This window comes from Chlorocebus sabaeus, chromosome 29 (genome assembly GCF_047675955.1).
Source record: "Chlorocebus sabaeus isolate Y175 chromosome 29, mChlSab1.0.hap1, whole genome shotgun sequence".
NCBI lineage: Eukaryota > Metazoa > Chordata > Mammalia > Primates > Cercopithecidae > Chlorocebus > Chlorocebus sabaeus.
The window spans coordinates 1,131,400-1,378,384 of NC_132932.1; the positions used below are offsets into that span (position 1 = coordinate 1,131,400).

Genomic DNA, 246,985 nt, shown 5'->3' on the forward strand with positions numbered 1-246,985 from the left:
CCATTTTTGCCACTCTTGCTTTACTTCAGTCCTTCTTTATTCCTTGCTTTGATTAATCACCTCTTCACTGCTCCCTGACCCTAGATTTGCCAGCTCCATTCCATCCTACCACTGCTGCCAGATCCAATCACTGTTCTGCTTAAAATTACCCAACATTTTAAAGACAACTTAATGAGCATGGCACTAAACTCTTCATAATCTACATTTCTTTTTGCACCTCCCAATATTTGGTAAAAGGCTTTACCAGCCGGGCGTGGTGGCTCAAGCTTGTAATCCCAGCACTTTGGGAGGCCGAGACGGGCAGATCACCAGGTCAGGAGATGGAGACCATCCTGGCTAACATGGTGAAACCCCGTCTCTACTAAAAAAAAAAAAAAAGTACAACTAGCCAGGCGAGGTGGCGGGCGCCTGTAGTCCCAGCTACTCGGGAGGCTGAGGCAGGAGAATGGCGTAAACCCGGGAGGCAGAGCTTGCAGTGAGCTGAGATCTGGCCACTGCACTCCAGCCTGGGCGACAGAGCGAGACTCCGTCTCGGAAAAAAAAAAAAAAAAAAGGCTTTACCAAACTTCAGTCGCATTAAATTTAAATCATGCTGTCTCACCCATGTGTCTCTGTGCACATGATTTCCCTTTGCTTGGTATATTCTCCTTATTAACCTTTTTTGTTTTGTTTTTTTGAGACAGAGTCTCACTCTGTGGTCCAAGCTGGAATGCAGTGGTGCCATCTCGGCTCCCTGCAACCTCTGCCTCCCAGGTTCAAGCGATTCTCTTGCCTCAGCCTCCCGAGTAGCTGGGACTACAGGCATGCACTGCCACTCCCAGCTTAATTTTTGTATTTTGTTTGTTTGTTTGTTTGTTTGTTTGTTTGTTTGTTTTTGAGATGGAGACTCGCTCTGTCCCAGGCTGGAGTGCAGTGGCATGATCTCTGCTCACTGCAACCTCCGCCTCCCGGGTTCAAGCAATTCTCCTGCCTTGGCTTCCTGAGTAGCTGGGACTACAGGCGCATGCCACCACGCCTGGCTAATTTTTTTTTTGGTATTTTAGTAGAGACGGGGTTTCACCATGTTTCCCAGGCTGGTCTCAAACTCTTGAGCTGAGGCAATCCACCTGCCTCGGCCTCCCAAAGTGCTAGGATTACAGGAGTGAGCCACCTCACCTGGCCTAATTTTTGTATTTTTAGTAGAGATGGAATTTCACCATGTTGGCCAGGCTGGTCTGAAACTCCTGACCTCAAGTGGATCTGCCTACCTCGACTTTCCAAAGTTCTAGGATTACAGGCATGAGCCACCGTGAGCTTCTTGTAATAACTTCTATTCGTCCTTCCAGATTCAGCTCAGAAACCACTTTCTCCAGACGCCTACTCTAACCTGCCCATCTGAGGGGTGCTCCCCTAGTATCCTTTGCATACTGTAGCTTTTGCCTCACCATGTTATAATTGCTCGCTAATCTCTCTCTAACCAGACTGGGACTGTATCTTCATTTGGGGATTACCAACCATTCTAAGGTGTTGGCCATGTAAAAGGTGCTTACAACTAGGTGCAGTTAGCTCATGCCTGTAATCCCAGCACTTTGGGAGGCCAAGGTGGGAGGATCACTTGAGTCCAGGAGTTCAAGACCAGCCCGAGCAACATAGTGAGAACTCGCCTCTATAAAAAATAAACAAAATTAGCCGGGAGTGGCGGAGGGTACCTGTGGTTCCAGGTACTCAGGAGGCTGAGGTGGGAGGATCGCTTGAGTCTGGGAGATTGAGGCTGTGGTGAGCCGAAATTGCACCACTGCACTCCAGCCTGTGTGACAGAGGGAGACAGTGTCTCAAAAAAGAAGGAGGGGAAACAAAGAAAAGAAAGAAAGAGAGACACAGAGAGAAAGGTGCTTAGTAAATATTTGATGAATGATGGAATAGGAAAATAAATTATCAGGGAGAAAGTTACCCCACTTTCAGATGCACTTTAGCACACTCCCACAGGAATACATATTAAGGATGAAAGAAACTTAGGGACAAAATGAAGATGGTTGGTAGTTACGTGAAGCTGCCGGCACTGGGTACCCTAGGAAAAAGATTCATCTAACAATTAAATCATTCATTCAACAAATATTTCCCCAGCAAATGTCATGGACCAACCACCGTTTAAACCGCTGATAACAGTGTAAGGAAGAAGACAAAGTCCTGGCTCTCCTGGAGTTTACATTCTTCTAGGGTTCTAGTGGGACAATTTTATCTAAGCTCCCACAGTATCTGAGGCACAAAGCTAGGTAGGGGTAGGGGTGGGATGTAAAGACATGAAACTCCTTCAAAAAGCCTATTCCCTATTTGGGAATCCAAATATCTATACAATTTCACACACTACAAAGTGAGAGTATGTAAAAATTTCAGAAATATTAATTCATCCAGTCAACAAATAATACCATATTATGAATCAACAGTACATGGTAACAGATAGGGTTCTTGCGTTCAAGATAAACACTTCTGTAAAATCTCACAGTTAAATATATAACCATTAAATATGTTAAGTATTGTCATAAAAGACCAAACACCTGGAACCATGAGAGCATATCATTTGGGAAGGCTTCCTAGAGGAAGTGGGGAACACTTTGAGAGCACAGAGAAAAGAGAGATCAGGCTCATTGCCTAGAGGCCCAGGTGTTTGTGAAAGTTTCATTCTGCAGAGATGGATGGGAGGGGCATTCCAGGCAGAGAAAATGGGTAAGTAAAGGTTCATATGGAAAGGTATAGGGTGGTCCAGCATGGCTGAGGGACATCAAGAGGGATGGTGGAGAAAAGAAGATGTATGGGACAAAAACTGGAGAGAGGGATTGAAACCTCCATCCAAGCCTCCATCCTAGTGGTTATTTTCTCACCACTAGCTTAGAAAATAGAGTATAAATTTATTGGATTTATAAATTCAATAAATAAATCTAAGCAATAGGCAGATCCACTGAATTAGAATTTCAGAGAATTTTGTGGGTGAAATGAAGATGGACCACAGCATGAAGTTGCCACTAGAGGGTACCATTGGAGAAGGCTGACCTGAGAAATTATTACACACTTTGCCTGTGCCAACCATACATATATATTTATACACACACACACACACACACACACAGGTATAGATTCAGGTCGGGGGGTTGTTTGGCTGGCTTTTGCTTTGTTTGTTTATTTGAGACAGGGTCTTGCTCAGTTGCACACGCTGGAGTGCTGTGGCGTGATCATAGCTCACTACAGCCTCAAACTCCTGTGCTCAGGCAATCCTTCCCACTCAGCCTCCCAAGTAGCTGGGACTACAGGAAAGCACTACCACACCCACCCCAAGTATATTTTTTGAAGTTCCTCAGCTGATTGTGATGTGTATTCAGCTAGTCTTAAGGACCACCACTTTATGCAATGGGGAGCCATCAAAGGCTTTTGAGTAGGTTGGAAACATGATCAACCCATGTTTTACAAAACATAACTCTGGGGATAGAATAAAGGGATGGAAGGTCACAGACAGGGAAATTAGTTGGTAGGCAATTGTAATGGGACTAAAGAGAAATGAATTATTCTGGAATAGGGCAGCAGCTATGGGATGGGAAGAAAACAGCTGTGAAACAAATTTCAGAGGTAGGACTGATAGGACTTGGCAACCAATTGGATATGGGGCTGAAAAGGGAAGAGGGAAGGAAAAAGTTGGAGGTCTTCAGCCTGGGTGATTGAAAGCATGATGCTGTGGCCATGGCTAGAAATGGGGAGCACAGGAGGAAAAATAGCTTTGGCCAGGGAACTGAGAAGAGCTTGACTTTGAACCCAATGACTGGTACAGATCCAGGGCTCTGAGCTGGATCCTGTATTCTTCTCACTGTATTCTCACTGTATTTTTTATTATTTCATTTTATTAATATTTATTTATTTATTTATTTTGAGACAGAGTCTCACTCTGTCACCCAAGCTGGAGTGCAATGGCGCAACACGGCTCACTGCAACTTCTGCCTCCTTGGTTCAAGCAATTCTCATGCCTCAGCCTCCCAAGTAGCTGGGACTACAGGCATGTGCCACTGCACATGGCTAATTTTTGTATTTTTAGTAGAGACAGGGTTTCACCATGTTGGCCAGGCTGGTCTCAAACTCCTGGCCTCATGATATCCACCCACCTCGGCCTCCCAAAGTGCTGCGCTTACAGGCATGAGCCACGGTGCCTGGCCTCTCGTTATATTTTTCCCATCCTTTTTGGATGATAATATCAGTGACCACTTATGTACTAATAATTCTTAAATCTGATTTTTTAGCCCAAATCTTTCTTCTGGGCTAGGGATACTATATATCCAACTATCTACCAAGTGTTACCACATACATGTCCTGTATACATTCATTCAGCAATTTTAAATTGGGTACCTACTTAGTCCTAGGCACTGCACTGGGCCCTGGAGACATTAGTGAGCAAAAAAAGCGCCATTGTCCCTGCACTCATGGAGTTTGCAGTCTAGTTGGGGAAGTAGACATTAATCATAAAATCACTCTAGTTAATACAGATACAGCATGATTAATGTATAATCACAAGTGAGGACTCTGAAACAAAGAACACACTCTAGGGCCAGGAATGGGGTGGGTGGGGGCTCTCTGAGGAAGTAACACTTGTGCTAAATCAGAAAGATGAATAGCAGTGAAATAGGCTAAGGGGGAAGAGAAGCCTCTAGGCAGAAGAAAGGGCATGGACACAAAAAAAGCTCTTTGGGCCCTAGAACAGTGGCTCATGCCTGTAATCCTAGCAATTTAGGAGGCCTAGGCAGGAGGATTGCTTGAGACCAGGAGTTCAAGATCAGCCTGGGCAACATAGCAAGACCCCATCCATATGAAAATATTTTAAAAATTAGCTGGGCATGGTGGTGCAGCCCTGTAGTCCTAGCTACTCAAGAGGCAGGGCAGGAGGATTGCTTGAGCCCAGGAATTCAAGACTGCAGTGAGCTATGATCACTCCAGTGCCCTCCAGCCCATCTGAGAGAGCAAGCCCCTGTTTCTTTTCTTTTCTTTTTTTTTTTTTAAGGCCTTTGGTAGGTGCATCTGAGGACTGAAAGGTACTTGATGTGGCTGTGGCACAGAGAGCAGTGGTGACGCAGAGTGGGCTTGGAAGCCAGCCAGAGGTTGGGTCACGCATTTTGGCATGATTACTCAGGCCTCAGAGTGAAGAATGGACAGGGACAGGCTGCAGAAACAGCAGAAAGAATCATGACAGAGAGACAGTGGGCGCTCAAAGGATTGGTAGTTACAATCAGAAAGAAATTTTTCAGCACCTGGTAAAAGGCACTTTTCCATGGTGGCTAAGTGTCTAGGCTCTGGTTTGGAGAGTAAATGCTAAGCCAGGTGCTCCAGTTCATAAGGAAGTTTTCAGAGGTCAGTAGACAGCAGCAATTGAGGATGTGACCAAGTGTTACAAATCATCCAGAGAAGAATTGAGAAATAACAATGTAATAATTGAAAGCAACCGAGGTAGAAAAGAATGTTGTACCTTTTTTCTCCCGTGGCACAGTGAAAAGAGCAAATGCAGTGAGGTCAATCAAGATTTAGAGTCCAATTACAGCTCTGCCATTGTGTGTGTCCTTGGCAAGTCAAGTAATCTTGAACCCGTTTCCTCCTTTGTGAAATGCAAAACAACGTTTACCTTGAAAAGTTGTTTGGAAGGTTAAATGAGATTAAACATGATGAAATTCCTTGCTCCATGAAGTGTCTGGCACAGAGTGGTTGCTCAATACATGCTAGTCCCTTCCACCGTCCAGGCGCCATCAGAACATGGCAAGGACCCATCTCTACTGAGGAGTATCAGGAGGGTGGATGTGCTGTCGGGAGAGCACAGGTTTCATTTGAGGTGTGGAGGTCCAAGGAGTGTTGGAAGAAGATATTGAGCACATGAAATGAGTGCATGAAGTAGGGGAGAATTAGCACTAAATTGAACTACTGAATAGAAATGAGACTATAATGAAGGAAGAGCATTACAAAACAATTGGTTCTGGAGCAGTAAGGGTGAATCACAGGAACAAAGAAGAACGAAGCCTTAGAGGTAGACAAGAGACATGGTGAAGATGGGCTACGAGTCAAGCATTTATAATTCCATTTGGTTCCTCTGATAGCTTAATTCATTTATTATAAATCTTTCATGTTTTCTAAATCTGTAAGACTTTACATTTACCTCAGAATACTACTTTAGCTGCATCTCATGGGTTTTTTAATGCAATTCTTTTTTTTTTTTTCTTTAGAGACAGAGTGTCACTATGTTGCCCAAGCTGGTCTTGAACTCCTTGGATCAAGCAATCCTTCCACCTCAGCCTCCTGAACAGTTGGGACTATAGACATGCACCACAACGCCTGGCTCCTATATGCAGTACTTTCATTGTCAGTTAACTTCTAGTTATTTCATAATTTCCATTATTGTTATTTAACCGAGTTATTTAGTTCATTTTCAAATTTCCCAGAAGTCTTTACTTTATTTTCTATTTTAATTGTTGATTGCTAATTTAATTTTGTTGTGACCCAAGAATCTGTGTGATGCTGTATGATTTCACATCTTTGAAATTTCTAGAGTTCCTCTGTGACCCAGTAAATCAAAATGTTTTTAAATATACTATGCCTACTTGGAAACAATGTATAGTCTCCATTTTTTAATGCATGGTTCTTTAGAAATCTGTTAATCAAGCTTGCTAATTTGTTCAAATATTTTACCTGTTTACTAATTTTTCTGGCCTGTTTGACATATCAGCGTTGTTTTGTTTGTTTGTTTGTTTGTTTTTTGAGACAGAGTGTCACTCTGTAGCCCAAGCTGGAGTGCAGTGGCACGATCTTGTCTCACTGCAACCTCCACCTCCCAGGCTCATGCAATTCTCATGCCTCAGCCTCCCACGTAGCTGGGACTACAGGTGGGCACTACCACACCCAGATGATTTTTTTTATTTTAGTAGAGATGGGATTTCACCATGTTTCCCAGGGTGGCCTTAAACTCCTGAGCTCAGATGATCTGCCCGCCTTGGCCTTCCAAAGTGCTGGTATTATAGGTGTGTGTCACTGCTCCTGGCTGATTCATCAGCTTCTAACAGAGATACATTAAAATGTCTCCCAATGATTGCAAATTTTTCAAATTTGTTTTTCAATTCTATCAATTTTTTCTTCATATATTTCAAGCCTTATTTTTAGGTACACAGAAGTTCAAGATTGTCGTATCTTCTTGAGTGTTCTTTTAATTATTTTATATTGGCCTCCTTTATATATATTGATGCTTTTTGCCTTAAATTCTAATGTGACTGATAATACCATTGCTGCCATTTTTATTTAGTGCTTGTCTGCTACCTATTTTACTCTTTTGTTTTTAATTTTTAAATGATAGTATATGAGGCCAAGCATGGTGGCTCACACCTGTAAATCCAGCACTTTGGGAGGCCAAGGTGGATGGATCACCTGAGGTCAGGAATTCCAGACCAGCCTGGCCAACATGGTGAAACCCTGTCTCTACTAAAAATACAAGAATTAACCAGGCGTAGTGGCAGGCTCCTGTAATCCCATCAACTTGGGAGGCTGAGGCAGGAGAATCGCTTGAACCCAGGAGGCAGAGGTTGCAGTGAGCCGAGATCACGCCCCTGCACTCCAGCTTGGGCAACAAGAGTGACACTTCGTCTCAGGAAAAAAAAAAAAGATAGTATATGGTTTTAAAAGTCATATTGTACTATAAAACTTGTAATAACTACCCCCACTCTTCTTCTCTTTCCATTTTTCTTTTTTTTTTTTTGGTTAAATCTTCTATTAGTATGTATTACTATGACTACGTATTCTTTATTGCTGAGCCAAATCAAACAATTCCTTGAAGTTAATACTTGCCTCATGTTTTCATTTGCTTGCTTTTCTATGTCACTATCACTAGTTCTTCTTAGACTCATTTGATAAAAACATAAATCCACCCCCTGGATACTATGTTCCAGGCTGTCAAACATCAAGTAATCCTCAGCTGCATTGTTATTTTCTGGAGACATCCTCTTGAGTCCTCCATTCTGCCGTCCCTCTGGAGGGTTGGCTGTCTGGTCCTGATACACCCTCTTATCCTAGGAATTCTCTTTGACTGTCTCTAGTTGTGGTACCTTATTCCTGAACCCAAGGTCTTCTTCCTTCTTTATTTATTCCCTTATTTTGGTGGTGCACATTCTCCAATAGCTTTCTGAAAAAGAACACAAGGGAGGTAAATGTGAGATCTTATATTTTGATAGGGATTTTATTTTATACCCACTTTTGATTGATACTTTGGCTATGTATAATTTTCTGAGTTGAAAATCATATTCCTTCTCAATTTTGAAGACATTGTTCCATGTAAACTTCTATAATAGTATTGCTGCTGAGAAAGGCAGTGCCATTCTGGTAGCATTTTTTTTTTTTTTTTGAGACGGAGTTCCACTCTTCTTATTGCTCAGGCTGGAGTGCAAGCACGATCTCGGCTCACCACAACCTCCACCTCCTGGGTTCAAGCGATTCTCCTGCCTCAGCCTCCCAAGTAGCTGGGACTATAGGCATGCACCACCACGCCCACTAATTTTGTATTTTTAGGGGAGACGGGATTTCTCCATGTTGGTCAGGCTGGTCTCGAACTCCCGACCTCAGGTGATCCACCTGTCTCTGCCTCCCAAAGTGCTGGGATTATAGGTATGAGCCACCACGCCTGGCCTCTGGTAGCATTCTTTATGTATAACCCATTTCTCTTAGCTGGAGATTTTCAGGATCTTCTCTTTGGTTCTCAGTAGTATGAACATTCCTCGTGATGTGCCTTGACGTGGGACTTTCTTTTTTTATCTTTTATTGTTCTAGGTGCTCGGTGTGCCGTTTCAAAGTGGACACTCGTGTTTTTCACTTCCAGAATCGTTTTTGCATTATTTGCATTATTTCTTTGTTTTCTCCTCTCTGTTTTCTGTTGTTTTGCTCCCATTAGTCAGAAGTTGGAAAATCCTGAATTAGTCCTCTAATTTTATAGTTTGTCTTTTCATCTTTTAACCTACCTTTTAGAGATTTCTCAACTTTATTTTCTAATGCTTCTATAGAATATTAACTTCTTTCATCGTATTTTAATTTCTAAGAGCTTTCTATTGTTTTATGAGTGCTCCTGTTTTGTTTTACGGAAACAACACTTTCTCTTACCCCTCTAAGTATAAAAAGTACAATTTGGGGGGAGGTTTTTTCCACCCCAGCATCACCTATGTTTGTTATCGTCTGTGGCTTTCATGCCAGAGCTTACCTCAAATGTGCACTGCTCCTTTGCTGGGGACTCTAGGTAACTAAGCTATACCTGGACTTCAAAAGGAAAGAGAAAGATCAGAATTGTTTGTACTTAAAGTCTAGGAGGTCCTTGAAGGCAGATGGTCTTTGTTCACCATAATATCCCCAGTGTCTAGCATAGTCAACAGTTGATTACTATTGACTGAGTATGTTAATGAAGTTAACTGAATACATCCAGGTGTTTGTAATTCACTTTCTATTAGAATAGCTTTCTCTGTTAGTCTGATAAATTGTATAGTATTAGAAATCAAAAAGGCCACATTCTGTTACCATGGATTTTATATTCTATATCAGTGATCTCCAAACTATAGTCTGGCCAAAGTTTCAAGTGACTGGGTCTATACATTTTCCCCTTACTAAACTTTTGGGTTTTCTCCCCAGATTTGCCACACATTTCTGGTACAGGTGAGTACAGTTGATTATTATGATTTGGTGAAAAAGAGGTAAGACAAATAGAGGTATATTTTTAACAAATTGGTCTTATGAAGATAATTAAAGCCATAAAGACATAGCTATCACCAAATTAATGACTATAGTTTCTGGCATTCCCATAATTAGAATATTCTTGAATGCATGGCCTGAAAGGGCAGACTCTGTAAAATCCTCCTTTGGAAACAAGAATTTAGATTTCCAATAATTTGCAGTAATTGAACAAAATTTGTCTTGAAAATACACGTTTACTCTCCCAAAGATTCGATATACAGTGAATATCGAATATTCATTTGTTGAGTGCCTTCTATATGCCAAGAACTGCTCTAGGCCTTAGGGAAATAATAGTGAAGAAACAAGCAAAGGTTTTATTTGTTTGCTTTTTATTACAGAAAAATTTAAACATATACAAAAGAAGACAGTCTAATGGACTCTTACCTATCATCCCACTTAAACAATATAAACTCAGCCTTTTTTCACTGGTAGCCTATCCTTCCCTCTATCCTTCCTCCTATATTATTTGAAACAAATCCAAGATATCAGATTATTTCATCCATAAATATATTGACATATATCTCTAAAAGATAAAGCTTTTTAACGATAGCTGTAATATCATTACCCCCAAGAAAAACCAACTAACAACATCAATAATTCAGAGCTTACATTTTAATAGGAAAGACAAACAAGGAACAAAAAACCAAACAAATTATGTTAAGTAGTGACAGATATTATAAAAGGCAAGGTACAGGTGATGGGATGGGATGGAGATGGGCTTTCTTTCTTTCTTTTTTTTTTTTTTTTTTTGAGACGGGGTCTTACTTGGTCGCCTAGGCTGCAGTGCGATCTTGGCTCACTACAGCCTCCACCTCCTGGATTCAAGCGAGTCTCCTGCCTCAGCCTCCCAAGTAGCTGGGACTACAGGTGCGCGCCGCCACCACACCTGGCTATTTTTTGTATTTTTAGTAGAGATGGAATTTTGCCATGTTGGCCAGGCTGGTCTTGAACTCCTGACCTCAGGCGATCCACCCACCTCAGCCTCCCAAAGTGCTTGGATTACAGGAGTGAGCCACTATACGCAGCCTGAGATGGACTTTCTATTGGGTGGTCAGAGAAGTCCCCCGTGAGGAGGTGACATTTGCAGAGGGATGTGCATGATGTGAGAACGCGAGGATGCCCCCAAGACGGGTCTGCAGGCAGACTGACCCTGATGGAGGCTTCAACTAGCACCAGGCCCTGAGGCAGGGCTTAGTGTTCAAGGACTAGGAAGGAGGCCTATGAGACTGGAGGACAATGTGAAAGGAAGAGAACGATATGAAGTCCAAGCAGCCACCAGGACCTGCAGGTTTGATTCTAGTTAGCTGTGATAGAGAGCGTTGGAGGGTTTTGAACAGGGAGGGACATGACCTGATCTGTGATTGTGAAGGATCATTCTGGCTGCCGTGTAGAGAATAAAGTGTAGAACATTTGTAGGAGAAACATGCGGAAGTAGGGAGACCAATTAGAAGGCTATTGAAACAGCGTGGATGAGAGTTGATGGTGAAGTGGTGATGAATCACTTAATGGGTGGTAGCAGTGGAGATGGTAAGAAGTGACTACTCTCTCCATATTTGCAAGATTTGATTTGAAGTTACAGCTAACGGGGATTGGCTGACAAACCAAATGTAGGATATATGAGAAAAAGGTAAGTCAAGGTTCACTCCAAGATGCTTTGGGCTGACCAATTAGTGCCATTTACTAACGTGGGGAATACCGGGCAACAGTCAGGTTTGGAGGGGAAAGCACGCACTTGCTTTTGGGCATATTAGGCTAGAGGTGCCTATGAAACACCCAAAACAAAGACATCAGTTAGGTGGTTAGATAGCTGGTTCTAGAGTTTATGCAAGAGATTAGGACTGGATCTATAAATTTGGAAAATATCAGTATAGAGTTGCTACTGAAAGCCATGGGACTGGGTGAGATCACACAGCTAGAGAGGGAGGACAGAGAAGAGAAGAGACTGGGGAAAGGAAAGGATCCAGCCAGGAGCCTAAAAAGAGACAAATGAGGTTGGGGGAAGCCAGGAGAGTGGGTGCTCCAGAGCCATTAGCTGGCCACATGCTGCTGTAAGATCAATAAGATAAGGACTGAGAAATGATTGCTAGATTGGACCTTCAGTGGTCCAACTGATAGAGTAGCTGTTGGTGACCTTGACAAGAATGGATTCCATGAGGTGATGGGAACAAAAGCTTTGATGTAGTAATTCCAAGCATCAGTGGAGATGAGGAAGTGGAGACGGGAGCAGAGAAGTTGGGTGGTAGCTGAAAGGAATGTAGCCTCACGGGAAGTTCTGTTCATTTTGTCACGTATTTTCAGATAAGATCTCACTCTGTTGTACAGGCTGGAGTGCAGTGGCACGAACATGGCTCACTGCAGCCCCAACCCCGTGGCTCAAGCAATCCTCCCACATCAGCCTCCTGAGTTGCTGGTACTACAGGCATGTACCACCACATCCGGCTAATTTATTTTATTTATTTATTTTTTTAATTTTTAGTAGAAACAAGGTTTTGCTATGTTGCTGAGGCTGGTCTCAAATTCCTGAACTCAAGTGATCCTCCCGCCTCGGCCTCTCAAAGTGCTGGGATTACAGACATAAGCCACCCAGTCCGGCCTGTTTGTTTTTCAGTGGGAAGTATTACAGCACATCTGTATGCTGATAGGAATAATCCAGGAGATAGTGAAAAACTGATGATGCAGGAGAGAAGGGAATAATTTCAAGAGCAAAGTCCCTGAGCAGGGAGATAGGACAGGGAAGCTAGTGCACAAATAGCGGAGATACATAGGAACACAGAGAGCACATTCATTTCAATGAGAGGGAAGGCAGAGGATGTGGGGAAAGCTACAGGTAGACTGACAGATTTAGTAAATGGATCATGGGGAAGTTCTCTTCTGCCTATTCCCATTTTCTGCATGAAACAATAGTCAAAGATGTCAACTAGAAGTGAAGATTTGGGGTGTGGTATTGGTTTGAAGAGAGGAGCAGGTAAGTGGAAAGGTCAGTTAACTACAAGACTGTGGTAGGATTGCTGGCAGTGTTAAAGGCCGGCTTGAGATCTGTGCTCTGTATAAAATAATCTTCAAAGTCAAAACCTTGATTGTCTTTTTCTTCTCTTTCTGTGGTCCAGCCCCTGTACAGGCACCAAGGGCTACGTCTTGCTACAATTAGTTGGTATATCAAGGAGTCATTTGGTAATTATTTTATTTATTATGCATTAATGTACATCAACACTTATTTATACATTCATTCGTTCATTCATTCATTCAATCAATCATATTTATTGAGTGCCAGGCACCATTTTAAGTACTGGGGTTATAGCAGTGAACAAAGCAGGTCTTTGCCTCAGGGAACTTGTCATCTACATCTTTAAAAACCTGAGGCCCAGCACAGTGGCTCACACAGTGGCTCCCAGCACTTTGGGAGGCTGAGGCTGGAGGACTGCTTCAGACTAGGACTTTGAGACCAGCCTGGGCAACATAGTAAGACCTCGTTTTTACTAAAAAGTTTTTAAAAATTAGCCAGGCATGGTGGTGTGCACCTGTAGTCCCAACTGCTTGGGAGGATGAGGCAGGAGGATCACTTGAACCCAGAAGTTCGAGGTTGCAGTGAGCTGTGATCACACCACTGCACTCCAACCTGGGTGACAGAGTGAGAATGAGACCCTATCTCCAAAAAGTAAAAATAAAAAAAAATAAAACCTCATCTTTATTAAACATAATGAAAACCAATTAGATTAGGAAGGGGAAGTTTCCATATTTAAGTACTCAAAACTGGAGTCACTTAAATCCTTAGAAAGAAGATCTAAGGCCCCATGTTTAAGGCCCCATGACACATTGGGCCCAGCAAAGGAATCAAGAAAATGCGGAGATCTGGCCTGCCACAGGGAGGTGCCTCTTTATTTCTTTCCCACTAGTGCTGGGCTGGCTTCGTGGAATCCCACCAAGTGCAGCAGACAGAGGAGTAATCTGCTGGAATTTTTGTCTCTGGTGTCAGAGCAAGGATTCATCATTATCTCCAGAAGAGCTGAATTAATTAACCATCATAACAAAGCAGGGTCTGCTGCATCCAAATTCTCAGGACTGCATAAACCCTAGAAGACACAACTTCCTTTGAACTTATGAATATGCCCAAAAGGCAAACAGAGCATACACTAAAAAGGGCTTAATCACTGACGGAGTCTCCTCATTTCATCTTCCTTTCTTTCTGACCTATTTTGGCCTTTTCTTTTTTTTCTTCTTTTCTCATTAATTTTCATCTGCTTTTCATTTTCTAATGAAGTAAAGTCTTCTAAAACTACTGGCTCAGGAAGCCCCCATCTAATCGACCATAGGCAGGGATCCCTGGGACTCTGGGAGGAAAGTTGGCTTTAGTTTAAGCAGAGGTTCCTTCTGCTTTAAACCAAAACACATAGATATGGGGCACATAGATATGAGAAGAAGGGTGGAGTGAGAGCATGGACTGTGAGTTGACTCCAGGCAGAGATTTGGGTCCTTTGTTGGTAACCTCAAACTTCCCAGCTCGGTTACAAAAAGCAAGAATAAAGTGCTGTCTATTGGATCTAGAAAAAAAATCAGGAATGGAGTGGATGAGCTTTGCGCTCCATTCCTTTGCATCAACAAACACGTCTAACTTGTTTCAGGAGGGGAATATTAACCCGGGCGTGGTGGCGCACATCTGTAGTCCCAGCTACTCAGGAGGCTGAGGCGGGAGGATCACTTGAGCCCAGGAGTTTGAGGCTGCTGTGAGCTGTGATTGCACCACTACACTCCAGCCTGGATGACAGAGTGAGACCCTGTCCCTAAAAAAAGAGGGAGTAGGGGAATATTAGAACTTGACTGTGTTGGGGTTGTGTGTGTGTGTGTGTGTTTTAACTATTACAAGCAGCACGTCTCCAAGCCATGACCTCTTCTGTCCAGTAGGTGTCAGCCACGCACAGCCTTTCTCTTTCTAAATCCGTATTTGTAAGAAAACGGCCCTTTCATCCATAATTTTCCCTAGTTAAAGGGATCAATTTCTTCCTATCTGAAGCATGTAAAACAACCGAAACAGTGGCTCCGATACTGGAAACAGAATTGTACTAAGTACTTGGGATAGGGCCACACTGAGGACTGTGCGAAGGGGGTGACAAATGTTGGGGGGCCCAGGTGAAGTCCTGTGGGTCTCACGGAGCAGGTAAGTGTTAGCATCAAGGTGAGTCTCTAAGAGGCACAGTTAAGACACCAAAGCAAAAACACAGAGTTTCCCTCAGGTGAAAGAAGTTGAGGCTTCGACCAGTAGCTATGGCATCCTGAAAAAGCGCTCCGTGTAAACTATCGATCTCCCATTTGCCCTTGAATAGACTGTCTTGTCTTTGACCTCAGGTAAAATCTTTCTTTGAGCCTCAGGTTTCTAATTTTTAAAATCTTTAAAATAACTGCCTCGTCTGCCCAAGATACTACATGAGGAGGAAAAAATTGAGATATTGTTCAGAAAACCATTTTTAGGCTATAAAACACTATTTAAATGTAGAGAATAGAATAAAAATATAAAGTCAAATGCAGAATAGAGTAATCCCAGCACTTTGGGAGCCCCAGGCGGGTGGATTACGAGGTTAGGAGTCCGAGACGAACCTAACCAACGTAGTGAAACCCAGTCTCTACTAAAAACACAAAAATTAGCCAGGAGTGGTGGTAGGCGCCTGTAATCCCAGCTACTCAGGAGGCTGAGGCAGGCAAATCACTTGAACCCAGGAGCCAGAGGTCGCAGTGAGCCGAGAGCCGAGATCGCACCACTGCACTCCAGCCTGGGTGACAGAGTGAGACTCTGTTTCAAAAACAAAAAACAAAAAACAGTGTTCAAAATCGAATAAACATTAGTTTGTAAGTTTTTACAGATTTTTGTCAACATATTACACCAAGGCTTTTCTTTCTGCCTTGTGTTCAATGTTAGTCACATGGAATTTTGATACACTTAAGAGTTTATGTCACAAAAAGATTCCAACCTCAAGAGTGGTACTTAACATAAATAATGATCCCTTGGAAAGTGGGGAGATTCCTTTCCTAGCTTTGTTTGTTTGTTTTGGGTTTGGGTTTTTTTTGAGATGGAGTCTCACTCTGTAGGCCAGGCTGGAGTGCAGTGGCGCGTTCTCGACTCACTGCAAGCCCCGCCTCCCGGGTTCAGGCCATTCTCCTGCATCAGCCTCCAAAATAGCTGGGACTACAGGCGCCCGCCACCATGCCCGGCTAATTTTTTTGTATTTTTAGTAGAGACGGGGTTTCACCGTGTTAGCCAGGATGGTCTCGATCTCCTGACCTCGTGATCTGCCCGCCTTGGCCTGCCAAAGTGCTGGGATTACAGGCTTGAGCCACCGAGCCTGGCCTGGTTTGGTTTTTCTAAAGACAGGGTCTCACTTTGCCACCCAGGCTGGAGTGCAGTGGTTCGATCTCAGCTTATTGCAGCCTCAACCTCCCGGGCTCACACGATCCTTCCACCTCAGCCTCCTGAGTAGCTGGGACTACAGGCGTGAGCCACCACACCCAGCTAATTTTTGTATTTTTTGTAGAGATGGGGTTTCACCATATTGCCCAGGCTGGTCTTGAACTCCTGAGCTCAAGTACTGCACCTGCCTTGGCCTCCCAAAGTGCTGGAATTACAGGCATGAGCCACCATGCCCAGCCCCTTTCCTATATATTACATTGCACCAGTAATAGATGGTAATAAGCCGCTTATAAATTCCAAATGCTAAAGAAATAGAAATACTAACCTTCAGCAACTCTTCCTTTTCAACGTGTGCACCTAGTACCACTGTATTCCAAGAATGTATTTGATCCCATAACCCCCTTAACTTCTCAGTTCATAATTTGAGAAGGCTAAAGCTTACCTTATTGTTATCAGTTTACACTGGTTTTAGCAAGAGACCTCAAATTCATCACACTCATGTTTTATCCCACATGAAGTCTGCATCATATAAATTAGAACTACCAAACATTACTGAAGGAGCTCACGTTTGAGAAACAGAAGCATTATTTGTTTTATACGATGATGTTGAAATCTGAGCAGAAGTCTTCAAAGCTGAATGCTTACAAATGAATCCACCAAATTTTCCCTCAGTGCTTTCTAAGGTTGTCAGGAAAGGCTAGAGGCAAATTCAACATTTTTTCATTTCCCATGACTCATTCCCTCCCATGGAGTTTTGTGCTATATATTCCCTGCCTTGTCTGGGATTTTTTGTTTGGTGTTTTTTTGTTGTTTTTTTTTGCTGAGCCTTTCAATTTGCTGTATCTTGAACTAGCAAAAGGAGGAGAGGAAGTTCCTCCCAACCTTTGAAACCTCTTAATACTTGCTGAGTGATCAAGGGGGCAGATGACTGCTGATTGAACTTTACCCCATTTGAAAAAGGTTTTGCTACGATAGCTCAACCAACCTCATTTTAAGGAATTAAGTATTTATTTTCCTTAAAACCCAAAATCTTTTGGAACATTTTCCAGAAAGTGAGACCAAATTTCTGTAGTTAGAGGTCAGTTTGGGGGAACTTTATTTTTTAGGCCCACTTTAAAATTAAATAATTTTGCATAATATATTTAATAAGGCTAAAATTAACTTTATTTTAGACTTATAGTGTTGTCCACTATATTGCTTTATACTGTTTTTTTAAAATACTTTACAATTATGAATAGACATTGTTGCTCTCACCTTAAGGCAGCAGTTTCTGAGTGAAATTCTTCAGGGAAGTAGAGACATAATTTCAATATGGTAATAAGATAGTTATTCTAACATGAATAAGTCTGTTTCATGATCAGCGATGTACTCATAATTCCCCATGTGTCCTTTTCAAATAGTTTATAGCGCAAAAATATTAGAAGTTGCAGAACCGCAGTTTGAGTCATTTTTTTTTAATGTTTCAGCTAGCCCTAAATAAGAGCTGTGAACAAGGCTACCTGGTGATTTTGTTTTTTATCTTTTTGTATGTGCATGTGGTTTTTCTGGCTTTTTGTTTTGTTTTGTTTTTGAGACAGAGTCTTGCTCTACCTCCCAGGCTGGAGTGCAGTGGCGTCATCGCAGCTCACTGCAGCCTTGACCTCCTGAGCTCAAGCAATCCTCCAGCCTCAGCCTCCTGAGTAGCTAAGACTACAAGGCCTGCACCACTGCACCCGGCTAATTTTAAAATTTTTAGTAGATGGGGTATCGCTCTGTTGCACAGGGTCTCAAACTCCTGGGCTCACGTGATCGTTCCCCCCCTCAGCCTCCCAAAGCGCTGGGATTACAGGCCTGAGCCACCGCTCCTGGCGATTTTGTTTATTCTGCACTCTTAGTAGCTAACAATTACACTAAAAGAACCTTTTTCCCATTGTTAATTCCTTCCATTTCCCTCCCCCACCCGTCGATTCCCCCTGTTTTTAGGAAACTCGAAGATGTCTCTTCAACGTTCTCTCTTGTATTCTCAAATGATCTAGTCCTAAATATTTTAATACATTTGGCTAGTTTATTTCTGATGGCATTAAAAGTATCTGCACAACTGTTCCCTTATTTATAAAGCTCACAGATGCTGTATGACCTGTAACATTATACTAGCTAATGAGCTCTCCCGGAACAGTTGACGTGGAAGGAGTTTACTTCCACTTGGTTGCAAGGAGAAAGATGGAGAAAGCGAGAGGCGATTGCAAAAGGACATAACTCAGTCCATTTTCTCAGTGCTGTTTGGGGGCTCTGTGCTAATACTTCAATTGCAGAGGAGGGAGGAGACGGGACTGAGGATGGAGGGGAGCAGAGGAGGTAGGGGCGGAGCCTCGGCGTGCGAATAAAACCCCTCGCTAAAGAGAAGCACGTTAGTGTGTGGAGAAGCCACTCTCCCGAAACCCAGAGGGATGGGGCCGGCTGTGCAGTAGAACGGGGATCGAAAAGAGGAAAACAAGCGCACGAAGAACAGCGAGAAAGAAGAGGACATCTGGGAAAGGCGGAAGCAGAAGACGGGGAAGGGAAAAGAAATCCATAGCAGGTGGAAACCAGATCTAGAGCAACACGGTCAGGTTCACAGTGTGTTTTTCTGGAAGAGAAGAAAGTACCTGAGGATTGCCCTTTTTTCCTACCGTTAAAGAAAACTACTTTTGTCTTTATCATAAAAGGAAAAACTAAGGGGAGGTAAAGGCAATCTCCTGTTTTATTAGGGGGAGAGGTGAAGGGAAATCCAGGCTCTCTTTCTGAAGCTCTGGAAGAAACCACTGCCTGGTGCACACAGCAGTTTGAACCATCCTGGTTTCTGAAGACACAACCCTTTCAGCAGAATTCCAGCCGGAGTCGCTGGCACAGCTCTATTTTTACATTTAAATGTATGTCTCCCCTGGCCTTTTTTTTTTTTTTTTTTTTAAAGCAACACTTTCCTTGTTTGTAAACACGAGTGACCAGAAAGTGTGAATACGGAGGAGGAATATTTTTCGTTTTCTCTTTTATCTGCTTGCCTTTTTTAGAGGGTAGGAGTGGTTCCTATTTCGGAAAAGGACGTTCTAATTCAAAGCCCTCTCCCAATATATTTACACGAATACGCATTTCGAAAGGGAGGCAGCTTCTGAAGGTTGCAATCCTGCTGAGAAGGATGGAAGAAGGAGCCAGGCACCGAAACAACACCGAAAAGAAACACCCAGGTGGGGGCGAGTCGGACGCCAGCTCCGAGGCTGGTTCCGGAGGGGGCGGAGTCGCCCTGAAGAAAGAGATCGGATTGGTCAGTGCCTGTGGCATCATCGTAGGTGAGTCCATCCTTCCCGCCGACCCCTCCTCTGCCCTCTGGTGGTCCTCCTGGGAGATCTGAACCCTTCGAGAGCATTATTGTTCCTCCTACTCCTTACAAAGGTTGTCAGTCACCTGAGCTGTAACCCATCTCCCTTGGTGGAGTTTGAGAGGCATAGGAAATACATCATACATCTCTTCCTCCAGACCGGGCGAAGATTCTGCCCCGTGTTCATGGAAGGGAGCAAATCGTGGTCAGAAACGCGGCTGATGATCAGCATTGCCTGGGAACTCCTTAAAAATACAGCTCCTGGTCCCTACACTTGGAGGTTCTGGTTCAATAGGTTTAAGGTGGGACTGAGGAATCGGAACAAATTTTTATGCAGCTATTCTCCCCAGGCTGAGGATGGGCTCTTAAGGCATATTTTGCAGTTTCATGGTAAATGACACTATGGGATAGGTACTAAAAATAGCAACATTAATGCCCTGCCTTTTTATTTTAGCGTTTTCCGCCTTATGCAGCACTTCTACTGTGTGAAGTAGCTGTGACAGGGCTGTTATTCCCATTTCACAGATGGGGAAGTTATGGAAGAAAAGGGGACAGATTGTGCCTCTCGGTTAAATGGAGAGTTTGCCGTTTCTCTAGTTGCCTGGTGGAGTCCACCTGTCTCTTAACAGCCACGGAGGACCTGGTGAGGCTCTTAGAGGGCATCAGGAGTAACTAGAATGTGTAGAATGTGGAGTTGAGGAGGAACTGATGGGTAAAATATGTGTCCTAGCTGGGAGGTGCTGAAGGTAGGGAACCTGGGTGGCCCCAACAGGGCCCGTGCAGGCCACTCAGACCCCCTGGCTGTACTTTGCAGGGCAAGGGTCCCAAATACAGCTTCGTCTCTAGACAGCACATCTTCTTTCCAGAGAAGCCTTGGAGATGGATGGCAGGCAATAAGCTCACTATTCCTGCCCTCACTTCAGAGTGAGAGATCGTTCTGCTATCTTTGGTAGAGGGCTTCACTTTCTTCCCGGAAAAAGGAGTGCAGGACAGTCAGGCATAGATATGCTTCTTTGTCATCTCTCCAGAGTTCCTTTATGAAAGCTCACTGTGTCCGGGTGCCCCTGAACCAGTTTCTCTGGCTGACGCCATGTTCTATGCAATAGCTCAGAGATATTTTGGCATCTGAGCAATAGTGACACTGGAGAACACTCTTGAAGTCAAATAAAATCAGTACAGTATTCAGATAATCCTCTTCACCTCTACACCCGGAACTTCAGTGACCAAGCTCTCTTCAGTCTCTTTCTAAAATGAAATCCCATCCCCCCACCTCCTCCCACCCTCTGGAATCCTACTTTATGTGATTCTCTGATTCTGGGAAGTTTTCCAGGCCGTCTACAGTTATAAGAAAGATAATGTTATAAGAAAAATTATAGTCATGATCTGAATCTCTCTTTACTTTTTCTCATAACCTTTTTTTTTTTTTTTGCCTCTCCTTCACTTTATCTCAAAAAAAAAAAAAAAAAAAGAGAACAGCCAAGTATTCAGTATGTATAGCACATGCCAGTTCAAGGTCTATAAATAGCCCAGAGCCTGATACCTCTTTCACCAATTTGACTGACAGAATTAAGCATTTTCCTCCCTCTATGAAGGTTCTGACTTATACACAGATGTGCACGCCCACAGGCATACAAGCACAATTAAACATCCTTCCTCCTGCCTCAGCTTGGCTCACCCTTCCCAACATAGGTTCAGGTATTCAAGGGTAGAAGGTATTTTCCTCTATACTGATGTTTTTGTCTCTTCCTTTAACATCTTTTTCAAGACTATGAAGAAATGGGAGTGTTCAGATAAAATAAGTACAATTTCTATGGGTATATGTTACTACTGATTTGTCCACAACCTTATGGATGGTACTTCAATGGAAGAATAATCTCAAAGCTCCCCATGGTGACATTGCAGTAACAAGAATGGCAACTCTGGTGTTCTGTGATGAAAAGAGATTCCAAATATGTGATTTTACAGAAATCAGGATATTTTTGCAAAGCATGAGAATCCTTGTAGAGTTAATAGGCACTATTCTACCCCAACTCAAGCTAGACACAAATTTCCCCTTTAAGATGACACAGGGAAAAAATTCATTCTGCTTCCCCTCCTGCATGGCTGTTGAGTCGCAGATGTGCTGAGGAACTGCCCTTTCCTCTTCTGGAGAAGTTTCTCAGTGGATGATCGTGATTCAAGTGTTTTCAAGACCAAATGCAAAAATAGAAACGGCATTTTCTGTGTAGATTTCAGGGATCTGGTGTTCAATGTCAACACTGCAGGAAAAAAGAGAACTAAAAGGTAAAAAGAGGGCCGGGCATTGTGGCTCATGCCTGCAATCCCAGCACTTTGGAAGGCCGAGGCAGGCAGATCACGAGGTCAGGAGATCGAGACCTTCCTGGCTAACACGTTGAAACCCCGTCTCTACTAAAAATACAAAAAATTAGTTGGGCATCGTGGCGCATGCCTATAGTCCCAGCTACTCAGGAGGCTGAGGCAGGAGAATCGCTTGAACCCAGGAGGCAGAGGTTGCAGTGAGCCAAGGTTGCACCACTGCACTCCAGCCTGGCCGACAGAGCGTGACTCCATCTCAAAAAAAAAAAAAAAGGTCGAAAAGTGAAAGGAAATTTTCTAAGTGAATCAGGTGATGTGGTATGGAAAAGTAGCATTTGTCCCAAATCTTTCTTTCTTTTTTTGAGACAGGGTCTCGCTGTGTTGCCTAGGCTGGAGTGCTGTGGTGGGCTGACTGCATTGCTGCAGCCCCAAACTCCTGGGGTTAATCGATCCTTCCACCTCAGCTTTCTCAGTAGCTGTGACCACAGGCATGCATCACCACACCTAGCTAATTTTAAATTTTTTCTTGTAGAAACAGGGTCTCACTATATTGCCCAGGCTGCTCTCTGACTCCTGCCCTCAAGAAATCCTCCCACCTCAGCCTATCAGTGCTGGGATTACAGGCATGAGCCACCACGCTCGACCCCCAAATCTTTTTTATTTTTATTTTTTTCAGGGACTGTGTCAAAGGTACATTTGCCCTAAATCTCTCTCTCTCATACCTAACTGACTTAGAGGGATAATTTAAACTACCTTTTTTTTTTTTTTTTTTTTTCTGAGACAGAGTCTCACTCTGTTGCCCAGGCGGAGTGCGGTGGTGCAACCTCAGCTCGCTGCAACCTCCCAGGCTTGGAGTGCAGTGGCGTGATTTCAGCTCACTGCAACTTCCGCCTCCCAGGTTCAAGCGATTCTCCTGCCTGAGTTTCCCAAGTAGCTGGGACTACAGGCGCGCACCACCACGCCCAGCTAGTTTTTTTTCATTTTTAGTAGAGATGGGTTTCACCGTGTTGGCCGGGCTGGTCTTGAACTCATGACCTCAGGTGATCCACCCGCCTCAGCCTCCCAAAGTGCTGGGGTTACAGGAGTGAACCACCACGCCCGGCCTAAAGTACATGTTTTGTAAAATTTCATTCACAATCATCATGGATGATTGAAAGCAGGGATAACAGAATGGTAGGTGTTATGGAAATATACTATGAATTAATAGAAGACTCATGCCAGAGAGTTCCTTATAACCTGATTGGGAAGATGAGATGCATATGTACTAAACAGAGAACACTGAAAATTAATGACATGGTTTAGTTGTGTAAGAGCTGAAGGAGGGCAAAGTTAGGTGAATGGTGGGAAGCAAGGAGATAGAGGTTCTTACTAAGAACTAGATCAAGAAGCATCTTGAAGGATTTGAGGAGAAGATGAAGTAGGGGATTCTGGGAGTTTTCGTAGGTAAAAGCACAATGACTAAACTATTATTTCCTAGATCAAAGATTGTGTCCTTAAAAAAAAATTGAACTATGAGAAAAATTGAGCCAGATGTAGTGGTGGATACCTGTAGTCCCATCTACTTGATCATTTTAGCCCTGGAGTTTCAGGCCAGCCTGGGCAACAGAGCAAGACCTCATTTCCCTTTTTTTTTTGGAGACAAGATCTTACTCTGTTAACCAGGCTGGAGTACAGTGGTGCAATCATAGCTCACTGCAGTCTTGAAAGCAATTCTCCCACGTCAGCCTCCGAAGTAGTTTAATAATTTTTAAAATTATTTTTAATTTTTTTTTGAGACAGGGTCTCCCTATGTTGCCCAGGCTATCTCAAACTCCTGGGCTCAAGTAATCCTCCTGCCTTGGCTTCCCAAAGTGTTGGGGTTATAGGTGTGAGCCACCGTGCCCAACAAAAGCTTGCCTCTTAAAAAAAAAAAAACTAGTGTCTTATATATTTCTGAATCTTTAGTGTTTAACAGAGTGCCTGCTAAGGAATACTTACTCAAAGGATTGTTGAATTTAACGGACTCTAGGACAAAAATATGAACAGGAAACATTTACCTGCAGGGCTGCTGGGAACCTGGCTTGAAAATCTTTAAGCTAGGAGTAGTTTGATCAACCTGGACAATTAGGTTGGCCCATTTTAATCTTTTTTTTGAGACGGAGTCTCTGTCACCCAGGCTGGAGTACGGTAGCTTCAACCTCCACCTCCCGGGTTCAAGCGATTTCCTGCCTCAGCCTCCCGAGTAGCTGGGACTACAGGCATGCACCACCATGCCCGGCTAATTTTTTTTTTTTTTTAAGTAGAGACGGGGTTTTGGGGTTTCACTGTGTTAGCCAGGATGATCTCGATCTCCTAACCTCTTGATCCGCCCACCTCAGCCTCCCAAGGTGCTGGGATTACAGGCGTGAGCCACCGCGCCCAGCCTGTTTTAATCTTTTAACATCACCCTTGCCCTAACCTAACCAGGCTTTTGCTCTCCATGTGCTTGGCTAAGGAAACCTGTTGGCAGCATATTAATTTAGATTTCACCATGCATGTGGAGTTCCCCGCAAAGCCGAAAGAGGGTGTGGAAGACAGCAAAGTTCATTTATTAATGATACCAAAGGTACTGTTAATGCTGTGTTTATTAAACACTTGGTATATGCCAGGTACTCATCCAATTATCTAACATACCTGAACTTATTTGTCATTCACAATAACTCATTTGGTAGACACTTTATTATCTCTTCCTCCAGATAGGAAATAGAGACTCAAAGGGGTAAGCAACTTTGCTGAAGATCACACAACTAAAAAATATTAGAGCTAGGATTCAAACCCAGAGCTTGTCTGAATTCTGAATCAAGCTCGTAAGCATTATTCTTCATTATTTCTCTTTTTATCTCCTAAAGGAGCATTTTCTTTTAGAATCCGGACAGAGATCCTTGTTCATTTTTATAAATGAATGTTCATTGTATAGCAATTAATTTTGTGTTCCCAGTGAGGAAGGTTCCCATTATATGGGGGAGCTGGGTGTGGAAGAAAGTAATATTCCCGGTGCAATTGCAGGAAGATTTGGGTGAGCCTGAGGGGCATCTGGCCAGCACAGACCATGCTTACATTCATTCCTGCACGTGCACAACTTTCCTTTATGGACCAGTGTTCTTCCCAGCCATGTTAGAGGTGCCCGAAGAGTTCTCGGCCGTTTAGGTACCTTATACCAGTCACATATCTAGGTATGTAACCAGCATCTATGTCTTGAAGGCATTAAAAGGAAAACCTTAAACAAATTAAATTTAATAGTGTTTAATTGAGCAAAGAACAATTTATGAATCAGGCAGCCTCTTGAACTAGAACTGGTTCAGAGTTTCTGGGGCAGCCTCATGGTCGAAGATTTATGGGCAGAAAAAGGCAAGTGACATACAGGAAATGGAAGTAAGGTACAGAAACAGCTGGATTGGTTACAGCTCTACGTTTGCCTTATTTGAACATAGGTTGGACAGTTGGCTGCCTTTGACTTGCTGAAACTCAGTTAATGGTACAAAAGTAGGTTACAGTCTATTTACACATCCAGTTAGGTTATGTTTCACTACCTATGGAGAAAACTTTAAGTGGAATTTAAAATATGTATGGAGGCAGCTTTAAGCTAAACTTAAAGGTGAAAAAGCTGGTTGGAGAGCTGTAATAATAAATTTAAAAAGTATATAATATCAGACCATTTTGTTTTCAGCACAATTTATGTTTATAGGGGATCTTGGTATATTTGCTACGGAACAATACTGGATGCAGATCTAGCTACTAGACCACTATCTCCCAACTAACATGACTTTTAAAATAGTATTTATTGAGCTCTTACTAAATGCCAATTCTTTTTTTTTTTTTTTTTTTTTTGAAACAGAGTCTCGCTCTGTCACCCAGGCCGGAGTGCAGTGGTGCAATCTCAGCTCACTGTAACCTCCTGCTCCCAGGTTCAAGTGATTCTTCTGCCTTAGCCTCCCAAGTAGCTGGGATTACAGGCATGAGCTACCATGCTCAGCTAATTTTTGTATTTTTAGTGAAGACAGGATTTCACCATGTTAGCCAGGCTAGTCTCAAACTCCTGACCTCAAGTGATCCGCCCGCCTTGGTCTCCCAAAGTGCTGGGATTATGGGGGTGAGCCACCGCTCCCTGCCTAAATGCCAATTTCTGAGTTATAAGTTCTTTACATATATTATTTTATTCAATCTTCACAACAATCCTAAGAAAGTACTTATTATAATTACCTGTATGTTAAAAATGGGGAAATTGAGTCACAGAGCTAGTAGTTAATTTTCCTAGGGTCACACCACTGATAACTGCGATGACTCCATAGCCAAAACACTTAACCATTTCCCATTTCTAATTGATAACCAAGACAGGAGGAGGCTGATGTGTATTGCATGGTGGGGCAGTTGGCCATGGAGGAAGACAACCCTGAGATTGGAGTCCAGAAAGACCATGGATGTCTGATACTGAAAAAATTGGGGCAAAAAAACTTTAAGGGTTTCTGTCAACAGAGAAATGTGGCTATGGGTATAACCTGTACTGAAATGGCTCTGGGCTGACTTGGAAAAATTTCAAGTATGAAAGATCTCACACCCATGTGGTCTATACCATTTTAGAAGATTTTGCATTTTAGTCTCGAATATGATGTATGAGCTTCTAATCCCAAAAATGTCTACTGGATGTTGACCAGAGGGAGGGAGTGTGAAAACTGCTTCTTGAGTTTGTATTTCAACAACAAAAAAAAAGAAAAACAAATATACACACACAAAACATGGAGGGATTAGGATTTGGTTCATTCAGGATGAAAATGTGATTAAAACTCTCATTGTTCTCAAATAAAATTCTGGGACAGAAGCCACTAGGTGGTATTTCAAAACAAACACATCTTGGTGAGTAGGGAAAGGTATACACCCAGCAATGTAATAATAATTAAGTAGCTACCATTCACTGAGCACTTACTATGCACCAGATTTATAGTGCCCGATTAGTACTTTATAAGTGTTCTCATCTAATCCCACACAATAACTACTGTTATAGAAGTGAAAGGTTCAAATAGGTAAGTAACTGGGTGATGGTAGAACCTAGATTCCCACCCAGGTCACTAAACTCTGAAGCACCTGGGCTTAACTAAAATGCTCCTCAGTCTGGAGTGCAAGGTGTCTGAGACCAGGGATCCTGTTGGATGCTTCCTGCCTCCAGGAACCAGAGAGCTCAAGGACTAATTTGATTGAATCTGCTGTTGTCAGGGCGATAATACATTCCCTCAAAGAGCAGAGTTACACAGAATGACTTACTAGCAGGAGATGCTTAGAGTCAGGGAAAGAAAGTAGGAATCTGGCAGGTAAAAAACTATGTCCAAGAGACACACCAGACAGCCATTTTAAACAACCACAGTTAAAAACACCCCGTACCTGCCAGGTGCAGTGGCTCATACCTGTAATCCCAGCACTTTGGGAGGCTGAGGTGGGTGGATCACATGAGGTCAGGAGCTCGGGACCAGCCTGGCCAACATGGTGAAACCCCCTCTCTACTAAAAGTACAAAAATTAGCCAAGTGTGGTGGCAAGTGCCTGTAGTCCCAGCTCTTTGGAAGGCTGAGGCACGAGAATCGCTTAAACCAGGAGGTGGAGGTTGCAGTGAGCCAAGTTGCACTACTGCTCACTCCAGGACTCTGTCTCAAAACAACAACAAACGAACAAACAAAAAACACCACTGTACCCAAATCAAATAACCTTCTCAGAGAGGCCAGCACCATATATACACTTTTCTGAGTTAAATCAGCTTATTGAAGTGGGGTAGAGGTGTGGGGTATCTTGGCTGGGGCTTCTCGAGTTGCCAGGCTACCGAGGTTTTCTGTCTTTCTGATGAGTAATCCAGCAGCACAGCTGCCTTCAAAGAAATGCCTCAGGAATTTCTGTTGTCGTTTTGTTGATATTGTAGGAGAGGGAGATGGATCTAGAAAAGCAGGCACATGCAAATGATCCCAGGAGTATATCCCAAACTATAGAAAATGAGAGCCATTCAGGAACCCAGGGGGCTAGAAACTGTTCCTTTCCAATGTTGAACTCCCTGCTGAGCACACAGAGCATGGAGGACCATGCCTTCTTTCCCCTCCCAAAACATGTCTACAGAGCAGGCCCCCAGATCCCTTCTCCCTGGATATCTGAAAATGGCAAACTGCAGGCTACTCTCTGCGGTGGGAGTGGGAGCAACTGGACATAGGATTCAGAATTATTCCATATTTTAACAAACACTCACTGAGCACACTATATTCTAGGCCTTGTCCTGAGCACTGGTGAATTTTATTTCTAGGAGGCAAAATAATCCCTCAAGTCTATTTTAAGCTGTTTTATTTATAGAATGAGTGAAGTTTGAGCTGAAAACCTTTATTGATCACATCTCATCCCTCATCTTTGTCACAGTCACATGTCTTCTCATTGGTTTGCTCCCTGCTTTAAATATCCTCAGCATTAGCAGTGACGTTACTTCTGGGGAGAAGGTTTCACAGTGTCTGAAGATGGACCAGGCAACCTCACACTCAACTGCACATTGCAAAAGCAGATTACTCAGACAGAGTACCACTGCTGCAGAATTATTACTTTTCTCATCTGTCTCTCTGTTTTAAAGGTGCTTGTTTGTACATTTAGGAAATGCACAAATACTTCAGCTGCTTTTTTTTTTTTTTTTTTGAGACGGATTCTCGCTGTATCGCCCAGGCTGGAGTGCAGTGGCCGGATCTCAGCTCACTGCAAGCTCCGCCTCCCGGGTTTTTACGCCATTCTCCTGCCTCAGCCTCCCGAGTAGCCGGGACTACAGGCGCCCGCCACCTCGCCCGGCTAGTTTTTTGTATTTTTTAGTAGAGACGGGGTTTCACCGTGTTAGCCAGGATGGTCTCGAACTCCTGACCTCGTGATCCACCCGTCTCGGCCTCCCAAAGTGCTGGGATTACAGGCTTGAGCCACCGCGCCCGGCTTCAGCTGCTTTTTAAGAGTACAGTTCTGCAGAGAGTGTTTAGTAAGCAGCTGATAAAGACAGGTCAGGTTGACCTAAGGTGATATTTGGACCCTGATACTGAAAGCAGAAAGTTTAATGTGAATTTTTCCATGATTTGCATCAGCATGCCATAGAATGGGAAGAACCACTGATTAGAAAAAGATGGGCTTTAGAGATAGTCTTAAGTTTGCAAACCGCTTCCCTATTTACAATCTTCGTAATCTTGAGCAAGCTAATTATCAGTTTACTTAGCTGTGCAATGGAAATTTGTTGTGGAGTACTTAAACAAAGCTGGCTGAGTGGGGTGGCACATACCTGTAATTCCAGCACTTTGGGAGGCTGAGATGGGAGGATCACTCAGATCCAGGAGTTCAAGACCAGCCTGGGCAACACAGTGGGATCCTGCCTCTAAAAAATATTTTAAAATTAGCCGGGTAGGGTGGCACACGCCTGTGGTCCCAGCACTAAGGAGGCTGAGGTGGGAGGATTGCTTGAGCTCCAGAGGCAGAGGTCGCAGTGAGCTGTGATCATGCCACTGCACTCCAGCCTGGGTGACAGAGTGAGACCTTGTCTCAGAAAAAAAAAAAAAAAAAAAGTAAAAATTTAAAAAATAAAACAAAGCCCTTGCACTCCTTTAACTCAAGGAGAGAAATAAATTAATATTTATTGGAAAATGCCATAGTGCATCAGCATGCTGTACAATGGGGGGAACCATTGATGATTAGTGGTTCCCACCTTCAACTCACACCTTCAATAATTTTGGTTCTGAAATTTGAATTGGACTGATCCAGTGAGAAGACTGACCATTTCAGTCCAAGTCTGATCTGCTTAGCAACCAGCTGGTTGCTTTTCCTTTTCTCTTTGCTGAGCTGAGTCTACTCACTCATCAGCATCAGTCTGACACTTCCCTTTTCCAGGAAGACTTTTCTGAACAGCCCATGCCAGTGATTTTTTTTTTTCCACACATTAAAATCCTGTCATATATTGCAATAGCCCTCACACAGCTTCTGCTCTGCGTGGTGGTATCAGCTCTGTGTCTGTGCACACGTGTCTTCCCTTTCCACACAGTTCCTTGAAACCAGGCACTGTGTCTCACTTTCACATCCTATAACCTAGTACATGGTGCGTATTGAATAATAGCAGTCAGTCAAAAACAAATCATCATTCAAGATTGCCTCACAACAATGTGCAATGAACACTGCTAAACTATAGACTTAAAAATGGTTAAGATGGTAAATTTTGTTATGTGTTTTTACCACAATGAATATTTTGTTCTGTTTAAAAATGAGTTATTCCCATGAATAATACATTTTTGTGCTTAGCTTAAAAAAAAAAAAAATCATCCAGGCTCAAATTTGAAAGGGATTAGAGCTCAACCAAAAGGTAACCGTGCTGAGGTTGAGAAGCCTTGTTCTACCTTCAAACTTCAATGAAGCCCAGATACTTTGTTGTGGGAGGCTGTCCTGTCTATTGTAGGATGTTTAGCAGCATTACCCGCCTCTACACACCAGGTGCTGGTAGCTCTCCCACCCTTATTGTCACAGCCAAAAGTGTCTCCAGATACGGCCAGCTGCCTTCTTGAGGTGGTAGACAAAGTTGTTCCCAGTTGAAAACCACCAAGGAAGACAAAGCCTCTCACTGTAGATGCCTGGCTCCCCAGTTGGGCCGGGAATGCTGGAGGCAAGATGTGGGTCCTTCGTGGGCTTATTTGAGGGCTCAACACTCAGCCCCCTACCACCCCCAGGCTACGATGCCTGTCTTTCAGTAACTGGTAGTTGGCTCCATTCGTTTCATTAGAAGTCCGTGTGTGAACAAGTGCTTCCCCATTACCTTCCAAAACAAGCATGTACAGAGTGGGCGCTCAATAAATACCTTTTGAGATGTGATTACCTGCTGTCCGCCCACCTGCGGCATCTAAAAATTACACCTAGACCAGCAGACAAATGACTCAGAGAATGTTTCACAGTCCTGGCTGTACAGTACTGTTTTGGAGCCAAGCCTCCAAAGCAAGTCCATTGAATTCTTCTAGGACTGGTCTCTGTCCCTACTGCTACAAATCCTAGCCATTCCTTACATTTGTTAGCATTTCACAAATTGTAAAGTGCCTCACATATAGGCTCTCCCTTGATTCCCCACAACAACCCTGTTGAGGTAGGCAGGGCAAGAACAATTACTCCTATTCTGCAGATGAAGAGAGTGATTTTCACAAAAATTCAGGTCACATAGCAAAGCAAGAACATAGTTTCTCCTCCAGCTCTAAGTCTAGTGCCCTTTCCATGTTTTCAATAAGGAATCCAGAACAGCAGAGTTCTGCAGCGCCTTCCACATCTCAGTCTGCAGAAGATGTTGACTCTTCAGGGCATGTTGTCAGAGTCTTGACCTGCTACCACCCCTGAGGAGCTGTTTGTATAGTCCTGATGGGAAAGTGTAAACAGGGTGAGAGGCATGGTGAGCTTCCAGGCCTGGCGTGAAGATCAAAGCCTGGGCCCCACATGCCAGACCTGCTTTCACGCTGTTCCCTTAGTCCTGAAAAGCTCTGAGATCCTCTCAGCCACTTTGTGGAAGAAACACAAAGCAGGATCACCTAGCTTTCTCTGGATATCATGGAAATGGCCAAAACCTCCAAGCCCCGGGAGAAGGCTGTAGCTAGATTTCAAGGCTAGCATGAGTAAGGAAGGGCAAAGCCTTTTGGATCTGAGGGTCTGTGGGGCGTCAGAAGTCTGTAATTCTATGCCTTAGGAAATTCTCTGATGGCTGTAACATTCTAGTGTGGACAAGCCTAGATGTGAGTAATGCTTTAATGGGAGTCACATGGATATTGGTCTACAGATGGGGGAGTTAGTGATTATTCACAGCAAATGTGGGTTTTCTCAATTCCGGCAATTTTTCTAGTGAAGACTTGCCCGTTGAGACAACGTGGCTCCTTTTTAATGAAATGGTTTGCTTGGTTTTTCTTTGACAGAACAAGCCAAACTGGGTTTCATTGTCCAGGCATCCTAGAATTCATTCTTCACTAAAGAAGATCTGTGTGATAAGATGACTGCTTTATTAGTTGGGGGGGATAGAAGCAGGACTAAAACTCTAACCTTGAGTACCTCAGCAATACCGGATAGATGTGCATCTCATTCTAAGTGGCTTTACAGACGAAGAGTCTAAGCTAAAACATTGGAGGAAAAAAACCCACAGTGATCAACTTTCTTCCTGTATCTCATCAAGAAACGTTTGTTGGCTGGGCGGGATGGCTCATGCCTATAATCTCAGCACTTTAGGAAGCCAAGGCAGGAGGATCACTTGAGGCCGGGAGTTCGAGACCAGCCTGGGCAACATAGTGAGACCCCCCCCCCCCCCGCCTAAAAAAAAAAATTAGCTGGGTGTAGTGGCACACACCTATAGTCCTAGCTACTCGGGAGGTTGAAACAGGAGGATCACTTGATCCCAGGGGTTTGAGGCTGCAGTGAGTATGATCACACCACTGCAGTCCAGCTTGGGTGAAAGAGTGGTGAGACCCACGGCCAAGCACGTAATCCCAGCACTTTGGGAGGCCAAGGCAGGCGGATCACCTGAGGTCAGGAGTTTGAGACTAGCCTGTCCAATATGGTGAAACCCCATCTCTACTAATAATACAAAAATTAGCCTGGCATAGTGGCGCACACCTGTAATTCCAGCTACTCAGGAGGCTGAGGCAGGAGAATCACTTGAACCCATGAGGCAGAGGTTGCAGTGAGCTGAGATCGTGCCACTGCACTTCAGCCTGGGTGACAGAGTGAGACTCTGTCTCAAAAAAAAGAATGAAAGAGAGAGAGACAGAGAGAGAAAGAGAAGGAAAGAAGGAAGGAAGGAAGGAAGGAAGGAAGGAAGGAAGGAAGGAAGGAAGGAAGGAAGGAAGGAAGGAAGGAAGGAAGAAAGGAGAAAAAAGGAAAGAAAAGAGAAGGAAAGAAAGGTTCATAGTCAAAGTAGAAAAGCCTTTTCCCAGTTCATCTTTTTCAAAGCCACTCCGGAAAAGTCTCACTTAGACAGTGTCCAAGTTGAAAAGCCCAACTGTTAAAGTGTTTGTTGTTCAGTTTCCAGAGGGTAGGCAACATGGAATCATGGAGGAAAGCCTGGACCACGAGTCCAAGGACTTAGCTTCTCATCCAGGTCTTGCTACTTATACAGTGCATGACTTTGATAAAGTCCCTTCACCTCTCTGAGCCTCAGTTTTTGCGATGGTAAAATAGGAATGATACAACCTGCCCTGTGCACCTAAGCAAGTAATTAGGAGACCAAGTAAGGTAATGGATATCAATGTTTTATAAGTCCCCATTGAAGGTGGTACTGCAATAGAAGGAATGAATCAGATCTGTGTTCCAACTCTTTAATAAGTTGCTCCTGTGAACCATGCCCATTGCCTATAAAGTAGAGCATGGAAGACTGACCCTAGTGTATTAGGAAGATCTTTTATTTTCAGGGAAAAGCTGGAGGCTGTGACAGAAGATTTAGGTTCCAATCCAGCTACAACGAACTTACCCTATGATTTAGGCAAATAACTGCCTTTCTAGGTCTCAGTTTCTTCATCCATAAAATAGGGATAATAATACCGCCCTCATTTTCCCCACTTGAAAAACAGGAATAATAGTTGTCCTACTTTCTTCCCCTATAAATTGGAGATGGTAGGCCAGGCGCAGTGACTCACGCCTGTAATCCCAGCACTTTGGGAAGTCAAGGAGAGTGGATCACTTGAGGTCAGGAGTTCGAGACCAGCCTGGCCAACGTGGTGAAACCCCATCTCTACTAAAAATAAAAAAATTAGTCAGGTGTGGTGGCACACGCCTGTAATCCCAGCTACTCGGGAGGTTGAGGCATGAGAATCACTTGAACCCGGGAGGCAGAGGTTGCAGTGAGCCGAGAAAGTGCCACTGCACTCCAGCCTAGGTGACAGAGCGAGACTCCATCTCAAAGTAAATAAGTAAATAAATAGGAGATGGTAATAATAGTCAGTCTACTTTCCTTAGCAATGAAATAAGTGGGTTGCTTTACTCATTTGCCTGCAGTATATGCTTAATATTCTCACAGGATTTGGATGTTCCAAAGAAATAGGAATACTAAATTGCTCTGTAGAGATGCACAAACGGTGTCAGATATCATTTATTAATTAAACATTATGGAGTGTCTACTAGGGGACACTTCACAGATAAGGGAAAGCAGCATAGTTCTTGCTTTCATGGTGCTTACAGTCTATTGGAGGAGATGAATATCAGATAGATAATCACACTAAAGATTGGATAGAAGTAGTAGACCCTACTGTTGAGTAAATGTAACGTCAATTTTCTTTCCACTCTAGAACATATTTCTGCTGTGAGTGACATTCTTTCCCCTGCGGACGTCCCAGAGGCTGCTAAGGTGAAGGAAGTGTTCTCGACTTCTAGTTTGCTAGGGGGTGATTTCCTAGAATCAGAGACACTCATTTTTTTCCTATTCCCTAGCACTTAATTTACACTAGTGTAGCTCAATATTTTTTAGCTTTTATCTTTGTAATTTTATTTATTTATTTATTTATTTATTTGAGACAGGGTCTTGCTCTGTCACTAGAGTACAGTGGTGTACTCACAGCTCACTGCAGCCTCGCCCTCCCAGGCTCAAGCAGTCCTCCCACCTCAGCCTCCCTAGTAGCTGGGACTATTGGTGCATGCCACCAGTCTGGCTAATTTAAAAAAAAGATTTTTTTTTTTAGAGATAGGATCTCCCTATATCGCCCAGGCTGGTCTCGAACTCCTGGGATCAAGTGATCTTCCCACCTCAGCCTCCCAAAGTGCTGGGATTACAGGCATGAGCCACCAATGCCTGGCCTATCTTTGTAATTTTAATTTGGTCAAAATGAAGGTTTTGGGGAGAGAAACTCAATTTTTTGAAGTGAGGACTCTTATTCCAATGCCAATCTACTGTGACCCTCACAATCACTCTGGCAGCTCTCTGCTAGAGTTCTTAAAGGTTGGGGCCTCCAAGAAGAAGTGAAGGCAAGAAGTGGGCAGTTAGTGTTGCACATCCCACCTTCCAGTGGCTCCTGTGGCCTAGAACAAGGGAAAGAGCACACACACTCGAAATGTCAGAGTGAAAACAGAAGAGAAGCACTTTCTGATCCCTGCTGCAGTGTTTGTTTTCTACAAACCCTTAGTGGAACATTGACCCTCTTCATTCCTGAGAAGATCAGATCTATTAAATAACACCCATCGTCATTTTCCCTCTTGCAACAGCCATTCGTGGCTCTAAGAAGCACCTAGCTATACACTTCTCCCTTTTCAGTACCTTAAAGACCAAAGTCAAACCTTGTTTTTCTGCTGCTATTGGTTGTTTTTTTAACCCCTTGAGCTGGTTTTATAACCCTAGTTCTATTGCTTTCATCTTGGCTGGCTTTGAAATGCCCTATAGATCGCTCTTTTGATAATTTCCTGCTAGGCAAGGAATTTACTATCGTCTTTCAGCACTATTAGCAAACCTGTCTCTAGATCTGTCATTTCCCAGCACTTGATGTCTTTCAGGGAACAGCAGTTTGGCAGGCAAAGAATTATTTGACAGGGGGAACATGTCCTAAATCCTGGAATACTACAAGCAGGTCTTTTAGTCTCTACTAACCCAGTACTTCTGAACAGACCATATGGGGACTGTCTGAGAGAGGAGGCTGAAAGATGTCCTGTTGTCCTATCGTAGAACTTTACATAAACCTACAAGAAGAGGAAAAGTCTGTAAGGATTGGTGGCACTCAGAATCTCCTTTTTCTATCTTCTCTTTGCCTGATAGTTATATCACTAATTTGATGATAAGGAATTATTTTTCTTTTTTTTTTTTTTTTTTTTTTTTTTTTTGAGACAGAGCCTTGCTCTGTCGCCCAGGCTGGAGTGCAGTGGCTGGATCTCAGCTCACTGCAAGCTCCGCCTCCCGGGTTCACGCCATTCTCCTGCCTCAGCCTCCCGAGTAGCTGGGACTACAGGCACCCGCCACCTCGCCCGGCTAATTTTTTGTATTTTTCAGTAGAGACGGGGTTTCACCGTGTTAGCCAGGATGGTCTCGATCTCCTGACCTCGTGATCCGCCCGTCTCGGCCTCCCAAAGTGCTGGGATTACAGGCTTGAGCCACCGCGCCCGGCCAGGAATTATTTTTCTTAGTTTCATTTCTATAAGCAGCCCCTTTCTGTTGCGAAAGACCGTTAGCACCAAAATTAGGAAGACATATTTGAGACAAATATGTGCTTCCTTTTCATCTGTATCTAACTTCAGCCTGTGCCCCCTGATTCTATATTTCAGTCTCAGGGCTAGATTGAGGTTGTGTTATGGTTGAGATCCGAGCGTCAGTTTTTGAAAGCTGAGCATAGGACCTTACAATCTCCATCTCACTGGTTCCAGACCACTACAGAGAGATCGTGGAGGCTTGAGATGTCCTTAGAACACAGTCAAATCCAGCTGACCTCAGGGTACTCTAGCTCTGCCTTTCCACCTGGATCCGTTTGGTCTCTGCTCCTTTCCTCAGGCATTTAGTGGTGCAGCTGGGCAGAGCATGAAGCAGCACTTTCAAAGCACCCACCCAATGGACCTTGATGACCTATTTTATCACAAGAAGTGGACAGGGGAACAGTTGGGAAGAAGCATGTCAGGAACAGCCTCCACACTCCTGTTCCTCCTCTGCGTAACACACACAACCCAGCAGCCAGCCATTCAGTACTGGCTGTGGGCCTCACCTCTCAGGAGAAAGCCAGCCCCTGCACACAAGCAGAAGTGGATTAGTGGAAAGAGCGCTGGATTAAGGATCAGGAGACTGACTTCTAGATCCAATTTTACCCATCAGTAGCTGTGGAATTTGGAGAAAGCCACTTAACCCCTCTATGTCTTAATCTCTTAGTTTGTAAAATAGAGAGGGAAGTACCTGCCTCTCTCCTATCCCTGTATTCCATAAGGTTGTTTTGAGGGTTACATGAAACATCGGTGGGTAACGACTTTTGAAAGAATATAGTACTGAGGCTTTGTACGTATTGCATTCCTACACACCACTTCTAAACTACCAGCACTGTTTTTATAGAGTTATTTTATGTTCTTCACCAAGGGTGGGGCTGTCATGTCTAGGAGCCAGCCTCCAGGAGTGTTTTCCACACTCATAAGTCTTGAAAACCCCCAATCTTGGGGTGTGACCACAATCTGTCCAAAAAAGATTGTCCTTTGGCTCATTTTTGAAGCCTTCCAGTGGGCAGGTGTTCTCTGAGAACAGTCCACTTTTCCAGCCCTGCCATTTTCAGAGTCTTGAGGCCCTTGTCACTTTGGGTGGGCCGCATGTCTCTCAGCTGGAGGGTCCTGAGATTCGATACTTCACCATCACTTACTGCAATGTGGACCTAGGCAACTCACTTGGTATCTCTGAGACTCAGTTTACTCCTCTGTAAAAGATGAGAAATGATATCTGATTCCTGAGGATTAAATGAGATGTGGAAAGTACCTGACCAAGTTCCCAGTCAATATGTGTCAGTTCTCTGCTCCTCTTTACCCTACTTCAGGGAGGAGAATTATTGCTAGACACACCTGCCTGCAGATCATTTACGTATCTCCAAGGCATTTCAGAATCAGGTCAGAGATGAGACCACCCCCCAAATGCCAATCCTGCCAACCATCCTGTCTCTACTGTCTCCCCTTCTTACCCTTGGTGTCCCATGCAGGGAACATCATCGGCTCTGGAATCTTTGTCTCGCCAAAGGGCGTGCTGGAGAATGCCGGTTCTGTGGGCCTTGCGCTCATCGTCTGGATCGTGACAGGCTTCATCACAGTTGTGGGAGCCCTCTGCTATGCTGAACTTGGGGTCACCATCCCCAAATCTGGAGGTGACTACTCCTATGTCAAGGACATCTTCGGAGGACTGGCTGGGTAAGAGGATCTGTGGAGACCCGAATGGTCTAGGGGAAAAGGAGGAAGACATTCAGAAGGTCAGATCGGAAAAAGCCAACGCTAGGAGTTTCCAGTCTCCAGTGTGCCAGGGGGTGCTAGAGAATGGGATGTCTCTTCTGCTTTCCTGCCATGGTTGCTAGTGTAGCCTTGTGTCCCCTCGAGGCTCCTGAGAATGACGGAGGGACCAGTTTTGTGGTTTTGACCTCTATGTTGATCTTAGTGGGAAGGATGCTATCAGTGAGAGCAAACAGAACTGTATAGCAACACTGACCATAGATTCCCAGAGAAAGCACATCACAAAAACAAAGCTCTTCTATCTTGACAAGTGAGAGTGGCCACCTAAGGTAGAGTGTACCCTCTTCTCACACTACCAAGGATAATGGCCTCCCTCTAGAGTTGGGCCCTAATCTTAAATTTCCTCAATTTCTGCACCCCTGCCATTGGTAAACCCTCACCAATGGGCCAAAGGGTGTGGAAGGCGCTTCCCCTGCAAACCTCCACTTGATACCTCTCCTGTTTGTTGCTTCTGTAACCACACACTTAGTATGTCCTGTCTATCAACATTCAGGGGTTGCGAATTTTGTTTTTCCACCATTGGATGCTGGTGGCCACAGTGATGGAGAAGAGATGATGAAAGGAGAGAAGGAAAGAATGCCAAGACTTGTGTTAGTGCTTGTGGAAATTTAGCTCTTCATCATTAAACCATTTTATTGTCATTGCAGAGGGCTGGGTGTCTCATTTGTGGGTGGGGGCAGAGGCTGGGCTCTTCAGCATCCCTGAAAATAGAAAACAGATGCATGACTTGCCCGGGCTCTCCACTGATGGCTCTGCATCCCTGCCATGCCTGTCGGCGGGGATGTCCCATTCCTCCTTCAGGTTCCTGAGGCTGTGGATTGCTGTGCTGGTGATCTACCCCACCAACCAGGCTGTCATTGCCCTCACCTTCTCCAACTACGTGCTGCAGCCGCTCTTCCCCACCTGCTTCCCCCCAGACTCTGGCCTTCGGCTCCTGGCTGCCATCTGCTTATGTAAGTGTCATCTGGGTCTTGGTAGCAAGACAGCCTCTTTTATTATATTTATTATTATTATTTTTAGAACAGAGTCCTCTGTCACTCAGGCTGGAGTGCAGTCACACGATCACAGCTCACTGCAGCCTTGAATTCCTGGGCTCAAGTGATCCTCCTGCCTCGGCCTCCCAAAGTGTTGTGGTTACAGGTGTGAGCCACTGTGCACGGTCTGAGGGACGGCCTCTTTTAGCCTCCCTGGTGGTCTACATGTCTCTGACTCTCTTTCCTTCTCTCCTTTTTTTTTGGAGGCAGGGTCTCACTCTGTCTCCCAGGCTGGAGTGCAGTGGCATGATCTCCATTCACTGCAACCTCCGTCTCCCAGGTTCAAGCAATTCTCCCACCTCAGACTCCCAAGTTGCTGGGATTACAGGTGTGAGCCACCATGCCCGGCTAATTTTTGTATTTTTTGTAGAGATGGGGTTTCACCATGTTGGCCAGGCTGGTTTTGAACTCCTGGCCTCAAGTGATCCGCCCACCTTGGCCTCCCAAAGTGCTGGGATTACAGGCCTGAGCCACCTCACCCTGCCTCCTTTTCTTTTCCCCATTACTTTTCTTTCAGTTTCCTGCAAGTGTGTTTTGTATGAATGGATTCTGCATACAATTGTCTGGTGAAAAAAAAAAAAAAGACAGAGAGAGAGAGAGAGAGAAAAGAAAGAAAGAAAGAAAGAAAGAAAGAAAGAAAGAAAGAAAGAAAGAAAGAAAGAAAGAAAGAAAGAAAGAAAGAAAGAAAGAAAGAGAGAAAGAGAAAGAAAGGAGAGAAAGAAAGAAGGAAAGAAACTTAAGTAGCTCCTTGGAGGCACTGTAATTTTCACTGGCCGGGTCAAAGCACTTTCACCTATATTATCTGATTTGGGCCTAATGACAAGTCCATGAGGTAAGCTGGGCCAGTATTAACATTTTCCCAGAACAGATAAGGAAACAGAGAGCCAGGCAAGTGACTTGCCCAGGGAGGCAGGCCACGTGGAGTGCAAGGGTTCCTGATTTCTTGTCTGTCCAGTGCACTGCACTGTGCTGGCTACTCCCAGCTGCTCCTAGGAAGATTACTCTGGCTTCATGGCAGTAGGTCTACATCTACTTCTACCTCAACTTGTCAAGTCACACTTTTTTAAATCTCTTGGAGAAGAGTTTGTCCATAGTCCCTGCCCTTCATGAGTTTTCTAACTAGGAGAAAAGCCATATAGATGGATACTGTGGTTAGGATTCAATTGCAGTAAAAATTCAGAGAAGGGAGCTAGGCATGGCGGTGCACACCATAGTTCCAGCTACCTGGGAGGCTGAGGTAGGAGGGTTGCTTGACCCTGGGAGTTCTGGGTTATAGTGAGCTTGATCATACCTATGAATAATAGCCACTGCACTCCAGCCTGGGCAACATAGTGAGATTCTGTCTCTAAAAAAAAAAAGAAAGAAAGAAAAGAAAAGAAAAGAAAAAAATAAAAACAACAGTAACAGTAAAATTCAGAGAAGGGGAAAAGATCTCTGTGGGCTGGAATAGGTTAGCGAGGCTTTCTAGAAGTTCTGCAGAGCCGTATTTCTAGGAAGTCTCAAAGCTTTATCTCTGATATTTAGTCATCTCAATGGATTGGCATATCTTACGTCTTTAATCAAAAACTAATTTCTAAAGTAAATACTTAGATATGTTTCAGGGGCTCCACCTCTAGAGTTCACTCGGTCCCTGACTTCCCACACCTTCTAACACACACACACTTAGCTGAGGGTAGTGATTATCCTGGCCATACGCCTTCCCAGGTCCTGACACTTTTCCTTCTGTCCTGCTATGGGATGGGGGAGGAAGAGATCACTCACCTACCTCAATAGCCTCTTACAGGGTGGGCAGCTGGGACCCAAGAGGAGGTCTCCTTGGCAAGTGAGCCCTCTTTGGAAGTGGTGGTCAACCCTGGAACAGACCTCCACCACCCAGGCCATTTGTGATATGGGGCCAAGACATTTTTGGGGGGTGTATTCCTTGTGTTTGGTCGGGCCTGCTCACAGATCTGGAGGCAGAGGAATGCAGGCTCCAAAACCAGGCTGCCTGCACCTGCATCTCCAGTACACCACTTTCTAACTGCGGTGGTGAGTGCTGCGCAGAATCACCCGCCCACCCTACTGTGAGGTGGGGAGTGAATCCTAGCTGCCTCAAGAGGTCGTGGTCACAAGGACTGCAAGAGAGAAGGAAGGGGACACCCTCAGCACAGTGTTAGACACCCAGTACCCCAGTCATCTCAGTCACTGAGGGTGGGCAAGATGCTGGGGCCACTTTATCCTTGCGTCCTAGCTGGATCCAGAGTTGAGAGGGGGAGGGGGAGGAGTGAGGGTGTGGGAATGCAGGAAGAGGGCCGTTTCTGTCATCAGATTGGCTAATGGGAGGGTGGGAAGCAGGGCCACAGAAGTGCTGGCCACTGCTGTTTTGGTGTTTCTTTGCACACAGTTTCCTTTTTTCGCTGACGCTGCTAAAGTGTCTCGGACAAGAGGCCACCCTTACCCTCCTACTAGAAATCAAGAACCCCGAGGCTGTTCAGTTTGTACCCTAGGAGAGGAGCCAGGCCACAGGTTGATGAAGTTTCCGGGCAACCAGACCCCATGGCTTCCTTTGCATTCCCCAAGTCTGCCAAGGGTTTGATCTCTTGCACAAAGACCCTCCAAAGTAGTGTAGCCCTTTGGGCGTCCCCTCAGACCAGAAAGATCCAATCCCTCCTAGGAGATAAGGATGGCACCTGCCTGTAGCCCTGCTCCCGAATGACAGGTTACACAGTCCTCTCCACAGCCTACCCCTCACCTACACTCTGAAAGCACCAAGCCAAGGAGAAATTTAGAAACTGGTTGATGACAAAAATGACAAGATCCCCCTCTTCTATTCCTGTAGTCAAAGATTCAATAAAGCTTATCTAAGTTCGTCCTCTGCCTTCTCAGCAGAACTGCAAGGAAATTATCTCCAACTTAACAGTAGCCAATCTTGTCCTCCAAAGATAGGAATTTTCAGTGTCCTTGAAATACGTGTTCAAATATTTGTCTACCTTCATAAGCAGAAAAATCTTCTTAAATCCTTCTTATTCCCAAGCGTATTCCTCCTTATTTCCTTTAGGGGAAATGGAAACCAGCTCCACACCTGTCCCGCTGCAGCATCCCTTTCCTCCTAGCTGTGAAGGCCTTGTGGAGCCGCCATCCCTCTGCCCAGCAGGGTGCACACGTACATGCGTTAGCTATACACAAACTTCCTTTCTCCCTTTCCTTATGCCTGACACTCCCAATTGCTTTGAGTCTGTGTACAGACGTTCTGTTTTCTGGTTTGTTGAATACTTTTTTAAAAAAATCCACTTCTATAGGACCCTCTAGTCCTTTTTTTTTTTCAATTTTATTTTATGGCGGGCCATACCAGATAAGCATCCAATCCTCTTACAAGGTATTCAATAAAACAAGAACCAAGCTGTCAGGAAGGCTTGGTAGATGTTTTTTGTTTTTTGCTTTTTTTTTGAGACGGAGTCTGTCTCTCACCCAGGCTGGAGTGTAGTGGTGCCATCTTGGCTCACTACAAGCTCTGCCTCCCCTGTTCAAGTGATTCTCCTGCCTCAGCCTCCCAATTAGCTGGGATTACAGGCATGCGCCACCATGCCCAGCTAATTTTGTATTTTTAGTAGAGATGGGGTTTCCCCCAGTTGGTCAGGCTGGTCTCAAACTCCTGACCTCAAGTGATCTACCCACCTCGGCCTCCCAAAGTGAGGCCACTGAGCCCGGCTGGTAGATGCTATCTTTCATTAAATGCTGGCACTTTTTATTCTAGCACCCCTCCCACCCATCCACCTACCCCCACCATCATCCAGCCCTCCTCATCCTCTTAGCAGGTGCCAGGCAAGCCAGCGGCATAAAATAAGCCCAGCTTGTATCTGTTTTGAGAGACGCAGTAGAGAGTTCGGGTGTGGCATGAACATATGCACATGGGGAACTCTGCTTCCTGCTGTCCTGTGGTGACATGCTGATGACTGTGAAGCAAGAGGTTTTGAGGAAAGGCCACCCTCTGTGGAGAGGTCATTGAGTGTATAATGGAGGGCACTGGAGGACAGGGCGCAGGGCCCAGCAGGGAGAGCCCGTGTGGTAAAGCCCATGGTGAGGGTTTGCTGCGGGAGGGAGGACATGAGGTCAAGTCTGCTTCCATGGTGGGGCTGTTTTGGAAAAGAACTGATGAGAAATGAAGTTAGGACGAGCCAGGTGGTGGGGGTGGAGAGGTGGAAAGAACCTGCTGAAACTGGCTCGCCTGCTGGGTCCTGGAGCTGGTGGGGGAGAGGAGAGGGAGAGGGAAGGAACTGCAGACTTGGATCACACTTATGCAACTGCAGCTGCCACTTCGAGTTATTCTATTATTTAGGTCAAAGCTGATTACTCACTGCTGAGTCAGCAGAATATCCCTAGCCACCCAGCAATAAAAAAGAAAAGAAAAAAAAAAAAAAAGAGGGAGAGAGAGAGAAAGCATTTTACATTTTAATTAAATAAAAAGCCTTTCTCCCTTCTCCAGAACAAGTCTATTAGTGGGAGGGGAGGGAGTTAGGAGGGGACTGGGAAGTGTTAGAACTTGGTTTTGATACCTTTTGTGATTTGCTTGTGTGTTTTTCTCCTTTTATTTCATAAGTAAATGACTATATTCCCCATATAAAAGATCCAAGTAAGATATAAAAAGAGTCGGCAGCGATAGCTGCCCTTATCATCAGCCCCTGGCCAGTAGCTGCCGTCATAGTGGATAGTTCTAAATAAAGTGCGTCTGTTACTGTACAGATCTGGCTGCATAGACATATGTATTGACAGGCTATTCCTACAGCTTGCCCTTTTTTTTTTTTTTTTTTTTTTTTTTGAGACAGAGTCTTTCTCTGTTGCCCAGGCTTAAGTGCAGTGGTGCGATCTCAGCTCACTACAAGCTCTGCCTCCTGGGTTCACGCCATTCTCCTGCCTCAGCCTCTCGAGTAGCTGGGACTACAGGCACCCGCCACCATGCCTGGCTAATTTTTTGTATTTTCAGTAGAGATGGGGTTTCACTGTGTTCGCCAGGATGGTCTCGATCTCCTGACCTCGTGATCCGCCCACCTTGGCCTCCCAAAGTGCTGGGATTACAGGTGTGAGCCACCGCACCCAGCCTACAGCTTGCCCTTTTATCCTGTAGCCACATCTTTTGGCTATTACCTGGGTCTCTAGTTGTAAACAGAGTGTCCACAGTGATCCAGAGGAAGCACTGGGTCCAGGGGACACCCTTTCCCAGGCTTCCATATGTGCATCTGTGCAACTCTGAGTTTTCCTTTGGGATATATTTGTCCCCCATTCTCTTGGAGACTGGGTCACCTTTCATTCAGTCAGCTCCTGGCCTCCTTCCTCTCATTTGGGGTTGGAGTCATGTCCAGCACCTGAGTGGAATCAATTCTTTTTATTCAACTTCCTCACTTCTCCCTGAATGTCTTGACCTAAAGAAGCTCCTTCTCCTTCCTCACCCTCAGGAGAAAGAAATATCCTGTATGCATTTCTCAAGGAAAAAATGCGTCTAATCTTGTTTTCTATCTTGCTACTGAGATTCCTAAGAGGCTACCTTTTTCCAGGGCTTCAGATTTCTCTTCTTCCTTGAGCTATTTGGAAAGGAAAGGACTTCACGTGTTGCTTCAAACTCCTGAGTTGCTTTGCGATTCCTCTGCAGAAAGCCTCCAACTGCCTGGTGCAGAATGCTGTCACAGAGAAACTCATGGGTTGTTTTGCAAGTCTCTTACAAATTTAATCAATCCCTTCACATCAGAGCATTCAACAGTCTTTCCTATCATCTAAATCCCTTAACCTCAGTTTATTTTCCCTTGAGCCTTCATATTCTCTACCCCCAAACTTCTCATCCCCAGACACTAAACATATTCCTTCAGATACCTGGGCAGCACTGCCTTCTTGCCCTTCCCTAGTCCCCAGAGGGTTCTTCGGGTATCCGATCGCCTTGTTTATATGAATTCAGACAAATACAGACTGGCCTACATTTGATTCCTATACATCCAAGACTCCATTGTTCTCTGTACACCTCCTAACTAGCCAGCATTAAAAATCTAAATGTATTGAAAATCTCTTGATTTTTACTCAATGGCCAGTTTGACTAACATCTCATTTTTCATTTTTATGATGCATTAAGATGAAAATTATTCTGTAAGCAGATTTGTGTGTGTGTGTGTGTGTGTGTGTGTGTTTGGAAAAGAGAAAGAAACTTAAAAAATCCATCAGCAGGACCGGGCGCGGTGGCTCACGCCTGTAATCCCAGCACTTTGGGAGGCCGAGGCGGGCAGATCACGAGGTCAGGAGATTGAGCCCATCCTGGCTAACACAGTGAAACCCCGTCTCTACTAAAAATGCAAAAAAAATTAGCCAGGCGTGGTGGCAGGCACCTGTAGTCCCAGCTACTCGGGAGGCTGAGGCAGGAGAATGGCATGAACCTGGGAGCGGAAGCTGCAGTGAGCCGAGAATGCGCCACTGCACTCCAGCCTGGAGGACAGAGCAAGACTTCGTCTCAAAAAAAAAAAAAAAGAAAAAGAAAAAAATTCCATCAGCTAATCACCATACTGAACTCCTACACTAAGAAGAGATAAGGTATGATTTACAGTGGTGCACACCTGTAGTCCCAGCTACTCGGGAGACTGAGGTAGAAGAATCGCTTGAACCCAGGAGACGGAGGTTGCAGTGAGCCGAGATTGTGCCGCTGCACTCCAGCCTGGGCAACAGAGCTAGACTGTCTCAAAAAAAAAAATGTGTCTATGTTTGCCTTCCATGTCCTCCCTAGAGCCCCGAGGGGTGCTGAGCAGGTCTCTGGTTAGAATCTTCCCCAGGGTAGTACTTCCAGGATCCTGCTCAAAATTCTGCCTGCTCTAGAGCAGTATAACTTAGAAAGGGATTAGGACTCTTGGGAAATATTATATAAATGCCACACTTCATTCATTCAGCAAACATTTATCAAGTGCCCATGATGGGCTAGTTACTGTTCTTGGCACAGAGGAGACAACAATGAACCAAAAGACTCTCGTTCTCACGTGAAGCAGCAGCAGCAGATTTAGTCTTCTTTCTTAACACGGATTATACTGCACCCACCTGTGTGTCCTCTAGTGATGCCACAGGTAACACAGAATCAGTCATACATTATTAAATATTTGAGTGTCTGTTCTGCTCCAGGCACTGTGGCAGGCATGGGGATACTTAGCTCTTGTACCAAGGAACTCACAGTCCAGTGGATGTTCCCGACAAGTATACAGGGAACTCCAGTTCCCCAAGAGGACAGCATCCAGGCAGCTCCTACAAGAAAAGTGAAGATGGGACTGGGGTTGAAGAAACTCTTAGAGAAAGTGACATGTAAATTGAGGCTGAAAGACCAGTTGGAAATAGTCAGGAAATGTTCAGCATGGAGGGAGGGTGGAGTAGAATGGGGTGGGCAGAATGTTCTAGCAGAACGAATTAACGTATGTCAAGGTCTGAGGACAGGAAAAATCACAGCTGTTTGTGGGAACTAAAGGTTGTTCAGTATAGCCACACTATGACTAGGAGGCAAGAAATGTATAATAGAAGCCAGGACCCCATCATGAAAGGCCTCATGAGCCATAAAGAGATTGGGCTCTCCCCTAGGAGGAATGAGGTTTGAAGGGTTTCAAACAGAAGACCAACATGATCGTATTTGTATCTTAGGAGAGTCATGCTGCAAGGCTAAAGGATGGATTGGTGAGGGGAATAAATCAGAGGCAAGAAAAGATGATTACAATGCGGTCGTAGGGATTCAGGTTAGAGATGACCGTCGTGTGCATCCTGGGGCAGTGGGAGTAGAGAAAAGTAGATGTTTTTGGTATTTAGAAGGTAGAATTGGTAGCCCTTGGTGATTAAGGTTGAAGGAGTCAAGGACTGCATGGTCTTGTTGGGGACACAGGTGAAGTAAATCAGGGACAAGACTGGTTCGTATTGTCTGTACATATTGTCATATTGTCTGAATTGGTGTAGTTCAGACTAGTCAAGTTGATCCCTCTGCCTTCGTCACCCTTTTTACTCACTCTTCAACACTTAAGATCTGTTGCTGGGACTTGAGGAAGCATCCCCTGTGCTTTTGGACTCTATATCTATAATGGCAGAGTAAGTAAGCTACCTGAGAAGTCAGTCTTCTTCATTTCAATGTGCTTCAACTGCTCTCCCGGATCACCTCCTCTTTCCTGATTCCCATAGTGTCTCTTCTGCTCTTCAGCTTTTACTCTCAGACCGAAGTTCTGCTGTTTAGAGAGTGTGTGTGCCTACACAGCCCACACCCTGGAAAGTGGGGAATGAGGGGCTTGTTTCTGGAAATATGTCTACTTCTGATTGGGAGAATAGTGAATGGGACTGAGGTTTCCTGAAACAGGAAACTCTTTTAGAGTTCAGCTTCCACCAGGTGTGGTAAAGATTTGCCTACTTTCTTGTACCAGCCTAGAAACTTAAATTCTCCTCTGGCCTTTTGTTGCTGACTGTCAAGGATCACTTTGTTTTTCTCAGAGGAGCCAGGGCCCATGATTTAAATGGAGTCACCCATTAATTGTGTCTGGTAAACTTTTTTTTGAGATCGAGTTTTGCTCTTGTTGCCCAGGCTGGAGTGCAATGACACCATCTTGGCTCACCGCAACCTCTGCCTCCCAGGTTCAAGCAATTCTCCTGCCTCAGCCTCCTGAGTAGCTGAGATTACAGGCATGCGCCCAGCTAATTTTTTTGTATTTTTAGTAGAGTCAGGGTTTCTCCATGTTGTTCAGGCTGGTCTCGAACTCCGGACCTCAGGTGATCCGCCCGCCTCGCCCTCCCAAAGTGCTGGGATTACAGGCGTGAGCCACCGCGCCCGGCCCTGTGTCTGGTAAACTTTTAAGGATTAATGTGACACACCAAATTTATATTACATACCTAAGAACATAAAATCAGAAGGCTTATGGGAGTGAGGCCCAGTGGTACTTGGAGCTTTGGGGGAAAGAAGAAAGGGCATCTCTGTTATAAGAGTTCAGCAAGTTGTGCTCACTTTAGCAGCACATATACTAAAATTGGAGCAGTACAGAGAAGATGAGCATGGCCCCATGTACAGATGACATGCAAATTCGCGAAGCATTCCATATTAAAAAAAGAAAAAAGTCCAGGCGCAGTGGCTCGCCCCTGTAATCCCAGCACTTTGGGAGGCTGAGGCTGGTGGATCACCTGAGGTCGGGAATTTGAGACCAGCCTGTCCAACATGGAGAAACCCCGTCTCTACTAAAAATACAAAATTAGCTGGACATGGTGGCACATGCCTGTAATCCCAGCTACTCAGGAGGCTGAGGCAGGAGAATCGCTTGAACCCGGGAGGCAGAGGTTGCAGTGAGCCGAGATCGTGCCATTGCACTCCAGCCTGGGCAACAAAAGCGAAACTCCATCTCAAAAAAAAAAAAGAAAAGAAAAGAAAAAAGAGTTTAGCAAGTTTATGTACGAGCTACCATTGGAATTGGGTTATAACCGAACCATTTTGGGGGAATTTTGCAGCCTGGGTCCAGGTTTATAGAATTTAGTGAACACCAACAGAGCTTACAAGCCTTCTGGTCCAAGAACCAACTAAACCTCACAGGATCCATACCCTGTCTTCCAAGACTGAAATATGATGGAGGGTCAGGCTAGCCTTCCTGGGCTCAGTGCAGACTCAACAGAACCCATTCTCATCCACCTTGCTCCGCATCTGGGGTCATCAGTCTTGAGAATTGGGGTGTGAGAGCAATTTTTCAGGTCCAGGCTGAAAAAGTAATGAGTAGGATTAAAATAGGGTTCCCCACGGTGGCATGGCAGGCCACCCCTGGATTTCCTGGTGTCTTCAGTTTTTCGCTTCTCCCGGGCTCAGGCCAGCTGAGGAGCCATGTTTAGCTCATGCTGAAGAGAGAACTACTCAGCTCTTGGAAAATGCTGAGCTGGGTATTCCTGCCTCTTGGCTGAGCTAAGTACTGGGTGGTGATTCAGCAGAAACTCCAGCTCCAGCAGCTGGCACAGGAGCTAACAGGGTAAGAAGGAAGGGGAAGACAGAGCCACGAAGGGAGGAGGGGAGGGGATGGGGCAGTATGGGCAGGAGCTTAGCTGGAAGTGTTTGGTAAAAGCTGTGTGCCTCCAGGAGCACTTACAGCCCTCACAGCTTCTCGGCACCCTCCTCCTCTGCAGATGTGTCCTTGGAAGAGAGAGGCCCTTCCGGAAGGCTCAGAGCACCTCCTCTCCTTTGGAGGGGGTTCCGAGATTTCTAAAACATTTTAAGCGCTTCGAGATGAAAAGGGCTGGAGAAGGGGAAATGTTACTATAGTGCGATAGGCAAGATCTGTTTCAAAACCACACTCCCCACTGTGCACTTTATAGAGGCTGGGATCAAAGCGCAGTTTATGAGGAAGGGCTGCTTTGTTTTTTTTTGGTTGCTGTTGTGTGGCTTTTTGTGTGTGTGTGTTTTTTAACGTTTTTATCTTTCACCAGTCAAGTTATATGTATAACTTCATCAGACAAGTTATATTACATGTACAATAATCAAGGTGCCGAAAGACTTTATAATGTGGCGCCTCACCTGCTATGAAAAATGTCTTGGCCCTGAGGTGGGGGTTAGCGGGGAATAGAGAAGGATTCTAGGAGGGTTCTGTGAAGCTGGATCCGAGTCTCTCCACTCCCCCACACCTCCAGGCCTCTCTGGGTCTTTGACAAGGAAAGACTGTTCCGTGTGACCTGCGTGGGCAGAACTGGAACCTTATCAGAGCCTTGGGTTGTGTGCGTTAGAGGTCAAACAGGCCTCCGTGTTTTCTTTGCCTATCAGTGCCTTTTGGCAGCCGGCACTGCTTACCTCCTAGATCCTAGATCTGGAAACGAAGCGGCTTTTCCACAATTAGAAACACGTGCTCAGTTCCTTCCCAAGCGGGGGAGGTGGCCAAGGAGCCTGGTGCAGCCAATCACAGAGCCGAGCGTAGCCACACCCACGCCCCCGCAGGCCCGGCTTACCTGGGGCTCCAACCTCCAGCCTGGGCACCCAGACCCAGAGGGCTGCTGGGAGGGACATGCCTCACCCCTTTTGCTCCAGCTGGAGGGGAGGGAGTCTGTGGGAGCTGGCCAGAGCGTGGCAGAAGGCAGAGAAGTGCACGCCCCAGCAAAAGGTGAGGCTGAGAAGCCAACCCTCTGGCAGGCCATGACCCAGGTGAAATTTATGGCGTTTCAGAGGGCTGGGGAGCTCCATCCGGAAAGGTGCTTGTTTTGCAGGTTTGGAGAGGAACAGGGCGTTCTGATTTCTACAAAGTGGCGTCACTGCTTCCTTTGTCAGCAGCCGTCTGCTTAGTACATTCCATCTTGCTGTTTTCAGTCCTGGCCTCTCTCTGTTGTGCTCCTCTCAAGCCCTCTTTCTCTCCCACTCATCTGCATTGTCCTCCGCTTGCTCCCTCCCGCCCTGTGGTTTCTTGTGCTCTTTCCCTCTGTTCTTCACCATCTGTCTTTATGGACTTTGGCAAGTCTGGACATTTTTCCCCCTTTCTACTGCCTGTTTTCACTTATCTGAACAGACGAGGAGGAGAGGCCTGGTTCTGGAAATGTTAAAGGAAAACCAAGCCTTTCCAAGCCAGTCCAGCCCACTCCTGAGAAAGGTGCAAGCCAGCAAAACCGAGAAATCCACATGGAGTTCCGGGAGTTTGGAGGGAACATGTGACGGTGACATTGATAAGGGGGCTGGTGGGAGGGGACCCAAGGTGGAGATCCCTGTGGGAAATGACTTTCTAAAGCCCTGGGAGCAATGGATGCACCTTTCTTGGTTTCTGAGGCATAACTGTCAAAGTCTTCCCCTTTTGCCATATCGGCATCTTCCTTCCTGCTGCCCAGGAAGCAGTCCAGGCTGGGGCTAACCAGCGTCTTGGTGACAGATCCAAGTGGCACTGGCAGTAGTGACCATGGGTACCACTGACCCAAGCAGGAGGAGAGATGATGTGGGAGTGTCCAAGGGAAAGCAGAGTGATGTGTGTATGATGAAGGAAGGCTGGGCAGAGGCAGAACAAGCAACTGGGAATTGGGCTGTCCCAGTCTGGTCTTTACTGTGAATTAGCTGGGATCTAAATTCACTCACATATAAAATGAGGTTCTGCGGCCGGCATGGAGGCTCACACCTGTAATTCTAGCACTTTGGGAAGCTGAGTCAGGCAGATCGCTTGAGCCCAGGACTTGGAAGCTGCAATGAGCTATGATCATGCCATTGCACTTCAGCCTGGGCAACAGAAAGAGACCCCATCTGTAAAAGAAAAATAAAATAAAATGAGGTTCTGGGTTTCTAAGGTCATTCCTGCTTCTGATCACCTATGAGGCTGGAAACAAGCCTTGGGTGGTAGGGTGCAGGCTTCAAATATTTACCTCTAGGGCCAAGAGTTGGCTACAAGGAGAGTCCCAACTGGTTCATTCTTCTTAGCACTGTCCTTACAACAACCAATCCAGCCCCGTATCCAGATGGCCCTATCCCAACCTTTACCCTGTCAGACCAGAATAGTGTGGTTCATCGAGTGGCAGCTGGCTTAGTAGAAGAAATGAGATTAGTTCAGGGATCCATGTGGGAATGTTCATTGGCTCCTTGAGGAAGGCACAAAATGAACCCCTGTTGGCCCAGCTCAATGAGAAGCCAGAGTCCTGTATCCAAAGCAAAGGAGCACCTGAAAACAGTCATCGCCGGGTGTGGTGGCTCACACCTGTAATCCCAGCACTTTGGGAGGCCAAGGCAGGTGACTCACTTGAGCCCAGGAGTTCTAGACCAGCCTGGGCAACCTGGCAAAACCCCGTCTCTACAAAAAATACAAAAATTAGCTGGGCCTGGTGGCACATACCTGTAGTCTCAACTACTCAGGAGGCTGAGGTGGGAGGATCATCTGAGTCTGGGGAGGTTGAGACTACAGTGAGCCATCATCATGCCACTGCACTGCAGCCTGGGTGACAGAGTCTCAAAAAAAAAAAAAAAAAAACAATGGCGGCTCATGCCTGTAATCCCAGCACTTTGAGATGCCAAAGTGGGCAGATTACTAGAGCTCAGGAGTTCAAGACTAGCCTGGGCAACATGGGGAAACCCTGTCTCTACTAAAAATACAAAAAATTAGCTGGGTGTGATGGCACATACCTGTGGTCCCAGCTACTCGGGAGGCTGAGGTGGGAGGATTGCTTGAGCCTGGGAGGCAGAGATTGTAGTTTGCCAACATCAGGCCACTGCACTCCAGCCTGGGTGACAGAATGAGACCCCATCTCAAGAAAAGAAAACAGTTATCAAGTAGTTTCTCTCTGGGAATAACGTGTACTCTTAGTGAGCTTTTTTTTTTTCTTTGTTTTTGTTTTGTTTTGTTTTGTTTTGTTCGAGGTAGAGTCTTTGTCACTGAGGCTGGAGTGCAGTGGCGCAATCATGGCTCACTGCAACCTCTGCCTCCCAGGTTCAAGCAATTCTCAGCCTCCCGGGTAGCTGGCATTACAGGCATGCACTGCCACACCCAGCTAATTTTTGTGTTTTTAATAGAGACAGGGTTTTTCTATATTGGCCAGGCTGGTCTTGAACTCCTGACCTCAAGTGATTTACCCATCTTAGCCTCCCAAAGTGCTGGGATTACAGGTGTGAGCCACTGTGCCCAGCAAGCTTTTTTCTTTTTCTTTTTCTTTTTCTTTTTTTAAAGAGACAGGGTTACCCAGGCCAGTGCAATGGCACAATCACAGCTTACTGCAGCCTTGAATTCCTGGGCTCAAGTGATCCTCCCACCCCAGCCTCCATTGTAGCTGGGACTACAGGTACATGTCACCATATCTGGCTAATTTTCTGTTATTTTTTAAGAGACAGGATCTTGCTGTATTGCCCAGGCTGGCCTCAAACTTCAAACTTCTGGCCTCAATTGATCCTCCCTCCTCAGCCTCTACTGTCACTGGGATTACAGGTGTGAGTAACTGTGCCTGGTTGTACTTTGTGAGCTTTCTTAGAGGAAGGAGAGACAGCCACAATATGTACCCTCTCCCCACAAGTCTGTCTGGCATCCGGGGCGCTTGCCTTGCTTCATGGGCCATCCCATGACATATTAAACCTGATATTTACTCCCTAGAGCAGCACAATGGCTTCTATGTGCACTCTCCCTGAATTTTCTGTGTAGATGTATCTGTCTGTCATTTCCATTCAGTAAGCTGAGCACCTACTGTGTGCCAGACAGGACCTCAAGGCCACTCTGGCCACCAGGGGATTGTTTGTGGCTGTGTGTGCACCGCTGGCAGCAGACAGTGTCTGTGGGGCCTGAGGAGTGGCGCAGCACGGGCAGCAACCACGCAGCTCTTCAGCTTTCTGCAGGGTGTTCCTCCCTAGCAGACAGAGGCACGTGACTTATAAGATCTGGTGGTATTTTCATCACTTGTGGAAACTGAGGCACAGGAACATGTTTGACCATCTGGGCTCCTGGTTCAGTGCCTTGGCCGGTGCTCCCCAGCCCCCAGCCTGTACCTGTGACCCACTTCCAACTTCCAGACAGCTGGGTTGAAGGACCCCAGGGCAGGTCATTTGTGGAGGAGCATCCTCCTGAGAAAAAGATGGAACAGATTAGAAATTGAGAAGGGTCAGGGGCACGATGTACAATGTGGTCTGATGCATGATATGCTCTCTAAAATCTTCCAAACCATTCCCATTCCCCGCCACTCTGCTTTGCCTCTGAGTGTCAGCATGATCCTGAGCAAATCATATGCTCTTTTTGACTTTCTTAGTCTACAGTTTCTTAAGATAAACAATAAAAATAACCATTTAACATTTTATGCAAAAGGCTAGACGTGGTGGCTCATGCCTATAATCCCAGCATTTTGGGAGGCCGAGGTGGGCGGATCACGAGATCAGGAGATGGAGACCATCCTGGCTAACACGGTGAAACTCCGTCTCTACTAAAAATACAAAAAATTAGCCGGGCGAGGTGGCGGGCGCCTGTAGTCCCAGCTACTCGGGAGGCTGAGGCAGGAGAATGGCGTGAGCCTGGGAGGCAGAGCTTGCAGTGAGCCAAGATCGTGCCACTGCACTCCAGTCTGGGCAACAGAGCAAGACTCTATCTCAAAAAAAAAAAAAAAAAAAAATGTATGCAACAATACACAAGATACAGAGTATCGTCACACTGTTCAAATGGACCTTAGATTTTACCTGGAGAAAAGGGAGGTTCAAAGAGGTTAACTGAGAGTACGTGACTAAGCTGGCAAAGGCACCATGGCCACTGAGTTCTTCAAGTTCAAAAGTTCTGTGATTCTCGGATTCAGATCTGCTGGGTCCCTCTGAGAGAGCCGTCTCTGGCTCCTATCTTTCATGCTGCTGGTGATCCTCCTCCCCATTCTTACCACTTCACACCTTACACAAACTCCTCTGAGCTCTGCTCCCTTGTTCCACACCCAAAAAAGATTCCAGAAACCCACATCATCCTTTACTTCCCAGGTGCTGCTAGGTAGAGTTGAGGGGAAGAGTGATAAAGTCACAGCCTCACCTCTGGAATGATTGCAGGGACTTAAAACCAACTCCACAACTCCCCAATCCGTCCTTAAAACCTTCTAAATGCAGATGTATTTGTTTATGCTAATGATTCATTGGTGTTCTACTTCAAAATGCACTGAAGAAATTAATTTTAAATTGTTTCTTTTACCTATAGTCTATAATACTCTCATGCATTGCTTAATGATAAGGATACCGTCTGAGAAATGTATCCTTAGATAATGTAGTCATTATGCAAACATCATAGACTGTACTGACATGAAACTAGATGGCATAGCCTACTACACACCAAGGCTACATGATGTAGCTTGTTGCTCCTAGTCTACAAACCTGTACAGCATGTTACTGTACTGAGCACTGTAGACAGTTGTATTTGTTCATTAAACATATCTAAACAGAGAAAAGATACAGTAAAAATATGGTCTTCGAATCTTACAGGACCACCAAGGTATAAGTAGTCTGTTGTTGCCCAGAATGTCATCATTGTAGCACATGACTGTGTATTAATTTAGGGTTAAAAATGGGTTGACTCAGCCTGGAAGGATACAGAGCAAGCTCTGCCAAGGTGTGTTTTGGTGTTGTCTACCACAGGACAGTACGCGGTGTGGCCACTCTGTCCCCTCCGACGTGAATAGTGTACTCAGACTCGGGACTCTTGGGATAATAATTTCTTGGCTTTCTATCTTGACTTCTTTTGTGGCCTTTGATTGTGGCTTCTGGCCAGTAAAATAAGGAGACCAACAAAATCATGGGGGCAGAAAATAAAGGATTCATGTCTGTGAACATCCTGGCACTCCACTCGTCTTGCAAGAAGTTTGTGTGTGTATCTGGGTTGTGTGGGTGGGCCTGAAGTTGTAAGGAATACAGGGGAGACTGAAGGAGAACCTGAATTAGATGAAGGAGGGATATTATGTCTTTTGCCCTGGATTTCTCTAAAAGGAAAGAGGAAAAACAACACTGCTAGGGTTACAAGACAAGGCTGTTTGCTACTGTATTGAATTACCAAATGGAGGAAGAGGAAATAGGAACACTTTAGCTGTGGGATCCCAGCTAGGGTTGGGAAGCTGGAAGAAGTGGGAAGCAGCTATGTGGTGTGGAACTTTGCTAACCAGGTGAGCACACTGGTGATCTCACCTTCACTACCCACTTCTAGAGAGCACCATCCCTTCCCTCCAGCCGGTGTCCCGCAAGGCCTGTGGCCAGACACTCCTTTGGGCTCCTGGTATGTTGCCTGGCTGCTGTTTAAAAGCTTTTCTCTTTAAGGGTATGTCTCTGCTGTCTGGTCTTTCTGCATAATGTCTGTCTAGTATCCATTTCCTATTGGTACTGTTACAAGTAACCACAAGCTTAGTGGTTTAAAACTATGCAAATGTACTATCTTTTTTTTTTTTTTTTTTTTTTTTGAGACGAAGTCTCGCTCTGTCACCCAGGCTGGAGTGCAGTGGCGTGATCTTGGCTCACTGCAACCTCCGCCTCTGGGTTCACGCCATTCTCCTACCTCAGCCTCCCAAGTAGCTGGGACTACGGGTGCCCACCACCATGCCCGGCTAATGTTTTGTATTTTTAGTAGAGACGGAGTTTCACTGTGTTAGCCAGGATGGTCTTGATCTCCTGACCTCGTGATCCACCCGCCTCGGCCTCCCAAAGTGCTGGGATTACAGGCGTGAGCCACTGTGCCCGGCCAAATGTACTATCTTAGTCCTGGAAGTCAGAAGTCCTAAACTCTGGGGTCAGCAGGCCTGAATTTCTTCTAGAGGCTCTGGGGAGAATTCCTTGCCTTTTCTAGCTTCTAGGGATCTCCTGCATTCTTTGGCTTATGGCCCCATCTTTCATCTTCAAAGCCAGCAGCATAGCATCTTCAAGTCTCTCTTTCTCTCTGATGGTTGCATGATCACATGTCTTTTTGTAACTCTGATCCTCTTACCTCCCTCTTGTAAGGACTCCTGTGACAACACTGGGCCCTCTGGATAATACAGGATAATCTCCCCATCTCAAGATCCTTAACATGGTTGGGCGTGGTGGCTCAGGCCTGTAATTCCAGCACTTTGGGAGGCCGAGGTGGGTGGATCACCTGAGCTCAGGAGTTCGAGACCAGCCTGGCCAACATGATGAAACCCGTCTACCAAAAATACAAAAATTAGCCAGGTTTGGTGGCAGACACCTGTAATCCCAGCTACTTGGGAGGCTGAGGCAGGAAAATCGTTTTAACATGGGAGGCGGAGGTTGCAGTGAGCCGAGACCACGCCATTGCACTCCAGCCTGGGCAACAAGAGCGAAACTCCGTCTCCCAAAAAAAAAAAACTCCTTAACTTAATCACATTTGCAAAGTTCCTTTTGTCATTTAAAATAACATAGTCACAAATCTCAGGGATTAGAATGTTGATATCTTGGATGGTCATAATTCTACCTTCAACTGCCCCCAATACAAAGAGATCTGCTGTCATTGCCAAGGGGAGGAAGTGAAGGAGAGACTTCTGTAATTCCAAAGTCTGGGGTCAGAGCTGGGCTGGGGCTGAGGGCACCTTCTCTGCAGGGAGCCCAGCGCTCCACAGTGGGCAAGCCAGTTACAGGTCGGCAGCAAGGACTCTGAATCCCTCTGCCAGTCCTGCAGAAAGCATTGAGCCCATCTCTCCTACTTGGCAGCTGGGAGGCCCTGGACTCTGGGTAGTGTTCCAGATTGCTAGAATCTGAATTTTCCTCCTCTTGCCTGACTCATTCTTTGTATCTCTTCTGTCACCTTGATGTTGAGTATTTCAAACTGGATGGATTAAGTAACCCGCCCCTGACTTAAGCATCTTCTTGAATTCTTGTCTTCTTAGTAGTCTTTCATATTATTTTTTACCCAGGAAGCAAGAAGGAAAGAGGGGAGGAAATGCCCAAAAATATATATACAAGCCTGGAATTCCATGAGGGCCTCTAAAGAAGCAGCAACCACTCCCACAACTAGATTACAATGGACAAGAACCAGAGTCTTATGACTTTTTATTTTGTCCAGCTGGACCAGGATTATAAATTTCTCCATGTTGCCAGGGTCTCTTCCTCCTATAGGAGGCATCTCTGATTCCCCTGGGCTGAGTTAGGGGTTCCTCATAGATGCCCACTAGCTTCTGCAAATAACTTTGCCATCACCTCATTGTTTTGTGGCCATCTCTTCACCTGTCATCCCTGTTACACTGCCAACTTCCTAAAGGCAGGGACTTGTGTCTTATCAATAACCTCCCCACCAACTAGAATGCCTAGTACATGTAGGCCCTGCATGAATGATGGATGAGTGGATGAGTGGATGGATGGATAGATGATAGATGGTTGGATGAGTGGGTAGGTGAATGGATGATGGATGGATAGACGGGTGGGTAGATGAATGCATGGATGATGGATGGCTAGATGGGTGGATGGGTGAATGGATCTATGATGGATGGATGGATGGATAGATGGATGGATGAATGGATGGATGGATGGATGAAAAGCCCCTCACATTTCAAAGCTGCTGTGGCCAATGATCCTCATCTACATGTAGCTTCCCTGAGGTCACTGTATCTCAGGCATGCGGAATTCAGGGTCTAGCCGAGAGCAGAGGGTTCTAGAATATCATCGTCAGCAACAGACAAGTGCCAGGCAGTAGCTAGCCAGCAGCAGGGCTCCTAAGCAGGGCAGGAACTTGGCAAGCACCCACTGACCTTTCCTCTCCGGATGGAGGCTCAGGTTTCAGCCCTGCTGTGAGGGAAGTTGTCTTGTGGTACCAGGAGACTGATACCCTCTTTCCCCTCAGTCACATGGTGTGATCACCCAACTGCAGGGTGAAGGGCCAGATCTGGGGCCTGCAGCCATTGTTCCAAGGAGATTAGGTGTCACAGGCAACCTGCCTATCCCCACCTCATTCTCCGAATTTCTTTTTGTTTCTGAAAGATTATTGTGAAGGTGAAAGGTTAAATATTAGTCAAGGGCTGGGTTCTTGGGAAGTGATGGAGATAAGATTAGGCAAGACAGAAGATAGCCACAGATAGGTTATTTGACAGAGCATCCCTGTCTCTGTCACCCCAGGAAGACCACAGAGCTGACAGTTTAAAGGTGTCTTTCTGTGTGACTCAGTAAGGTCCATCTTGTAAAGAGATGATTTCATGTTTTCCAGCACAAGAGGGAGGTGGTCTGCTTGGGGGAGGAGGGATCCCTTGTTTTCCTCAAGTACTTTCTGTCACTTCCCCCTCCTGCCCTCTCCTCCCCTTGGAGAAGGATTTTCTTCCCTGAGATCAAGATCTGGTTCCTTATTGTGTAATCCTTACCTATCCCTGAGGCTCCTGGGGTTTGTTTCCTAATCTTCCTTCCTTCCTTTTATCAATCTCCTTTATCCTTGAGTTACTGCTGTGTCTGCCTGAATTCCTGGGTGAAGGGGCCCAGCCTTGTACCTTGCATGCCTTGGGGCCCAGGGCAGAAGCTGAGATCACAGACCCAGTTGTTTAGAGTGACCTAGGTTGGCTTGTCACCAGGCACATGATCCTGAAATCCTTATTGAATTGAGTAAGACAAACCAAATGTGTATTTATCAGGATGTCAGTCCATCTGGAACATTCGGGTATTTACAAAGTGTTCTCCCTGCTTGGGCACTTAAAATCCTTCCTTTGACAACATGTTTTGCTTCTCCTTATATGACATCATCTTGGATAATAGCTCTTCCATGAGGAGTCAGGAACTTCTACTCTTGAAGTCAAGTTTCCTGTTGCCCTTTGGCAACATGAAGCCAACTAGGGATTGTGTCTCCTTTTGATGAGGTTCTTGGGGAGCAGAAGAGGTTGATGTGCATTGTGGAACGTGTAGACCGAGATGATATTGGAAGGCTAATGAACTGTGATATTTTAAAATTCTTTTATTAAATACTTGCTGAGCACCTACTATTTGCAGGCACCAATGATATGTCCTGAGATTTAAAAACGTGAAAACATTTACTTGCCCTTGGTGTCTTTAAAAAAAAAAAAATGTAGTCTAGCTGTGTCGCCCACACTGGTGTGCAGTGGTACAATCATGGCCCACTGCAACCTCCGCCTCCCAGGTACAAGTGATTCTCCTGCCTCAGCCTCCCGAATAGCTGGGATTACAGGCACTCGCCGCCATGCCCAGCTAATGTTTTTATTTTTAGTAGAGATGGGTTTCACTGTGTTGGCCAGGCTGGTCTCGAACTCCTGACCTCATGATCCACCCACCTTGACCTCCCAAAGTGCTAGGATTACAAGCATGAGCCACCGCGCCCAGCCAGAAGCAGGTCATTTTGATACAAAGAAATACATCCTGGCCAGGCACGGTGGCTCATGCCTGTAATCCCAGCACTTTGGGAGGCCGAGGATCACGAGGTCAGCAGATTGAGACCATTCTGGCTAACACGGTGAAATCCCGTCTCCACTAAAAATACAAAAAATTAGCTGGATGTGGTGGCATCCCAGCTGAGGCAGCAGAATGGCGTGAACCTGGGAGGTGGAACTTGCAGTGAGCCGAGATTGCGCCACTGCACTCCAGCCTGGGCGAAAGAGTGCGACTCTGTCTCAAAAAAAAAAAAAAGAAAAGAAAAAAGAAATACATCCCAATATTAGATATAAACAAAGTGGTATGGGATTGTTCTGGAAAGAAGGAACAAACTTTGTTCCTCGTGTACAAAACACAGCTGATATATCTTCCCTTGCAGGCATGTTGTTAGGAATAAATAACATGCTGAATTATAAAGATTCATAGAACAGGTGACATTTAAGCTGGATCTTGAAAGAGGAGAAGGGATTTGCCAGGTGGAGACGGTGCATGAAGGAAGGTTACAGATGGGTAATGTCAGGATCATCCTACCCTAACCTTCTCAGCATCAGGTAAGGTTGGGAAATACTTGGAAAGTAGAAGTACCATTTAAGAATAAGATATTGATAAAATTTGATCAGCCATTCAAGTGAAGTCAGAGCTGCCACACCACCCAGCTTATTTTTAAATTTTTTTGTAAAGAATTACAACTCCCCATGCCACCAAAGAAGATTTGTAAATGGATGGCAAATAAGCACATGAAAAGTTGCTCAACATCATTAGTCATTAGGGAAATGCAAATCAAAACCATAATGAAATACAACTACATGCCCGTTAGCAAAAACTGACAATACCAAATGCTGGGAAAGATGTAGAGCAACAGGAACTCTGACATGACAGTGGGAATGCGAAATGAGACAGCCACTGTGGAAGACAGTTTGGCAGTTTCTTATAAAGTTAAACACATTTACTCTATGGCCCAGAATCTCATTCCTGGGGACTTACTGAAGAGCAATGAAAACCCCACTCAAAGATCTCTACAATCCACAAAAAGAAAAAAGACATCTACGCAAGTGTTTATCGCAACTCTTCATAATAGTCCCACACTGTGAGCAACCCAAATGTCTACAGAAAAACAAACAGATACCTGTATATCATAGAATGCTATCTGGCAATAAAAAGGAACAAATTGTAATATATGCAACAACATGAGTAGATCTCAAAAGCATTATGTTAAGTGAAAGAAGTCAAACACAGAAGACCACATATTGTATGATTCCATTTACATGACATTTTGAAAAAGACAAAGCTATAGGGACAGAAGTCAAAGTAATGCTTGTAGAGGTAGGGTAAGAATATTTGCCTCACTGACTACAAAGGAGCATGATGCATAAGGAAACTTTTTAGAGTGTTGGGAATGTTCTACATACAAAGTGTTGAAGTGATTAAGCCATTCAATGCATTTGTCAAATCTCATCAAACTGTACACTTAAAAAAGGTGAGTTTTAGTAAGATGTAGATTATATCTCAGTAAGCCTAAGTAACAGAAGATTCCCCTAAGCCTCTGTTACCCCAAAATCAGGCTCAGGAAGGTGACTTCCTGAATCTCACCAGCTGCTCACAGCTCCCCTTGCACAAATAACAACTTGAAGACAAAGCCCATACTTGTGCCCTGATCAGATATGATTTTACCCCCAAAGCCAGTGCCTTCACTTGCATGCCTACTTCTGGCTTCCAGCCCTCACCAGGGCATGCTGTTCCCAAGCTCTAATTTGGGACATGTAATCCTCATTTGTAACCCACTAACCTAGCCACAGTCTCTGGTCCCTGAGGTTGAGCTTGCCGGGTATCTGGCTCACCTATTACAATCTCATCATCAGGACGAGGGAGCTCTTCTGCTTGTGTGCCTTGGGCATCATGCAGCCAGATACAGCCCCTGAAGGTCTGTTTGGGGGTCTTTCATTTCAGTGCTCCTCACATGGGTCAACTGTTCCAGTGTGCGATGGGCCACCCGGGTTCAAGACGTCTTCACAGCTGGGAAGCTCCTGGCCTTGGCCCTGATTATCATCATGGGGATTGTACAGATATGCAAAGGTGAGTATCACAGGAACAAGAGGTGCTGCCCAGCTTTCCTCCCCTTGCATATACACACCCTCTCAGCCCAGCTTTGAAGGTATGCACACCCTGAGATTTCCCCAATTCTAGCCTTGAGTGACTTCCTTCTTCTTCCCTTGCTTGACAAAAGGGAAGGAGAAACCATTTTCCCCGAGGTGGTTGGGGGTAGGGAATACTCCCCTTAGGCTGCAAAGGTCACCTCTCCCATACTTACCTCAAGGCTCTAGCACAGCTAGGTAAAGACCCCACATATCTGCCAAGTGTGGTCGATCACGCCTGTAATCCCGGCACTTAGGAAGGATGAGGCAGGAGGATCCCTTGAGCCCAGGAGTTTGAGACTAGTCTGAGCAGCATAGTGAGATCCCATCTCTACAAAAAATTTTAAAAATTAGCGGGGCATGGTGATGCATGGCTGTGGTCTCGCTTACTCTGGAGGCTAAGGTGGGAGGACCACTTGAGCCTGGGAATTTAAGGCTGTAGTAAGCTATGATTGTGCCACTGCACTCCAGCCTGGGCGACTGAGAAAGACCTTGTCTCAAAAACAAATAAACAAACAAAAACCCCAGATCTCTAGATTCCTATTGTCTTTTTCCCCCAACCCCAGGGAAGCTCCCTGCCTCTTCTGTTGAATCTTGTCCACATCTTAAAGTGGAGGACAGAGAAAGGTATTTTATGTTTCAAAATTACTTATAATCTCTGAGAGAGAGAGCTCTGCATTCCCGGGGCCCCTGCCAACATTCCCCACTGGATTTGGCCCTTTCCAAGCCTGAGGCTGTATTTGGTTTCCATGGGACCCATGGCACCGCGAGGCTCTGCCCAGTGTCACTGCCTCATGGAGAAAGTCAGGTGACAAACAGGGAAACTTCCCGCAAGCCCTGAAGGCAGTGTGGGCAGCCTGGACTTCTACTCCAGGAAACATAATTAAGTTTCTGCTGTATAATATGCCTGATTGTTTTAAACAGTTGGATTAAGTTCTTTAACAGGTTATATATTGCTTTCAGGCATTTAGACTTAAGGAAATCACTGCGCTATCTTGTCGAAAATAGTGAGTCCCTCCTAAGCTGGCCTCAATTCTTTCTCCTGGTCACCCTAATCTCCTTATTTCCTGTCCCAATGCTAAACTGCAGATGAATAAGTAACATATGATCAGTTACTCTCTATCTCATTGAAATTTTAGCCAGTCAGCAGACGATTCCAAGGGCCCACAGTCTGCAGCACACTGTGCTAGGGGCTGGGAAGGCAGTTTAAACAGCTCTTTGCTAAAAAAATCTCTGTCCTTGGGGAATCTTGAAAAGAGAGATGGCCAGGCATGGTGGCTCACGCCTGTAATCCCAGCACTTTCGGAGGCCAATGCAGGCACATCACTTGAGGTCAGGAGTTGGAGACCAGCCTGGCCAACGTGATGAAACCCTGTCTCTACTAAAAATACAAAAAAATTAGCCAGGCATGGTGGCACATGCCTGTAACTCCAGCTACTCGGGAGGCTGAAGCAGGAGAATCGCTTAGAACCTGGGAGGTGGAGGTTGCAGTGAGCTGAGATCGCACCACTGCACTCCAGCCTGGGTGACAGAGCGAGACTCCATCTCAAAAACAGAAAAGAGAGACCAAACACACACCTCAGAAACAGATAGGAGGATATCAACAAAGCAAGCAGCAAAACAAGCTTGAACTAATATAGCATTTTGGAAACTCACGTTTGAGTGTTTGTTGTTCTGGATGCTTGCTTGTTTTTGTTTTATTCTTTTTTGGAGATAGGGTCTTGCTCTGTCACCCAGGCTGGAGTGCAGTGGCGCGATCTCAGCTCACTGCAACCTCCACCTCCCAGGTTCAAGTGATTCTCCTGCTCACTGCAGCCTGAAACTCCTGGGCTCAAGTGATCCTCCCACCTTAGCCTCTCAAATAGGTGAGACTATAGGCATACACCACCACACCCCGCTAATTTTTTAAATTAGTGGTGGAGATGGGAGTCTCGCTATGTTGCCCAGGCTGGTCTCAAACTTCTGGCCTCAAGCATTCCTTCTGCCTCCCAAATTGTTTGGGTTACAGGCCTCAGCCACTGTGCCCAACCCTGGATGCTTTCTTCATGAAAATGTAGAAACTTAGATATCAGAGAAAGTGGTCAGGAGATTACCAGTGTCTCCAATCCTGTATTTCCAAAGCCCAATTTACCATGTCCTTTCCTTTTAAATAACTTTACCTTTTACAGAATGAGCATGCAGAACTGTGCTTTGAACCTAAACCCTCATTTGAACTCCTGGTTTCTAGGGCCTCGGAAGCCCTGGACCTGAATTTTCTTGCTCCCTTTATCCCCATGTATCCAATATGTTGGGTTCACTGGAGACAAGACAGAGTTGGTGTCATTGCCACACGGAGGGGTGAGAGGTGGGCCAGGGCAGGCCAGGGGTTGCTGGGCTCCTGGCTTGTCTCATGAGCAGCCTCCTGTTGCATGTGTCCACAGGAGAATACTTCTGGCTGGAGCCAAAGAACGCATTTGAGAATTTCCAGGAACCTGACATCGGCCTCGTCGCACTGGCTTTCCTTCAGGGCTCCTTTGCCTATGGAGGCTGGAACTTTCTGAATTATGTGACTGAGGAACTTGTTGATCCCTACAAGTGAGTTGAAAGAGCCCAGCTATTCCCTCTCCCTTGAAGGGCCACAGCACCTGCTGCTGGAAAGAGGGAGCAGGTGTACATTGCCCACCTCACCTTCCTCAGCCCCATTCGGACTGTGATTTGATCTATCCTGAAGTTGTAGTTCATTTCCCAGGCATTAAACCATTTGCCGTTCACCCCACCAGGAGGAGAAAAGGATCCAGTGACTTTCCCAGACCTGATTAGAAGCTGAGAACTGTACTGCATTAACACCACTGCCTTAGACAACAAACTGTGCCCTGAGAGGCTTCTGGGAATCTTGCTTGTTTTAGGACAGGCCAGTCCTGGTGTCTTGAGGCAGGGGGAAAAGGTGCATTGTGGAGATCCAGGTCAAGATCAACAGGTGTGGAGCATATTTCCAACCTGAGTTGTTTCATTGCCTTCATTTTTTTAACTTATTTTTTCTTTTGTTTTGTTTTTAGAGACAGGGTCTCACTCTGTCATCCAGGCTGGAGTCCAGTGGTACAATCATACCTCACTGCAGCCTCAATCTCCTGGGCTCAAGCAAGCCTCCCACCTCAGCCTCCTGAGTAGCTGGGACTATTAGGCACATGCCACCATGCCCAGTTAATTTTTTAATTTGTAAAAAAGAGGTCTTGCTATGTTGCCAGGGATGGCCTCGAACTCCTGGGCTCAAATGATCCTCCCTCCTTGGCCTCACAAAGGGCTGGGATAACAGGTGTGAACCACCACTCTCAGCCTCTTTTCCTTTAAATTATCCTGCCCATATTGAGGCAAAGTCCACCTCCCAGGGAAAGGAAGCCTCACAGAAGTCTGCAAGGCTAAGCGCCTGCAGAAAGAAGACACCCCCTGGACTCCATGGCAAGTCTGGCGTCCCGGGTGCCAGCCTTTCCCCTCACCTCCTCTCCCTCTACAGGAACCTTCCCAGAGCCATCTTCATCTCCATCCCACTGGTCACATTTGTGTATGTCTTTGCCAATGTCGCTTATGTCACTGCAATGTCCCCCCAGGAGCTGCTGGCATCCAACGCCGTCGCTGTGGTAAGAAATGAACATAGACCTGCCTGCTGTAGCCCCTCTCACTTTTCCCTGATCCATGGCCTTGTGGAAGTGGAGATCACCCCCAAGTTCTCAGGACAGAAACCACATATGTTATTGCCTGGGGTATCTTTAAATGCCCAGGAGCAAACTGGTGGCTGGGTTGTACCTAGAACAGCTACAATGGCAGAACCGAGTCAGTGCCACAGAGACCGCATGGCCTAAGAAGCTATAAGACATTTACTACCTAGCCCTTTACAGAGAAAGTCTGCCAACTCCTAATCTTGGGCACTTCAAGCTCTGAATGTGAGAGTGGTATGAAGCACACAGGCCCCTCCTCAGAAAGACATAATCTTGCACAAGACATGCCATTTCTCTCTGCCTTCCTATCCAGAAGCAGACATCAGGTGTGCTCTTTGGGGCAAGAGACCATACTGGTGCAAGGGGTTGGGATCCTTGACATCTAAGAAGGACCTGGGAGGCCCCTTGCTCCCTTACCTGGCATCAGGCTGGGCCACCACCCACCCTGCCAGTCTCTTCACTGGCCTTATCTCAAAAGACCGTAAAGAAAGAGGTCCTCCCATTTCCTGGGGCAGCCTGTTCTTATGACCAACAGCCTTCTATTCTGAACAATCTCTCCTCAGTAATGTGCTGTAAACCTGGCTCAGGGAATATAGAAAAGGCTGGTCCCCTGCGTTGTGTAGTCCTTGAATATATGAAGATTCGTCTATAGCTTCACAGCCTTTTCTTTCTTTCTCAGACTAAGGAGGGGCTCATTCTTATCATTTTACCCCCAACCCATCTGTTTTGATGAACTGAGAAATTCTCACCCTGTGATTCTGGATTAATCCCTATTTTGCAGTTGGGAAACAGAGGCTCAAAAATCATAAACTTTGCTCAAGGTCTCACAGCTCCTAGCTGGAGGGCAAGGATCTGCCCGACAAGCCCATGCCCTTCCCTGTGCTGGAGAAATCCTATAATGTATGTCAGGCCTGGATCACACTACCTGGCTTCCAATGCTGGTCCCTCCGCTTGCTGGGTGTGTGATCTTAGGCAAGCTACTTAATCACTGTGTGACTCACGTCCTCATCCATAAAACAAGAATAGTGTTAGTTCATTATTACTATTACCACTGTGTACTACCTTCTTCAGTTAATTAGCGTAAAACATGCATTAACCCCCCTGTGTACGGGGTCCACCCTTGAGAGGGTGGGGGCTCTTAAGGAACTTGGCCAGAGAGAATTACAAGGGTGGAGATGGGAGAAATGGTTTCCCAGAGTGAAGTGGGAGCTAAGGGGTTGGGGAGTGGTAACCTCTCCTTCTTTGCTTATCTCCTTGTTTCCTCTCCCAGACTTTTGGAGAGAAGCTCCTAGGAGTCATGGCCTGGATCATGCCCATTTCTGTTGCCCTGTCCACATTTGGAGGAGTGAATGGATCTCTCTTCACCTCCTCTCGGTGAGTGCTGCCTGGGCCCTTCTCCGGCCAGGGGCCACTCTGCTGTGCACTTTGCTCTGTTTGTATATGGTGGCCTTGTCTCTGTCAGCAGGGGTCTGTGTGGGCATCTGGATGGTGGGCTTGAAGAGGCGTGATTGCTCACACGAGGGCGTGTGTGTCAGTGTGGATGCTGAGGAGTGTGTGCTGCTCACGTGGTCACCTGCGATGTGTGTGGCATATGGATCCTAGGTGCTTCACATGTAGTAGCCTGTCTCATTTCAAAAGGAGCAGAAGACAGAGGAGGCCTCCAGCCTGCCTGATGCAGCCCCCAGTCAGGGGCTGTAGTTGGCAGCAAGACAGTATCTTGGCTGCAGTCCTAGAGCCCCCGTTTCCACTTGCCTGGAAACAGGATGCTGCTGGCTGGAAAAGAACCCCATTTGGAAAGGGACCAAGAGGGAGACTTGTGCCTGGGGCCTCTGGGTCTGGCCTCCCATGAATGTTCTGGAACTAGCCTGCAGGTGGGATGGGTTCACCCTAATTGCCCCAAGAATGCAGAGCTCCTCCCTGCTCAACCGAGGCAGCTGGAGAGGCCTTTTCGAGGCCACCCATGAGACTCAGGTGGAGAATGTGAAGTGAGAGGGTGGGGGAAAGTGGAAAGCAAACATTTGTCCAAAGAAAGAGCCTTTTATCCATGACCCCGACCCCAAAGCTCTCTCAGAAGCCAGAAGTGCAAGCAGGTCCACGAGTCCCAGGTCCTGCCTCCACGCATCCGGGGACCCGGCGCTTTCTTTTGCTGTCTTCAGAAGGGGGCTGTTGAGACTAGCAGATGTTGAATGACTTCCACTTGTGTGGTTCAAGAGGTCCTCCCAGGTTCTCAGAAAGCACCCCCTCCCCTCAGGGTACAGTCCTGCTCCAAAGATGAGTCCCTGAGTTCAGCTGCTTCCAAAGCCATCACATCAGGGAAGAGTTCCTGTGAAATAACAAGGTAGTGCCATGTTTTTAGGACCCAGGGCTGGAAAGAGGTGGTGTGGGTGTCCCCTGTACCCTGGGACCCTATGACACTCACCCACAGCAACCTCGTGTGCATGTTACACAGGAGCAGTGGCCACATGGAGGCCCCGCCGAGGCCGAGCAGTGGAAGAACAGTGACCCATGAGGCTCCCTGAGATCTATTGGAGGAGAGTGACTGGCTACAGTCACTTTAGAGTGGGGTTTGTCCCTCAGGCAGGCCAAGCAGCGGTCTGCGTGCATGTGGTCTAGTTGTGTGTGCATGCAGGAAACGGTGGCGCATGGTGTGCTCCACCTCCGATTCAGAGGCGAGACCTCACACACCCAGGCCTCCTCTGCTCATCTTTCCAGTTCCTTCTTCCTTCCTTCTCCTTCCCTCCTTCTTTATCTCCTGTCACTCCTTTGTGTTCTCGGGTAGGGAGTGGATGATCCTTGCTAAAGAGTCAGAGTGTGTGGATGTGTGTTATGCTTAATGTCATCGTCTCCTCTGTTGTCGGCTAGCTGGGCAAGGACTGTCTGTTGTGAACTTGACACTTGCAAATGCTGTCGGATCTGGACAATTACATTTGGTCCTGTCTGCATGTGGGGGAGGGACTTGAATGCAGGACCCTGGCTATGTGCACAAGTCCCACAGAGCACCTGGTGCATGAGACTGCCTTGTAGAGGGGCGGCAGCATGGGAGAGGGGACAGGGACGTGTATGGCTGCATGAAACTAGTGACACTGGCCTAGGGAGTTCATTATGGTTACTGCTGATGGGTATTTGGGGATACAGTCAACTCCCACACTTCTGATGAGCTGCTGCTATTAGCTTCAGTCTACTCCATACACAAATTACAAAGTAAGTGACAATTCTCTGAACTTCCAGTGCACTGAATCTGTGCCTTTTTGTTCCTGTCAAGCTGTACCCTGCCTGTCATCCCTTAGGTGAGCCTTTCCCCAGAAAAAAGAAAAAAGTGGTCCAATTTGCACTGACATGTAAATTACTGTTGACAGCCCCTAATATTCACTTTTCTCTTAGGAGAGTAAAAGGGAAGAAGGGCTGATTTTTATGTTCAAGTTTCATATTCATATGTATATAATAGATGTACATATTTTCAAGGTACAGATGATGTTTCAATACATTGACATAATGTGTAAAAATCAAATCAGAGTAATTGAGATATCCCATCTCCTTCAATATTGTCTTTATGCTAGGAACATTCAAATTATTCTCTTAAAATTTATTTATTTATTTTTTTTTGAGACAGAGTCTTGCTCTGTTGCCCAGGCTGGAGTGCAGTGGCACAATCTTGGCTCACTGCAAGCTCCGCCTCCCGGGTTCACGCCATTCTCCTGCCTCAGCCTCCTGAGTAGCTGGGACTACAGGCGCCCGCCACCATGCCCGGCTAATTTTTTGTATTTTTAGTAGAGATGGGGTTTCACTGTGTTAGTCAGCATGGTCTCGATCTCCTGACCTCATGAACCACCCACCTCAGCCTCCCAAAGTGCTGGGATTACAGGCGTGAGCTACCACGCCTGGCCTAAAACTTTTCTTTTTAAAAATAACTTTTATGGCCAGGTGTGGTGGCTCACACCTATAATCCCAGCACTTTGGGAGGCTGAGGCGGGCAGATCACAAGGTCAGGAGACCAGCCTGGCCAATATGATGAAACCCCACCTCTACTAAAAAAAATACAAAAATTAACTAGGCATGGTGGCAGGTGCCTGTACTCCCAGCTACCCAGGAGGCTGAGGCAGAAGAATCACTTGAACCCAGGAGGCAGAGGTTGCAGTGAGCCAAGATCGTGCCACTACACTCCAGCCTGGGTGACAGAGCAAGACTTCATCTCAAAAAAAAATAACATTAAAAAAAAAATAACTTTTGGGGCTGGGCATGGTGGCTCATGCCTGTAATCCCAGTACTTTGGGAGGGCAAGGTGGAAGGATTGCTTGAGCCCAGTAATTCAAGACCAGCCTGGGCAACAAGGCAAGACTCTGTCACTACAAAAAAATAAGAAAGAAAAATAAGTAAAAAATAAAATTGATTTAAACATCAATATCCTACTTGTGATACTATAATTGTGTAGCATGTTACCAATGGAGGAAACTGGGCAAAAGATACATAGGATCTCTTATTATTTCTTAGAACTGTACTTGGTTGTAAGATTCACTGAATGTGAATTTACAATTATCTCAAAAAAATTTTTCATTTTTTAAGTTAACTGAGCATGGTGGTATGTACATGTAGTCCCAGCTACTCAGGAGGCTGAGACTAGAGGATCACTGGAGTCCAGGAATTGGAGGCTGCAGTGAGCTATAATCATGCCACTCTACTCCAGCCTGGGGGACAGAGCAAGACCCCATCTCTAAAAATTGGAAAAATAAAAAGTTTAATTTTTTTAAGTTAAAAAAATTTTTATTCTGATTATAAATATTCCATCTATGTTAGAATTTTATTCATTTTTTCCTTATCTTTTTTTTTTTTTTTTTTTTTTTTGAGACAGCGTCTCACTTGGTCACCCAGGCTGGAGTGCACTGGTGCAAATACAGCTTGCTGCAGCCTCAAACCTCCCAGGCTCAAGTGATCCTCCCACTTCAGCCCCCTCAGTAGTTGGAACTACAGGCACACTCTACCATGCCTGGCTAATTTTTGTATTTTTTGTAGAGACAGGTTTTCACCATGTTGCCCAGGCTGCATTTTACAATTTTTAAATTTTTTTCTGTAATGTATAAGGAAGAAAATTAAAGTTAACCATAATTTCACCACCCAGAGATAATCAGTTAGCATTTTAATAAATAGGCCCATAAATAATCTTAAAATTAATTGGCATTTGGGCATAGTGGTGCACACCTGTAGTCCCGGCTACTTGGGAGACTGAGACAGAAGGATCATTTGAGTTTGGGAAGTCAAGGCTGCAGGGAGCCATCATCGTGCCACTGCACTCCAGCCTAGGCAACAGAGCAAGACCGTGTCTCAAAAAAAAAAAAAAAAAAAAAAAAAAAATATATATATATATATATATATATTATTTGCATTATAGTTTTCAGTCCTGTTTTTTCATTTAATGTTATATTTTGAGCATATTCTCATGTAATCAATTTTTTTCAAAAATTTTATGACTACATAATGTTCCTTTTTTTTTTTTTTTTGAGACAAGTTTAACTCTGTCATCCAGGTTGGAGTGCAATGGCGTGATCTCTGCTCACTGCAACCTCCACCTCTGGGTTCAGGCAATTCTGCCTCAACCTTCCGAATAGCTGGGATTACAGGCACGTGCCACCACATCTGGCTAATTTTTGTATTTTAGTAGAGACGGGATTTCACCATGTTGGCCAGGCTGGTCTCAAACTCCTGATCTCAGATGATCCACCCACCTCGGCCTCCCAAAGCGCTGGGATTACAGGCATGGGCCACTGTGCCTAGCCCATGACATTTCATCTTATGCCAAATCTATTTTATCAACCTCCTACTTTTAGGCACTTAGGATATTTCCAATTTTTTCTTTCTTTCTTTCTTTTCTTTTCTTTTCTTTCTTTTTGAGACAGTTTCTTGCTCTGTCACCTAGAGTGGAGTGCAGTGGCACAATCACAGCTCACTGCAGCCTCAGCCTCCCAGGCTCATGTGATCCTGTCACCTCAGCCTCCGGAGTATCTAGAACAACAGGCACATGCCACCATGCCTGGCTAATTTTTTTATTTTTATTTTTTGTAGAGACAAGGGTCCACTATTTTCCCCAGGCTGGTCTCAAACTTCCAGGCTCAAATGATTCTCCTGCCTCAGCCTGTCAAAGTGCTGGGATTGCAGGTGTTAGCCACCAAGCCCAGACAGGATATAATTTTTTTTTAACTCAATCCCACAAGACAGGATATAAATTTTTAAGTACAATTTACATACAATAAAATATGCAGGCTGGACGAGGTGGTTCATGTCTGTCATCCCAACGTTTTGGGAGCCCGAGGCGGGAGGATCATTAGAGCCCAGAAGTTCAAGACCAGCCTGGGCAACATGGCAAGACCCTGCCTCCATATTTTTTTTAAAAAGCAGATCATAGGCTGGGCATGGTGGCTCACGCCTGTAATCCCAGCACTTTGGGAGGCCGAGGCGGGCAGATCACCTGAGGTCAGGAGTTCGAGACCAGCCTGACCAACGTGGAGAAACCCCATCTCTACCAAAAATACAAAAATTAGCCGGGCATGGTGGCACATGTCTGTAGTCCCAGCTACTCGGGAGGCTGAGACAGAAGAATTGCTTGAACCTGGGAGGCGGAGGTTGCGGTGAGCCAAGATCACGCTATTGCACTCCAGCCTGGGCAACAAGAGCGAAACTCTGTCTCAAAAAAAAAGCAGATCATAAATGTTCATTTTGATGAGTTTTGTGGGGGTAGTTTTGTTTGTGTTTGTTTGTTTTTGTTTTTCATTGTTGTTTTTTTAGAGGCAGAGTCTCACTATGTTGCCCAGGCTGGCTTTGAACTTCTGGGCTCAAGCAGTCTTCCTACTTCAGCCTCCCAAGTAGCTAGAAATACAGGTGTGTGCTACTGTGCCTGGCTTCCATTTGATGAATTTTGACAGTTGTCAAAATTCAACCACTACCCAAAACAAGATACAGAACATTTCCACCACCAGTTCTCCACTCCCACAGAAACAACTACTCTCTGACTAGGATAAGAGTGTTTTTAGACCGGGCATGATGGCTTACGCCTGTAGTCCCAGCACTTTGGGAAGTCGAGGTGAGTGGATCATGAGGTCAGCAGTTCAAGACTAGCCTGGCCAAGATGGTGAAACCCCGTCTCTACCAAAAATACAAAAATTAGTCGGGCATGGTGGCACACACCTGTAATCCCAGCTTCTCGGGAGGCTGAGGCAGAGAATTGCTTAAACCTGGGAGGTGGAGGTTGCAATGAGCCGAGATTGTGGCACTGCACTCCAGCCTGGGCAACAGAGCGAGATTCCATCTCAAAAAAAAAAAAAGTGTTTTTAAAGCTTTCCATATGCAGTTCGGTCCCAGTGTATCAGGGAATCTGCATCCTTTGAGGATGTGAGGAATGCTTTTAAAGAGATGAAGACTTTAGGCAACAGACAGAGGTTACTCCTGCAGCCTTCCAGGCATTGGGAGCACCCCACTGAGTGACAGTACAATTATTAGTAACCCTGAGCCACCCGTACCACATTCAGGGTCTAACATACCCAGGGTTCATCCACTTTTCCATTGGCTGCCTCTGGTTTGCTTGCACCTGCATTTGTGAACACAGGTTCTGTGGCTGGTGGGGCGGAAAGTGTGCATGTGAAGTCAGGTACCCGGTTGGAGGGAGGATGCCCCTGTGTGGGCAGAAGGTAGGCATGGATGAAGGAACTCGGGCTTGGTGGTCCATGGGTTATCCCAGGCTGACCTGCTTTTCTCCCTGCCAGGCTATTCTTCGCCGGAGCCCGAGAGGGCCACCTTCCCAGTGTGTTGGCCATGATCCACGTGAAGCGCTGCACCCCAATCCCAGCCCTGCTCTTCACAGTAAGGGCCCTTCCTGCTGTAACTCTCCACACACCTCCCTCTTTTTGTGCCTAGTCTAAGCTGGGAGTTCATGCTTTTCACACACACCCCTGTTACCCTTCCAGTCTGCTGCTAGGTCTCACTGGATCTTAGATGATCTGGCAAATGATACTCATCAGCTTTGTTAATATCAGGAGATATAGCAAGGAAAGATCCTGAGTCCTGAAATACCTAAGGCTCTCAGGCTGACTTATTTCCATTCTCCCATCCTTTTGGGTCAGACTGAACTGACTGCCTCAGGATTCTATAGCCTCAAAAAAAATATGTCTCCCTTGGCTCTCCTCACACCTATTACCGCAGGGTTGCGGCGCTGGTCTCTGCTCCTGGCTGATTGGTCCCTGCAAACACCCACTCCCTACATCAAGCTTCAGGGCAGCCTGCCAGTCTCTTGGAAACATCACTGAAATGAATTTAGTGTTAAGAGTACACCAAATAAGAAAAATCATAGAGGAAGACTGATAAACTGAAAACTGTGAAAAGGAAACTTGGGACAGGAAAGAGATGGGAATAAAATATCCCCAGAGTAGAATCATTTAGAGAGAGCTAAAGGAAGGAACAAAGACTCGTCCCCATTGGGTCTTTTGAGTTATTTTTATTTTCTTTCTGGATCCTGAATAAAACTCTAAAAATGACTTTGGTCCACTGGCGAAGCAGTTAGAAATCAGAATAAGAGCTCATAGGAGTCAAGAGCATTGTACAGCATTGCTGTACAACATCAGAATGTTCAGATGTGGGATGAAGGTCACCTTGACTGGTTGGTTGTAGAAGGTGGCTGGAGAAGACAGTACTCCCAGTGGGCCATACCCTTTTTTTTTTTTCTTTTCCCAGTTAGAGCAATTGGTGCAGTAGTGTGCAAGAACCATTAAAAGCATCTCAATTATTTTAACTATCGGCTCTCACAGGAGGACGGAACTTTTGTTGACCTTCACAAGTTATCAGAGGGGAGGAGCATGGTTCCAAGAGAGCCACAGAGATGATTTTGAAGTTGGAAAGTAGACTCTGTCAAGAAAACCTCATACGGATGTTATGAGGGTTAAGTGAGTTAATCTTTGTCAAATGCTGAAAATAGGGACCTGGCACACAGTAAGATCTATGTAACCAGTTTTGAAATTAATAAAGAAAAGGAAGAAAAATAGATGACTCAGCCAGGAGAAAAGGATGAGGGCAGGAATAAAGCCTTAATCTGTTATTAACAATCTTCCCTAAGGGATTTTAAAAAATGAAGTTAGCTTGAGCTATAACCAACAGAGACGTACAAATGAAACCGGGGCTGACACAGAGCCAGGTAATACCAGTGTGGCCAGTCTAGCTGCTTATGCCCAGTATCCATTCTAAGTGGTTAGTGCCCGTGCCATACCAGTGGTTAAATATTTTTATCATCACCCCTGTAATAAGAAAGGACTTCCTAGCGATAAAGATGTTGTAACGTCCTAGGTTACTAGGGGAGGTTCTAAAGTCTCCATTTCAAGACATCCATTATACAATGGCATCGTCTGCCTGGAGGCTGGGGGACAGCCCCTAATCTATAATACCAGTCTCCGAATATCTTTTGGATCACTGATGAGCTCCTCCCACTTCCCCAGTGCATCTCCACCCTGCTGATGCTGGTCACCAGCGACATGTACACACTCATCAACTACGTGGGCTTCATCAACTACCTGTTCTATGGGGTCACGGTTGCTGGACAGATAGTCCTTCGCTGGAAGAAGCCTGATATCCCCCGCCCCATCAAGGTGAGAGAACCTCCCTTTGGGGTCCCCGCCTCTTCCTCTGTGGTTCTAGCTGCAGTAAAGATGTTTAAATCACCTCTCTTCTTAGCTGCTGACCACACATCATCATCTCTGATGGTAGCAGACCCTTTGGAAAGCAAGGGCCATTTGTGAATGGGATCATCATTTGCGTTCTCCACTGGGGATGAGATCGGAGCAGACTGTAGCTGGGGAATAAGTCAGATCAAATGTCACTTTCATCTTGACATTCCTTTGTGTCCTACCAGTCTAAGCCTTAAACTCCAGCTGACTTTTCAAGGTTCTCTTATCTCCCCAACACTTCCTCCTTGTCCCTCCAGATAGCTGGGTTCACTATGTGCTGTATCTCCATCCCAGAATACCTTTCCTCCTCCCATCTGCCCATCTACGTTTTAACCATTTTCCAAATGCGCCTCAAGTACCTCCTCTTTCTTGAAGTTTTCTAGTCCACTGCAACCTTCCATGATCCTCTCTTTTTCAACTCCCATAGCCCTACACATATAGGGTGCTCAGTGAACCTAATATTGCTACAAGATATAACTCTGTGATAGAAATTAATGGGATTGCTCAGAACAAGACATGCTAGAGCATTATGAGTTCTCCAACAAATTAGAAGAATAGAGTGTACTCCAGAGCTATTTGAACAATCCTATTCTAGAAACAGTGACTAGATGCTTCTAGAAGATCCTTCCAGCTGAAAAATCAAAGGCTCTCCAAATCTCTCAGTTCCTCACTGGCATTTCCACCACCATTTTCTTCTCTCACTCTTAGAAAACCTGCTAGAGGGAAGAGGGGGTAGAATAACCCGAGGTCCCCACCACACACATCCCTTCTGAGCAAGGAAGACAAGGAAGAGAAAGGCAGCCGAATCAGGACTGCCCCTGGAGCCCTGAAGAGGGTACTCTAGGGAACTCCCCACATGTGGCCCACAAGGAGCTGACATTCGCCATATTGTGCCCACATAAGGGCCCTGCATAGAAGTGGGCGAGGACCAGGGAGCCTGAGTGATTCGAATCGTCTCCTGCCTGCACTTTGTGCATTGCCACACCTCCCCTCCACCCTAGGACCTCAGCAGACGCACCCATGTGCCAGCAAGCTTCTCCATCCCTATGGGCTTCTCTGGCTGCCACAGGCACATGACGTGCATGATGAGGCCTTGTCTAATCACACCCGGGATCGAGGACATGGGCAAGGAGGGTCCTTTCCTCCCTAGCTCCTCCCCATCCTCTTCCTGTCTGACCATCCATGTTCATCAATATTTGTTCATATAGCCCCTGCCCTATCAGGGATGAGTGTGGGACCACAGAGCTGAGGGAAGCCCAGCCTTTGCCCTTGAGGATGTGTCTCTGTGGGTGAAGAAGAGAGAGAATGCCTCAGTCCCTAGTCCTGGGGGCCGCGGGGCCTACACAATTCACATGCCTCGTGCTTCTGCTCCACAGATCAACCTGCTGTTCCCCATCATCTATTTGCTGTTCTGGGCCTTCCTGCTGGTCTTCAGCCTGTGGTCAGAGCCGGTGGTGTGTGGCATTGGCCTGGCCATCATGCTGACAGGAGTGCCTGTCTATTTCCTGGGTGTTTACTGGCAACACAAGCCCAAGTGTTTCAGTGACTTCATTGGTGAGTTGTTGGAGGCTCTGGCCGGCTTGAGGGCCTCCTGGGCTGGAATGCAGTGGTCAGTGATGGGGTGGGGGAGCCACCAGGGCCAGGAGACCTAGGCTCGCCTTCTCCTCAGTCCACAGAGCTCTGGAGGAGTCCAGAGCAGGGAAAGCAGATGCCTTTTCCCAGAGACCTCTGAGGGAGGGAACAGCTGGCATTTCCATACAGACCTTAGACCTGCAAGAATAGGCAACCTGGGCTGGGCACAGTGGCTCACATCTGTCATCCCAGCACTTTGGGAGGCTGAGACAGAGGATCACTTGAGCCCAGGAGTTTGAGATCAGCCTGGTCAATATAGCAAGACCCCATCTCTATTATTAAAAATTTAAAAATTAAATAGGCAACCTATCAGCCATCCTGTGAGAGCTGCCCCAAGCTGGGTGGAGACCAGCGGAGACCCTGGACTTGGGGGTCAGTGGGCACAGGGAAGGTGGAAGGTCGGGGCCTTCATGAGCAAGGAGCAGCCGGCGGGAGATGCGGGAGGCAGACCAGGTGGAAAGGATTCTCCTCAAGCACTGACTGCTCTGAAGAGGCAGAACTTGGAGCAGGAGAGCCAGGAAGGGCCGGGGCCGCTTGGCCAGGTTGGTGGGATGCTCAGCACCGGCCTGGTTTCTGTTTGATCTCTTCCTCCAGAGCTGCTAACCCTGGTGAGCCAGAAGATGTGTGTGGTCGTGTACCCCGAGGCGGAGCGGGGCTCAGGGACAGAGAAAGCTAATGAGGACATGGAGGAGCAGCAGCAGCCCATGTACCAACCCACTCCCACCAAGGACAAGGACGTGGCGGGGCAGGCCCAGCCCTGAGGACCACCATTCCCTCAGCTGGCTACTCCCTCCTCCCTCCCCTTTTATCCTACCTCCTTGCCTTGGTCCCCCCAACACATGCAAGTACACACACACCCCTCTCTCTGCTTTTGTCAGGCAGTGGTAGGACTTCGGTGTGGGTAGTGAGAAATTGTAAACAAAAACTCACATTCATACCCAAAGAACCAGTCTCTCACCCCAGGGTCCATGTCCCAGGCCCCACTCCAGTGCTGCCCACACTCCCAGCTGCTGGAGGAGAGGGGAGATGCCAAGGTGCCAAGATGCCGGGCCACACCCTCAGCTGCTTCTTCAGGAACCAGAGCTCATTACTGCCTTCCCTCCCAGGGAGGCCCCTTCAGAGAGGAGAGGTGGCCACAGGGGCTGTGTTGTGGGGGCACAGGCTCAGGCAATTCTGTCCCCATCAAGGGGTCAGCTGGAGAGACCCAAGACCCTATCTCTTCACCAGGGACCCAAAATCCAAGGGGATGCTTCCCTCTGCCCCTCTTTCCTGCCCCTCCCCATCATACCTGCACCCACCCCAGCCAGGGCTCCCTGTCCAGAATTCAGTTCTCCTCAGGATGCCAACTCCCAGAGCTAAGGACCAAGGAGAAGAACAGCCTCTCCACCCCCAAGCCAGGCGGTTGAGGAACATACTGAGAAAGGCTCAGATTGCAGAAACCCAGCCCTGCCCCTGCCTCCTGCATCCTGCCCCCAATATGGTGCCAAAGCTTCCAGAAGCCAAAAAGGCTTCTGATTTTTAATTTAGTGGGCATCTCTCTCAGCAACTCCACCTCCCCATCACAGGAAGGAGCAGTCCCCTGCTATCCCTACAGCCACTCCCAGCACACCCACACACAGCCAGCACCACCGCCCCCACCATGCCCTTCTCCTCTCTGGGCCTTGGCTTGGGACCAGGTGTGAAGGATCCCCAAGTCCTTCAGGCCTGAGATCAGAGCCAAATCAGCCTTAAGTCAACTCCCATCCAAGAACTTGGCCTAAAAATACTCCCCTATTTCTAACCCTCAGGACGGATCTGATATTAAATGCCTTCCCTGGGAGGAAGGGCGCTTTCCCCCTCCCCAGAGGTGCCCATTCCACACCCTGGGAGACTGGGGAGAGCATTGACTGAAGCCCAGTTCCTTTCCCGTCCGTCCTCAACTCCAGTAGCCCCCCACTCCTCTCAGGTCTCAGTGCCATGCCGTCTTGGGGCAGGGTGAGAGGGCAGTGGCAGCAGGGCGCCCACTCTGGAGGTCCTCAAAAAAGGCCCTCCTCTGTGGCTGGCGGCCTCTGACCTTTCCCTGGGCTCCAATGGAAGGCCATGGAGTTTGTCATGGGCCCTGCAACCTCCCCAGTCACTCCTGCTGCAGTAAGAACTTAGGATCCTTTTATCACAAATCGGGATTCTCTCCCTCACCCCAGTTCTGTCTGCTTAAACTGGAATACACAGGAGCCCTTCCTGACCTGGGTGGTGTCTCCCAGCTTCCCCGCCCAGCCTGCCTGCCCCATAGTTGGTGAGATGCCGAGTTTGGTCTGAGTTGTGACCCCTTCAGCGTAGATGCCCGGCAGGCTGGGGTTGGCCCCCGGAGGGTCAGGGGACCATCTTCTTGTTCCCTCTTTTCTCATTCCTCCAACTTCCTCCCCTCCTTCAATTATTTTTTTGTAAAGTTGATGCCTTACTTTTTGGATAAATATTTTTGAAGCTGGTATTTCTATTTCTTTTGGATTTTTTTAAATGTAAGGTTGTTTTGGGGGGTGGAGTTAGAACCTTGATGATAATTTCTTTCGCTTGGTGTAGGTTTTAAGATTTGTTTTGTGGAGAGGTTTTTTCTTTTGATGTAATAAAATTTAAAACGGAAATGAGGTTGGTGGTATTGATAATTAAGTAACCTTTTGAGACAGAGTCACCAGGCATTTCCTCTTAGGAGATCGTGCCAGGTTCCTTCCAGAATGACATTCCTAAAAGCTCTTGCTCTCTGTAACTTCTAGCTATCGTAGGGACTCAGTGCCAGTGCATTCAAACCACTGACTCATTCTGAACCAAAAACATCATCAAAAGACAAAAGTACAACAAATTTACAGATCTCAACTGTTTACTGTAATTCTGGAATCAGGCAACACTTCATTCCATTAAATAGAATACATGTTCCAAACAGTTGAGCAGAACAGGTTGGCTTTACAGACAGGAAAGGGCTGAAGAAAGCTGGTTAGTCACTTTTCAAAGTTGCTTTTCTTGGCTGGGCACAGTGGCTCACTCCTGTAATCCCAGCCCTTTGGGAGGCCGAGGAGGGAGGATCTCTTGAGCCCAGGAGTTTGAGACCAGCCTGGGCAACATAGCAAGACCTCATCTCTACAAAAGATAAAATTAGCTGGACATGGTGGTATGTGCTTGTAGTCCCAGCTACTTGGGAGGCTGAGGCCGAAAGGAGGACGGGTTGAGCCTGGGAGGTTGAGGCCACAGTGAGCTGTGATTGCGCTACTGCACCTCCAACCTGGGCTGAAGAGCAAGCCCCTGTCTCAAAAACAAAGTTACTTTTCTTGTAAGGTGGGGACAGGGAGACAGAACAATAGAAAAATAACTGATTAGTTAATATCGGGATCCCTCAGACTACCGTGTTTTGTGTAAAGATTAAAGCAGAGGGAACTTCATTGTCATGCCCATTGAATATTGAAATTGACCTGTTTTAATTGGCTGTTATATCTCTCTCCTGATTTCTAGGAAGGTCAGATAACAACTTAGTTTAGATTTGGTGATGTGGAACTTTAGCATGGGGGATTCCATTTTGATTTTAGTCTGGTCTGTGGGGCCTAGAGCAGGAGCTTAGTCCAAAACCATGACCTTCTGTACTTTTTTATTTACCAACACTCACTCATTCCTTCTTGGAGTCATGAAGTGTTACTAAGTTCCTGCTCTGTGCACCGCATTGAAAGCCTGCAGACTAACTGGGAAGAACTCAACACTGCCCAGGGTGGGAACGTGGGCAAGGGAGAGACGGCATCCAGCCAAGCTGAGGGAGGCAAAGGCACACGTCCTCCCAGAGCCTGATCAGCAAAGGCTTCTCTCATCAGCACAGCCTGAGCCAAGTCTATGGGGCGAGTTAGGATCCGAGGAGCTTGATGGGAGGGCCTGGGAGGTAAGGCTAGGTTCACTCAGCTAGACAGAGCCATCTGAGAAGAACAGTTAGCTCCAGGAGGAAGAGTAGGAGGACCATTGGACTAGGACAGGGAAAAAGGAAGAAGTCGTTAAGGTACGTTCAAGTACTTCCTGGCGTTTTGGGTTAACTGCTAGAGGAAGTTGATGGGATTAGCCCCAGTCCTTGCTTTGTGTCCCTGTCTTTATGGGCTGCCCTCCTGGCTGCGTGTCCAGAGCCAGCACTGCTAGCAGATGTAGGGCAAGGGCGGGGAAAAGGGGGTGGTGGAGGGGCAGTGGTGTTAAGACATCACCCTTCACCATCTGGAACACTGTGAGGACAAGGCAGGCAAGATGCCACCACTCCCACTCCTGGCCTGACGCCAACACTCCTGCTTTGTGACTGTCATTCTTTCAGACAGGCTGGAAGCTCGCCATTCAACAGGGGCACCGAGCTGTGTGCCTAAACACACGGCCACTAAACAGCTGTGTGTCCTTGGGCAAGTCACCTTACCTGCTTAGCATTTTAAGAGAGAGAGCTGGACCTAATCGTAAACAGTTCCTCAATCTTCCAATTTTAGGTTGTCCCAAAAGGCAGAGGCCAGTCTTTTCCAAGCCTCACATCTGCCCTTTGGGCCCCCCTTCCCCAGCACACACACCTTTTCTTTCCCTGGACTGCCCCAGGCTCCTCCCTATTGCCCCATTTGAGCAAGTCCTGTCCCTCATCCCTTCTCACTCCATGGAGGCACTTGTCCTTCAGGAGCACGCTCTCTTTCTGTGACACCTGTTGATCTTTTCAACCTGGTCAAATGGGCAAATGTGCGTCTCCTCCCGAGCAACAAACATTTACTTTTAACCTGGCCATTTCCCGTCTTAACCCTGTCAGTCACTTTAATGCTAGGAATTTCACATGCTCTGAGTTTAGGGAATTTGGGAACATTTTGAAAGTCACTGAAATCGTAGCTGCTTATGCATTCATTTATTAATGTGGTCACACAACAAATCTTTTGTGACCATTCTGTCAAAGACTTTGCTATATGCTGTAGAAATAGTAAATTTTTTTCCTGATTTTTCTAAGTCAGCACAGACTTCAAATATTTTCTTCCATTGTCTTCATAAGGATATTCAGATGTGTCAACCTGCCTGTCCTTTTTTTTTTTTTTTTTTTTTTTTGAGATGGAGTCTAGCTTTATTGCCAGGTTAGAGTGCAGTGACGTGATCTTGGCTCACTGCAACCTCCGCCTCCCAGGTTCAAGAGATTCTTCTGCCTCAGCCTCCAGAGTAGCCAGGATTACAGGCACGTGCCGCCACACCCAGCTAATTTTTTTTTTTTTTAAGTAGAGACGGGGTTTCACTATGTTAGCCAGAGTGGTCTTGATCTCCTGACCTCGTGATCTGAACGCCTCAGCCTCCCAAAGTGCTGGGATTACAGGCGCGAGCCACCGCACCCGGCCCTGTCCTTCATTTTAATTCAGGAAATGTGATCACCATAGTTGAAGAGGTCCAAAAGTTGTAACTGACTATACCCTCAAAGAGCAAATAGTTTGCTAGGGGAACAAAACCAAGGATATGCATGGCACACATATGTGTGCGCATCCTGGCTCCACAGACCACCCATGCCATGCTGGAACCACTGCCTGTGGGCCTTCCTGCTGGGCTGTGATCCCTACTGGCAAGGGCTAAACCCAGCACATCCCCAGACCCCGTGCAGTGCCTGGTACCTATGTGCTCAAAAATGTTCATCACACTGACGCACCACACCAGGCAGCAGGTAGTGAGTGTCAAGGAGACACAGATAAAACTGCAACGAGAGGTCAGAGGAAGAGAAGAAGGAGACTTCACATTTACTAAGACCAATTGCATGACATATACTATGTTATTCACAGTTTACATTAAACAACCCTATGAAGGAGGTATTACTACTGCCACTTTGCAAGGAAGATTAAGTAACTTGCCCAGAGTCATGGAGTTGGTTAGTGACAGAGGCCAGATTTGAGCCCAGTTCTCTCTTAACACTTCACAGCCATGCTCAGCTATCTTCCTACTGGGAAAGTCTTAATTCACGAAAAAAGTGGCACTGGAAGGAGGCCTGTTACAAAGTCACTAAGATAGCAAACATGCATCATTTCAGTTCATCCAAACAGGTAGTAACTGCAGTGGCAAAGGAAAAATGATCCTGCTGACCCGGGAGGGCTTCTTTCCTCTCCTGAGCAAGAATCCCCCAGCCACTGACTGGCACTGCCCTCCCCACCTCCCCTTCCCGTCCAGAGCTCCCCCTTCCCTACCCTGACATCCAGAGCCCTGCCTGCCCCAGCCAAACCCCTGTTACTGGGAGACACTGAGGTCAGCGTGCCAGCAACGTCAGCACTAGCCGGGGAGGCCGGGGCAGAGATTTATCTCACCATGGCTAAAGCTGCTGACTTTCTCATTTCCTGCGGCTCTATTTACATACCTCCCACTTCCTCCTGCGCAGCTACTGATGCAGACTTCCCCCTCCCCATGGTGGCCAAATGAGGGCCCGGAAGGTTCTCCAAGTCACATAGCAACCCCTTCCCATCCCTTCAGCCAGAGATGAACCAGGCATCCTCCTTGGATGACCTTGGGCAGCTCAGCCTCTCAGCCTTGTTTTCCTTGTTTATAAAGTAGGAATAAAAATACTGTCTGCCTTGCCTACCTTCCTGCATAACCCATAGGCAAAGAGCATGAAAAAGTGTATGTTTCAAGGATTGAAAAAGCATTAATTTATCAGAAAGCACAAGGCCTATTCATTATCATTATTTCAAAGTAGCGGAGGGGACAGAATTTCTCCTCATGGAGACAAGGCTCTGGACGCAGGACTTGCAGGCTGCTTATTCTCCCTAGAACTGCACTGCAAGACCCCATCCCAGCCAGGCTTCCTCTTCCTCCTTCCAGACGCCCCGCAGGAGCTTGCTGAGAGCCAGAGCTGTGAGAGGCTGCCCTCTGCTGTCCACCTGAGTCCGGACCACAGCAGCCCTCCAAGTCCGAAATATTGGGGCCAATATTGCCACCTGGTGGTCAACAGGAGCACTGCCACCAAACTGAGAGCTCAGCTTTGAAATGGAGAAATCTCCCTAATTCCTGACGTCTGTCTCTGGGATGCACACAGATCTCCTCATACCAGGTCACTGTGCTTTCAGAGAAAGCATATCTGGCTGTGTCTCAAGTCATGCACAGACAGCATCTAGGGTAGGTGTTGGGGTAGGGAGGATGGAAGGAATATGCTAACCAGAATACATAGTTTTAAAATTTTAATGTTCAATGCCACACACATCCTCTCTGCACTTGTCCCACTGGGCACTGGGGCCCACTCACAGTGACCCAGCCCTTGTTTGGCCCAACTTACAAAAACTTCTGGCCCCCCTGGGGCACCCAGAGTACTTGCTGGTCATAAAAGAGACAGTAACATTTCTATGTGCCCTTCCCCCACCGCCCCCCCCCCCCCCCCCCGCTGGACCTACAATCCCTTTTGGAGATGAAATTCAACAGGCAAAAGCAGGACCTGAGCAGGTGTCTCTGAAAGGAGGCAGTTGGGAGTTCCCAAAGGAAAGAGAAAAGGGAAGAGGAGAGCCAGCACAGAACCAAGAATTGCAGATAGAGAGCCATGGGCTTCTCCTGGAGACCCTAAAACAGAGCCCCAGGAAGAGGTGATGACATAAGAGGCTTCTGAAACCTCACAAGAGGAAGTAGACCCAAGAGACACGCATTGGAGATCAGACAGCGGCCATGCAAAAGGAAAGACAGCAAACGAGCTGCAGCAAGCTCCTGAGCCCTGCAGCCCAGGGCACAGGAAACCAGAGGCAGAGCCTCAGGCCCAGGGTGAGGGGCAAAGCGCCAGCCTGAGCCTCTTGCAGCAGAGAACAGCTGGAAGAGAGAAGTGCTGGAGCCACCGGAGGATTATGGCTGTCTATTCCAGGGGCAGCAGCCTGCCTGGGCCTGCGGTGCAAGGCCCAAGTCCTGACCAGGTGCTTCAACCAAGCCCAGGGAGTTAGGAACTGTGCCAGGCTGCTACAGGTAGCTGGGGCTGGAAACATACTCATATTTGGGCTATTGCACAGCCCCTGTGCAAAAACCTAGCAAATGAGCGTACTCTCTCCAGCACCATGCAGGCTCCCATGTATAGCTTGTTCCTAGGACCTATCACTACTCCCCAGACCCCTCAAAAACAAACCAAAACAAAACAAAACCATGGCCTACACTCAGAGAATGCTCTGGGAGGTGAGGCTACAAAAGAAAGTGTCTCTTGGGAGTAGGTGGGGCCCAGCATCAGGGGACAGCCAGAGGAAGGCATGTCAAGGGGGGAGCTGAGGCCCAACTGAGGGTCAGCGCTGGAAGAGGGCTTTCTTCACTCTAACTTGGAACCTCATTCTTCGTAGAACTTTTTCACAGTTGGAGGGAGGAGGACGCTCAGAGTAGGGTGTTGCCCTTGGTGAGGATTTGGAGTCCCCTGGGCTCAGGAGGGAGTGGACAGGCATTCCCAGAAGCATCAGCTTCTGGCATCTCCAGAACCCTGGCTTGGACCCTGACCAAGGAGTATCCCCAACTGCTGAATAGGCCAGGAGTTGCCTTTCTCTAAGGCTTACATCTCTCCCTCAGGGGTGTGTCCTGCCCCTCCCTGAGTCACCCCAAGGGGAGAGAGGGGAAAAAAGGGAAGAGAAGAGAGGCATTGACTACAGAGGAAGGAAAAGGAAGCAGAGCAGAGGGGGGAGAGAGGCCACACAGGAGTGGGTGACAGAGGGGACTGCAGAGGGCAGGTCTAGGGCAGGAGATCGAGAGAGGGCAGGCCCAGGTCAGGAGGAGGTAGAGAGAGGGCAGCCTGAGCACCCCAAGGGGTGCCTCAAGAGCAGGTGGGGGCGGGGAGCCGAGGGGGCGGGCCGGCCATGTCCCACGGGACCTACTACGAGTGTGAGCCCCGGGGCGGCCAGCAGCCACTTGAGTTCTCAGGGGGCCGAGCTGGGCCCGGGGATCTGGGGGACATGTGTGAGCATGAGGCCTCCATTGACCTCTCTGCCTACATCGAGTCTGGGGAAGAGCAGCTTCTCTCCGATCTCTTTGCGGTGAAGCCAGCGCCTGAGGCCAGAGGCCTCAAGGGCCCTGGAACCCCTGCCTTCCCCCACTACTTGCCGCCTGACCCTCGGCCCTTTGCCTACCCTCCACATACCTTCGGCCCAGACAGGAAGGCGCTGGGGCCTGGCATCTACAGCAACCCAGGGAGCTACGACCCCAGGGCTGTGGCGGTGAAGGAGGAGCCCCGGGGGCCAGAGGGCAGCCGAGCTGCCAGCCGAGGCGGCTACAATCCCCTGCAGTACCAAGTGGCACACTGTGGGCAGACAGCCATGCACCTGCCCCCAACCCTGGCAGCACCCGGCCAGCCTCTGCGCGTTCTCAAGGTAAGAGCAGGTCAGCCCTCCTCCCTCCTGCCCCAGGCTGGAGAGGCTGGTGTGGACAGGACCCTGTGCCCCTGCTCGCGCTGCTGAGTCTGTGCTTGGTGTTGCTCTGTGAAATGGACCCAACCCACAGTCCTCTGTGCTCACACTGCACCATGACCTCCCTTTCCTTCTCTGTGAATTCATTCCCACCCTGAATCCCCACCATGTCCCAAAGACCCTGCGGCAAGCTGGCCTACCTTGATCTCAGGCCCCCCACCAGCCTCTCTGCTGCTCACCATGCCCCCTCCTCTTGTTTCTCTGCCGCCTGCTTCTGTAAGAAATGTCTGCTGGTCATAGAACAGGAGACTCAAGACAGATTGAGGGAAAGTGTACTCAGAAAGTGTGAGAACATTGGCTGGGTGCGGTGGCTCATGCCTGTAATCCCAGTGCTTTGCGAGGCCAAAGCAGGACGGTCACTTAAGGCCAGGAGTTGGAGACCAGCCTGGGCAACATAGCAAGGCTCCATCTTTACAAAAAAGAAGAAAGAAAGTGTGAGGACATGAAAGGGAGTTTTGGTCTCAAGCAGAGGACCCTGTGCATCTGGGTCACCATCTCCCAGAAGCAGGGCGATGATAGTTTTGACCTGAGAGACAGGAGCTGGCTCTGAGTCCTGTATTCCATCGATGCAGCAAGTGTGCCCTGGCTACAGAGATTCCCGCCCCGCCTTCGCTCTGCCTCCTGGCCAGCCCTCACCTCTCCGTCTCTCCGTGCCTTCCCCTCCAGGCCCCTTTGGCCACTGCCGCACCGCCCTGCAGTCCCCTCCTGAAGGCGCCCTCCCCCGCTGGCCCCTTACACAAGGGCAAGAAGGCAGTGAACAAAGATAGCCTTGAGTACCGGCTGAGGCGGGGAGCGCAACAACATCGCCGTGCGCAAGAGCCGGGACAAGGCCAAGAGGCGCATTTTGGAGACGCAGCAGAAGGTGCTGGAGTACATGGCAGAGAACGAGCGCCTCCGCAGCCGCGTGGAGCAGCTCACCCAGGAGCTAGACACCCTCCGCAACCTCTTCCGCCAGATCCCTGAGGCGGCCAACCTCATCAAGGGCGTGGGGGGCTGCAGCTGAGTCTGGCTGGTGGACTTTGGGCACCAGGCTCCATGGCACGGCCTGACTCTGCGAACCCCCATCCTGCTGGGGGCCTAGAACCCTGAGACATAGACCATGGATAAATGGCAACCGGGGTGGCAAGGAAGGGCAGGACCCAGCATAATGGTTATGTGGCTGAATAAAGTTGCACTGTGACTGGGTGTTGGGACTGTTGGCTGTGTGTGTGTGTGTGTGTGTGTGTGATGGAGGACCCTGGGGACAGAGGATGCATGTGGCTAGGTCTGCACCTCTTGTTTCCATGCCCAAATGGACATGTGGAAACACAGACATGCTGTCCACAGCCCGCCCCCTACATGCCACACAACCAGGCCATGTATCTGCCATTCTGCTTTTCTCTCCCTGACATTCCCCATCACCCGCTTCTGTGATCTGAAGGCACATCCCCGCCGCCCCCCCCCCCACCCCCCGCAGGACCTGGAGCAACCTTTGTATGCTCTGCTAACAAAGATCTGTAGCTTGTGGGGAGATCCTGGCGCCACACAATCCTTCATGCCCAGGCCTGCGGCTCCCAGGCCCACCCTCTCTCACCTCGAAGTATAGGTCTGGGAGCTCCTGCCCCAGGTGACCACGGGAAAATTCCTGATGGCTCGGCCATATTTATGGTCCCTTGATCCAGCCTGCCATCTCTTCTCTCCAGTTCCGATGCCTCAGTCTACCAGATGGACACCCTCCCAATGCTGCTCCCACCTACCCATTTCCATCCTTTGTCCCTCATCCCTGAGGCTCCAGTTCTGTAAAGCTTGAGAATTGAGTGCATGGGACAGGAATCAGTTGGGAGAGACCTGGAAAGCAGATTTGTGTATGAGAACACTGGTAATGAGAAGGAGGATGACAATCTGCCTGTGCCAGGGAAACCCCTCACTCAAAGCAGCGTTTTCTTTTGCATTGGACTCCAGCCTAAGAGACAGATGGCACAGTAATTGAGAGCCTCAGTTTGAATCTTACTCTGCTACTTACTAGCTGTGAGCCTTCAGCCATTACTTCTTTCTGTGCCTCAGTTTCCTCATCTGCAAAATGGTAGCAATATTCGTACCCACTCTGTAGTGTTATATTCATAGAAAAAGAAAACTTTGCGTGTAATAAGCATATTTATGATGATTCCTCCATTTTGCTGGAACTGAAAGGACCTCGGAGATCTCATCTGAACTCATTTTGTAGGTAAGAAAACAGGCTGCAAAGAGGGGAAGGGACTTACCTGGAGTCACACAATTGTTTAGAGGCAGAACCAAAATTAGCTCCATAAAATCACAGATCTCAAGATGTGCTGGAAGAGACCTCAAGAGATCATCTGGTGGTCTCTGCCCTCAGACCAGCAAGATAGGGTGAGCCACATTTTATAGATAAAGCAGTTGAGGGCCAGAGGGGGTAAGAGGCTTCTCCTGACACTCACTGAGTCCCTTTGCTGCCTCGGTACATGGTACCTCTCTCTCTACTCCGTGCGACACTCTCCTCACGGATACTCAGTTTGAGTGTCATATGAATCACATTCAGTAAAGAACAGTGCTCAACAGTATCAGGGAACCAGGGACGGATTAAGGGCTTGTTAAAGTCTCTCCTAGGCCAGTGCTGGGAAAGCCTGAGTCAGACATCAAGGAATAATTTTCTGAGAGGGCAAGAGACTGGTGTCTGGATCATCCCAGATCTCTCTCCCTTCTTCAAATCTCCAGCAGTAGAGCCCTCCCACACCTCGGGCATCTGTGTGCGACATGTCTATCTTGCCCAGGACTCAGTCCTTTTCCTGCCTTTGGCTCTGTGTCTCTCGGGCACCATCTCTCCTACTCCTGTGTCCTGGAGGCCCGTGCCCCAGGTCTGGTTTGGAGGGACAGATCTGAACCTTCAGTGGAGGGACTGACGGGAGCTTCCTGAGTTTGGAAGGAGGGGAGGTACCAGTCTCTGTGGGCACCTGGGAGAATCCTCACACCTTCCTTTCAGCCCAGGGGGATAGGTTGCATAAGGTAGGTTTGTACAGAACATGGTAAATGACTCAACCTCCGGATTTCCTCCTCTCAGCTCAAGACCACTGTCCCTTGACGTACTTTCAAGGTTCTGGGTGATGGGACCTGGCTTGCTTCAGCATCAAGCCCAGGCTTCATTCCCACAGCTGTGAATTGTATCTCCTCTCAAGCCCCCACTCACCCCGTCAGGTCCTCAGGGCCAGTGCCTAGTGGAGCCTTCCTGACTGGTACCCAGTCTGGAGGAGTCACATCCCCATCTCCCTACTGTGATCCCAGCGTGACGTGCAGCAGCTGAACACATCCCAATCCTTTGCGTCAGATCATATTCCAGGGGGATGAGTCAGAGCCAGAGGGCACACTTCCCGAAGGAGGCTTTTCAATCTGACCTCAATTGGTTTTGGCCGACATAACTTATTCAACAAGTATTTGTTGAGTATCTTTTCTGGCAATGAGACAAGTTCTCAGCAGGAGTAGGAAGAAAAAGTCAATAAACAAGTGTGTTGAATGTCTTCCTTTGCCCCTCCAGAACCCTCTCCACCCTTCATCACCCTACACAGTCCCCAGGTGCATGCCTCCCTACATCAACCAGCTTCTCAGGGGGTGCGGGTGAGACTGGCAGGAGGAGAGTGATGGGAGCCCCCTGCTGACCGGCGCTCTCCACAGTCCCTCCCAGAGGATTCCAGGCCCTCAGGCCCCCATACTGGGCTAGCCCAGGGGACTTCACCACTCCAGGAACTTTCCCCGGATACTATTGGTTCACATCTTCATAAAGCACCTTAATTAACTTCTCCTGCTTACTCCATTCGAATAGCCCATTGGGAAAACCAAATAAACCGACAGATAGGGAGGCTATTTTAGCTGGGGTGGCCAGGAAAGGTCTCTCTGAGGAAATGACATTTCAATTGAAACTTGAAAAAATTTGAGAAGGAGGCAGGTATGTCTTTGAGTGTAAGGGTGAACAGAGGGAAGGGTAAATGCAAAAGCCCTAAGGTGACCAAGAAAAAGGAAGCCAGGAGTGGATGCTGAAGGAGAGGATAAGTAAGAAAAAGATGCACCTTCCCTCCAGAATGGGGCTCCAGGGGTTGCAAATGACTATTTTTATTCCCTCTGTCAAGAAGGATGGTACGTAAGAAGCTGGGGGAGGTGGAGAGCAGGGTTCTCTCTGCCCCTGGATTCAGCTTCCCTGCCCCTTGGTCCTCCTGTCACCTTCACCACAGTAAGGCTGTCACCACTGGGGAAGGAGATGACAGAAAGGAGCCCGGGGAAGGGCAGTTAGCCAAACCCTGCCTGGGGAAATGCACCAGGACCAGTGAAAACCAGCAAATCAAGGTCCAAACAGCACACACAAGCAGTCCTATTGCTTCAGCACCCACAGCTCAGGCCCACTTTTCTTTCTGGAGCAGAACTGGGGAGCAGTATGAGAATCCTGAGCTGAGAGACAGGATCTTAGGCCACAGGGAAGCTGCAGAGGAGAAGGCAGACAGTGGGGAGACACTGCAGAGGGAGGAAGCTGCCCAAGGTGAGTCTGCCAAGGTCAGTCAGCAGCGGTGGTGGCTTGTGAAAGCTGCCCCCACCCCCCTGCTCGGTGCACACCTCCCCACCCCTCTACACAGATTGCCACATGTCTGGGCCCCCAGGGCCCCCATCCCAGTGTTGCAAGATCCCGGTTGGGGTTGTGGGTGGAAAGGGGCCTCTTCACCTCCACCCCCTACCCTGCTCCAAGCCAGTGAGGGGACTATGGGATGAAGGGGGCTGTTCAGGAGACACTGAGGCAACAATAGGCAGGGCTGGCTGAGGGCCTGTGCATCTCCTCTCGGACAGGCCAGTCACTTCCCATCACCCTCACCAGCCCCCCACAGGCAGACCCCTCCTCCCAAGACTCAGCATGGGCTGCTCCAAAATGGGAGTAGTCCAAACTCGACAGAACCCCTGGTTGGCCTCTGTCAGCTGCTTCCATAACCAGGCCTGGCCTAGCCTCAGAAAACCTCAGTGGCACATTAGAAATTCTCCCCAAGGGGAAAGGGTGGGTGTTTTCAGAGGAAAATGGCTGCAACTTAACTTTACCAAAATGGCCATCAGTTCTGACTTCAGAAAGCAGTGGAAAGGTCCAGGGCCTGGGAAGGGGCAGGCTTCCTGATAGGGAGAGACCCGCCACAGAGCTGCAGCCTCTTGCTCCTCTTTTATTATTTATTTATTTATTTATTTTAGGTCCAGGGACAGACTAGATTTTTCCCTTAGATTTGCTTCCCTTTTAGAAGAAACAGGGCTCTGGGGGTAGGTAGAGGCAAGCCACACGTCGAATGGATCCAGCCCCTACGCCCCATGAGCTAAGCTTCACCCTGGAGTCCTAAACTGTCCAAGCCCCTATTGCCCCGCTCCCACACCTAGCACTGTCACCCCTGGCCAGGCTATCCAACCTTGCTGCAATCGGGACGGTTTGCAAAACGCCTTCTAGCTCCCGCTTTGTCACCATCTGAGGTTAGGACTGTACTCAGGAGATAAGCTCAGGCCCCACCCGCTCATCCCCAGCGAGACTGCTGGCCTGCTGCAATCGGGACGGTTTGCAAAACCCCTGCTGGCTGCAGCTCTGTCACCATCTGAGGTTAGGGCTGCACCCTAAGATAAAGCCTAGCTCCTCCCTTCAGCCCTGCCTTCAAACCTCACAGGCAGCATGGTCCCAAGAAACAGAGCTCCTGGGAGCCTACTCAGGGTCTGGAAGCATTACACAGGTCCAGTGCAAAGACCCATTCTCCTTGGTCCTCCCCTCACCCCTTCTCCTCTCCATCCCCAGCCTAACTTTTGCATACTTTCCTCATTATCATCCTCTCCTCACTCTCCATTTACTCACCTTCTATCTTCTATCCTCACCCTTCCATCCCTCACTTCCCTCCTGCCTTCTCACCACATTCATTTGCTCAAAAAATACATACTAAACACCTACTTGAAGCCAAGCATTTTGTTATAGAAGCTACAGGACACATAAGGAGAACAGTCCCTGCCCTTTGGCAGTTTATAGATTAGTGAGAATGACAAACATAAGACCACAAACAAATTGTGGGCAGTGTCATCTAGCAAAAGTAAACGGGTGACTGACGGCCAATATTAACATGGGTACCTGATTTAAATGTGAGGGTCGGGAAAGGCTTCTTTGAAGGGGTAACATATTGGTGGATATCTAAATGGTGAGTAGGAATTCATCTGGCAAAAAGTGGGGGTTCCCAACAGAGAGAAAAGTATATGCAAAGGTTCCCAAGCAGGTCCTTCTCATTCACTGACTGAAGGCTGGGGGTGCAGAACAAGATGCTGGGAGGAGGCAGAGAGGCTTGAAGAAGCTGAAGCCAGAAGCTCCCTCAGATGGGATTCAGAGCATCAGAGGGAGAACTGGCCTTCCAAGGGAAGAAGACATCTCCTCTCTTTTAACAAGAAACAGAGGAGATGGCAACAGAATCAAATACAAATAGGTTTGTAGCAGGCTGGGGCTGTTCCTATCTTATGGCTTTTGTTTTCACCATGAAAGAAGAGATAACCAAAAGTCACTGAGAAGGAGGGGAGGCTGGAGGTTTCAAAGTATAAAATCTGGCCGGGCGCGGTGGCTCACACCTGTAATCCCAGCACTTTGGAAGGCCAACGTGGGCGGATCACGAGGTCAGGGATTGAGACCATCCTGGTTAACACGGTGAAACCCCGTCTCTACTAAAAATACAAAAGATTAGCTGGGCATGGTGGCGGGCACCTGTAGTCCCAGCTACTCAGGAGGCTGAGGCAGGAGAATGACGTGAACTCAGGAGGCAGAGCTTGCAGTGAGCTGAGATCACACCACCGCACTCCAACCTGGGCAACAGAGTGAGACTCTATCTCAAAAAAAAAGAAAAAAAAAAAAAAAAGAAACTATAAAATTCTAGTTGGTGAGAGTAGAAGAGGGAGCTCATTGCTGAGATTTCTGACTTGAGAGCATCCAACTGAAGTTGATGATGACCACTTTAGAGTGACATGTCCTCTGGGATGATTTTATCCAGTGGTCCTTAGATGCTTGAGAGCAAATGCGGAGAAGACGAATGTTAGGTCCATCTAGAGTTGGGACTTAACCAGGGAGATGAGATGGAAAGGACAGACAGGGGAGAGGAGTTGAAGGCATTAACAAAAGGGGATCGCAGTGGTGAGCCTGGAACCTAAGGCAGAGAAGGTGAGATGTGAAGATGGGAAGGGCTGTGGTTCCTCAGTGAGCTTAATAGAACAGCTGCTGGGAGCCAGCTTGAGCAAACCACCACAAGGAAAGGAGATTCTATCAGCGTGGGATGTTTGATTCCGTTATTTCATGGGTGCTGCAGTTTCTGGTGGTGATAAGGCTCTGGGTATGGCCCTGGGAGAGGCTCACTAGGAGGAATGGAGGAGATGGTTCGAGACAGAGGGTGAGGGAGCCGAGAGGCCAGCCTGCCAGAGGGAGCATCCATATGAATGATGACCCCACCCGGACGACAGCTCTTCTCCTACCAGCCTCTCTCTACAGCCGACATTTCTCTCATCTCCACCCAGTTCCTCATCAACATCCTCTCTCCTTATCCCTAATTTCCTACCACCACACCCTTTTTCTCCCCTTCATCCCATTCTCTCTAAGTTCTGTTCTTTTGTCTAACCCCATCCTCTCTTATCCTTCCATCCTCTCTCCTTATCCCCATTCTCTCCTCATTACGTTCTTTTCTCCTCACCCTTTTCCTCTCATCACTACACATTGGAGAAGTAGGATTACACAGTGGGTTCAAGCCTGGGCTCAGGCGCCTAACTGTATCAGTTCAACTCCTATACTGCCACTTACCACCTATGTACATTGCCTAATTTTGCTGTGCCTTGATTGTAAAATTGGGATAATAATAATGCCTACCTCATGAGGTGGCTGAAATAATTATATGAGTATAAAGTGCTTGGGTCAGGCACAGTGGCTCACGCCTGTAATCCCAGCACTTTGGGGAGACCTCAGGAGTTTGAGCCTGAGCAATATGGCAAAATCCCATCTCTACTAAAAATACTAAAGTTAGTTAGGTGTGGTGGCATATGCCTGTAATCCCAGCTACTTGGGGGGCTGAGGCTGGAGAATCACTTGAACTCATGAGGCAGAGGTTGCAGTGAACCGGGATCATGCCACTGCACTCCAGCCTGGGTGACAGAGCAAGACTCTGTCTCAATCAATCAATCAATCAATAAAATAAAATAAAGTGCTTGGAACAACGTGTTGGCACAAAGCTGTGCCCCATAAAATGAATATTATTCTCACTCTTTCCTTACCTCCTTGCTCCTTCCTCATCTTCTTTTTCTTACCTCCATTGCCCTGCAACTACTTCATACCTCTTTAAAGAGGCAGAGACAAATGAGACTCAGCCCCTGCCCACCATCTAGCAGGGAAAAAAATACAAAAATAAATGTCAGGATAACATAAGAGAGCTCCTTCAAAGATGTGAAAGAAATGCTATTGGAGAACAGAAGATTTGAGAACTCTCTCTACCTGGGGGAGCAAAGAAGTCTCAACTGGCAGATAACCTCAGGGTTGGATCTTGAAAGATGAAGAATTTGCAGTGTAAAGAGAAGAAAGATTAAAAATTAGCTGGGCATGGTGGCATGTACCTGTGGTCCTAGTTACTTGGGAGACTGAGGCGGGAGAATTGCTTGAGCCCAGGTTGAGGCCGCAGTGAGCCGTGATCGCACCACTGCATAGCAGCATGGGTGACAAAGTGAGACCCTGTCTCAAAAAATTAAAAATCTAAATTTTAAAAGGACAGGAAGGATTTATTAAAATGCATGAAGTTCTTCCACCCGCATGTATAAAGTTAAGATCAGCCCATATCGTGGCCAGAGCACACCCTGTCTCAGTATGGCCACAGGGGAGCAGCAGAGCATTAGGAGCTGCAGACTTAGGCCAGAAAACCCTAAGAAATCTAGGGGAAAAAAGACTTCAGACATTTGGAGAAAAAGACTAAGTTTGCCTTAGGGAAAAAAACAAGAGTCCTCTAAAGATTCGTACACATGATTGTGCCACTACACTCCAGCCCGGGCGACAGAGTGAGACTCCGTCTCAAAAAAAAAAAAAAAAAAAAAGATTTGTACACATGGTGATAATAAAAGAACAGGTCAACCGTGGTGGCTCATATCTGTAATCCCAGTGCTTTGGGGGATCACTTCAGGCCAGGAGTTCGAGACCAGCTTGGGAAAGACAGCAAGATCCTGTCTCTACAAAAAATTTAAAAATTAGCCAGTCATGGCAGCAAAATCTGCAGGAGGCTGAGGTAGGAGGACAGCTTGAGCCCAGGAGTTCGAGACTGCAGTGAGCTATGATCTACAGAAAATTTAAAAATTAACCAGGCATGGCAGCACACACCTACAGGAGGCTGAGGTAGGAGGAGGGCTTGAGCCCAGGAGTTCGAGACTGCAGTGAGCTATGACCATGCCACTGAACTTCAGCCAGGGTCACAGAACAAGACTCTGTATCAAAAATAAATGAAAATAAAAATAAATTTTTAAAATATGACAGGCATGGTGACTCACGCCTGTGATCCCAGCACTTTGGGAGGCTAAGGTGGGCAGATCACTTGCACTCAGGAGTTCAAGACCAGCCTGGGCAACATGGAGAAACTCTGTCTCTACAAGAAACACAAATATTAGCTGGTCGCTGTGGTGCACACCTCCAGTCCCAGCTACTCGGGAGGCTGGGGTGGGAGGACTGCTTGAGCCCAGGAGGTTGTGGCTGCAGTGAGCTGTGATTGAGCCACTGCACTCCAGCTTGGGGACACAGCAAGACCATGTCTTAGAAAAATAAAATAGTATAATAATAAATCTAAGTAAATAATAAAAGAACAGGTCTCCTCTGCATTGACAGTGTATATAATATGTATTCTTTTTTTCTTTTCCTTTTCCTTTTTTAAGAGATGAGGGGTCTCCCTATGTTGCCCAGGATTGCCTGAAACTCCTGGACTCAAGTGATCATCCCACCTCAGCCTCCCAAAGTGCTGGGATTACAGGCATGAGCCACGCCATTGTGAATAATATGTATTTTTCTACTTGACTTAGTATTTACCATAAACCATATACTGTTCTCAGTGCTTTATAAATATTCACTTACTTCTCAATAACAACCCCAAAAGTACAGTCACCCCTATTTTACAGATGGGAAAACTGGGGCACTTGGTCAAAGTTACATATACATTTATATAGATAAAAAGTGGCAGAGTGGGTTTGCCTCTAGAGTTTGGGTGTGTGAAAGCCAAGGCCCTGGGCCCCTGGAGGGTCACTGAAAAATCAGACATGAGACAGATTAATAGGAGAAAAGGCATACACATTTATTTATTTATTTATTTATTTATTTAGAAACGGAGTTTTGCTCTTGTTGCCCAGGCTGGAGTAGAATGGCGCCATCTTGGCTCACCGCAACCTCCGCCTCCTGGGTTCAAGCAATTCTCCAAAGGCATACACATTTATTTAACATGTACATATGAGAACCTTCAGAATGAAGACCTAACCCCACCCCCATGAAATACAGAAGCTTATATATGGTATTGAGGTTACAGAAAGAATGGTGCCTTGGATCCTAGCAAAACAGGTTATAGGAGGGGTGAAAAATAGGAATTCTGTTGAGGGGCAATAAATAATTACTAAGGAGAATGAATGGATCTGGGAACAGAGATTAACTTGTAAACAGTTCTAACAGTGAAAAGGCCTGCTCAGGTGTGGTTACATTCTTGGTCTTAGGGAAGAAGAAAAAAACTGCTTTACTTATTGGGTCTGGATCTTAGGCAGATAGGGCCTGTGCTTTGGGAGAGATGAGGGGTGTGGGTGTGTGTTTAAGGGGGAAAGGCAGAATGGTCAGGAAGACCTTGAGGCTTCTTCTTCAGTTCAGCATATCAATGCTGTATTTTGGGCTACGGTTTCTGAGCCCCACCAGTTGTCTCCCTTGTAATCAGTAGTTTCAACCACAGTTCTGGCATGTGAAAGTATAAAATCCTTGAGAAGTCAGCAGCCCTACTTAAACTCTAATCCATGTTGGTCACCAATTAGCTATTAAAATATACTGCCTTAAAACAAATGTTTCTTCAAAAGTTAAATAATGGGGTTAGGTTCTTTGTTTTCATCCACACACTGAAGACCAGGCCCAAAGGGCTGTGCTGAGTGGTGTGGACACAAAGACCAACAGGAAGCAGGCTTACCTTCAAGGACTTCAGGATGTGGAGGGAGAGCTGCTAAGCCGACAATTATAACAGAGGATGACAGTGTTCTGTTAGGAGCTGGGAGGGGAGACCCCTCCTGTGAGGTGGTTCCCCACCCACTGTGGCAGGTGTGGAATTTGGGCTGGGGGTATTAAGAAAGGCTTCCAGGGGTAATTACCAGAAAGCTAGGAATTAGTCAGGCAGGCAGGGGAGGGGGCAGTATCCAAGCAAGGGAAACAGGATGTGAAAACACAGCATGAACAAAGAAAACAGAATTCCTTAAGAACATCTTTGAACATTAATGTCCATTTTAAGAGTTTCTCGGTTGGGCGTGGTGGTTCACACCTATAATCCCAGCACTTTGGGTGGCCGAGGCAGGTGGATCACCTGAGATCAGGAGTTCGAGACCAGCCTGGCCAACATGGTGAAACCCCATCTCTACTAAAAATACAAAAAAAATTAGCTGGGTGTGGTGGCTGGCGCCTGTAATCCCAGCTACTTCAGAGGCTGAGGCAGGAGAATCGCTTGAACCCAGGAGGCAGAGTTTGTGGTGAGCCAAGACTGCGCCATTGCACTCCAGCCTGGGCGAGAAGAGCGAAACTCAGTCTCAAAAAAAAAAAAAAAGAGTTTTCTTTTCCCTCCTCTGCACACCTAAAAGCAGCTTCTGTGAAATCTAACAGACTTAACACAACAGCCTCTTAGAGGAAGTGTCAGTCAACTAACATATTTGTTGAGCACCCACTAAGAGCCCTACATAGATGTAGGAGATCCTAGAAGTCTTGCAGTTTAGTTAGAGGCCACCCAGTTCTGAAACTGGGGCTAGTGAAGTGCAGAAGCCTTGTTTGCCCACGTCCAGGGAGGCCAGCAGGCAACTACAAAGCAAAGAATACCTCTGTCCCCTACTTCCCCTGTTACGGTGACACCAATTTTCTTTTCTTTTTTTTTTTTTTTGAGATGGAGTCTTGCTCTGTCACCCAGGCTGAAGTGCAGTGGCGCAATTTCGGCTCATTGCAAGCTCCACCTCCTGGGTTCAAGCCATTCTCCTGCCTCAGCCTCCTGAGTAGCTGGGACTACAGGCGCCCGTCACCACGCCCAGCTAATTTTTTGTATATTTATTAGAGACGGGGTTTCACCGTGGTCTCGATCTCCTGACCTCGTGATCCGCCCGCCTTGGCCTCCCAAAGTGCTGGGATTACAGGTGTGAGCCACCACGCCCGGCTGATGACACCAATTTTCTAGTTCTGTGACGGTTCCAAGGTTTTCTACTCAGAAAGGCAAAAGAAATAGGACGAGGGATGGAAAGGATTAGGAAAGAGTTCCCAGCCGGCATAGTGGCTCACACCTGTAATCTCAGCACTTTGGGAGGCCAAAGCAGGAGGATCACTTGAGGCCAGGAGTTTAAGACCAGCCTGGACAACATAGTGAGACTCCATCTCTACAAAACAAACAAACAAAAAACAAGGAAAGAGTTTCATCATGGATAAGGCAGGCTCCTCTTTGGAAAGGTCAGTTGAGGCCTCAGAATAACACTTCCCCTCCCCCAGCACTCCACCTCTGGCCCCTCTGGAAGAGGGTGGTTTATATCCGACCTCCTGGCAGGGAACTGTAGACTGAGTCAACAATATTCAAATCTTGAAAAAATAAGCAAGAGTGGTGGGGGGTACATGGTAAAAAACAGTAAAGAGAGGAAAGCCAGAAACAGTGAGCCAGGGAACAAGGGGACGGAAGACAGGATCCAGGTTGTATCTACAGAGAGACACAGAAGGGAGATGCTGTTGCTGCTGCTGCTGCTGCCACCACTAGTCCTCAGGGTTGCTGCAAGCCGATGTCTACATGATGAGACACAGAAGTCTGTGAGCCTTCTCAGGCCCCCTTTCTCCCAAGTCCCCCCAAAATCTCGCTTTTCCTCCCTCACCCTCCCTAGCTCCGGTGATCCTCAACCCCTACGAATCCAAACCTGCTATCTAGGAGATCATATATCAGATGGAGCTTGGGATCCTGAGGGGGAAGGGACGAGAGGGGTATCCCGAGCCCTGGCCGCAGTGAGAGAGGCCACTCAGCGAATCCAGGCTGTTCTAGCAGGTGAGTGAGGGAACAGAGGTGTCAGGGAGGGTTGAGGAGCAGAGAGGTCCAGGGGAGGAAGATCAACCCAGAAAAAGTACTGGAATTCCAAGATATGGAGTGAAACTGACCTCTTGTCAAGTCCCTCCAGTGCAAGGACCCCTACTTCTGAGTCGAGACCCTGCACGGTATTGCCATGCTGTCTGGGGAGACCCAGATACCCCAAACTACCACAGGTGAGTTCATGTCATTGACAATGTATGTAATTCTTCTTCAGGGATACCTAGAAATGTCCTCAGCTCACCTACAGATATTCACTCTTATAGGTGCAGCCTCTTGAACCCAGGGTACAAAGGAGAGAGTTGCCTGGGGGCAAAGGTGAGATTGAGTCAACAACACTGAAATCTTGAAAAAATAAGGGTGGGGGGGGATACGCAGATAGTAAAGAGAGGAAAGCCAGAAATAAGTACACCAGGAAGAAGGGGACGGAAGACAGGATCCTGAGCAGGCTCACCCCTCAGTCTCAAGGATCTGGAGATCTGCAGCCTGCCATGACCATTCCAAGACCACCAGCATCAGAGTTACTTAGTGTGCTTCTTAACAATGTAGATTCCTGAGCTCCTCTCCCTGCTAAAATTTAGTACATCAGAGACTGGGGGTGAAGGGGCAGAACTCTGTATTCTAGCCAGCTGCCTAGATAACACTAAGACAGACCGAACAGACTCATTCTCCCCTACTCCTCATACCCAATTTCCTGCTGTCCCAGCCCATCTGCTAATGCAACATTTCACTCCCGGCCAGATTCCTGACGCCCATCTTCGCGGTTACACCTTGTGGCCAGAACAGGGTCCCCCACAACTGGTCCAGCCAGATGGGCCTGGGGTCCAAAACACTGATTTTCTTCTGTATGTGCGGGTTGCTCACACTTCCAAGTGCCACCAAGAGGTGAGGTTCAAATCAAATCTCCTTTCCCCGCTGTCTCTCTCAATCTTAAATCTCATGAGGGGGGTTAGGGAGCATAAAAGCAGTTTTTTGTTTTGTTTTGTTTTGCTTTGCTTTTGTTTTGAGACAGAGTCTCACTCTGTTGCCGAGGCTGGAGTACAGTGGCCCAATCACAGCTCACTGCAGCCTTGACCTCCTGGGCTCAGGTGATCCTCCCATCTCAGCCTCCTGAGTAGCTAGGATTACAGGCGTGCACCACCACGTCCGGCTAATTTTTTGTATTTTTTTGTAGAGACGGGGTTTTGTCATGTTGCCCAGGCTGTGTCTCAAACTGTTGGGCTCAAGCAATCTGCCCGCTTTGGCTTCCCAAAGTGTCAAGATTACAGGCGTGAGCCACCACGCCCAGCCAAAAGCAGTTTTTATTAAGTTGTGCTTATTTGGGATAACTTAGAGAATGTTAGTAACGTTTGGGTAAAGGCTACCCCCACCCATAGCCATCCCTCAATACCACTCCTGCAGAGTTTTGCAGAGTCCCCTGGTCCTCCATTTTCAGAGGATTTCTTTTATTTGTGATATCCTACTTTTCTTCTTTCCGGCCCTACCCTGTCCTGGCCCATCCACAGCCCTCTGTCATAGCGTATGCTGCCTGCTGCCAGTTGGACTCAGAAGACAGGCCCCTCGCTGGCACCATTGTCTACTGTGCCCAACATCTCACCAGCCCCAGCCTCAGCCACAGCGACATCGTCATGGTGACTGCTGCATGATGAATAGGGAGAAGCAAACAGGTTGCAGGGTAGGGGGCCAGGTTACTCAGTTTCCCATAAAGTCAAAGAACCCACAGAGGATGGAATAGAAGGTGCCTCAAGCTCTAGGAAGAACTGATTGGGCAGAGGGGTATAGAGTGTTTGGTCAATCCTGCTGCGAATTTGGCCCCCTTACTGGGCTGTCATTTGTCCTTAGGCCACACTACATGAATTGCTACATGCCTTAGGTTTCTCCAAACAGCTCTTCAAGAAATGGCAAGACTGCCCCTCAGGATTCAGCGGTAAATGAGAGGAATGAGGTTAAGGACTTCCCACGATCAACCAGAGGGAATTCAATATCTCATAACCTCCTTCCTTCTAATTTCACTTCACCCTTCCTAAGTTTTCCTCTCCTCGTATTGCCTTCTTCCCTTTGTGCACTCAGTTAGAGAGAACTGTTCTACAAGGCAACAAGTGACAAGGCAAGATGAGTGGGGACAACTGCTTCTCACCACCCCAGCTGTTAGCCTCAGCCTGGCCAAACACTTGGGAGTGCCGGGGGCTTCACTGGGTGTTCCCTTGGAAGAAGAGGTGAGAATGAGAACACCTTGGGGTAATGGAAGAAAGGAGTAGCCAGGTAACAACCAGCCATCTGCCACCTCCTCCAGGAGGGCCTTTTGTCCTCACACTGGGAGGCCAGACTACTCCAGGGTTCTTTAATGACTGCTACCTTTGATGGAGCCCAGCGCACTCGACTCGACCCAATCACCCTCGCTGCCTTTGAAGACTCAGGCTGGTACCAGGTCAACCACAGCGCTGCAGAGGAGCTGTTGTGGGGCCAGGGTGAGAAATAAGGCAGACCTGCAGAGAGGCACTCACGACCCAAGTCAGCTCTGGGGGAAGTGGGAGGCTGGAGGGGTTTCTGTTGCTGATGTATAATAGAAGCTATGAGGATACCTGGTGCGGAAGGATGTTTGGGCTTCATGTGTTGAGGGCTCTCTTTCCTTCTCTTCTCATCTCTCAAACAGGATCTGGCCCAGAATTTGGCTTGGTGACCACATGTGGGACTGGCTCCTCAGACTTCTTCTGTACTGGCAGGTGTGTGTGCTGAGTGGTTAGGGGACCGTACGGCGGTCAATGATCCTAGTGTCACTCTATCATCCATTCCACACAGTGGGCTGGGCTGCCACTACCTGCATCTGGACAAGGGAAGCTGCTCCTCAGACCCCATGCTGGAAGGCTGCCGCATGTACAAGCCCTTAGCCAATGGGGTGAGTAGACAAGAGAGCAGACAATGAAACTGAGTGGTTCTGGAAGGGAGTCAACTTCAAAGGCATCAGAACAAACACTATTCTACCTTCTGGCCTGCCCTTCAGAGTGAATGCTGGAAGAAGGAAAATGGATTTCCTGCTGGGGTGGAGAATCCCCATGGGGAAATCTACCATTCCCGGAGCCGTTGCTTCTTTGCCAACCTCACTTCACAGCTGCTCCCTGGCGATAAGACCAGGCATCCTTCTCTTACCCCACACCTCAAGGAAGCAGAGCTGGTGGGCCGCTGCTACTTACATCAGTGCACAGGGAGGGGAGCTTATAAGGTGCAGGTGGAGGGCTCACCTTGGGTCCCATGCCTTCCAGGAAAAGTTATACAGGTGGGTACCACAAGAGGAATAGTTGCAGCATACTGGCAAAAAGAAGTTGGGAAATACTTGTATGGTGGTACTGTCCAACCTGTTTTGCTGTACATACAGTTTTCCTAAGTACCCACGAGTCCATGACTCTGACCTAGAATACATTTTCCTTAGACGACTTGAACAGATAATCAAAGCAAAACCATATCCTGCTACATATTTCCTTGCAGATACCTGGGTACTATGGTCTTCTCTTCTGTCCCCGGGGTCGGCTGTGTCAGACTAATGAAGATATCAGTGCTGTTACTTCCCCACCTGTGAGTCTTTCAACCCCAGATCCACTATTCCAGCTCTCTTTAGGATTAGCTGGGCCTCCAGGCCACTCTCTGGGGAAAGAACAGCAAGAAGGGCTGGCTGAAGCAGTACTGCAGGCTTTGGCGAGCAGAGGTGGCACTGGCAGGTAAAAGCTTGAGTATTTATACAATGGGTCAAGGAGAATCCCTAAGTCCTTTACTTGATGACTCTCCTCTGAAGACCTTTTGTTCATCCCACTCTTAAGCCTGCACCTGTTTCATGACATATACTCTGCCAGGAACTATACCTCTATTAAAATATTCGAATGTCCATTTAGGTGCTATTTCCACAGCCCATCAATTACCACTAGCTTGGTGTTTACTGTGCATATGTGGAAGTCTCCTGGCTGCCAAGGGCCTTCGGTGGCTATGCTGCACAGGGCCCTGACTCTGACTCTCCAGAAAAAACCCCTAGAAGTGTATCATGGAGGAGCCAACTTTACCACACAACCCAGCAAGTAAGATAATATTCCAAGTACTTTTCTTTCAAATCCATGGAGTCCAGATGTTTGAAATTAAATTTATTAAGCACTCACTCATGTGTATATTGTCCTAGACAGGATTGCATTTCAGAGAACAAAGATCCCTAACTAACACGATCATCCAGTCATGTCACTACCTGGCTCCCTTTTCCCATACAATAACACATTCCCCCATCTCTAGGACATAGGGATCTTAGTTCCCCTCCCCCCGCCTTTTTTTTTTTTTTCTTTTTTTGAGACAGGGTCTCACTCTGTCACCCAGGTTGAAATGCAGTGGGGTGATCTCAGCTCACTGTGGCCTCAACCTCCCTAGGCTCAAGTGATTCCCCCACCTCAGCCTCCCAAGTAGCTGGGACTACAGGTGCACACCACCATGCCAGCTAATTTTTGTATTTTTGGTAGAAACAGTTTCACCATGTTGCCCAGGCTTGTCTCGAACTCCTGAGCTAAAGCAACCCATCCGCCTCTGCCTCCCAAAGTGCTGGGAGCTACTGCCACCACTCCTGGCCCCCTTCCTTTCTTAAGCACTGTTAGGCATTGTGCCTAGCTACCTAAAGACCATAGACTGACTCTTCCCCTAAGCCACTTCCCTCGCCGCCAAGTTAGCTCTTCTTCCAATAATTTAAGATGCTAGAAGACTTAGATCTTGACCTTATTTCGACTTTCATGTTCTGTAGTCCCTCTTAATGATTTCCTGTTTAGCCTAATGCTTGGATGAGGTGAGGTTTCATGAGCTCTAAGGGAAAAGCCCCTTAGCCAGATGTGGTGGCCCGGCATGCGCCTGTAGTCCCAGCTACTTGGAAGGTTGAGGTAGGAGAATCGCTTGAGCCTGGGAGGCGGAGGTTACGGTGAGCCAAGATCACACCACTGCACTCCAGCCTGGGCAACAGACCAAGAAATTGTCTCAAAAAAAAAAAAAAAAAAAAACACAAAAGGTAATGCCCCTTTATCTACTAAACCTAGGCATTATTCCAAGCCAAATATTACCTTCTATGTTCCTAGGTTGCTGGTTACTTCGGACCATAATCCCTCCATGACCCACCTAAGGCTGTCCGTGGGACTCTGCCTAATGCTGCTAATCTTTGTGGGTGTACTGGGAACCACAGCCTACCAGAAAAGAGCCACTCTTCCTGTGAGACCATCTCCCTCTTACCATTCACCAGAGCTCCACGGCACAAGGGTCCCAGTTAGAGGAATAAGGGAAGTGTGATGTTGCCCAGAACATGACAGGGTGTAAGGAAGAGAATCATTTCTTGGGAGACAACTGGATGGAAAATCTATTGTGTATACTTAAGTTCTACTTTCTTTGGAATGCCTTTCCCCGGACATCAATTTTATATAGCCTGGCAAAGAAAAAAAGGGTGAAGTTTTACAGTTTTAAAGATCCATTCTTTATTTTGGTACAAAAATAAACTGTTCAACCTGTGAATTGTCACCTGTTTTAATATGGTTATGAAGCAAGCTTACAGAATAGGAACACCTGCTACCAGTTCCAAGAGTATACATGCATATGCCTTAGAAAAAGGCCAGGTATGATGGTTCATGCCTGTAATCCCAGCATTTTGGGAGGCCAAGGGGAGAATGGATTGCTTGAGGCCAGCAATTCAAGACCAGACTAGAAAACGTAGCAAGACCCCCATATCTACAAAATAACTTAAAAATATTGTGGTGCGTGGCTGTAGTCCTAAGTACTCAGGAGACTGAGGCAGAAAGATTACTTGAGCCTAGAATTTGAGGCTACAGTGATCTCACACTCACTGGTGATCATGCCACTGCACTCCAAACTTGAGCGACAACTCATCTCTTTAAAAAAAAAAAAAAAGTCATTGTGATTTGGATTCAGTGTGGAGAAAGAAGCAACTAATTATCTCCCTCTCCTGATTTTTCATAATTTTATTAAATCATCACTGGGAAAACTAATGGTTTGGGTATCACACAATTACACTAGAATCTGATAGGAGTGGTAAAACCAGCCAATGGAATCCAGGTAAATTATAAAAATGCCACCTTTTATTGTCCTGTCTTATTTCTGGGGAAGGAGGGTTCTACTTTACACACTTCATGAGCCAGCAGTGGGCCTGAGTTATAATGTGTAGGTTCTTTTTGGTTATAGCTGCAGAAGAAGCCATCAAATTCTTGAGCATTTGACATCTCTTGGAAAGAAGCAAACTAGTAGACTGATAAGCGGGATTGCTTAGATTGATAATATTTACAAATAGGAGTCCAGTTGACATGCTATTACTGTTGAAATAACCATGCCTATACTGGTCAGTGAGTTCAGTCAGCTGGTCCGAATACCAGTTCCAGAGCTTTAGATGACACATTTGAATTATCATTGTAGAGAGTCATGGCCTTGGCTCCATCAGCTATGGTTATCTTCTTTGGTCTGAATGCCTATCAGTCCTTACCAGCTGTAGCAGCCACTGCTTGGTAAAACTTTGCCACGAAGTCTGGCTCACTGAACTCCAGCTGTCTGACAAATTCATTGCGCTCCTGCTCAGCCCAGCCTCGAAACCACTGATCCCAAAGATGTAGCTGGCACTCAAAGATAGAAGGTGGTCGGTCTGCCCCAGACACACTAAGCTGCTCCAGACTATCCAGCAATGGCTGTAATTTTTCTGGCACTGCCTTAGCTACCAGGTCCTCTAGGAAACGTTCACGCTGGGGACCTGACCAATTGGCAAACCAGTGAAGAATACACTTCATCTCCTGGGAGGTGATGTAAGACATCGGAGGAGGGGAAGGGTTAGTATTGTGTGGTACTGAGGGTAAGAGAGATGGGAAGGATAGCGGCATTGAAGAGGATGACTCCAGTGGCATCCTGAAACACAAAAGCACTGTTATACGCTCTCCAGGTAGAGCAACGAAAATACAACTTTCAAGCAACAAGACATCTTACCACACTCAATTAGCATCTACAGAGAAAATTACTTTTTATGAATTCAAAGACCCAAAATTAATAAAGTCTTTTATTTAGATTATCCAACTACCTTAGAGAAGTCACCAAAAATAACTTCGTTTCCTATTTGCCTGCCTTTTTCAAACCCATTCTTCCCTACCCACTGTCACCCTCCATCTTTCTTATAAAAAACCTAAAAATAACCAATATATTTCTTGTTCACTCTCTCCCTCTTACTTCTATGTGCCAGGCTGGGTAAAGAAAAAAGCAATGATTAACGTTGGTCCATCACATCTTCTCCAAAACGAAAAAGGATACATTTTAAAATCTAGTACGTGCAGCTGGTCAAGGCTGATGCTAGTTGTTTTGTAGCTATCAACAGTGGGGGAAGAAAGAAAAAAAATTATTTATGATGAAAGAGGCTTCAATGTGCATATTAGCCTCTGAAATATGCCAAGAACTTCATAACATTTGTTACCTCCTTACATTTCCTGTAAAGCACCAGGAAAAGTTAAAGAGCAGAGTAAGGGCCTTGCTCAAAATAAGGTAACGCAGTAAAAGAACCAGAAGCCCGGGTGTTTGAGACTTTAAAAAGAGTCAGGTTGGTTTGTTGGCTTAGAGATCTAACAACTGTTACACTACTTCATGACAATCCATGTTTTTAAACAATTGCCCTTAATATTTAGTATGGGTCAGACACAGTGGCTCTTGCACTTACAAAGTAATCTCAGCACTTTGGGAGGCCGAGGCAAGAGGATAGCTTGAATCCAGTTGTTCAAGACCAGCCTGGGCAACATGGCAAAACCTCATCTCTACAAAAAAATTTTAAAACTCGTTGGGCGTAGAGGTGCCTAACTGTAGTCCTAGCTACTTAGGAGGCTGAGGTAGGAGGATCACCTGAGCCCGGGAGGTTGAGGCTGCAGTAAGCCCTGATCGCACCACTGCACTCTAGCCTGGTTCAGGGTGGAGTGACCCAGAGTGGAGTGACAAAAAAAAATTTTTTTTTTTTTTAGTATGGCATCTATTGGTGCCTTGCTATTTATTTATTTTTTATTTATTTATTTATTTATTTTCGAGACGGAGTCTTGCTCTGTCGCCCAGGCTGGCGTGCAATGGCGTGATCTCAGCTCACTTCAACCTCCGCTTCCCGGGTTCAAGCGATTCTCCTGCCTCAGCCTCCCGAGCAGCTGGGAATATAGGCATACACCCGGCTAATTTGTTTGTATTTTTACTAGAGACCAGGTTTCACCATATTGGCCAGATTGGTCTCCAACTCCTGACCTCAAGTGATCCGCCTGCCTCGGCCTCCCAAAGTGCTTATAGGCGTGAGCCACCGCGCCCGGCGCCTTGACATTAATTTTGCATCACGAATGCAACGGAAAGATCAGCCTATTTGACTTCAATAGTTTTCAGTCTCTTTTTTTTTTTTTTTTTTTGAGACGGAGTCTTGCTCTGTCGCCCGGGCTGGAGTGCAGTGGCTGGATCTCAGCTCACTGCAAGCTCCGCCTCCCGGGTTCACGCCATTCTCCTGCCTCAGCCTCCCGAGTAGCGGGGACTACAGGCGCCCGCCACCTCGCCCGGCTAGTTTTTTTGTGTGTGTTTTTTAGTAGAGACGGGGTTTCACTGTGTTAGCCAGGATGGTCTCGATCTCCTGACCTCGTGATCCGCCCGTCTTGGCCTCCCAAAGTGCTGGGATTACAGGCTTGAGCCACCGCGCCCGGCCCTAGTTTTCAGTCTCTTAAATCTCTAACATATCTCTTAAATCTCTAAACTATTTGTCTGTGACCTATTTTACTGTTTGTGTTTCTTCTGCATCAAGTTGGAGGATTGCTAGTGACAAAGAAAGAAGCCCCTAAACAATGAGAGTTCAAGTACCAAAAAGGTTCAGGGCGCTTGCATTTTTCAGTTCTTGCCCTACAGGAAGCAGTTCCTCCAAGGGAACTTACTCTCTTCTTCGGAGAAACGGAGAATTTTCCCAGAATCTTGCCACACGGCTTCCAAGGCAAACGCAAACTCAAAACTCAAGTTGAGCGTCATAAATCAGTTCATAGTCTGGGTCCGAAGACACGGTGCTGCCTGCCTCTTCCCCACTTTGGAGGCCACGGAGCTTGTTATTCCGATTCCGCCCCCCTCCACAGGCCCCACCAAAAAAAAAGCCTAAGATGGGAGTGGCTGGGATTCAGAGGACAGAGGGCAGAAGCTGTTTGCGTTAAGGAGTAGGTGGCTTGCCCTATTAGGATAGTCCGCAAACACCGAGTCTGACCCGGCCCATAGAGGTACTTCCACCCCGCTTACCTCCCCTTTTCTCTCGGAGGGCACCCGAAGACTGTCAGGAGTCCTTAGACTCCAACTACCGCTGCAGCTTCCAAATTTCCTGAAAACCCTAAGCTGGGCCAGCCCGGCAGCCCACGCACTTCCGGCCTCGGACCCGCCCCAAACACCCAAGCGCCTCAGCGCCTCATCTCTAGGTCCGGAGATAAACGAACATCTCCGATTACGGTTATACCAGAGTCGAGGGCTTCCGAATATATTCGATTCAAAGCTTCGGCAAGACGAAGAAAACCGAGCCTGAAAGCAGGGCGAGAATAGGGGAGCTGCAGGGCGGATGGAAAGAATTGATTGGTGCCGATGTGGAGACGGAAATATCCGAGGACATCCGGAGGAAGCCGGGGAGTCCTGAGTGGTAATCGACGGGTAGAGTATGGCAGTGGGCGGGGTCATCTCGGTACGTTCGAAGGGCGTTGGCGGAAATTACCGAAGATGCCCGAAGCCGTCGGGACGGACCCGAGTACCTCACGCAAGATGGCGGAGCTGGAGGAGGTGACTCTGGACGGGAAGCCTCTTCAGGCGCTGCGGGTGACCGACCTGAAGGCCGCACTGGAGCAGCGAGGCCTAGCCAAGAGCGGGCAGAAGAGTGCCCTGGTCAAGCGGCTCAAAGGGGTGAGGAGTCGGCGTTGCTGGGGTGTCGGAGGAGAGCGGACCCGGTAGAGACGAGCCTCTGCCGCGGCGCAGGCGCAGTATCCGGGCTCGGCGCGAGCTCGCTCAGGCCGCCAGCGCGAGCCTCTGGATCCGCGCGCACGGTGGTTGGTGAGGTTCGCGCTGGAATGGCGATCGCGCCGGTTCCCGCCTTAACGGCAGCAGCGCGAGCCCAAATGGGAGGGTGTGCACTACTCTCCAGGAGTGTCTTAAGCTCCTTCCTCCTTCCCCCACCCCCTCCTTGTTTGTATCTGTGGTTTCGGCGCATGCGCTGCAGAAGGAGTTAAATCCCACTACAACCTACGGCGTTGCTGGCCTGAGGGGGGCGAGTTGGGCTGGGTCGGAGTTAGGGGTATAGTTGCGCGGAGGGGTGGATGGGGTTGGTATCGGTATCTGCAGGAATAGGATTGGGGTAGGGTAAAATGTCTGCTCGATTAGATGAGGAGGTGAGATGAAGAGAGACCTTTATGTGAAGGGACTTGGTGAGAGGTGTCTAATTTATGGGGCATCTAGTGGCAATTTGGGTAGTTAAGAGTTTGGTGAATATTGGTGAGAGAGGCGAGGCAGGTTGATATATATTGGGGATTTTGAATCGGTTTGAGTAGATTAAGGTGGGAATGTCGTGAGGTAGGTGTAGATCGATTCGAGTGTATAGGTTTGATGGGAAGGGAAGATGAGGATGTCTTGGTTTTAATTAGAGTTCAATAGGATACGTGGCAGGTAGTGCAGATTAGGTCTGGGTTGGCTCCAGGGTTGAGTTGGCAGACCGTTGCTTATACAGAAGCTGATTGTGTGCGTGTGTGTGTGTGTGTGTGTGTGTGTGTGGATGGACGGACTAGGTTAGACCACAGTTCACAGGGTCTCTGGTCATTTTCTTCTGTAGCCTCCTCTTTGAAAATTTTGTAAATTTGGTAAATCTAGGTGCCACTGTACTGGAAATTATACAAATTGACTCTAGTCCTGGGTAACCCTTTGACCAAGTAATTCCGTCAGGCAAAAACCAGGAGCCCCATGGCTGCTGGTTTGAGTATTTTTAAGTAGTTTTACCTGCATGATCAGATTTAGAAGGGGCACTTGGCACAAGTGCAGAAGACAACAGGGATTTTGGTACTGGTTCTATTACTGATATTGTGACATAGCCAGGTCACTGATTCTGTGTGCCTGCATTTTATATCTGTACGTTTAGTAACAGTAACCATGGCTACCTTTAAGGGTCTTCTGATGATGAATGAGAACAGTGTCAGTAAAGGGTTTTTAGGTCCCTGGAAGAGGAATACAGTTTAATTGTGTGTATTTAAGTCATTGCATTTAATTAAGAGGTTGTGGTAGAGGTGGGAGTTTTTCTTTTTTTTTCCTCATCATTTCTGACTTTTACCCTTCTCTATACCAGGCTCTAATGCTAGAAAATTTACAGAAACACTCAACACCCCATGCTGCATTCCAGCCAAATTCCCAGGTGAGAAAGGTTTATTCAATGGAGTGGGCTCTTTGGATATACAGACACATGGCAGGACGTGGTGTTGTATATTTCATGCTTAATTCCTCACGACTATTTTCCTAAGTTCCCTTGGTCAGAAATGTTCTCAAACCAGGACAGTTGAATTCGAATCACCCAGTTGTATACAAGGGCCTGGAGTAAAGAACAGAATCAAAGGCGCTATTAGTTTATAATAATTGAAATAGTGCCGGGCGCGGTGGCTCAAGCCTGTAATCCCAGCACTTTGGGAGGCCGAGACGGGCGGATCACAAGGTCAGGAGATCGAGACCATCCTGGCTAACCTGGTGAAACCTCGTCTCTACTAAAAAATACAAAAAACTAGCCGGGCGAGGTGGCGGGCGCCTGTAGTCCCAGCTACTCGGGAGGCTGAGGCAGGAGAATGGCGTGAACCCGGGAGGCGGAGCTTGCAGTGAGCTGAGATCTGGCCACTGCACTCCAGCCTGGGCGGCAGAGCCAGACTCCGTCTCAAAAAAAAATAAATAAATAAATAATTGAAATAGTATGTGCAGAAAGGTGTGGCTTCCATTAATTACATGTAGTACAGAGATCTGAAGTCATTTATCTGCCATGAATTTAGGAAAGGTAGTTGATGTCTTTGAGTATAGATATGAAGTAGACCACCAATGTGACAGTGTAGGAAAATAGTTGCTAATTAAGAACTCTTGTTGATGTAGATTTACCAAGGGTTCAATCCTGTGTAAGTCACCCACCATTACTAGTGTTAACTACTAACTCAATGCACTTATTCATAAGCATTACTAATAGCTCCTTTACTTAGGATAAGAAACTTAACCTTTGGAGGCCTTGGTTTCCTCCATTTCCTTATCTGTAATATGAGAAAAAGTCAAACTAAACCCATGGGTTTATAACTGCTCTCTTGGGGTTTTGTGGAGCTGCTTTGGGGAGCTTCTTAGGGGAAATACCTTTTTCTCAAGTAAGCAAGGCTCATACTTCTCTCTTAAACTAGATTAGATCTACTTTTATCCGCTTTGACTATTGAGTTTCTGCATAAGATGTCTTTTAAATTATTCCACAGTTAAAATCCAAAAATTATTAGGCTGCACAGTCTCTTAAAGTTTCTTTCAGTTTTTGAAAATCCCCTCTTTATAATGTGTCATATACTTAAAGGAAAAATCCAAGTCTTTGTTAAAGCAGTGGTGTGCAGCCTCAGTACTAGATGAAGTCCCAGGATACTGTGGAAAACAAGAGAGCCCTCCTACTCCCTTGTTATCACCTCATTAAGCTGTAAGTATCATAATCTAGCCAGCTTTCAGAGGTTCAATTAAGTACTTTAACAAGCATAAGAAACTGCATAAGTTAATCAGCTTAATTGTATTCTTTTTACCCATTGCATTTTAGTCTTTGAAGCTTTGCTTTTATTAACACAGGGGTTTTGCAGCAAACATGCCTATTCTGTAATACATGCAACGCACCCTTAGGCAATGTCCATTGAGTGCCAAGAGGCTCATTTCTACTTTAGTTGAAAATAAACATTTACTATGTTTAGGAAACATGACTTAATGACTAGAAAGTATTCAGGGTTTTTTTGCTTTTTCGGGAGTTCTAAATAGGACTTGCTAAGCAAGAAGGTTCTAGGGAGGAGAACTTGTGAAGAGAAAGCTGGAGGTCAGAAGAGCAACTTGGGAATCTATTACAGAAAAAAAATAGGAAAAGGCATAAGCTCCTGTTACCAAGGATTTCCTTTCACCTATACAAAATGGAGTTATAACTGTCTAAATGCTCAATGGATATCCCTTTTCTTAGTCTCTTGATTTCATGCTTTTAAATACTAAAGTTGAATTTTGGAGACGTTTGATAAAATGTTTCCTGGATATGAGGCCCGGCATTGTGGCTCACACCTGTAATGCTAGCACTTTGGGAGGCCAAGGCGGGTGGATCATCTGAGGTCAGGAGTTTGAGACTAGCCTGACCAACATGGCAAAACCCCGTCTTTACTAAAAATGCAAAAATGAGCTGGGTATGGTGGCACATGTCTGTAATCCCAGCTACTTGGGAGGCTGAGGCAGGAGAATGACTTGAACCCGGGAAGCAGAGGTTGCAGCAAGCCGAGATCGCGCCATTGTTCTCCAGCCTGGGTGACAGAGTGATACTCCACCTCGAAGAAAAAAAAAATGTTTCCTGACTAGGTAACGATTGATCTTTTGGAGGAACTGGCTTTTTTTTTTTTTTTTTTTTCCTTGAGATGGAGTCTTGTTTCAACCCAGGCTGGAGTGCAGTGGCACGATCTCGGCTCACTGCACCTACCACCTCCTGAGTAGCCAGGATGACAAACTCACACCACAGTATGCCCAGCTTTTTGTATTTTTGGTAGAGACGGGTTTCACCATGTTGCTGAAGCTGGTCTCGAACTCTTAAGCTCAAGCAGTCTTCCCACTTCAGCCTCCCAAAGTACTGGAATTGCAGATGTGAGCTACCATGCTTCAGTCTTGATACTACCAAAAGGAAATTTTAGATTACCCTTTAGATAATGTTCTACATAATCTAGGAATTTAGCCTAAAAGGTATAATTACAGGAATTTTAATTTAAGGTTATTTGTGGCTGGGCACGGTGGCTGACACCTGTAATCCCAGCACTTTGGAAGGCTGAGGCGGGTGGATCACTTGAGGTCAGGAGTTTGAGACCAGTCTGACCAACATAGTGAAACTCCGTCTCTAGTAAAAATACAAAAATTAGCCGAGTGTGGTGGCACACACCTGTAATCCCAGCTACTCAGGAGGCCGAGGCAGGAGAATCATTTGAAGCCAGGAGGCAGAGGTTGCAGTGTGCTGAGATCACGCCACTGCACTCCAGCCTGGGCAACAGAGTGAAACTCTGTCTCAGAAAATAAAAATTAAAAAAAGTAATTTGTGTACCAATATCACTCTTTGGAAACTGAGTATTTAAAACAAAAAATTATATGCAGCTTTCTTTTTGCTCTTTTTTTTGTGACTCAAGGCTATTCTGTTCTGCAAAATAGAACCAACTTAGAAAAGAGCTTTCCAACATTTTAGTTATCTTTCTTGGGTCCAACTTTGCTCCATGGAATTTTCTTCTTTGCATTTTCCTGGTTTGTTTTCCTAGACCCTCTTTTTTCATTTCCTCTATACAGATTGGTGAGGAAATGAGCCAGAACAGTTTCATAAAACAGTATCTGGAAAAGCAGCAGGAGCTACTTAGGCAGCGTCTGGAACGTGAAGCTCGAGAAGCTGCAGAACTTGAAGGTAAGCCCAGATTGTCACTTTTAACAAGGAGTTCGTCATTCTTAGCCCTGTCACCGAGTAGATAGGCCTGTCTAACTAGGCAATTTCAGAAATAAGTGAGGCTGAGACTGCTACTTACTTGCTTTCATAGCCCATGAAGCCAAGTGATTTACTATTTACTTTTGTCAGGGAAGAGGACACTTAATTTGACTGTCTTATTAGAAGAGGATTCCTGCCAACAGGAAGAGTTATAAGTAAATTAAGCTACCATTTAGATGAAGTAGTGCTGAATCCCAGGGAGTTTTTTCTTTGTATATGGTGCTCTTTTTGGTATGTATCTCTGTATCTGTGACTTTGCTGACCTCCTTCACTCCTCTACATATTCCTACATGCTGAGTCCTTCACTCCCTCCCTGCCCCGACCCGATCTGTACTTTGCAGAAGCTTCAGCTGAGTCGGAGGACGAGATGATCCATCCTGAGGGAGTGGCTTCCCTGCTGCCTCCTGACTTTCAGAGCAGCCTGGAGAGACCAGAGCTGGAGCTCAGCAGACATTCGCCCAGTACGTATCTCCCTCCCCACTGCGCTGTTTTGTCAATCCTGCGTAGTTGGTGGGGGGAGGTAGTTACACCTCCTTTCATGCTAAGCCTCCATGAAAGTCCCAGGGAAATTCTGTGACATTGATATTTGACATCTGTTTCTCATGGAAAGTATACATCCTTTTTGAAGTCTGCTTTCACCTATATATTGTGTTACCTTCTCAGTGTTTTACAAAGCAGTGTGATTTTTCTTCTCATCTGTACCTCTTCAACTCTTCTACCTCTGAATTTGGCAACAGTCAACTCTTTTTCATCTCCTCACCAATTGTGTATATTACATGTTAACACATTCAGTCATCTCCCCGAATTGGGCATCTGCTGTGGTCTAATCAACAGATTTTTATTGTGTACTTGTATACCAGGCACATGCTAGACACTAGGAATATAGTAAAGAAAGAAGTCTCAGCCCCAAGAAACTTAGTCTATTGAGGAGATGGACATTAGTTACAGTTGTATTGGCTCCTGTGCAAGGCAACCCAGAGTATTATGTGAGCATATTATAAAAGAGAGCTCTAACCTAGTATATGGGATTGGTTCAGGCAAGATTGATTAATTTCTTCACATTATAAAAAATATTAAGCACCCAGTCTGGACACGGTGGCTCACGCCTGTAATCCCAGTACTTTGGGAGGCCGAGGCAGGCAGATCACCTGAGGTCAGGAGTTCCAGACCAGCCCGGTCAACATGGCGAAACCCCGTCTCTTAAATATAAAAATTAGCCGGGTGTGGTGGCAGGCACCTGTAATCCCAGTGACTCGGGAGGCTAAGACAGGAGAATAGCTTGAACCCGGGAGGCGGAGGTTGCAGTGAACCGAGATTGCACCATTGTACTCCAGCCTGGACAATAGAGCAAGACTCTGTCTCAAAAAATATATATAATAATCACCCAATTTTGCATGATATCTGAAGCAGAAGTCTATAAATATAGCCTTTGTCTTTTGGGTACTCCCTATCGAAGTCAGTATACGTTCAGGAGAACATGTACAGGTTGAGCCTAATCCAAAGACCCAAAACTTTCTGGGCATTCACAGGACACTCAAAGGAAACGCTCATTAGAGCATTTCAGATTTTGGGTTTTCAGATTAAGGATGCTGAATCAGAAAGTATAATGCAGATATTCAAAAATCCAAAATCTGAAACACTTGTTATCCCAAACATTTTGGGAAAGGGATCCTTAATATGTATATAAGACATGTGGATTATTAGTAGATTTATTAAACCAGTGCGTAACTTAACAAGTATTTTGAATAATTCGTAATGTTGAGGGGGTGCGGAATCCACCATAATAAGTATTTTTAGGCTGTATGGAAGTTTCCAGCTCTTCTGAGTAATATAGAATTCCTTCGTGGACTACACTTGATTTTAGTCAAAAGGCTGAGCAGCGATAGAGTCTTCATGGAAATATATTTTTTAGGAGATATTTAATGGTGGGAAAGAAATTATCCAAAAGGTTAGAGAAAATAGAGGGCCTTTGAGCCTAGTTTTAAGGTCATGTTTTACTCAGTCCCTGTTTTTCTTGATCCTAGTCTTAGACCCAGAAAGACATTTTTAGAAATCTTTAAGTAAGAAAATACTTCGGAATTATTAAGTTCCTTAGGGACCTCTTTTCTCCTTAAATATGAGAGTAATAGACCCTCAGCTGATCCAGTTTACTGTCTGTGCCCTTTCCCCCCCGGTTTTAAAGCCAGGAGGAAATAGAAAGCTCTTACAAAATTGTCAGTATTTCTTCTCACATAAAACTAAAAACAAAAATTTATTGAATTCCTACTGCGTACATATCTCCATGTGAGAGTATGTTGGGAGTTAGCACAGCGTAAAGTCTGTTAGGAAGAGAGAACAATTGCACATAAATCAAACAATAGAAAATAGTATGTGACAGTGATAGAGACATAGGGACCCAAAAGAGTGGAAGAGCTCTGAGGACTACCGTGATTAGAGAAAGCCTCATAAAGAGGTATAGGATTGGAGCTGAGCCTTAGAAATGGTTTGGCAGAGAAGATACAAAAAGATATTTTTAGGAAGGAACAAAGGCAGAGACATAGGAATGAATATGGTATTTTTAAAGGAGAGGTAGTAGACTAGCCAGAGTAGAGTATTTCACATTTGAGAATGGCAGACTATTGTCAAAGTAGACTATTAAAAGGTAGATTAGGGTGATATACAGAGGGCTTTAAATGCCAGGCCAATAAGGCTATGAGGGTTTTTTTTTTTAGTTCTATAGGTAATGGGGGAACCATTGAATTTCTTAATAGGACCGTGATTTGATAAGAAGCTCTCTTTAAAAAAAAAAAAAAAAAAAAAAGAGACTCTCAGTTCTTAATATAATTTGAAATGAAAATGAGAAATGATTTCTGAAATAGATTTCAAAAGCAAAGATTTAGAGTAAGGGTAGCCAGTCTTTTCAGTGCTTTATGTCATCAGACCCTGCCCATGGCTAATAATTGATGGAGGAAAAAAAAAATAACCCAGAGGTTTAAAAAAAAAAAAAAGGTGAAAAATAAATTGAAAAGCATAAATGTAGTAAATTGTAGAGTACTGCTCATCATTTCCTTACATGCTCCTCAGTGTCCTTTATGCCATAAACTTTCCTACCTCTGATCTTGGCTTAGATAAGAATCCCATTATAGATGTTGTACAACATTTAGTTAAGGTCCTGAATGGAGTGGCCGTTTGGAGTTCTATCAGTGCTTAGTTGGATCAGCATTAACCCTAGTGTTTGCCCAGACATCAGATTCTTCCAGGTGTATCTCAGTCTGCCATATGCCAGTATGCCATTGCAGTGGCAGCTTATTTGTTAGCTTTGGATATTTTGGGGTTCTTTCTTGAATAATAAATTTTGATTAAGTTTGCTACTAACATTTTTCTAAACACTTTTGGAACCTGAGGGGGATTTTTTGTTTGTTTGTTTTAATATTATTATGTTTAAGAATATGGATTCCTGGCCTCTACCCAAAGAATCTCAAGGAATGGGAGTCCTGGGACTACATTTTTAAAAAACTCCCTGAGTGGATCTGTTGACCAATTCATTTTATGAATGACTAACTGAAGGAAGAGTTTTTCAGTGTTGCAATTTATCAAGATCTTTGGTTTGTATTCCAGCATCCTCCTATTTATGTGCTATTGGCAAAATCCCAAATAGGAAGGAAGAATTGGTTTGCCCAGGTAATGTGTCTCACATCTGTAATCCTAGCACTTTGGGAGGCTGAGGTGGGAGGATCTCCCAGGATTCTGGCCTAAGCAACGTAGCGAGTCCTATCTGTACAAAAAAATAGAAAACATTAGCTGCCTGTGATGGCACATGCCTGTGGTCCCAGCTACTCGGGAGGATGAGGTGGGAAGATTGCTTGGGCCCTAGAGATCAAGGTGGCAGGCAACAGAGTGAAACCCTGTCTCGAAGAAATAATTGGTTTATAAAATCCTGTCTGACTTTCCCTCTTATGTCTCCATCACTTTCTTCAGATTTTTCTAAGGTGTTGGGACTCATTATCTACCTACCATAGTCGGAAATTATCTGAATTTCCTTCCATATCATGACTGTGTGTACAAAAATTCTTACTGTCCTTAATTTTTTCAAAAACAGCTCAAACTAAGAAAATACATTTTAAAATGGATATTCAGAATATTGATTCTTTAACAAAGGTGACTTTAACTAGCCTTTGGCTTATAGACTATGCCCCTCATTCCTTTTTCTCCATGTTTAAACCTGGATGCTGAAATTGTAGAGAAACACTACGTAACTTACTTACAGGTCTAACATGAGTCAGATTTAGGTTTGGTATTGTTTCCAGGTCTGTATTCTCTTCATTCCTGCTTCTTATTCACACCTAAGGTTACCTTTTAGCCACAGGCTTTTCTTCGATCTCTGGCTACCTTACTTTGGTCCCACAAATCCTGCCCAGTATTTTGTTTTCTAGGATGAAAAACTATTTCATCTATAACCCTTAAACATTCTGCACTTTAATATATCCTGCGTTGTCTAGCAACTGCCTTTTCCTTTCTGTGAAGACTTCTGGCTTTGGACTCTTGGAAATCTAATATTTACCCTGACTTGTTTTTCGAATCCTGAAATGTATTTATTAGCCTGTTATCAGTATTGGTTCCACCCTTAGCTAAAGCGCTCACTGTCTACATGTGTTACTAACATCTGGCCTAAGACATTCATTGTGGCCATGTTCTTGTAATAGAAGGTATAACCTTTCTCAGAAGTTTGTCTGCATCACATCAGCTCTTTCCAAGGAATTAGAGATTCCTCATCTCTTTATATTTTGTATTGCTGACTAATTTCTTGTTTCATTTCTAAGACCCCTCCAGTTTTCACTTTTATTGCAAAACAGTGGTGACCAAAACTTGAACAGCCCCGCTCATTTCTCCAGATATCTTTGATGACTTACTAAGAGTTCTTCCAGAGGAGTAATCATCCAGAAATCCTATCACTGCAGTTTTACAGTATCAAAAATGACAATCCAATAAATAGCATATAGTTCACAGTAGGTAGGTAAAGAGGCTATTTTGCTTGTACATACTAATTTTAAAATTGCAACTCAGTTATTTGACTTTCTTTATTTTTGAGACAGAGTCTGGCTCTGTCACCCAGGCTGGAGTGTACTAGCACGATCTCAGATCACTGCAAGCTCCGCCTTCCGGGTTCACGCGATTCTCCTGCCTGAGCCTCCTGGGTAGCTGGGACTACAGGTGCCCGGCACCATGCCCGGCTAATTTTTTGTATTTTTAGTAGAGAAGGGATTTCACCATGGTCTCGATCTCCTGACCTCGTGATCCGCCCGCCTCAGCCTCCCAAAGTGCTGGGATTACAGGCGTGAGCCACTGCACCCAGCCTTGACTTTAACACATTTATCTCTGACCAACCTTGTACATGCCTTTTTTTTTGGGGGGGGGTGTGTGTGATAAATTAGCTTCTTTCATTGATACTTGCGAAGGAACTTTGCCTAACATTTATGAAAACTTTTTATTTTGGTTTTACTCATAATTTAGCCTATTTCAGATCACTGAATTATGAAATGATTATTTCATTTCCCTGCACTACTGTCTTACAGATAACTTCAGATGTTTGCTAAAGAGTCTGACCTGTTACTGTGTATCTTAATCATATATCCTGTATGAACAACCATAACACAAATCTTTCTTCACTTACCCAGATATGAAATGGTATATACTCAGAGGTCCTTTTAATCAAACGATCATGAAGTAAAGTTTTACAAAATATGTGTAGTCTTCTAATTGATTTCATTAGTTTCATTTTGTTTTTTGTTTTTTTTTTTTTTTTGAGATGGAGTCTCGCTCTGTCACCCAGGCTGGAGTGCAGTAGCACCATCTCAGCTCACTGCAACCTTGCCTCCCAGGTTTGAGCGATTCTTCTGCCTCAGCCCCCTGAGTAGCTGGGACTACAGGCGTGCGCTACCACACCCAGCTAATTTTTTTTTGTATTTTTAGTACAGACGGGGTTTTACCATATTGGCCAGGCTAGTCGTACTCCTGACCTCGTGATCCACCGACCTCGGCCTCTCAAAATGCTGAGATTGCAGGCGTGAGCCACCACGACCAACCTCATTTTGATTTTTTACTTCTTATTACAGAAGCATTCACCTAGTTCATTTTAGATTGAAAGGATATAGAAATGAGAGAAAGCCGGGCATGGTGGCTTACATCTGTAATCCCAGCACTTTGGGAGGCTGAGGCGGGCAGATCACAAGGTCGGGAGTTCGAAACCAGCCTGGCCAGTATGGCAAAACCCCGTCTCTACTAAAAATACAAAAATTAGCTGGGCATGGTGGTGGGCGCCTGTAATCTCAGTTACTCAGGAAGCTGAGGCAGGAGAATCGCTTGAACCCAGGAAGCAGAGGTTGCAGTGAACCGAAATCATGCCATTGCTTGTGCCTTTGCACTCCAGCCTGGGCGACAAGCAAGACTCCGTCTTAAAAAAAAAAAAAAAAAAAAGAAGATCTGGGATTAGAGCTGCATACAACCTGCTTTATTTGCGCTATTACTATAGAACATGATTTTGTGGATCATTTAAACCTTTTGTACTGTATTAAAATTGAGTCCAATCTAGCTGATTAAATATCTGGAATATAATTATCTTCCTGCTATTTTCTAAACTGGTTCTCATTGTTATTAGTATTGCTACTCTACATAGTTGATTTTTTTTTTTTTTTTTTTCTTTGAGATGGAGTCTTGCTCTGTCGCCCAGGCTGGAGTGCAGTGACGCAATCTCGGCTCACTGCAAGCTCCGCCTCCCGGGTTCACACCGTTCTCCTGCCTCAGCCTCCCGAGTGGCTGAGACTACAGGTGCCTGCCACCACACCCGGCTAATTTTTTGTATTTTTAGTAGAGACGGAGTTTCACCGTGTTAAGATGGTCTCAATCTCCTGACTTCGTGATCCGCCTGCCTCAGCCTCCCCAAGTGCTGGTATTACTGGCGTGAGCCACCATCCCCGGCTACCTAGTTTATCTTAATTCTGGTAGGAAATTTAGAAATCATCTAGTGCAGCCCCTCCTTTTTCTCAATCACGACATTTGAAACTCGGGCACAGTGGTTTATACCTTAATCTCAGCACTTTGGGAAGACCAGGGTGGGAGGATTACTTGAGCCCTGGAGGCTGAGGCTGCAGTGAGCCATGATCATGCCACTGCACTCCAACCTGGGTGACAAAGCAAAACGCTGTCTAAAAAGAAAGATATTGAGACTCAAATTACTTAAGTAATTTACCCAGTTACCTTCCTTCATGGAATCTGAGCGAAACTTTCTTTCAGTGTTACATAGATTAATTGTTCAGGATAACCTAGATTGGTGGTTTCCAAGCTTTCTTTTAATAGAACTTTTTTCCCTTAAAAAAAAAAAAAAAAAAAAAAAAAAACCTCACCTAGTCCGGGTGCGGTGGCTCACACCTATAATTCCAGAACTTTGGGAGGCCAAGGCGGGTGAATTGCTGAGCCCAGGAGTTCGTGACTAGCCTAGGCAACATGATGAAACTCCGTCTTTGCAAAAAATACCAAAATCAGCCAGGTGTTGTGGCATGTGCTTGCAGTCCCAGTTGCCCAGTAGGCTGAAGCAGGAGAATCGCTTGAACCCGGGAGGCAGAGGTTGCAGTGAGCCGAGATCATGCCTTTGCACTCCATCCTCGGCAAGGAGAGCAAAACTCTGTCTCAAAAAAAGAAAAAAGAAAAACATGTGAGCTCATGCCTGTAATTCCAGCGCTTTGGGAGGCCAAGGCGGGCGGATCACTTGAGGTTAGGAGTTTGAGACCAGCCTGTCCAACAGGGTGAAACCCCATCTTGGCGGGGCACGGTGGCTTACTCCTGTAATTGCAGCACTTTAGGAGGCCGAGGCAGGTCACGAGGTCAGGAGATAGAGACCATCCTGGCTAACATGGTGAAACCCCGTCTTTCCTAAAAATACAAAAAATTAGCCAGTTGTGGTGGCAGGCACCTGTAGTCCCAGCTACTTGGGAGGCTGAGGCAGGAGAATGGTGTGAACCCGGGAGGCAGAGCTTGTGGTCAGCTGAGATCGGCCACTGCACTCCAGCCTGGGCAACAGAGCAAGACTCCATCTCAAAAAAAAAAAAAAGAAACTCCATCTCTACTAAAAATACAAAAATTAGCCAGGCATGGTGGTGGACGCCTATAATCCCAGCTGCTCGGGAGGCTGAGACGTGAGAATGGTTTGAAGCCAGGAGGCAGAGGTTGCAGTGAGGCAAGATTGCACCACTGCATCCAGCCTGGGCAACAGAGTGAGACTCCATCTCAAAAAAAAAAAAAAATCTTATCTTGAGCTCTAATACATAAAACCTAATAGAGAGGACCCAATTCTGAAACCCCATCCAGTTGGCTTGAAGTAATTTCTGGGAACTTCAGGGTGCTGAAAAACATTCCTCTAAGTATTTATTTCTTGAGTTTGTTATTGTGCAAATTCGTATATTTAATCATAATATTTTGGTTGAAATAGGAAGTAGTAGTAATAGGCAATCCAAAAAAATGGATACAGAACATAATGAAGTCTTAAACTTTATTCAGAGTAAGAACACTTTGTAGAATACTTATATAAGTACACTTTGTATTTGTACATCCCTGCTAGACAATTTGAAGCCCCTGGAAATTATTTTACATTTATTTGAGTTATTTATAATCTGTGAATTGGCTTTGAGATGTTGAAAATATACTAGACATGCACACCAAGAATTACCAATAAGACCCTGACCTTAGGGCTTTATGTAGTCTTTTCTTTAGCATGAAGTCAAAGAAATTGATACAGATAAGTCTTGATAGGTTCATATGCTATAATTGGTTGGATATTAGAAAGTCTGATTTTTAAGAAGCCATGAATGAGTCTTCACTTCACGAATCTGACCTGATTCTTTTTTATTCAATAGGAAAAAGCTCCTCAGTTTCTGAAGAGAAAGGTGACTCTGATGATGAGAAACCGAGGAAAGGAGAAAGACGATCATCTAGGGTCAGACAGGTAACTCAGATACCTCCTAAAGCATCACCTCTTTAGTAATGCTTTGGATATCTTCTTTTCCTCCTCAAACTTTTTTCGAGTTCGTATGTCTCTACATTTAGGGGTTTTGTTTTTCTTTTTTGGGACAGAGTCTGGCTCTGTCGCCTAGGCCTGAGTGCAGTGGTGCAATCACAGCTCACTACAGCCTCAGCCTCCTAGGCTTAAGCAATCCTTCCACCTCAGCCTCCCAAAGGGTTGGGATTACAAGTGTGAGCCACTGCCTGGCCTCTAGATTTCTTTGTAGTCATCTTCCTTCTCTTTGTCATCTTTTTGTTGTTCGTTTTGTTTTTTTATTTAGATCTGCTCTGCCTTTCAGATTTCTAAGTGAATATTTTTACAAAGTTTAAATTTGAAAGTTAGCAGGCTGCTCTGTATTCTTAAAGCACATTATTAGACAAGATATGACATAATTAACCATTCAATTAAAGCCTTAAAGTTATATGATATAATACTAAGTGGGCAGAATACAAAAGTGTTATGTGTAGTGTAATTATGACTGTATAAAGGAAATGATTAGAGGAAAGAATAAAAAGAAATATACCAAAATGATAAAAAGATAATCATATTAATTGATAGTAGGTTAGTTCTTCTCAGCCCCCTATCCACCCTTCTACTTTCTAGATGCTCTGCTAATATTTTACTGGAAAAAAAAAAGGGTGCTTGAAGGTAAAATTTAAACTACATAGAAGTAGCTTCATTATTGTACTTCTTTTGGTCACTCTATTTTGATTCCCCTAAGTGCCACAGTTAGTCATGATTATCTCCTGTCACTCCTGTTTCTGTTGCTGAAAGTATGTATCATTGAATTTCTCCTTCCTAGGGATGTCTCATTAGATACTTTCTCTCCTCTGTTGATTGTGAGCAAATACATTTGGAGCCATTGTGTATCTGTTCTTTCAGGCAAGAGCAGCTAAACTCTCTGAGGGCAGCCAGCCTGGTGAGGAGGAAGAGGATCAAGAAACACCTTCCAGAAACCTAAGGGTCAGAGCAGAACGAAATTTGAAAACAGAGGAGGAAGAGGAGGAGGAGGAGGAGGAAGAAGAAGATGAAGAAGAGGAAGATGATGATGAGGGACAAAAATCTAGGGAGGCACCAATCCTGAAAGAGTTTAAGGAAGAAGGGGAAGAGATGCCTAGAGTAAAACCAGAGGAGATGATGGATGAGAGACCCAAAACAAGATCCCAGGAACAGGAGGTGTTAGAGAGAGGAGGGAGAGTTACAAGATCCCAGGAAGAGGCTAGAAAAAGTCATCTGGCCAGACAGCAGCAGGAGAAGGAAATGAAAACATCTCCCCTTGAGGAGGAAGAAAGAGAAATAAAATCTGCACAAGGCTTAAAGGAAAAATCGAAGTCTCCTTCCCCTCCTCGACTGACTGAAGATCTAAAGAAGGCCCCACTTGTAGTGCGACCAGAGCAAACTGCCAGCGAGGAGGAGACTCCTCCACCTTTACTTACCAAGGAAGCATCTTCACCACCACCTCATATACAACTCCGTAGCGAAGAAGAAATAGAGCCCATGGAAGGCCCAGCCCCCCCTGTCCTCATTCAGTTATCTCCTCCTAATACAGATGCTGAGACCAGGGAGCTTTTAGTATCTCAGCATACTGTCCAGTTGGTAGGAGGCCTGTCTCCTTTGTCAAGTCCTGCAGACACCAAAGCAGAATCTCCAGCAGAGAAAGTGCCAGAGGAGAGTGTCCTGCCTCTGGTTCAAAAAAGCACACTGGCTGACTACTCAGCCCAGAAGGATCTTGAACCTGAGTCAGACATATCTGCTCAGCCACTCCCTCTAAAAATTGAGGAGTTAGCACTGGCCAAAGGAATCACTGAAGAATGTCTGAAACAGCCATCTTTGGAACAGAAGGAAGGCAGAAGAGCTTCTCATACCCTTCTCCCAAGCCACAGATTGAAACAGTCAGCTGATTCATCCTCTAGCCGGTCCTCGTCATCTTCCTCCTCCAGTTCTAGATCAAGATCTCGCTCTCCTGACAGTTCAGGTTCTCGGTCTCATTCGCCGCTCAGATCCACGCAGAGAGATGTAGCCCAGGCACGTACTCATGCCAACCCTCGTGGTAGACCCAAGATGGGCTCCAGATCAACATCAGAGTCCAGATCAAGGTCACGTTCACGTTCACGTTCTCGTTCAGCATCAAGCAACAGCAGAAAAGTGAGTATGAGAGAATCCTAGGTGTACTAATGTTCTGTCATATTCCAGTAGTTTTCATTTCAGCCCCTGGAGGACCGGTCATGATTTCTGAAAGAAATAGGAAAAGCCTCCTTTAGTCTCCTTCACTGATTACTTTTCTCTTCATTTCAGAATCGAATTTTCAATTAATTGATTCCTAAAATGGGGTTCTTTTTCATTTTGAGTCCCTTTGATAGAATGTTCAATTTACATACTCATCTCCTTCACTAGATGTAAACTACTTGAGGGTATGGGCATGCCCTTTTACGTGTGTGTTCCAGGATCTAGCGTCTAGTTAAAACTTAGTAATTTGTTAAATAAGTGGTCAAGGAAATCACTAAATGGGAATAAACACAGACAAAATGGGAATAAACGCAGACAGAAAGGTCTAGAGTATAAAGTTTGGTTCATGGAAACTGGAAAACTCAGCAATCTACTGAATATATACCATGTACATTAATTTTCCTTGTTACGTGTTTCATTTTTAGTCTCTGAGCCCTGGAGTCTCCAGGGATAGCAGCACCAGCTATACTGAAACCAAAGATCCCTCTTCTGGTCAGGAGGTTGCAACTCCACCAGTGCCACAACTACAGGTCCGTGAGCCAAAGGAGAGGACTTCCACCTCCTCATCCTCTGTCCAAGCAAGGCGTCTGAGTCAGCCTGAACCAGCTGAAAAATGTGTGACCCAGAGGTTACAGCCTGAGCGGGTAGGCTATTGTGACCCCTCCCTACACAGAGATAGAGGATTAAACAAGATCTTCCCTCTTGTCTTTGCTATAAAACTAAAAAGTTAAGTCTGGACAAGGTTCAGTAGCAATGTAGTGGATACCTGTTAATCCTTCTTAACTCATTTCCAGCTCCCTGGTTCGTAGAAGTTCTACATGAGGCTGAGCATCAGGGTTATCTCCAGGGCCCCCATGGTCAATTCTTCCTCATAACTCCTCCTTTTATCTGCCAAAAGGAAGCAGCCTTTTCTTAGTTCTCTCAAAAAAGAAATCTGTCAGAACAAGGATCACTGAGGAAAAGGAAAAAAATTAGAAATTCTGATAAAATGATTGCTGGCATAAATATTCTTGAAGTACCTATTTTTAAGCCATGTTCCATTCCTTATTCTAAAATGAAATGAAATATACAGAGGGCTGTGTGTAGAGCTGGTACTGTGTATGTCCTGCCCTGCCTTTTCAGGCTCCTGGTAGAAGAAAAGGAGCCAAGCAGATTTAAATATTTTGCTGTTTGTTTTTGCTATCTCCTGACAGGGGAGCCCAAAGAAGTGTGAAGCTGAAGAGGCAGAGCCACCAGCTGCCACACAGCCCCAAACCTCAGAGACTCAGACCTCTCATCTGCCAGAATCAGAAAGAATTCATCACACTGTGTAAGTGATATATCTCGACCGGGGTATAACAAGGAACTATGAGTGTGCGATAGTTCTTTGCTCCCTAGGGTTCTTTGACTAAGCAGTCCTAGTTTCCTTTTAAAACATAAAGGCAGAGCTTTATCTGGACAAAGGCTAGATAGACTTCAGTTACTATGTTGGGAGTCACCACCTTTAAGGTAACCTGAAAAGTGGTCATCAGGGCACAAGGAAAACTCACCTGGGATCATCCAGCCAAAATAGTCAGCTCCTTTAAGGTTCAGGCAATAGAAGCTTCTGCTTCCACACTCAAAACCATGTAAAGGAATTGACTCAGGGCATCTTAACCTTTAACTCACGTTTACCTAGGAACCCAGTTTAATAAAGGATTTTGAGGGTCTTAATAAAGAACAGCACAGCTGGGTGCTATTTTTTAGTTTGTGCTTTTTCCCTAGTTACTACCTGTCATTAAACTATCCTAGTTCTGAACAGCATACAGTACAGCAAATTACAAAGTTCCTTTCAAGTCAGAAGTTTATTCCTGGGCCATTAAGACCATTTGATTGAACTTAAGATTTATACAATTAATGTGAGTTTTTAAAATCCTTATATTAAGTCCTAGAGAAATACTCATATCAGGTTAAATTTGTAATTAAATAGGTATGTCATTCATTCTTCTGAGATAGGTATTATAAATTAAGAAGCCAATGAGCCAGAATTCTTGGCTTCAAAGTCTCATGGGAAATGAAAAAATGAAGGCTTATGGGAATAAGATTGCTTAGCTTTTAGACATCAGGAACCCTGAACTGCTTTGTAGAATGTCCTGTGTAGATTGTTAGCCTAAAGTTATTCTATACTTGTTTTTATGCCATATTAACACTAATGCTACTAGTATGATTTTCCCCTATATGTAATTGTCTAATAATTTAAACTCTTCTGAGAGCTTCAAACTGTACTTTAACTCTGACTTTTGGAGAGTAGTGGGCAGGTGACATGATTTATCTCATTTGCTTGTGACTTTAATGATAGTTTTATAGAACTTACTATATAGCTTTTGCCTGGGGGTATACTCTTGCTAGGGGTATATCCTTGTCCGTTCTGATAGTCTTACCTCTGCTGCCATCTTGTGGCTGTTAACATTTTTTGTTTGGCAGCCAAAAGTTCACTCTACTTCCTTTGAAATTGTTTTTCCCCTTGTGGAATGGGTACATTATCCTTTTGGAAAAGGGTTTTTCTTCTAGGACCATAAAGTGAAAACTCAGCGGATTCTGGAAGGTGTTCAGGATTCCCCAGCTACATCATCGATGAGGAAATGGGGTGACATTTTCTCTTCCATATCCCTCAACCAGACATAATACCTGCCCACCTCCTCCCAATTCCATGGAGGCACATTTTACATTCCATTTTACAAAAGCATGTCCTTTGTGAAATGGCAGTTTTGAAGTAGGTATTGACAGCCTGCTACTAATCGGGCCTGAGGAACTGCTTCCTGTGCACCTTGGGAAGAAAGTGATTTTCTGAAAAGCTCTTTGCTAGCCTTAAAATTCTGTGGGTTTATGAGATCCTAGCAACAGAAAGGCATTTTATTTTGTTTTGAAGCAGCTTTTTTTCTGGACATTCCCATGCAAGTCCAGGGCTCATGAAGCTTGGAGTCATAGAGTTTCCTGTCCCCTCACTCCAGGTAAAGGTGGTTTTGATCTTCATTTTATGACTGAGATAATTTAGTCACATTGATTCTAATAAGGTGTGATGGGCAGGTGGCATCTTGGGCAAATATTTAGATTGTCCGTTGTTGCCTAGGCTAGCTTCAGTGGAGTAGTGTATAGAAGGGAAATGCAGTTTTCACTGAGGAGCAGTTCACACGCATCACTCGTACCTGCTTTCCTTCTACCTGCTTACCAGATGGTTTGTTCAACATCCTAACAAAATGGGATGCCCAAAGGCCTAAACCCATAGGCATTGGATCTGGTAAACCTTTGAGAAGGTTGCGTACATTTCTGGAGGCCCTACCACAACTGATTAACAACACCCTTCCTGGTCTCTTACCCTTCCAGAGTGTTAAGTGTGCAGCCTGGCAGCCCTCTAGAGCCCTGGCCAATTTTGAAAGCAGAATCAACAATGCTAAATGGAAAAGACCATTTATGGTGTGGCCAGGCGTGGTGACTCTTGCCTGTAATCCCAGCACTTTGGGAGGCCAAGGCAGGTGGATCACCTGAGGTCAGGAATTCGAGACCAGCCTGACCAATATGGTGAAACCCCCCTCTGTACTAAAAATACAAAATTAGCCGGGCATGGTGCACATGCCTGTAATCCCAGCTACTCGGGAGGCTGAGACAGAATCACCTGAACCCAGGAGGCGGAAGTTGTAGTGAGCTGAGATCACGTCATTGCACTCCAGCCTAGGCAACAAGAGTGAAACTCCATCTCAAAAAAAACAAAAAAAAAAAAAAAAGGGAAAAGACCATTTATGGCTTAACCTTGGTTTTTCTGTCTGTCTCAACAAGAAGTCATATGACTAAAAAAACAGAGCAGTAAAGTGTTAAAAAAAAAAAAAAAAAAAATTAGACTTCAAGGACCTGTCACCACTTGGAAGAGATTGACTAACTTTTTTGCTGTGTTTGGTTAAATCCATTCTGATTCTGATTGTGCCTGAGGAATTCTAAATTTATGAGGTAAGGTCTTTTTCATTGCTTGGAGCAGGAATTTGTGGGTCCTCAGTCCTGTTTCACTTGAGCCCTGTTCAAAACTCTGGTCTTCTGCCTCCTGTGGGTATAACAAAAATGTCCCTATATAGCAGAAAATAGTGGTATTCTCTTTTTACTTAAAAAAAAAAACAGAGGAAGAAAGGAAAGAGGGGATTTTGTGTGGGCAGCTGTATCATTCAGCTGTAGTTAATTCAGACCCGGATTTCTCTCGATACAACCTTCCTGTATATTCACAGACCTAGCAGGAAGTAGCAGCTTTAGGTTCTTGGTACAACGCATATTTGTCCTTCTGCCTGTGTAGGAGGAAGGTGATGGTTCTTTAAGCCAATATGATGGTGTAATTGATACTCCTCAGGGGATATACAATGCCAATATCCCAAATGATGCATGAAAAAGCAGAATTTGTTGTCATCAATAGAGTTTGCTCCACTGAGAAATTATCTAAGGATATATACCCCAAAATCATACTGTTCTTGGTTATCTTGGGACCAGTATGCTCCTGAGGGTATCTAGTCCCACTGTTTCTTACTAAATATTCACATCAGTTTTTCAGCTATTCATGAATTTTCTATAATAACTAAAATTTCAACATATATGGCTATAGGAATTTCCCTTTCCATTAGCTTCTCTGAATCTCATATTCACATATGAATTGTAGTATGGTATTATTAGCCTCCAAGTAGTCATATTGTTTTCTTCTGGGCTGCTTTGTGTACTGTTTAATTATGGGTAGATATCCCCACTGCTGATTCTGTGCAATTTCACAGACTGTTAAGCTGTGTTGGGCTCTGACACATAGTTATCAAGGCTTTGGTACTAGTCCTGCAAGTAGATAGAGTCCATTTGCGGGGGACAGTTTCAAGGATTCCTCTATTTTTTTTATTTTTCTTTTTTTTTTTTGGAGATGGAGTCACTCTGTCACCCAGGCTGGAGTGCAGTGGCCCAATCTCTGCTCACTGCAACTTCCACCTCCTGGGTTCAAGCAATTATCATGCCTCAGCCTCCTGAGTAGCTGGGACTACAGACGCAGGCTGTTACACCCAGCTAATTTTTGTATTTTTAATAGAGATGGAGTTTCACCATGTTGGCCAGGCTGGTCTCAAACTCCTGGCCTCAGGCAGTCCTCCTGCCTCAGCCTCCCAAAGTGTTGGTATTACAGGTGTGAGCCACCACACCCGGCCCTGATTATTGTCTGAAAATAAAATGTTTGGAATTCTTGGGTCCCACAGAATAGATCATGGGGAAATAGAAAACACACACCTCCTGTGTCTTCAGAGGGTAAAGGAGAGCATGGTAAGATTCTTATTCTTAAAAAAAGGAATTTTTGGCTGGGCGCGGTGGCTCATGCCTGTAATCCCAGCACTTTGGGAGGCCAAGGCGGGCGGATCACGAGGTCAGGAGATCAAGACCATCCTGGCTGACATAGTAAAACCCCGCCTCTACCAAAAATACAAAAAGTAGCCTGGCGTGGTGGCGGGCACCTGTAGTCCCAGCTACTCAGGAGGCTGAGGGAGGAGAATGGCGTGAACCCGGGAGGCAGAGCTTGCAGTGAGCCGAGATCATTCCACTGCACTCCAGCCTGGGTGACAGAGTGAGACTCTGTCTCAAAAAAAAAAAAAAAAAGGAATTTTCAATAACAAAATCTCAAAATCAGCCACTTTTGGAGAGGCATATTAGCAGCTGAGAGTATTTTAGGACAGTATTTTATTTGAGGATGGCCGAAGGTAGCATTTTCTGTGGTGTAACATTCTCTGGGGGATTCTATTAAAATTTTTTTTTCTTTTTTTTGAGACGGAGTTTTGCTCTTGTTGCCCAGGCTGGAGTGTAATGGCACGATCTCGGCTCACCACAACCTCTGCATCCTGGGTTCAAGCGATTCTCCTGCTTCAGCCTCCCGAGTAGCTGGGATTACAGGCATGCGCTGCCACGCCTCACTAATTTTGTATTTTTAGTAGAGACGGGGTTTCTCCATGTTGGTCAGGCTGGTAATCCACCCACTTCAGCCTCCCAAATCCCAAAGTGCGGGGATTACAGGTGTGAGCCACCACGCCCGGCCAAAAAAATTTTTTTTCAAAAAGAAAACTTTCAGGTTAGCAAACATTTGGTAAGTGTCCACTTGGTACCCACAGTGACACCCTAATTCAGAAATAGTTAGGGAACATTACTTTGTGTTAAGCCCTGGGCTAGGGGGCCAAGAGATGCAATCCCTACCCTTGAGGAATTATGCAAGGTAGAGATGGGGGGCAGGTAAAGTAGCAGTTATTATACAGAGTGATAAGGGCATTGCTGAAAACCTGTCATGCCAATCACCGAATGGCTTTGCCTCGGAGAACAAGCGGTCTACTCTTTTGAGGAAACTCAAAGCCCCAGAGGTGACATCAAATGAGATAATGGCCTATTAAGTGTGCATGTATTTTACATATATCTGTACCTTCACTTGGGGTGTCCTCCAAGCCAGACTCTAGAAGCTAACACTTGTTACACTGTTCCATGAAGTAGGTATTGTTATTATGCCCACTTTGCAGATTACAAAACAGATACACAGAACCAGGAACTTGCCTACTATCACACAACTTTCAACAGAGTGGGGCTGGCCAGTCTGACTCCAAAGGCTTCACTCTTACCCTGAGCAGACAGGGACCACTATGTGAAAGGAAACATTTAAAGTAATGTATAAATATGGCCACTTTAGCATGCAGCTGGCATTGTAAGTGTAAGATTTTAAGCAGCCAGGAGAAATTTTCATTCCTAGCTAAAAACTCAAATGTTACGCAGGACACTGAGCTTTGGTTCTCAGAAGTTTGTCTTAGTGTAAACTTCTGCCACTACGATACAAAAGGAACATCTCTGCAGTCAACAAATAAGCATTTTGAGTATCTACTGAGCACTTTTTGAATTATTAGCATGTTTCCCACTTTGGTCTAGTGAAGATTCCCATGGTGAATATTTTCTGCTTAGTTCCCAATCGCTTTCTGCCCAGCTGATCTCCCCCGCCCCTTATAGCAGCACTCTCACTTCACTGTCTTATCTGCTTTAGAGCCTCACCTTGGAGCCCTTGCTTCAAGAAGTGGCCTTCAAGCTTCAGCTACCCAAGGTCCCCTTGCCCTGTTTATCCTTTCTTTTTCTGGCCCCAGTGGACCCTGGGGCAGGGTGACCTTATTAAAGACTCTATAAAACAAAGTTGTCTGTCATCTCTTCAGAGACACCACCCCCCTGCCCCGCTTCTACTGGTAATTGAAAAAAGAACTCTCCTTGCTTATCCACTTCCCTCCGCCATCCCTGGGAAAAGGACACGTTGGGAATAGTAACACGTGGTCATTGCCGGGTGAGCAACCAGTTACTGTAGTGATTGGATAGTGACAATTCCCATCCCACCTCCCTACCTGCAGCATCTGACTGGTTGGTCTGGTTTCAGTGTTCCATGCCTAGATTACTGGATAGAGGGTGGTAGGCACATAAAACATTGCTCATGCCCCACCCTGTATCCAGCTTTCATTACCATCCTTCTTTAATCACTTTTCAACTTGGGTTTTATCGTTCTTTTATTTCATCTTTTTTCACTCCCACCTCTACTGTTTGCCTGCCTTCTATTCTCTGGAATCTTCCAATCAAGCAACTGTAACTTTACATGTCCTACACCCAGCCCCCTCCCCTGCCTCCTGGGAAGACCAGGAGGGAGCACCCCGGCCCTCGGGGGTTAAGCCTCTGTAGCTGCTGTAACCTGAGAAAAGAAGGCCAGGCCTCTGGAGCCGGCAGTCAGCTCCCTGTGGCCTGCCAAAGGATAAGAACCTTGCTCACTCAGCTCCCTCCCTTTTTTCTTTCCCCTCCCCTGCTGCAGCAAGGCCCTCCCCCATCCGCACACACGGGCTGCTGGGTAAGTGGCAAGATGGCTCCCCTGCATGTCTCCGGCTGATCGCTGCCGCTCCGCCAATACAATAGAGCCAGCCACTACCAGCAGCCTGGCCCTCTTCCTCCTTCTCCAGAGAGACCAATCCAGCCGAACTCGGGGTTTGCCGTGAGGACTTAACGCTTATCTCTTAAAAGCCAGATCTGTTTTAGCCTCCCCGCACCACCACCACCTCCCCCTTCCATTTACCATTTTTTGGATCCCCGGTTGCTACATCTCAATTTTCTCTCTCTGGATCGGGTGGCTGGGGAGGAGGTGGTGGGATATTGGGACAAGGAAGGTGTGCTTTTTTTTTCTTTATTTTTTTTAGGATTTTTTTTGTTTGGTTTTTGTTATTTCTTCCATTCCAGAAAGGGATAAACAGCACTTCCAGGGGGAGAAAAAAAATCATGTTATCAGAAAGCAAAGAAGGGTGAGAGCTTCACATTTCCATGTATGCCTTTTCCCCACCGCTCTAGCTCGCCTCATCTTCCTTCTCTTCCTCATGGCTTTCATTCCGTCTTTCGTTTTGGTTTGTTTTCAGTCATTCTGCTTTCCCCCTTTGTCCTTCCTGCCCAGTTTCTAATTGGCCCCATTTGCCCTTTCTATATGGGAAATAGAATTTTTTTTAATAAGTCTTTTCTCTAGATGTAAGCAGTTCGATCTCGTGTTTCTTTGGGGGCCTGTTAGCTGGGGGCCCAGTTCCGATTTTCCCCTCCCCCTAACCCCCTAGTGCATCCCTCGTTGACTGCTCTAGGGAGGTTCTTCTGACCTCTGAGTGTCAGTCAGCCTGTTGGGAATGCTGACTTTTCTGGTGGTGATTATCGGCCTGGAAGGCTTGGTTTCCCCTCTCCTGAGCCTTAGGCCTCTGATCATCTTTATTTGATTTTTTTTGCTTGGTGTTTGGGTGGTAGAGGGGGTGAGATTTGACATAGACGTTGGAGATGAAGACAAATCAAAGGTGGAAAGATAGTTTATCTGAAGTGAATCTCTGGGATTCTTTGCCTGAAATGGGAGCTAACTTGAGAGATTAAGAGTGGGAGAGTGGGTTTGGTGTTCGTGGGGGAAGCTGCCTGTGTGGGGGAGGGCGTGTCCTGACTAGGAGGCCTGCTCTCTTTATCTCTTGGAAGTTGGAATGAGGGAGTGGGAGAAACTGGGTGAAAGCCGAATGTAGGAACAGTTTCTACACCTCTGAGCAGGTAAAAGTGGCCCTAATCTTCTCTGAGCTCTCATACTCAATTCAGCAGTTTTAATTTTTCCTTTTGAATGAGAGGGTCCTTGAAGCTTGAACCTTCACCAGGCCTGCTTCCCTGCAGCCCCCACCCCCACCATTTTCTCCATGCTGGTGTTTCCAGATCCTGAGGGTCAGCAGGCCTTTACTTATTAAGCAGTTGATTAAACACAGGTCAGGCTTTTTTGCCAAAGCCGTGGCCATTCTTTCTTGTCTTTTTAAGGGAATCAGGCTTCCCTTCGTTTTTTATGCAATTTTGCTGTATAAAGGTACCTGTGGCCAGGGAGACTGAGGCCACAGGGTTGTGGGTAAATCACAGTCACTTTTGTGGGACTATTTTCAGAGGAGAGTTTTTCTCCCTTCATATAAGAGTACTCTGGTGAGTTATTACCTGAGAATAGTTGCAGTCCTAACCCCGCAAATGACAACTTTAACTCATCTGGGCAATGGGTGGATGTGGTTGCTGTGGTCCACGCTCTTTCCCCAAGGAAAATCTGTTTCCCACTGTTCCCACTGGGACAAGGTCTCTAACCTTGATCAGAAAAGCAGCCCTCCTAATCCCACCCAAGTGAGGAGGCATGGGGGTTTCCTGACCCAGTAACTAACATCTTGCTCTCTCTTCCCCCTTGGTTCTTTTCTGCGCCCCCCCACCACCACCACTCCCCCCCTCCTGTCAGTGAGGAGAAGGAGGAAGTGACCATGGACACAAGTGAAAACAGACCTGAAAATGATGTTCCAGAACCTCCCATGCCTATTGCAGACCAAGTCAGCAATGATGACCGCCCAGAGGGCAGTGTTGAAGATGAGGAGAAGAAAGAGGTAAACATCCAAGCCACCTGTTGGGGTGGGTGGGCAGGAATGGACCTAAGGGAAAGAGTAGACCACTCTAGTGATCCCTCTTACACAGTGGGTTAACTTAAAGGAAAGATGAGGCAGGGACTTGGATCAGAATAGGGCCAAGGGAGAATTCGCTGGTTTAGCAAGGGAGACCTCTTGTGATGGGGACAGGGCTCATTCATTTTCCTTTCCTTGTTGGGGAAGTAGTGCCCAGATTCTAGATGTTTGTAACGAACTGGAAAGTCTGATAATGGCCCTTTATCTAAGATTTATGTTCAGCTTTTCCTGCTGTCTTCCCAAGCTTCTGGTGGTAACTCCTTTAGCTTTCCCTCCTTTTTAAAAGCCTGATGGAGCCCGTCGCCATCTAGTGGACATTGATGGTTCTCACAAGACCAGCCATGCTGAGAAATTTTTGTTCCTCCTCTGCCCCCCAGTGGTCTCATTGCAGAGATGTAGCTACTTAGAAGTCAGCACTTGTGATCCAGAAGGCCCCTTCTCAGTTATCTGTGACCCCTCTACCACCTTTTTTGGCATATGTTACCTTGTGTCCTGCACCCAATTCAGGGGGCTTCCCCCATCAGAGCCAGCGAAGTCTTCTTGGCTCTTAAAGTAATTGAGAATGAGCTGGGTTTAGGAGCGGTTAACAGGGTGGGAGGGACTGTTGTGTGTGTAGCCTTTTTCTGGTGTGTGTTGCGGGGTTGGGGGCCGGTGAAAGTGATTTGATGTGCAGAATATTATTTATTACAAGGTCCTTCTTCCCCGTAAAACTTTGTCCAAGTACCTCATGTACGGTAATCCGCCCGTAAAATATAACCCTGCCCAACTGGCCAATCGCTGATGCCGCCTCTTCCTCTGGACCCACCCGCTGCTACTGAGCTGCCCAATCAGAGCCAAGTCTGCTATCCAGGTGTCTTGGCCAGAGGGGGGCATGTATATGGGCTCCTGTGATGGGCCCCCTTTTGCCTCCCTGTCTCGCTTACATCAGGGGGCCAAGAAGAACACTGTTCTGGAGAGACTTGTATTGAGCAAGCAAAAAACATTTGGAAAGGGGTGGACTTGCATCATCTCCCTACTTGGGACACCCCAAGAAGAGCTTGTGCCAGTGCTGGGGCGCCTGCCCACATGCCCTTGCCCTTTTGAGGACTGTGGGTTGCCTTGTTTGCTACAGACTGTTGGGATCCCCGTCTAGGGCACCAAGACCTCCTAAAGTTTGTGATCGCAGTGCCATGCTGTAAAACACTGAGTGGGACCCTCTACTTAAGCTGTGACGACTAGGAACCGTGCAGAGGAGTCTAGGGTCTGAGCCCCTGGGGATTTAATGCTGATGACAGCCCAGCCCATGTATCACCACTTGCTCATCAGATGGACTTTCCTTTGGTCCCTGTTGTCCATGGTGAAGGGCAGCATGTTGGTTGCTCCAACTTCTCCTCCATCCCTGGAGGCAGGGACTCATTTCATCCACCTGACTGGAACCACTGTCTCAGCTGGAGTCCCTGAGGAGATGCCAGCCACAACTCTCCGAAGAGAAGTATTCTGACCTTGCTGCTGAATGTGTGCCAGGTCCGGGGGATATTCACCTACTACCCCCAGGCTACCTTCATCAGAGGCTCCATGATCCCACTCGGTGAGAGGACCCCCTCCCCAGTTACAGGCAGAGGAGAAAGGGACTCTGGAGTCATCACCTGGATTCCAAGTATTGGGTGGTGGTATTGCTGCAGCTTGCCACTGGTGGACATGGGTCCTGCCTGCCTCTCACGATAAAAGGCAAGGATCATTCCTGCTACTCACAGGCCATCTCATCAGGGACTGCAAGATGATGTCCCTACAGGGCCAGGACTGATGTCTCTGCCCCTTTTCCCCCTCTATCCCTCGCTGAGCCTGGCCACCGCCAGTGAACTGTCTTGACATCATGGAAACTGGGCAGCGTCCCCCCACACGTTTCCCTCCCGCCCCCCCTGCGCCCCTGGGAGGACTCTGGCAGTGCCGTGCTGACTACCACGCCGTGCGCCCACCTTTTTTGCCAACCCAACCCCCCACCAATTGCACAGCGCCTAGCAGGGAGGGCTCATTCTGATTGGACCGGCGGTTGACTAGATACAGTACACAGTGAGGTGCGATGGGCTGAACGGAAGATCCCAGGTGTGAGATGGTACCTGGAACATTTGTCCTACTCCTAGTTTATTTTCTTCTTTATTTTCTTCTCTTTTTTTAATATTTTATTTTATTTTTCCTATATCTTTATTTTTTCTGATTTATTTATTTGGTTCATGTTTTTCCTGTTTTAATTAAGACTTTTTTTTTTTTTTTTTCCCTCCTCCTCACTAACTTACCCATCGAGAGCGGCCCAGCTAGGGGTCAGGCTGGCCCTTAACAGAGACCAAGGAGACTTGGTTAGACGACACAAACGGGGCTGGGGGCGGGGGTGGATGGGAAAGGGATTTCATCACGAGGTTTCTGCCCTACCCTTTAGAAGAGTGGTAGAGAGGTCTTAGTTTTTCCAGAAATAAGCACCTACATTTAAAAATACTCTATTCCCTTTTTCTCTTGCTTTTTTTTTTCCCCCCTCTCCATAGTCTTTCGTCATGCACCCACTGAGTGTTTGGGGTAGAAACTTGTCCCAAAGATGTCTTCTGGTCCTTGGCAGGGCCTCTAAGGCTTGAGCCCTGGTTGCAGAGGAAACAGCAAGACTCTGCTGAAGCTCCCTGAGGTGGCTGGAAAGTCTTAAGAATCTCCTTGGGGACAGTCTGCCCTTCATAAAAACCTTCCTTTGCCAAAGACACCTTTAAGTTCTTTTTGCTAGCACTTGGCTCAAGAGCCTCATCTCCAGTGGGTCTAGTGCTGCCCTTTTCCACAGTGTGGTGGGGGGTCTGGGCAGCCTTGACATGACGGTCTGCTGTCCAGGCATCTCAAAGCCATTGTCATTGGGCATCAGTCTGGCCATTGAAGAAAGGAGGGTTACCTTGTTGAAGTTGCCATCCAAAGTTGGTTTTCCTTGTTTCCTCCAGTTAGCAAGGAAGGATCTGGGAGGACTAGATGACCCAGTTTGGGGCACAGTTTGTTTGGCTTGGTGTCCTCTCGACTCAGACAGTGAAAGAGAGGGCATGACCAACATCTTTAAGGGGCTGAGAGGCTACTGAATTCCTCTTCCAGCTTATTTCTGGTTAAGCTAATACACAGGTGTGATACGGAGTAGATGACTTTTCCCTGCTCTGATATGTAGTTTTTTTGTTTTTTTTTTCCTCTAACTTGCATTGATTCTGCTTCGTTTTTGCCGTTTGCCGCTTCTGTTTTGGTCTCTGTCTGTCTCTGTGTCTCTCTCTGTCTCTCTCTCTCACTCTCTCTGTGTCTTTGGAGGCTATTCTAAGACTGCCCCATCTAACCTCCTTCCCCCCTCTCTGTGGGGTGTCTCTCTTTCTCTTTTTTTCCCTTTTTCTTCTTTATACAGAGCTCGCTGCCCAAATCATTCAAGAGGAAGATCTCCGTTGTCTGTAAGTCTAGCCCCCAGTCCCTGATAAAAGTCAAGAATACCATACCATAAAAATCAGCATTCATTGAGAACCAGATTTTCATTCTCAATGGCATTCTTGGGTCGCTCCCTCCTGCCCCACCCCTTGTGCCTAGCAAATCTGAATCCTTTCCTATGTAGGGTTTCATTTTGAAATTCAAAGCTTGAGACAATCTCCATCATATTTCTCTAGTCACATTTTAATGAGATACACTATGAGGTGTCTGAGACCATGTCCCATTTAGCCTTAGAGGCATTTAGTCTTTCAGATACGTGAATACTCAACAACGAATGAGTTTCAAGGACTCCTATGTAATGCTTAGCAGTTTATGAATTATTCTGGGTTTTTGTTGTTGTTGTTGTTGTTTTTGAGACGGAGTCTTCCTCTGTAGTAGTCTAGGCTGGAGTGCAGTGGTACAATCTTGGCTCACTGCAACCTCCGCCTCCCAGGTCCCAATTCAAGCAGTTCTCCTCAGCCTCCTCAGTAGCTGGGATTAGAGGCACGTGCCACCATGCCCAACTAATTTTTGTATTTTTAATAGAGATGGGATTTCATCATGTTGGCCAGGCTGGTCTTGAACTCCTGACCTCGTGATCTGCCTGCCTCGTCTCCCAAAGTGTTGGGATTACAGGCGTGAGCCATCGCGCTTGACCTTGTTTATGGGTTATTCTAAGAGCGCACCCGAGGAAATGAAAGTGCCCCACACCTCAAACAGTAACAATTTTAACATTTTCCCCAATGAGGAACTCTAGATTACAAAAGTATAATAGATGTTTATAACTTAAATATCAATCTGTGGTGTGAAAATTAAAGACCAGATCCCATCATGATCTTAGTTCTGCTCAGATGTTAGTATCACGTAGTGTTCTTGTTTCTTGTGCATTCACGTGTCCTTCTCAGTTTTTCTTCCACACTACTTAAGATACTACTGTCTACCATTAAAAGTTTAAACAGCTTATTATCCTAGCTACCCCTCCCTTACTGCTTTTAGATCAGTAGTTTCTATCAGGAAGGGACCTCAGCCCTTTTAGTGTTCAGTCTGAAGCCATGGTTTCCCAGTTCCCAAATATGATTTCTTTTTTTTTTTTTTAATTTAAGACGGAGGCTTGCTCTGTTGCCAGGCTGGAGTGCAGTCAGTGGCACGATCTCGGCTCACTGCAACCTCCACCTCCCGGGTTCAAGCAATTCCCCTGCCTCAGCGCCTTGAGTAGCTGAGATTACAGGCGTGCACCACAACGCCCGGCTAATTTTTGTATTTTTAGTAGAGATGGGGTTTCACCATGTTGGTCAGGCTGGTCTCCTGACCTCATGATCCACCCGCCTCGGCCTCCCAAAGTGTTGGGATTACATGCGTGAGTCACCACACCCACACACTGATTTCTTTAACCTCCAAAACTCCAGCCAGGGGTAACCTGTAGGTATTATGGTTTGAACTTGCAGAGGTCCTGAGACCATCTAACTGTTGGGTCTATTTCTTGGGGACAGCAGCTACCAAGGGGGTGCCAGCTGGAAACAGTGACACAGAGGGGGGCCAGCCTGGTCGGAAACGACGTTGGGGAGCCAGCACAGCCACCACACAGAAGAAACCTTCCATCAGTATCACCACTGAATCACTCAAGGTGAGGTGGGAGGAGCCAGGGAAGGGAGGATGAGACCTGTTAAGGTGGGAGTAGACATGGGCCCAGTGTAACGGGGTGGGGGGTATCTGTGTCCCAGAGCCTCATCCCCGACATCAAACCCCTGGCGGGGCAGGAGGCTGTTGTGGATCTTCATGCTGATGACTCTCGCATCTCTGAGGATGAGACAGAGCGTAATGGCGATGATGGGACCCATGACAAGGGGCTGAAAATATGCCGGACAGTCACTCAGGTAAGGCTTCTGCACCCCAGTGTCGGGAGGAAGATGGGAGCAGTAGATGCAGAGCAGCCAGCTGAGGAGCTGAGATAAAGTCTTTGGAGGAAACTTTCCTGTCTGTGCAGAGGGTTGGGTTGATCGACACTTTCAGGGGTCAGACTACCAAATCCAGCTGGCTACCTGTTTTAAATAAAGTTTTATTGGAACACAACCACACCAGTTCATTCACTTTTGTCTGTGGCTGTTTGTTCACTACAACACCACCAGAGTTGAGTAGTTGCAACAGACTATGTGGCCTGCAAAACCTGAAGTACTGCTTTGCTCTACAGAAAAAATTTACCAACTCCTGCCTTAGTTTTCCTCAAGGCAAAGTTGAGGTACTAACAATCCCAGGATCTAGTAGAGGTGAGCTGGATAATGAAATACCCCTAGCGGAAGGAACATGCTAAGCTGACTGCTGCTCTCACCAGGGAACCAGAGGCTGAAAAGAATATGCCAGTTTGGTGTTTAACAGATCTGCTGTGTTCTCTTGATAGGTAGTACCTGCAGAGGGCCAGGAGAATGGGCAAAGGGAAGAAGAGGAAGAAGAGAAGGAACCTGAAGCAGAACCTCCTGTACCTCCCCAGGTGTCAGTAGAGGTGGCCTTGCCCCCACCTGCAGAGCATGAAGTAAAGAAAGGTGAGTGATGCTTTTCGTATATCATATCTTTCTCCTACATATGAAGTAAGCTACTTGAGGGCCAGATTTGACTCTGTTTAATCTTTGAATCTCCATGATGAGGTTAGCCTAGCACAGTACTTTGCAGATTATAGGTGCTCTACACGTTTAGATGAAGGAGTGGCTGCTTGGTATAAAAGAAAGGGAACCGTGATAGTTATATTGAAAGTGAAACAAGCCAGTATTGCTTCCTACCAAAAGCTGTTCTTGTGGTCTTCTTCATAGTGACTTTAGGAGATACCTTAACTCGACGTTCCATTAGCCAGCAAAAGTCCGGAGTTTCCATTACAATTGATGACCCAGTCCGAACTGCCCAGGTGCCCTCCCCACCCCGGGGCAAGATTAGCAACATTGTCCATATCTCCAATTTGGTAAGTCATTGTTTCTCACATCCCAGCTGGCTTAGTGGTTAAGTTTGAGCTTTAGGCTTACGCTTCTTAGGTTCCACTCATAGTTGAACTGGTCTACCAATAGATTAAGTTATTCACTGATCTTGAGTGAGTTACTTAACCTATTTACCCATCTAAAAATGAAGGGGAAAAGCTGTCACCCTGCAGGGTTGTTTTGAGGACTTGCAGAGGGCCTCATATACAGTGTCTCAGTGCTGGGAAGCACCACCACTCTTCTCACATTCTTACTGCAAGGTTCCTAAACTCTCTGCCCTCACCCAAACCTTGAAACTATAGTCCTGTGACAGCAGCTTGGGAAATCTAAAGATTGGCTGTATGGGTGGTGGTCTTGCCTTCTTCAAGACCCTGAAAGTCTATTTTCATTGGCAGGTCCGTCCTTTCACTTTAGGCCAGCTAAAGGAGTTGTTGGGGCGCACAGGAACCTTGGTGGAAGAGGCCTTCTGGATTGACAAGATCAAATCTCATTGCTTTGTAACGGTGAGGGGAAGAAGCTGATTCTATAGGTCATGGCATATATTTCCTTTTGTGACCAGTGTGGGCAGGTTTAAGGGTGTTGCAGCAAGTGGGAAGGGTTGCAGACACACTGACCCTCCATCTTCTCCCTTCCTCCACCAGTACTCAACAGTAGAGGAAGCTGTTGCCACCCGCACAGCTCTGCATGGGGTCAAATGGCCCCAGTCCAATCCCAAATTCCTTTGTGCTGACTATGCCGAGCAAGATGAGGTAAGAAACCTAGGGAGAGGAAGGAGGGGAGGGGCAGGGGAAGCCATCAGCTGCTAGATTTCGGCAGAGATCCCTGCCAGACCTTGAGATTCTGTTCTTTCCTGTTCTTCCCTGGCTTTGGTTCCTTTAATTGTACCATGGGGCTTCAAAGTGGTACCTGGGCTCCTTGAGTGGGAGTGATACCACCTCTATCCTGACTGTCCTTGTCCCTCCTCTCCCCACAGCTGGATTATCACCGAGGCCTCTTGGTGGACCGACCCTCTGAAACTAAGACAGAGGAGCAGGGGATACCACGGCCCCTGCACCCCCCACCCCCACCCCCGGTCCAGCCACCACAGCACCCCCGGGCAGAGCAGCGGGAGCAGGAACGGGCAGTGCGGGAACAGTGGGCAGAGCGGGAACGGGAAATGGAGCGGCGGGAGCGGACTCGATCAGAGCGTGAATGGGATCGGGACAAAGTTCGGGAAGGGCCCCGTTCCCGATCAAGATCCCGTGACCGCCGCCGCAAGGAACGCGCAAAGTCTAAAGAAAAGAAGAGTGAGAAGAAAGGTAGGTACTTAGCTAAGGGGTACGCATACCCACTAGTAGGTGGGAAAGGGACCCAGATGGGATGGGACAGAGGGTCAGATGCATCAAATCTGGTTCACTTTTTTCTACCTCAGAGAAAGCCCAGGAGGAACCACCTGCCAAGCTGCTGGATGACCTTTTCCGAAAGACCAAGGCAGCTCCCTGCATCTATTGGCTCCCACTAACTGACAGCCAGGTGAGTGCTCTCCTTGGTGCCCTGCTCCCTAGTGGCACCGAGACTTGAGGTCAGGGTGAGGGGAGATTCATGTGACTGTGGGAGTGAGTTGGCCCAAGTACTTACTAGCTTTAGGCTAAAGGGGAAAAAACTAAGCATCACAAAAAGGCAGTTTTCAGTTAATTGGTATACCATAGAGAAACCAGACCAAGGAGGGTAATGATGGATACACAGCAGCTGAGGTTTGTGGATGTCTGGGAAGCTGGCTGTGCCAACCAAGCTTCTTAGAACTTGATTTTAGGCAGTGTGTGGTGGCTCACGCCTGTAATGCGAGCACTTTGGGAGGCCAAGTTGGGTGAATCACCTCAGGTCAGGAGTTCCAGACCAGGCTGGCCAACATGGAAACCCTGTCTCTACTAAAAATACAAAAATTAGCCAGGTGCGGTTGCAGGTGCCTGTAATCCCAGCTTCTTGGGAGGCTGAGGAGGAGAATTGCTTGAACCCAGGAGGCGGAGCTTGCAGTGAGCAAAGATTGTGCCATTGCACTCCAGCCTGGGCAACAAGAACAAAACTGTGTCTTGGACAATAATAAAAAAAAGAACTTGACTCTGTTTAGCTGAGAAATTGTGTTTTATAAATTCATTTCCCTGCTTTTTAAGAGTTTTTGCATTTTTAATTTAGTTTCTTAGTAACAGGCCTTTTAGGAATTTTAGGCTTATGCTACTCAAAAAAGATTTGTTCACATCTATGCTGATGATAGGGAGCTAGGGAAACACCAAGGGCCAGGCATGGGTGGTGCCAGTACCTGTCAATGTGTGTAAAAGTTGAAACATGGTGGCCAGGCGTGGTGGCTCACACCTGTAATCCCAGCACTTTGGGAAGCTGAGGTGGGCGGATCACCTGAGGTCAGGAGTTTTATACCAGCCTGGCCAACATGGTGAAACCCCATCTCTACTAAAAATAAAACTTAGTGGGGCATGGTGGCAGACACCTGTAATCCCAGCTACTAGGGAGGCTGAGGCGGGAGAATCGTTTGAACCTGGGAGTCAGAGGCTGCAGTGAGCTGAGATAGCACCACTGCACTCCAGCCTGGGCAACAGAGTAAGACTGTCTTTTTTTTTTTTTTTTTTTTTTTTTGAGACGGAGTCTTGCTCTGTCGCCCAGGCTGGAGTGCAGTGGCCGGATCTCAGCTCACTGCAAACTCCGCCTCCCGGGTTCCCGTCATTCTCCTGCCTCTGCCTCCGCCTCCCGAGTAGCTGGGACTACAGGCGCCCGCCACCTCGCCTGGCTAGTTTTTTGTATTTTTTAGTAGAGACGGGGTTTCACCGTGTTAGCCAGGATGGTCTCGATCTCCTGACCTCGTGATCCGCCCGTCTCGGCCTCCCAAAGTGCTGGGATTACAGGCTTGAGCCACCGCGCCCGGCCAAGACTGTCTTAAGAAGGAAAAAAAAAGGCTGAAACTTGGAGAAAGGTGCTCTAAGAAAGACAGGATGCCATTGCTGAACCCCCAAACCCTTCCTGCTTAACTGAAAAGCTGATCCTGAGCTAGGAGGCGGGGTCCAGGCACAAATGGAGGCTGTGACCAGGACTGAGCTGCCTACTCTGTGCCTTTCCTACCTGGCTGCAGATCGTTCAGAAGGAGGCAGAGCGGGCCGAACGGGCCAAGGAACGGGAGAAGCGGCGAAAGGAGCAAGAAGAAGAAGAGCAAAAGGAGCGGGAGAAGGAAGCCGAGCGTGAACGGAACCGACAGCTGGAGCGAGAGAAACGTCGGGATCACAGTCGGGAGAGGGACAGGGAGAGAGAGAGAGAAAGAGAGCGGGACAGGGGGGACCGAGATCGGGACAGGGAAAGGGACCGAGAACGAGGCAGGGAAAGGGATCGCAGGGACACCAAGCGGCACAGCAGAAGCCGGAGTCGGAGCACACCTGTGCGGGACCGGGGTGGGCGCCGCTAGCGGGGAAAACACTAGAGCTGCAGGTACCAGCCACTCGGCCCCAGGGGGTTATGGCCACAGAGGGATAGGCACAGTCTCCACCACCCTGGAGCCAAGGGTCTTTCACACCACCTACCCCTACATACATACCAAATGGAACGGTGGCCATCCTTTCCCCCCAAACACACCCCCTTAACCTATCTCTTGGGACAGCCCTCCCCTCCCTCTCATTTCCCATTAAGTCTGAGAGGCAAGAGCTAGGTTAGGCAAGGAGGCGGTTGGCCAGAGATGGGGAACAGCCAGGTGCCCTAGTCCTCTGATTTTTCCTCCATCCTGCTTACCACCTCCCTGGGTACTTACAGCCTTCTCTTGGGAACAGCCGGGGCCAGGACTGGGTCACCTATGAGCTGAATCAGCATCTCCTCCTGAGTCCCAGGGCCCCTGCAGTTCCCAGTCTCTTCTGTCCTGCAGCCCTTGTCTCTTTCCCACAGGTTCCACTTTATATCCACCTTTTCCTTTTGTTCAATTTTTATTTTTATTTTTTTTATTATTAAATGATGTGGTCTATGGAAAAAAAAAATAAAAATCTGACCTAGTTTTAAACTGTGTGAGTGGCTTTCGTTGGGCAGGTTAAGCCACACTGTGGATATCTGTAGCCTGGAGTAGGAGTTGCTCCCATACCATGTGTTCCTTTAGGCTGACTGCTTCCTGCTTACTGAAACAGGAACTTCCCACTGTCTTCCATCCCCTGCCTTGGCCCTGGCCAGCGCAAAGCTGTGGACCTTCCTCATTTGGGAAGGCCCCACTGGGAAATGGGGCAACCTGTGTCCGTGGCGGCACCCCAGCAGGGCTAGGAGGGTGGGTTCTCCTCTGGTTCATGGTCCTGTGCACGGTTAAATCAGGGATTTGGTCACCTGCCTGCCACCTTGGTGTTTCCCACAACTGCCGCCAGGGGGCAGCAGCTCCTCGCTCTGTTGGCGCCTGTAACCGAGCTTCGCAAAAAGGGCTCTACTGCCCGCCTCCGCCCTCCCGCCGATGTCGTGCCTCTGTCCCCGAAACGCTCCCTGGGCCCGGGCCTCGGACTCTCTGGACCCTTATGCCGTCCTTAAGTGTCCCCCAGCTGACCTGCTACCGTGCTCTGCACGGGCTCTCAAAACGCCACCGCCTTGCAGATGGAATCCACATCAGTCCCAAAAGCCAGCCAGGAACCGGGAGCCCGGAGCCCGGAGCCCGGAGCCGGGTCTCTCCGCAGTGGGCTCGGAATTCCCCACCTCACAGTGCGCTCACCCGTTGTCCGCTGCGGGCGGCAGGCTGGCAGCTTCGCGCTCCCGGGTGCACCCGCCCCGCCAGCTCTTCGGAAATGGCCGGGCGCCGTGGCCTGGACGTCCTCCCGCCCGAGTGCCCTGCCGGGCGCTGCGGGCCCAGTCCGGGAGGGGCGCCACATCTGTATGCGCCCTGCAGCCCGGGAGCGCCGAGGGGGCGGACGCGCGGCGCCGCCTCCGCCCCCGCCGCGCGGGCCCGGCTGGCCGGGGAGGGTCGGAGGCTGGGCTCTTCTCTCCCGCGCGGCGCGGAGCCGCCTCGTTTCTCCGCAGGCGGAGCCTCCTTCCCCCGCCCCCTCCGTCTCGCTCCCTTGTTCTCGCCGGGGCCGCTCAGACCTGCAGCGGAGCCGCGGCGCCCGCTCCAATCGGCTCGGGGCTGCGCCCCCGGGACCCGGCGACGGGGGCGGGCGGGGGTGCTTCCCGCCGGCCTGGGCCCCTCGGCAGTGCCAGGTAAGGGCGCCTGCCCCGGAGCAGGGGTCGGGAATCCGCGGAGGGGCAGCAGGGGGCCCGCAGCCAGGGGGTCTTCGGAGGGGTGCGCTCCGTGGCTGGGAACCCGCTGCCGACTCCCTTCTCCCGCGCTCTGCCTCTTTCCCTTCTCCCCTCGCACCTCTCTCCCTCTTTCTTCTCTCGATTTCTCTTCACCCTTCCTTCCCTGCCTGTTTGCCTTCCTTATCTCTTCCCTCTATCTCCCAACCCTTCCCTCACCCTCTTGTCCTTTTTCCATCTCCTCTCCCTCTTTGCCTTTTTCTTTCTCTACCTTTCTCCCCTTTGCTGTCTTTCTCTTTTCTCTTTCTTGCTCTCCTTTTCCTCCCTCTCCTCTCCCCTTCCCGCTATCCTGTTTCCCACTCCTCTATCTCCTTCCTTCTCGCCTCCTCATCCCGCCTTCTCTCTGGTCCCCAGCTTTCCTCCGGCTTCCCCCTTCCCTCGGGAGCAAAGGGACTGTCAGGTGTGTGTCTGCTCTGAGGGAGGAGGGGCAGAAGCCACAGCTACCTGAGGGGTCCCCCCACCCACCCCTGGGAGAAAGGACAGCAGTGGGAAGGGTCTCCTCTCTAGCTCCCTTCCCGCGGCCCCTCCCTGCCTCCACCCCTCCTGTCTGCTCCTTCTCCCAGAATTAAGTTCCTGAGGCCTGACTTGACACCCGCGAAGCTGAGGGCTGCCACTGTCTGCCCGGAGCTGCCCCGGGTGACCCGTTTCCAAGCCTGGCCCCTAGGACTCCTCTCTACCTTCAGACACCCAGGCTGCTGCCCTGGTCTCTCTCATTCTGTCTCTTGCCACTGTTCTCTTTCTGTCTCTCATCCAGTCATTTCTGTCTCTGCTGGACAGTCCCTGAGTCAGTCTAGCTGTCAGTCATGCTGTATCTCTAGCCTCTGGATCGGCCTCCCTCCCCGGTCACCTCCCCCTGTCCCCCACCCTGTATCCTCTTCCTTCAGCTCTGGCTCCCAACTCCTGTCTCATAAGCCCAGTCCCCCTTCAAGGACTGCACTGGCAGTGTGGGCTGGAGACAGGGCCTAGAGAAGTGGGGCTCCCCTTGTGGGAGGGACTTTCTCCCACTCTCAACCCTGCCTGAGGCCGCTCTCCTTGTCATCTCATCCTGACCCTAGACACCTTCAGGCCACACCTCCATGAATCCCAACTCTGTAATGTTAAGCCCTTTCTCTGGTAGCCCTGCCACCTCCAATACCTGGCTACATGCCCAACCTGGGAGGACAGAGACCAGATTTGGGATTCCAAGCCCTCCCAGCATCCCCTCTGCTGTGTTCCTCCCCAGTTCTCTCCTCGGAGTTGACTGACCAGAGATTTATCAGCTTGGAGAACTGGAGGTGAATACATGCAGAGCCTGGGTAGAGGAAAGATCAGCCTCTCTGCTCTCTGTGTTAGTCTGAGTTCTGGGCAGTGGAGTGTCTCGTTCCTTGGAGGTCTGGTCTTCAGCATCTAATTCTGCGGGGAGGAGGGCTAGGGGTTTCCTTGAGCCTGAGCAGCTGCTTGTCCTGCAGGTGTGGATCCATGGGGTAGCCTCAACGCATCTTCCCCTCCGCCCCAGCTGCTCATGGGCCACGTGGCCTGGCCCGGCCTTGGCACCCAGGGCCAGTGAACAGAGCCCTGGCTGGAGTCCAAACATGTGGGGCCTGGTGAGGCTCCTGCTGGCCTGGCTGGGTGGCTGGGGATGCATGGGGCGTCTGGCAGCCCCAGCCCGGGCCTGGGCAGGGTCCCGGGGACACCCAGGGCCTGCTCTGCTGCGGACTCGAAGGAGCTGGGTCTGGAACCAGTTCTTTGTCATTGAGGAATATGCTGGTCCAGAGCCTGTCCTCATTGGCAAGGTAAGGATGACCCCTCCCATGTCTACTCTGACACGAGACCCTTAGGCCCTGCCCTGCAACTTCATCACTTCTGCAATGACCTTGGTCCCTCAGGACTCCCAACGCTCTACCCCAACCTAGACTCTTTAACCCTGTCTTTGTACTTGGAGCCCTCTGCCATCTTTTCCTGACCCCTGCAGCTGCACTCGGATGTTGACCGGGGAGAGGGCCGCACCAAGTACCTGTTGACCGGGGAGGGGGCAGGCACCGTATTTGTGATTGATGAGGCCACAGGCAATATTCATGTTACCAAGAGCCTTGACCGGGAGGAAAAGGCACAATATGTGCTACTGGCCCAAGCCGTGGACCGAGCCTCCAACCGGCCCCTGGAGCCCCCATCAGAGTTCATCATCAAAGTGCAAGACATCAACGACAATCCACCCATTTTTCCCCTTGGGCCCTACCATGCCACCGTGCCCGAGATGTCCAATGTCGGTGAGCACCCCAGCTCTCAATGCCCCAGTTTCCGTCTTCTGGCGCTCTCTCACCTCTCCTTCCTTTCTTGTTGTCTGCCCCAGAACCTGCCCCCTTCAGTTCAGCCTCCCTCATGTCTGCATCCCCCCGTCTGCTATTCTTCCCCATCCTGCCCTGCTGCTGCTGAATGGGGTGCTGGCATCCCCCACAGGGACATCAGTGATCCAGGTGACTGCCCACGATGCTGATGACCCCAGTTATGGGAACAGCGCCAAGCTGGTGTACACTGTTCTGGATGGACTGCCTTTCTTCTCTGTGGACCCCCAGACTGGTGAGGACGGAGCTTGGGAGCCCGGTGGGGCAGCCAAGGGGACAGACACCCTCTGACCCAGCGTGTCTCCCTAGGAGTGGTGCGTACAGCCATCCCCAACATGGACCGGGAGACACAGGAGGAGTTCTTGGTGGTGATCCAGGCTAAGGACATGGGCGGCCACATGGGGGGGCTGTCAGGCAGCACTACGGTGACCGTCACACTCAGCGATGTCAACGACAATCCCCCCAAGTTCCCACAGAGTAAGGGGCCACTGCTGCCACCTGAGCCATCCTTTGACCACCGCACCCCTACAGTGTCTGGAGAAACCTTCCCTCCTCGCCTCCTCCCCAGCCAGACCCTGGGAGAAGAAAGTGCTACGGGGAGGGAGGAGGGCTGGGGACCTCTCTAAGGTGTCTCCCCTCTGTCACCCCAAGGCCTATACCAGTTCTCCGTGGTGGAGACAGCTGGACCTGGCACGCTGGTGGGCCGGCTCCGGGCCCAGGACCCAGACCTGGGGGACAATGCCCTGATGGCATACAGCATCCTGGATGGGGAGGGGTCCGAGGCCTTCAGCATCAGCACAGACTCCCAGGGTCGAGACGGGCTCCTCACTGTCCGCAAGGTTAGTCTCCTGCCTGTTAATGCTTTCTCTTAGACCTGCCTCCTGCCGACCCATAAGGGCACATACTTAACTGTTCTTCTAGAACAGACTCAGGATCTCTCTGTTGGAGCTTAGAGATCATGGTCACCTCCTCATCTTTCAGATGAGGTCCTGGGGCTTAGAAAGAAGTGACAACAAGTCTATGATGGAGCTAGGGGCAGACCTAGCTTAGAGTTACTTAGAGTTACTAAGTAATCTGCCGTGCATCCTGACCACCAAGGCCACTGTCCCTCCAGTGCCACCTCTCCTCACATGAGGACTGAGCACTGCATGCATGTGGAGAGGACTTGTCACCGTCCAAGAGCCTGGGACCTGCCCTGGTTTCCACACGCCTCGCTTTTTCTCTCTCTCCCCTCACTGTAGCCCCTAGACTTCGAGAGCCGGCGCTCCTATGCCTTCCGTGTCGAGGCCACCAACACGCTCATCGACCCAGCCTATCTGCGGCGAGGGCCCTTCAAGGATGTGGCCTCTGTGCGTGTGGTGGTGCAAGATGCCCCAGAGCCACCTGCCTTCACCCAGGCTGCCTACCACCTGACTGTGCCCGAGAACAAGGCCCCAGGGACCCTGGTAGGCCAGATCTCAGCGGCTGACCTGGACTCCCCTGCCAGCCCAATCAGGTAGGTGAGCTGGGGTGTGGGCTGGGGAGCCAGATAGCAGGCTATTCCCACCCAGAGAATGAGTAAATGTGCCCCTTACCTTATAGCAAATCACTCGTATCCCAGCAAAAGCCTCCCTCCCTGCAGCTGGGCTTGCTGGTCTACAGGTCTGGGTGCCAGGGGAGAGCCGGAGGGCCTGGCTGACCATTCTTCAACCCTCTGTCCATCCCTCTGGGTAGATGATGGTGGCACCTCCCAGTGGCAGTGCAAGCAGATGTAATCTCATTTGATAAGTGGATCTCTATTGACCACTCCCAAAGCGCTTCACAGTTTCCCCCTTGCTGACACTGAATTCTCACAACAGCCCCGTGAAGTGGGTGTTCTCATCACCAGTTGTTTTAGAAGCCAGCCATGAGTGGTCACACAGTTGGTAAGTGGCAGAACAGCCACTCTTTCCCTCTCCCCGGCCAGCATCCCTGTCACAGCTCTGTGAGGGAGGTACTGGTGTCATTCCCATTTTTCAATTGAGTAAAAAGAGGTTAAACGATTTGCCCTAAGTCACATAGCTAGTCCAAGGCAGAGCAGGGCTGAAACACAGGTCCCTGGGTTCTCAGAACAGGGCCCAGAAGTCTGAAAGTCAAGGTCTGTTTATCCCTCTTCTACTCCCTTCTGTATCTTCTCCCCCTCCCCCTATGAAGCCCGGTGGCCCTGAGTCTTAACAGGTGTTTAATGGTGGTGATGCCCCAGGGATATATGCCTTTTAAGGGGACTCCAACCTGAATTATGGCTCTGCCCAGAGGAGTCATGAGGTCTGGCAAGGTGAACAGAGGGAAGAAAGAAGGGAAGGGGTGGAACAAGCTGTGGTACCGCCCCAGATCAGCCCCAGCATCTCTCTCCCTTCCCCAGATACTCCATCCTCCCCCACTCGGATCCGGAGCGTTGCTTCTCTATCCAGCCCGAAGAAGGGACCATCCACACAGCAGCACCCCTGGACCGCGAGGCTCGTGTCTGGCACAACCTCACTGTGCTGGCTACAGAGCTCGGTGAGGAGTCCAGGGCCCACAAGGCGGCAGCAGCCTCCTGGCCGAGGGGCTGTCCCTGGGTGTGGGAGTGGGGAAGGGTGCTCACTGCCATCACACCCTCACCAGCGTGTGGCCACTATGTCCTAGCCTGGATCCGAATCCTAGCCTGGATCCGAGTCCTAGCCTGGATCTGGGTCCTAGCCTGGATCCTTGCTACCAGGTAGGGCAGGCCTCCTGGTCTCCTAGCCCCCTAGGCTGGGCTGGGCTGGGCTGGCACAGTGGGTGTGCCTGAGCATTCTCCTGACCCTCAATTCATTCCCTTACTTGACTTGCCCCAACCCAGAAATAAACTAGACCTTACATAGCCCCCAGTCTGTGTACTGACAGACCCCATCCTGCTCGCTCTCTGCTTCAGGCTGGAGCTGGGGGCCAGAAAGGGGCTGGGTACCTCCTCTGGTTGCTAAGTGGAGCACACCAGCAGCCCCACCCCAGATAAGCCCTGTTGGAAGCCCTGTGGGAATCCCCCAAGGTAGGGGAGTGGACACCCATAGGGAAAGGGAGGAGTGCCAGCTCCATATGCGGTCTCCCCCATCAGTCCGCCCAGCAGCGGGTTCAGCTGCCTCTGGGCAGCCCTAGCCCATAGAGACAGGGAGACCTCCCTCCCACTCTTCTGTGAATAGACCCTTATCACCCCTGCTTATGCCCCAGGGGCTCCTCTACCCTTTTGTCTTCATGCTGCATATGAAAATTGCCCTTGCATATGTGGATATCTGAATGTGTCAGTGAAGAGTTCTATGAATGTGTACATGTGGGTATGTTCTCAGCCATGCATATAATTCCAAATGTGGGGAAAGTATGTAGATATACACACATATATATTTGTGGGTGTATATCTGTAATGGATATATATGTGTTTACAGTTGAGGGTACATAATTATATTTATATTGTGCATATGTGTGATTGGATATGTATAGTGGTATGCACATGCAGCTGTTTGTATGTGTTTTGTGTATGTGGGTATTTGTGGACAGATAATTTATTACTTATTGTGTATCAGGCACTATCCTTCTTCAAAATGGATTCATTCATTTAATCATCACCACAACTTTATGAGGGAAGTATGATTATTTCCCCATTTTAAAACAAGAAAACTCAGGCAAAGAGAAGTTAAGTAACTTCCCAAGGTCACATAGAGATTAAGTGGTGGAGCCATGAGACCCAGTCAGTGTGCAGAGTCTGAGCTGTTATCCCCACCATACTGCCTCTCAAATGTGTTTAATGCTATGTTTATGTTTCTATGTAATGTCTAGGTTTATGTTTCTGTACATGCTACTGTGTGCGTAGTGATATGCACAGATACTACCTGGCGGTGCACATGTTATCTGTTAGTGCATGGATGACCGTGTGTGTGTCCGTGTACACACACTATGTTTTTGGCTGCTTGTATATACATAACTTTGTGTGTGTGTGTTTGTGTGTGTGTGTGTTTCCTGTCTGTCTTCTCATTCTCCTGCCAAATCCTGCTCCTACCCTCACCCAGATACCAACTAGCAGCACTGGGCCCTTACTGCAGTGAAGAAGTAGACCCCCTCCCCATCCTCTCTCTGGGGCATCCCAATCCTTTTAGCCAGGTGATCCACTCAGCCTCCCCTGCCCATGCTGCAACCTCAGCCCCTTTCACCAGGCCCAGCCAGCTATCCCTCTGCCTAGGGGAAAGACTAAAGGAATTGGGAGACCCGGCCTAAGAGAGGTGACAGGGAGACACACTTTGCATTCTCTCTTGGAAGGCACTGGCAGTGAGAAGCAAGGTAGGGTAATGGTAGGTAGTCACCTGATGAAGGGATGGGCAAAGATAGGGCCTGTGTCTGGCTGTGGTGCCCAAGCTGCCCTGGGCTCTGCACCCTGTAGATCATGCAGCTCCTTCCTACCCAAGGTCAACTCTTAAGTGATGCTCATTGCTGTACTACAGCCTCCCAGACCTCTGATGGGGTGTGTGTGTGTGTGTGTATGTGTGTGTGTGTGGTGTATATGTGTCTGTCCACCCCACTGGTGCTGTGCATGGCCTCTATGTGTGAAAATGCATTCTATGGGCTCTGGGTGTTGTCGGGGGACGTGGCACTGCATTCACTATGCGTATCAAACATCTGCTTCATGTACATTGCATTTGTTTTAAATTTTGAGTGTACATTGGATATATGGTATGAATGTGTTTTGTATACTCGTTGCTGCTGTCTGCGTGCAACTTGTATGCACTTTCTATCTTTCATTTATGCTGCATGTGTCCTGCATGTGGGTTATTGTATATGTGTATCATGGCTGCGGCATTCCTGTTGAAATGTTTATTGTGTATTGCATATATCTTGGGTATTACATGAATATTGTATGCACTTGGTATTGTTCCATTCATTCTACAACATTGCTTTCCACTTGTGCATTACATGCATATTTCATGTGTTTCCTGTGCATGCTATATACTACATGTGGCATCCATGCCCATGCACCACATATGTTACGTGGAAACTATGATGTGTGTGTGGTGTGTGTTTTGGTGTTCTGGCTTCAGACAGCTCTGCACAGGCCTCGCGTGTGCAAGTGACCATCCAGACCCTGGATGAGAATGACAATGCTCCCCAGTTGGCTGAGCCCTACGATACCTTTGTGTGTGACTCTGCAGCTCCTGGCCAGGTGAGCAACTGAGGCAGAGGGGTTGGGACGTCAAGGCCTCCAGCAGCCCACTCCATACAAGGCCTCTCTCTTCTTCCTCCCAGCTGATTCAGGTCATCCGGGCCCTGGACAGAGATGAAGTTGGCAACAGTAGCCATGTCTCCTTTCAAGGTCCTCTGGGCCCCGATGCCAACTTTACTGTCCGGGACAACCGAGGTGGGTAGCCTCCTACAACTGTGTCCATACCTGCCTCTGTCCTCCTCTCCTCCTCCTCCACCCTTAGCCCAGCCTGCCTGACCCCTGCCCCACATGCCTGGGCCTTCTGCCCAACAGAAGATGGGTGTGGACTTATACTCATTTGTTGGCTCTTTGTAAACCTTCCCCATGGGAAGCTGGCTCTATGGGCTGGACCAATCCTACCTGGAAGGTGTCCCAGAAGATACCTCAACACCTTCCCTCTCCCACAGATGGCTCCGCCAGCCTGCTGCTGCCCTCCCGCCCTGCTCCACCCCGCCAGGCCCCCTACTTGGTTCCCATAGAACTGTGGGACTGGGGGCAGCCGGCGCTGAGCAGCACTGCCACAGTGACTGTTAGTGTGTGCCGCTGCCAGCCTGACGGCTCTGTGGCATCCTGCTGGCCTGAGGCTCACCTCTCAGCTGCTGGGCTCAGCACCGGCGCCCTGCTTGCCATCATCACCTGTGTGGGTGCCCTGCTTGGTGAGTCAGGCCGCAGTGGGACAGAGCTGTGGGATCTGGGCCTGCAGGGGTGTGGAGAAGAGCCAGGCTTCTGGACATAGGGAAATCCACCTTAGGGCTTGAACCACCCTCATGCCTGGATTTTCCCACCACCTGATGCATCCAAGAGAAAAGCTCTGGCCTCTGTCTGTGACCTGCCAATCATAATGACAATGACAAGCCGTAACAATGGTTAATTGAGCCCCCTACTCTGTGCCAAGTATGGTGCTGGGCACATAACTTGTGATATTTCGTTTTATTGTGTCAGCAACCCTTAGAAGTAAATATATTTTCCCTATTTTCCACACAAGTAATCTAAGGGGCAAATTGAGGCTTCAAAGAAGTCAAGCAACTTCCCATGGTCACACAGCGAGTAAGGGCAGAAGTCAGGATTCAATGCAAGGTCTGCTAGATGTCAGCTCCGAGCCACACGGCTTCTGTCACCTGGTGGGTCAGCCGTTCACATGGAGACAGGCCGCCAGCTCCCGGTCCTGCTGGCTCAGGGCCTGTGTGCCCGTCTCTCGCGCAGCCCTGGTAGTGCTCTTCGTGGCCCTGCGGCGGCAGAAGCAGGAAGCGTTGATGGTACTGGAGGAGGAGGACGTCCGAGAGAACATCATCACCTACGACGACGAGGGCGGCGGCGAGGAGGACACCGAGGCCTTCGACATCACGGCCCTGCAGAACCCGGACGGGGCGGCCCCCCAGGCGCCCGGCCCTCCCGCGCGCCGAGACGTGCTGCCCCGGGCTCGGGTGTCGCGCCAGCCCAGACCCCCCGGCCCCGCCGACGTGGCGCAGCTCCTGGCGCTGCGGCTCCGCGAGGCGGACGAGGACCCCAGCGTACCCCCGTACGACTCGGTGCAGGTGTACGGCTACGAGGGCCGGGGCTCCTCCTGCGGCTCCCTCAGCTCCCTGGGATCCGGCAGCGAAGCCGGCGGCGTCCCCGGCCCCGCGGAGCCGCTGGACGACTGGGGTCCGCTCTTCCGCACCCTGGCGGAGCTGTATGGGGCCAAAGAGCCGCCGGCCCCCTGAGCGCCCGCGCTGGCCCGGCCCACCGCGCGGGGGCAGCCGGCACAGGCCCTCTGAGTGAGCCCCAAGGGGTCCAGGCGGGCGGCAGCAGCCCAGGGGCCTCAGGCCTCCTCCCTGTCCCTGTGTCGCTCCTTGCTTCCCCGGGGCACCCTCGCTCTCACCTCCCTCCTCCTGAGTCGGTCTGTGTGTCTCTATCTGTGACACGCTCCTCTGTCCGGGCCTGGGTTTCCTGGCCCTGGCCCTGGCCCAGGCCCTGCGTTCTCTCACTGTGATTCCTCTCCTTCCTCCGTGGCTGTTTTGTCTCTGCAGTTCTGAAGTTCACACATAGTCTCTCTGTGTCTCCCTTGCCCATACACATGCTCTGTGTCTGTCTTCTGCCCACATCTCCTTTCCTTCTCTCTGGGTCCCTGTGACTGGCTTTTTGTTTTTTTTCTGTTGTTCATCCCAAAATCAAGAGAAACTTCCAGCCACTGCTGCCCACCCTCCTGCGGGGGATGCTGTGCCCCAGGTCAGTGCCTCTAGACTGTGGGGCAAGGCAGTGGATGAAGGCTCCCACTCCCTACTGCCTCTAAACTGGCTCCCCTGTCATTACAGACCTGCCTGCATGGTTCCATCCATCACTCATGGCCTCAGCCTCATCCTGGCTCCACTGGCCTCCAGCTGAGAGAGGGAACCAGCCCGCCTCCCAGGGCAAGAGCTCCAGCCTCCCGTGTGGCCGCCTCCCTGGAGCTCTGCCCAGCTGTCACCTTACCCTGGGCATCCCAGCCCTGGGCATTGTCTTGTGTGTTTCCTGAGGGAGTAGGGAAAGGAAAGGGGGAGGCGGCTGGGGAAGGGGAAAGAGGGAGGAAGGGGAGGGGCCTCCATCTCTAATTTCATAATAAACAAACACTTTATTTTGTAAAGCTGGAGCCCTGCTTCTGTTCTTGCGCTCAGGTTTCTATACAAAGCTTCATTGTCCCAAAGGATGAGAGGAGAGGCCTAGCCTATTTGCCTCCCAGTTCATTCTCCTTTCTCCTTGGGGGAAAATCCACTTCATGTCCTTCTAGATAGGGGAGGACTTGGGTTAATTCCATGACTAAGGAGATGATGACTCCGCCCCACTCTCACCACCAACTTCCTGGGTTCTCTTAGTCTCAAGCTGTCCAAGGAAATTAAGATATAAGGATTCAGCCAGGCGCAGTGGCTCACATCTATAAATCCAGCAGTTTGGGAGGCTGAGACAGGTGGATCACTTGAGCTCAGGAGTTCAAGACCAGCCTGGCCAACAGTAGAAACCCCATCTCTACTAATAATACAAAAAATTAGCAGGGCATGGTGGCACATGTCTGTAGTCCCAGCTACTCAGGAGGCTGAGGCAGGAGAATCACTTGAATCTGGGAGGTGGAGGTTGCAGTGAGCCAAGATCGTGCCACTGGACTCCAGCCTGGGTGACAGAGCGAGACTCCGTCTCAAAAAAAAAAGATATGGGGATTGTTCAGAGGGCAAGGTGGGCAGGAGAAGTAGAGGGTGAAGTGTGAGAGCTGCTAAGAAGAGGGCAGGAGGGATAAAAGACTAAGGGGAAGGGGTTTCTGGACTAGAAAAACAATGGGGGTGGCAGGCTGCAGTGGGGGCAAACCAGCCTTTCCTGGGGCTTGTAGTGCCAAGTGGGGAAAGGGTGGACCATGGTGAGACAGTCACACTGAATCTGGGCCCGCTGCTCCCACCTTTAATTCTCCCGCAGGCCATGGTCTTAGTCTTTGCAGAACACAAAGGAGGAGGGAGAAGACCAGGGAGGCAGGCTGTTGAGAGACAGAATCAGTCAACTGGGTGGGAGCTGAGCCAGAACTGCAAGCATCTCCCAATGTACAGAGAAGGAGTCCACCCAGGAACCAGCATGAGAGCCCAGGCCTCTCAACTCCAGGGCTTCAGAGGCACGCACAAGTAGGCGAGGCAGGACAGGTCCTTGTGACTCCCCCTTCGTGTGGGGTACTGGCAGCTGGGGAAAGCTGCTTCAATGTGAACATACCTTCCCTCACACCTTCCCCACCTGCTTGATAAGGACAAGCAGGAGGTGGGAGAACAAGTCCCCTCCCTCCAGTGCCGGAGTTCAAGTCATTTACTCCGCTGAAGGATGGAACCCTGGACCTCTGACAGTCCAAGGGCTTGTGTAAGAGCAGGCTATACCCCCGAGCTCTCCAGAGACTGTGAGGAGGTAGGCACCCCAAGCAGGGAATCAGAGGGACAAGGTCTTCTGGTTCGGGGCAGGAAGGGCAAGATCTCTGTCCCTTTGGTCTCAACCTCATATCTGTATCAAGCCTTCAGGAATTAGTAGAGAAATGGGGGAAATGACTCATGGGCTACTCTTAGACAGTGAGGGGTACATTGGAATGGGGTGTTGGCCTTTGTCTGCCCAGCCCTCCCTAAGACTCTCCTAGGTCCTCCCCACCAACTCATTCAAAACAGAGAGGAAAATAATAAGGCAGAAGGAACTGGCTTGTCAGCAAGATCCATGGGCTCATCTCTGGCCTCAACTACCTCATCCTCTGGAAGGACAGGACCTGTCAAAGGGAGTGAAGATGGGTGGGACTGTGGAGGGAAAAGAGAGGAGGGTCTGCCCACCCCCGGTTCTGCCCTCTTGGTCTGGTTCTGCCCTCTTGGTCTGAGTTCAATCCTCCCCCTCCAGTTTGGGAATGGGGGTGAGGCGCCAAGCATCTCAGGGGGAGACAGCTGCGTGCAGTTCACAGCCCACCTTTGGCTGCGCTCAGGTGGCAATCCCAGGCCCCAGGCCACCCCTCCCTGCCTGTCTTTTCTCACTTCCTGAGAGGCTCAGGATAGGGCTGGGAGGATGAGGAAGTAGAGAACTGGTGGTGTGAGCCTGTCCCCCACCTCCTCTTTACTTTGGAGCACTCCCCAAAAGAAGTGACAAGGCCTGGCAGTCTTCCTGCTGAGAGGCTGATTTCCTTATTCAGGTGTTGCTCTTTCTCTTTCAGTCTGTTTCTTGTCTCTGCACACAGGAACTGCACATGCATCGCCTGCCACACTCATGTGCACAAACCCATCCTGTATCACCCACCTACACCTGGACACAGAACTGCATACACCTGTGGACATGAATATGCACCCTCTTATGCCAAGTCAAACACCTGAACCCCATGCAAAAGCTGCCCCTCCTCACAGCTTCCTCCAGGACTAGGCCGCTGGGATCCCTGCCTCCCAGTTAGCAGTCCTGGAGTCCCACATCTCCTCCCCTGAGGCTGGGGAGTGAGCAAGGGGTAAAGAAGGGTGACCACAGAGGCCACTGGCCAGATTCCTTGAAGGCCAGTCCCCCCATAGTGGACACCTTTCTGTGGTGTCCACCACAATTTCTCCCTACTGTGTCCTTTCTGGGGTTTTCCCTTCTGGAGCCCCCTGACCTTTCCCCAGTCAGGGCACCTCCCCCATCCCCAGTCACCTGCTTTGCACCAGAGTCTGGAGGTCTGTCTGTCCAGCTCCTGCCTGGAGGAATGTTTAATCTGGGGTGCAAGATTAAGGCTCAGGCCTATACTAGAGCCGGGGATGAGGGGTGTCCAGGAGGGAAGGCAGGAGGCTGTTATTCTTGGGACTGGAAGCTTTAGGATTGGATATGAGGAAAGCAACTTCAGCACCCTTCCTTCAGGCCCTATCTCACAGGTTAACAGTGCTTTCTCTCTCATTTGGCCATGGGACAGCAGGGCAGTGGCCCTCCTGGAGGTGTTAGTCTGGATCTCCAAGTCTGGGCTTCTGGGGGAGTGGGAATGGGGACAGTAGGGGCAGGAGAGGATGTGCTAGCTAGACAGTTCCCACTGGCACAACTACCTCTCTCTTGTCTTCATTCTCCAGAGGGAGCATCAGGAAGGAGGGGCTGGAAAGAAGGCAAAGGGAAGAAAGCAGGAGGGGAAATCTGGCAGCAGCACCACCAGGCCCAGAAATCTGGAGAGCAAGGGCGGACTGTGGGGGATGGCTCCAGGCCTGGAAGATAAAGCCACAGGAGCCTGTGCAGGCAGCAGCTGCTGTGAGCTCACAACCTCCAGGCCCTCAGGGTTCATTCAACCCTGGCCACCAGGCAGGGGCTTGGCCCAGCTACTTTCTCCCTCTGCATCCGTCTCCGGAAGCCTGCAGGGAAGAGAGGAAAGGCAGGGCAGAGGGCCAGGCAGGGAGGGAGAGCTGTGCTGAAAGAGCATGGACCCTGGAGGAGAAGGCCTGGATCTAAGTCTCATCTCTGCCATTTACTGTGTGACCCCGGGCAAGTCACATAACCCTTTGAACCTGATTCCTCTTCTGTAAAGTGAGACTTATTTTACCTCAAAGCGTTGTCATGAGAACTGCATTCAGTAAAGGAATAATCATTCTAGTCATTATGGTCAAGGCAGAGGAAGAGAGCAGATAAGACAAACCCATCAACATCCAAAGGGTGTCTATCACTACACCTCATTCTGAGAGGGGCTGCTTCCCTCCCGGGTGCTCCATCTTACCAAGCTGACAAAGCGATCAGGAGAAAGAGACAAAGACGCTGAAGCTGAGACATATAGAGGACAAAAACTAAGAGAAACTGAGGATGAGATGATGGAAAAAAGCAGAGAAGATGGCAAGAAAAGAGGGTCTAGCACCTAGCATGTGTCTGGCATGCAGTAGGCACACTGCAAGTATTGACTGAAAGATGGACTTGGTGCCAAGAAGAAGGCTGGACCAATCCACTGGGAGTCAACAGGAACTTGTTGGGCAGAGCCATAATAGCTCTGGGAGTCATGAAAGGACAGAGACTTGCAATAAATGAAGCCAGCAACCCATACAGGCTAGAGTCAGATGCTGTGAGGCTGCTGCCAGCGGGACCCTCCCCCGCTGCTCATCCTCCCACCTGCTCCCCAGGCCTACACCACCACCCCCAACCAAGTCCTGCTTCTCACACTGTCTCAGTCCCTGCTGGCATCCTGGAGTCTCCTGGTGTCATCTCCCCTGGCCCCACAGAGAGCTCTCTCTCTTCTGCAGCTCTGTGGGCAGTGGCAGGCTCAGGATGGGCATGGCTGGCATCCTCCTCTGGCTCTGGCTCCAGGAGCTTCTGTAACTCCATGTACAGCACACAGGCATCACTGCGTGACACCTGCTCCCATCCACTCTCCCGCACATGGAAAAGGTCTACAGAGCCCCCCGAATAGGCATCACGGTGGGTGGCATGGGCCACGGCGCAGCGAGCCAGGGCGTAGGCTTCCTGGGTGCTCATGTCGTAGCGATAGCCACGGTCTAGCACGCCGTAGGCATAGGGAGATCCAGAGCCCACAGAGAAGATATCCCCCTGCAGGCGGGTGCCATCACTATAGACGTAGAAAAGCATAGGGCCAGAGCGGTCCCAGCCGCACAGGGCAGTGGCCACACAGAGATCCAGTCCCCGGTATCGAGACATCATGGCTGACAAGAGCTTGGCAGCACTGGCCACACTGGGCAGCTGACCCTCCCTCAGTTCCCGAAGCCGCAGCTCCCGCTGTAACACCCGATACCAGGTAGCACAGTCGGCGGAGGTGCCAGAGGTGGTGCCCAGGAGGTGCTGGTGCACAGGGATGACCTTGCATGAGGCTGGACACGCCACGTAGCTGCCGCAGGAGGAACGCGTATCGGCTGCAGCAATGACTCCATGGCGGAAGCGGAAGGCCAGGGTGGTAGTGCCATGGGCCAGTCTGGGGCCATGGATCTGCAGGAAGGTTTGAGGGTCACAGCCCCGGGGCACAGCCCAGCCACCAGCCCGAGGCAGGTGAGGTGATGGTCCCTGGGTGTCAGGGGACTGCCACTTGCACACATCCTGCAGAGCCATCGCTGGGGCTGAGTGAAGTTTGGAAGAAGCAAGCCAGGAATTTGTGACTGGGGTCTGGTGGGGTAGGAGGGACGCTACAGAGAAGCTGGGCCACAGCCAGAACTGGCCAGAAAGGCATGTGAGCTGACGCTTCATTTCTCCTCAACCCCCAGTTCAGGCTTTGGGATTGGCTGATGGAGCAGCCGCCTTCATCTCAGAGGACAGCTGAAAGAAGGCAGGTTGAGGCCTGTAGAGTCTCCAGCACTAGGAAGACGCTGCCTCTGCAGTCAGACCTTCACCTTCTGCTGCCCATGACGCATCTGAGAGTCACCCAAAGAGTCTCCTGTCTGTCATCCTCCAACTATCTGGAGTTGGGTGGGAGGCTGGGGTAATGCAGAGAAAAGTGGGCACAAATGGAAGCAGCAGGGCTGGGCTCCTCGTTTCTCCCATGCAGGGCACTGGGCATATAGAGACAAATAAAGCCCTGTCCCTGGCCTGAGAGGGCTCCCAGCCTAGGACGAGGTAAAGACAATTCAGTGGACTGATGATGTGGTCAGAATAGAGCTCCCAGCCTAGGACGAGGTAAAGACAATTCAGTGGACTGATGATGTGGTCAGAATAGAGCTCCCAGCCTAGGACGAGGTAAAGACAATTCAGTGGACTGATGTGGTCAGAATAGAGCTCCCAGCCTAGGACGAGGTAAAGACAATTCAGTGGACTGATGTGGTCAGAATAGAGTGCTGCAACCCCACTGAGGCAGGAGACCTTGGGGCTGGGGACTCTCTTCAGAGATATGGGAGCAAGGAACTCAGCTCACACTTCGAACTCAAGGGATAGATGGGGAAAGAAAAATGGACTGAGGCTGGGTGCAGTGGATCACACTGGTAATTTTAGCACTTTGGGAGACCAAGGCAGGTGGATGACTTGAGCCCGAGTTCCAGACCACCCTGGACAACATATCAAGACCCCCATCTCTACAAAATAAATAAAAATTAGCCAGGGATGGGAGCGGAGGCTCACACTTCCCAGCACTTTGGGAGGCAGAGGCGGGTGGATCACGAGGTCAGGAGTTCGAGACCAGCCTGGTCAATATGGTGAAACCCCATCTCTACTAAAAATACAAACAAACAAACAAAAAAATTAGCTGGGCGTGGTTCATGCTCTTGTAGTCCCAGTTGCTCGTGAGCTGAGGCAGAAGAATCACTTGAACCCAGAAGGTGGAGGTTGCAGTGAGCCGAGATCGCACTACTGCACTCCAGCCTGGGTGACAGAGCAAGACTCCATCTAAAAAAACAAAACAAAACAAAACAAAAATTAGCCAAGCATGGTGGCACATACCTGTAATCCCAGCTACTCAGGAAGCTGAGGTGAGAGGATCACCTGAGCCCAAGAGGTCAAGGTTGCAGTGAGCTGTGATTGTGCCATTGCACTCCTGCCTGGGCAACACTGACACCCTGTCTCAATAAAAAATAAAGAAAGGAAAATAAATAAAATTAAATTTAAAAGGCCGAGCATAGTGGCTCATGCCTGTAATACCAGCACTTTAGGAGGCAGAGGAGGGCAGATCACCTGAGTTCAGGAGTTCGAGACCAGCCTGGCCACCATGGTGAAACCCCCATCTCTACTGAAAATACAAAAAAAAAAGTAGCCAGGTGTGGTGGTGGATGCCTGTAATCCCAGCTACTTGGGAGGCTGAGGCAGGAGAATCGCTTGAACCCAGGAGGTGGAGGTTGCAGTGAGCTGCCATTGCACTCCAGCCTGGGCAACAAGAGCAAAATTCCGTTTCAAAAATAAAGAAATAAGTAAAGTAATTAATTAATTAAAAGTGGACTAAAGCAAAGACAAGAGAAAAAAGAGCAAGAGAACTTTTTAACAGTGGGAAGGAGAAAGAGGCTGAAATATTTTCCACAGAGGCAGATTGCTGAGGAATGAAGGAAACTAGAACCTGAAGGTCTCTTTCTTCCTTGTTTTGGAGATAAATATGTCCTTCTCTCTGTATACAGAGATGGCATTCCTGACAGTTCTTTGGCAGTACGTCTTTGACTTGTATTGAAGTCCAAAGGATCTAGTGGCTTTCTAGCTCCTGCTCCCCCTTCTGCCTAATAGTTCACAATGGCAACAGAGAGGCTTGTAATTCCAAGGTAGGAGAAACAACTGATCTTAACTCCATAATGCTGAGTCTGTAAGTCTTAGACCAACCAGGGGTGTTATAGGAGTGGGGTTGGTGGACCCTGACAGCTGACCCTTCAGAAGGTTGAAGTCAAGGCCAGGTATGTTGGCTTACGCCTGTAATCTCAGCATGTTGGGAAGCCAAGGCGGGTGAATCACTTGAGCCCAGGAGTTCGAGATCAGCCTGGGCAACATGGTGAAACCTCACCTCTACAAAAAATACAAAAAATTAGCCGGGTGTGGTTGTGTGTGTCTGTAGTCCCAGCTACGTGGAAGGCTGAGGTGAGAGGATCACTTGAGCACTCACTGAGTGAGGCTGCAGTGAGCTGAGATCGTGCCACTGCACTCCATGCACTCTAGACTGGGCAACAAAGTAAGATCCTGTCTCAAAAAAAAAAAAAAAAAAAAAAATCCAGTTAATTGGGGCAGAGTGACAAGCTGCAACTACTCCAGCAACATGTGCCATACTTATGTTTTACTAAACGTTGCAGCTCAAGGTGGTGCTGTGGAAATGGATTTATTTGAAGAAACAGACCCACACACAAAGGAAAGAGTCTGGACCCTCCAGACATAATGATGGTGGCGCTGTGGCATCATAGCTTTCTGGAGCCTCAGTACTAAGGAAAGGTGTAAACATGGCCATGGGAAAGTTGGAGAAACCCAAAGGGCATGCTAAGGTCCAACCAGTCTTTCTCTTCTCATTGGCGTAGGACCACCAGGAAATCTTGCTGAAAGGTAAGAATATATCTTCTTTAATTCTTTCTTTTTGAGATGGAGTTTCACTCTTGTCACCCAGACTGGAGTGCAATGGTGTGATCTTGGCTCACCCAACCTCTGCCTCCCAGGCTCAAGTGATTCTCCTGCCTCAGCCTCCCAAGTAGCTGGGATTACAGGCACCCACCACCACACCCAGGTAATTTTTGTACTTTTAGTAGAGACAGGATTTCGCCATCTTGGCCAGGCTGGTCTTGAACTCCTGACCTGAGGTGATCCACCCACCTTGGCCTCCCAAAGTATTGCGATTACAGGTGTGAGCCACTGAGCCCAGCCTAGAATATATCTTCTTTCTAAAGGCTAAGTCTTAGACTTTTTGTAGATGGATTGCCACCTCCCTAGGTCAAGCCATTATCAAGTCAGGTCTGAACAGTTGAATGACCTCCTAATTGAGCATTCACCACTCTCCCATTGTAATCTTACCCTCTACATGGACATGTTTTCCTAAAGTATTACTCAAATCCTGTGTTTTCTCTGCTAGGAAAACTTGGAGAGTTATAAGATAAAATCAAATCTTGCTGATTTGATTTTCTCTTCTATCCCAAGCTGGCATGTAAGACCCACTATGGTCCAATCTAAATCTATCTATCACAGGCTCTTTTCTCTCTATTCCTAACACATCTCCCACCTCCCTTTCACCGATTTGAATCCTATTCCACAATCTGGCTTAAGTGTCACCTGTTGTGAAATTCCTTCCCAGGTATGGGCTGAGAAAGGAGAGGCTGTGAGCGGACCAAGTCAGATTTAGAAAAATGAATCCAGACCTTGACAAAGCCATCCTGGATCCACAGCCTCTTTTCAATCTATATTGACTCCCTCACCCACCTCTGAACCACAGCACTTATCATTTGTACTTCTCCTTAACGAAGTCCCCAGGAATAGGGACCCTGGAGCAGAGAACGCATGTGAGGTAGGTTGGGAATGGATTATGGAAGGCCTTGATTGCTATGCTGAGGAGCCTGAATTCACAGAACCAATTTTTTTTTTTTTTTTTTGAGATGGAGTCTCGCTCTGTCGCCCAGGCTGGAGTGCAGTGGTGAGATCTCTGCTCACTGCAAGCTCCGCCTCCCGGGTTCAAGCAATTCTCCTGCCTCAGCCTCCAGAGTAGCTGGAACTATAAGCGTGTGCCACTGCGCCTAATTTTTTGTATTTTTAGTAGAGACAAAATACAAAATACTTTTAGTAGAGACAAAATGTTAGCCAGGATGATCTCGATCTCCTGACCTCGTGATCCGCCCACCTTGGCCTCCCATAGTGCTGGGATTGCAGGCATGACCCACCACGCCTGGCCCACAGAACATTTTTAAGCAGGTGAGTGTTAAGATCAAGATGGTGTTTTAGGCCTGGTGTGGTGGCTCACGCCTGTAATCCCAGCACTTTGGGAGGCCATAGCAGGCAGATCACCTGAGGTCAGGAGTTCAAGGCCAGCCTGCCCAACATGGCAAAATCCCATATCTACTAAAAATACAAAAAGAAAAAAAAAATAACTGGGCATGATGGCAAGCGCCTGTAATCCCAGCTACTTAGGAGGCTGAGGCAGGAGAATCGCTTGAACCTGGGAAGCAGAGGTTGTAGTGAGCTAAGATCACGCCACTGTACTCCAGCCTGGGTGACAAGAGCAAAACTCTATTTCAAAAAAAAAAAAAAAAAAAACGGTGTTTTAGGAAAACAAATCTGATGCTGTGCAGAATGAATTAGAGAGTGACAATTTAGATCCACAAATCAGTTAGGAGGCGGCCAGGCACGGTGGCTCACACCTGTAATCCCAGCACTATGGAAGACTGAGGTGGGCAGATCATCTGAGGTCAGCAGTTCAAGACTAGCCTGGTCAACATGGCAAAACCCCATCTCTACTTAAAATAAAAAAATAAAAAAATAAAAAAATTATCCAGCCATGGTGGCACACTCCTGTAGTTCCAGCTACTTGGGAGGCTAAGGCAGGAGAATCACTTGAATCCGGGAGATAGAGGTTGCAGTGAGCCAAGATTGTGCCACTGTACTCCAGCCTGGGCGACAGAGTAAGACTCCATCTAGAAAAGAAAGGAAAGAAAAGAAAGGAAGAAAGGAAGAAAGGAAGGAAGGAAGGAAGGAAGGAAGGAAGGAAGGAAGGAAGGAAGGAAGGAAGGAAGGAAGAAAGAAAGAAAGAAAGAAAGAGAAAGAAAGAGAAAAAAAAGAAAAAAATCAGTTAGGAGAATATTTCAGCAATTCCGGAATGAGGACATGAGAAGCCAAAGGTGGTATCAGTTATAATGAAAAAGAATGTGAGAAACACTGAAGTGCAAATAATCAACAGGAGCAGGCAACTAACTGGATGTGAAGGAAAGAAAAAAGTTGTCAAAGATGAGCAAGGGCTTCAAACCTTTGTGACTAGAAGATCATTGCTGTCATTCTTTCCCATGTTCATTTGGCAAATATGTATTAAGCATACAGTGGGTACAGAAATGAATAGTAAATACTTGTATTTAAAAGCTCACAATCCAGTAGGAGATAAATGTAATTTCTAACCAGGTAAAATGTGAAAGGGCCTTAAGAGAGGTACACATGCTATCAGTGGCAGAGTGAAAAACCACTGGAAGAAGCCAGAAGGACTAGTTGCACTGCAGGAGTGACTGCAAAATAATATATGCCCAGTAAACAGACACACTGCATTTTCCACACTATCCAAGTGTGAAACACAAAGATCTGCTTAATTGCATTCTGATGATTGGGCTTGGAAAGGGTTGCCAATTTCAGCATTAAAAATATAGCATAGGCCGAGTGCAGTGGCTCACACCTGTAATCCCAGCACTTTGGGAGGCTGAGGCAGGCGGATCACCTGAGGTCATGGTGAAACCCCATCTCTACTAAAAACACAAAAATTAGCCAGGAGTAAGGTCGGGGTGGTGGCTCACGCCTGTAATCCCAGCACTTTGGGAGGCCGAGGTGGGCGGATCACGAGGTCAGGAGATGGAGAGCATCCTGGCTAACAAGGTGAAACTCATTTCTACTAAAAATACAAAAAAAAAGAAAAAGAAAATTAGCTGGGCGTGGTGGCGGGCGCCTGTAGTCCCAGCTACTCGGGAGGCTGAGGCAGGAGAATGGCGGGAACCCGGGAGGCGGAGCTTGCAGTGAGCTGAGATGGCACCACTGCACTCCAGCCTGGGCGACAGAGCAAAACCTGTCTCAAAAAAAAAAAAAAAAAAAAAAAAAAAAAAATTAGCCAGGAGTCGTGGCAGGCATCTGTAATCCCAGCTACTCAGGACGCTGAGGCAAGAGAATCGCTTGAACCCGGGAGGTGGAAGTTGCAGTGACCCGAGATCACGCCCTTGCACTCCAGCCTGGGGGACAAGAGCGAGACTTTGTCTCAAACACAAACAAACAAAATACAGCATATGGCTGGGCGCAGTGGCTCACGCCTGTAATGCCAGCACTTTGGGAGGCTGAGGTGGGTGGATTTCCTGGGGTCAGGAGTTCGAGACCAGCCTGGCCAACGTGGTGAAACCTCGTCTGTACTAAAAATACACACACACACACACACACAATTAGCTGGACATGGTGGCGGGCGCCTGTAATCCCAGCTATTCAGGAGGCCGAGGCAGGAGAATCACTTGAACCTGGGAAGCAGAGGTTGCAGTGAGCAGAGATCTTGTCACTGTGCTCCAGCCTGGGTGACAGAGCAAGCCTCCATCTCAAAAGAAAAAAAAAGAAAAAGAAAAAGAAAAAAAAAATGCAGAGTCTGCTGGGGGAAAGATGGGGCTGAATTGGGCATCAGAAGAAAGTGAAATTTCGATGTTGATAGATGTTGCTGCTAGAATCCAACAAGGAAGGCCAGACACTGACTTCATAGAACCATAAAGCAGGAGGCAACATTTCATACATATGCACACTTCCTGGTTTGTTATAGTTCCCAAAAGATTTGAAAAATGAAGGTGGGTGGAGGGAGGAAGAGGCAATGAAATATAGTACGTTCCTGAATAAAGGGCATCATCTTAGCAAGTTGAAGTTAGAGAATCTCTTGGTACATATTTATGCAGTCTCAACCGTCCTCCAGGCTCTGAGATGGTAAATTACTACTGGCACTTATTCAAGTCTGACTTGAGAATCTAGTTTGTGGATTAACTGGACCCTTTGCTTTTTCTTCTTCCATCTGCCTTTTAGGCAATTCATTACTTATTCGAATTTCCACCAGACGGTAGGAGTCAAGAGAAGGAATATTGGATATTAAAAACCGGTTACTGTTAAAGAAGGGTTGCTGTATGGCGACTGACAACAGGAGGTATAGCACTTTATTTTGCTGCGTTTTTTACCACTAATTACTGTGGTTTAACTAATATAGGGAAATGGCCTCAGAATGGATTCTTTTATCCAGTTTTAGAGGGTGCCCTTAAACAAGATGGCAACCTCAGGGGCGTTAACAAGGTGCTGAAGCAGCAGCGATGTAACCTGTTGCTTGGACACCGGGCTGGAGTGGGAGGACTCACCGCTAAGGGTTCAGAACCGATTTTCAACCAGTCACGCCCTTCTCAAAGATGGCCGACCTCACTTCCCTCACGCAACATGGTCGTTTTCAGACACTTCCTGTGAATTTGAGGTTACTCTGATCTCGGACTACTTGCATAACCAACGCCAAGATGGCAGGTACGTCCTTTAACAATTTAAGATTAGTGAAGCCATCTATTTCCCCAACCCCCTTCGTGAAAATGGTCTTTCCCATCTGGCTTTTCTTTTTGGAGGCGTGGTTGCCAGCAGTCAAAATGGCTCCTTTCGGGAATAGATTTAATAGGAAGTGAAGCTGTGACGGCGAGGCGTTGCCCGACCTATCTTTGCTAGGCGTTCTCAGAGTTAGTTCTTTCTGCCCACACTAGACATGGCGCTTGCCAGCGTGTTGGAGAGACCGCTACCGGTGAACCAGCGCGGGTTTTTCGGACTCGGGGGTCGTGCAGATCTGCTAGATCTAGGTCCAGGGAGTCCCAGTGATGGGCTGAGCCTGGCCGCGCCCGGCTGGGGTGTCCCAGAGGAGCCAGGGATCGAAATGCTTCATGGAACAACCACCCTGGCCTTCAAGGTGCGGAGCCAGCCCCCTTGCCAGGCTGATTATTGAACGCCCGCGACTTGCCTGGCCTCCCAGCCTGACCGGAGTTTGCAGTGGCCTTGGCCACCAACCCAGGCGGAGGCGCGGTCCTCTCGTTCGGACCGCAGCAGTTTTGCTGTCTCATTGACCCAGGAGACCCCTGTCTTTGCTCTGGTTGGAGAGGGTGGCGGTGGGGCCGGGGGTAAGTCGGGGAAGGAAGCCGAGGCCTCTTGGGTTGATTCCTAGGCGACCCCAGGTTGCTGCTGTTCAGGATCTTCTAGCTGGGAAAGGGGAAAGGCCGCAACAACAATGAACCTTGGCCGAGGGAAGGCTTTTGTAACCGTTTACCAAAGTTTTGGAAACTGGGCGGCCCCTCAAGGCAAGGGTAACCGAAACTGGCATAAAGGGGAAGCTGGATTCCTCATCTATAAAATGATTTTTTTTGTTGTTTTTGAGACAGGGCTTCGCCCTGTCGCTCAGGCTGGAGTGCAATGGCGCCAGCGCCTCAGCCTCCAGAGTAGCTGAGACTGTAGGCACACACCACCACGACAGGCTAAGTTTTTTACTTTTTGTAGAGATGGATCTCCCTGTGTTGCCCAGGCTGGTCTCCAGCACCTGGCCTCAAGCGATCCTCCCGCCTTGGCCTCCCAAAATGCCAAGGTTACAGGAGTGAGCCACCACGCCCATCTTATAAAATGAATTTAATATGAGTTATATCCATGTAAAGGGATTGAGATGTGAAGCTCAGGTGACATTAATATATGGGGAAGTAGAGAAGTATACTGTGAAGTATAAAAGGATGGAGAAAGAGATGTGCTGAGTTTGGATTGATGCAAAAAGAAGTATGGTAGGAGTGTTTTTGTGGTCTTATGTGGCCTGTTTTGTGTTTTCCTCTGATCTTTACAGTTCCGCCATGGAGTCATAGTTGCAGCTGACTCCAGGGCTACAGCGGGTGCTTACATTGCCTCCCAGACGGTGAAGAAGGTGATAGAGATCAACCCATACCTGCTAGGCACCATGGCTGGGGGCGCAGCGGATTGCAGCTTCTGGGAACGGCTGTTGGCGCGGCAATGTCGGATCTATGAGCTTCGAAATAAGGAACGCATCTCTGTAGCAGCTGCCTCCAAACTGCTTGCCAACATGGTGTATCAGTACAAAGGCATGGGGCTGTCCATGGGCACCATGATCTGTGGCTGGGATAAGAGAGGCCCTGGTGAGTTAAGCTGCAACCACATTATCCTTGGGCTGACACTACAGAGAGGAGGAGTTCTATGGACAGATGAATTAAAGGGTTTGGTGTCAATGCTGAGGAAGTGTAATTAGGTCCTTAGCCCTTCTTTCTCTCTCCTTTTTTTTTTTTTTAAGACTGTCTCATTCTGTCACTCAGGCTGGAGTGCAGTGGCATGATCTTAGTTCACTGCAGCCTCCGCCCCCAGGTTTAAGCGATTCTTATGCCTCAGCTTCCCGTGTAGCTGGGATTACAGGCGCCCGCCACCATACTTGGTTAGTTTTTGTTTTTGTTTTTTTTTGAGACGGAGTTTCGCTCTTGTCACCTAGGCTGGAGTGCAATGGTGCAATCTTGGCTTATTTCAACCTCCACCTCCGGGATTCAGGCGATTCTCCTGCCCCTGCCCCCGAAGTAGCTGGGATTATAGGCATGCACCACCACACCTGGCTGATTTTTGTATTTTTAGTAGAGATGGGGGTTTGCCATCTTGGTCAGGCTGGTCTCGAACTTCTGACCTCAGGTGATCCACCCTCCTCGGCTTCCCAAAGGACTGGGATTACAGTCATGAGTCACTGTGCCCGGCCTTATTTTTGTGTTTTTAGTAGAGACGGGATTTCACCATGTTTGCCAAGCTGGTATCCAATGCACATGATCCACTGACCTTGGCCTTGGCCTCCCAAAGTGCTGGGATTACAGGTATAAGCCACCGCACCCAGCCTGTTCCTTGTCTTTTTCAAGGAAGGCACTGTAGTATAGGAAAAGGGATGGAGTTAAATCAGCTGTGTCATTGACTACCTGTGTGACAGTGGGCATGCATATTTTCTCAGCCTCTGTTTTATCATCTGTTATATTGGTTAAGTGAGGTAACAAATGTAAACCTACTAGTATAGTGTCTGGCTAATAATTTTCCATCTGTTCTCTCTCCTATAAAATAAGACCCAGAGGCCAGGCGTGGTGGGTCATACTTGTAATCCCAGCATTTTAGGAGGCCGAGGCAGGTGGATCACCTGAGGTCAGGAATTCAAGACCAGCCTGGCCAACATGGCGAAACCCTGTCTCTACTAAAAATACAAAAATTAGCCCGGCGTGGTGGCAGGCGCCTCTAATCCCAGCTACTCAGGAGGCTGAGGCACGAGAATCGCTTGAACCCAGGAGGTGGATGTTGCAGTGAGCAGAGATCACGCCACTGCACTCCAGCCTGGGCAATAAAGTGAGACTCTGTCTCCAAAAAATAAATAAATAAATAAACAAGAATTTGTTGAATCCTACATGTAGCAGTAGTGCTATTTCAAGTGTTCATTGGCCATGTGTGGCTTGTGGCTACTGTATTAGACTCTAATATATGGTTGTCCCTCAAAAGTTAGTCATTTCTCTTCTGTTTTTTTCTTTTCTTTTTTTCTTTTTTTTTTTTTTGAGACGAAGTTTTGCTCTTGTCGCCTAGTCTGGAGTGCAATGGCATTGTCTCGGCTCACTGCAACCTCTGCCTCCTGGATTCAAACGATTCTCCTGCTGCAGCCTCCCAAGTACCTGGGATTACAAGCGCCTGCCACCATGCCCAGCTAATTTTGTATTTTTAGTAGAGATGGGGTTTCACCATGTTGGCCAGGCTGGTCTCAAAATCCTGACCTCAGGTCATTCGCCTGCCTCAGCTTCTCAAAGTGCTAGGATTAAAGGCGTGAGCCACTGCACCTGGCCTCTTCTCCTTTTTCCTTTAGAGAGTCTTTGGCCTAGAAGGAGGCTTTTGGGCTCCTCTCTTTTTTTGGGGGGGTGGGTATAGAGTCTCACTCTTGTCGCCCCGACTGGAGTGCAGTGGCGCAATCTCAGCTCACTGCACTCTCCGCCTCCCAGGTTCAAGTGATTCTCCTGCCTCAACCTCCCATGTAGCTGAGAATACAGGCATGTGCCACCATGCCCATCTAATTTTTGTATTTTTAGTAGAGACAGGGTTTCACCATGCTGGCCAGGCTGGTCTTGAACTCCTGACCTCAGGTGATCTGCCCACCTCAGCCTGCCAAAGTGTTGAGATTACAGGGGTGAGCCATTGCGCCCAGTCCTGGGCTCATTTCTTTTATTTCTTTGCTGGTTATAATCACCCTTAACAATCGTGCTAGGTCCTGTTCTATCATCTCTGAAAATAAGTTCCTTAGCCTGTTTTTCCTTTCCAGCATTTAAGAAACTTGCCAGAAAGTTCGACTCTGTATTTGATGTCATTTCCTCATCAGCCAGTTTTGAATCGTCCCTTTAGTAAAGTTGGAGTATAGCTAGTCACTTTCTACTTTCCCCTTCCATATGCTTAAAAATAATTATTTCCTCCTTTTGTTTTTGCTTCATTAATTTACCTGTTTACTAAATACCTAGTTACCTTGTAGAACAATTATAGGATACCTGCCACTTTTTCACTTGCTTTCAAATGAGAGTAGAAAGGGATGTAGGCAGTATCTGCTCACTACCCAATGGAGGATGAAAGGAAACTAAAAACTGGATGTGAGAGAGGAGCTCAGTTTGTTACTTTGGAAATTGAGACACTATTCTCTGAAAGGTGGGAAAAGACAGTTCCATACATTTTACATGATCCAGGGAAGCATTTTGGAATTGCTGCTGTGAACTCTTAACTGGTAGATTTGTTCTAGGTGATGGAAACAGTGTAAGAGAGTACAGGGACTGGGTAGCAAGGAAAATCCAGGGAGACTGAGCATCATTTAAATAGTACCTTCAAGAGGCCTTCCTGACTACCCCGTCCCATTCATTGTGAGTCAGCGCCTTGCCTCATATTACAGTTGGCCCTTGAGCAACATGGATTTGAATCACTCAGGTCCACTTATACGCAGATACTTTTCAACCCAATTCTGATTGAAAATACGCATTCCCAGAATTTGAAACCCGAATATACAGAGGGTCTATTTATTTATTTATTTATTTATTTATTTTGAGGGTGGAGTTTTGCTCTTGTCACCCAGGCTGGAGTGCAATGGCGCGATCTCAGCTCACTGCAACCTCCGCCTCCTGGGTTCAAGTGATTCTCCTGCCTCAGCCTCCTGAGTAGCTGGGATTACAGGTACCCACCACCCTGCCAGCTAACTTTTATGTTTTTAGTAGAGACAGGGTTTCACCATGTTGGCCAGGCTGGTCTTAAACTCCTGACCTCAGGTGACCACCTGACTCAGCCTCCCAAAGTGCTGGGATTATAGGCGTGAGCCACCACAGCCGGCCAACTTTTCGTATATGCAGGTTCTGCAGTGCCAACTTTGGGACTTGAGTGTGCATGGATTTTGGTATATGCAGGGGTCTTGGGACGAATCCCCTTCATGTACAAAAGGACGACTGTACTTAACCCAAGGCTGAATAAGATAAATATTTTTTTTTTGAGACGGAGTCTCGCTCTGTCACCCAGGCTGGAGTGCAGTGGCATGATCTCTGCTCACTGCAAGCTTGGCCTTCCGGGTTCACGCCATTCTCCTGCCTTAGCCTCCTGCGTAGCTGGAACTACAGGCACCTACCACCATGCCTGGCTAATTTTTTGTATTTTTAGTAGAGACGGGGTTTCACCGTGTTAGCCAGGATGGTGTCAATTTCCTGACCCCGTGATCCACCTGCCTCAGCCTCCCAAAGTACTGGGATTACAAGCGTGAGCCACCGCGCCCGGCCTGATAAATACCATTTTTAAAAGAACCAGTTGGCTGGGCGCGGTGGTTCACTTTGGGAGACCGAGACCACCTGAGGTCAGGAGTTCGAGACCAGCCTGACCAACATGGTGGAACCCTGTCTCTACTAAAAATACAAAATTGTGGTGGCACATGCCTGTAAACCCAGCTACTCAGGGAGATGAGGCAGGATAATCTCTTGCACCCTGGAGGGGCATGCCTGTAATCCCAGATCCTCAGGAGGCTGAGGCAGGACAGCCACTTGAACCTGGGAGGCAGAGGTCGCAGTAAGCTGAGATCGTGCCATTGCACTCCAGCTTGGGAAGGAAACGAGCGAAATTTTGCCTCAAAAATCAGTCAGTCAATCAATAAAAAGAACCAGTCAAATGCTGAAGGAGTTTTGAGGAGGAAGAGATTACTTATGATGGGAGGAATTAGGGAAGACTTCATGGATTGGTGGTAGTTGTCCTGGACGTGAAAAAGGGAAAGGGAACATAACAAAGAAAGGGAGGAAAGAAGCATGAAGCTTTTGAGGAGTAACTGAAAGTCCAGTTTAATTGGAACTAAGTGGGTGAAGGGGAATAGTGAGCCAAAAAGCCAGAAGGGTACGTTGGAATCAGATGGTGACCCCCCTAGGCAAGAGCATGGCAGTAGGGCTGAGAAGGGGCCAGAGAAAGCAGTAAAGTAGACATGAGAATCACCTGAACCTGAAAACCAGTAAGGGCAGTGGTGCTCAAGCTGGCTTGCGTTAGAATCACCTGGAGGACTTAAAAAACAAGTTCCATACCTGTTTCCCACCCCACACCAATTATAAAGAACACCTAGGGTAAGTCCTATGCATTTTTGAAAAAATCTTTGTTGGATGACTCTAGTGCACGGTGAGATGTGAGAACCACTAAAATAGGAAAAAGAGTAGTGATGCCATTGGCAGAATTTCAGAAGACAGGAGGAAGCGTGGGTTAGTGGCGCACAAGAGAGATGAGTTTGGTAGGTAATGGAGAACCACTGGTATCTAAGTTTAGGAAGTTTGAATCTGAACTTGATGACAAGGGATTCAGCTGGAGGAATCCAGTAGGCAGTTAGGATTGAACACTTGGTCTTAATTTTCATCTGTACCAAAAGTTAGCTAGTTTTTTCATAAAGGGCCAAATAGTAAATATTTTAGACCTGCAGGCCTAAATCTTTGTCTCAAATACTTAACTCTGCTGGTGTTGCACAAAACAACCATAGACAGTATGGAAACAGTGGCTGTGTTCCAATAACATTTTAATTACAAAAATAAAGGCAGTTGGCCTGGCCAAACCCTGTTCTATACCAGCAATAGAAATATAATGTGAGCCATATATGTAATTTTACATTTTATACTAGCTACATTTTTTAAGTTAAAAAGAAAAAAATTAATTTCAACATATTTTGTTTAACCTAATAAATCCAAAATATTATGTCAGCAGGTAGTACTTGTTCATTTCAAATGCTCAACTAGTCCCATGTGGCTAGTGGCTACCATATGGACAGTGCAGGTCTTTACAATATGATTACGAACTCTAGGCTTTATTATCCTCCTGTGTAAAGTATGTCTTGTTCTCCAGATATTTTAAACTCTTTGAGTTCTGGGATTATAGAATTTGTTTTTCTGTCACACAGGCTGGAGTGCAGTGGCATAATCACAGCTCACTGTGATCTCAACCTCCTGGGCTCAAGTGACTGGGATTATGGGGTCTTTTGGTGGGCGAGTGGGGATTATGTTTTGTTTGCTTGTTTCTTGAAACGGAGTTTCACTCTTGATGCCCAGGCTGGAGTGCAATGGTGCGATCTCAGCTCACTGGAACCTCCACCTCCCAAGTTCAAGTGATTCTCCTGCCTCAGCCTCCTGAGTAGCTGGGATTACAGGCATGCGCCACCACACCCGGCTAATTTTGTATTTTTAGTAGAGACAAGGTTTCTCCATGTTGGTCAGGCTTGTCTTGAACTCCCAACCTCCGGTGACCCACTTGCCTCGGCCTCCCAAAGTGCTGGGATTACAGGCTTGAGCCACTGCGCCTGGCTGGGGATTATGTTTTAAATGTTATCTTTAACAGTGTCTGAAGTTCTGTGCTTGAAACCTAAGTCATTTGGAATACACTTGCTTTGTGGGTGTGCTGAGAGGATCGGCAACATGGCAAGGTAGTTACCATAATGTAAGGTGAGATGGGGTGGTATGCTGTAGAATCCTGGAGTCTTAATATTAAATTTTATTCCTTCAGGTTTTTTTTTTTTTTCTGAAGACAGCATCTCAGTCTGTTGCCCAAGCTGGAGTGTGGTGGTGTGACTATAGCTCACTGCAGCCTGCACCTCCTGAGCTCAAACAGTCCTCCTGTTTCAACCTCCCACAGACATGCACCACCACACCCAGCTAGCTTTTAAAAGAATAATAATGATTTCATAGAAGTCCTATCTTGTATTTATGTTGGCTTCCCTGGGTTTCTCTTTTTTTAATGTATATTATTTATTTATTATTATTTTATTTTGAGACAGAATTTCGCTCTTGTTGCCCAGGCTGGAGTGCAATGGCGTGATCTTGGCTCACCGCAACCTCTGCCTCCCAGGTTCAAGTGATTCTCCTGCCTCAGCCTCCCAAGTAGGGAGATTATAGGCATGTGCCACCATGCCTGGCAAATTTTGTATTTTTAGTAGAGACGGGGTTTCTTCATGTTGGTCAGGCTGGTCTCGAACTCTTGACCTCAGGTGATCTGCCCACCTCGGCCTCCCAAAGTGCTGGGATTACAGGTGTGAGCCACCTTGCCTGACCTACTTTTTTATTTTTTATTCTAGGTTTTAAGAGAACTGCTAACCGGGCGAGGTGGCTCATGCCTATAATCCCAGCACTTTGGGAGGCTGAGGAGGGCAGATCCCCAGAGGTCAGGAGTTCGAGACCAGCCTTACCAACATGGTGAAATTCCTTATCTACTAAAAATACAAAAATTAGCTGGGCATGTTTGTGAGCACCTGTAATCCCAGCTACCTGGAAAGCTGAGGCAGGAGAATCACTTCAACCCAGGAGGTGGAGGTTGTGGTGAGCCGAGATGGCACCATTGCACTCCAGCCTGGGCAACAAGAGCGAAACTCCATTTCAAAATAAAAGAACTACTGCCTTGGCGTAGGAATTAGATATCAAAAGGGGTGATCTTTTTTTTTTTTTTCCTGCTAACCTCATCTCCCTTTCCAGGCCTCTACTACGTGGACAGTGAAGGGAACCGGATCTCAGGGGCCACCTTCTCTGTAGGTTCTGGCTCTGTGTATGCGTATGGGGTCATGGATCGGGGCTATTCCTATGACCTGGAAGTGGAGCAGGCCTATGATCTGGCCCGTCGAGCCATCTACCAAGCCACCTACAGAGATGCCTACTCAGGAGGTGCAGTCAACCTCTACCACGTGCGGGAGGATGGCTGGATTCGAGTCTCCAGTGACAATGTAGCTGATCTACATGAGAAGTACAGTGGCTCTACTCCCTGAAAGAGGGTGGATGCAGCTGCTTGTGTTTCTTGAGGTGACTGTCATTGGTAATATGGATACAGTGACCCATCCCCCATCCTATTTATAGTGGAAGGGCCTTCAATTGTATCAATACTTTAAGTTCTGGCACATTGACCTCTATGTGTTACCAGTCATTAATGAGCTGCTGCAGAGGTGACTATTTGTTTTACTTTCTTGGATGTTAACATTACACTACTCACTACTCAACCTCAGCCTGTGTTGCGTCTGTTGTCACACTGTCCCTCCTCCAAGCACTTTTCAGTCAAATAAGCCAGGACAGTGGGAAGGAAGTGACTGTAATTACAGGAAACAGTGGTGTGAAGACATTGTCTAGTGAATACATTAACGTCCCCACTCATGAAGCTAATAATGGAGAAGGAGAGAGAGGGAGGGAGGAGGGAGACACTTCTCGATTCGGTTTACAAAGAGATGAAAAGTTGATGAGGTGGAAAGATGCACAGGGCTGTACCAGGCAGGGCTCCAGGGGAAAAGGCTGTCACCCTGTGGTGAGGGAAGGGAGGCTGAGGCTACTTGCAGAGCAGAAGGGTGAGGAGGGTAAATCTTGACTTTTAAACCAACTGGGAAGGGAAGGCTTGGACCCTGGGAAGGGGAGGGCAAAGAGGCGGCTGTGAAAGCAGTAGTAACCACAAGGTTGGAGATCCTTGTCCTTTTGGTCCTCTGGTGCATATGTGTGGAGGGGAGAGGGTAGTGATGGGGAGTTTATAGCCTCCTGGTCAGGAAGCATCACTAAATTGTCAATGGAATGTGTGGGTGGGGAAGAGGCCCTGCTGAGAGCACAGAGATGGCTGATTTATCACACCCAGCACTACTGGGGTTAGGGGGAGTTCCCAAGCTATGGTGGCAGCAGATGGCAAGGCCTTCCGTTAAGGAGAAGACAGGAGATAGAGGAGGTTGTTGGGAGAAACCTTTAAAACATGGGAGTGGAGGACACAAACAATAGCACCTTGTATTTAGCCAGAAGGCAGAAAGTGGTTGGTGAAGGTGACAACCCAGTGTCATGTTTTGAGACTGAGGTTTGGAGGGGCCATTCGTAGAAGAAGAGGGGTAAGCCCACCTCCCCTGTACTGCGGCTGCCTTCCCTTCCCCCTCAGCCTTGTGCAGTCTTTGTATTGATTGATGAGGGCTGTCGGCCAGGAACTGATCGAGTCTTGTTAATTGCATTTGTCAAATGCAGGGAAATTGGGAATTAGTGAAATCGGAGAAGGGGGTTTGGAAAACAAATGACATGCCTAAGGAGATTTTTTGCAGAAAAGTATCTCAGGAGCCCCTGGAGTCAGGAAGCTGCTAGTGTGGACTCAGACTATACGGTTGAAATAGGCAAGAGCTGGTCCAGGCGCAGTGGCTCAGGCTTGTAATCCCAGCACCAGCACTTTGGGAGGCTGAGGCGGGCAGATCACTTGAGGCCAGGAGTTTGAGACCAGCCTGGCCAACATGGTGAAACCTGTCTCTACTACAGATAAAAACAAAAAATTAGCTGGGCGTGGTGGCAGGCACCTGTAATCCCAGCTACTTGGGAGGCTGAGGCAGAAAAATTCCTTGAACCCGGAGGCAGAGGTTGCAGTAAGCCGAGATCGTGCCATTGCACTCCAGCCTGGGCAACAAAAACAAAGCTCCATCTCAAAAAAAAAAAAAAAACAGAGAAAGAAATAGGCAGGACCCAAGCTACATCTTCCTTCTCGTAGACTGTTGGGAAATGGTTAGCTGCGTGAGAAGCACAGGTACAGTCATCATCTTCCTCTCACTTAGGACTGCAGATCAAAAAAAAAAAAAAAAGAGCACTCTTAGGAGAAATCCCAATGCCTGAAAAAAATCAGAGGTTGAAGTTGAGCTGAGAGGTCCAGAGCCTCAACCACTGAGCTTCCCCATCCAGTCACTCCCTGCAACACCCTTTGTTAGCCCTGTACACATACATAGTCCCTGGCACTTCTTGGAACCTCAAGGAACACAATTTGAAAACCCCTTCCCTGGGAAATAGCCTTAAGGATAGAAAGAGAATTGAAGATTGGAATTTCCTTACATGACCCCAGAGAGCATAAGACCCCAGCTTTGGTCCATGAGCAGAAAATTCATTCTGGAGAGAAGAGATGATCTTGAAACAATGCAACCCTTTGCCCTGTTTCTGTCTCACACTTTGCTTTGGCAGTGGTTTAACTGTTTAACGGAAACACCTATTCTGCACTGGCAGAGTCCTTATGTTAGAAGAGAAAATGCATGTTCTGTTCTGGCATATCCCTGTTGATCTACCTTCCTGGGTCTTGGGTAAAAGACTCATTTAATGGAAGAGCTCAATTTGTGGTAGGTTTTTCTGGGAATAAAGTAGAACAGAGGTAGAGAAAAACTGCAAGTCTGTAGGCTAGTGGTATCCACCCTGTGCATTTGTGATTTCTTGCTGACGGTTACTGGGGTGAAATTGGCTTTGCAGCGATGTTGTGTGTCTCTGCTTGTGTGGGGATGATGGATGCCGCATAGGATTGGAGAGATGCTTTTGAGTGGAGTGTACCAGTTCAGGGACTCCCATCAGATTCATTTCCCAGTGCAGTCCTCTTGACAAAGGATGATGGAAAAGAAATTGCCTTAAATAGCTGGAAGATTAATTTCTCTCGGCAGTTCCCAGGCGTCCAAGGGACTGGGCTCTTTAAGTGATGTCTGACAATTTCTCTTCCCTCAACAGATAACTCAGTAACACCAAAATCTGGCTCCTCAGGGTAGGTGATGGGACTAATCTGATTAAATAGGGAGCAAATACTCCTGGAGTCCCCTTGCTTTCTCTTGCTAGCCTTCCAGTATCTGCACACCAGGCAAGGGAGGGCTGTGGGGAGTAGCAGTGCACTGCGGGGTGAGTAGAATGTTCATGAAGGAAGGTGAAAAGGTAGGTGAGGATGTGGGGGAGGAGGGAGGAAGGGCACAGTTAATGCAAATCAAAGACTGAAGCATAATAGTTACTGAGTGTTCCTCTTTAGGCAAAACCAGAAGGTCAATGTCTCTTGATATCCTCCTCAGCTAGCAAATGAGAAAACTGTCAAAGCCATTTGGGGAGTGGAAGGTCACATCCTCTGAGGGGAAATAAAACAACTGATTTATTCTGGCCCATGGATTCTATGTGGTCTGTTAGGGGACAGAAGCAAGAGGTGGGATGAAAAGAGAATAAAGTAGAAAAAAAAGGTGGACAGAAATTTTGAGGGGAGCATTTCTCTTGTGTCAGGAGTAACAAGGATAGGATGATTGGGTTAGGAGAGAATCTACATAACCATACCTAATTTTAATTGGTTACATTTAGGTTTTTAATTTTCTTTTATTTTTGTTTGTTTTGTTAGATCTTCCCCTGACCTGCTCCCGGGGCTATAACAGATATAGACTTTGAAACTGTATAGAGTGTAGAGCAGTGCTCTATAATTTAAAATATACATATATTGCAACCAGGCATCTCTGCTGTTTTGTGTTTGTTTCTTGTTTGTTTTTATAAATTCTAGTTTCCCTTCAGGAAGCCAGAATCCTATTGGGAAAGCTTTAATTATAGTGGGCAAGAGGGAGTGCAAACACAGCAGTCAGAACTGCCCTGATCAGCAGCTGCTGCCACCTTCTGCCTGACCTGGGCCACCCCTCTTTTTCCCCCCAAAGCCAGCCTCCCATGCTCCCCAGGCCTGGCTTCAGAGACAAGTTCTGGTTTCCAGGAGCTCTGCCCCCACTGAAGCATTTCAATAGAAACATTTCTAAAATGTCCCCTTTGCAGTAGTTAGTGGGTCAAGCAGAAGAAATTCTACGCACATCAGCTTCTTGGGCTTATTTGACCCAACTCATTTCTCCCAGAAGCTTTTGCCTCTGAGTTAGGTGCCAAGCCTAAGTTGGTATTTAACTCTTTATGGTCCCGATTAAGCTGTCATCAGCCATAAAGATATGACCTAGTTTATTTGAAAGGAAATAAGACACCACGGGTTCGACATCTTCTGATACCTCCCGTTTCTTATCCTCGGCCCCATCTTAGGCTGTTCGTCCCTTTGCCTCATTCCATGTTTTCTCTCTGCTCTCTCACTTTATAAAAACTATCTTTCCTCTGCCGAGTTTAAATAAAAACCAATCAATCAGTAAACCAAGGGCTGCTTATAGGCTTTAATGTAACAAGAAAAGGTTATCATTAGCTGCAGGGTACCCAAAAACCTGGTATTATAGAGGAAAACGCAGATGGAATGACAGAAAGTGAACTAGAGAGAACAAGAGACAAACCAGAGACAAACAGAAAAGCGACTCAGAGGCAGCAAGCACAAGATTGAGCAAAGTGCAGAGGGAGATGTGAACGTGGCAGAGAAAGGTGGATGGAGACATTGACAGGCAGAGCTAGACTGTGAATAGGGGGAGACAGGGAGGGGAGTGGGAAAGGAGACTGAGAAGGACAGTGATAGAGAGAGTGGGCAGAAAAACAGGGAGGAAGGAAGCGGCTCGAAGCTAATGCACAGTGAAACATGTCCCCCTGGAGACAGATAATTTCTCCAGCCATACGTAATGAACACGTGCCTCTCTGTGTGTTGCCCCTGTACTGTCACAGTCACTTAAATTCTGCAAGAATCTCTCCATGTCTACACCACTTATGCAAGGTTGGAAAGAAGGTTTGGGCTCTCACAATCCCCGTCTCAATCCAGCCAGGCCAAAGACAGAAAATTAGAAATCTCTCTCATAAAAGTTAACAGGGTGAGTGAGGCAGGATCACAGATTCAGTACCTTCGAAAATCTGTTTTTAGGTTCACTAAGAAGCCTTCTCTTCCCACACCTCCATACTCCTTGGCCACACGCATCATACACATATAATTCATCCTCTTCTCCATACGTGCCTGCAGATCAGGGCCAAGGATGCCAGTCAGGAGAGGGAAGACACTGCCTCCCAGGAAGACTGAGGAACAGCACACGTGTCAGGCAAGAAGGGAAATAAGTAGGTCCAAGTAGAAGTACGTGTAGACCACAAGGCACCAAGGTAGAGGGGATGTTTTTGCACTACTGCAGCTCTTTCTCATTCTAGCCTCAACAGCATCAGTATCCCAGGGACATCTATGCACTCTAAGCCTCCCCATGCACACAGAGTTTCACACAATACACAGGCTTTTTTTTTTTTTTTTTTTTTTTTTGAGACGGAGTCTCGCTCTGTCGCCCAGGCTGGGGTGCAGTGGCCGGATCTCAGCTCACTGCAAGCTCCGCCTCCCGGGTTTACGCCATTCTCCTGCCTCAGCCTCCCAAGTAGCTGGGACTACAGGCGCCCGCCACCTCGCCCGGCTAGTTTTTTGTATTTTTTTAGTGGAGACGGGGTTTCACCGTGTTAGCCAGGATGGTCTCGATCTCCTGACCTCGTGATCCGCCCGTCTCGGCCTCCCAAAGTGCTGGGATTACAGGCTTGAGCCACCGCGCCCGGCCAATACACAGGCTTTTTTACACAGCAGCTTATCTCCAGTGGTGATGTGTGGTATCGTCTGATTAGAGGGAATCCTCTGAGCACCATGGTTATGTGGGAGGGCTCATAATCACCATGTCTCCCTTGAGTCTTGAGTTTGCGCTCATAGCTTAGTCTTTAGAAAAGAAAGCAATGGAGCATTTTAAAGCAACACAACATATTCAGCATAGTCCTGCATTTCCAAGCACCTCCTAAAAAGGAAAAATATGCATAAAGGTGGACCAATCCAAGTGTGGTCCTTGGTTAGGGGTCAGCACTGTTCTACATCTCATTTAACAGCCTTAGGGCCAGGTGCCATGGTTCACACTTGTAATCCCAACACTTTGGGAGGTCAAGGTAGGAGGATCACTTGAGCTCAGGAGTTCAAGACCATCCTGGGTAAAATAATGAGACACCCCCATCTCTACAAAAGATATTAAAATTTAGCCAGGTATGGTGGTACACACCTCTAGTCCCAGCTACTCAGGAGGCTGAGGCGAAAGGATCACTTGAACCTGGGACATGAGGCTGCAGGGAGCCGTAATCGCACCACTGCACTCTAGCCTGGGTGACAGAGTTAGACCCTGTCTCAAACAAAACAAAACAAATAAAAAAACAGCCATAGGCATGTGCCACATCAAAGAGCATCTATGTAGTGTCTCTGGTTGTTTCATGGCATGTCTGCCTGCTTTTTCGGTTAAGCACTATACTGTAGTTTTTATTTGTTACCCCATAGTGTCTAGCATGCTGCGTGCTGTTGGCTACTCAGGAAAGATGCATAATAAATGTACTTTTAATAAATAAATTAATGAGGCCAGGTACATTAGTTCACGCCTGTAATCCTAGCACTTTTGGGAGGCCAAGGCTGAGGCAGGCAGATCACCTGAGGTTGGGAATTAAAGACCAGACTGGCCAACATGGTGAAACCCCATCTCTACTAAAAATACAAAAATTAGCTGGGCATGGTGGCAGGCGCCTGTAATCCCAGCTACTTGGGAGGCTAAGGCAGGAGAATCACTTGAACCCGGGACGTGGAGGTTGCAGTGAGACGAGATTGTGCCACTGCACTCCAGCCTGGGAGACAAGAGCAAGACTAAGTCTCAAGAAAAAAAAAAAAAAAAGAATTAATGAATGATTTAACTATGGTGTTGTTTTGCCAGTGGTTCCTACCTTTCTTAGCACTGTAACTCCCATTTATTTAATTTTAAGATGCTGTTTGCTGCTCTTAAACATACTATAGGCTGGGCACGGTGACTTATACCTGTAATCCTAGTACTTTGGGAGGCTGAGGCAGGTGGATCACCTGAAGTCAGGAGTTCAAGGTCAGCCTGGCCAACATGGTGATGAAACTCCGTCTTTACTAAAAATACAAAAATCAGCCAGGTGTGGTGGCACGCGCCTGTAATCCCAGCTACTCAGGAGGCTGAAGCAGGAGAATCACTTAAACCCAGGGGGCAGAGGTTGCAGTGAACCGAGATTGTGCCACTTCATTCCAGCATGGGTGAAAGAGTGAAACTCTTTCTCAAAAAAACAAACAAAACAAAACAAAACAAAAACTATGAAACGTATATATTAATTTTTTAAATTAAGACAAATTAAAATTACTTGTTTTGTGATTTTTTTTTTTTTTTTTTTGAAAAGGAGTCTCACTCTGTCACCCAGGCTGGAGTACAGTGACGCGATCTCGGCTCACTGCAAGCTGAGCCTCCGGGGTTCACGCCATTCTCCTGCCTCAGCATCCCGAGTAGCTGGGACTACAGGCGCCCACCATCATGCCCAGCTAATTTTGTGTATTTTTAGTAGAGATGGGGTTTCACCATGTTAGCCAGGATGGTCTCCATCTCCTGACCTCATGATCCACCCACCTTGGCCTCCTAAAGTGCTGGGATTACAGGTGTGAGCCACTGTGCCCTGCGTTTTTTTTTTTTTTTTTTTTTTTTTTTTGAGACGGAGTCTGGCTGTGTTGCCCAGGCTGGAGTGCAGTGGTGCGATCTCGACTCACTGCAAGCTCCGCCTCCCTGGTTCAAGCCATTCTCCTGACTCAGCCTCCCGAGTAGCTGGGACTACGGGCGCCCGCCACCACGCCCGGCTAATTTTTTTCTTTTTTGAGATGGAGTCTTGCTCTGTCGCCCAGGCTGGAGTGCGGTGGCGCGATCTCCACTCACTGCAAGCTCAGATTCCTGGGTTCACGCCATTCTCCTGCCTCAGTCTCCTGTGTAGCTGGGACTACAGGCGCCCGCCACCGTGCCCGGCTAATTTTTTTTGTATTTTTAGTAGAGACGGGGTTTCACCGTGTTAGCCAGGATGGTCTCGATCACCTGACCTTATGATCTGCCCGTCTCGGCCTCCCAAAGCGCTGGGATTACAGGCTTGAGCCACCGCACCCGGCCTGTTTTGTGAATTTTTAAAGTGTTATGCCACCTCCTAGTTATAAAGGAAGGCAAGTAGGTGTCATAAAAACCAGTTCAGAGGCAGCCCTACCCATTTCTGCCTTTTCCACATTCTGCAGCCCTGCTGTCTTTTTATTCAAAAGGCAGGATAAGTCCCACACAAAATATGGTCAGCCCCTGAAGAACTGGGCCCCAGGTGTAGCTCTGTAGGTTATTTACCTTAGCATATTTTGTTTTGTTTGTTTATTTTAAACCCATGGACAGAGGCTTAACTGAAACTCTGGTCCCTGGATTTGTGGGTGGTCCCTGGATGTGTGGGTGGTCCCTGGATGTCTGGGTGCTTGAATGCATTGCTCTCCATAAGGTCAGGACTGATCCCTGATGGTGAAAGAGGATAAATTGTATCAACAAGCCCCATGCCCTAAAAGGGTAGACAAACCATGTTTCTTTATGTTTTGGTTTTCTTTACAATCTAGAATTATCACCATTTCTTTTTCTTCTACCTATTTAAAAAAAAAAAAAAAATGCTTTGACAGCCTACGTGGTCATCTAATGTGCACTTTGGAATTTTCTGAAGCATTACAATGTAGCCCTAAAATAAATCAGAGAATGCTGGAGTCCATGATAACATTTCCTTGCCTCTAGAAAGGACTGAGAATATAAATATCTCAAGCAAATATCTATTTTTAATTTTTAAAAATTTCAAAATGTTTCAAAACTTCAGAAATGTTGAAAGAATAGTACAACAAATACTCATATAAGTATCATATAGATTCACTGGTATTGTTTAACCAGAATCGCCTTATCTCTATGTGTGTACGTCCGTTTATTTATTAGTATATATTTACTTTCCCAAACCATTTGAGAGTAAGTAATAGAGATCATGACAGTTTACCACTAAATGTGTCTCCTAAATAGTAAGATGCTATCAGTCGGGCACGGTGGCTTACCCCTGTAATCCTAGTACTTTGGAAGACCGAGGCGGTGGATCACCTGAGGTCAGGAGTTCGGGACTAGCCTGGCCAACATGGTGAAACCCCATCTTTACTAAAAATATAAAAAGTAGCTGGGTGTGGTGGTGGCAGGCACCTGTAATCCCAGCTACTTGGGAAGCTGAGGCAGGAAAATCTCTTGAACCCCGGAGGTGAAGGTTGCCGTGAGCCAAGATCACACCACTGTACTCCAGCCTGGGCAACAGAGCAAAACTCTGTCACACACACACACACACACACAAGGAAGTAAGATATTCTCTTATAAAACCACAGTACCATTATCACATCAAAAAGCTTAACATTGCTATAGTCGAATTATCTAATATCCAGTCCACATTCAAATTCCCCATCTGTCCCAATAATGTCCATTACAGCTTTTCAGGTTTTTTCCCCCTGATCCAAGATCCAATCAAGGTTCACATATCCCATTTAGTTGTCTTATCATTTTAGTTTCTCTTAATTTATTTTATTTCCTTTTTCTTTCTTTTTTTTTTTTTTTTTTTTTTTTTGAGACGGAGTCTTGGTCTGTCACCCAGGCTGGAGTGCAGTGGCGTGATCTCGGCTCACTGCAAGTTCCACCTCCCGGGTTCATGCCATTCTCCTGTCTCAGCCTCCTGAGTAGCTGGGACCACAGGTGCCTGCCACCATGCCCAGCTAATTTTTTTTTTTGTATTTTTAGTAGAGACGGGGGTTTCACCGTGTTAGCCAGGATGGTCTCGATCTACTGACCTCGTAATTTGCCTGCCTCGGCCTCCCAAAGTGCTGGGATTACAGGCGTGAGCCACCGCGCCCAGCCTTATTTCTTTTTTTTTTTTTTTAAGAAACGGTGTCGGCTGGGCCCAGTGGCTCACATCTGTAATCTCAGCACTTTGGGAGGTCAAGGCGGGCAGATCACAAGGTCAGGAGATCAAGACCAGCCTGGCCAATGAAACCCTATCTCTACTAAAAATACAAAAATTAGCCAGGTGTGGTGGTGCACGCCTGTAATCCCAGCTACTCGGGAGGCTGAGGCAAGAGAATCACTGGAACCTGGGAGGCGGAGGTTGCAGTGAGCCGAGATCATGCCACTGCACTCCAACCTGAGTGACAGAGCAAGGCTCCATCTCGGGGGGAAAAAAAATGAAAGGAGAGGAGAGGAGAGGAGAAGAGAGGAGAGGGGAGCGGAGGTAAGGGGAGGGGAGGGGAGGATTAAAAAGAAATGGTGTCTTAGGGCCAGGCACAGTGGCTCATGTCTGTAATCCCAGCACTCTGGGAGGCCAAAGCGGGCAGATCACAAGGTCAGGAGGTCGAGACCAGTCTGGCCAATGAAACCCTATTTCTACTAAAAATACAAAAATTAGCCAGGCGTGGTGGTGCACGCCTGTAATCCCAGCTACTCGGGAGGCTGAGGCAAGAGAATCACTGGAACCCGGGAGTGCAGTGAGCCGAGATCATGCCACTGCACTCCAACCTGAGTGACAGAGCAAGGCTCCATCTCAGGGGAAAAAAAAAAGGAAGGAAGGAAGGAAGGAAGGAAGGAAGGGAGGGAGGGAGGGAGGGAGGGAGGGAGGGAGGAAATTAAAAAGAAATGGTGTCTTAGGGCCAAAGGAAGGAAGGAAGGAAGGAGGAAGGAAGGAAGGAAATTAAAAAGAAATGGTGTCTTAGGGCCAGGCATGGTGGCTCATGTCTGTAATCCCAGTACTTTGGGAGGCCAAGGCTGGTGGATTACTTGAGATCAGGAGTTCAAGACCAGCCTGGCCCAACATCGCAAAACCCCATCTGTACTAAAAATACAAAAATTAGCCAGGCGTGGTGGTGCACACCTGTAATCCCAGCCACTCGCCTGAACCTGGGAGGCAGAGGTAGCAGTGAACCAAGATCACACCACTGCACTCCAGCCTGGACAACAGAGTGAGACTCTGTCAGGAGAGGAAGGAAGGAAGGAAGGGAGGAAAGAAGGAAGGAAGGAAGGAAGGGAGGAAAGAAGGAAGGAAGGAAGGAAGGAAGGGAGGGAGGAAGGGGGGGAGGGGGGGAGGGAGGGGAAGAAATGGAGTCTTGCTATGTTGCCCAGGCTGGTCTCAAACTCCTGGACTCAAGGAATCCTCCTGCCTCAGCCCCCCAAAGTGCTGGGATTACAGGTGTGAGCCACTGTGCCCGGGCTCTTTATTATTATTATTATTATTATTATTATTTAATCTGTGAAGCTGGGCACTGTGGCTCACTCCTGTAATCCCAGTACTTTGGGAGGTCCATATGAGTGGATCACCTGAGGCCAGGAGTTGGAGGCTAACCTGGCCAATATGGTGAAACCCCGTCTCTACTAAAAATACAAAAATTAGCCAGGTGTGGTGGTGCACGCTTGTAATCTCAGCTACTTGGGAGGCTGAGGCAGGAGAATCACTTGAGCCTGGGAGGCAGAGGTTGCAGTGAGCCAAGATCATGCCATTGCATTCCAGCCTGGGCGACAAGGGCCAAACTCTGTCTAAACAAACAAACATAAAACTGTGAATGATACTTTATTTAGTCATTTTTGTTTACAATGGAACCTGGGAATTCAAAATTAACATTCTTGCCTTTGAGGTTCTTATAGACAGGAGAAAAAGTTTCAACCTATAAAAAAAGAAACAATCATCACAAAACTTTTAAATATACACACTCATCTTAAAACTTAATGATTTTGTGAAATGTGTCCTTTATGTTTTTTGTTTGTTTGTTTTGAGACAGAGTCTCTTACCCAGCCTGTAGTGCAGTGGCATGATCTTGGCTCACTGCAACCTCTCCCTTCCACCTCTCCCTCCCAGGTTCAAGCAATTCTCCTGCCTCAGCCTCCTGAGTAGCTGGGATTACAGGTGCACACCACCACACCCGGCTAAATTTTGTATTTTTTTTTTTTTTTTTTTTTTTTTTTTGAGACGGAGTCTCGTGCTGTCGCCCAGGCTGGAGTGCAGTGGCCGGATCTCAGCTCACTGCAAGCTCCACCTCCCGGGTTTGCGCCATTCTCCTGTCTCAGCCTCCCGAGTAGCTGGGACTACAGGCGCCCGCCACCTCGCCCTGCTAGTTTTTTGTATTTTTTAGTAGAGACAGGGTTTCACTGTGTTAGCCAGGATGGTCTCGATCTCCTGACGTCGTGATCCGCCCGTCTCGGCCTCCCAAAGTGCTGGGATTACAGGCTTGAGCCACCGCGCCCGGCCTAAATTTTGTATTTTAGTAGAGACGGGTTTCACTATGTTGATCAAGTTGGTCTCGAACTCCTGACTTCAACTGATCCACCTGCCTCGGCCTTCCAAAGTGCTCAGATTACAGGCATGAGCCACCGCGCCCAATCAGGCTTGTATTATTTTTTTAAAGTTTAAATGAAAAACATCTAAAAAGAAACACATGTCGGCCACAGTAGCATGCACCAGCTATTGGGGAGGCTGAGGCAAGAGGATCCCTTGAGTCCAAGAGTTTGAGACCAGCCTAGGCAACATAGTGAGATCCTATCTCTAAAAAGAGACAAAAAGAAACAGAGAAAGTCTATAACCCTTGAGAAAGTAAACAATAGCACCTCATTTTCAGGTAAAAGGCAAAGCTATTGCCTAAGCTAAGGTGCTTCTAGGGTGAAAACAACACTGAAGGCACTGGGCCTTTCTGCTGAGAACTAGATCCTACCAACAATGCCCTGTACATTGAGAACCAACAATTTTATGGACGAGGCCTGACTGATGGCCAGTGTCAAAATGTGTGTGTAAGTGTGTGTATGTTGAACAGCTTGATAAGACAGCTGGCTTGGGGGTTCAGGTCTGTCACCTATTAGCTATGTAAATTTGTAGAAAGTACTCTCTGAACCTCATTTTCTTGTAAAATGGTGATGCCACTAATCTGTCTAACTTTGCTGCAATCAAATTATCTAATATCCAGGCCATATTTAATTTTTCCCAAGTATCCTGGTAGCGTCCAGGATGGCATTTTTTCTTCTGACCCAGACATACTTCGCATGTAGTTGTCATGTCCCTATATTATTATTTGAGACTAAGTCTTGCTCTGTTACCTAGGCTGGAGTGCAATGGCACCATCTCGGCTCACTGCAATCTCCGCCTTCCAGGTTCAAGCGATAAACATGCCTCAGCCTCCCAAGTAGCTGGGACTACAGGCATGCGACACCACACCCAGCTAGTTTTTGGATATTTAGGAGAGACAGGGGTTTCGCTATGTTGCCCAGGCTGGTTTCCAACTCCTGAGCTCAAGGGATCAGCCACACCACTTTGGTCTCCCAAAGTACTGGGATTACAGACGTGAGCCACTGCACCCGGCCAAGAAAAATTATTTTTAAGTGGCGTTATCTTGGCTCACTGCAACTTCTGCCTCCCAGGTTAAAGGGATTATCCTGCCTTAACCTCTGGAGTAGCTGGGATTACAGGTGTGTGCCACCAAGCCCAGCCAATTTTTGTATTTTTAGTAGAGATGGGGTTTCACCATGTTGACCCGGCTGCTCTCGAGCTCCTTACCTCAGGTGATCCACACGCTTCGGCCTCCCAAAGTGCTGGGATTACAGGCGTGAGCCACCACGCCTGGCCTTTTTATTTTATTATTATTATTTTTTGAGATGGAGTCTCTCTCCGTCCCCCAGCCTGGAGTGCAGTGGCACGATCTCAGCTCACTGCAACCTCTGCCTCCTGGGTTCAAGCAGTTCTCCTACTTCAGCCTCCCGAGTAGCTGGGACTACAAGTGCGCACTAGGACGGACGCCTGGCTAACTTTTTGTATTTTTAGTAGAGATGGGGTTTCACCATACTGGTCAGGCTGGTCTCAAACTCCTGACCTCGTGATCCAAATGCTAGGATTACCGGCATGGGCCATGTTGCCCCGCCTTAAACTATTTTTTAAAGCCAGCGAGGTATAGTATAATGGTTATGAACTTGGGTTAGGGAGCTTGATTTTGTGGGTCCAAATCCCAGGTCCGCCTCTACTAACTATACAACCCTAGTCAAATTGTTATACCACTCTGTGCCTTGATCCCATCTCTAAAATGGGCATAATAATAGTACCTAAACTGGTGCAGTGGCTCACGCCTGTAATCCCAGCACTTTGGGAGGCCGAGGCGGGCAGATCATGAGGTCAAGAGTTTGAGACCAGCGTGGCCAACATGGTGAAACCCCATCTCTACTAAGAATACAAAAATCAGCGGGGGTGGTGATGCGTGCCTGTAATCCCAGCTATTGGGGTGGCTGAGGCAGGAGAATCGCTTGAACCTGGGAGGCGAACATTGCAGTGAGCCGAGATCAGGCCACTGCACTCCAATCTGGACGACAGAGAAAGACTCCGTCTCGGAAGGAAAGAATGAATGAATGAATGAATAAATAAATAAATAAATAAATAAATAATACCGGCTGGGCACGGTGGCTCACGTCTGTAATCCCAGCACTTTGGGAGGCCGAGGCGGGTGGATCACGAGGTCAGGAGTTCGAGACCATCCTGGCTAACACGGTGAAACCCCGTCTCTACTAAAAATATGAAAAATTAGCCGGGCGTGGCAGCGTGCGCCTGTGGTCCCATCTACTTGGGAGGCTGAGGCAGGAGAATGGCGTGAACCCAGAAGGCGGAGCTTGCAGTGAGCCGAGATTGTGCCACTGCACTCCAGACTGGGAGACAGAGCGAGACTCTGTCTCAAAAAAAAAAAATAATAATAATAATAATAATACCTAAATTAATACACACAAAGTGTTCAGAACAGTTCCTGCACACTAAGTGCTCACAAATTACTACTTACTATAGAAGGCAAATTCTTGTGGGATGTGAGTTTCAAAATCTGTTTTCGCTAGAAAACAAATTCACTTATTTAATCACAAATGATTTTTGGCCGGGCACGGTGGTTCACGACTGTAATCCCAGCACTTTGGGAGGCCGAGGCGGGTGGATCACGAGGTCAGGAGATCGAGACCATCCTGGCTAACACGTTGAAACCCGGTCTTTACTAAAAATACAAAAAATTAGCCGGGCGTGGTAGCCAGGGCCTGTAGTCCCAGCTACTCAGGAGGCTGGGGCAGGAAAATGGCGTGAACCCGGGAGGCGGAGCTTGCAGTGAGCCGAGATCACCCCACTGCACTCCAGCCTGAGCCACAGAGCGAGACTCCGACAAAAAAATAAATAAATAAAATAATAATAATAATAATAATAAATAAATAAATACATAATTTTTTGTCAGTGTTTACTAAATATCTGCAATTATGGCAGCTATTGTAATAAGAATCAAACAGTTCCTGGATGGAAAAACAATTTTAAGATATGATCGTTGACCTCAAACAGTTTACTGGAGTGAAATTACTAAAATATGTGAATCAAGGTAGAGTTACGTGCTGCTAATTGGAGTATGCATGAAGTTCATGCTGATGGGAGCAGACAGAAGGAATTAAGCGGTCTGTGCTGAAAGAATGGATAAAAATTGACCAGTCAGGGAAGGGGAGACGCATCATTCAGGCTTAAAAAAAAAAGGCACTTGAGTAAAGGAATAATACAAGATTGATAAGATGAGCGTAGGGGGAAATAAGAACAAGTATGTGTCCAGGCACAATCCCAGCACTTTGGGAGGCCGAGGCGCGCGGATAACTTGAGATCAAGAGTTCAAGACCAGCCTGGCCAACAAGGTGAAACCCCATCGCTACTTAAAAAAAAAAAAAAAAATTAGCCGGGCATGGTGGCAGGGGTCTGTAATCCCAGCTACTCGGGAGGCTGAGGCAGGAGAATCGCTTGAGCCTGGGAGGTGGAGGTTGCAGTGAGCCGAGATCGCATCACTGAAAAAAAAAAAAAAAAAAATAGGCAGGGTGGGTGCATCACCTGAAGTCAGGAGATGGAGACCAGCCTGGCCAACATGGCGAAACCCTGTGTCTACTAAAAATACAAAAAATTAGCTGGGTGCGGTGGCACGTGCCTGTAGTCCCAGCTTCTTGGGAGGCCGAGAGCTTCTTGGGAGGCTGAGGCAGGAGAATCGCTTGGGCGGGGTGGTGGTGGGGGCGGAGGGGCGGAGTTTACAGTGACGGGACATCATACCACTGCACTCCAGCCCGGGTGACAGAGCAAGACTCTGTCTAAATAAATAAATAAATAAATAACAGATAGGTGGGTGGGACCAGATTATGGCTGGCTTAAAATCCAGGTATACCAGCGGTCTTCCAGGAAATAAGGAGGAACCATTTTAGTTTTGAGAATGTGGTCTGAGCCAGGTAGAGAAACTGGGAGCTCTGGCTGAAGTGTAAGACTACTTTGCCTTTCTTCAGAAAAATGTTCCATACTTGAACGTTCATTTAAACGTGGGGGTGTTAAGTAACACACGTGACCCAGAGACATTCCACCTGGAAACCCGGAGTAGGGCCCACGCACCAAGTCCCTGATGTCTAATCGCAGTCTAGAATGTTACTGACTAGTTCGCCCAATTTAACAAAGTGTCCGGAGGTCGTTCACTGGATGGTTATGCTGGTGACTGGGCCTTGTTTCACCGAGAAAAAAAGATGGGAAAGAGTGAGAGGACGGTGAGAAAGTGAAAGGGAGAGAGGTGGGGAAGATGTCTGCCTAGGTCCAGGCGAGGTTGGGGGTCGGCGGTCCGGTGGCCCTCAGGGGCCCCCCCGCCCGGGGTTGGCGCCTCGGGCGCGGCGCGTGTGCTTGCGGGCGGGGCGCCCCGCGGCCGCGGGCGGCCAATCCGGGAGGGCGTCCGGGGAGGGGCGGGGCTTGCCGGCTCGGGCTCCGCGAGTCCTCCTTTTTGCACACACACGAATACAAAGAGCCATACGACCTTCGGGTATCCTTTTTCCATTTTTTTTCCCTCCTTAATCTTGTGTGCGTTTTCAAATTTTTAAAAATAGCGATCTGTAGCAGTGCTGGGGTGAGGAAACTGTTGCTAAGGGGAATTTGCTCTTTCCCCCATTTCTTTTTCTGTCTCTCTTCCTCTTTCTTTTTCCTGGTCAAGGTTTTAAATATACCAAGAAGTTGAGAAGCAGGATGGCCGTGTACAACCGTTTCCAGCCAAATTTATAGTTTTCTTTTTTCAAATCACATTTTAAGAACTGGTAGATTTTTGTGGTTGAGGGACTTTAAAAATTTAGCCGCTTGGGAAGTACAGATTTTTTTAAGCGGGCTGAAGGGATAATGTAAATTTCTGCCACAGGCAACATCGAAGGAAGCAGAGAGAGATTTGAGGCTCCCTCAGAAAGCCGTGTGCGTGCTTTTTACACACCCACTCCCCAGAACCAAAACCAACTGGCTGGGATGTGGCACTTGTCCAAGGCCAATAGGTTAATATTGGGATATTATAATGGAGACATTCATTTCCCTAGGGAAGGGGGACAGACCTTACAGTGTGTCTTTCACACACATTTTCATTAGAACATTTGTGTGTATGTGTGTGTGTGTGTGTTTCTTGAAACAAATTTGTAAAGTTATAATTTGGGGTTATTTGTGTATATGTACAATATGTGTGTATATGTGCCATATCAGATTTTATTTTCAAAAGTGATAAATATATCTGGTTTTATGTGTGCAAAGTATCCCCTAGGATGTGAATTTTTTTTCTGTTGTCTTCCCAAATGTGATCGAAACATTTTGTGTGCAAAGCAGAGCTTAGAAGAAATCCTACGCTTAGCATACTTAGGCACTTTCTATGTGCATTTACTATATTTTTCTGCTCCTAAAGGATCAGAATAATTAAATAATTGCCAAGGAGTATATAGTCCATGTGGCAAATGAGAGTAGGCAATTTATTGAATCTGTGGTTCAAAGCCTTCAGTGACTGTTTTGCCTAAGTGGTTTTGCTTTTTATTGTCTCACGTTCTTAAATGTACAGCTGTGTATATTTTGGCCTTTATGTGTGGTTTGGTTGGTGTGTTCAGAAGGGAAGTTCTTTCTTGGCTTTTTGACAAAATGGTCGTTTATTGGTTGGAATCTATTCGAAAAGCTCCACAGCTGGCAAAGTATCAGGAAAAAAAATCCAGTCAAGTCTGATTCTCAAAAACTGTTCACGGTGATGGTGATAGGGAGCCAAGAGGATGCAAAGGCAAATAATAGAAGGGATAAGAAATGCCTTTTGGTTATCAGGTTGCATTTTTAGAATGGAAAGCCTTCTCCTCATTTCTAAGAGTCACAGAAAAAAAGTATGTGAATTAGAGAAAACCAGTCTCGCAGAGCAGAACCTCCTGTTACAGGAGCCCTATTTTCACTTCATTCTGTTACAGAATCACTGTCTCCTCATTAGAAGTCGTATGGAAAATATCTGTATCCAAATTTGTATTCGCAGATTGGAGTGAAAGCATAGGAGGTATATGGGGTGCTGAGGGAGAAACTGGAATGTCACAGATGCAGTGACAACCAGGAGATTAAAAAGAAAGGATCTACTGTAGAATTTAAATTTCATTACAACAAAACCTCTGTATAATAATGCATTTCTATTACACAGCTAGCATCCTATTCTATTTCAAGCAGTATTTGACTCCCAAATACCGACTGCAATAAAATTACTTGTACAAATTTGTAACAAAAGTGGCCCTGTTTGGGCTTTCTGGGTTTCTTACTTGTGCTGAGTGTATTTTTATTCTCTAACAATTTAAGTCAGACCAGTGCTTAATAAATACTGGCTCGACTATGGATTATTCCACAAGTTCAGGCCTGCATTTCTTTGAAATCTAGTCAGATTCTAGTGACCTTTGTGATCACGGCAGTAGTTTTTTTTTTTTTTTTTTTTAACGGAGTTTCGCTCTTGTTGCCCAGGCTGGAGTGCAATGGCGCGATCTTGGCTCACTGCAACCTTCGCCTCCTGGGTTCAAGGAATTCTCCTGCCTCGGCCTCCCGAGTAGCTGGGATTACAGGCATGTGCCACAATGCCCAGCTGATTTTTGTATTTTTAGTAGAGACAGGGTTTCACCATGTTGGTCAGGCTGGTCTCCAACTCCTGACCTTAGGTGATCCGCCCGCCTCTGCCTCTCAAAGTGCTGGGATTACAGGCGTTAGCCACCGCGCCCGGCCAGTGAGGGCAATTTTTAATGGAGTTTTACCCTTTTTAGCTCTTTTCCACATCAATACAGGTCATCACATATACTTTTTACTTTACTTTTTAGCTTCTCAAAAAATAAGGAAGCTCTCCCCAGAACAGTGCAGAGCCCGTGTCCCTGATTTCCTAGGCCATCTGATTTCTACATCCAGGAACATAGGGTCATATCGAGTTACTGCTTTTTCTTTCTTTTGTAAGAAAGGAGATAATTCCTCGCACATATATATCATTGGCTTGGCCTTCCAAAGCAAAGCAAAACTAAACTTTGTTGATTTTGCCTGGGAATCCTCGGGGCCCCTAGTATCGGAAACTTAAAAACTATGAGCTACTAATTTGCAGGTGACATGTGAAAGAAATGTAACCGAGGCCAGCAGTAACTAAAAGTCGGCCACCACCCAACGTGTGACGCCGATTTGTGGCCACTGTGCTTATAACCGTGTACACACAGGTTTGTGAGCAACAGGGAACAAAAGCAAGTAAACAAAAACAAGCTAAAGATGGCGTCTGACGGCCTTGAAATAGCCTCCCAGTCTTGTCCCTCCCTGAGGAAGCCCCTCCCCTACCTGACTTTTTGAGTGACTGTTGTTTGCAGCCAATAGTGTCCGTGACCCTGCTCCCTAACCGCCGTATAACCGCCAATCACCGGGAGCCAGAAGGCAAGCGGGGCGGTGTCTCCCCGCGTGCGCGAGCCGGCCGGGTACACGGGGAGGCGCCGCGGATTCCTCTGCCGCGCGCCCGCCTCAGGCCCAGCCTAGCTGAGTCAGCCCGTGCGGTAGCGCCGGGCACACGCGGTAGAACAACCGTAGGGCTGCTGAGCTGCACCTCCGCGTCAGTTCTCACGGCGAGCGCTGCCTTCAGCCCAGGTTCTCAAAGCTCTCGGTGCTACGTGGTCTACCCTCCCCGGTGACCCGGCGAGATCCCCAGCCGCTCCTCCGGCCGCCCTGCTCTCCGCAGCCCTCCCGGGAATGACCCCCTTTACCCGGGACTCCCAGAGCGCACTGTATGGTTGGGCACAGTGGCGAGTCACCCTGTCGCCTGCGGCCTCTTGAGCAGTCGCCGATCTTTGCCGCCAGCGTCGCTGCGATCGCCCTGCCGGTAGCTGAATCACACTTACCCATCGGAAATGGTTCTGCCGTCCCTGGGGTCCACCTTGTCGTCCTTGACTAATATTTAATCAACTAACATTTACCAAGTTCTCGCTGGCACAAGAGAGACTTCTAGGAGCTACTTCTTAATTTTTCAGTTTCTCCATAAATGTAGTGAGTCCCTTACATTAGGCAAACCTGAAATCGGAAATAGTAATCTTACCAATGTAATCTTAGCAAATGTAAATAAAAAGGACTGTGCTATGCTGGGTTAAAAATTCTCATCCTGTTATAGAAATATACGTGGAATTTTCAGATTACATGGAATCCTTTTAAGACCGCATTCGGCCTTCTGGGTCTACAGTTCTGTTTTTTACCCCTAAAAATAAGGTCTTGGATTTTTTGCAGATCATTAGACGAGTCACTCTTTTAAAATGTGGGAAAATAGTATTTTGTGGTATTTACTTAGCTGCTCTTGTGTGATAAGGAGCTCATTTCTGATAAAAATAGGTTTTGAGAGAACCTTTTGACAGGTGAGCCATTTTGCACCTTGAAGTGGAGGAGTAGGACTGACCAACACAGCAGAAGTTTTAAGTGGCCATTTACCTTATTTATTTCTTAAAATGAAGATTATGATATGAATTGCCATGCTTTCAGTAATCACATTTAAGGAAGTCTATTGCTAGCATGACCCTGAATGAGTCAAGCGCCCATTATAAAAACATATATCATCTGAATGATACCATATCATACACATCTATTAAATAGTGAGAAAACTTTTATTTTTCATAGTTTGGAGGTGAACTCAGTCATGCAGAAAATTCAAACTCAGAATGGGGAGAAAGCAAGCAAGGGAACTGCCAAGAGTATGATATATTTAGTCCCAACAAAAATGTGACTTGGGAGGAAAGGGATAGTTAAAATTATGGACAGTCTCACCCTGAACTGTCTGTCTAAAGGAGATGAATTTTCTTTCTTTTTTATCTGAATATTTATGAAAAATACCAAAAGTACTGGAAAGTACATTTTTAAGGTTCATTTCACATGTATTTAAATTAGACCAATACTGAAATGAACCCCAAATGCATATATTTTTTGCAAACCTAAGTGTGACATCTACTGTCATGCTGTGTTGGCAACTCATCCCAAGATTGAAGATCTTTTTCTGTTTTTTAGACCTAGTCAGTTGTTTTCAGGACTTTCTACATAACGTGTTGCCATCAGTTGAAATTTAAAATGTGAAATAAATACACTTCACTAATATACTGGTGTCTCCTCTTTATTTATTTATTTTTTAAAGACTGAGTCTCGCTATGCTGCCCAGGTTGGTCTCAAACTCCTGGGCTCAAGCGATCCTCCTCTCCTCCCAAAGTGCTGGGATTACAGGCATGACCCACCATGCCCGGCCATGGTATTTCCTGTCAGCTGCCTCATTTCTGTCATTCTGGTGGTGGTGGTGGTACCATCCTGTTACTCTTAGGCTTATAATCTTGCAGTTGTCTTTAACCAGTTATCTCTATACCCCATCTCTATACCTCTGTCAGTTCTCCTTACCTTAATATATAAGCCCCTTTGCTCTGACCTCTGACATGTACCCTGTTAAGTCCTGTAATTTTTTTTTTCCCTAGAATGTCTTACTACCCTATCAGTTCATCTGATACATTGCTCAAGGCTCAACTGGAAGCTTTTATTCTGTAAGAACTCTTTCTCAGTATGATTTCATTTTGTTAATCTTTCCATTATTTTGAACTACTCAGAAATTTTTCAATCTATACCATATTATTAGGACTTGCATGTATTGCACTTTGTTATGTATTTGTTTATTTATTTATTTTTGAGACAGTTTCATTCTTGTTGCCCAGGCTGGAGTGCAATGGTGCAATCTCGGCTCATTGCAACCTCCACCTCCTGGGTTCAAGTGATTCTCCTTCCTCTGCCTCCTGAGTAGCTGGGATTACAGGCATGTGCCACCACACCTGGCTAATTTTGTATTTTTAGTAGAGACAGAGTTTCTCCATGTTGGTCAGGCTGGTCTCGAACTCCCGACCTCAGGTGATCTGCCCGCCTTGGCCTCCCAAAGTGGTGAGATTACAGGCATGAGCCACCACGCCCAGCCTCACTTTGTTTTTTAGATAGTCCATGTTTAGAACATCCCATGTTCTTAAGACATTCCCATCTGAAATACACTTTAAGTGCCTTGTAGGTAGAGACTTTGTCTTCCCTTCATTTGAGTACTTAGTAGGTGCAATCCATTTTGGTGAATCATCCTTTAACATGGCCTTACATATAAAAACTTTTGAGCCTGGGCACAGTGGTTCACACCTGTAATCCCAGCACTTTGGGAGGCCAAGGAGGGCAGATCACTTGAGGTCAGGATTCATTAGTCAGTTGTGGTGGCGCACATCTGTAATCCCAGCTATTTGGGAGGCTGAGGCAGAAGAATTGCTTGAATCTGGGATGCGGAAGTTGCAGTGAGCCAAAATCATGCCACTGCACTCCAGCCTGGGTGACAGAGCGAGACTCTGTATCAAAAAAAAAAAAAAAAAAAAAAAAATATATATATATATATATATATATATAAAAATATATATATATAGGCCGGGTGTGGTGGCTCATGCCTGTAATCTCAGCACTTTGGGAGGCTGAGAAGGGCAGACCACAAGGTCAGGAGTTCAAGAGCAGCTTGGCCAATAGGGTGAAACCCCATCTCTCCTAAAAATACAAAAATTACCCGGGAGTGGTGGCACACGCCTGTAGTCCCAGCTACTCTGGAGGCTGAGGCAGGAGAATCGCTTGAACCTGGGAGGCAGAGGTTGCAGTGAGCCAAGATCATGCCTCTGCACTCTAGCCTGGGCGACAGAGCAAGACTGTCTCAAATAAATAAATAAATTATATGTGTATATATATATATATATATGAACCTAAAAACACCTCCCCGCACTCACCAGCTCACCTTCTTTTTTTTTTGAGCCGGAGTCTCGCCCTGTCTCCCAGGCTGGAGTGCAATGGCGTGATCTCAGCTCATTGCAACCTCTGCCTCCTGGATTCAAGCCATTCTCCTGCCTCAGACTCCCGAGTAAGTAGCTGGGATTACAGGCATCGCGCCACCATGTACTGCTAATTTTTTTTTTTTTTTTTTTTTGTATCTTTAGTAGAGACAGGGTTTCACCATGTTGGCCAGGCTGGTCTCGAACTGACCTCAGGTGACCTGCCCGCCTCAGCCTCCCAAAGTGCTGGGATTATAGGCATAAGCCACGGTGCCGGGCCCAGCTCACCTTCTTTAATGGGGATATATGCAGCTAATGAAATTAATGTTTTGTTTTCAGTCATGTATCCAGCACTTAAATAGTTACCTGGTTAGTAAATATAACATGAAATATTCGTTTATTATCTGGTGATCCCAATTTCTTTCTATAATATAAAGTTTAGGTGACAGACTATAGCAAAAGGCTGGGAAATTAAGTCAGCACTAGTGTCCATGGAAACCAAAAAAGAATTATTTGAATGCCCATTGTGCTAGACCACACTGTACCAGGTTTTTATAGGCAGGTTAATTCAAGAAAACACTTATTTGTTGCCCTGAATGTGATGTTTTAAGATGGACATAGTATGGTAATATACAAAGTAGAAAAACAGAAGAGAAATTGAGGAACAAATTGAACTCACAATAGGAAAATACATTTAGCATTAAAAACTAACATAAAATACTATCCTTAGTCTGAGACCAAGTCATGATAGCAAGTAAATTCCAAATACTCAATTACCTTTCTAATTTGCATCATAGAAGGTTTTGTACCTATAAATGCATCCTCATAGACTTGAGGAATAATGTATTGTTTCTTAGAAATTCAATATTAAATTTGGGGGCAAATTTCCCCAAATTCTGTTTCAAGCCATTGCATTTTATTCAAATTTATGGAATCAGGAGTCAAGGTGGTGGCTCACACCTGTGATCCCAGCTACCCAGGAGTCTGAGGCGGGAGGATGGCTTGAGGCCAGGAGTTGAAGACCAACCTAGGCAACATAGCAAGACCCTGCCTCTTAAAAAAAAAACATCAAGGAATCAGGATGGGTGTCCAGGGTGGGAACACAAAAGGTTACAGGAATAATCATAATATCATGCAGCCATTACTAGTGGAGCACTGACCATGTGCCAGCACTCTATAGGTGCCTTACATATATTATGTATAATCTTCATAGAAAACACTCAAAGTAGATAGTGATGAGAAAACTTGTACTCAGAAAAGTGAAATAATTTACTCATGTTCATGCAGCTTATACATGGTGCAACCCGGGGAGAACCTCATTTAAAAAAACTTTTTTTGAGATGGAGTTTCGTTCTATCACCCAGGCTAGAGTGCAGTGGCATGATCTTGGCTCACTGCAACCTCTGACTCCTGGGTTCAAGCAGTTCTCCTCCCTCAGCCTCCCGAGTAGCTGGGATTACAGACAGGTATCACCATGGCTGGCAAATATTTATATTTTTAGTAGAGATAGGGTTTCACCATGTTGGCCAGACTGGTCCCGAACTCCTAACCTCAAGTTATCCACCCACCTCAGCCTCCCAAAGTGTTGGGATTACAGGCGTGAGCTGTTGCATCCGGCCACCCTTTTTTTTTTTTTGAGATGGAGTCTTGCTCTATTGCCCAGGCTGGAGTGCAGTGGTGCGATTTCGGCTCACCACAAGCTCCGCCTCCCAGGTTCACACCATTCTCCTGCCTCAGCCTCCCAAGTAGCTGGGACTACAGGCGCCCGTCACCATGCCCGGCTAATTTTTTGTATTTTTAGTAGAGACGGGGTTTCACTCCGTTAGTCAGGATGGTCTCGATCTCCTGACCTCGTGATTCGTCCACCTTGGCCTCCCAAAGTGCTGGGATGACAGGCATAAGCCACCGCCTGGCCTTTTTTTTTTTTTTTCTTTTTTGAGAAGGAGTCTCGCTCTGTCCCCCAGGCTGGAGTGCAGTGGCGCGATCTCAGCTCACTGCAAGCTCCGCCTCCTGGGTTTACGCCATTCTCCTGCCTCAGCCTCCCAAATAGCTGGGACTACAGGCGCCCACCACCTCACCCGGCTAGTTTTTTGTATTTTTTAGTAGAGACGGGGTTTCACCGTGTTAGCCAGGATGGTCTCGATCTCCTGACCTCGTGATCCGCCCATCTCGGCCTCCCAAAGTGCTGGGATTACAGGCTTGAGCCACCGCGCCCGGCCTTTTTTTTTTTTTAACCTGCAATACAGTGCTGTTTTGGAAAGATGACCAAGGAAAGACGACCAAGGAAAGACTATTTAAAGAAGAGGGGGCCGGGCGCAGTGGCTCACACCTGTAATCCAACACTGGGAGGCTGAGGTGGGTGGATCACTTGAGGTCAAGAGTTCGAGATCAGCCTGGCCAACATGGCAAAACCCTGTCTCTACTAAAAATATAAAAATTAGCCATATGTGGTGGCACCTGTCTGTAATGCCAGCCACTTGGGAGCCTGAGGCAGGAGAATCACTTGAACCCGGGAGGCGGAGCTTGCAGTGAACCCAGATCTTACCATTGTACTCTGGCCTGGGCAACAAAGCGAGACTCCATCTCAAAAAAATGATAAATAAAAATAAAAGAGAGGGGAAGAGCTTGAGGCAGGCTCAACACTGGTAGGGGTAAAAGCCTCTTGCAAGAAAGAGTAAGTGCATGAGGCAAGAGAGTTTGGTACCAGAAAGGAGTTAGACAACTCACCCAGTGTCCCAACCTGATGCATCTTAATAATTACTGATTTTACAAATACTGAACGCAGCTGGCAAGCATTTGAATACTATTATTTATTATCACCAAAACATTCTTTTGCCCACAGCATCCATGTTTAAGAGCAAACTCCCTGCATGATGTAGGTTAAAGAAAGAATTAAAAAGAAAAACCTCTGCAGGAGCAGTGTAGGCCCTAATTTAGGAAGGAAAAGAATACATAAGTGATTCATCTATAAATTGACATAGAATCGCTTAGTGCTTTCCTTTAACCTTTAGTTTTAATTTGGTTTAACCTTTAGTTTCAGGTTTAACTGTGCCTTCCAGTGACTATAATGACAAGGAAGCTGTAAATGTATTTGAGTTAAGTTTTTGTGAGAAGTAAGTATCTGGCACAGAAAAAGCCATTTCTTCAACATAAAGGGTGGAAAGAGCAAATTAAAGACTATTCTTTGAAAACCACATGTAATTAAAATGCATTGTCAGATTTATGTTTTAGTACCTCAGAGGCATTGATATTGCCTGTTTCTGAAATGAGATTGCCTATTCAAAAAGAAAAGAAAAGAAAAGAAAATCCTCAATATATAGAAAATTCTCCTAACCTCCTACTCTTTTTTTTTTTTGAGGTGGAGTCTCGCCCTGTTGCCAGGCTGGAATGCAGTGGCATGATCTTGGCTCACTGCAACATCTGCCTCCTGGGTTCAAGTGATTCTCCTGCCCCAGCCTCCCAAGTAGCTGGGATTACAGGCGCCCACCACGACGCCCGGTTAATTTTTGTATTTTTAATAGAGACAGGATTTCACCATGTTAGTCAGGCTGGTCTCGAACTCCTGACCTCAGGTGATTGCCCTACCTCAGCCACCCACAGTGCTGGGATTACAAGCGTGAGCCACCATGTCCGGTCCCTCCTCTCCTTTTAATTGTAATGTTTTAATTTACAGGGTAAGAGAGAAATGCATCTCTCAGGGAAATTGTAAACATACTTAAGGTTTTGACACGGAGCATCAGAAGGATTTTTTTTCTACTATCAAGTATTATTTAGAAAATTACAATATTTATTAAGTTCCCTGGAGTGTTCTCAGTGGTACGAATCAACTTCTTTACTCCTTTTTTTCTCTCCTGGAGTAGTTTAGTTGCTTAACTACAGTAATTTAAAAGAAAGGCAGTTTGGTTTATCACTGACATTCTGGTTTCTCCTTTTATGGGGGCTAGTCATGCAGGCAAAGTGGCAGCATGGCTGTTCAGACATTCCTGTTGAATTTTGGATCCATCCTTAAGGAGTATGAGAAATGAAGATAAGGGGCCCCACAGGTGCTTTCTCTGGGCTCCTGGCTGGAAGACTCAGGACAGCTAGTTTCCATTACAGAGGCTCATGGCCCAGGTATACGACTATGTGGGAAAGGGGGCTGTGCAGCCCTGGGTTACCCCTGCTCAATTCCCTGATCTTTTCATTTCATTTCCCTGCCCTCATCCCCAAAGCATTAACGATATAATAGTGAGAAGCTGGTGACATGCTGAGGGGGGCAGTGATGGATGTGTTCCTTATTTAGGAGTTTTACGCTAAATGTGCATTTGTATGAAAATTATAGAGAGGGTAGAATCATGATTGTCGTGATTCTTAATGTCAACAAAAAGTGGTATCAGGTAAAAAAAAAAAAAAAAAAACCACTACATTGAAAGTAGCAATAACTGGATTCTGCTGTTATTCCTCTGACCTTGAAAAAGACATATAACTTCTCTGTATGTCTCTTCTCCGGACCTGGAGTAATATGTGTTTCCTAGCGCTGTTGAGTAGATGAGGTAACTTACGTGAAGCGTTCTGAACTCCTTAAGGAACAATGTCAAAGCAATGAAATGCAGTACCATTATTACAGTAAAGATGGTGAGGAGGAGGAGGAGACAGATCTACATTTTCTTCCTTAATCATCTAATCTTTCCAGATGCCGGAAGGTCCTTCTGAATCCTTTCCCTGTTCCTTAGGTTGCACTAGTCAGGGGTTCCATGCTGGGGGGCAGAAGGAACACTCTCTACCCTCTAAAACCATTCATCAGGAAGGCCTTGATTTGTGATGTGCTAGGAGAGCACAGGATCTGCAAATAGAAGGCACCTGTCTCCCTTCTGCAGGCCGAGGAGAGGCCGCCGTGGACTGTGTGCTTCTTCATGGCTTATCTACTCTTCTTTCACAGACCCTACAGCTTGGGGCCTGGGCTCCTCTGACCATCCTCATTGAGAAAGGAAAGTGAGTCAAGAGAAGTCGATGATTCCTACCTGTTGGAGTGGCCCAGCAGTGTAAGCGTGGTTGTTACTGCCCCATCCACCATGTCCTTCAGTGCCACCATTCTCTTCTCCCCTCCCAGTGGCAGCGAGGCCAGATGCTGCTGCTGTGCCTGTAAGAGTGAGACTAATGGAGGCAACACAGGCTCCCAGGGTGGGAATCCTCCTCCTAGCACCCCCATCACAGTGACTGGACATGGCCTGGCTGTTCAGAGCTCAGAGCAGCTCCTGCATATTATCTACCAACGGGTGGATAAGGCAGTGGGTTTGGCCGAAGCTGCTCTGGGTCTTGCCAGAGCCAACAATGAGTTGTTAAAACGTCTCCAGGAGGAAATGGGTGAGCTGAGACAAGGGAAAGTGTCCACCCCTGATGAAGACGGGGAAAGCCGGGCACATAGTTCCCCACCTGAGGAGCCTGGGCCTCTCAAGGAAAGTCCCGGGGAAGCCTTTAAGGCTCTGTCTGCTGTGGAAGAGGAGTGTGACAGCGTGGGTAGCGGCGTGCAGGTGGTGATTGAGGAGCTGCGGCAGCTGGGAGCAGCCTCAGTGGGGCCTGGGCCTTTGGGCTTCCCAGCAACTCAGAGGGACATGCGGCTCCCGGGGTGCACACTGGCTGCCAGCGAGGGGGCCCCCCTGCTCAATCCTGTGAGTACGGCAGCACAGGGCTGTTGCTCCTAAGTGCTTTTCCTGGCCTTTCACTCTTTTTCCTTTCTGTTCTTTTATTTCCATCTTTAAACCTTTTGTCCGTATTTGTGATAAAGCAAAATAGTACCAAGTTTCCTTTTCCTTCAGGGATAATCAGCTCTCCTGTTTTCTTCCTGAACCATTAGCCTCTTTGGCAGAAGGTCATTTTTTGCTGTGTGTAGTGACGGGGTGCCCTTCCCTCTCTCTCAATAGCTCCACATGGCACCTTTTCCTCCACAGCTGTCTCGGCTGCTCCATGGGCTCTGCCTCTCCTGGTGAGGATGCCTGCCGTGCACAGACGGCTCATTCATATTTTATCGCAGGCCCTCTGCTTGCCAAGAGGAATTCAGTACAAAGAGAGATGGGAATGTACAGGGGAGAGAGGCAGAGGTGGAGAGAGGAGGAAAAAGTGAGAGGACAAAGATAAAGATAACAGACGACAGGTATAGGGAGGGAAAGAGACAAGTAGAAATGAAGGGCTGAGGGAGGAGAGAAAGTGCAAAAAGGGAGCACAGAAGAAAGGTGAGTCTATGTGGAAAGAGAATGTACACCACAGGAGAGAGACTATGACGTAAGGCGAGAGGGAGGTAGAGGAAAGGAAATAAAATGGGAAATGAGAAAAAGAAATGGCCAACTGAGTGTTAACAGTAAGATAATAACATATAGGGAGAAAGAGGGAAGAAAAGAAGGAAGCAAGCAAGCATATTTTGTGAGCAGGAAAAGACATAGATGTACATTGTGCTATTTCAGTTTCTTTATTGCTTAAGGGCCATATGAGCAGGAAAATCCTGGCTGAGTGGAGTAAGAACTGCAGAATGTCACACATGGAAGTATGAAAAGGAAATGGAGCAACTATAGAGATCTTAGAGATAGGAAAATAACAGATGTGGTGCCACTTGAGAGACGGTGGGAGTTCTATCAGCTCTCCTCCACCTTTTTTTTTTTTCTCCTCTGTCCTCTTTTTCTCCTGCCCCCACGACAAGACATAGACACCCCAGTAAAGAGTAAAGGAGCAGAACACATGGAGTAGATGGGAGGGATGGAACTCCCAGCCCATCTGCTGGATCTGAGAAATGAATACATAAGCCCCCCTCTCCCCCTCCAGTGTAACACAGCAACTGGTCATTGCTCTCCTGAAGGCACAGCCATATGGGTAATGGCCACTGCTGCTCACCCCAGTCTGTGGCTGGTCAGGACTCTCAGTTGTTCCAGCTCAAGAGAGGAGGACCTGGAAGGTGGGAAGCAGGAGGGTACCAGGCCAGGCATTGCCTTGAGCTGTGGGTTCTTTGAGGCAGGAAAGGCTTCCAGGCTGACAGGATGGAATTAGATTTCACAGTGCAGAAAGCAGCTCACAGGTCTATAAATCTCAGCCTCCTCCCCCGCTTCTTTCTCTCTCTCTCTCTCTCTGTGTGTGTGTGTGTGTGTGTGTCTCTCCCCACTTTCAGTGTTTTGTTTTCTTGACTGCAGAAATCCCCCCTCCTTTCTTCCTCCCTCTCTCCCTTGCTCCCTCCTTCCTTTCCCAGCTCTGTATGTCCTTGATTGAGGGCACAGGCAGTCAGGTAGATGTCAGGGGCTATGACAGTCGAATGTGACTGGGGTAGGATCAAGGTGAGGGCATGGACTGACTGGGAATGGAGGATAGGTGAGGGGAGCTGTCACTGCCAGTCTCTCTTGGGATTTCTGACTTTATATCTTCCTCCTTTGCTCATTTTTCTTTTATGTCTCCTCTTTATTGTTGTTACTGTTTTCTTTTCTTTTCTTTTTTTTTTTTTTTTTTGAGACGGAGTCTCGCTCTGTCGCCCAGGCTAGAGTGCAGTGGCTGGATCTCGGCTCACTGCAAGCTCTGCCTCCCGGGTTCACGCCATTCTCCTGCCTCAGCCTCCCGAGTAGCTGGGACTACAGGCGCCCGCCACCTCGCCCGGCTAGTTTTTTTTATTTTTTAGTAGAGACGGGGTTTCACTGTATTAGCCAGGATGGTCTCGATCTCCTGACCTCGTGATCCGCCCGTCTCGGCCTCCCAAAGTGCTGGGATTACAGGCTTGAGCCACCGCGCCCGGCCACTGTTTTATTTTCTTACTCCTTCTCTTGCTTGGTTTCTTTCTTGTCATCACTTCTTCTCCCAGTCCTTTCAGACAAAACACTTACCTAGCTACATTTCTTATATCCAAGAGCTATCTAGAAATGACGATTCACAAAACAGTGTCAGAAGCATGCTTTCTCCTTGTGAGCAGCCCTGCGGTAACAACCCAACATGAGAGGCCCTGTACACACAGGAAATATTTGCCCAACACTCATAGGTGTCCCAGAGAAACAAGCCATTGAGCATTAAAGACTGTGCTAGAGTCCCCCTTCTTTCCACTTTCTGTTCACTATTCTTAGCCAAAGAGTGATGGTTAAGCAGGTTCCCCTAAGCCTGGCTGGCTAATAGGCTATTATTTTTTTACATTCTTAGCTGGTGGATGATTATGTGGCCTCTGAGGGTGCAGTACAGCGAGTTCTGGTCCCTGCTTATGCCAAACAGCTTTCACCAGCCACACAACTGGCAATCCAGCGAGCAACCTCAGAGACAGGACCAGAAAATGGAACCAAGCTGCCACCACCCCGCCCTGAGGACATGCTCAATGCCACTGCTGCGCTGGACAGTGCCTTGGAAGAGTCAGGCCCTGGGAGTACTGGGGAGCTGAGACACTCTCTAGGGCTGACCGTTTCCCCATGCAGGACCAGAGGAAGTGGGCAGAAGAACTCCAGGCGCAAGCGGGATCTGGTACTCTCTGTGAGTGAGCTCAATTTCTATAAATTTTTCTCCAGTCTGGAAAGATAAGTGAAGAGTGAAGGGTGGGTTGATTTTAGGCCCCCCATATTGAATGAATACTATACTGAATCCTACCAGAGTGGGAGGGATAAGGAGAGAGGTTATTCTGTAACACTAGGGATAGGAAGTCCCCTGCTAAACATCAAACTTTTAGACTTTTCCAGATAATGTGGTATCTTCCTTTATATCACATCTCCTGCTGTCCTTTTCTTTTGAGACGGAGTCTCACTCTGTCACCCAGGCTGGAGTGCAATGGCGCGATCTCAGCTCACTGCAACCTCCGCCTCCCAGGTTCAAGTGATTCTCCAGTCTCAGCCTCCTGAGTAGCTGGGATTACAGGCACATGCCACCACCCCCAGCTAATTTTTGTATTTTTAGTAGAGACCAGGTTTTGCCATGTTGGTCAGGCTGGTCTTGAACTCCTGAGCTCAGGTGATCCACCCGCCTCGGCCTCCCAAAGTACTGGGATTACAGGCATGAGCCGCCATGACTGGCTTTCCCAGTGTTCTAATAATCCTGATGAGAAGATCTTTAAGGGATTGAGCAGATTGATCACCAAAGGGTAACTCTGGAAATTGCCTGCAAATTAAGCTAGTGTGCAGAGTAAGTGGCAAGGGACAACTTGGGTGGAAAAGCAAGTGAAGCTATCCTGAGGTAGTCTCAAGCTTCAGAGATGCAGAGAGTCACTAGACCTTCAGCTCAGTTATAGAGGTTTGGAGATTCCAGTCATCCCAAGAGCTCTTAGCCAGGAAGGGACTGGCCTGAACCAGGTCTGCCTAAAAGCTTCTTGGAGTGGCTGGGAGCCCAAAGAACATCCTGCTGAGCTGGGAGTCCCCGTCCTGGCAGCTGACCAAACCTAGAGAAGTTCTAGGGCAGCAGTTCTCAACCTGGGGTGATTTTACCCCCAGGAGACATTTGGAAACATCTAGAGACATTTGTGATTATTACAACTGGTGGGTGGCTGGGGACAGGGGAAGGAGAATGCTACTGACATCTAGTGGGTGTTCTGCTAAACATCCTACAGTGCACATGACAGCCCCCACAACAAAGAATTATCCAGCTCAAAATGCCAATAGTGAAGAGGTTGAGAAATCTTCTTTAAAGTGACCACAGTCTTTGGGATCAACTCTATATGCAAAAACTTCTTTTTTTTTTTTGCTTTCTTGAGACAGGGTCTCACTCCCATTGCCCAGGCTGGAGTGCAGTGGTGTGATCATGGCTCATTGCAGGTTCGACTTCCCAGGCTCAAGTGATCTCCCACCTCAGCCTCCAGAGTAGATGGGATTACAGGCATGCACCACCACACCTGGCTTATTTTTTGTATTTTTGTATTTTAGTTGCCCAGGCTGGTCTCACAAAAGCTTCTTTCTGACAATCATGGGGATATTGTTTTTAGTCTCGCTCTGTCATCCAGGCTGGAGTGCAGTGGCGTGATTTCAGCTCACTGCAAGCCTCCCAGGTTCAAGCGATTCTCCTGCCTCAGCCTCCTGAGTAGTTGGGATTGCAGGCGTGCACCACCACACCTGGCTAATTTTTGTATTTTAGTAGAGATGGGGTTTCACCATGTTGGCCAGGCTGGTATTGAACTCCTGAGCTCAGGCAATTCACCCACCTTGGCCTCCCAAAGTGTTGGGATTACAGGCGTGAGCCACCGCGGTCGGCTGGAGATATTCTTTAGCCATACAATGTTCATATTGACTATAATGAGTTTATAGTTACAATTTGCATAAAAGCAGGATTTTCCATCATTTCCATTCCACTTGTGCCTGCTGCCTCCAGAGAGAGGTACAGTGTTGAGGCCTGGCTTCTTCCTTCCCTTAGGAGAGTGTGGTGGAACTGAAGACGTGCAGGAAGGACAGTATGCTCACTCACCATCATGCTCTCTCTATTCTGTGCTTGAGAAGGATCTGGAGGACCAGTCAGGGAGTTTTGCTGCTCATCATGGAGGAAGGTTTAAAATGTTCTTGTGGCAGACTGTGGGTTTAGAGCGGGAGGGACAGTTGTTCCAATCTTTAGCTCTGGGACGGAATCAAAGAGGCATCTCTCCAATCGGCTGGGGCTCTTGAGGATTGCTGCTAGGGATCCTATAAACCAAAAGGATCAAACCAGAATTCTTTAATTCCTTGGAATGCTGCAGATCCCAGTCACTCCTTGGGGAAATATTTTTAGCTTATTCAGGAGGTAGGTGAGCCAACAGCCTTTACACTCCTCACACTTACTGTCTAGAGTATTTTCCCTTTCCATGTCAAGCCTGTTTTGATTTTTATCAGCTGATCTCTTCAAAGCCACTTAAGTTGGAAGCTATGTAACTCCCTTTTTTCTTTCTCCTTTTGTTTTGTTTTTGTTTTTTTTGAAACTCTCCCAAATACTTTCTGAAACATTCACCCATTCCTTTGTGATTCCTTAAGTGTGGACTACTAAGAGGTAAAATGACGGTGTTGAATATGCAGCCAGTATAATGATGGTCTTTTTTACAGAGTGGAGACCCTAGCCATAAAGAGTTGACAATACTTTCCTAAGTTGGTATGGTGAATCAGCCATAGAGGTAGAAGGATAAATTGGGGATTTCTGAATATGGAGCTGCAAAGTCCTCGGATCAGGATATGAATCTGTCAGTTTGGAACTGGGTAATTTCCACTGACTAAGGGAGCTTGGGATGAAAATATAATCAGAAACAACACAACTAAACTTAATAGAACGAAATGTAAAACCCTGCATTAGGGCTGAGTGTGGTGGCTCAGGCCTGTAATCCCAGCACTCTGGGAGGCCAAGGCGGGTAGATCACCTGAGGTCAGGAGTTTGAGACTAGCCTGGCCAACATGGAGAAACCAAATCTCTACTAAAAATACAAAAATTAGCTGGGTGTGGTGGCGTGTGCCTGTAATCCCAGCCACTTGGGAGGCTGAGGTAGGAGAATCACTTGAACCTGGGAGGCAGAGGTTGCAGTGAGCTGAGATCATGCCACTGCACTCTATCCTGGGTGACAGAGCAAGACTCCATTTCTAAATAAATAAATAAATATTGTAGGTGCTATTATGGGCAAAACTAGGAACAGATTTTGAAACATCTAAGGCAAAACTTTTTCTTTCTTTTTTTTGAAACGGAGTCTCACTCTATTGCCCAGGCTGGAATGCAGTGGCGCGATCTCAGCTCACTACAACCTCCATCTCTTGGGTTCAAGCAATTCACCTGTCTCTGCCTCCCGAGTAGCTGGGACGACAGTTGCACACCACTACGCCTGGCTAATTTTTGTATTTTTAGTAGAGATGGGTTTCACCATGTTGGTCAGGCTGGTCTCGAACTCCTGACCTCAGGTGATCCAGCTGCCTTGGCCTCCCAAAGTACTGGGATTACAGGCATGAGCCACCACGCCCAGCTGGCAAAACTTTTTAATGAGTGAAAATGTTTGACAATAGAATAAGCTGACTCAAAATGGAGAGCTCATCATTAGATGGGTATAAACAAAGTGGAAAGACAGCCTGTTTAATGATGTGAAAGGGAGATTGGGTAATATAGCTTCCACGGTTCTTTCAGATTCACATTTCTGTTATTTTAGATTTCTGTTTTTCAGACCATTGTGTATATACTCCTGAGATTTGTGGTAACACACGAGGGGATATATAAAGCCACAGACAAACCCAGGGCTTTTTCCTGGGTCATCAATTTTACTAGCAGATTCCAGAAGACTGCCAGGCTGGGTGGCTCATGCCCCTAATCCCAGCACTTTGGGAGGCTGAGGCAGGTGGTTCACGAGGTCAAGAGATCGCAACCATCCTGGCCAACATGGTGAAACCCCATCTCTACTAAAAATACAAAAATTAGCTGGATGTGGTGGTGGTGTACCTGTAGTCCCAGCTACTCGGGATGCTGAGGCAGGAGAATCGCTTGAACCCGGGAGGTGGAGGTTGTAGTGAGCCGAGATCACGCCATTGCACTCCAGCCTGGCAAAAGAGTGGGACTCTGTCTCAAAAAGAAAAAAAAAATTTCAAGAAGACTTTTGTTTTTTGTTGTTGTTGTTGTTTTTTGAGACGGAGTCTCGCTTTGTCGCCCAGGCTGGAGTGCAGTGGCACGATCTCAGCTCACTGCAAGCTCCGCCTCCCAGGTTCACGCCATTCTCCTGCCTCAGCCTCCCGAGTAGCTGGGACTACAGGCGCCCGCCACCACGCCTGGCTAATTTTTTGTATTTTTAGTAGAGACAGGGTTTCACCATGTTAGCCAAGATGGTCTCCATCTCCTGACCTCGTGATCTGCCCGCCTCGGCCTCCCAAAGTGCTGGGATTACAGGCGTGAGCCACCGCGCCCGGCTAAGAAGACATTTTTATATTAAAAGAAACACAGACTGGGTGCGGTGGCTCACGCCTGTAATCCCAGCACACTTTGTGAGGCTGAGGTGGGTGGATCACAAGGTTAGGAGTTTGAGACCAGCCTGACCAACATGGTGAAACCCCGTCTCTACTAAAAATACAAAAATTAGCTGGGCGTGGTGCCAGGCACCTATAATCCCAGGTACTCAGGAGGCTGAAGCAGGATAATCACTTGAACCTGGGAGGCAGAGGTTGCAGTGAGCTGAGATTGTGCCACCCACCTTGGCCTCCCAAAGTGCTGGGATTAGAGACATGTGCCACTGCACCCGGCGGGCAAAACTTTTTAACAAGTGCACTCCAGCCTGGGTGACAGAGCAAAACTCTGTCTCACAAAATAAATAAATAAATAAATAAATAAATAAATAAATAAGAAATACAAATACATTTTGAAGAAAAAATTTAAATGTGCAAGAGTAGGGGCCAGGCGCAGTGGCTCACACCTGTAATCCCAGCACTTTGGGAGGCCAAGGCGGGTAGATCACGAGGTCAGGAGATCGTGACCATCCTGGCTAACACTGTGAAACTCCATCTCTACTAAAAATACAAAAAATTAGCTGGGCGTGGTGGCGAGCGCCTGTAGTCCCAGCTACTCGTCCGGAGACTGAGGGAGGAGAATGGCGTGAACCCGAGAGGTGGAGCTTGCAGTGAGCTGAGATCGCGCCACTGCACTCCAGCCTGGGTGACAGAGCGAGACTCTGTCTCAAAAAGAAAAGAAAAGAAAAGAAAAAAAAGTGCAAGAGTAGAGGACTTAAAGAGATGTTCATGCCTTTCGGCTCTCTGACCATGGCGGTTGGCAAGAACAAGCGCCTTACGAAAGGCGGCAAAAAGGGAGCCAAGAAGAAAGTGGTTGATCCATTTTCTAACAAAGATTGGTATGAGTGAAAGCACCTGCTATGTTCAATATAAGAAATACTGGAAAGACGCTCGTCACTAGGACCCAAGGAACCAAAATTGCATCTGATGGTCTCAAGGGTCGTGTGTTTGAAGTGAGTCTTGCTGATTTGCAGAATGATGAAGTTGCATTTAGAAAATTCAAGCTGATTACTGAAGATGTTCAGGGCAAAAACTGCCTAACTTCCATGGCATGGATCTTACCCGTGACAAAATGTATTCCATGGTCAAAAAGTGGCAGACAATGATTGAAGCTCATGTTGACATCAAGACTACCAATGGTTACTTGCTTCATCTGTTCTGTGTGGTTTTATAAAAAACGCAACAGATACGGAAGACCTCTTATGCTTAGCACCAACGGGTCCGCCAAATCCGGAAGAAGATGATGGAAATCATGACCCGAGAGGTGCAAATGACTTGAAAGAAGTGGTCAATAAATTGATTCCAGACAGCATTGGAAAAGACATAGAAAAGGCTTGCCAATCTATTTATCCTCTCCATGATGTCTTCGTTAGAAAAGTAAAAATGCTGAAGAAGCCCAAGTTTGAATTGGGAAAGCTCATGGAGCTTCATGGTGAAGGCAGGAGTTCTGGAAAAGCCACTGGGGACGAGACAGGTGCTAAAGTTGAACGAGCTGATGGATATGAACCACCAGTCCAAGAATCTGTTTAAAGTTCAGACTTCAATTAGTGTCAAATAAAAAGTGCTATTTGTGGGGAAAAAAAAAAAAAAGAAATGTTCACTTGGCTGGGCGTGGTGGCTCATGCCTGTAATCCCACCACTTTGGAAGGTCAAGGTAGGCAGATCACCTGAGAGCAGGAGTTTAAGACCAGCCTGGCCAACATGGTGAAACCCCATCTCTGCAAAAATACAATAATTAGCCAGGCATGATGGCAGGTGACCGTAATCCTAGCTACTCGAGAGGTTGAGGCAGAATTGCTTGAACCTGGGAGGCGGAGGTTGTAGTGAGCCGAGATCGCGCCACTGCACTCTAGCCTGGGTGACAGAGCAAGACTGCGTCTCAAAAAAAAAAAAAGAAAAGTAAAAAAGAAATGTTCACTCGCAGTACTCCTAGTATATACTTGCTTTCTCGGGTGTCAGGGGTATGTTCATGGAAATGTTTGAGGCCCTCTGCCCTAGTGATCACACTACTCAGGAGCAGAAGTAAGGCCAGGGCTGATCCTGGAATCCTGACACACATGAAATGAAAAGTCAGGGAAGACCCCACTTGAAATAGTAACTTGGATAGGCTCTTGGCTTAGAAAGGGCATCTACTGAAATGGTACCTAGGCTATGGGAAGGATTCAGGCAGAGAGCCCCTTAGGGACAATGCCTTTTTACAGTAGGGACCAGAGGAGAGTTTTCATAATATCCACTCTTGGCTTGACTATGCTTTCTTTTTTTCCCCTAGAAACTGGTCCACAATGTGCATAACCACATCACCAATGACAAGAGATTCAATGGGTCTGAAAGGTATGGTCCCCTTGAGGAAAAAGAATGAGAAGGTACTTTGCTGAGGACAGGGAAGTAGAGGGGGATGCTCCAATACAGCAGTGAGACTCAGGCTTTGATCTCTCCATACCTTCTTAGGCCATGGAGGGATTTGCCACAAAGTTGATTAGTGCCGGGTACCTCTGTTTGTCTGGCTCTTACAAAGCCGACAACCTTATTCATTCTCTTCTCTTTGTGGCAGCATCAAGTCCTCTTGGAATATTTCAGTAGTGAAGTTTCTTCTGGAAAAGCTCAAGCAAGAGCTGGTGACCAGTCCCCACAATTACACTGATAAGGAGCTAAAAGGTGAGAAAAACTGGTTTAACTCCTATGCCATCCTTTCTCCCCCTCTCGTCCCACTCCTCTTTCTTGGTCAGAGGAGAAGAGGAATAATAGAGATGATTTAGGTGGTTTTGAAAATAGCGGATTTGAAACTTTTTTTGGCTATTCTCACCTAAAATATATTCATAGAATTATCTCAAATTGCCTGTTTATTTCCCTCAGTCTGAAACGAAAATGAGAGAAGGAAAGGGCTAGAACACCATCGTGTATTCTGTTTATGCAGGTCTTGAATCTAACGTATTATAAGAAGGAGGAATCTAAGGTGTTATGAGGAGGTGTTATGTTCAGAAGCCAGGCCTGCGCCTTGGTCCCTAAATATTATTTCCCAGGCTTTCTCTTTCCTTGCTCTCTTTTGTTATTTGTAGCTAACACTGAAGTATCATGAAAGCTTCTGCTGAAAAAGTACTGGTAGGGCCAGGTACCGTGGCTCATCCCTGTAATCCTAGCACTTTGGGGGACCAAGGCAGGAGGATTGCTTCAGCCCAGGAGTTTGAGACTAGCATGGGCAACATGGTGAAACCCCATCTTTACCAAAAACAAACAAACAAAAATAAAAATCAACTGGGCGGGGTGGCATGCATGACATAGTTCCAGCTACTTGGGAGGCTGAGGCGGGAGGATTGCTTGAGCCTGTGAGGTGGAGGTTGCAGTGAGCCAAGATTGTACCACTGAACTCCAGTGTGGGCAAACCTTGTTTCAAGAAAAAGAAAAAATACTTGTAATCTTATATCAAGAGTGGCAATAGGGGTAGATTGTTGTTGTTTTTAAATTTTTTTTTTTATTTAAAAAAAAAATTTTTTTAAGAGTCTTACTATGTTGCCCAGGCTGGTCTCAAACTCCTGGGCTCAAGCAATCCTCCTGCCTCAGCAGGAGGCCTCCCAAAATGTTGCGATTACAGGTGTGAGCCACCACACCCAAGAAGAGGTAGGTTTTATTTGGTGGAGGGAGCTGGGAGACACAGGAGCAAGTAGAGTTGTCTTTTTCCAATGGGAGATATTTGGGAGGAGTTAGTGTTGGAGATGGAGGTGGGCAAAGAAAGCTAAACCAATTAGCCGGCCACGGTGTGTGCACCTGTAGTCCCAGCTGCTCAGGAGGCTGAGGCTGGAAGATCACTTAAGCCCAGGAGTTTGAGGCTGCAGTGAGCTATGACCATGCCACTGCCCCCAAGCCTGGGTGACAGAGCGAGACCCTGTCTCGTAACAAAATCATAAATAAATAAAAAGAAACCTAAACCAAAGAGGAGTGAATAGATGCTAATGTCTATGCCAAGAAAGCCCAGCATCTAGGCCAAGTACGGTTGCTCACGCCTGTAATCCCAGCACTTTGGGAGGCCGAGGCAGGTAGATCACCTGAGGTCAGGAGTTCGAGACCACCCTGACCAACATGGAGAAACCCCGTCTCTACTAAAAAGAGCCGGGTGTGGTGGCACATGCCTGTAATCCCAGCCACTCGGGAGCCTGAGGCAGGAGAATCGCTTGAACCCAGGAGGCAGAGGTTGTGGTGAGCCCAGATTGTGCCACTGCACTCCAGCCTAGGCAACAACAGCAAAACTGTGTCTCAAAAAAAAAAAAAAAAAAAAGCCCATCATCTAAGTAGTGATCCCCAACCTCCCATTCATTAGTGTTAGGGCAGAAAAACGGGCTGAGGACCACTACTCTAGAGGACCCTCCTTCTTGCTCCCTTCCTTCCCTCCCCCTCAGGAGCCTGTGTGGCCTACTTCCTTACTAAGAGGCGTGAGTATCGCAACTCCCTGAATCCCTTTAAAGGCCTGAAGGAAAAAGAGGAGAAGAAACTTCGAAGTCGCCGATATCGGGTAGGTTTCTAGGCCTTTCTTTCAAGAAACTAAACTCTAAACCCTTCCCTGAGTGGGAAGGGCCAGAGGACATGGCATCTGAGAATAGGGTTGAGAGCCAGGAATGTAGGAAGATAGAGAAGAACAGTGAGCCAGTGCTAAGATCTGACTTGGGAACTGGGTTCACTTAGGCACAGATTTTACACAGCCTTCCCCACCAAACCTCTTCCCCAAATCTAATCCATAGAATATTTACCTTCCTAATCTATCTCCTGGGTTCCTGCCTTAGCTTTTTGCCAACCGATCCAGTATCATGAGGCATTTTGGACCTGAGGACCAACGTCTGTGGAAGGATGTGACAGAGGAGCTGATGTCAGATGAAGAGGACAGTCTTAATGAGCCAGGTGTGTGGGTGGCCCGCCCTCCCCGTTTCCGGGCCCAGCGCCTCACAGAGCTCTGCTACCACCTGGATGCTAACTCTAAGCATGGCACCAAAGCCAACCGTGTGTATGGGCCTCCCTCAGACAGACTGCCTTCTGCTGAAGCCCAGCTCCTTCCACCAGAACTTTACAATCCTAATTTCCAAGAAGAGGAAGATGAGGGAGGGGATGAGAATGCACCTGTCTCCCCATCTTTTGACCAACCCCACAAAACCTGCTGTCCTGACTTGAACTCATTCATTGAAATCAAGGTGGAAAAGGATGAATAAAATCTACAGCCAAGAATAACTCTGGCTTCCGCCATGCCCCATGTCTCAGAAACAGGTGGCCATGGGGCTTCACAAAATAATGAGATGCTCTGTGCAGTCTGAGAAAGCACATTTGCCTCTGTGTGTGTGTGTGTGTGTGTGTGTGTGTGTGGTGTGTGTGTGTTTTTAAACACAGTCTCTACTGAAAATGGAAGCAGAACACTCTGGTGGGATAAAAACTTATCTAGAAGGGGAGAAACTCCCTCCTGTGTGAACAGTAAGCCAGAAAATGTTTATTCCTCAGCATAAACAGTGTCTCGGAGAAGCCTGGGATGAGAAGAGGAGGAGGATGGGTCCAAGAAACATGAGGCCTTCTTGACATATGCCCGTCTCTGAGTTGTTTCTGCCCCTGCCCAGTTCCACCCAAAGCTCTGAGGAAGCAGCCTAGGTTGCACCTTTTGCTTCCCCATGACTACTGGTCTTGCTCTGCAGTGGAAACTGAACAGGACCAGTCCAGGTTAATACCGCCACCTGGTGGGCAGTTTCAGTCATGAGCTTGAGTCTTCTGACCAGAGGAACACAAGTTCTCACTATTGGGGAACTGGAATCCTGATATAATAGCTATTGCTTATTGAATTACATGAGGAAAATTTCACTATTCCTATCTTGCAGATGAGGAAATTAGGCTTAAAGAGTTCCCATGTCTCACTGGCAGCCTCTCTCCCACTATGTGACCAAGCAAAATACACAGCTTTGCAGCTATTTCTTGGTCCTGTTAGCCAAGCTGTATTTTGAAGAAGGGGTGTGCATTTTGGATGTATTGAAAAGCAAAAATGCCTTTATATTTATTCATTCTTACAACAAATATTGATTGCTTTACTAGGTGTCAGGTACTGTGCTATGGATATATTGTTGATAAGGTTGGACGCTGTACAGAGATTTTTTTAGTCTCGTCAGGAAGCCAGGCAGTGGAGTAGGCAATGAAATGAACTGTGATAAGGGTGACCATGGTGGAGTGGAGTGCACTATAGCAATATACAGCAGGGGTAGCTAACTGACTCTTGCAGTGTGGAAAGGCGGCTTCTGAGAGGGTGTAATGTCTAAACTGGGGAAGAGTTAATCAGGAGAAGGAAAGGGGAGGCTGAGAGAGTGTTCCAAACAGGGAACAGCAGGTGCAAAAGTCCAGGGGCAAGAGAGAGTACAGACAAGGTCCAGTTCTACTGCAGACTGGTTTGGGGAAGGGATAATGCTAGAGGAGAGGCTGGAGAGTGAGACCTCATAATACAGAGTACAGACTTCAGCCCAAGGGCAGTGAGAAATCGTTGAAAGTTTTTTTTAGCAGGGAAATAAAATGACAGGTTTTGCCTACAGGAAGTCCCCAACTCACTGGTTTGACTTAGGATGGTTTGACTTAGGATTTTTCAACTTTACGATGGTGCAAAATGATTCGGTGTGCTCCTCACCTTATGATGCAGTTACATCAGATAAACCCATTTTAAGCTGAAAATATTGTACGTTGAAGAAGCACTTCTGCCTTATGATATTTTCAATTTATAGTGGATGGGTTTATCCAGACATAACTCCATTGTAAGTTGAAAAGCTTCTGTACTGAAAAATCACTTGACCTCAGGGTATAAGATGGATTGCAGGGAGCAAGCCTTGACCAGGAGACTTTTGCATTGGTTTAGGAGAGGAAACATGGTGACTTGACATACATAGTGGTGATGAGGGGAGGACAGATTTGGAAGATGGTTAGGAAGCAGAATTAATAGAACTTGGTGATTGATAGGACTTGGTTGGATTTGAGGTTCAGGGAGAAGGAGGACATAGGGTTGATGCTCAGATTTCTAGTTTAAGCAGCTAACAGGATTGTGCCATTTACTCAGAGAATGCTAGAGGAGCCAGTTTCATGAGGCAGAGAAGATATCAGTTTAGGATATTGGGTGCTTCTGAGACAGCCATGTAGAGATGCTAGTAGTTAGTTGAGTTTTTAAGTCCAAGAAAGACTGGGCTGGAAATATGGATTAGGGAGTCACCTGTGTATACAGATTATAATTAAAGTATTGGGGATGAAGAGGGCCTTTGGAGATCCCAGCTCCAGTTCAGACTGTGGAGAGGCCACCTGAGGTCATGAGCACTATTGGAGCATGCCCTATTAGCATATGCGTCTTCTACTTCTTCCCCTTCGCTCATCTCTGCTTCCAGTTATCCCTTGAAAACACAGGCTATTCATCCCAATTGTGCCCATTGTTACCACCACCTCTTGCATGGGCCTCCTTTAATGGCTTCTCAGCATTTCATAAGATTTCCTCTCCCATCCTCACCCCAAAGGATCAAAGCTTCCAAATCTTAGTATTTGGAAGTTGTGTGGATATTTTGGATGCAATTGGAAGGAAGAATCAAGGTTCTCCTTCCCCATCTGGACACAGGAAAGGAGGGAACACATTATGGTTAATTCTGAAGATGTTGCTCACAGCAGGTTTTAGATGCAATCTGATAGCTCCCCTCTGTTCCTAGTGCTTTCAGTCCTCCCTGCTTCCAGTCTGGTAGGAAACTCTCCTCAGGATCAGAGAAAAGCTGTGGCCTTGACCAGGGAAACAGAGAGGCTGATTCTCAGGGGAGATGAGGTCAGGGAGACAATGCAACTAGGACAAAGAAGCCAAATAGCTTGGCACAAATTAATTTCCCAAAAGATATTAACCTTTCTTTCCACATTCCCTAAGGCTACACTAAAATTATAAAAGGTGTTCAAAATGTTGAGATGAAAATAATATGCACAACTTGTTTGCATATAATTTTCATACTCGTTTACTATCTAAATACAAAGCAGTCGTTTTCCTTCTCCATTCTACTTCCTCCGCCCCTTGCCCCTGATGTTCTAGTCTGGGCAAAATTAATTGGCTGTTTTTTTAAATAATTTTTTGAGACGGAATCTCCCTCTGTCGCCCAGGCTGGAGTGCAGTGGCGCAATCTCGGCTCTTTGCAACCTCCGCCTCCCGGGTTCAAGCGATTCTTCTGCCTCAGCCTCCCGAGTAGCTGGGACTACAGGTGTGTGCCACCACGCCAGCTAATTTTTGTATTCTTAGTAGAGACGCGGTTTCACCATACTGGCCAGGCTGTTTGCAAACTCCCGACCTCGTGATCCACCCGCCTCGGCCTTCCAAAGTGGGATTACAGGCGTGAGCCACCGCGCCCCGCCGCTTCAGCCAGGGTTTCTTTTCCTTATTCTTGATCCTTCTAAAATAGTCAGTATCAGTCTCTTTTCCATCCTGTTCCTTTTCATTTGCAAATCCTCTACATGGCATTTCTTTTCTTCCTCTTAATACTTACTCCGTATCACCAGTCTTCTGTCGACCAAAACCAACGGGGGAAGGTATTCGTTGGCCCTAAAACCAGGCCTTCAATCTCCATAATCACCTGAAATGTTTGCTAAAAATCTCATTTCCTAACACCAGGGGGTGTCTGTCTATCCCTCTAACTGTCCTACCCTTAAGGTAGAGATTAGTCCCAAACCTTTTCCTCACTCTTTTTCACTGCTTCTACACACACACTAGATCTCTTTCCCTCCCTCTCAAGGGAGAGATTAGTCCCATTTTCCTCACTCCTTTTCACTGCTTTTACAGACACAAAATTTCTCCACCATCACAAAACTTTTGGGTCCAGAAGGTGGTGCCTTTTAATTGCAGTTTATCTGTTTGTCTCTCATTCTATCCGGTCAAGCTTGTCCTTTCCTTTGCGCACCCTTCGGTCACTGCATCGTCCACACTCCTCTTTGCTCCCCAGCTCTCCCTTTCTTTCGCTACCTGTCTTCCACCTCTCTCTGTGGGCTTCGTCACTTTTCAGGGCTGTCTTTGCGTACATGTCTCTGAACCTCTTTATGCATTTGTCTTCTTTCTCTCTGTCTTCCTCTTTATGGCTCTCTCCTTGTCTCTCTATTTCCGTACCAGTCTCTCTCCATCTCTCCCACAGTCCCCATGCTGGGAACAAAGTCACGGTGCTAGCGCAGAACATGCCTCCTGTCGTCTGGTCCCGGCCGCGCCACATTCCACCATGCCCCTCCGCGCATTCCAACTGCGGACAAAGAGTCCCCGTCCCCTACCTCCACACTCTTTCCTGTTTCAATTCTTGAGTGTTGTAGGGGCAGCTGCCCCAACTGCCCCTGCCCGCCTCTCATGTACAGTCCGCGGGCCTCCACATCCAGGGCAGTTAGCGCCAGCGCCCTCTCTGCACGCACACCAGCTATTCCTGCGCGGCCGCCCCCGGCCCTCTCACACACGCCGCGCTCCGCCCTCCTAGGAAAGTAGATCCGGCCAAGCAGACAAAAGTTTGGGAGAGAAGTTCGGTCCGTGGCTAGCGTGAGAGCGAGGGGGGCGGGGGCCGGGGAGAGTGGGGCAGTCGGGCGAGTCGACGCGTGAACAGAGAGACCTGTGGACGGGACAGCCGCGGCCAGAGGCCCTGCTAGCCCCGCTCAGCCCCAGATGCGCGAGGGGACGCAGCCCCTCCCGCTGGGGGATGCTGTGGGATTCCTGGCGCCGGGCATCCAGGCCGCCGGCTGAGCCCCTGTGCTTCCCCTGCGCCCCTGGGGAACCAGAGTCCGGCTGCAGGGAAAGAGAAGCGGCCGCCGAGACGCCGCAGGGTGCCAGGCGGGGAGGGGGCGAGAGGCCCCAGACCCGAGGGCATGGAGCGGTTAGGAGAGAAAGCCAGTCGCCTGCTGGAGAAGTTCGGCCGCAGAAAGGGTGAATCTAGCCGGTCTGGGTCCGACGGGACCCCCGGGCCGGGCAAGGGGCGCCTAAGTGGGTTGGGGGGACCTAGGAAGTCAGGGCCCCGAGGAGCTGCTGGGGGACCTGGGGACGAGCCGCTAGAGCCGGCCCGGGAGCAAGGTTCCCTGGACGCTGAGCGGAGTCCGCGCGGCTCCTTTGAGGCACCGCGCTACGAAGGCTCCTTTCCCGGGGGGCCGCCGCCCACCCGGGCCTTGCCTCTACCTCAGTCGTTGTCCCCCGATTTTCGGCTGGAGGCCACGGCCCCGGCCCTGAGCCCCCGCTCCAGCTTCGCCAGTAGCTCGGCCAGCGACGCTAGCAAGCCGTCCAGCCCCCGGGGCAGCCTGCTGCTGGACGGGGCGGGGGCTGGCGGAGCCGGAGGTAGCCGGCCTTGCAGCAATCGCACCAGCGGCATCAGCATGGGCTACGACCAGCGCCACGGGAGCCCCTTGCCAGCGGGGCCGTGCCTGTTTGGCCCACCGCTGGCCGGAGCGCCGGCAGGCTATTCTCCCGGAGGGGTCCCGTCCGCCTATCCGGAGCTCCATGCCGCCCTGGACCGACTGTACGCTCAGCGGCCCGCGGGGTTCGGCTGCCAGGAAAGCCGCCACTCGTATCCCCCGGCCCTGGGCAGCCCTGGAGCTCTAGCCGGGGCCGGAGTGGGAGCGGCGGGGCCTTTGGAGAGACGGGGGGCGCAACCCGGACGACACTCTGTGACCGGCTACGGGGACTGCGCCGTGGGCGCCCGGTACCAGGACGAGCTGACAGCGTTGCTTCGCCTGACGGTGGGCACCGGTGGGCGAGAACCCGGCGCCCGCGGAGAACCCTCGGGGATTGAGCCGTCGGGTCTGGAGGAGCCGCCAGGTCCTTTCGTTCCGGAGGCCGCCCGGGCCAGGATGCGGGAGTCGGAGGCCAGGGAGGACTACTTCGGTGAGTGAGGGAAGTGGTTAGGGACGGGAAGGGACCCGTCACGGCATTCGGTTCTCCACTGCCCCGACGGCCCAAAGTGCCGGCGCCCCGGGGTCCGAAGTGAAGACGCGGGACTAGGAAAGAAACAAGAGGGATGGATGGGGGCGGCCCCAGAGCACTGTCCCCTTCCTGCTAGTGTTCAAGTGAACCAGGGCTCCTTATTTCTGCTAAATTCAACCCTCCTGGTATCGCGTGAGTCTGTTTCTCAAGCATTTGAAGCTCGGTTTTTCGCGGCAGGAGGCCTCGTAGGGAAAGGACCAAGTGGGGCAGTGAGGGCGCATCCCCCCCAACCTGCTCCCCCCTTCACGGCGGTGCCCCTGGAGGTCTGTGCGCGCCGCGCCCCCACCCGGGCCCAGGCTCCGCCCGCAGGAATTCGGAGAATGTGCGGGTGGGGGGGCGGGGCAGGCGGGCCGCGTGCGTGCCGACTCCTGCCCGGGCGCTCCAGGTGCCACGGGCGGAGGGGTGGGGTTCGGGGATGGGGGGCGCTCCCTAGCACACACAAGAGTAGTGGCGGCTGTCGGGGAAATGGAGCCTGGGAGGCGGGATGGAGCGTCCTGGGACCTAACCGCTGTCCCTCCCCAGTCCTGTTGGCTAGGTGCGTGCGTGGGCATTTAATCAGAGACCCAGTAGTACCAGCCTCTATTTTCCCCATCCTCCGGAAGTCAGGGCAAAAGCGATGACTGCTGGGACACCATTACCTCTGGATGGATAACGACCCTGTGTTATTGCCAGAAAGAACCTGATCTTGAATTCTGGTTATAACCTCTCAGAATTCCGGCTAGAAGTAGCGCCTTACTTCCTCACGCTGTCGAGGAAACCTGGTCGCTGGCTCCCTCCCCTACTCTGTTCCAAAAGTATTGATTGATTATATGTTTCAGCTATGAGGAACATCAGGGCCTTGAAAGATCTTTTAGTCACAATTCACAGGCTCTACTACACACCTAAAAAACTTCGAATATGACTGTGATTGGAAAGAAGTGGCAGGCTTACCCCCTGAGGGCTGTGGGCCTCTTTCACTTTTCCAAGCATCTCTTCTCACCACTCATGCCCCACTCCTGGACCCCATGCTGTAGAACTCTATGGCTGGAAAAGTGAATAGGAAGAGGAACGCGGCCAGGGAGGGATGGTTGGGTAGGAGGTTCAGAGGTAGCAGGGCGGCAGGCCACAAGGGCGCTGCATAACTCAACCCCCAACCTCCACCCCCATTCTTTTCCCCACTTCCAAATCCACCGAGAGGAAAGCCCAGGGGAGATGATGCCAAACCGCTTTGATCAAGGAAGACTGAATGACAGGGCCCATTTAGCAGTTTTGTTTTGAGGCCCAGGAGAGGTGGCTAGTAAAGAAGTCTTTTTGGCTGAACCATCAGAGCCAAAAGGAAGAAAGGAACTCAGAGAAACTGCAATAAAAGAGCAGGAAGAACATAGGTGTAGATATGCTGGGTTAGATGAGGTAAGGCCAACATGCCTGAGCAGTTTCATTTGCTCTTCCCATAATGTCCAAGGTTTTCTAAAGAACGGCTCTAATGGGACCCCCTGGCATGGCAATATTGGGGCAGATCTTCACTTCCATGAGGAAGCCACATTTTGAATTCAGAGATGGGGGCCCCTTCTCCCTGGGAGTGAGATTGCCTCCTTTGACAACCCCTACATACCCCTTGTGCCGCCAGCCCCAGCTTGACTGTACCCTCCTCCTGCCCCTAGTAGGGGCCCTCTTCCTTGGCTTCAGCCTTGCCCAGCTGCCAGAGGGTGGGAGCAGGACAGGTCTGGGCCCATCAGTTGCTGCAGCTGCTGCACAGGCTCCCAAGCCCCTGGGCAAAGACTGGGATGGGCCCCAACAGGCAGGGAGTGTGGCAGCCTGCCGAGGGGGAGAGGTGGGGCGGGCCCGTTGGGATCTGCTCCCCAAAGACAGGCCCTAGCCCTCACTCATGGGCCTGGAATTGGGGAGTGGAGGGAGGGAAGAACACACCCAGGAAAGGCGAGTCCCAGAGCCAGGTGTATATATCTTAGCGGGGGACTTTGGAGAATAGCAAGCAGTTCAGTTCTGTGTTCTTCCCAAGATAGAAGGTGACTAGGAGGCATCAGGGGCTCTGCTACTCTCCCTGCTTTCCTGTTCAACCCTGGTTCCTGGAACACACCCTACATTCTCAGCAGTCACCTCCCCACAGGAGTCATGCTCACATGGTCCCCTCTGCACAGAGCCCTCTGCTGAGCCAGATCCTTTTCTCCATCCTTGGAAGTCTGCAGCAGAGAGAAATCATTCTATAACTGAACAGCTCGTTTGACTGATGGGAAACTTAAGTCCCAGAGAGGCTTTCTGGGCCTAGCCTGCTTTCTCTAGAAAGTTTTTTCAAGTCTGCTGCTAAGCACCTGTGGACCGGCATCTTTGACCATTCATCCTACACACTGCAACAGAGATCATACCTTGCCTGTATAATCTTTTCTCCCCAACAGAAACTAAGCATCTGAATGTCAGGGACCATATCTCTGACCTTCTCCAGGTTTCCTCAGGTAGTGGTGCTGCGTTAAGCACAAAATAGATGCTCAGAAAATATCTGTTGAGTAATTAAACAAGAATGGATCTGCTCAACCAAGATCTTGCTACATGTCATTACTTCTTCTCTTCTCTTCTCAGAAGGGAGCCCATCAAAGGGAGACTGTGACCCCTGGCACATCAGGAAAGGGCAGTCAGGAAAGCTTGGGAATCCCTGGTTTTGACCTGGGGGAGTAGAGTGTGACACTCTTTTCTCTTCTCAGGCACCTGTATCAAGTGCAACAAAGGCATCTATGGGCAGAGCAATGCTTGCCAGGCCCTGGACAGCCTCTACCACACCCAGTGCTTTGTCTGCTGCTCTTGTGGTGAGTGTAGCCCCAACACTCAAGCACTCCCCTCCCCTGCCCACATACACACAAGTGCTATAGGGAACAGGAGGAGAGCTTTTGCCTCTTCATTTGCTCACAGAGCAGCTGTTGGATCCCCACCAAGTGTCTGGAGGTCCACAGCTGCTCCACCTCTCTTGCTTCCTTGTCTGCCCTCTACTTGGCTCTCCCTCCCCCTGGTGGGTCTCCTTTCTGGAGTCCCTCCTTCCTTCCTTACCTCTGTTTCTCCTTCTCGTGCCTCCCTGCTTGCCCATCCTGGACTCGCCTGGCCCTCCAGCTTCTTGGTGGGGCTTGGTCTTGGGCAGCCAAGTTGCCTGGGGCGACAGTGAAAGATTGGAATGTGGGGAGGGTGGGGGCAGGCTGGGGGAGTGGGGAGCTGCTGGGGGCGGAGAGGGGGGTTTTCTCTTGGCTGGTCAGAGTTCAGCCACCTCACTAGAGTGCAGGCCACCGGGCCATGCCAAGCTGATGACATCACGCTCCAGGAATGCCTGCCACTGTTAGCTCAGGAGGCCCACTTGGAAAGGGGGGATGCTCCCAGCGGCCTTAACTGCCCCCCTCCCCTCCCTCATTACCCCCTCCTCACTGCTTACCCATTCTGATTCCTTTGCTAAACCTTTAATCTCCTATCTCTGCCTGTCTGACTTCAGCACTCAGCTTTTCTCACTCCCCCAGTTTCTGCCTGTTTCTCTTTAGGCTCATCTGTCTGTCTATCCTTCTGTTTACAGGGCCTCTTCTGGCTATATCTCTTTCCCTCTCTTTCCTCCCCTGTGTCTCATGAGCTTCTAAGTCAGCTTTCCTAACCCACTGGACAGAATTGGAAGTGGGGATTTTGAGGGGAAGAAGGCAAAGGTGGGAAAATTGCTCATGCTCCACCTGTTCTCACTCCTCCCCTATCCCTGATAATGTAGACACCTGGGAGCAGTCCGGGGGGTTGGTCACATGGGGAATGGTCCTGCCTTGTCTGCTAGAAGAAGATCCTGGGTTGTCTCTTACCCTAGAGACTCTGGGTCCCTCTAAGCTTAGGGAAGCAGCCTTAAACAAACAGGAAAGGGGACCTGCTTTGCTTCCAAACAAAGCACTTTGTCCTGCAGTAACTCCAGTCCTGACCTCCATAGAGTCTGTCCCTGGAAGGAGACAGATAGGCCTTTGAGAGCAGACTAGATATGCTCAGGTGAAGAGGCTTCTAGGTTGAAGGGTCCCAGAGGGCAAGGCCTGTAACAATGTGATTCTCTCTATGCAAATCATATAGTACCTTATTAAGAGCTCATGTATTCCAGCATGTAGTTGGCTTTACTCTCCCAGGTGGCTTCCTGTGCACTGGAGAGGAAGGCAGTTTGTTTAGGGGAGGGCCCTAGAAAACTGTTAAGGAGGCAGGAGCTGGAGGAGCAGCAAGCAGAAGAGAGGGGAAGTTGGCTGGAATGAAGCCAAAGCAAATTAGAATTGCATCAGATGGAATTTTTGTGTGGGGAAGAAGGACAGACAGCAGTTAGGAGGAAAAGTACAAAGTCCAGGTTTAAATATATTATGCAGCACTGGGGAGCAGTGACCCCACAAGTCTTGCACCTGGGCTGTGGGATAGGTTCCAGCCCCTTTTCTGCTGTTTCTAGGGCGAACTTTGCGTTGCAAGGCTTTCTACAGTGTCAACGGCTCTGTGTACTGTGAGGAAGATTATCTGGTGAGTAAGGGTCACCTGGACCTGGAATTGGTTTCCATACTGACCCCCTTCTTGGTGGCCCATTGGAGTACCACCCATCATTCTCAGTTTGATAACAGCCTCCCTTTGTCTTGTCTTTGACTTTAGTTTTCAGGGTTTCAGGAGGCAGCTGAGAAATGCTGTGTCTGTGGCCACTTGATTTTGGAGAAGGTAAGTAAAGTGCCTTCAGCTGAGAACTCTCACTGTGAGGCTGAGGGGTGGAATCAGGGACTAAATGGATACTGAGAGAAGGCTGGGGGAAGAAGCCTGTCACAGATGAATCACTTTCATCCCATTCCTCCCCAGAGCAGCTGTTTACAGTGGCGTCCCTCTGCCTATGGAATCAAGTCTGGGCTCAAAAGCCTGTCAACCCAGGCTTCTGTAACCTGGCCCCTTCCTAATTCTGCAGGCATAGTCAGGCCTTCCAGCCTGAGCTAGGAGTGTGGGGTCCTGAGTCTTTTTATTTATTTATTTTTATTTATTTGAGACAGAGTCTCGCTCTGACATAGTGGCATGATCTTGGCTCACTGCAACCTCTGCCTCCCAGGTTCAAGTGATTCTAGTGCCTCAGCCTCCCAAGCTAGGACTACAGGTGTGCGCCACCATGCGTGGCTAATTTTTATATGTTTAGTAGAGACGAGTTTTGCCATGTTGGCCAGGCTGGTCTCAAATTCCTGGCCTCAAGTGATCCTCCTGCCTCAGCCTCCCAAAGTGCTAGATGACACGCATGAGCCACCGTGCCCAGCCTGGGGTCCTGAGTCTTAATCCCCTTTCTGCTACTGGTTAGGATCACCTGGGACTCAGTTTTATTTTCTATAAAAAGGAGAGATAGGATTAAATCAGTGATTATCAATCATGGTAGCCTAGCAGATCAGCTGGGAAGAACTAAAACAAAAAACAAAAAACAAAAAAACAGTGTTTGGATCCCATCACCAGAGATTGTGATGATAGGCCTGGAGGAGGCCAAAGCACTGATGTTTTTTAAAAGCTCCCTCGATGATCCTGATATGCAGCCAGAGTTAAACTCTACTGGTCTGAATATGCTCTCTCAGGCATTTTTCAGGGTTTCTGCCTCCATTTTAAGACTTCTTCCCCCACATTACATAGCATTGTGTCTAGGAGTATAGCGGGTTGGATGAGGTTAATGGGAGTAACAAGGGGCATAATGGGCAGCTGGAGAACTGAGACTGGAGGGAGACTGATTCTCTTGCTACCCCATGAGCCAGATCCTACAAGCAATGGGGAAGTCCTATCACCCAGGCTGTTTCCGATGCATTGTTTGCAACAAGTGCCTGGATGGCATCCCCTTCACAGTGGACTTCTCCAACCAAGTATACTGTGTCACCGACTACCACAAGTGAGTCCACCCCTCGGGATGCAGTGTGGAACTGGGTCCAGGGATTCCCCAACCTCAGCTCATCTCTTCCCTCTGTCTTTCAGAAATTATGCTCCTAAGTGTGCAGCCTGTGGCCAACCCATCCTCCCCTCTGAGGTCAGTATGTCTGGGTTCTCCTTCAGGGCAGCCAGTGCCACTGCCTCTGGCGTAGGGTTAGGGACATGCTGCCTGGCCTCCTGCCGGAAGCGATAATGCCAAGGAATGTACTCTGTGAAGATTCCCGTGTGACTCTGCCTCTTGGGGTCACCACCCTGACCCTAACATCCGGGCCTGGACATGTCTGAAAGCCTAACTGGGCCCAGGCTCCATCTCTTCTATCCCAGTCCAGAGGAGGAGACTTTCTTTGAGGTTGAGGTCACCAGACTGCAGATGTAGGGGCTGGAAAAAGGTGGGAAGAATCCTCAGCACTGGTAGGAATGGGTCAGAAATGATTTAAGCTGTGTGTAGAGGATGTACCTACGGAGAGAAGCCAGATCTTATTGGATTCCCTTGTTCCCAGCCTAGCCTACTTTATTTATGCCTCCTGCCCCTTTCCTTCCCCCACAACTGGGAGACGCAGGTAAGGCCAGGGCTCTTGTACAGAGGGAGTGTGCTACATGGGGGCAGCCCAGTGAAGGAGATAAGGAGAGTTCTGGTAGGATTTGCAGAGGCATCTTAAAACTACTGCAATCGCAGAGAGACTCTGGGGCCATTTGTATGATCTTCCCATGGGGTGGGAAGGGTTATATATGAGGGAGGTGGAGGTGAAGCAACATGCTGCTCTCATCTCCATGGGGGTCTGCATGTTTCAGGGCTGTGAGGACATCGTGAGAGTGATATCCATGGACCGAGATTATCACTTTGAGTGCTACCACTGTGAGGTGAGTGTTGGGGTTCAGCGGTGCTGGAGAAGAAGTGGAAATGGGAAGAGGGTAGGAGTCAAGTCCTGCAACAACCAGACATCTATGGGAGAGGTGTAGGGCATGGGAAACCAGAAAGATACTGTGACCTATCTTCAGTCTTTTTTTTTGTCCCCTCCAGCCACTTTCTCTGGTCCAAGTTGCTTAGTCCTTTCTGAATCTGACTCTCCCAGAGTCAGGACTTTCTAAGAGTAGCGAGTCTGGTCAAACTGCTGTACAGACAGACTAGTGTCGTTATTTCTGCTGCAGCAGCGACACCTGGTGTCCAGCTGAGGTATTAATATTTTCTCAGATTGCTCTTCCATCCCTTCCATCCTGCCCTTCCCACCCCATCCCTTTCTTCCAGTTATTAGGAGTCAGGTGTTGAGCAGGACAGACTCCTAAGATGCCCTCAGTATCCAAGGTGCCTGGGCTGAGGTGAACTAGGTGCCTTCTTCCCTAGGACTGCCGGATGCAGCTGAGTGATGAGGAAGGCTGCTGCTGTTTCCCTCTGGATGGGCACCTGCTTTGCCATGGCTGCCACGTGCAGCGGCTCAATGCCCGACAAGCCCCTGCCAACTATATCTGAGCTGCAATCACTGCTGCTGCTGTCACCACCACTGACAAACTGCTCTGGCCAGTGGGCCCCTCTGAGGCCAGCCAAGGCAAATAATGCACTCTACAGGCCTGGCAAAAGAGTCCTCTGGGGAGGACCCCAAGGACTGGAGACCCAAAGATCATGACATTCCAAATGGATTGTGGAAGAGAAACCTTATATTTACCAGGGTGGGGGTGACTGGCCTTTTTCCCATGTGTGCATCCTGAGCTTAGGCACACACAGGAGGGTTCCAGTACTTTCTGAACATCTGATTCTGTATCTTCAGTATATATATTTTGTTTGTTTTAGAGATGAGATCTCACCATGTTGCCCAGGCTAGTCTTGAACTCCTGGGCTCAAGTGATCCTCCCACCTTGGCCTCCCAAAGTGCTGGGATTACAGGCGTAAGCCACTGTGTCTGGCCTAGTATATGATTGTGCAGGAGTCACATAATGTTCTGGTCCCAGATTCCACGAGTAGAGGACCTAGCTTTAAATCAACTAGTTTCAGCTAAACTAACTAGAACCAAATCAAAGTGTAATTCTCCCTCCAGCTCCCCCAAACCCCAGAGTTTTGGGGTTGTGGTTGATGCAGGATGGGATCCCCCTGAGAGGCAGCAAGTCTAGGGTGGTGAGTTCCTGCTAGGCAACCAAATTTAAGCTCCTCACTTTTTTGTGACACATAGTGTCAGATATGGGGTCCTGCACCTATATCTGGATGAAGAAGTAGAAACTCTGGACCTCATTAATGAGTTATTTATTGGCCTTCTTCTAAGGACTAGGAGAGCTCCTTATCTGTCTGCTGAGAATGGGGACCAGCTCTGAGTGGGGTTGCTGCCTGTATTCCCTGTTTCTCAGGGACTCACGTGGGTCTGGGGAGGCTAGGTAGGTGCTTGTACGTGGTTGCTCTTCTCCTTGGCTATGGTAGGTAATAAGCAGGTCTGCGTGGGTGTGGAGCTTGTTGGGAGGATGTCTAGGAAGCTTCAGCTTAGCTACACTCCCAAGTTTAGGTGCACTGAGCCATACAGCCCAGCGTATGCATGTGTGCTTGTGTTCATGTGCGTGCGCGCACACACACACACACTCTGTCTTACTCTCAGGTCACTTGTACACTTGGTTTCCTAGTAGAATCTCACTTGCCACCTCTCAGAGGGGTCCTGGATTGCATCCATCACAATCCCAAAACTACAGTTGGGGGGAACTGGAGGGAGCAAAACACTGATTTGGTACTAGTCAGTTTGCCTGAAACTAGTTCACCTAAAGCTAGATTTCTTAAAACCAATTTACTGAAAACTTGTTTGCTTAAAGTTAATGACTTAATGACTAATTTGCCAAAAGCTCAATTCGTATTTTGGTGTGTTTATATCCATTTAGGTGTCCTATTCTTTTTTGTCTTGCTTTGGATATTTCAAGGATTTATATCTATTCATCCAAGAGTACTTCTGAGTTATTATCAGCAACATAAATTTATCAAATTTGCAGCACTTTGTAATGATGAGATTGCTTCCTACCTTTATGGATGTCTTTTTCTATGTTATCTACCTTTCAAAAACTTTTTTAAAAAGTTTAAAGTTTCTAGCAATAAATACAATTGGTACAGGCATTTTGTGTATCATTTTTTTTGTTTCTTAATCCAATATTCCTTTACAAATTAAATGCCTTGAAAAATGTAATGGAGTTCAATGTGATTTTGATGCTTTGGTCTAACTTCTACATTCCTACTGTTAAAAGGCCAGTATATCTTAAACAAATGAATAGGCATGAGGCATATTCAGTTGACTTACAATGAAAAGTTATACAGACAACAGATTTGGATTTTTTAAAAACAAGTAAATTTCTTATTGACGGCAACTAAATGGTGTTTGTAGCATTTTTATCATACAGTAGATTCCATCCATTCACTGTGCTTTTCTAACTGAGTTGTCCTACATGCAAGTACATGTTTTTAATGTTGTCTGTCTTCTGCGCTGTTCCTGTAAGTTTGCTATTAAAATACATTAAACTATAAAAAAAAAAAAAAGTTATACAGACAACAGTAATAACTAAGAGGGTGAATCTGCTAAACCCTTTTGAAATGCTGCAGATTTGATAAATATTTATTTTAGACTAATTGGTTTTAGGGGAATTGGTTTTAGGCAAATTAATCTAGTAATCTTTGATCTTTAGTCCTCATTTTCTATCACTCAGTGAGTTTCATACTGGAAATGATGACTCCTGACAACAGAAATTCCACATTTGGGGGCTATTCTAAGATGACTATGCCAGCCAACCTGGGAAATACATAGAGGAGATCTCTGAGTGAGAGGGAAAGAGTTCAGATTTATACAACTGAGTGCCAGAGGGGAAAATGCACCTTGTTGAAGTGAGAAATGTTCTGAAACTGAATTACTTCTTGTACAGCTGAGATCCCTTCTTCTGTACTATTGTTAAATAAGTGAATACAAAGGCCCTGTGATGGGAAATCCAGACAAGCTTGTGTAACTTTACATCCATCCCCTCAGGTTTTTTGTTTTTTGTTTTTTGTTTTTTTTCTTTTTTACAGAATCTCGTTTTGTCGCCCACGCTGAAGTGCAATAGTGCAGTGGTGCGATCTCAGCTCACTGCAACCTCTGCCTCCTGGGTTCAGGTGATTCTCCTGCCTCAGCCTCCTGAGTAGATGGGATTATAGGCAGGCGCCACCACACCCGGCTAATTTTTGTATTTTTAGTAGAGACAGGGTTTTGCCATGTTGGCCAGGGTGATCTCAAACTCCTGAGCTCAGATGATCTGCCTGCCTCAGCCTCCCAAAGTGCTGGGATTACAGTCGTGAGCCACTGAGCCCCACCTCTTTTTTTTTTTTTTAAAGTTGGGAGTCTTGGCCAGGCACAGTGGCTCACCCCTGTAATCCCAGCACTTTGGGAGGCTGAGGTGGGAGGATCACGAGGTCAGGAGATCAGGACCATCCTGGGGTTTAGTAAAACCCCGTCTCTACCAAAAATAAAATTAGCCAGACATGGTGGCGTATGCCTGTAGTCCCAGCTACTCGGGAGGCTGAGGCAGAAGAATCACTTAAACCCAGGAGGTGGAGATTGCAGTGAGCCATTGCGCCACTGCACTCCAGCCTAGGCAACAGAGCAAGGTTACATCTCAAAAAAAAAACCGGGCATGGTGGCTCATGCCTGTAATCCCAGCACTTTGGGAGGCGAGGCGGGTAGATCACGAGGTCAGGAGATCAAGTCTATCCTGGCAAACACGGTGAAACCCTGTCTCTACTAAAAATACAAAAAATTAGCCGGGCGAGGTGGCAGGCGCCTGTAGTCCCAGCTACTCAGGAGGCCGAGGCAGGAGAATGGCGTGAACCCGGGATGCGGAGGTTGCAGTGAGCAGAGATTGTGCCACTGCACTCCAGCCTGGGTGACAAAGCAAGGCTCCGTCTCAAAGGAAAAAGAAAAAAGAGTTGGGAGTCTCACTGTGTCACCCAGGCTGGAGTACAGTGGCACAATTATGGCTCACTGCAATCTGTGCCTCCCGAGTTCAAGCAATTTCCCTGCCTCAGCCTCCCAAGTAGCTGGGACTACAGGTATGCACCACCATGCCTGGCTAAGTTTTAAAAAATCTTTTTAGAGACAGCATCTCGCTATGTAGCCCAGGCTGGTCTTAAATTTCTGGCCTCAAGTGATCTCCCACCTTGGCCTCCTAAGTCACTAGCATTACAAGCATGAGTTGCTGTGCCCAGCTCCTGACCCTTTGTTTCTTACTGATTTTGGCCTCTTCTGTTCCTGATCTGACTCATTCGTTTCTAGGTCTGTGCTGATTGTCCTAGCCTCAGGGCTCCCCAACACTCTGTTCTTGCCACTGAGGCAACTTCTTCCTGAGGAAAAATAAATGATAACAGCTGATAAGGGCAGGCCATGACAAAAGGGCAGTGCCAGCCACCCCAACACCATCACTGGCAGGCTCCCAGGTGTATCCTGCATCACAAGAGCTTCCCTTCCTCCTATTTGCTGGGAGACTAATCTTCCTCAATATTTCTGTTTAGTATTTACAGTTTTTTAGTATTTACAGTTGATGATGAAAGATTCGTGGGGTGCTGCCAAGTATACATCAAAAGGTAGACCTTGTTTGGCCAACTTGCCACCTGATTTAATCAACAACCACTAGTGCTGAGATGCAGAAAGGGGGAAAATGGAGGAATTATGGATCAACTCTGTCTTTTCAGATGACAGTCACAGGACAAGGGTTAGGCTTTGACTGCAGACTTCAGCTCTGCTCTGGCCAGCGCTGTTCACCACAGGCCTGAGTGGGTTATCAAAAATAAAGCTGGTGGCTGGGTGCAGTGGCTCACATCTGTAATCCCAGCACTTTGGGAGACTGAGGCAGGTAGAACACCTGAGGTCAAGAGTTCGAGACTAGCCTGGCCAAAGTGGAGAAACGCTGTCTCTACTAAAAACACAAAAAATTAGCCAGGCATGGTAGTGGGAACCTGTAGTCCCAGCTAGTCAGGAGCCTGAGGCAGGAGAATGGCGTGAACGCGGGAGGCAGAGCTTGCAGTGAGCCGACTTCGCGCCACTGCACTCCAGCCTGGGCGACAGCGAGACTCCATCTCAAAAAAAAAAAAAAAGAAAAAATCTGGTGATGGTTCTCTCTCTGCCTTACTCCTTAGAGAGTATCTTCCCCTCCACCACTTGGAGCTCTCAGGGCCAGGGAAATGGTAAGATGCCATTTATAATCAGGCTGGGGACTGTCCTCAGTCAAGAAGGATGTAGAGAAAGACCTACTTCCAAGTACATAAAGCCAGCTGGATGAGAACCTTCAGATTGTACCTATAAAGAAGGGAATAAAAAGAGGAAAAGGGGCCAGTCGCGGTGGCTCACACCTGTAATCCCAGCACTCCGGGAGGACGAGGTGGGTGGATCGCGAGGTCAAGAGATCGAGACCATCCTGGCTAACACGGTGAAACCCCCGTCTCTACTAAAAATACAAAAAATTAACTGGGCATGGTGGCAGGTGCCTGTAGTCCCAGCTACTCGGGAGGCTGAGGCAGGCGAATGGCGTGAACCCCGGAGGCGGAGCTTGCAGTGGGCCGAGATTGCCCCACTGTACTCCAGCCTGGGCAACAGAGCAAGACTCCGTATCAGAAAAAAAAAAAAAAAAAAAAAAAAAAAAGGAAAAGAGGCCGGGCATGGTGGCTCACGCCTGTAATCCCAGCACTTTGGGAGGCTGAGGCAGGCAGATCACCTGAGGTCAGGAGTTCGTGACCAGCTTGGCCAACATGGTGAAATGCTGTCTCTACTAAAAATACAAAAATTAGCTGAGCATGGTGGCGGGCGCCTATAGTCCCACTTACTCAGGAGACTGAGGCAGGTGAATCACTTGAACCCGGGAGGCGGAGCTTGCAGTGAGCCAAGATTGGGCCACTGCACTCCAGCCTGGGCGGCAGAGCAAGACTCTGTCTCAAAAAAAAGGGTGACCGGGCGCGGTGGCTCACGCCTATAATCCCAGCACTTTGGGAGGCTGAGGGGGGCAGATCACGAGGTCAGGAGATAGAGACCACTATCCTGGCTAACACGATGAAAACCCCGTCTCTACTAAAAATACACAAAATTAGGCATGGTGGCGAGCGCCTGTAGTCCCAGCTACTGGGGAAGCTGAGGTAGGAGAATGGCGTGAACCCTGGAGGCAGAGCTTGCAGTGAGCCGATATCAGGGCACTGCACTTCAGCCTGGGTGACAGAGCGAGACTCCGTCTCAAAAAAAAAAAAAAAAAAAAGGAAAAGGATGGCCAGGCACAGTGGCTCATGCCTGTAATCCCAGCACTTTGGAAGGCTGAGGTGGAAGGCTCGCTTGAGTCCAGGAGTTCAAGACCAGCCTGGGCAACATAGTGGGACCCTGACTCTACAAAAAATAAAAAAATTAGCCAGGAGTGGTGTCGTATGTCCGTAGTTCCAGCTGCTCTGGAGGCTGAGGTGGGAGGGTCACTTGAGGCTGGGAGGTTGAGGCTGTACTGAGCCGTGAGTAGTGATGGTGCCCTGTGTCAAAAAAGAAAAGAGAGCCATAGGACTGAAATAAGAAGACATGGGTAAGCTAAGGCATTATTTAGTTTGGTGATTTAGACACTCTCATGCCTCCAGAGCTGGTCTGAGGTCATTCAGAGCCCTTATGGTAAAGTTCCACGAAAAGAGTCTAATGAATCTCAGTCCTCTCTGCCCTCTCCTACCTTACAGTGAGGAATACCTACGAATGGGTCTCTTGCTTCTATAGGGGCCTTTGGAATATCCACACTTGGCACTGGTAGTGAAGGACTAAAGTTTTACCTTGAAAACATGAGTAAATCTTTACTGGGACGTATAGATTAGACCAGAAAACTGTGATGATAGGAGAGTCATCAGAGACAAATTCTGTTTACTCTGGGTGTCATTTCACCTACAATTGACCTTACTTGGAAAGGATAGTGCTAATCCATGGGAAGGGAACCAGAGTACCATCCAAGCAGGAAGCGATGGCTAATAAAATATGCTAGTCAGGCTTAGAGGGTTCAAGCCAAGTGGGATATGATTTTAGAGATAACCCAGTCACCTCATTTTACTGAATGACGAATAGAAACTGAGTGATGATGTGACTTTCCCAAAGTCACACAGCTGGATAATGACTTTCCAACTTTTGAAGAGCGATAAAGAGCTTTTTGCCTTCCTCCCTTCCACCCCCTTTCATAGGGATTCCCACAGCACAAGTAAACTGTAAAGGTTTACATATTGTAAACAAGATAAGCACTTCATTATGATAGAGAATTAGGGAAACTTAGTGGGAAAGCCAGGGAACATAAGAACCAATAATGAAAATGTCTGGTTCTTACTGATGTGTTTTTTGTTCATTAGGACTAACAGTAGCCAAACTTTAAAAGCACACTAGGGGCTGGGCACAGTGGCTCAAGCCTGTAATCCCAGCACTTTGGGAGGCCGAGATGGGTGGATCACGAGGTCAGGAGATCAAGACCATCCTGGCTAACACAGTGAAACCCCGTCTCTACTAAAAAATACAAAAAACTAGCCGGGCGAGGTGGCGGGCGCCTGTAGTCCCAGCTACTCGGGAGGCTGAGGCAGAAGAATGGCGTAAACCCGGGAGGCGGAGCTTGCAGTGAGCGGAGATCTGGCCACTGCACTCCAGCCAGGGCTACAGAGCGAGAGTCCGTTTCAAAAAAAAAAAAAAAAAAAGCACACTAGGAGAAACAGGGTGGGCACAGTAGCTCACGCCTGTAATCTCAGTACTTTGGGAGGCCAAGGTGAGTGGATCATTTGAGGTCAGGAGTTTGAGACTGGCCTGGCCAACATGGTGAAACCCCTGTCTCTAATAAAAATACAAAAATTAGCTGGATGTGGTGGCTTATGCGTGTAGTCCCATCTACTCGGGAGGCTGAAGCACGAGAATCACTTGAGTCCAGGAGACAGAGGTTGCAGTGAGCTGAGATCGTGCCACCACACTCCAGCCTTGATGACAGAGTGAGACTCTGTCAAAAAAAAAAAAAAAAAAGGAGGCAGGCGCAGTGGCTCACGCCTGTAAACCCAGCACTTTGGGAGGCCGAGGTGGGTGGATCACCTGAGGCCAGGAGTTTGAGACCAGCCTGGCCAACACGGTGAAACCCCGTCTCTACTAAAAATATAAAAAATTAGCCTAGTGTAGTAGTGGGCACCTGTAATCCCAGCTACTCAGGAGGCTGAGGCAGGAAAATTTGCTTGAATCCACGAGACAGAGGCTGCAGGGAGCCAACATGGTCCCACTGCACTCCAGCCTGGGTGACAGAGTAAGACTCCATCTCAAAAAAATTAAAAAAGGACATTAGGAGAAGCAAAGGAAAAGCAAAGGAAATATACTGAGAGTCCCTGTCCTTGAGGAGGTCACAGTCTAGCTAGAGAGACAAATACACGCATAAAATGACTTGAAAAGATTACAAGCAACATGTCAACAATTGCAAAGTAATTATTAGAAACAAAAGGCGGGGCATGGTGCCTCATGCTAGTAATCCCAGCATTTTGGGAGGTGGAGATGGGAGGATTCCTTGAGGCCAGTCTGATCAACATAGCAAGACCCCCATCTCTATTCAAAAATTTTAAAAAGGTCAGGCTTGGTGGCTCATGCCTGTAATCCCAGCACTTTGGGAGTCTGAGGCAGGCAGATCACTTGAAGTCAGAAGTTCGAAACCAGCCTGGCCAACATGGTGAAACCTAGTCTCTATTAAAAAACAAAAATTAGCTGGGCATGGTGGTATAAACTTGTAACCCCAGGTCCTCGGGAGGCTGAGGCAGGAGAATCACTTGAACCCTGGAGGCTGAGGTTGCAGTGAGCCGAGACTGTGCCACTGCACTCCAGCCTGGGCAACAGAGCAAGACTCCATCTCTAAATAAAAATAAAAAGGCTTAATGTCACAGGGTACACAGTGATAAATTAGACTGTCCAGCTTAGATTGTAGATCAGAAGGTGGTAGCCAGCAGGCTAAATCTGGCCTTGAAATGCATTGAATTTGGCCCACTGGGATTTATTTATTTATTTATTTATTTATTGAGATGGAGTCTCGCTCTGTTGCCCAGGCTGGAGTGCAGTGGCGCGATCTTGGCTCACTGCAACCTCCACCTCCTGGGTTCACACCATTCTCTTGCCTCAGCCTCCCGAGTAGCTGGGACTACAAGCACCCGCCACCACGCCCGGCTAATTTTTTGTATTTTTAGTAGAGACAGGGTTTCATCATGTTAGCCAAGATAGTCTCGATCTCCTGACCTCATGATCCGCCCGCCTCGGCCTCCCGAAGTGCTGGGATTACAGGTGTGAGCCACCGTGCCCAGCAAGCGGTTGTTTTTTTAAATAATATTAATTAGGGGCTGGGTGTGATGGCTCACGCCTGAAATTCCAACACTTGGAGGCTGAGGTAGGAGGATGGATTGAGCCCAGGAGTTCTGTAGAGAACTTGCTTCTACAAAATAAAAACTAAAACTAAAATAAAATATTAATTAGAACCCTAGTTGAGGAAGGGAAAATGCCAGCTAATAAATGTAGAAGAAGTAATAGAATTGAAAAACAACATTTTGTGAATATTAATAAAATTATTGATTCTGGCAAAGATGATGATCATTATTATTATTTTGAGATGGAGTTTTGCTCTTGTCATCCAGGCTGGAGTACAATGGCACGATCTCTGCTCACTGCAACCTCTGCCTCCTGGGTTCAAGTGATTCTCCTACCTCAGCCTCCCAAGTAGCTGGGATTACAGGCGCACACCACCACACCCAGCTAATTTTGTATTTTTAGTAGAGATGGGGTTTCACCATTTTGGCCAAGTCGGTCTTGAACTCCTGACCTCAGGTGATCCCGATCTGGCAAAGATTATTAATTGGTGTTAAAAAAACAGGTGAAGGCTGGGCGCGGTGACTAACGCATGTAATCCCTGCACTTTGGGAGGCCGAGGTGGGCAGATCACGAGGTCAGTAGCAGTAGCATGATCACGGCTCACTGCAGCCTTGACTTCCCAGGCAGGCTCAAGCAATCCTCCCACATCAGTCTACCAAGTAGCAGGGACTACAGGCACGTGTCACCACGCCCAGCTAATTCTTGTACTTTTTGTAGAGATAAGGTTTTGCCATGTTGTCCAGGCTTGTCTCAAACTCCTGGGTTCAAGCCATCCTCCTGTCTTGGCCTCTCAAAGTGCTGAGATTACAGGTATGAGCCACCTCGCCTGGCTCAGTTTACAGTCATGAGGCTATAAATGTAACTATGTTGGTGGAACTAGACTGTTGGAGGGTAACTATGTTAGAGGGAACACAGCAAATATCATCGCCCATTTCCCGGAGTCAGTCTTAGCATCACCAATGGTAAACCAGTTCTGGTGTGATGCAGGTATGTAACTCAATCTAGTATATATTCTAGCTGCTTCTCACTCACAAAAAGAAGTAACTTGCAATTTAGAGAAAATATTTGGGATAGAGAAACAAACTAAAGGACACTAGGAGGAAGCAACCAGGCAAGTCTAGAAGGTGAGGCATTCTGCAGGCAACTGGCCAGTTCTCTTCAGCAAGTCAGTATGCTTTTTTTGTTTTTGGAGACTGAGTTTTGCTCTGTTGCCCCAGGCTGGAGTGCAGTGGTGTGACCTTGGCTCACTGCAACCTCCGCCTCCCGGGTTCCATCGATTCTCCTGCCTCAGGCTCCCAAATAGCTGGGATTACAGGTGCACGCCACCACGTCCGGTTAATTTTTATATTTTTAGTAGGGATGGGTTTTTGCCATGTTGGCCAGGCTGGTCTCAAACTCCTGACCTCAACTGATCCACCCACCTCTGCCTCCCAGAGTCCTGGGATTACTGGTGTGAGCCACTGTGCAGCCCAGTATGATTTTTTTAAAAGTCAAAACTGCCGGGCGCGGTGGCTCACGCCTGTAATCCCAGCACTTTGGGAGGCCGAGCCGGGTGGATCACAAGGTCAAGAGATCGAGACCATCCTGGCTAACACGGTGAAACCCTGTCTCTACTAAAAATACAAAAAATTAGCCAGGTGTGGTGGCAGGTGCCTGTAGTCCCAGCTACTCGGGAGGCTGAGGCAGGAGAATGGCGTGAACTCAGGAAGCGGAGCTTGCAGTGAGCTGAGATCTCACCACTACACTCCAGCCCGGGCTACAGAGCAAGACTTCGTCTCAAAAAAAAAAAAAAAAAAAGGTCAAAACTGTGCTAGGGTTGGTCCAATGGTAGTGAGTTATTTCAATTGATTGTTCACAGTTGTAGCTCAAATTCTTTGTTCTCCTCTTTTCCCCCTTCTCACTACTGTACTTGACTATTAATTTTTTTTTTTTTTTTTTAGACAGAGTTTCGTTCTTCTTGCTCAGGCTGGAGTGTGATGGCACGATCTTGGCTCATGCAACTTCGCTGCCTGGGTTCAAGCAATTCTCCTGCCTCAGCTTCCTGAGTTGCTGGGATTGCAGGCCCTCACCACCATGCCTGGCTAATTTTTTTGTATTTTTAGTAGGGATGGGGTTTTGCCATGTTGGCCAGGCTGGTCTCAAACTCCTGACCTCAGGTGATCTGTCTGCCTTGGTCTCCCACAGTGCTGGGATTACAAGCGTGAACCACTGTGACCAGCCTAAAAAAAAATTTTTTTTTTAGACGGAGTTTCGCTCTTGTTGCCCAGGCTGGAGTGCAATGGCACAATCTCGGCTCACTGTAACCTCCACCTCCCAGGTTCAAGTGATTCTCTTGCCTCAGCATCCTGAGTAGCTGGGATTACAGCACGCCCAGCTAATTTTTTTTTTTTTTCCCGAGACTGGAGTCTCACTCTGTTGCCCAGGCTGGAGTGTAGCGGTATGATCTTGGCTCACTGCAAGCTCTGCCTCCCGGGTTCACGCCATTCTCCTGCCTCAGCCTCCCAAGTAGCTGGGACTACAGGTGCATGCCACCACGCCTGGCTAATTTTTCGTATTTTTTGTGTTTTTAGTAGGGATGGGGTTTCACCATGTTAGCCAGGATGGTCTCCATCTCCTGACCTCGTGATCTGCCCACCTCAGCCTCCCAAAGTGCTGAGATTACAGGTTGTGAGACACCGCACCCGGCCCTAATTTTGTATTTTTAGTAGAGTTGGGGTTTCTCCATGTTGGTCAGGCTGGTCTCGAACTCCCAACCTCAGGTGATCTGCCCACCTTGGCCTCCCAAAAAGCTGGGATTACAGGTGTGAGCCACTGTGCCCGGCCTAAAATTTTTTTTATGATAAAAAATTTTTAGGCCGGGCGCGGTGGCTCAAGCCTGTAATCCCAGCACTTTGGGAGGCCGAGACGGGCGGATCACGAGGTCAGGAGATCGAGACCATCCTGGCTAACACGGTGAAACCCCGTCTCTACTTAAAAACACAAAAGACTAGCCGGGCGAGGTGGCGGGTGCCTGTAGTCCCAGCTACTCGGGAGGCTGAGGCAGGAGAATGGCGTAAACCTGGGAGGCGGAGCTTGCAGTGAGCTGAGATCCGGCCACTGCACTCCAGTCTGGGCGACAGAGCCAGACTCCGTCTCAAAAAAAAAAAAAAAAAAAAAAAAATTTTTAAATTTGTTTAGGTGCAGCAATTCATCCATGTAATCCTAATACTTTGGAAGGCCTCGATGGAAGGATTGCTTGAGCCCCTAGGAGTTCAAGACACCCTGAGCAACATAGTGAGGCCGCATCTACAAAAAATAATAATATTAGCCAGGTGTGGTGGTGCATACCTATAGTCTCAGCTACTTGGGAGACTAAGGTAGGAGGATCTCTTGAACCCAGGAGTTTGAGCTGCAGTGAACGACGATCAAGCAACTGCATTCCAGCCTGGGTGACAGGGCAAGACCTCATCTCTTAAAAAAAAAATAAATAAATAAAATAAATTCATTTTTTAAATAAAAAAAACCTGCTAGATTAAAGAAACTTAAGGGACATAATAACAATAAGTTCATAGTCCTGGACTCCCTATTGGTTTAAATAAAGTTTTTTTTTTTTTTTTTTTTTTTTTTTTTTTTTTTTGAGGCGGAGTCTTCACTCTGTCACCCAGGCTGAAGTGCAGTGGCTTGATCTCGGCTCACTGCAAGCTCCGCCTCCCGGGTTAGCGCCATTCTCCTGCCTCAGCCTCCCGAGTAGCTGGGACTACAGGCACCCGCCACTGCGCCCGGCTAATTTTTTGTATTTTAGTAGAGACGGGGTTTCACCGTGTTAGCCAGGGTGGTCTCGATCTCCTGACCTCGTGATCCGCCCGCCTCGGCCTCCCAAAGTGCAGGGATTACAGGCTTGAGCCACCGCGCCCGGCCATAAAGTTTTATAAAAGATATTTAGGGGTCAGCCAGGCGCGGTGGCTCACGTCTGTAACCCCAGCACTTTGGGAGGCCGAGGCGGGCGGATCACGAGGTTAGGAGTTCAAGACCAGCCTGGCCAACATGGTGAAACACCGTCCCTACTAAAGATACAAAAAAAAAAAAAAAATTAGCTGGGTGTGGTGGCACATGCCTGTAATCTCAGCTACTTGGGAGGGTGAGGCAAGAGAACTGCTTGAACCCGGGAGGCAGAGGTTGCAGTGAGCCGAGATCGTACCACTGCACTACAGTCTGGGTGATGGGGCGAGACTCTGTCTCAAAAAAAAAAAAAAAAAGAGATATTTAGGAGTCAGTTGGAAAAATTTGAATATGGACAGAGGATTAGATGAGGAGAAAATTTACTGTGATGGAAAAGTCAAAATTGATACATTCTGAAACCATATATGTGCAGGATAATCATTTTGTTTTTAAAATGTCTATATATTTATGAAAAAAAGATCTGAAAGGATATATGCAGAGATGTTAATGATAATCACTGAATAGTAAGATATGTTTTGTTGTTGTTGGCTTCCATTTTCTGTTTTTATACAATGTTTGTGTACTGGCCTCTGTAATAATAATAATAATCTGTTACAAATAAAAACTGGTTGCCTTCATTTACAGCTGTGAAATTTCACATAAAAATCTGGATATTTTATATGAAGAGCTGTATTTCTAAGGGTTTTTTTGGTTTGTTTTTGTTTTAAATAATCAGAAGATCTGTCACCCCCGAGCTTCCATTCCCACATGGCAGCAATCATTCCATCATGACTCTGAACCCATCATCACTCTGCACCCTAGGGCATTAGGTCCAGTTGTCCACTGGGACTGAATGATGTCTGCTCCTTTGTTTGGCGTAGTCTCTTTTTGGTTTGGCAGTCTCCACCACTCTGAAGTCTGTGCTCTTCACACATCATTTACCCTCCTGGCTCCTGTAGACTTTTGGGTCAGTATCCCATGATTTGTATGATTCTGATGGGCTCCCTCCCCATAAAACCTTCCATTATTAATCATTCGAAGAAAGCAATAAATTAGTTTTGAAATGCTGCCCAAGAAATGCATCCATTGCAGAATTATCTGTGCCTGGGTTTGTTTTTTTTTTTTTTTTTTTGAGAGGGAGTCTCGCTCTGTCGCCCAGGCTGGAGTGCAGTGGCCGGATCTCAGATCACTGCAAGCTCCGCCTCCTGGGTTCAGGCCATTCTCCTGCCTCAGCCTACGGAGTAGCTGGGACTACAGGGCCCGCCACCTCACCCAGCTAGTTTTTTGTATTTTTTAGTAGAGACTGGGTTTCACCGTGTTAGCCAGGATGGTCTCGATCTCCTGACCTCGTGATCCGCCCGTCTCGGCCTCCTAAAGTGCTGGGATTACAGGCTTGAGCCACCGCGCCCGGCCTGGGTTTTTTTTTTATAAGGCAACTCAGTCATGGGAAACCCCTGATGGAATAATCTACTTAGCTACTATGGCTGCATACTGCAAATTAGCTGAGCAAAATTTCTCTTTGATAAGTGGAATGTAAAAAGTCTACTAAGTTGCTAACTTTCTCAAGGTTTTGCTTTTTTTGCCATAATACCTTAATCATAGGAAGTGTTTCAAAATTC

The 246,985-nt window shown here is 47.5% G+C and overlaps 10 protein-coding genes, 1 long non-coding RNA gene, 1 other non-coding gene and 1 pseudogene across 30 annotated transcripts; 10 read left to right on the forward strand and 3 right to left on the reverse strand.

The window, feature by feature from the left end:
• The first annotated feature begins 18,539 nt into the window (after positions 1 to 18,539).
• SLC7A8 (solute carrier family 7 member 8) lies at positions 18,540 to 79,276 on the forward strand. 4 transcript variants are annotated; one of them, XM_007990835.3, is made up of 11 exons: positions 18,540 to 19,452; positions 37,444 to 37,648; positions 38,546 to 38,697; positions 61,451 to 61,576; positions 64,056 to 64,209; positions 65,126 to 65,249; positions 66,598 to 66,701; positions 73,076 to 73,172; positions 74,795 to 74,944; positions 76,399 to 76,576; positions 77,249 to 79,276. In XM_007990835.3, the coding sequence occupies exons 1-11, from the start codon at positions 19,302 to 19,304 to the stop codon at positions 77,413 to 77,415; spliced, it is 1,608 nt and encodes a 535-aa protein (XP_007989026.1). In that variant the 5' UTR covers positions 18,540 to 19,301; the 3' UTR covers positions 77,416 to 79,276. The 4 variants fall into 4 exon arrangements, with proteins under 4 accessions (XP_007989026.1, XP_007989027.1, XP_037843475.1 ...); XM_007990836.3 differs by lacking the exons at positions 37,444 to 37,648; positions 38,546 to 38,697 and having other exon boundaries at positions 19,057 to 19,452; XM_037987547.2 differs by lacking the exons at positions 18,540 to 19,452; positions 37,444 to 37,648; positions 38,546 to 38,697 and adding an exon at positions 48,776 to 48,989.
• LOC119620416 (U6 spliceosomal RNA) lies at positions 47,736 to 47,841 on the forward strand. The gene has a single exon (XR_005236943.1). It is a non-coding gene; the product is annotated as a U6 spliceosomal RNA (small nuclear RNA).
• A 6,164-nt stretch (positions 79,277 to 85,440) lies between the features above and the next one.
• Positions 85,441 to 87,394, forward strand: CEBPE (CCAAT enhancer binding protein epsilon). The gene is given in 3 exon segments (XM_007990834.3): positions 85,441 to 85,950; positions 86,713 to 86,835; positions 86,837 to 87,394. Coding segments are annotated over 3 exon segments (846 nt in total). The 3' UTR covers positions 87,050 to 87,394.
• Positions 87,395 to 98,860: 11,466 nt separating this feature from the next.
• Positions 98,861 to 104,935, forward strand: CIROP (ciliated left-right organizer metallopeptidase). 2 transcript variants are annotated; one of them, XM_037987552.2, is made up of 16 exons: positions 98,861 to 99,317; positions 99,448 to 99,532; positions 99,623 to 99,674; positions 100,098 to 100,246; positions 100,369 to 100,444; positions 100,531 to 100,626; positions 100,862 to 100,987; positions 101,199 to 101,283; positions 101,427 to 101,572; positions 101,650 to 101,824; positions 102,010 to 102,079; positions 102,156 to 102,252; positions 102,358 to 102,630; positions 102,840 to 103,069; positions 103,241 to 103,420; positions 104,447 to 104,935. In XM_037987552.2, the coding sequence occupies exons 1-16, from the start codon at positions 98,900 to 98,902 to the stop codon at positions 104,652 to 104,654; spliced, it is 2,466 nt and encodes an 821-aa protein (XP_037843480.2). In that variant the 5' UTR covers positions 98,861 to 98,899; the 3' UTR covers positions 104,655 to 104,935. The 2 variants fall into 2 exon arrangements, with proteins under 2 accessions (XP_037843480.2, XP_072869033.1); XM_073012932.1 differs by lacking the exons at positions 100,369 to 100,444; positions 100,531 to 100,626 and having other exon boundaries at positions 99,439 to 99,532; positions 100,098 to 100,241.
• A 497-nt stretch (positions 104,936 to 105,432) lies between these two features.
• C29H14orf119 (chromosome 29 C14orf119 homolog) lies at positions 105,433 to 108,838 on the reverse strand. Of its 3 annotated transcripts, none has more exons than XM_007990817.3 (2): positions 108,639 to 108,838; positions 105,433 to 106,265 (listed from the first exon to the last, which is right to left on the reverse strand). In XM_007990817.3, exon 2 carries the CDS (start codon positions 106,262 to 106,264, stop codon positions 105,842 to 105,844), a length of 423 nt encoding a protein of 140 aa, XP_007989008.1. In that variant the 5' UTR covers position 106,265; positions 108,639 to 108,838; the 3' UTR covers positions 105,433 to 105,841. The 3 variants fall into 3 exon arrangements, with proteins under 3 accessions (XP_007989008.1, XP_007989009.1, XP_007989010.1); XM_007990818.3 differs by lacking the exon at positions 108,639 to 108,838 and adding an exon at positions 108,290 to 108,631; XM_007990819.3 differs by lacking the exon at positions 108,639 to 108,838 and adding an exon at positions 108,219 to 108,631.
• On the forward strand, positions 108,787 to 145,809 carry ACIN1 (apoptotic chromatin condensation inducer 1). 7 transcript variants are annotated; one of them, XM_007990824.3, is made up of 19 exons: positions 108,787 to 109,283; positions 110,710 to 110,775; positions 113,928 to 114,039; positions 114,459 to 114,578; positions 123,003 to 123,091; positions 124,031 to 125,293; positions 125,800 to 126,018; positions 126,568 to 126,683; positions 135,162 to 135,303; positions 138,767 to 138,809; positions 140,313 to 140,446; positions 140,544 to 140,696; positions 141,218 to 141,359; positions 141,624 to 141,769; positions 142,178 to 142,285; positions 142,424 to 142,531; positions 142,756 to 143,080; positions 143,194 to 143,294; positions 144,901 to 145,809. In XM_007990824.3, the coding sequence occupies exons 1-19, from the start codon at positions 108,972 to 108,974 to the stop codon at positions 145,225 to 145,227; spliced, it is 4,026 nt and encodes a 1,341-aa protein (XP_007989015.3). In that variant the 5' UTR covers positions 108,787 to 108,971; the 3' UTR covers positions 145,228 to 145,809. The 7 variants fall into 7 exon arrangements, with proteins under 7 accessions (XP_007989015.3, XP_007989017.3, XP_007989018.3 ...); XM_007990826.3 differs by having other exon boundaries at positions 140,316 to 140,446; positions 140,580 to 140,696; XM_007990825.3 differs by having other exon boundaries at positions 108,880 to 109,283; positions 140,580 to 140,696.
• Positions 145,810 to 146,778: 969 nt separating this feature from the next.
• Positions 146,779 to 157,132, forward strand: CDH24 (cadherin 24). Of its 3 annotated transcripts, none has more exons than XM_007990832.3 (14): positions 146,779 to 146,975; positions 148,520 to 148,843; positions 149,023 to 149,317; positions 149,508 to 149,627; positions 149,702 to 149,869; positions 150,044 to 150,231; positions 150,634 to 150,887; positions 151,773 to 151,909; positions 152,304 to 152,417; positions 154,453 to 154,574; positions 154,658 to 154,769; positions 155,021 to 155,269; positions 155,817 to 156,821; positions 156,908 to 157,132. In XM_007990832.3, exons 2-13 carry the CDS (start codon positions 148,643 to 148,645, stop codon positions 156,314 to 156,316), a joined length of 2,460 nt encoding a protein of 819 aa, XP_007989023.2. In that variant the 5' UTR covers positions 146,779 to 146,975; positions 148,520 to 148,642; the 3' UTR covers positions 156,317 to 156,821; positions 156,908 to 157,132. The 3 variants fall into 3 exon arrangements, with proteins under 3 accessions (XP_007989023.2, XP_037843479.1, XP_007989020.2); XM_037987551.2 differs by lacking the exon at positions 152,304 to 152,417 and adding an exon at positions 148,294 to 148,345 and having other exon boundaries at positions 146,783 to 146,975; XM_007990829.3 differs by lacking the exon at positions 152,304 to 152,417 and having other exon boundaries at positions 146,783 to 146,975.
• A 3,974-nt stretch (positions 157,133 to 161,106) lies between these two features.
• On the reverse strand, positions 161,107 to 162,445 carry PSMB11 (proteasome subunit beta 11). The gene has a single exon (XM_007990816.3). The coding sequence runs from the start codon at positions 162,246 to 162,248 to the stop codon at positions 161,211 to 161,213; it is 1,038 nt and encodes a 345-aa protein (XP_007989007.1). The 5' UTR covers positions 162,249 to 162,445; the 3' UTR covers positions 161,107 to 161,210.
• Positions 162,446 to 169,530: 7,085 nt separating this feature from the next.
• Positions 169,531 to 178,674, forward strand: PSMB5 (proteasome 20S subunit beta 5). Of its 3 annotated transcripts, none has more exons than XM_007990814.3 (3): positions 169,531 to 169,652; positions 170,992 to 171,298; positions 178,160 to 178,674. In XM_007990814.3, the coding sequence occupies exons 2-3, from the start codon at positions 171,103 to 171,105 to the stop codon at positions 178,444 to 178,446; spliced, it is 483 nt and encodes a 160-aa protein (XP_007989005.1). In that variant the 5' UTR covers positions 169,531 to 169,652; positions 170,992 to 171,102; the 3' UTR covers positions 178,447 to 178,674. The 3 variants fall into 3 exon arrangements, with proteins under 3 accessions (XP_007989005.1, XP_007989004.1, XP_007989006.1); XM_007990813.3 differs by lacking the exon at positions 169,531 to 169,652 and adding an exon at positions 169,762 to 170,079; XM_007990815.3 differs by lacking the exons at positions 169,531 to 169,652; positions 178,160 to 178,674 and adding exons at positions 169,854 to 170,079; positions 177,033 to 177,136.
• Positions 178,675 to 194,929: 16,255 nt separating this feature from the next.
• C29H14orf93 (chromosome 29 C14orf93 homolog) lies at positions 194,930 to 219,544 on the forward strand. 3 transcript variants are annotated; one of them, XM_007990808.3, is made up of 9 exons: positions 194,978 to 195,116; positions 199,987 to 200,052; positions 201,329 to 201,434; positions 206,264 to 206,993; positions 209,485 to 209,805; positions 216,511 to 216,572; positions 216,793 to 216,896; positions 218,633 to 218,745; positions 219,014 to 219,544. In XM_007990808.3, exons 4-9 carry the CDS (start codon positions 206,397 to 206,399, stop codon positions 219,431 to 219,433), a joined length of 1,617 nt encoding a protein of 538 aa, XP_007988999.3. In that variant the 5' UTR covers positions 194,978 to 195,116; positions 199,987 to 200,052; positions 201,329 to 201,434; positions 206,264 to 206,396; the 3' UTR covers positions 219,434 to 219,544. The 3 variants fall into 3 exon arrangements, with proteins under 3 accessions (XP_007988996.3, XP_007988999.3, XP_072869035.1); XM_007990805.3 differs by lacking the exons at positions 199,987 to 200,052; positions 201,329 to 201,434 and having other exon boundaries at positions 194,930 to 195,032; positions 206,018 to 206,993; XM_073012934.1 differs by lacking the exons at positions 194,978 to 195,116; positions 199,987 to 200,052; positions 201,329 to 201,434 and having other exon boundaries at positions 205,238 to 206,993.
• LOC119620263 (uncharacterized) lies at positions 211,155 to 228,345 on the reverse strand. Its single transcript, XR_012091769.1, has 2 exons — positions 228,229 to 228,345; positions 211,155 to 211,928 (listed from the first exon to the last, which is right to left on the reverse strand). It is a non-coding gene; the product is annotated as an uncharacterized lncRNA (long non-coding RNA).
• LOC103231453 (small ribosomal subunit protein eS1-like) lies at positions 214,977 to 215,808 on the forward strand (annotated as a pseudogene).
• On the forward strand, positions 223,759 to 235,041 carry AJUBA (ajuba LIM protein). Its single transcript, XM_007990812.3, has 8 exons — positions 223,759 to 225,096; positions 227,889 to 227,990; positions 229,619 to 229,686; positions 229,813 to 229,875; positions 230,931 to 231,061; positions 231,145 to 231,196; positions 231,892 to 231,960; positions 232,442 to 235,041. The coding sequence occupies exons 1-8, from the start codon at positions 224,091 to 224,093 to the stop codon at positions 232,565 to 232,567; spliced, it is 1,617 nt and encodes a 538-aa protein (XP_007989003.3). The 5' UTR covers positions 223,759 to 224,090; the 3' UTR covers positions 232,568 to 235,041.
• The last annotated feature ends 11,944 nt before the right edge of the window (positions 235,042 to 246,985 follow it).

Bases quoted from the DNA above. Each gene is read 5' to 3' on its own strand.
- SLC7A8 (XM_007990835.3), top strand. From the start codon at position 19,302: ATGGAAGAAGGAGCCAGGCACCGAAACAACACCGAAAAGAAACACCCA. The intron at 38,698-61,450 runs GTAAGTGTCATC...CTTTCATTTCAG, and splicing joins CCTGGCTGCCATCTGCTTAT to TGCTCCTCACATGGGTCAAC. The intron at 65,250-66,597 runs GTAAGAAATGAA...TTCCTCTCCCAG, and splicing joins CATCCAACGCCGTCGCTGTG to ACTTTTGGAGAGAAGCTCCT.
- CIROP (XM_037987552.2), top strand. From the start codon at position 98,900: ATGGTAAAAAACAGTAAAGAGAGGAAAGCCAGAAACAGTGAGCCAGGG. The intron at 99,675-100,097 runs GTGAGATTGAGT...ACTCCCGGCCAG, and splicing joins AGAGTTGCCTGGGGGCAAAG to ATTCCTGACGCCCATCTTCG. The intron at 102,080-102,155 runs GTGTGTGTGCTG...CATTCCACACAG, and splicing joins GACTTCTTCTGTACTGGCAG to TGGGCTGGGCTGCCACTACC.
- C29H14orf119 (XM_007990817.3), bottom strand. From the start codon at position 106,264: ATGCCACTGGAGTCATCCTCTTCAATGCCGCTATCCTTCCCATCTCTC.
- ACIN1 (XM_007990824.3), top strand. From the start codon at position 108,972: ATGTGGAGACGGAAATATCCGAGGACATCCGGAGGAAGCCGGGGAGTC. The intron at 138,810-140,312 runs GTAAGTCTAGCC...TCTTGGGGACAG, and splicing joins GAGGAAGATCTCCGTTGTCT to CAGCTACCAAGGGGGTGCCA. The intron at 142,532-142,755 runs GTAAGAAACCTA...CTCTCCCCACAG, and splicing joins ACTATGCCGAGCAAGATGAG to CTGGATTATCACCGAGGCCT.
- CDH24 (XM_007990832.3), top strand. From the start codon at position 148,643: ATGTGGGGCCTGGTGAGGCTCCTGCTGGCCTGGCTGGGTGGCTGGGGA. The intron at 149,318-149,507 runs GTGAGCACCCCA...CATCCCCCACAG, and splicing joins GCCCGAGATGTCCAATGTCG to GGACATCAGTGATCCAGGTG. The intron at 149,870-150,043 runs GTAAGGGGCCAC...TGTCACCCCAAG, and splicing joins TCCCCCCAAGTTCCCACAGA to GCCTATACCAGTTCTCCGTG.
- PSMB11 (XM_007990816.3), bottom strand. From the start codon at position 162,248: ATGAAGCGTCAGCTCACATGCCTTTCTGGCCAGTTCTGGCTGTGGCCC.
- PSMB5 (XM_007990813.3), top strand. From the start codon at position 169,882: ATGGCGCTTGCCAGCGTGTTGGAGAGACCGCTACCGGTGAACCAGCGC. The intron at 170,080-170,991 runs GTGCGGAGCCAG...TGATCTTTACAG, and splicing joins CAACCACCCTGGCCTTCAAG to TTCCGCCATGGAGTCATAGT. The intron at 171,299-178,159 runs GTGAGTTAAGCT...CTCCCTTTCCAG, and splicing joins CTGGGATAAGAGAGGCCCTG to GCCTCTACTACGTGGACAGT.
- C29H14orf93 (XM_007990805.3), top strand. From the start codon at position 206,397: ATGTCCTTCAGTGCCACCATTCTCTTCTCCCCTCCCAGTGGCAGCGAG. The intron at 206,994-209,484 runs GTGAGTACGGCA...TTACATTCTTAG, and splicing joins GGGCCCCCCTGCTCAATCCT to CTGGTGGATGATTATGTGGC. The intron at 218,746-219,013 runs GTAGGTTTCTAG...TTCCTGCCTTAG, and splicing joins TTCGAAGTCGCCGATATCGG to CTTTTTGCCAACCGATCCAG.
- AJUBA (XM_007990812.3), top strand. From the start codon at position 224,091: ATGGAGCGGTTAGGAGAGAAAGCCAGTCGCCTGCTGGAGAAGTTCGGC. The intron at 229,876-230,930 runs GTAAGTAAAGTG...CCCATGAGCCAG, and splicing joins GCCACTTGATTTTGGAGAAG to ATCCTACAAGCAATGGGGAA. The intron at 231,197-231,891 runs GTCAGTATGTCT...TGCATGTTTCAG, and splicing joins AACCCATCCTCCCCTCTGAG to GGCTGTGAGGACATCGTGAG.